The 286,588-nt window shown below is 48.4% G+C and overlaps 2 protein-coding genes and 1 pseudogene across 3 annotated transcripts in view; 2 read left to right on the top strand and 1 right to left on the bottom strand.

Moving 5' to 3' along the window:
• Positions 1-107,927, top strand: part of FAM120A (family with sequence similarity 120 member A) — a 135,615-nt gene extending 27,688 nt beyond the window's left edge. The window contains exons 4-18 of one of the 2 annotated variants that reach the window (XM_004455563.4): positions 23,153-23,281; positions 24,181-24,277; positions 41,149-41,246; positions 41,500-41,783; positions 53,845-53,932; positions 55,872-56,099; positions 58,633-58,807; positions 70,204-70,453; positions 79,854-79,968; positions 85,568-85,777; positions 87,994-88,177; positions 88,843-88,980; positions 91,075-91,216; positions 91,636-91,732; positions 106,042-107,927. In XM_004455563.4, the coding sequence (XP_004455620.2) occupies positions 23,153-23,281; positions 24,181-24,277; positions 41,149-41,246; positions 41,500-41,783; positions 53,845-53,932; positions 55,872-56,099; positions 58,633-58,807; positions 70,204-70,453; positions 79,854-79,968; positions 85,568-85,777; positions 87,994-88,177; positions 88,843-88,980; positions 91,075-91,216; positions 91,636-91,732; positions 106,042-106,353 (2,547 nt within the window). In that variant the 3' untranslated portion in view covers positions 106,354-107,927. The remainder of the gene's footprint in view (positions 1-23,152; positions 23,282-24,180; positions 24,278-41,148; positions 41,247-41,499; positions 41,784-53,844; positions 53,933-55,871; positions 56,100-58,632; positions 58,808-70,203; positions 70,454-79,853; positions 79,969-85,567; positions 85,778-87,993; positions 88,178-88,842; positions 88,981-91,074; positions 91,217-91,635; positions 91,733-106,041) is intronic. The other variant, XM_058301454.2, reaches the window with a different exon arrangement.
• Positions 107,928-119,400: 11,473 nt separating this feature from the next.
• PHF2 (PHD finger protein 2) lies at positions 119,401-256,734 on the top strand. Its single transcript, XM_058301453.1, has 22 exons — positions 119,401-119,560; positions 182,197-182,282; positions 185,203-185,317; positions 209,303-209,463; positions 213,203-213,344; positions 216,334-216,520; positions 217,692-217,854; positions 219,140-219,227; positions 221,552-221,658; positions 223,642-223,733; positions 225,830-225,919; positions 226,252-226,611; positions 228,169-228,288; positions 228,890-229,008; positions 235,588-235,766; positions 235,931-236,001; positions 238,562-238,725; positions 247,677-247,951; positions 250,150-250,245; positions 250,935-251,044; positions 253,739-254,072; positions 254,773-256,734. Exons 1-22 carry the CDS (start codon positions 119,463-119,465, stop codon positions 254,859-254,861), a joined length of 3,246 nt encoding a protein of 1,081 aa, XP_058157436.1. The 5' UTR covers positions 119,401-119,462; the 3' UTR covers positions 254,862-256,734.
• LOC139439423 (chromobox protein homolog 3 pseudogene) lies at positions 231,751-232,292 on the bottom strand (annotated as a pseudogene).
• Positions 256,735-286,588: the final 29,854 nt, after the last annotated feature.

Below are 286,588 nucleotides of genomic sequence, written 5' to 3'. Positions count from 1 at the left end.
GGAATAGGCCAAAGGAGACTTGAACTTGAGGATGCAAAATTGAATATCTTTAAAAACTGTGTTTCCAATCTTACTATTTTAAAAGAAACTAATAAAGATCAGGAGGTGTTTCATCCTTTTACCGTCTAATGAAAACCACAAGTACCATGCATAGGAAGTGATCAGTATCTCATAATTTATCTAATTAAAAATCCACAGTGTATTGGCAACACTAAAAATTTTTAATTCACTTGTCACCCAGTCAAGTATATCGGTTAGAAACCATGACATCATCCTTTCTTTACATAGCTCCAGTTATGCTAGAGCATAATTAACATGTCTGGTTTGGGGCTCTGTGGTTTAAAAAGCACAAGAAGAGCTTGGAATGATGAAGGAAGAGTAAGATGATTAAATTGTTGAATAGTATCTACAAAGAGAAACAGTTTTTCACTTTGATGAGGGCTAGGAAGGGAACAAATTTCTGCTTTGTGCTGCTTTATTAATCAGTAGGTCATGTTTACTAGACTACAAATGCAATACTGGACATATTTAGAACTTTGATTTGCATCGTGACAGTTGAAAATAGAAAATGGCTAGTCAAGTTTTAAGTTCTTTAATACTTCAGTTTCAATATTGAGTTACTAGTAAGTTTGTATCAAATTTCTTAGATTTCCAAGTAAAGAATACTTCATTTGTGTTTAGGACAATGAGAGACCGTTTCATGTAACTTGAAAATTCTTAAACTTGGAGTGAGGGACAAAAAGGTAGCTTCTAAGATGCAGCCAATTCCGTAATAAAAGAAGAAAAATAGGGACCTGGTTGTGGAGGTCCCAGGCTGAAGCCCTGTAGGACTTAAGTGCAGAAAGACTTGCTCTTTTGAAGATGTTCCCACTGCCTGCTTTGACCTAGGCCATTCTGCTCCTTTAGTTTGTTTTAGTGTGGCAGAGTGTTGTATATACGAGAAGCTGAACAATTCAAACATGGTTATCTGCTCCAACAACAGACCAGGCATCCTGGGGAAACAGCACTAGGTGGCGGCAGCAGAGCCCAGGCTTTGGAGGTCCTGGGTCTGGGCTCTCCTTGCAGCTCCATCTTTAGCCACCTCCACGTCTGCTTCCTCCTGCCAGCACTGGGAGTCATCAGGTCTGCTCAGTGTGACTGTAAGGATTAGTGACCCAGTAGGTGTACCTTGTAGGGTGCTGCAAGGATTGAGGTGAGTAGAGAAAGCTGCTGACCGCAGGCTATGGGAATGTTGTGGTCAGCCTTAGTGGAGGGCCTCCTGGGTGTAGCCTGCTGTCAGCTAGTGCTAGCTAGGGTTGCTGGCCCACTTGGCCCACAGACCTCTTGCTTTTCTCCTTTTATTACCTGTCTTCTGTATATGTACCATACTTTCACGGGCCTTTTCCATGCTACTGTCTTTGCCCCTCTGCTTTTTGATACCTTTGTTTTCTTTTTTGTTCTCATTTTGGGGCTTGGGGTTGCTTGTTTGTTTGTTTGGTTTTTTTTTTTTTTTTTTTTTTTTTGGTCTTAAGCTTCTCTTGTTAACTTCACTGTTTTGGTCACAATCAGTGTCTGATGTGCTAATTGATACTAGACTTGAGGTTTTCAATTCTTTTTTTTTTTAAGATTTATTTATTTTTATTTATTTGTCTCCCCTTCCTACCCTCCGCCCCAGTTGTCTGTTCTCTGTGTCTATTTGCTGTGTGTTCTTCTTTGTCCACTTCTGTTGTTGTCAGTGGCACGGGAATCTGTGTTTCTTTTTGTTGCATCATCTTGTTGTGTCAGCCCTTCATGTGTGCAGCGCCATTCCTGGGCAGGCTGAACTTTCTTTCGCTCTGGGCGGCTCTCCTTTCGGGGCGCACTCCTTGCGTGTGGGGTTCCCCTACGCAGGGGCACCCCTGTGTGACACGGCACTCCTTGCGCGCATCAGCACTGCGCATGGGCCAGCTCCACATGGGTCATGGAGGCCCGGGGTTTGAACCGTGGACCTCCCATGTGGTAGACGGACGCCCTGACCACTGGGTTAAGTCCACTTCCCCGCAATTCTTGTTTGTCATGCTGTGTATGTCATTTTTCCTTGCTCTCCATTGGCACTGCTCTTCCTCCCTGCCCTGCATGAGTGAGGGTGTTGGAGCTCTGTGGGATTGTGGGAAAGTGGATATGTATGTTCCACTTGGTTTTTGATTTAGTGTAAACTTTTATTTCTTTTTTTATGTACTTAAAAAAAAATCATTCTATGATTTTGTGTCCTAATCAGTTGTGGAAATTTTCAATTTTGAGTAGGCATTTAGTTGTTTTAATTAAAACAATTTAAACCTGTTTGTTGGCTTTAATTTTTTAAAAACTTGATTTTCTTTTTGCCTCTGGTTTTCTTGAATCTAGGATCTCCAGAATGCTTTTCTTTACATAAGAGTTCTACCTTCCACTGACTTCAGATTTGGATATTAACATTTAAGTTGGACCATTGGTTACAGATTTGTTTGAATGGTTTTCATGTTCCTAAACTTCATATTCAGTTTATTTTAGCCCTTCCTGATCCCACAGTATTACCTGCTACTGAATTTTCCATCTTCTTTATATCATACATTTTATGTTGACTTTTCCGTTCCTCAGACTTCACTATAAGCAGTTATTCTACTTTGTAGTTATACTGAGTCTTTATTTTTCATTATACCTCTGTTCTCAATCTTTTTTTAAAACTCCTACCTCCTTGTGATAAACATGAAACGAAGAATATTCTCGAGAGATACTTATTCATCCTTTTCAACCTCAAATCTGTTGAACCATCCTGCTAGCCAAAGTAGGTTTTTTCCTTTTTTTTTTTTTAACTTTCTATTTTAAACTACTTTCAAATTATAGGACAGTTATAAAAATAATACAAACCCCATACAGAGAGAACCCCAGTATACTCCTACCCCCAGATACCCACATCCACCAATTTTAACATTTTTCCACATTTTTTGTATCATTCTAGCTATCCATCCAATTATCTATACTTTTATCAATCCATTTTCTGGATGCTTGAATGTAGGTTGTATACTTCATGCTCCTTGAACATAATACCGCCCTTTATACTTCCTAAGACAAGGATATTCACTTATGTAAACCACCTTAACTGCAGTTATCAAGTGTAAGAAATTTAACTTTGATATAAAGCTTACAGCCTATATTCTAGTTTTTTCATGTGTCTCAGTAATGTTCCTTTAAACTTTTTCCCTCCCTTGCTAGAACCCATCCAGTTGCATGTCATTGTGTTTGTCATTGTCTCTTTAGTTGTTCTTTTTTTTTGTTTTTAATTGTGGGAACATATATATAACAAAATTTCCTGTCACAGCCACTCTCAAGTGTACCATTCAGTAGGATTAATCAGATTAACAAAATTTGTGGTACCCTCACTACCTTCTATTACTAAACTTTTACCCATTTCCCCGAACAGAAACCCTACACTGATTATGCATTAAATCTGTTTCCCCTGCACCTGGGAACCTGTGTTTTTCTCTCTTTCTGTGAGCTTGCACATTCTTCAATATTACCATGTTACCATGGGGCTCAAATTTAACAGCCTAAATCTATAACAATCTCCTTTGCTTTGATACTAACTTAACTTCAATATTTTACAAAACAGATTATGTTACCATACTCCTCTGTCCCCACCTTTATGTAGTCCTTGTCAAAAATTGTGTATTTATGTATTGAGTCTGAAACCACTGACGTCATTACTTTTTTTTTTAAGATTTATTTATTTATTTCTCTCCCCTTCCCCCCCACCCCGGTTGTCTGTTCTCTGTGTCTATTTGCTGCGTCTTCTTTGTCTGCTTCTGTTGTCAGCAGCATGGGAATCTGTGTTTCTGTTTGCTGCTGCATCATCTTGTTATGTCATCTCTCCGTGTGGATGGTGCCATTCTTAGGCAGGCTATACTTTCTTTCGCGCTGGGCAGCTCTCCTTATGGGGCGCATTCCTTGCGTGTGGGGCTCCCCTACGTGGGGGACACCCCTGCGTGGCAGGGCACTCCTCATGCACATCAGCACTGTGCCTGGGCCAGCTCCACACGGGTCAAGGAGGCCCGGGGTTTGAACCGTGGACCTCCCATGTGGTAGACAGATGCCCTAACCCCTGGGCCAAATCCACTGCCTGTCTTTACTTTTTATGCATTTGCCTTTTAGATCCTTAGGAAGTAAAAAGTGGAGTTACAAACCAAAAATACAATAGTACTGGCACTTATTTTTACTCAAGTCATTACCCTCACTGGAGATCTTTATTTCTTCATGTGGCTTTGATCTGTTGTCTTCATGCAATTTTAATATAGTCTACTATCCTTTTCTTTCCACCTGCGGAACTCCTTTTAGCATCTCTTGGCGAGCAGGTCTAGAGCTCCCTCAGCTTTTGTTTATCTGGGAATGTCCTTATCTCTCCCTCAATTTTGAATTTGAGTTTTGCTGGAAATATATTTCTTAGTTTGCACTTTTTGCTCTCAGCACTTCAAACGTGTCTTCTGCTGCTTTCTCACTTCCATGGTTTCTGATGAGAAATCAACCCGTAATCTTATTGAGGCTCCCTATATGTGACATATTGATTTTCTCTTGTGGTTTTCAGAATTCTCTCTTTATCTTTGGCATTCCACAATTTGATTTTGACATAGCACAGTATGGTTCTATTCGGATTTATCCTGCTTGGAATTTGTTGAGCATCTTGGATGTGTATATTTCTGTCTTTTGATAAATTTTGGAAGGTTTTCACCATTGTTTCTTTGAGATATTCCTTCTGCCCCTTTCTCTCTTTCTTCTCCTGGGACTCCTGCAATGTGTGTATCGATAGCTTAATAATGTCCCACAGGTTTCTTAGGCTCTGTTCACTTTTCTTCATCCTTTCTTCCTTCTGTTTCTCAGATATTGTTTTCATGTTCATCAATTCTTTCTTCTGCTTGCTTCAATCTGCTTTTGAACCCCTGGAGGGAATTTTAAATTTCTATTACTGTTGCCATAAGCTCTTTTCTTTTTCATAGCTTCCATCTCTCTCTGTTGATACTTTCTTTGTGTTCATCTGTCATTTCCCTGATTTTCTTAAGTTCTTTGTCATTGTTTGCCTTTAACTCTTTGAGCATATTTAGGGCCATATTTTAAAAGTCTTTGTCTGGTATGTCCCAGGTCTGGTCTGCCTCATGATGGTTTCTCATGCTTTTATCTTCTCCTTTTCCTGGGCTATCATTTCCTGTTTCTTCATATGTTTTATAACTTCTTTTTGTAAAACCTGGACATTTTGCTATTTTAATGTAGTTTTGCTGGGATTTAGACTCATGCGTCTGTTCCTGAAGTTGTATCCAGCTAGTGTTATGACAGAGATTTCCTTGAGTGCCAGGAGCTGACAAAGAAAACACCTTTTCCAGTTTTTGCAGATTGGTCTGTGGACATGCTTTCCTTCAGAGCTTATCCCTGCAATGGTTTAGAGAACAGCCCTGTGGCTAGAGTCCTAAGGTTGATGACACTAAGTATTTACAGCCAGTGGGCACAGAAATCAGTGACTCAGGGACTTTCCTCAGAAAAGGGGAGCACACTTTCAGGCACTTTGAAGTTTATTGTCTAGCAAGTGTCCTATGTAACCTTATTGGAAGTTGGCAATCAGATCGCTTTATGTTCCTGAAATCTTTTTTGAAAGTAAGTTGGATATAAGTAGATAAATAAATAGAAGCCAAACTTCATTTATTTCTGAGTTTTACCTTTTACCTTGTTGCAAGAGGTGGCACTTTTGGCACTGTGTATTAGTATTAATTGAAGTTAAATTAATATGTTCCCTTCCCAATAAGTCAGACTCTAGATTAGTACCCTTAATAATAGCTAAGAAATACTTTCTAAAATCTCAGGATTTCTTGACTCTCTAGAAAATAGTGTTAGGGACCTGGAAGGCTAATAGATTCAAGATTCTGAAGAAATATTTCTAAGGAAAATTTACATAGCCTGTATATGGAAAAAATTAGGGATAGTCAAGATGGTTTGACTAAAGCTTCTGATTTTATTAGTTGATCTTTGTAGTTTTCACATTTCTTTTCCTATGTTGTCTTTTTAAAAACAGCTTTTTTTCTGATTACAAAAATAATATGAAAAAATTCAAGCAGTACAGAAATATATAATGTGGAAAATAGAAGTTATAATTCCATTCCTGAGAGAGAACCACTTCTAACAGATTGATATTTGGTCCTGCAGAATTTCTTTTATATGTAAATCCTACTAATGTTCATCATTATTATAATTATCATCATCATAACACATTAACTATATGTTCTTAATGTTTTATTAATAAAGGTGGAAAGCTTGAAGTTCTCTTGGAATCTGCTGGAATCTGTCGTAGTTTATAGGTTTGAGTTGGAATTGAAGTCACATTGCTAGGAAGAGGGACAAAAGTCCTGGGAGGAGGTTTGTTCTCATTACTTGTTACAGGATTGCTTTCAGTTTGGCTTCTCCGGAAGAGTGACTAGTGACTGCCAAGTGACATGGAATGTATATCCCTGCCAGAAGTAACAAGAATAGAGGCTAGAAAGGAGAAGAGAAACTGTTGTATTAGGGAAAACTTGCCCAGTCTGAACAGGAACTGAAAGATACCAGTGTTTGTAGTGCCCATACTTGTAATGCTTTCTGGAAAGAGACAGGAATTAATGAAGACAATAATGAAAGATCTATAGTAGTTTTTTTGCTCTCTGTGTTTCTTCCAATGACTTGGAATTTTCTAGTTTTATTTTACTTTCTTTAACAAATCAACATATTAAAAAAGCATAAACCCACCCAAAGTGTACAATCAGTGGTATTTAGTATAATCACATAGTTGTGCATTCATCACTTCAATCATTATTAGAGCATGTTCATTATTTCAATAATAATAATAATAAACAACAGACCAAAAAAAACCTTCTTCACCTTTCAATCTCTCCATGCTTCTCCTGCTGTACTTAGCTGCTCTTCTGTTTCCATCTCTCTAGTTTATTTGTGTAGTTTTATTTTAAATGTGCAGTGTAATCTAAGTCTTTAAGTGTATAAAACTTTTCTAGTTTATTTTCTACCCTCTGAGTCTATTCCTTGACACTGTTAACAAGTGTCTGTCACTTCCTAATCAGAGCACTCACCATTACTCTGAACGTGAAAGCTTCTGTTTAAATTAAGACCCTTACTGCTGCATCCTAACCGTCCTTCCTTGCTGCCCCTCTCAGTTTTGGGCAGATGATAGCAGATGTATACATTAGACTACAAGGATCGACTGTCACACTGAATGCTTGTAGGCACTTCTTAACTGGAAGAATGTCACCTTCCTTCAGACTAATCCACGTGTAGCCTGGGACATCTCCCTTTACCCCCCTGCCAAATCTGCCCCCAGAGTTTGTGACAAAGTTGGGATTTCAGACAAATACTTCCAAATAATTCTTGGTCAGAAAATAGAGGTCTTGCTAGCCACTAATCCCTGATATATATCCATAATCTTGTTTCTTATCCTTATTATCTTTTGCTTACAGTTTCTTCACAACTAACTTCTCTTCTTCTTTGCTGTGTCTTTGAAATTCTGGCTCCATTGTTAACTTCCCTCTACCCTTAGTCTTCTTGAAAAATGCTTTTTTCTTCTTAACTGAGACCTGTCTCCTGAAGGCACTGTTTCTTTTAGCCTACTTCAGTAAAGTCCCTTCATTCTCCTGCTTTACCAGTCACTTGATTGTGTACTTTATGCTGACTCTTGCTGCCACTTCTGGAGTAATCCTTTCCCTCGTTCTTTTTTCCCCTTTATAATAGCTTTATTGAGATATAATTTTCATGCCATAAAATTGACCACTATAAAGTACACAATTCAGTGGTTTTTAGTATATTCACAGAATTGTGCAGTCATCATCACTATCTAATTTTAGAATATTTTTGTCTGCCCAGAAAGAAACCACATACCCATTAGCAGTCACTCACCATTTCACACACACACTCCCGCCTCCCCCCCCCCCCCCCAACTCCCTGGCAGCCATTAATCTGCTTTCTATCTAGGACTTTGCCTATTCTGGACATTTTGTGTATGGGATCATGTAATAGATGACTGATTTATTTCAGTTAGTGGAATGTTTTCAGGAAGGTTTTGTGCATGTTACAGCATATATTAGTACTTTATTCCTTTTTCTGGCAGAGTGTTATTCTTTTGCATGGATATACCATATCTTGTTTATCCACTCATCAGGTGATGAACCTTGGGTTGTTTCTACCTTTTGGCTGTTAGGAACAATGCTGCTATGCATATTCATGTACAGGTTTTTGCATGAGCATGTGTTTTCATTGCTCTTGGGAATGTACTTAGAGTGGAATTGCTGGGTAATATGGTAACTTTGCTTATTTTTTGAGGAACTGCCAAACTTCTCTGTAGTGACTGTACCATGTTACAGTCCTACCAACAATGTATGAAAGTTGCGATTTCTCCACATCCTTGCCAACACTCATTATTGTCTGTCATTTAGTGGGTGTGATACGATTTCTTATGGTTTTATCTTGCATTTCCCTGATAACTAAAGATGTTCAGCATCTTTTCCTATGCTTATGGGCCATTTCTATACTTTCTTTGGGAAAATGTCAATAAAGTTATATATAAACTTACCATAAGATCCAGCACTCTGACTCCTAGATATTTACCCAAGAGAAATGAAAGCATATTTTTACACAAAAAGTTGTACTTGAATGTTCATAACATCATTGTTCATTACAACCTCAAACTGGGAACAACCCAGATGTCTCTCAGCTGGTGATTAGAGAAATAAATTGTGCTATATTCGTGTACTATAGTCATACAATGAAATACTCATAACAGTGAATGGCACAAACTACTGATCTTGCAATATGTATAACCCTCAAAAGCATAACCTTAGATGAAACATCAAGAGCAAAAGAAAGAAACAAATGATTCCATTTATAGAAAGTTTTAGAAAAGGCAAACCTATCAGGAGAGAAAGCAGATCAGTGGTTGCTTGGGACAGGGGTGGGAAAGGGACACAAGGGAGCTGTTTGCATTGATGAAAATGTCTTATTTCATGGTTGTGGTGGTGGTTACATTGCTGTATACATTTATCAGCACTTGAACTGTATGCTTCAAGTTGATTAATTTTATTTTATGTAAAATACCTCAGTATAATGGACTAAAAAATTAAGGTTTCCAATGTCAGCCAAGCTATTAGTGTCAGGAATTAATCCTTTTATACTTCGTAATGATTATCTTAAACATTTGTCATTCTTTCCAGACCTCTATTCAATTTCACACTACTTCTCTTAGGAGATACTTTACTTCCTTTATCAAGAAGATCATCAGGCACGATCTTCCTCAACTTCTCTTTCCCCATCTATACATTTATCTTCTTCCATACTTAATCTGTACTTTGTTTTTTCCTCCCATGGCTCTTGTATTCCATACCCCACCCTCCCATTGATTCTGGGCCCTTAGTTGTAAACATGTTCTTCTAACTACCCTTCTCATCCTCTTCTTAATGTCACCAACATATTGACCTCCACTCACTTGAACTCTGCCTACCACTGTCTGGCCTTTGCTCTTAATGTACTGAAATGACTTTTGTCAAGGTCATTGTTGTCTCATTTAAGTAATTTAATGAATCCTTTTCCTCTCTGATCTTAAGAGACCTCTCTATGGCATTTATCTACTTCTCATCCTGTAAAAACCTGTTATCTGACCTTCCATGACACCAATATTGTCTGTGCTCTGTATTTTTTCTTATCCTTTCCTTGTCTGCTTTGTGAGCTCAGCTTCCTGATTGCCTCTTAAGTGTTACTGTTCCATGGAGTTTCATCTGTAACACACCACTTTTTCCGTACTTTGTTTCTGGGCCATCTCATCCACTCTAAAGATCTCAACTACCATCGCTTTTGATGACTCTCAGATTTATTTCTCTAGTCGAGATCCCTTCCCTGCTCTGCACAGTTTTATTCACCTGTCTACCAAGTTCTCCACATAGATAGATGTGCCACGTGCCCATCCAACTTGACATTTCTCACTTATGTTATCTTTCTCTTTAAGTTGACTTATCTTCCTGCGCTTTATTTCCCAGTTCCTAATGACACTGTCCTGCCCATCATCCAAGACAGAATCAGTAATTCCCCTTGATGCTTTCCCACTCCCTGTATCTAATCTGACGTTTCCAGAATCCTTTCTTCTGCTCCCCTCCCACAACTTTTGTTATTGCTTGCTAGGATTTCTGCAGGGGCCATGTTAAGTTCCCTCTTTTTTGGTCTTACACCCCTCATATCCATCTTCCACATAGCTAACACAATTACCTGTCTAAAACTCAGGCCGGTGGTTTCATAATTCCCCTGTTTTTAAAACCTTTCATTGGCTCCCTTTCATTTTCAACAATAGCTTGGATTTCATGTTGTTAAGGGTGGGGAGGACTGCTGAAGAGTTGTCAACTTGTAATTTTTCTGAATAAAACTATTTGAAGAAAAAGGAACTCATAATCTACCATCATTTCATAAGAAAGTTTATTTCAACACCAAAAAAGGACATAATTTAGAATGGAAGATTAAACAGGACCACAGTGTTAGTGGTTAAGTATACAGTGTCTGAAGACACCTGCCAGGTTCCATGGTGACCCAGCCACTCCCCTGCTGGGTCACCTTCAGCAGCTCCCTCAGGCCTAAACTTTGTAGGCTCCTCTGTAAAATGGGGAAGTTAATAGTGCCTACCCCATTGAGTTGTGCTATTAGAGCACCGCACTAATGCAAGCACTAGAATCAGTAACAGCCCTTCCCCCAGAAGAAAGTTGACCATGTTACACTACAGTTTGCTCCTTGACTTTGGTTAGCCTGTTTCTAGAGCATGGAGCCCAGGCCCTCACAGGTGGCAGTTACAGCCACCTGGTCCTGCCCATCTTCTACTCCTTTGGTCTAGGCTTGTGAGCTTCCATTGCTCATGAAAATGTGTAAGAAGTCTTTGTCTTTGTTTGATTTTAATCCTTTAAATTTAAATCCTTCCGGTACTTATGTCTGCATAGCAGATTCTGTCTGCAGAGCTGTATGATCACAGTTAGCATTATTTGTTATTAATTCCCTTTTAACAGCCTTCTTACAGCTTTATTTAGGCAAATATATATAGGGTATTTATTTATGTCATAAATTATCAAGAATTTAAAAGGAATGAATACTGGTGGTTATCTAATAATTTTAAATGATGAAGTGGTGAAACTCTTGACTATTTTAGTGGAGAATCTCAGGTCCTATTCAGTGATCTCAGTCTTAAACCTGTATCAGAGCCAGCTGGGAGGCTTGTTAAAACAGCCTTCTGGGCCCACAAAGTTTATGAATCAGTGGGTCGGGTGGGGCCAAGAATTAAACTGGAAACAAGTTGCCAGGGCCCCACTTGAGGGACCACTGTCAGTACTGAAGATTGACACAGCTTCTCTGCCTGCCTTGGCCCCTGGGCTTGCCGAGTTTCGTCTGGTGTGCTCTCTTGGGTGGCTCTATTTGAAATTGGTCTGGCTTTTTGTCTCCAACAAGAAAGTGAGCTTGAAGGCAGGAAACCTGGGGAGTTGTTCTGTGTCTGGGTTATCTAGCTCAGTGCCTTAACCATGAATGCTGACTAGATCTTGATTTCTAGTTTCATTTCTTGGAATTGTCAACTTTGTATTGTACTTATGATCACTGCACTTTGCTATTTTTCAAATGGTGGTGAAGTGGATCCTGTTCTGCTTCAGCAATAACATCTCAGTAAAATTGCATTTATATTGACTTGTATTTTAAATGTGATACTTTGGGAGCAGAGGTCCCAGCAATCTCAAAATTATTTCATCTGTACAGTTTGTGTAATAGATTTAATTAGCTATACATTGCATAATAGCTTGTAAAATCCCTAAAGATAAATGGACTAGAGTGGATTTTGGACATGGAGCCAGATGTGCTACAGATAACCAGCATGTGGGAAGTATTTGGATTTCTAGCATTGAGTTACATTTTCTAAAGCTTTCTATAAAGAAACAACTTTAGAAGTCATAAAATGCATCATTTTTCATAAATTAATATGCCATAAAGTAAAGCATAGTTCAGCTAAGTTCATCCATGTTTCCCTTTCTTCAAATACTTTATAATTTTTGCTAAAGTGAGATCTCCATCTCATGCATAGTGGGGAAAACTGATTTATAATGTGTTCTTATCACCTTTATTTTCTTTTTAAAGATTTATTTATTTCCCCACTCCCACCCCCCATTGTCTGCTCTCCCTGTCCATTTGCTGTGTGTTCTTCTGTGTCTGCTTGTTTTCTCTTTAGGAAGCACTGGGAACCGATCCTGGGACCTTCTGGAGTGGGAGAGAGGTGCTCAATCTCTTGTGCCACCTCAGCTCCCTGGTCTGCTGTGTCTTATTGTCTCTCCTCTGTGTCTCTTTTTGTTGTGTCATCTTGCTGTGTCAGCAGTCTGCTTGGGCCAGCTTGTCTTCATCCAGGAGGCCTTGGGAATCGAACCCTGGACCTCCCATATGGTAGGCGGAAGCCCAATCACTTGAGCCACATCTGCATCCCCTTATCACCTTTAAAATTTCCTTCTATATGGCTCATCCCTCAACTTCCCTCACCTCCCCCCAGTCTAATGCTAAAGTGAATGGTGATGTAATTTACTATTTCAGGGACTCAGACAGTTTGTGACTAATTTTCTAAACACCCAAGGATTTGAAATTTCTGCCAATATAAAGAAAAAAGATGTAAGTGGCCAAAAATCATATTTTCTGTAGGAAGAAAAAAATGTATAGGATGAAGATGAATAAGTAAAACATTGTTATTTTTATTATTTATTCCTTTTCCCAAACTCTTAAGGACTATTAAGACTTATTAAGTTACATTGTATGCACTTATCTACAACAGTTTCATTGACTCTTAGTTTCTCTAGGAGAGGAAATCTAACTTTTTGTGGTCTTTAAGGCACTATTATACAAAATATGTGTATTTAGTCTTGTGGCAAACCAAATACTGAAGTTCTTTTTCCTTGAAATGGAACACAAAATACAAATGTTCATGCTAACCACTCTAAATAAAATGAACGTCATGCAGTGGGATTGGCAGATTCAAGCTCTTATAATTGTACAATTGTAAAATATTATACATATAAAACAACTGACACCATTGTTTAAAGGAAAAAAGAAAGTGAAGGAAAATTTTGAACTAGAATATTCATTCTTAAAAAGAAGGGAGAAATATTCAAATGTAAGACTACTAAATTTCACAAATCTTCTTGTCTATAATAAAATACATTCATGCATAATATATCAAAAATACCAAGCCTGAAAGTTTCCCCCTTAAGTCTTTAATAAACTACCAAGTCTTTATTTAATGCATTTACTTCTGTGAGCCTTCTCAATGAGCAGCCCATGCTGTGAAAGCACATACATATTGGAGGTTGACCATGAGAATGGCACTTCTCATCTCTGAGGGACTTGCATTTTCATGGGTACTACCCATAAACATTTTTATTTCCATCATATGAAAGTTAAGACCATGTCAGATTATTCTTAAGATACCTTTTAGAAAGCTTTAAAAAAATTTTTGAACAACATATTATGTTTAAAATCTTGAATTTTAAGTGAATCTTTCTAGTACTGTGGCCTGATGAGTTTAATGTAACATGGCACTAATTGAACAGAGAATGTAATATGGTTGCTGTCTATTTAAATAAATTCACAGTTCTTAGAAAAATGTCTGATTTTTTAAAACATAACCAAGAATGAGTCTGCAGAATTATAAATGCAGTGAAATATTAGAATTCAGTGAAAAAATGACTTATTTTTGCTTTTAGGAACTTGGAAGAGATTATTTGAGTTTCAAATGTTTTGCAATGTAGTTGGTTTTTTAGCTTCCTTAATGCCCCCTGAATTGGTCAAATAATTGGCTGAAATCAATGACTAAAGAATCAAAGCTGCCTGGTCTATGAAAGCCAGCAGTGGCTACCTAGAGGGTTTCCCACGGAAGTCTCTTTGAGGGTGTGCATCACAGGAGTTGCTGTGGACTTTTTTTCGTATTCTTGCAGTCTGGGTACCATTGTTGGCTGGGCACCATCCTAGGCTCGCCACCATCTCTCCCTCCAGTGCTGCTTCTGTAGATGCAGTGGCTGGAAGAATGTCTATTGCTCATTCAGGGAAGTTAGCTCTGGGGATGGCCAGTTGCTTTGAGATGTGGCCAGAGCCCCCACACTACTTGGCCACAGAGCAGGACAGCAGGTGTCTCATGGTGCTGCCCACTGGGACACAGGCACAGTTGTCAGGCGGACTGGACCCCCCTCCCCAGCCCAGCAGGATGGAGCACAAGCTCAGAAGCAAACCTTGAGCCGCTGACCTACAGAAATTTCAGGGGCAACACCAGGGCTGTAGCCTCATGAAGGGTGTTAAAATACGAATTAAAAGTTGTCAGGATGGGAGTGGGTGAAGCTCCAGTGGTTGAGTGCCTGCTTCCCATGTACAGGGTCCTGGGTTCAATCCACAGTACCTCCTAAATAACACACATTAGGTACAAAATAATTTTTGCACAGTAAGCTTTGATCAAGCTTTCAGTGTAACCCACCTTCATGAAATACTTTCCACTTATATCCTTATGTCAGTAATGCTTAGAAGATTGCATTACAGAATTTTCATAGGAAATTGGTTAAGAGATTAGGAGGAAGATATGCTAAAAGTGAAAAGATAATCTTTCATAAAAGAGGATATTTTTGTGCTGAGGCAATTATCATCAATTTCTACCCAAACAGTATCTATTTATTTAATTATTCTGCCTGGAAGGAAGGGGGAGAGCCTGAACAATATTTTGGAGGTCTTTTCCAGCCCTACATTTTTCTTGCAAAGCAAATTTCTAACAATTAGTTAAATTCCTACAAAGTGCAAAAGAAAGAAAAGAAAAGGGCAGATTGACCCACAAAAAATTTTTGGTATTTAGAATTTACTTTCTGTCCTTTGAGATAGGAAGTACATGTTTCCAACTTTGATTTTGATTTGTTGCATTTTATTTGACTTTTTTCCTATCAAACTTTAGGGCTAAAATAAAACCACAGCTCCTAAAGGAAAAGTGAAAGAAATGGTGTTTTTCATTAAAATATTTTGAAGCTGGTCTTTTAAGCAGCAAATACTTGTCTTATTTGGTTTGAATGATAATTTTGTTTTTATGAATAGGCAAGGACAAATTGTTTTAACCCTCCTGTAGTTACTGCTGTAATGGAGTGAACCAAATGCTGTTTTAGAGCTCCTTTGGGACGATTTAGCAACATAAGGTAATGATACTTTGTGGGTAAAAAAAAGTCTTGACATGTTTTTTTCCCAGTTGGAAGTATGCATATAAAATACCTTCATATATATGATATATATAATATATAGTACTTGTATCTATTTTAAGGCACAGTCATATTGAAGGTGGCCTGGATTTTTAGGGGCTTTTTCTTTCCTCCTTTAATTGGTTCTCTCTGCTCTAATTTCCCCAACTAATAAGAATGCTATCCCATACATACACCCCTCTCCCTACCATCCTCAGAGCAGAAGGATATTATGGAAAGGATTCTTAGCAGGCTGAGGGAAGAATTCCTTAGTATCTTTTAGCTTCCTCTGTATAATAGGGAAAAGACTCCCTCCCTTGCTTCCCTTATAGTGCTATCACCCAATCAAATGAGATGATAAAAGCTGTTGGGTTATGGTCCTGTTATTATTTCAACATCTGATACTGCCCTCTGGTTTAAATAACTGGAGAAATGCAGACTGTTTGCCATTTCTATGACTGCAGGTTTGTAACCAGAGTCCATATGGGTTTGATTTTGTACTCTGTTCCTGAAAAGTGTAAATTGGAAGTTTGTAAAGATACTCATATTTAAGTGTACCAGGAAGTCTTGCCACTAATATGAATTCTATAGGAAATCCTTTTGAAGGCTGTGTCATCTCTTGTTAAATCTTTTTGAGATACAGAAGTAGACTATGAGTTTTAGAAGTTATTTTACGTGTTAAGTTTAAAACTTTTTATGCGCAGTAAACCCTATCATCCAGTGCCCTGTGACCTCTTCTGTCACCTAGCTGCTTTACTCATGGGGATGGGGGTTAGGTTGGAGGCCAGATGAGAAGTGGTGGACACCCCTCTCTCAGGAAGCAGAAGCAGAGGATGGTTCTCTGCTCCAGCATTCTCCTGGCCCAGACTCCCTGGAGGAGGCTGATGAAACAGATGGCAGCTAACCCTGAGATCCTGCTATCGCTGCTGTTGCCACGGAAGTCCCAGCCAGCCTTAGGAGTACTTAATCCAGAGGATCAACCTCTGCGCCACACTCAGCTGCAGGTCACTGGCTATGTGAGCCCAAACTAGAACCAGTGTGGCTTTTCATATTCGAAACAATATAGTAACATGAAAATGGTGGCTGGGGCAGCAGCAAATCAGGAAGGAGACTGGAGAGGCTGGTGGTTAATGAGGAATACACCTAGGTCACCGTGTTCCCACAGCTGCGCCTCACTCTCTGAGCTATTTCTGAAGGAGGCCCTCAGAGTCTCCCCGCGTGTGTTGTGCTTTCCCGCTGTAGCTACCTGTCGTTGGAAAGACATCTTTGCTCTGGATTGGCAGGTCTATATTTGCAAGTTGGATTTTGGATTATATTTTCCCATAGAAGTCGATATTTTATTATCATTTTAAAAATCCTAAGCATTTGTATAGGGTTTATAGTATAATTTTGGAAGCTATGATGTATGGCATTGCTCTACCAAGCTAACAAGATAAGATTTTTGGAATGTGAACTCTTGAAATATTGGATATTGTCAATTGTGTAAAATGAATAAATAGGGTGGCAATTTTATGAAGGAGCTCAAATGTATCTGTATTGAGGGCATGAGCCTGAAATTTAGGAGGTTAATGTCAGTATTTCTGGAAGATAAGTTAATTATAGTAAGGATTGAATAATATAAGGGCCACACAGCATATACTGATAATCCTATTTAAACAAAACCAATGCTAAAAGATTAAATTTTGGCAGATATTTTTGTTAAGGCTCATACATAATATAAATCCTGTGAACATGGGTGTTTTTTAAAGTGTTCTATGTTCATATTTTAATTTTTCTAATATTGGTATTTTCAAACAAAAAAATGGAAAGAATATTACAGTGAATGAACACCACTGTAGATGACACATATATTTTCCCATCAGCACATTTGGGCTTCATCGCATTTAGCTATCATTCAGCTGGCCCTAGCTATCTGTTAATCTATTTTATTTTTTTGATGCAATCCAACTTGCACAAGTGGGGAAGTGGACTTGGCCCAATGGTTAGAGCGTCCGTCTATCACATGGCAGGTCCGCAGTTCAAACCCCGGACCTCCTTGACCCGTGTGGAGCTCGTCCATACACAGTGCTGATGCGTGCAAGGAGTGCCCTGCCACGCAGGGGTGTCCCCTGCATAGGGGAGCCCCACGTGCAAGGAGTGCGCCCTGTAAGGAGAGCCACCCAGCGCAAAAGAAAGTGCAGCCTGCCCAGGAATGGTGTAGGACACACAGAGAGCTGACACAACAAGATGACGCAACAACAAAAGAAACAGATTCCTGTGCTGCTAACAACAGAAGCGGACAAAGAAGACACAGCAAACAGACACAGAGAACAGACAACCAAGGTGGGGGTGGGGAGGGGAGAGAAATAAATAAATAAATAAATCTTTAAAAAAAACTTGCAGACAACCGAGGTGGGGGTGGGGCAGGGAGAGAGAGAAAATCAATCAGTCAATCTTAAAAAAAAACTTGCAGAAGTCAGGACCCTTCTCCCTAAATATCATTAATTTGGGGGAGTGGCTAAAGTTTATACATAGTGAAATACACAAATCGTTTAATGAGTTTTGACAAATGTATTTAAAGAATATCCTCTGAACCATAGTCTCCTGGGCAGCCAAATTTATTTTTTAGCTTCTAAGTATATGGTACATCTCATGAAATAAAATCTCTGTTTAAACCAAGGGTTCTTAACCTTTTTTGTTCCACGGACCCCTTTGCCATCAGGTGAAAAACCATGGACCCCTTACTAAGTCTGCACTATTCTGTGTTTTATTTAATAAATTTATCATACCCGCACCAACACTTCCCCACAAGAATAATGTTTTTTTAAATTTCAATTCTTGTTTACAGACCCCTTGTTAAGAACCCTGGTAAACCAATATATAAGTTACCTATGAATAAGTTATTTATTAACTTATAACCAACAACTATGACAGTTATTTGTTTGACAGCTTGGCTTTTACTTTATTGGGGACATTTTCTTAAACACCATTATTTTTTTAAAAGACTTAAAATAGAATACCTGTGTTCACTTTTTAAAGTGCATTATTTTCATCAACAGTGAACACTGTTGCAGGGAGAAATTAGTTGTACTAAAAATGGTTTCCAAATCCTACTTAGGGTGGTAGAACACTCGCTGCTTGAACTCACCAAATCCTGGTCTGCTACAAGGGGCTGTGATTTCAGTGGGGACCAGGTCACATGGGGGAGGGCGGCAAGGCCTCCCTTCCCGCAGTGTGAGGGGAGAGACCACCTTGCAGTGCAGGCTCCTCTGACCGTCAGTCAGTCAATCTGTCCTTCTCATGTTCCCACTAGCCAGAAAGAGCTGTGCTGGGTATTCTCAAAGGCCTGGTCTACTATCCACTTAGGATAGTGAGTTGTAAAAGTGTTACTAAGTTATTAATGGAGAAAGTTACCACAGCAGTTGGGAGTGGAAAGGCATATTTGCAGCTTTGTTGTGTTGGGCTTCAAGCGCCAGCTCCACTTGGTTATTAACTCTTTTTCTAACAGTCTACGGAAGCTAACCAGACCTCCCTGGAGCTCTGCAACTGCCTAGTCATCTTTAACACAGAAATACTGAGGTCTTTCTCAAAGGAAAGGTTTTCTTCTTGAAAGCTGAATGACTGTTTGCTCAAAGACTGAAGTGTAAGCATGTGGCCATTAACCCCAGGACACTCTTTTTTAGTGTAGATTATACAGAAAGTAATAAATATATCCTCTGACGGAGAATTTCAGCGTCTTCAAGTAATAGTGCCGTGTGATAAGTTTTTGATTTTGTTATACTTTTTACTTACTTTTGGTTTGCAAAGCTAATACACAAACTTACTGAAAACTGTAAAATGCTAGATGTTGAATCAGCTCCCCCCAACTCACCATGTCCTCTGTGCTCAGTATACTTAGCATCTCCTTTATTGCCAGACCTGATAAACTCATTCACACTTGAGTGGTAAAAACCTAATAGGTTATTCCATCCACTTATTTCCAGTTTTTAAATTAGTTATAAAGGATAGATGGGAAAAGTAGAGAAATTTTAGGTGGAGGAGAAGGGCAGGAGGAGGGATGGAAGTTTGAAACCAGCTACAACCATAAATGTGCTCTTTTATCAGTGTCCTACTTTCCCTGCTTAGGATAAATTTTAATAATTTACTGCAACCTTTTTGGGGGTCCTTAAGGAAATGAGTGTTTAATGTTGTTTTATACAAAGAATATTAATTGGAATTTTAAATTATTTGAATGCCAAAATCCCAATCTTGATCTTACCACCTTATTAGAATTCTAGTTTTGTCTTTGTGTAATGGTTTGCAGTCACTTTTGTGTACTTTTTCCTTAGAAAAATAGTTTTCGTATATTTGAGCGGCAGCATAATATTTCATTTAAGCATATGCCATGATTTAATGAGCTGCACCTCGTGTTGGATATTTAGACCCCTTCATGTTTTAAAGTAAACACCTTCATAAATAGAGATTTTTTCTCTTAAATTACTTGTTTAGGAAAAAAATCTCATAATTAGGGAGGTAAGATCTAAAACTATAAAGGTTTTCACAACTTTTGTTTGATGTGTAAAATTAGATTGTGTTTTGTCTACTGAAAATTTTAAAAGGGAGAGTCAAATTACTTCAGAACCAGCTCCAAGGTGATGAACTATTGAATAAAGAACACTGAGTTGAGAGTCTTGGTCTTCTGTGGACTCTACATGTGACTTGGGCAAATTGCTTTCTGAGCTTCGTTTTCTATACTGTAAAATGAGATTTAGTGAGTCTGTAGAAACACCTTTGACTTCTGAGTCTGTGATTAGTCCATGATTCTGTAACTTAAGGATATTTTCTAAAATACTCAAATCAGGACTTGTGAACTGTTGAAACAAATTGTTTTTTATTCCTCACCCCACCCCCTTTTTCTTTATTAGAGAAGTTGTGGATTTATAGAACAATCATGCATAAAATAGAGGATTCCCGTATACCACCCCACCACCACTCCTTACAATGGTGTGGACCATTTGTTCCAGTTGATGATAGCATGTTTTTATAATTGTACTATTGTTTTGTTTTTTTGTTTTGAGATGCTGGGGATTGAACTCTGGACCTCATAGGTAGGAAGTTGGTGCTCAATCACTGTGCTACATCAGCTCCCCGGAGTTGGTTTTTTCATTCGTTTGCTTGTTGTTTGTCTTTGTTTTTAGGAGGCACTGGGACCCAAACCTGGGACCTCCTATGTGGGAAGCCGGCACTCAACCTCTTGAGTCACATCTACTCCCTATACTATTAAGCTTTTGAACAATTTTTAAATGTTTTAAAATTTTCTTTATTGGACTTACAAAAGTTCCTATTTTAACTATACTTGATAGCTGAAATTGAACATTTGTTTTAAAAACAGATTAATTTTAGGAAGAAATGACTTTAGTTGGGGGTAAGAACTTCAGCATATTTTTGTTGTTATGGCACAGGGTACTGAATGTGTTTATCATACTTCATAAATCACTTTTAGAGAGTTTGCCTTTTGGAGAGTTAAAGTATTTGTGTTTGCTTTAGTTGTGTAGTCACTTGATCATTTTATTTATTTACCCTTTAGATAACTTGTTGTGAAATGATTATAGTTAGGTCCAAGAAAAAAGTAGTCATTTTAGATAATTCTCTGGGGAATAAAGTAGAGACAGTGGCCTGATCTTGATCTTAAAACTTATGGAGGATTTTTCTCCTGAAGATAAAATTAAACTAATTGCTTTAGTTAAGTGGAAATAAGTGTAGAATTTTTTACATCAGTAGATCATTAAACCATGGGATAAGGTGTCAGAGAAATTATCTTTTCCGTGCTGGAAGATTTTAGTCTTTTTTATAGCCTGAGTAGATTTGTATTTGGCAGACATAACCTGCTTTTCAAGCTTTTTCGTTCTTCCACCCCATGATTTTCTTTGTATTTGGTAAACTTAAATCTGTATCAGCCTCTTGCTACGATTGAACATATATTGAGTAAGAAGTTCATAGTGGAGGGACTCTCAGCTTCAAGGAATTTTCTAGTTTGCTGGTGTAAATAGCAGGTACTCAGGTTGGTGGTACAGAAAGCCTGCAGGAGTTTCTGGGTACAAATGACCCACTCCAGATTTCACTATTAAGGTAGATCTCTTAGAGCTGATCCTGGCTTGAATTTAGAAGGCCAGATTAGGAGTTTAGGCTGGGAGGAAAGCAAGCTGCTTGCCTACTGCTTAGCAGCAGGTGGCTGAGGAGGGCTGGCTGTTGGTGCAGGGTAGAGGGGGAGAGAGCGTGAGAAATGAGTTAAGTAGCGAACAGACTTTAAAGAATGCATTTTTTTCAATGTTAAATGAGAGTTAGCACCTTTGGTCTTATTAAGCCACTTAGAATGATTTAAAGGGTACTTTAATTATAGGATATGTTCACATAAATGATCATTTAGCAACAATATTGTGGGGGTTGGCAGATAGTGATGGCAAAGCTGTCCATAGGAACAGTAGCAACACATTCTGTCATTTTACTTTGAGGTAGGATGGAATGGTGCTCAAAATTATAAATTAGCTTAAACAAGGCTACCTAATCATTTATAATGTCACAAGATGAAATCACATTCACAGTGCTTTAAATTTGTTTTAACCCTTTAAACAGGTAAAGGATTTGTTCAAGGTCAGGAAGAGGTATGTGTGGATAGACTTTGGAGAGAAGAGGTCCTCCACCCCATCCCCCCATTTGCTACTCTGTGGGAGAAAAGACCTTAACTCCCAACCCCTGGGGAGTAATCCCTTTTCATATTTTGGCCATGTTTTATTCAGCCAGTTCTGTTCTTGCCATGTTAATTGTTGTCTCTTTGTTTTGTATATTAAATCCCTCTAAAGTGACTTGCATTTCTAATATTCTAGCAACATTAATGAGGTAATCAGACTTTTAGAATGGTAGCATGATGAGGGCTTTGCAAGATAGGGAAACTGAGGCCCGTAGAGGCTGTGGGGCAGAGCCAGGTCTTAGAGCCTTCCCCTCCTATAGGTGACTGCCTTTTATCAAGCCACTGCCATGATCTTCCATGAGGAAAATGCCCAAATGTTTGTTTTGTCCGCAGAAACATGACATTAATTTGAATACCATCTCAGTGGAGTTTAGTACAATTCCATTTTCCATCCTAATTTCCCATTTCTCAGACCTACCACCAGTTGACTCTCTTACCCTGTAATATGATGCGGCTGTTAAAAAAATCCCGATAACTAAAATGCTTGGAAGGTAGGAAGTGTAGCATTTCCTTTTTTACTATACTAGTTTTAATACATTTTTTTCTCACATACTTTTTCACTGTGGAGCATTTGCACATCATAATTTTTCATTTTCTACAGAGGAGTTGTTGGCTGTCTAGGAACAGACTTAGGATCTATATTAACCAATGTTTTGTAGTGCTGTAAAGTTCTTTATATAATAGGATGTTACTGTCATAAGTACTAATAACCAAAGCAAGAAGAAAACGCTTCCCTAGAAAGTGAAAAGCAACTATTCACAGGGGGAGAAAGTGTTTTTAAGAAAAACATTGCTTTTACTAAATAGGAAGTTTAATGTAGCCTTCTGTATCTGTAAATTTGTATAATTTAAAGGTGTATGTATTTTTCCAGAGGTGTTTTTTTCCCCCCATTTCATTTGCTTAAGCTAGTTTTCCCAATTTTTTTTAGGCTTTGTTTTATTTTGATTTATTATTACTTTTTTTTTTTAATCTGAAAAGAAAAACATAGTTCTTTAGCTCTAGAGCATGAAATACTTATGGAACTCGTGGGATTAGGAGCTAAAGGGTAGGACTTAATCAGGCCCTGATTGCGGCCTTAAAAGGTAACATAGTATTTTGAGTTTCTGGGCCCTGATGCGGAATTTGCTTGGCTTTAGGTCCTCACTGACCCATGTGTTTACATGTGTATTTATTTTCTCAGGTACGGGCTCACCAGCTAGTTTTACCACCTTGCGATGTAGTGATCAAAGCGGTTGCTGACTACGTCCGTAATATTCAGGATACAACTGATTTGGATGCCATAGCTAAAGATGTTTTTCAGCATTCACAGGTAAACACAAAACCAACACAGTCACCAGATGAGACTTTGTGTGCTGCTGTCTGCTGGTTTTGGGATGGGACTTGGGAGGCAAGAGCTAATTGGATGTGTGGTAGGAGCTTTTGATTGGTCCATGCCAGACCACAGTGAAGAAGCCCTCGGCTGCAGGCCCAAGGGGCTGGGGACTGCCCATGCTGCTTGGTAGCCTGGCAGCCTTAGCCACGTCCTCTAACCGCTGCAGCCTCGCTTCTGGCCTGAACACAATGAGGAGGGTAAGGGAGATGATTGCTAAGGTCTCTGCTACTCCTCAATTCACTATCTTAATATAATAGGTTCTGAATTTCTACCAAGAAGGCAAACTATGTCAAGTAGGTCAAATGGTATTGTGAATCTCTGATTTGTCTGTGTCCTTCAAATGATGGTCAGGGATTTTCTTTTTCTTCTTGTTTTGGGAATGTGAGGGTTGCAAACAAATCCATATTAGTAGAAGTAGGTGAGCTTGTGTGACTTCCTAGTCCCTCTCTCAAGAGCTAAAATCACTGGGTAGCATATCACCAATCTTTCCATCGCATCCTGTCCCATTTACTACACATAGACGTAAAACCTTTCTAGGCAGGATCAGAGATCTAGAAAAGTTGAATTAAAGTTCACAGTCATAGAAGTATATCCCAAAACTCAGGTCTCCTGGATACTGATTCAGAATTCTATGTTAATTATATTTCTTTAAAAGAATTAGTTTGATTTGGTTCTTTAATAATAATATGATTTTTCTTGAGGATTTTCAAGTCATTCTAAAGTCTTCTCACTTGAAAACTTAAAGTTTATTATACTTGTGCTGAATTATAAAGAAATGTTAATACCCATGACCAGTGCCATACTAATTTACAAAGGTTTTCCTACATTTATTTCAGTCTAGAACAGATGACAAAGTTATTCGATTTAAGAGAGCAATTGGATATTATTCAGCGACTAGTAAGCCTATGTCATTTCATCCACCACATTACTTAGGTAAGTAATTGAAGGCTGCTCTGTGATAGATATTGACCATGCAGTAATCCAGAGATTTAAATATCATATTTATAATCTTGTAGGTTTATTCTTTTGATACAGGGTTTCCTGCCATTATACAAATAGGTGTAGCCACACTTCATGTGCAAACTTAGTAGCAATCCCTAACTATTGAGAAACAAGAGAAGGTTTGCAGACTTATTAAACTGGAAGAGAAAAATGGTCTTGAAGACCAAAGCTGTTGGGTAATAGAGGTGTTGAGACTTGTATTGAAATCTCATTGTCTCTGTGGTTTCCTCTTAAATGCAGAATTCACTGAGGCTATAAAATATGAACGATCCTCTAGTCTTATAAATGACTTCATAAGTGTAGCAGATTTGTATATCCTCATTTACTGCCTTTTTGGTAGAAGGCAAAGTTTGATTCAGAGATCTGAATTTGGGGAATAAAATGTTTATGAGCTGTTAGCCTGAAGCCTTCTCGCATAGTGAATATCTCATGGGAGATTGTAAAGCACCAAACCATAAGTACTGTCCTCTTTCCTCAATCAACCTTTCTAAGGGTCTAGAGCAGTGAAAGTATGAGAAAAATAATGTTGCCAACTACTGTTTAAGTTGCACTGTTTGCTTCTTTTAAGCTGTTAACAAAAGAAGGGGGAGCCGGTATAGCTCAAGTGCCAGCCTACCGCATATGAGGTCCTGGGTTCAATCCCAGCCCCAGTACCTAAAAAATTAAAAACAAAAAACCAAATAAGATATATTCATGAGATCGTTAGGGCAATTAGATTTATATTGGTTCCAGGATATTAATCCCAGGTTTGAAAATTTCCCCAGTGGTTGTCCTTTCCCATGATGGCATTTATCCATTTATTCAAACAGTGTGCCTGCTGTGTGCTGGATGCTGGGAAGATAGAGATAAAAGGCATGGTGCCAGCTTTTGATGACTGTATATCTGGGCGGGGTGATGTTTACCTGGACAGGTAAATATCAGTAATATTGATACAGTTTGATAAGAGGCTGTGAATCACAGAAACGAGGCAGACATGTAATCTGTGTTGGAGCATTAAGGGCCACTTCTCAAAGAAGTGACTTAATTAGTTGTGTGTGGGGAAAGGGCATGCTAGGACGTAGCCAGGAGAGCAGTGGTCTTCAGTGGCAGGATGTAGAGTTTTTCAGGTAATTTGGTAAAGGAAGATGGGGCGAGGGAGGCCAGGGCTGAAAGGCCATCTCCTTGACAGTCCCCAGCCCTGGCTGCTGTCTTCCCTTCCCTTGTGACTGCAGTAGACTACAGCCGCCTTGTCCCCTGCGTTTCATTTTCCTTGCAGCAGTCAGATGAATGTTTTAGAACTATAAATCAGACCATCACTGCCATGTTGATAGCCCTCCTTTGGCTTCACCCTGTTCACCCCCCAGGATCTGGCCCCTGCTCACCACTCCCTCCCCTTTCTTGCTATGACTGTACCAAGCTGGCTTCTGCCTTAAGGCCTTTGCTCCAGGTGTGCATAGAACTCTCTTTTCCCTGGCCTTCTCTGTGTTTGGGCATTCTGACTTCCACGGTCCAGGCTTTACTATTTCTTCTTTTCTAAGGTGTTTCTCAACCAGCTGATCTATATCAGCCACAAGGCTAATTCCCCATCACATCACCTTGTTTTAATTCTTTTTACATTTGCTAGTGACTTTTCTTCACACCCATCTCCTCCCATCCCCAAGGATGTGAGCTCTATAAGAAACAGGACCTTATCTGTTACCTTTACTTTTGTATTCCCAGTGGATAAATATTTGACTGAATGAATTAATACACAAAAAATGTTTGAGTACAGGGGAGTGAAATGATATATGTTTTAGGATAACTCTCAGAAAGGGGGCTGGTGGCATTGGAAGAAGGGAGAATTAAGGTGCATTATGATGGGCCCTGGATAATGGCGTATCTTTTTTATACTTTGCACCTGGGAGATGTTTGGCCAGTGCTTGTTGAGAGCTGAGAGCATGCATGGAGTGAGACTGGGTTCAAATCCCAACTCCACCACCTGTCTGCCTCGTGTTTTTTTTTTTTTCTTTTATTAAGATGGGATAATTTATATAAAATTTAAAAAAGAAAGTATATGTAAAATGCTTTCATTTAGTACTTATTAAATGGCAGATGCTTGTAGGAAGATGGCTGAAAAAGGCAGAGAATGATTAAATGTTGAAATAAACAGTCAAATCCTGAAAGGAATGCACAGAAGGTAGTACTTGGCTTTCTTGTGTATCTTTATTGACATTTTTATCCTCATGTTATATCTTTGTGGCAATTTTAGTTTAACCAGTCTAAATTATAGTGTACCTGGGGCTAGAACCTCTATTCAAGAGAAGAAAATTCGGAAAGTAAGAGTATGGAGAGAGGCACTAGGCTTAACATTTGGCATTGACCTGGGGCTAATAATAAACGATTTCGAAGGTTCTTGAAGAGGCAAGATGAGTTTTAAATTAAGTCTTAAGTTTGAGGTAAAGCTGTAAAGTGTCCTGAAAATATGTAATTGCTCTTCAAAGTGCTTTTGCGTTCTTACTAAATCATCAAGTGATCCTGTGGGGTAAGTGTTTCATAGATGAGGCTGAGGCTCTTAGAATGGAGTTTCATTTTCACTTTCAATCCTCAGTGGTTCTTGGAGAGCAGGAGTGAGATTGGTAAAGCATTTGGCATATGTGAGGTGTTATTTTCAGGCAGGTTTATATAGGTGATAACTACCTTGTCAGTCCTTTTATAAAGCATTTCCTGATGCTTCTTACTGCTGCGGGGATCTGAATTGTATGTCACAGGGACTAACAAAGACCAGACAGAGAAGTTTGGGAGCAACACAGAGTTTCAGAAGGGCTTATGTACAGCCTTGAATGAGGGGGATGAGACTGAAGAAAGGCTGAGGCCTATTAGGAAGGAAGTTTTATTTCAAGTTACTTACACAATTTGCAACCAGCAGATGTGGAGCCTCTAAGTCACTTTTGTGGGTCCCCCCCCCCAATTAAGATATTAATATTTGCATACATGAAAAAATTCTGATAAACTTACAGAGAAACAAATAATCTTGAGATAGCTGTGATGATTGGTTTCACCTATATGTAGTACTGGGGTGACAGTTGAGAATCTGAAATTGAAAATCTAGAGGAAACAATGTGGAATTGGACATTTAACTTGGCATCCCAAGTTAGAACACAAAACATATTTTCCACAAAAGTTTTTTTTTTTAATATGGCACCTAGGATGTGAGTGGTCTTTTGTCTCATGATCTGTCCTGTTATCTGACCATAATCCTTTATTCTATAGGAAAATACATTCAGCGTTTTGAGCAACCAACCTGGAAACATAACTTACGTGTTCATCAGGACCTCTCTGTATTACTCATTTTAGAAATTGGAAATGTGTAGAGTTTTGTCGCAATTTTAAGAGAATCATACTAGCAGTGTTAGAGCTTTTGGGAATAAAAAACAATCTTCTGTTTATTCTTTCATATCTGGCCCAGCTCCGGTTGAACTAGCATTTGGGAACCACTGCTCTCATCTTTGCTTTTCCTTCTAAGCCAGTTAGATATCCTGCAGTGTTGAGAAAAAAAGATCAGCTTTCCAAACAGCTATTGGGTGGTGTAGAATTTATAGATGGAAATATACACACTCACTGTTCCATTGCCTCAGCAATATATAAGGAATATTTGGATAGATTTGGGGTGTTTTTAAAAGGTAAAAAGTATGTTCCAGTCTATACTCTTTGCACGATGACCTGCCAGACATTATCTATTCTTAGATAGAATTTTTCTGTAAATTACTGGTAAGATTAGGACTCAGTCATTAATTTTCAAAATATTTACTAAGCATTTACTATGTCAGAAACACTGTGCTAGGAGCTGGAGAGATGTGTGATTATAATTTTGTCCTGTCTGTCACAGCACTTAAGGTCCACCAGATCACATCAGGGAATTGCCAATCTAAACACAAATAAGATATGTTGAAATTGAATTGTCAAAAATGCCTTGTTCGCTGGTTGAGCCACCAGTTCTCAACCATAGCTGTGCTCCAAAATCATTGGTGTAATAAAAAATAGAATATATGCTTAGTCCCCACATCAGAGCTCTAGGTTTGAACCTGTAGATATGAGCTAGTCCTGGGGTATTTTTAAAAAAGCTTCACAAGTGAAACTGAAACCCAGTTAGGGTGAAGAATCACCCATTATGTTTTATAGACCTTCCTCAGAGAACAGTGAATGAGCTCAGTGATTTGTTCAGTACATGCCAGTTCCCATTTATATGCCAGTACTGTGCAAGCAGTGGTTGGTATGGAAAACCAGACAGGCACTGTCCTTGCCCTTATAGAGCAGCTGATAGGTTCGTGGGGAAGACAGACACTGAGTGAGGGGACCATTCAAAAAGGAGCCTTTCAGGAATGTAAACAGGAGATGGTAACCTCTCCAAAGTTCACGGAAGACCAATGTGATTAAATTAAAGTTTTAGTGTCCCAGTTGATTAAATTAATGTTTATGGTGACATGTGATTTAAAATTGAGTAGGAATTTTGCAAGGTGATGGTATGGGAGAGAGTTTATTCCATGTGCAGAAAAAAGCATGTACAGAGGTCCTGAGGTAGAGGACATGGTGTGGAAGAAAAAGAAGAATGGTTGGAGAACAGGAAGCAGTCTTTCATTGGGTGATGCTTGAGAGGCTGACATAGTCTCATAGCCTTGGGTTTTAGACTTTACTCTTAGGACAATGTAAACTTATTGAAGGATTTTTAATTTTAAAATGTTAAATTACTTTGCAAGCTATTGTACATACAATATATTTATCTAGTTAATAATAGAAAACATCAGTAAAGCATTGCTAATATCTTAGCTCTCTTCTACTCTTCTCCCTGTTTGCATCCCCCATTCTCCACTATCCTGCATTTTGTAATGATCATTACCTTTTCTATTTTTTTAAATACTTTTTTTTTTTTAAATTTTAAAAAAGTACTTTAGATTACACAAATGTTCTATAAAAAATATAGGGGAATTCCATATGCCCCACTCCCTACCCCTCCCACATGTTCCCACATTAACAATATCCTTCATTAGTGTGGAACATTTGTTACAATTGACAGACACATGTTGGAGCATTGCCACTAAGTGTGGATTAGAGTTTACATTATAGTTTACACTCTGTCCTGCACAATTTTGTAAGTTATATTTACAATTCTGTAAAATATGTGATGGCCTGTATCCATCATTGCATCATCATTCAGGATAGTTCCAATGTCCCGAAAATGCCCCCATATTACAGCTGTTTTTCCCTCTCCCTCCCCTCAGAACCTCTGGTGGCCACTGCCTCCACATCAATGATAAAAGTTCTTCCATTGCTAGAACCACAATAAGTCTATAGTAGAATAACTGTAAGTCTGCTCTAGTCCATCATTCATTCCCCAGTCCTGAGGATTTTGGGTTGGTGCCCATACCACCTCTAACTGAGAGGGGGCTTAGATCCCTGGGGCTGATAGACGGGGCTATCTTGCTTGCAGTTGTAGACTCTCTCTCTGTTCCTTGGGGTGGGTGTTGTCCATTATCATCTCCTTGGTAGTTGTCCTGGGTGAGTCCAATGAACTGGAGAGTAGGTGTTGCAACTCTGTTGAGATTCAGGGCCCAACTGGCACATGGACAGCCCAAAGGTTTAAGTCTCTTGGACATACACCTATCAACTCTATTACTAACTATAGGTTCAAATAGAAGGGTCAGAAGAGCCACGTGTGGGGAAACCACAAATGAATCCTACTCTGTCACACTGCGGAGTGTAAATTCCAAAGTAGGGCCCACTGGTGGGTTGCCAAACTCCTGAGCTCTTTGCCCTGCCTATAGTGTCTGGGTGTCTCTAGAGCCCTCAGGAGCCAGCTATTTGAGGCAATATTTACGATGGCAGTCAGTGAGATCCTGCTGAGACATGCATAAGTGTAACCTCTGGAATGACCTCCTGCATCACTTTGAAATCTCTTAGCCGAATAAACTAATTTGTCTTTACCCTTTCCCCCTTTTGGTCAAGGTCTTTTCTGGGTGCATTGCTATACTTTTCTTTATAATTTTAGCACATCTGTGTTAAATTTGTTGCATTTCATCCAATATTAATGGAATCATATCATATGTGTTTTTTTTAGTTCACTATTCACATTTTTGGCATTCGTTCTTGTTGATATATAGAATAGTAGTTCATTTTTTACTGCTCTATAGCATTCCATTGTATTAGTATGTATTTATCTATTCTGTTGAGGGAAAATTGGACTGCTTCCAGACTTTTGCCATTACAAACATTCTTAAGTGTAACCCAGTATGCAAGTGAAAGAGTTTTTCATGAGTAAATACCCCAGAGTGGAATTTCAGGTAGAGTCAAAGGGTATGTCCTGCTAATAATGCCCTACTGCTTTCCAGCATAGACGTACTGATTTTTCTTCCCATCAGAAGTGGATGGGCTCTCCAGTTGCTCTACATTCTTTTTTTGTCTAGTGGTTATGACATTATATTCCATTATGGTTTTAATTTTCATTTCCCTCATTACTAATGAGATTCAGCATCTTAAATTATGTTTGTGGACTAGTGTTTAAAATGCCCATTCATGTGGTTTGCTTATTTTTCTCTTGAGTTCTGTTTTTCATATTGATACATAAGAATGCTTTATGTATGTTGGATACTAGTCTTTTGTCAGGTATATAAAGTATAGCATTCATCCATGAACATACATAAACAATAAATGTATAGTAAAAGTGTGAACTTACCAAAAAAAAATGCATGTCATCATACAAGGCTCCTATGCATCTCACCATCAACACCTTGCATTGTTGTGAAACATTTGTTATAAACTATGAAAGACCATCGTCAAAATATTACAACAAACTATAGTCTATATCTTACATTTGGTGTATTTTTCCCTCAACTCACCCAATTATTAACACTTTATATTAGTATTATGTATTTGTTTTCATTCATGAGAATATTCTCACATTTGTCCTGTTAATCACAGACCATCATCCACCACTGGATTCCCTGTGTTACACAATCCCATGCTTTTCAATTAACATTATTAATAATGCTACATACATTAAGCATCAGCTCCTATTCTCAACCTTCTTTCTTTATGATGTTCTTAGATTGCAAATGTCTTATTTTTAATTTTAGGTCATAATTTTTTTTCTATTAAATCCTGTGGATGAAATATCTGATGATTTGCCTCAAAATAATACAGCAGTGGAAGGAGGAAGGGTGGATGTATAGGTGAAACAGGGTAGGCCATGTGCTGGTAACTTTTGAAGATAAGTGATAAATACATGCGGGTTCATTAGACATTTCCCTTTACTATTGTGTATATTTTTAAATGTTCATAAAAGGAAGACTTCTTCCCTGGTCTGAGGTAATAAACCTATTTTATATTCTAAAAGTTTTATTTATGGTTTTGTCTTTCCCATTTAAGTTTTAAGAGTACCTAGAATTGAATTTTGCATGTGGGAATAGGAATCCAATTTTCTGTTTGCCTGTATGGATGGTCTGTTGCCTTAGTACTATTTACTGCATAGATTTGTCCTTTTCATTCATTTCTTTGTAGTACCGTTCTGTCATAAAACAAGTCTTTCTCTCTGTCTTTGGGCCTATTTCTGAACTCTGTTCTGTTGAATTTCTGTTTATCCTTGTGCCAGTTTTACATCTTAATTACCATAGCCCGGTAGTAGTACTCGATATCTGGTCAGGCATTACTATTTCTTTAGGGGGTCTATGCTATCCTTGGCCCTTTTGACTTTTAATATGAATTTTATAATCTTTGTTGGAGTTTTATTGGAATTGCACTGAATCTATAGATCAATTTGGAAAGAATAGGTATCTTTAATATTGACTATATTCAAGAAAATGATTTTTTCTCTATTGATTTGTCTTTAATGTTTTTTAATAAACTTTAATAACTTTCTTCATCTATTGCTAAGTAGTTAGAGTGCTACTTCCAAGTATAGGCATACCTTGTTTTATTGCGCTTCACTTTATTGCACTTTGTAGATACATTTTTTTAAGAAGATATAATACTATTGCACACTTAATAGAACAACAGTATACTGTAAACATTTGTCTGCACTGGGAAACCAAAAAATTCATGATTTCCTGTATTGTGATATTCACTTTATTGTGGTGGTCTAGAACAGAACCCACAGTGTCTCCAAGGTATGTCTGTAATAGCTTAAATTATATTTTTAAACTTCTTGTGTATAGAATACAAGTGACTATTGCAAATTGATTTTATATGAAACAGCTTTGCTTGATTCTTATTAATTTTCATAATCTGTAAATTCCTTTATATTCTACATAGGAAATTATATCATCTGCAGTTTTATATCTTTTCAGTCTTTGATTGAATTGGCTTTGACTCCAACAGAAATCACTTGACTTCTAATAGAAAATATTCTAACAATCTAATAGATTATTAGACTCAGTGTCAGCAAAGATAGCAGAAGTAGGGCTTCTGCTACATCTCCAGTATTTCTAGTATTTTATAAGTGGTTGGTTGATCCTGAGGCCAAAGTTTGTGGGAATAATAGTTATTAGCTTTCTACCTTCAGAACAGAAAAATCAGACAAAAATTAGGTGGCAAATACTAGTGCTCCAACTCTACTTCAGGTTATTTTCATAAAGTGGTGGAGGAAGGGTGACTACTGAGAGGGAGATGGTGAGCATATGGAAAGGGACATGGCCGTAGTGCGTGGGCTCCTTGAAAGCAGAAGCAAGCAGGACCTGGGGCCCAGGAGTAGGTGAGGAGCTACGTCTCCTCTCCTACAGAGAGAGCCTCCTCAGACCTAGGGCGGGTTTCAGAATGGTGGTAGATCCAGAGGGCCACGAGCGTTCCTTACCTAGTTTCCAGAAGGTCACTAGCTCACCCATGTGGTCTGTTACATTTGGATAGAGAGTGCATATAAATATTGTATGGTGCTCACGAAACATTCTCCTTTATATAGACCACACAGCCTCTTTTATATATTAATATCACAACAACCTCAGTCACTCTGGCTTGCTTTGCTGTGTTGTTAGCATTTTTTTTTTTTTTAAATACAGTTGTATCTCTCCAACAACTTATACTAGAAAAATCTGGGGGGAAGATTAGAAAATCTTACCCTCTCAAAAGGCAGGCACAATATGTACAGAATGATATTAGCCACCTGCAGAAGCAGCACCCCTCACAGAGAAATGAGGGTGAACCCAGTCAAGTGCCCTCAAGTCTAAACTGAGTCTAGTCAAGATTCCAAGTCAGGCTCTCAGGAAATCGAGGCAGGGATGACTCTGTCATAAAGAATCCATGGTGTGGGAAACAGATGTGGCTCGACCAATTGGGCTCCCATCTGCCATAGAGGAGGACCACGGTTTGATGCCCAGCACCTCCTGGTGAGGGCAAGCTGGCCCACGCGGGAATACCACCCTGCATGGGAAAGCTGGCCCACACAGGAGTGCCTGTCGACACGGAGAGCTAGCACAGCAAGATGACGCAACAGGAAACACAGAGGAGTGAAAATAAGAAGACACAGCAGAACTGGGAGCTGAGGTGGACCTTCTCCCACTCCAGAAGGTCCCAGGATTGGTTCCCGGAGCTTCCTAATGAATATAAGCAGACACAGAAGAACACACAATGAATGGACACAGCAAATGGAGGGGGGAGTGGAGGAGAGAAATAAAAAGAATCCGTGGTGTAATCTCTCTGAAACGGTTGAGTTATCCTAACACAAGGCTTACATGTAAGCTAGAAAAAAGGAAAGAGTGAAAGAGAACTTCTCCGTGCTTGTTCTCAGTGCTTGTGGTGTACCCAGGGTGGGTCATGCCGCGCTTGAATTGGCTACCGAGCATCCTGGGACCATGATTCCAGTGCACTCCAGGGTGGAAGTGACTGGTTAATGCCCTGAGCTGTAACCATTGTCCCTCGGGTCAGCTCATTTTCCAGCTGTTTTGGACTTTCTCTATCTGCAGGCCTTGCCCCACCCACTCTCTGGTCTCTGACTTCACAGAGGCCACAGAAGCAAGCAGATGGAAGGAAGCACCCTCTATTCTTCACCTTCAGATCAGCAGGCTTCCTTAGGTTGAGTCCTTCACTTGCTTCTCCACCCCACCCTTCTCCCACTTCCAAAGGCTACCACACCACTTTTCATGGTGACTCGTAAGTGGATCCTTTTATTCACACTATTTGATAATGTGCCTTTTTGCCACTTCACAATATATGTCTGAGAGTTCTCCATGTCATTTCACGTAGGTTTCCTTTTTTTTTTTTTTTAAGGCAGTACTGGGGATTGAACCTGGGACCTTGTACATGGGAAGCAAGAGCTCAACCACTGAGCTACACCCACTCTCCCATATTTTTTAATGATTGCCTGAAATTCCCCAAAGTGGACGCACTAATTTAACCATGTCCCTATTATCATCATCTAGAATATTTTCAGTGTAGAAGGTTTTGCTTTTATAATGATCGCTTTTAAAAATTTTTATTTGTTACTATATTGCTCTAATTTTACTAATAATTATTTTAAATTTGACCTCTTTAAGAATTTATGCAGTGTTCAGTTTACATGTCATCTTATAGTTTTGTTTACTGGACACACCCTTTTCAAGTTTTTATTTAAAAATTTTTATTATGAAAAGCTTTAAATGTAGTTTTAAAAATACAAAGAGTAGTATAAGGAATAATTATCCATTTTCACTAAACAGTTTTGACAAATAACATTTGCTTCAGATTTTTTTTAATCTCATATATATGGAATCATAAATAGTTTTTGATTTTTAAATTACATGTCATTACTGCACTTGCTTTTTTTGAGATGTATTCATGTTCATCTTTTTCTGTTTTTATCCTTTTAAAGCTAATGTAATTGACATTGATGTCACAGCCATCAAGGGGTTGACAGAACAGATGCTGCCAGAGAAAAAGCTAAGATGTTATTTATGTTGAACAGAAAGTACATTTATTTTTCCTCTTCAGTTCAGAATTCCTAATTCAATGATAAGATTCTTTGGATCTTATCAGAACCTTTGCATCTCAATCTCTATCCCTGTGGCCTTTCTTTCCTTTTACAGTTAATTTATTTTAATTAATGTGGTATGCAGTGGTGTAGTTTGTCTGGTTTTGTGGCTTTTGGGAAGCTCTTTTTTATTTTAATTTGATGACTTTGGAAGAACTTGTTCATCTACTGTCTGGTTAAAAAAAAGAATAGAGTGCATCTTTAGAGATGGATATACTGTGTGTATTTTGTTTCTTAATGACTCTTTGGAGTATTTAAGTAACAGGAGGAATGTCAATATGAATTTACAGATTACTTCAGAATAAAGGGTTGTGAGACTTTTTTTTAAGATTTATTTATTTAGTACCTTCCCCTACCCCCCATTGTCTGCTCTCTCTGTCCATTTGTTGTGCATTCTTCTGTGTCTGCTTGCCTTCTCTTAAGGCAGCACCAGGAACTGATCCTGGGGCCTTCTGGAGGGGGAGAGAGATGCTCAATCTCTTATACCACCTCAGCTCCATGGTCTGCTGCAAATCTTATTATCTTTTCTCTGTGTCTTTTTTTGTTGTGTCATCTTGCTGTGTCAGCACTCCATGTGGGCCGGCTTTCCACTTGGGCAAGCTCGCTGCTCGGGCCAGATTACCTTCACCAGGAGGTCCTGGGAATTGAACCCTGGACCTCCCATATGGTAGATAGGAGCCCAGTCCCTTGAGCCATATCTGCTTCCCTGTTAGACTTTTCTTAAATCCACAGTGTAGAAACTAATTTGTCTGGTTTTGTCCTAGATTTACATGGCAATGTAGGTGGCTAAATGAGATTTGTGTTCTGTTTCCTTGAATTTTATTCAGTCAATATAAGCCCAAGTAACTCTAATTTTGATTAAGTGAACGCAGGAATTGAATAGATTTGGATAAAATTTCAATAATGTGGTATCCTTTGATGTCCACACTTGCTTTATCCAAATGCAGGAACTGAAGAGTTTTGGGTAACAAGTACCAGCTAATTGCCAGCCATAGAATATTCTTGTATAGAAAAATCCAGTTATCAGTAAAGCAACCTTTGTCATTGTGGAGTGGCTGTGAATCCTAGAATTACGTTATTGATATTAACTTGAAAAAAAATATGCTTCCCTGCTTAAATTTTTCCCATGGTTCATAATTCTTCTTTCCGGTGCCATGTAGAATATACCTGTTCACTTTATTTATAACCTTACTTTACATGTTCCCTTGCCTTAGCCTTCTCTAAACCAAACATCCCTTGTTGTTTCCTGCCTTTCTTTGAAATCAGGATTTTTCTCCTGGATGATGACCTCTAAATTGTCTCTATAGGCCATAGCTGGGTTTTATCCCTCCCCCAGCTGTTAGCTCCTGGGAGTTAGTATTCATCAAAAACCACTGCTGGTTTTGTTTTCCCTACAAAATTTAACCCTTTAAAAGCATAGGAATGACTCTTGACTCCTCTTATTCAAAACCTTTCTTTGGGCTCTGACTTTTGTCAGTCTCATTCAGCCTGAGATAGCTCCCCTCCATGCTGTCTCTAGCGAAACCAGTGGTTTTTTTTTGGTTTTGTCTTGTGTTCCCCTTACCCATTCCTGCCTTTTTTCAAACTGTTCTTTTAGAATATACCAGAAACAAAAAACATGAATTTTTTCTTCATATAGCTTTTTTCCTTAACTTCTATAGAGAATGTTGATATTTAGTAACTGTGTCCATTTAAACATGTTTAAAATTGGATATTTTTGCCTTGGAGTTTTACATGCATTGAAAAGTAGTGTGGGTGGTGGGAATTATAGTGTTCCATCTTTGAATTTAAAGCTTTGTATTTTTGTGTAAATGAGTATCTCAGCATTCATCTGCATCATAGAATTTTTTAAAAATCTTGCTTTGTCACTCCTTGTTTCATTTAATATAATATCTAAGTAACAGTATGCCAAGTAATAAGCATTTGTTAGGTTGAACTAGGGACTGAGATTGGGATAGGGCTGAATATAGTTCAGTAGAGGTTCTAGTTTAATACCATTCCTTTTTTCAATCTCCTATCTTCCTGTCTTATTTTAATTTATAACGAAAGTTAGGCAGCTTGATCTAGGCATAGTGAGTCATTCAAGGAAGGATATATATAACTGGCAGCATGTCTCATTTAATAATGTAAAAGGTCAGTAGGTTCAGCTCTAAGGACTGCAGTGGTGAGCATTCCTTTTCCCTTAATTTTTTTTTTTAAGCAATCCATCACAAATAAAACATTTGTCACTTTTAAAGGCTTAACTTAAACAGATTATTGGACTGGTGATTCATATCCAGCAGCTCATTCAACTTTTGCACCTGTCTCATCTCTGGTTGCTTTTCCAGAACTACTACGTTCAGTGTGCAGCTCCATGAGTTTTTCCTAATTCAAACTTGGGCTTCTTCAGCATTTTTACTTTTCTAATGAACGCATCATGGAGAGGATAGATTGGCAAGCCTTTCTGTGCCTTTACCAGTGCTATTTGGAATCAGTTTATTCTCCAACTCATTTGCCTGCACCTCTCAGGTCACGATCATCTTCCAGATTTGGCAGACCTATTTGGGTGTAAGAGGTCTTCCAAATCTGATTGTTACGTTTTTGTGTGTGTGTGTGTTGTTTTTTTTTTAAGTAAAACTAGCAGAACAGACTAAGTAAATAAACATCGGTAGTTTTGACATCAACGTGTGCTTTAGTCGTAGTATGTCATTTTCTGACCATGGGGCACATTTTGTCACGGGTAAGAGCCATGCCATGAAAGTTGGCTAGGCAGTTTCTGCCCTGCACATCTCAGTAATTAGTTTGAATTTTCTAAATGCAATTTCATCATACTGTAGATCAGTATGACTCACTTAAAAAACACGACCCTTAAGGCCATCAGGTGCAATTTTGGTTTCTAGTCCTTTTAATTAGTGTTTTCCCGATATTTCTTATATTGAATAATGCTAGTACTGTCACATCGTACCAATCTCAGAAAATGGATTGACCACTTTCGACAACGTTTTGCTCCCTTTTTGCCACCTTTTGTAAGGAGCTTGTTCTTGTCGACTGCTGTGGTGCTGCTCAGAGAGCTAAAAGGGCTCCCCTCATTCTTAAAGAATACTTTGTTTAAAGAACACTAACACTTAAAATTATGAAAATATTCCTCATACAGTAACAGTTTTCCCCTATATTATTCTCCTTTGTCTTTAATATGCATACTTTTCTAGCAAAGGCCTACCTCTCCAGTAGTGTTTATGAAAGAAAGAGAATGAGAAACTGGTGGTGGTAATCTCTCTGTGAGCCCAGTGTCTGTCCTGAGAAAGGTCCTCTTGTTAGGAAGAAGCCAGCCAGTGGTTCTGCTTAGCTACTCTTTGGCCTTGAGAACAAGAACCTATTTAGAAGAAGTCATGCAGTCCATGGAGGCAGACATCGGGTCACTGCATTTTAGTAGCCATAAAGAAATGTAGACCAAAATAAAGACATGCAGAAAAGTTAATTCACTTATTGAACTAAGATATGATAAAATTGTAACTGGCTTTGTGGATTTTAAAGGTTTTTTCGGCTTGGATGGTTACAGCATGATTTTAGGAAATATTCTTTCTTTGGAAATCTGATTTTAAGCAGTATCATATAGGTTTTTGTTTTGTTTTGAAGGAAAATTTATGCATTTCAGGAAGTTTCTAGCATGTTATGGCCAAAAATAGGAAAAAAATGACCGTCTTCATTTGAATGCCGCTGCTGCAGCTCAGCTTTCATTTATACTATTCAAAGCTGGGTGTGGAAGGCCAGTGATAAGAGATTGTACACTGGACTTTATAGTGGTTTAAATTGAAATAATAGAGCTTGAATGGATTTTCTGGTATTATTATGTCCAAAATCTGGCCGTAATGGAGAATCATCTGAGAAGAACACTTTAAAAAATATAGGATCTTGTACCTGCTTTTCAGAGACGCAGATTTAGTAGATTTATTATTTGGTGAAGAGTGTCTCCTTTTGTGTATGTGTGTTATGTGTGCACATACCCATATACATGTACACACATGCCAAATTTGCCATTCCCTCCTACTTGTGCTGCATTTTTTACTTTATTCTGTATAAAGGCCAATGTTGTGCCAAGATTTTCTTTTAGTAAGAGCTAGAATCAAAGACCTGTGGCATTTCAGAGCTTGAGAGTGGAAGGCTCTGGGAACTGTGATTCCACATGTGGTGTGTAGCTTTTAAGGCTTATGAGCACTCTTCTGGGAGGAAAAGAAATGAGGAGTTATTTGAGCTTTGTTTTCAGCCCTCCTGGCCTGGGCCCTGGCTCTTGCAGTGTTGGGCACTCCAGGAGACCTGAGTGAGCCTATGGCCAGTCTCTGGTCCTGCAGGCACTCGCCAGATAGTGTCTGCATGCCCCATTTCAGCTTGACTTGGTGGTTTGCTTAGGAAGTCTCCTTGTTGTTTCATTGATGGAAGTATTCTTTCAGGGAATGAGATGGAGCGTTTGGGGGAGTTTTTATTTTTGTATTTTTAATTGAATTATGTCTTTGGAGAAACAGTCAATATGAGAGTTGGTAGTTTATGGTTGTATTTTTCTTGCCAAGTATTGCTCAGATTGAGAGGTCGGAGAAACACTCTTTCTGGTTAAAGAAGGAAAATGAAGGTCAAGGGTCTCTTTGTTTGGTTTTGTTCTGATATTAAAGGAAACTTAAGGAAGAGGTGATAAAGCCGTGAGGATGCCATTGGCACCTTTGTTTCATATTCACAGAGTTTTCTATTTTCTCTGCAACCTGCAGCCTATAAGTCCTTTAATGACACTCTTGGGTCTGTGTCCTTTTATCCCCAGGCTGGTACTTAGAGCCTGACTTGTGGTAGGTACTCAGTACCTAATTATTGAGGGAATGAATGAAGCTATGAAGCATCTACTTAACATTTTTACTTCTGGTGCTATTTTGAAGTGTTTTTGAAATGAGGCATCCACTCAGTCCTGTGTTGCTTACTGTGTGCCTTATATTCCTGTAGAGACCTGAAATGCAGTTTGAATGAAACATGATTGACTTAATAGTTCAACTTTGTCAATTGACTTGACCCTTGAACTTCTTCCTGTCTTTAGACTCCCACAAAGCAAATTAAAGTGTCTTAAATGTTGAGGCTTTGGCTTTCTCCTTTACTTTTTGAAAAAAAATGACTAGCAAGTACCAATGTATATGAGTCGTTTTATAAAAGAATATTTTAAAAGAGCACAAAATCCCACATGACTGACCCTGCAATACATGTTAAAATGTGTAGCCTAATAATGGTTTTGCTCAACAATTAAAAAAAAAACCAAAACAATTATAAACAGCAACTACCATACTTTATTATTATTTTTTTATGTAAAAGCTTGCTAGTTAGTTAGCATCTAATTTTAAATGTAAAATGGTTCTAATACAAAGAATTCTGTGGTTTTACAAATTTAAGGAAAACTGTTCTGTCCCCGTTACCTTCCTTTAATGGCTAGAGTATTCAGGGCTTCTGGTTTTACTCAGATTTCAGTTTATAAGAAGCAGGAAGCAGTGACGAGACATGAGAGGCACTGGATTACTGAGAACTCCCATAAAGAAAGAGACATCAGAGAGAAATGAGACATGAGGAAATGAACTGAAAACAAAACACTATCTAATGATAGTTGAAAATTCTTACGAATAAAAATCCTGGCCTCAAAGTTTAAAATTATTGATCATTATAAAATTAAATATCTTTTAAAACATTAAACATCCATTTTTAGGTGTGTGTGAGAAGTGCAGCCAATTGTAGTGTCAGCACAAATAGGTAGAAGACAAATGGGGAAATATGCTAGCCACGAAGTATGTCCTGTGGGTAGGGGTGATTCTGTTTACAGTTGTTTTATTATTTTCTTTCCATGTTGATGAAACAGCCAGACCAAATCAGTTTGGAATGCCTGGGATAGTGCCACCATATGTTCCCCCTCAGATGCTCAACATTCCACAGACCTCTCTACAAGCAAAACCTGTGGTAAGGTTGTTTCCAGCCTCTTAGCAGGTATTTAGCCCTGCATCTGGTAGGGGACAGGTTCTTTAAAGCTACGTGTCTATTACATTTTAATGAGTGCTAAAATGATTTCCTACACTCTTGAATAGGTATGTGAAATAGATGAAAAGATTTGTTGAATTAAACATAAACCAAGGAAAAGAAATGTTGACTTCCATCTGGGTCCCATAGGCCGCTGTTTCTTTACGTGCGCGTAATGTGTGCCATCTTGTTTTAGGCCCCACAGATGCCGAGCCCAGGTGGTGCTCCGGGTCAGGGTCCATACCCATACAGCCTCTCTGAGCCGGCTCTCACTTTGGAAACAAGTGGAAAGAATTTGACTGAGCAGAACAACTATAGTAACATTCCTCATGAAGGAAAACATACTCCATTATATGAACGGTCCTCTCCAATAAATCCAGCTCAGAGTGGCAGTCCCAATCATGTGGATTCAACTTACTTTCCTGGTTCTTCTACATCATCATCTTCAGATAATGATGAAGGCAATGGAGGAGCTACAAAGTGAGTAGTATACAAAATAGTGGAACTCTTCCCAAATGTGTAATGCAGGTATAGGCTTGTTTTACCATTCTTAGATTACTGGACTGGCTGGCCAGCCTTCTGGACAGAGTATTTCACTCAGAGATTCATTTTGGTACAGTTATTTGATGATGGTCATCTTGTGTTTGGGCTGGGGCTACATGAACATTAAGAGCGGAGGTATATATTTTTTCAGGGCACAGTTTTATAAGGTTTTCAAATTTTTAAATTTGTGTTATACCAGTCCCGTCGCTCTGAACTTGAGCTACTCCTTTTCTGGGAAGGAGTTTTGGAGTAATTGATTTGTGTGATGGCCAAAATGTGTGAAAGAATTTATTTAATTTGGTGCCTCTGACCCCTATTCTTTCTTGGGGTGTGGTTTTCCCGCCACCAAAAAAAAAATGGATTTTTTTTGTTAGAGACCTGTGACTTTCAGTATCTTGGCTCTTAGATCAAGGGAACTCTAAATTTCCTTTCCTTCTCCCAAATTTAGCAGTTCAAATTCCAACTCAACAACTCATAGAATCTTTTTTTTTTTTTTTTGAGGCCGAGGGTTGAACCTGAGACCTTATGTGTGGGAAGCTAGCGCTCAACCACTGAGCAGCATTGGCTCCCTGAATTGTTGTTTTTTTTCCATTTTTAATTTTTTTAGGAGGCATAGGAACTGAACCCGGGACCTCCCATGTGGGAAGCAGGCATTCAGCCACTTGAACCACATCTGCTCCCTGAAGATCATTCTTAAAACAACACTTTTTGCCCAGATATCTTAGACCAAGACTGAAATTCTTCCTATAGAGAAGTATTTAAACATGAATCCTTTAATTAATGGATTATTTACAAATACAAATTTAGAATCTGATTGAGAAAATCTTAAATGTACTCTTCTTCTCTGATTCAAACATCTTTTCCTTTAAATCTGTATCTTATTTCTCTTAGTTTGAATTCTAAAGTGTAGCTAACAAGTTAATCTTAACCATGATTTCTAGTGTAAGAAATATAAGAGACTTAGTGTCCAGTCCTAGTGCAAGTTATTAAGTGTTGTTAATAATAATGAGGCAAGTTAGTTCACCTCGTTTGTCTTTGTTTCTTCATCCATAAATGAAAAATATTGTGTACTTACCTCTCAGGGTGGCAGTTATGGAGAAATTTATTACCATATATTGATTACATACTCTCTTTGCAGGGAAACATAAAATGCCTAAATGTTTATTTGCTGTATGTGCAATCCTAAAATTCTAAAAAGTTGTGATATAGCATTCGAATTTTTAAATTAACCTTCTAGCACAGATATATAAATAACTATATGTTTAAGATTTTCTCAATCAAAATCTCAAGGTTGGAACTCAGAGATTTCATTTTAAATAAGCACCCAAGTGAATCTTAGGTCCTCTGAAGTTTGAGAACCACCGGTAGATGCTCTCAGAAGCCCTTCCAGCCTAGAATTCTAGGCACTGTGAGTTTTCTTTTAAAAATTGACTTTCGTCAGCAAGATCAGAGTATCTGTACAATACAGGTTCAGTTAAGAAATAGTCTTTTTAGACTCTGCAACATAGGTAGAAATAAGACAAAATATGAAAGGAGTGTACTTTATGACTCCAAGTATTTATGTGTTAGAGACAGAAGTATAGAAATTAAGTAGGAAAGCTCATTTGGTGTGATTCAGTGGTAACCATGGGACATCTGAGTTAGAGCTGTCTTATTAGCAGTTCAGGAGAAAGTGAGTTGCCCAACTACATTTGGCAAGTTGTCCTCATTAGAATGTAAGTTGAATTTGAAATAAGATTGCTTAGGAACATTCCCCCTTTGCTATATATTGAACCCTTACCTGATCAGTGTTGGCCTTTTCCTAGCTTATAGTGCTCTATTCTTCCTCTGAACTCCTGGGGCATTTATTGCCTTTACCCTCTATGAGCCATTTTTATTACTTTTTCTTGAGGTACACCTTATTTCCACAACTGGAATATATCCTGTAGGGACAATGTCTACTGCAGGGATTCTTAACCAGGGGTCCACGGAAAGATTTCAGGGGGTCTGTGAACTTGAATTGAAGCAAAATCAACTTATCATCTTATTTTCCTCTGACCTGTAACTGAAATCTAGCATTTTTCACTTATGAATGTATGCAATAAATAAATAATAGTAGTATTCATTTCACCTGACTGGTAAAGGGGTCCATTGAACAAAAAACATTAGGAACCCCTGGTCTAGTGGTTTTCCCGAATTGTGGTGTGAAGTAGAGTGCGTACATAACTTGGAATCAAAAGAGGATTCAAGTTGTGCGATTTAGCAGTGACTTAGCTTCCTTGACTCTGCCACCTCACTTATAATAAATAAGAGACACATGTGTTAAAATTGAGCCAAAGGAAGAATGAGGAGATGAGGGTGCTTTTGCTTGAAGGCTTCACTTTCATAGGTCAGTCCAACTCTGGGTCAAATCCTTGATTATGGGCATCCTTTGCTTAGGTTGGTGCTGTGGTATGACTTTGGTTTATGTATATGGCAGGGTGTCAAGAAGGAAAGAGGGTTCCAGTGTGTTGAGTCAGTTGTACTTGGTGTATTATGTGCAATATGAGGTTGTGCATAAGAAAAGAGAGATTGTTTTGGTAGTTTAAAAAAAAGGAATCAGGATTTGCTTTACCTTGGGATTGGACTTGAATTGAAATCCCTGGACTTAGACCATCTTTTCACAGTGGCCTTGGGGAAAAGAAAATTACCCATTCAGCCAAGAAATATTTGAATTCTTATTATTTTCAGTGAATGTGGAGGTGAATAAGATAGACTAGGTTAAGTCAACAGGGCCAGGCATGGTAACTTTAGGTGGCAATAAGGGCTGTGAAGAAGGCACTGGAGAAGAAGTGGCCAGTGGTGGGGACACCTCTTTAGATGAAATGTGTGGTAAGGCCTTTCTGAAGAGGAGAGACCTGAGCTATGGTATCAGTGACACAAAGACGTGGGGGAAGGACTTTCCATGCATAGGGTTTCTGTGAGAACTTGAAAGAAGGCTAATTTGGCCAAAGGGTGGTGGGCCCACCCAAGAGTAGTGAATCTGAGGGTAGATGACTTAGGGCCACAGTATAGAGTTTGCATTTTATTCTAAGTGGGATGTGAAACCCACCTTGGGTCTGCTTAGGCTGACCCTGGCACTGGGAAGACCCTGCTGTGTATTGTAAATGGGTTTACTGCTGTTTGAATGCCACTGGCCTGTGGGATAGATGGGTGTCTGGATAGTGTGACTGTTGAACTGATCAAAACTAATGAATGGTGGGACTCCAGAGCCTCTGCTTTTAACTTCAGCGGATTAACTGTAGAAGTTTGTATAATTTGTATACCTTAAGACACACTTTAAGATATGAAGAGTGCAGGATAGAGGCCTTCCATGACCCTGAGCTAAATGTGTCATCCTACCCATTGTTCTTACCCTCATATCCTGTTTGAGCCCTTTATGGCATTATAGACTTCTTAAAGTCCCTTGCCTTTCCCTCCATCCCCCGTCCTAGATTTGTAAGTGCCTCGAGGGCAGGGCTTGTCTGGTATTTGCCAGGGTATACTCAGTAAGAATTTACTGAATAGGTCAAAATATCTGCAATAGAAAACAAAGGGTTAATTTCTACAATTTAAAAATATTTCCTACAATACATGTTACATGATACCACAAGGAAGAGTCAGCCAATTTCAGAATGTGGGGCATAATACAAAATAGATGACCTAGTTTCTCCAACAGTACATGGACATGTTCGGGGGAATGGTGTGGAGTGAAGGAGGAGGGATACTGTAGTCAGATAAAAGAGACTTAACCAAAAAAACCTTCCTGCAAATTTAAAAAGACAAAGTGCATTTTAAATGGCAGTGAATATAAAATGTTCACAGAAGAAACATGGACAGTGAACACAAGAAGACATTCACCTGCATTAAAGAATTCAAAGGAGTACAACTTAAAACATAAGCTACCTTAATTTAATTTGTTAAACTTTTTTTTTTAAAAGGTAAAATTCAGCATGGGGCAATGGTTAAAGTGGTGGGACATGTACTCTTCTGGCAGGTAATTGCTGGTATCTGTCAGTATTTGTAGTGTGCAGTTCTGCAACCTAGAAGTTTCTGGGAACTGTGGAATGCTTACACCACCAGTGAGTAAAGATAGGAAAGTCATATTCCCTGCAGCCTATGATCAGGGAAACACCCATATAAGGGAGTATCATACATACTGATACTTTTTGTTCTGATAAAAAAAAAAGTCCATGATAGGTTGTTTTGTGAAAGAATAGTTGTATAACAGCAGAATGTGAAAATAACTCTTACCTAGGTTTCTCTCTAGCGTTTTTGCAGAATCTGTACTAGGCAAGGAGTTCTTAAGTTATGAGAAGACTTGTCACACAGTTGTGGCTAGTTGTGGTATCTTTCAACAAAGATGAACAGGAAGCTACATTGGGCCTGCCTGTTGAAAGATCAGTCTAGAGTTTAATTAGCTCATCCCTCATGTCCACAGACACACACACTCTTCTCTCTAGCTCTGTGTGTGTCCGTGTCTGTTAGAGAAAAATAGATCAGGTGCCCTGGGGAGTGATCTCTAACTAGCCAGTTTTTCCAGATCCATGGCGATTATTTTGGCAGTAAAATAAGAAAGAAATGTGCTCTTTTCTATTTTTCTCTCTTGTCCCCCCTTTTTTTTTTTAAAGAATATCATCAGATCAGTTTTTGGTTAAAACTTGATAGAAAAAATTAAGCAGCATCCTTGTTTTTCTTCTTATTGAACTTTGTCAGATCTTTGTAATTCCATTTTGTTTGAATTAAGAGTTAACAGTTGAATCATTTTGGAGATGTTATTTCATATTTAATTTCATGGATTCATTTAGGCTTTTAGATTGGGAGGGTTACAGATTTGAGGTTGCTAATTTGAAGTTTTTCGTTCTTTGTTTTGTATCTTTTTTTTTTTTTTTTTTTTAATAGTCAATCTCAATTCAAAGTTATAGAATTCAACCATTAGGAAATATACTGAAAAATCTCCATGGTCCCACCTCTAGAGAGAGAACTGTTTCCACAAGGTTGATGAATATTCAAACCACTTTTCTTTGTATATATTATGGTTTTTATGACAGTGGGAAAATATAAGTATGTATCTATTCTTATTTGTATCTCTAAGTGTATGTACATGTATACTTAATATTGCTTCAGTACTTCTGTATGTCATTACTGATCATTTTAAATGGATATTTAAAATCCAATGAAGAGAAAAGACTAGCTTAAAATTTCTCAGCTTCATGATTTTGTGATAGATTTGTTTTATTTCCTTGTATATTTATATACATATTTTACTGAGGGAGGGGGAAAAAACTAATGTAACAGTATCTTTCAATATTTATTATTTATTTCAAGGTGTAGTGTTATGGCGGCATCTGTTGAATAAGCTTTGCAGTCTCTCCCCCCAGTTGGTTTATGATAACAGTGTATGACTCTGTAGGACCAAATCTGGACTGTGAAAGAGGAGCCACTCAGTTAAGGCAAGGACTGGCCATCCTTAATATCTGAGGGGTTCACTTACCAGCACTGAGATGAGAGCCAGCTGTTGTTAAGAACCAGTTCTTAAGTCTCGGTGGGGAAGTGGCTGTGGCTCAATCAGTTGGGCTCCTGTCTACCATATGGGAGGCCCTGGGTTCACATTCTGGGGCCTCCTTGTGAAGGCAGGCTCACCCACACGCTGCGGAGAGCCACCAGCCCGCAAGCACTGTGGAGTGCCGACTCAGCAAGGTAATGCAGCAAAAAAGGGAGGCAAGTAAGAAACATAGAAGAATGTTCAGCGAATGGACACAGAGAGCAGACAACAAGTAAGCTGCAAGGAGCGGGGAATACATTTAAAAAAATAAAAATACAGACACAGAAGAATGCACTGTGAATGTACACAGAGAGCAGAGAGCAAGCAAGCCACAAGGGGCAGGGGGATAAAAAGAAGAGAATTACATATTACGCTGCTCTAGGATACCACAGCATGGAAAGGCTAGAAGCTAAGTGAATGGCTTAAGTACAGCTGTTGTTTTTTTCTTTCAGATTGTTATACTGTTGTGCCAGACAAATATCATTACATTTATATTTCAATTTTTTATCAAGCAGTGAAGTTTTTTTTATTCTCTCATAAAAAACAGTTCTGAATTACTTTTATAAGTGTTGGCAAAAATTGTGATACACACCTTTAAAGAGAGTGTCTATTTATGTTCTAGCTATCCATTGACCTATATAGACATTTTATATTGATCTTGACACAACAAATGTGATTCACAGGTATGTGTCTCTGAATCCTCACTTACAGTCCTTAAAGGGACATCTCCATGACCAGTTGAATCTGTAGCATCTGCAAGACCTGCTACACCACACACCTTCAACAGAAGTGAGAATTCTTAAAGAGCATGTGGAAGAAGTACATGGGGCTTGAGCTACTATGGATTTCTCTTTTACCTTTCTTTTGTGGCTTAGTTCTTCTACTTTAATTTTATTTGGCTCTGCTCTTACTTTCCCATGGACCTGTAAGTCAGCCTGTAGTCAGTGTTCTCTTCCTTCTCTGGTCTGTAAAGGAAAACCATACTCCTGTGGCTTTGGGGATTATCAACGAGAAGTTTCTGTGAGGAGTCAGTCTACTGGAACACTCGGGGTAAATGAGCAGTTACATCTCCCTTGCAGTATCATTCTGCTGACTAGAAAAATGTGGAAGAAATATTAATAATTCAGTGATTAGAATTGTTTGCTCTCTTTGACCAGCTTTAGTGCAGAAAAAGCCCCAAGTGTTCGATAGTGAAGTTCCACATTTAACATCTCTCACAGTATACAAGGCACTGTAGCGTGCAGTGTTGGGTTTATTTCATGCAAGTGTTACTGATTTATGAGAATGATTTTTTACCATTGATTGCTTGTGGCATTCTTCAAGCATGTGTGTGAAACCCACCTTGACACTAGATCTTTCTTGTAACAGAATGTGGTAGTAGTTTGGAGTCATGGGCTCTGACTTTGAATCTGTTTACTTTTCTTTTGACTGATTAGAGTTCTTCTTTCTTAACCTACATTTTGTAGGTATGTATTTAGAGGGGTATGGATGAGAATTAAATGAGACACCATGGGTTAATATACCTGCCTGTGGCCGGCACCTGTGAGTCCACTTCCCTTGTAGCCCTGTATATAGTTTGGCATGCCTCAACATAGTGTAAGTCTGATTCAAATTGTACTTAAAATTAAGTGTAATTTTAAGATATAATCAGTTTTGGAAAATGAAGCAGTTATATAAAAATATTCTGACATCTCAGAGTAATCCATCTGTCCAAAGCAAAGTATTTATCTTTTTAAATTGTAAAGTAATATAGTTTATCCTGTTGAAATATACAGGTCTTTTTTTTTTTTTAATAGGCTTTTGTCAAGATATTGTCTGTTTTTCTGACAATTTTAGATATTATAGTAAAATTGTTAGAAGGTCACATGTGCCTCTATAATAGATTGTGGCAGTATTTTATCTTTAATTTGATCTATATTTTTAAAAGTTAAAGTTATAAATATAGGTGTTTGTTTTTTGTTTTTTTGTGTGTGGGTTTTTTTTTTTGTTGTTGTTTTTTTTGTTTGTTTTTTTTGAGTGATCCTGGATAGGACAAGTAATGGTGCCTCAGATTGTCACTTTTTTTTTTTTTTTTTTTTAAGATTTATTCATTCTCTCCCCCTCCCCCTTCCCGTTTTCTGCACTCTGTGTCCATTCACTGTGTGTTCTTCTGTGTCTGCTTGTATTCTCTTTAGGCAGCTCTAGGAACCGATCCTGGGACCTTCTGGAGTGGGAGAGAGGCACTCATTCTCTTGTGCCACCTCAACTCCCTGGTCTGCTGCATCTCTTATTGTCTCTCTTTGTTGTGTCATCTTGCTGTGCCAGCACTCTGCATGGACCAGCTCTCTGCACAGGCCAGCTTGCCTTCACCAGGAGGCCCCAGGTATCACACCCTGGACCTCTTACATGATAGACAGGAGCCTAATCACTTGAGCCACATCTGCTTCCCTCAGATTGTCACTTTTAACACAGAGATAATTACGACCTTTCTTTGGTACAGTGTACTGGTGTGCTCATCTAGTAATTCATCTTCCTGAGGTCTACCGAAAGATGCTGAAGCAAAATCATTAGGGATGAGCTACTTGGGAATCTGTTAATTATTCTGGGTGAGTTTTATGTTTAACAATTTGAGAACTTGTACTTTGACCCCTTAAAGATAGGTGAAATTTATATTGGCATTGCCATATGCTTTTTTTTTTTTTTTTTTTAGGGGGCACTGGGGATTGAGCCTGGGACCTCGTATGTGCAAAGCAGGCACTCAGCCACCGAGTTACACCTGCTATGCTGCCATACACTTTTAGGCTATGGTGAGGTAATTTATGTGTGCATTCAGCAATTGAGCACCCGTTCCCCTGCCAGGCTTCATGGTCGATGTTGGATACACAGTGATGGTGACTATAAGGTTTTATTTTCATGGAATTTATAATTTAGTTAGAAAAACAGCCAACAAATTGAACAGCATCTTTAACTAAAGTTGTGATAAATGTGATAAATGCTCTGAAAGAAACTGCCATGAGAATGGTGGAGTAGGGGTTGGGGGTGATCAGGGAAGTCTGAACCGAAGTGACACTTAACCAAGACCTGAGAGACGATGGGGTATCACATTAGAAAACCTTTGTACATATACCATTAAGAGGGGGGATGGCAGGCCAGCAGAGGATGGAGATACTTGTATTACATGTGCCTGGCAGAGCACTTGCATCTAGAGAATATGATCCCATAAGTCATAAGATAAAGGCTGGCAGGAGTAAAATGTAAAAATATTTGATCAGGCACTCCACTCAAGATATCTGAATGGCCAGTGCATATACGAAGAGTTATTCATATTCATTATCAGATAATTGCACTTTTTTTTCCTAAATGAGGAAAGTGGGTTTTTTTTTTTTTTTTTTAAATTTTTCTCCCCACCCCACCCTACCCTGCCCTTCTTGTCTGCTCTCTCTGCCCATTCGCTGTGTGTTCTTCTGTGTCTGCTTGCATTCTTGTCAGGCAGCACCAGGAATCTGTGTCTCTTTTTGTTGTGTCATCTTGCTGTGTCAGCTCTCCATGTGTGTGGCGCCACTCCTGGGCAGGCTGCCCTTTTTTTGCACAGGGTGGCTCTCTTTGCGGGGCACACTCCTTGCATGTGGGGCTCCCCTATGCAGGGGACACCCCTGGTATGACACAGCACTCCTTGTGTGCAGCAGTACTGCCTATGGGCCTGCTCACCACATGGACCAGGAGACCCTGGGTTTGAACCCTGGACCTCCTATATGGTAGGCCGACGCTCTTATCAGTTGAGCCACGTCTGCTTCCCAATTGCACATTTAAACCATGCTGAGATACCTGTATATACTCTCCAAAATGGGTGACCTGAAACGACAGAAAATACTAAGTTTAGCAAGGATGTCCAACAACTGGAGCTCTCATACATGGCTGGGGGTGGGGGTGGGGGTGGGGATTGTATTTTGATATGACCACTTCAGAAAGCAATTTAGGAGTTTATTAAAGCTGAATATAGGCACACACTACCAGCATGCCAAGAGAAACTCATATATGTTTTTTTTACCCATAGGCATATACTAGACTGTTCATAGTAGCACTTTTGTAATGTAATAGTCCCAAACTGGAAACTGACTGAAGTTCTATGAGTAGAACAATGGAAAAGTAAATTGCTGTATATTCATACAGTGGAAGCAATGAGATTGGATGGGCATTAATACTGCTGTGGCTAGCTCCCAAGCCTAACGTTGAGGAAAGCCTAGCAGACTAGAAAAGATTACTAATGGTATGATTCCATTGATAGAATGTTTGGACCAGGTGTAATTCATCCTTGCTGTTAGAAGTCAGAATAGCTCTCACTGCTGAGAAAGGAAGTGACTGGAAGAGATCCAGAAGGAGGCGGCTCAGGGTGTTAATCATGTGTCTTGATTTGGTTGCTGATTAGATGGATGTGTTCAGTTTGTAGAAATTCATTAAGCCATACACTTAGAGCTAATATATTTTTTTGTAGATATATTATACTTAAATGATTAAAAGTTGTGAATAGATTATATCACTCTTAAAAGTATTCAAGTAATCTGTTCTAAAATTGCAACTGAATCAATGTCTCTTGTCCTTTAATGATAATGTTCATAAGCAGCAATCTTTATACCATATTTTAGAAAACTTCAGAGTTGCTTACCTTTCCAAGCTGTTTCTTGGAATATTTGTGTTGAATACGTGTGTGACAAAATTGCCCACACTCCTTTTCTCTCTTTCACATGGCATAGCACAACCATCAAATGGCAAGTTTATGAATTCATATCCTGACTGCACAGTGAATAATTGATTCACTAAGATTGTCTTTGGAACCATTCTCCAGCTTCTTACAGTATTCACCCCTTTAGTAGCTGCTCTTCTCTTTGCTTTTAACTAGAATAAATCCTTATGGTCTTGGATACCTGAGTTCATTTTGGTGCCTCCTAGTCGTCACCAGGGTTTACTTTCGTTTTGTAAAATGTAAGTTGTGATCATACACCTGAATAGCAAACTTAGGCAGGGTAGTGGTTTTTCAGAGTCCCCTGAAATTTCATGGACCCAAACACTGGATACCAAGGCAGCTGAACTCTACTCCCTTTTCATGTGATAGGCATCTCAGTTGTCCCTGCCTTGACATTCCAATCCATGTGCCTGAAGAGCTAGATAACACGACTTGGGACAGGATTCTTGGTTGAAAGAACTAAAATGAAGTAGTTCAGAAGATAGAATTAGCAGGTCTTTAAAGACTCTCCATCTGACACTTAGGTCGGTTAGAAAGGCAAGCCAATTAAAAGTAATGTGGCCAGCATTGGTGGTGAAGAAGATAATTTTGGAGCATGGAGCATGGTGGTGGAGGGCAGAGTTGAGGTCCCAGGAGCTGTGAAACAAGTGCTGGAACTGAGTGCTAAGAGCTACCCCAGCTGGCCGAATGCTCTTATGATCACACACTCTTTCCACAGGGGCAGCGTCCCATAGTCTGCCTTTGGAACGTAATGCTTTGTCCTAATCTCTTAAATATTCACTGCTTCCTATGGGATAATGGTTTTTCAGAATTTTACCTGGGGCCCAGAATAAGCTGTTCCTTTTATATCATGACCCATACTATAATATCAAGACAAATTCATGAATACTTACTCATACTACATTTACTGCATTCTGGTGTATTCCATTTCACTTTTTTAAAAATGCTGGTTAAAGTCCACTAATTTACCCCCCAGCCTGCTAGTATAGTAGGTCATATACCCCACAGTTTAAAAAATAGTGATTTAAATACCTTATTCTGGCATTTGAGGTACCCTATAATCTTCTCTTTCTCCCCCACCCTGTTTTTACTACTTCGTTAAATAAAGCTGTTCCTTAAATGAATTTCAGTTAACTCCATGTTGCTTGAACTAAGGAAATTCATTCCATCTCTTTGAGCCTGGAATGCACTTCTCCTGCCTGTCTGATTTTTCAGTTTGAGTCATTCTTAGATTTGGCTTTAATGCCCCCTTTCTATAAATAGGCTGGAATGCCCAATATTTACTGTCACTCTGCATGTACCTTACATTTCTTTATAAATTATTTGTAAAATTGGATCCACAAATCATTTTATCTGCTCCTGCCTAATAACTGTCAATTAGGTGACATGATTCTTTGTCTTGTGCCATTATGATTGAAAGTTCTTTAAAAGCTCTCTCTTTCTTCTGTGCCCTCTGTGGTGCTGAGCATGTCAGAGACCTTTTAGTTGCTTGGTGATTTCTAAGATAGGTACTTGATGTTTTCTTTTCCATAGTAAGTGGTTATAATCTTCTCACTTGAAGCAGGAAGAAAGTATTCTTAAAACAGAATTAATTCTAGAAACATTTTTTGGAGGAGGGAGGTGAGGTTATTAAAGCAGGATGCAGTTTTGTGAGTGTAGACAGAGTTCAGGACCCTTTTTATCATTCGTGAGTTTGGGAAAGGAGTCAGCAGTAATCATCTTCATTTTATATTCAGCCATATCAGTGGGAACAAAATTGGCTGGGAGAAGACAGGAAGCCACTCAGAACCTCCAGCACGCGGAGACCCAGGAGACCAAACAAAGGTAGCAGAGGCTATGCCTTCTTTTCCTTTAAGTTCTGATTTTCAAGCATGTTGTGTTAGTGATTGATTTAAAGAAATTGACTTTTTTAAAGCATGTTATCAGTAATGCAAACTTTACAAAGAGGATGAGAGTTGAAGAATTCCTTTCTCTTCTATTTTCATCAGAGTTGTGATACCACAACCTGCCCTTCTTTTTTCTTTTCTTTTTCTTTTTGTCCCCTTATTTTGTGCCTTTTTGGTTTTTTTTAACATGGTAGAGGAAAAAGCCTGGGTTGAAATCCTTTGTTTGCTAGCTGCATAATCTTGGACAAGGTACCTAAAACCTTTCTGAGACTTTGATTGTTTCTTGTAGGAATTTATGAGGATTAAGTGAGAAAGCATCTAGGTTATATACATTAAAAATGAAAATAAAATAATTTCACCTCCCTACTCCCATTTTTCCCCACTAACAGTATTCTTTAGAAATACCATTTTAATTTGAAGAATCATGTCTGTTATACTTGACCGCTAATAAAGACTAGGGTTGATGGTTATTTATATTCAACATTGGCTGAATATCAAAGATTCTTTTCAAAACTATTATCATGCAGATGAGCAACAAAAATGCTTTGTGAATACCTATCGTTTGCAAAGCACCTTCCAAAGCATTCTCAATTACATTATGCCCTCATTCTTGTGGAATGAAGAGTATAGGGTGTAGAGAATGGAGAGTATAGAGTGAATTATTATTCTTAGAGCTAATTTTGGCATTTTGTATTTTTTAAGATAAAATTAAGCACTAAATTACATCCGTTTTGAAGAATGCATTTTGTTTCCAAACAAAATGTATTATGTCTTTAGGTTAGCACTAAATTAAGCAGCAAGCAATTATTCTCACAACATTTATTCTCAGAATTAAAAAAAAAAAAGTTTATTGTACAAATAGCATTATATCACAGACATCTTTCTGTGTCAGTATATATAGAACTGCCCCCATTTTTAATGGATTTTAGCTGTTTTGTGTCTTGCTTTTCTGTTTCGTTAAATAATACCTTGCATGTAATTAATTTAGGGCTTTACGATGACTAGAGAGAATCTTGGGTTTAGGTTTTCTGTTTTCTTTACATACCAGTTTTAGTGGTTAAGAGCAGGATTGGTCAGGCCTAGATTTAAATCATGGACAAATTATTTAATCTCTCTGATCTTTAGTTTTCTCATGTATAAAGGTATTAGGCTGGACCTAATGAGGAAAAGAGAAACCATTCTAGGCATGTAAAACAGAGGAATATGTCATACAGGTAGTGAAAGAGCCAAAAGACAAAAAGGGCAGTGAGGCTACCTAGTGATTAGCAACAGCCAAAAGAACCTTTCACCCCTAGACCGGGAGGGCCAAAAGGAAGATAGTACCAGAGCCCATGCATGAGTGGAGGGCACCCAGCAGAATCTGAGACTGAAGGGGCAGTGATCTGGCTGGAGCCATGTAAGAGAAGTCACTGCTTTCAGAGACCAAGTTCTCTGGGCTCCCACCAGTTTCTTCCAGCACAAAGCATATAGGGAAAGGACAAGGAAGTGAACAGGCTCCAGGCAGACGCACTTCTGCAGAGGGTTATTTTAATAATGATATGGCATCATGGGAGTAATATGGTGGTTTTCACATGCAGAGGCTTTAAGCCAAACCATGACTCCATATGTCAAATGAGAGGGATTGGATAAGAGATCTCTATATCTGATTTCCCGGGTAAAACTGTTAAATCTGAGAAATGTATTCCTCGCCGTCCTTCTCCCATTGCATTCTGATAGCACCAGACTTGCTGCTCCAGAGGTCTGTTTGTCTCCTCTAGATAGTACTCATCTTTGTGTCCTTTACATCTGGCCTGTGGGCAGCTACCTAGTAATACATGTTAATACATTGAAAGACAATGTAAAATAAACTTTTTTCCTCCCTCTTGCCCGTTGTGTAGGCAGAAGGTTCGTCCACTGCCTCTTCAGGAAGCCAGATAGCTGAAGGAAAAGGGAGCCACATTGGCACTGTCCAACCAATTCCCTGCCTTCTGTCAATGCCCACCAGAAACCACATGGACATCACCACACCTCCGTTACCCCCGGTTGCACCCGAAGTGTTGAGAGTGGCGGAGCACAGGCACAAGAAGGGACTAATGTATCCCTATATCTTCCATATCCTCACAAAGGTATTGTCCAAGGGGCCAATTGTAATTATTTTCTCTATCTTACTCTTTGAAATAATGTTCATTTTTGCCTTTCTTATACTTTGAGCGAAAGATAAGAATTTGTACCTATAAATACAGTACCAAAAAAAAATAACTTGTGAAAAGTCTCACTTTTCCCTTCATATAAAATATTTTTGAAACTTCTTATTAAGTAATGACATATCACATTATGTTATGACTTATAATTTTATTCTTTTTATTTCCAACTTCAAAATTTCTTACACCATATTTGTACCATCATGTCAGTTTTAATTCTGATGTCAGTTTCACAGTCTAATTTGTCTGTCATTTATCTTTAGAAAATGTGGCCCCTTTTGAGTGGCTAATAGTACCAAATGTATTTTGGCTTGTTCATGTACCTTGTGTGGGATTTTTTTGTATTGCTTAATAGCAAAAAATGGAATACAGGATATTAAAACGTACATAGTCAGAAAATGCAACTACCTTTTTATACAATGTCATAATGTCACTTTATTGGTGCGTTGCTTAAATTTATACACTGAGTGTGGCATTACTTGGTTTTGAATCTTGGTGTCTTGAATACCGCTGTTTGTACCTAAATTTCCTCAATGGTTTGTAGCCTTTATGTTGCTGCTATAATCATAGACTCATAATTTAAAAAATGACCGTAATGACTAGACGTCTCATGCAGAATTGGTTTATTAGGCTCATGTGTTAGCATGCATTCATCAGTATCTGTACCGCCATATATAATCAGACTTTTTTCTTTCTATATTCTGCAATCCACATGTGGTTGGTTAAATGGAGTCAGTCAATGCAAAAGACACTCCTATCCCACAGTTCCCCCAGGCATACTTCTTTAAGTGTCCACTGACTAATCTAGACATGGCTTATTTTTATAAATTAAAGGAAATGACAACTGTTTAGAGAGTACTATTTATTCAGCTCCTCTGATTTATTCCTTTAATTGTAATTGCCTCCAGGTTTCTTGTATTACTTGATATGGGTATGCATGTGTAGTATGCTTTTTCAGATATTTGGTTGTAAGTAAACATTTTATTTTTCACGTTCAACATAAATTATAAAGGGTAAGTGTAAAGTTACTGTTGTGGGAAAAAAGATTTTGCTAAGTTTAATGGGACCAAACTTTTGGGAAGACATCCTTCAAAATAATGTTTAAAGTGTCTGCAAACTTTCCCCATTGAGTTGCTTCAAATGTAAGGTCCCCTGGCCTGACTTGCTTGTATCAGAGTGATCAGTCCTCCTGTACACACTGGATACATCTGATGTGTGGACAGTTGATTAAATCAATATGAGTGATACAAAGCTGTACCGTATGCTTCTACAGTATTTGCTAATTTCAAAAGCAAGTAATGACAAAATGACTGTCATTGAGTAAGGTAAACTTGACAGTCTTCAGATTTAAAATTTTTTCAATATAAATTGTCCAGACTAAGATACTTGCAGTGAAAAAAAGCCTCATAGTAATGTAAAGAATTATCAAAGCATCATAATATTGAAACTAAATATTCCCTGCATGCGTGTTAGAAAATATTAATATTAATGAATATGAAAGTACTTAGGTCATAGAATGATGATCTGTTACCTTAAATTTCAAGTATATTATTAGAAAAATGACCAGTTTCGATTTTAAAATTAAGTGAAAGAGCAAATGTTACAAAATAACTACTAAAGGGCTGCATTGATAAATTTAATAGACAGTGTAGATCATAAATGTATTTTCATGTTACAAATGTACATAAATAAAATTCCTAGCAAAATACCTTGAAATATACCTTGATATTATAAAATACCCAGCATAGGTGACCATGAAATTTTTTGCAACAGTCTCAGTTGCAGAAGGTCACAGTTGGTCACTTTTGTCTCTTGGTGACAATGTTCTTGAGCCAAAACGAAATCCCTGCTGAATTGGTAATGGACCTTGAGCGAAATGGGGCTACTTTCCTTTTCTGCCCCTTGCAGCTATTCATGCCTTTGTGTACTTGCTGCACCAGAACAGAAGCCTTAGCACACATCTAAGACTTTAAAAAAGAAGCAACATTTTAGAGGTCTCTTAGGCAGATCATTATTAATATGTGGTACTTTTTTAAGAAAGAGGGCAAAGAAAATTCGACCATTTTGGTTTCAAGGTACTCAAGTTGGATTTCATATGGATAATTGAAAAATATAAATTTTTAAAAATTGTAAGTTCTCAACTTTTTCTATGCTATGAGTTGTCAGGTGCCATCTGTCTAGGGTATTCCAGAGACTTTGGGATTATCGACATGGTTTTTTGTTCTTGGTTTCAAACTAAAAACAGTGTAGTTCTCTTTTTACCATTTGAGCATATGTTTTGACCACAGCCTACCAAATGAACTCTTCCTATACATCTCAATGTAGGCAAGTTTTTAAATGATTACTTTGGATTAGAATTGTAAAGTTATTAAGTGCCAGTTATACAGTATATTTCTGAGTTTATTGTAAATTCAGCATGAAAAATGTGCAATATTATTCTGCTTTCTTCCATGCAAAGGGTGAAATCAAAATTGCTGTTTCTATTGAAGATGAAGCCAACAAAGACCTGCCTCCTGCTGCTCTGCTCTATAGGCCAGTTCGTCAGTATGTTTACGGAGTCCTGTTTAGTTTGGCAGAAAGCAGAAAGAAAACTGAAAGACTTGCTTTTAGAAAGAACAGACTTCCACCAGAATGTATGTACTGTAAACATCCATTGTTTGTTTTCTTCAGTACCTCGTAATCTCTTATGCATTTTCTAACATGTTAGAAGAATCATTGCTGAGTTAACCCGAGTGCCTCATGTAAAGGAGATGGAACTGTCATCATAGACAGGAGGGCGATGGTAGAGGTTTTTAGAAAAGGAGAAGTCACAAAGTTTTTTCCTCAGTGACATTCCAATAGTGAAGTTGATTCAGCAAGATAATAAAACAGTAGGTTTGTACTTCAAACTCTATGTTGATGTGAAAGCCGTCCTGGTAATTGCCATCACTTTCTGTAATTAGCTTATATTAATAAGGAGAAGGGTAGTGTCTGTACTCTGATTTTGATGAGATATACACATCTGCTCTCCGGAAGGCCAGTGTTTGACTGACTGTCAGTTGGACTGTTCGGGTGCTGTTGGAGTGCCACCGTACACAGCTCTGCAGCTACAGCAACTGCAATGTGAGTCGAGTGTATCACCACAGAATTGTAATCATGTGCCTCACATGTATAGTTCCAGCCAGTGAGCTTTGTGGATGAAAAGTGAAGGGGGAAAGATTGAAAAGTTGCTAAGAGTTGAGGTCAAAAACATTTTCTATCTTCCAATGGGTCAGTGTTATATTTCGGGGAGAAAAAATGACTTTCTGGTCTAGATAATTTTATCTGTTAATATAAGGAAAGTAAACTAACTGTATAATTAGCAGGAAATAGAAATTTCCCAGAACAAAAAATCTAAAATAAGAATATTATGGTGCTGCATGACAAGAATGCAAGCGGACGCAAAAGAAAACACAGCGAATGGACACAGAGCAGACTACAGTGGGGAAGGGGAGAGAAATAAATCTTTTAAAAAAAGAAAAAATATTATGAATTGTAGAAATTGTAAATTACCGAGTCATTCTTTAAATCAAGAATGGTTTAAATGTAAATCTGTTACAAATTATATAGCAAAGGACCTGTCAACTATGTGATATGTTGCTGTAGGTCTTATTAGTTGAGTGAAGCTGATTTTTAGTCATAGAGTATATGAGTGTTTTATTGCTTTGTAATCGTAAAAGATTCCAACAGTCCTTCGAACTAAGTTCAGCAGATTCTTAAATTTTCTATGTTTCCTTCAAAGTATGTTTATAACATAGTTAAGTATTCCTGAACCTTTCATTGAAAGGACATATTTGTGATTTTGTAAAACTTTAAAATGGAGGTGTGTCAATACCTTTACTGAGTGCTGAGCTGAGGGCGTTTTAAAAAAACGTATTGCTAGTTCCATAGTACTTCATATAATTGACCCTTCTACTTCCTCAATGGTTGGAAATAACATTTGAAGTCCCTAGTATTGAACATGACATTTTTTCCAAAGATATGTTCTTAAATATATATTCTGGTTCTTTTCTTATACTCTGATTCATTTTCCCAAAATAAATGACAGTTCCTAATTTTGCATATGGTTAGTTTTCACATGCTGGCATGCCAGGCCACTGCTGCGACTGCTACAAAGCCTCCTTTTGCCTAGTTTGGTTCTCTGTTCCTGACTTTTCCTGACGTTACTCATTCTTCTCATAGGTGTAGAATACTGAACCAGTGTGCTGCCTAGCGGCTTTCCATCTGATTCCATTTCCTTTAGCACTAACAGCTGGTCAGCCCCTTAAGTTTTCAGTTTCACTGCAAGGCATTGGCTTTTGTAGTGTGAAAAAGAAGGCTGTTCTTTTTATTTAATTGCTTATGTGTTCCAAAAACATAATTACCTTTATGTAGTAAACTCCTCAAGGAAACATAAGGTGAATTCCAATACTGGCATGCCATTGTATTGCTTATAGCTTCATAAAAATAAAGGTTGGGTTATATGTCCTGCAGCCTCCATATCCATGATTCGTAACATCAGGCACTGTCATAAAGTTGATTGTCATGTTGTGTCTTAATCACTTCTGATATCCTGTGGTTCTAAAACAAGTTGATGTCTACAAAAACATTGCAGAACATGTGGTTAACAGAACTTAGGAAGTTTATTCCATGGTCATTTGTTGTGTACCTAAGTCATGTCAGATATTGGGAGAGACCATCCTGTTAACAGGCAGTTGGGGAAAAGCTGGAAAGGGTATTCAGCTAAACGGACCAGCATCTTCTGCACACAAAGGCCAGAGCAGTGCTTCTTTGAAGAAAGGCAGATTGTTCTGAAGAGCTGATGTGCTCAGACCATGTGAGGGTAAGAGGGAGTAGCTGGAAGACAGGTTAGGCTGTACTATTAGAAGTATTTAGTTCTACACTTTGTTTTTCACTTGTTTGTTTGCTTGCTTGTTTGAGGCACCGGGGTCAAGGATTGAATCCGGCACCTCCCATGTGAGAAACAGGCACTCAACCACTTGAGCCACATCTGCTCCCCTCCCCATTGTTTTAAGCAGAGAAATGGTAGGGCTGTATTTGCCTTGTACAAGACGAACTCTATGGTGGCTGAAGGAAATGGGCATGAAGTAGGGCAGGGAAGTAAAGAAAAGAAAGGAAGGGCTGGTAGAGCCTCAGAGAACTCACAGGCTATACTGTAGATGGTATTCCATTCACGGCAATTCAAAATGCGTTTAGGAGCAGCTTGTGTCTCTTTGCCTCCTGTCTGCTGCCTGCACCCTCCCCCCACCGCCCCCTGGGAAGAATGAACTCTATACTAGGTGGAGTCAGGCGTCTCATTGTGAACAGTGGAAATGTTTCCTGGGTGCTCAGAAACAAGGAAGTAGGCAGCAGGGGCTGTGTTGTAGGCAGTGGGACTGTTGACGCCATTGTGGGCACTGGAGTTGAGAGAGCAGAGGAATACAGAAGGAAGGGGAGAAGACAGTACAAAGTGTTTTCACATTGGGCTGAGGTGGATAGAATAGGACATAGCTTCAGAGAGTTTAGGCAGAAGTTACCTTTTTTTTCCTTTCCCTCTTTCCCTCCCCTCTTCATTTCCTCCTCTTTCTAAGGATAGGAGATGGAATAGTTTGATTAGTGTTGTATTCTTCTTTGACCAATGGAAAGGATGTAGTGTATTGTGCTATGACAAATAAAAATTTACTCTGAATTGAAATGCATAAATTTTGGCCTATGAGTTTAAAAGTTGAGAAGCCTTCTTGTTTGGTGGGTGAGATTTTTATCAGCAGCTTTAGAATCTAGATGCTTTAGGTTTTTGTGAGGAGCTGATAAAACTGAACATGTTCATGCATTAACTACATTAATGAGGGGAAAACAAGGTTTTATCAAGGTGCGGTTTTTTTTTTGTTTTGTTTTGTTTTTAATTTCACCCCCCCCCCCCTTGTCTGTTCTCTCTGTTCATTCGCTGTGTGTCTGTTGTGTTCTCATTAGGTGGCTCCGGAAACCCATCTTGGGACCTTTCGGAGAGGCGATCATTCTCTTGTGTCATCTCAGCTCTAGTTTGTTGCATCTCATATTGTCTCTCCTCTGTGTCTCTTTTTTTGTGTCATCTTGCTGCATCAGCTCTCTGTGGGCAGCACCACTCCTGGGTGGGCTGCACTCCTGTGCGGGGGGGCACCCCTATGAGGGCAGCACTCTTTGCGTGTGGCAGTGTTCCATGTGGGCCAGCTTGCCACACAGGCCAGGAGGCCCTGGGTATCGGACCCTGGACCTCTTATGTGGTAGGCAGAAGCTCTACCCGTTGAGCCATATCTGCTTCCTGTAAATTGTTTTTTACGTCAGTAATACATCTCCCCTGATGATTTCTGTAGTTGGAACATCACCTCTCGAGAGGAAGATTTTTGTCCAGAGCATCTTTTGTAAAGGTTGAGGCTCAATACTCTCAACATGCTCAAAACAAAGCTTGCGTGACAAAAGAATCTGTGCCCTGCATGCTCTCAACAGCACTCCTTAGCAGTGCACACACTCTAGCTCTCAGCAGCCTCTCAAGCCTGACTCTGGTCATGCCATTCATGTAAGGTCCATTACTTGAAAAAGCTCTTCGTTGACCACATATCTAAGGATCATTAAGGAGAAAATGCTGTCGCTTCTTGAAGCTCTAGTTGCCCACAGTGATGGGCTGCTCCAGTTGGCTCAAAAGGGAATGAAGATGACCCCTCACAGTTTCTCAGAGAGCTTTCGGGTGACTAAATCTGAAAGACAAATACATTCAAATCTTGTTTCTGTTTGCTGTCTCAGGAGTCACTTTTAGACTATATAGAAGACACATAGAAGAAATGAACTTGTCAGCACTCTGGAAGGAATTTCACACACTGATGGCAGTGCCATAACGGCAGATTCTTGTGGAAGGGCTGCTCCTGGAAGCACCCCATGGCCTCTGCTAACTCCCAGTCGCCCCAAACCTTCTGCTGAGCTCCAGAGGGAACGTGCCCATGGCTGATGTGGCTATTTCTGATTGTTACTTTTTTTTTTTTTTTAATCTAAAATAACTCGAGAATTGCACCATTTTGCATACACAGATGTTCCTGTTAAGAGCCATGGTTACAGTGATTTCCCAAGATGTCTTTATTTTCAGCAAAGTCTGTTCATTGGGAATATCGGAGTCTAAGGGGTGATTTTAATATTTGATGCTCACAAGATTTAAGATGTATTTATTTGGTAATCTAGTCTTTTGATTAAGGCATATGATAAAGTGCTCATAATTTACAATTAATGTGACTTACCCGTGTTTCTTTCTTCAAGTCATTATATGGTTAAAAGTAGTTTATCTGATCCTAAGAAAAAGTCTGGCCTTTAAATTTAAAAATACTCGTTTACATAGTTGCAGTTGATTTTCCATTCTTGCGTTCTATAATTTTGTTTTTAAGAAATTCCTCAGAATATCTGTTCATTATTGTAATGTGCTATTGAAGGTCACAGTTCTGGAATTCTAAATCTTACCAGGGGGCCAGCTGAAGAGAACTGTTTACATCCAAGCACAGGATGAGTCACCAGGTGTGATGGATGGCAGCCATAGCGATTGCTGTGGGCGGGGGAGGCATAGCCCCCACAGGGTCCAAAGCCCAGCACCCCTGGCTCACTATGTTTCCTTAGACTCTCTCACCTTACCAGTTACTCTTGCAGTGGAGAGAGGTGTTCTGTGCACCCCATCTTTTCACCTTCACCCCCCAGAGCCTTTTCTCCCTGCCTAACCCACCCTCAACCATCCCCCAAACAGGGCATCATTGAGGCCCAGTTCACTAGTATTCTCTTTCTAGTTTTCTACCATGGGGTAGATGGGAGAGGGTGCCATGACTCAAGGACAAGTAAGAAGGGGTTTACATTCTCTCTCTTTTGTGTGTGTGTGGGGCTCATTTTTTAAAAATTTTTTTTGAAGTATATCATTCATACATGAACACAAACAATACGTGTATAGTAAAGATTGTGAACTTACAAAATAAACATACGTAACATCACACAGGGATCTTGTACATCACCCCTCCACCAATTCTTTGGATTGCTATGAAACATTTGTTACAAACTATGTAAGAGCATTGTCAAAATATTACTCCCAACTATATTCCTTATCTTATATTTGATGTATTTTCCCCAACCCATATTATGTTTTAAAATATATTTTTGTTACAGATATTGTGAACTTGGAAAACAATCATACAGATGTGTAGATTTCCCATACAACTCCACACCCTGTTGGAACATTTGTTACAGATTATGAGATAATATCATCAGACTATTACGACTAATCATGGTCCATAGCATACATTTGGCACACTTTTTCCATACACCTCCATTATCAACACAGTATAGCTTGGCATTGTTGCAAAATATAGTATTGCTATTAACCACAGTCTTTAGGTCACACCAATTATAGTTTTCCCATGTTTCTCCATATTCCCATCACACTGCAGTAATGATGTACATCTGCCCTAGCTCACAGAAGGACTCTCTTACATTTATACCCTTAACCACAATTCTCAACCGCCTCTGGGTTCACTGTGTTATTCAGTTCCTAAATTATTCTTTACCTTTCTTTTTATAAACCAGTTGCCACATTCTCTTTTAAAAATAAATGAAGCCTCAGCTGTAACTGAAAAGATAAGATTCAGAAAGTAAAAGTGAATTATGGTTTTAAAAAGCAGAGGGACATCAATTATAGGCATGAGATAAATTTATGGAAATGGGAAGCGAGTGTATGTATGAATGAATACCACTTTTATAAAGGATTTTCCTATATATATTCTTGTACTTTTTTAAACTGTCAAGTCAGAAGGAATATTGATTTTTTTCTTTTTCTTGGTCCAATTTGCTCTAGAAATGTTGTTTGTGCCAAATAATTGGGGTTGCTTATTTAAAAATAAACTCAGTTTCTTTATTGCGGATTATATTGTGAAATGCAATACCTTAATGTCATCAATATTAGTGTGATTTAATATGTGTGAAAATTGTTTTTTTTCCATGATTTTAAGGGAGGCTGTTTATATATATATTAATCTGAATGTATTTATTCAGCAATGCTCTCAGGCATTAATGGACTGGTTTTTTTCCTTCTCACAAACCTCTGGCACAGGAAACGGTTACTTAGACTAGTAGTGTTATATGACAGGCCAATCTATATTTGCCCTTTTGGGTTAATATTTATTTTATAGGTCCTCAAGAATAATGTAAGTGGAGAAAATGAGAAAGATAAATAGCATTTGTCTACATTCCTCTAATACCATGCTCTTCTACATATTCTGTGGCCTGTTAAGCATCTATATTTTTGTCCACTGTCAGCTGCCTCCAGCCTCAAGTTATCCAAGGTTTAAGGAAAAAAATCTCACAGCTTTTTTTTTGAGAATTGGAGGGTGTTCACAGGTGTGTCAACATTAGGAAATATGGAAATGATTAAAGTCCACCTACCATTTCTACAGAGACTGTTTAGAAGTTAATGAACAGTTTTCATGTGCAAAGGAAATAAAAGGCTTCATTGCACCCATTTGCTTACCTCTCCCTTCCCGAGCCCTTAGCTGGCCTTGCTGACTATAGAAGCCCTTTGGCAAGGAGTTTAGAGACATACTTTTAATAAGGCCTTATAAGCACAGCACCTACCAATAATTGGAATTGGCCTACAAAATGAAAAGTGTTTATTATTCTTGGCCTGGGATGGATCCCCCAATCAGTACTCTTACCAGATTTCCAAGGAGGTTGAGTGTGCACATATTTAAATGTGATACTCACAGAAGATGATTGACTTTTTTTTTCTTTCTTCTTCTCTTTTTTTTTTGTTTTTGTTCATATCTTTTTTTTTAACTTATTTATATTTTTTATTTTTTGTTTCTTGGCTTTTTAATTTTTTTAAAATTTGATGATGATTGACTTCTGACTGAAAATATTGTGATTTTACTGACAGCTCATGTGTGTTTTATGCCCTAAAATGGTATTTTGAAGATATATTTTCAGTTAAAAAAATGCATTGTAAATTTCACCTCTGGTACTGGAGAAATAGCATTGTTTTCACCAGTGTAAAATCAGGAAAACAATCTTATATTTAGTCTTTTAGCAGTAGGCTACTTCCTGAAATAGTGAATTTCCCTGTCAGTAGGAAAGATGAGATTAGATAAATGTTTATTGTGGTGATACACAGATTTCTTCACCGGAGGTAGCAGATAGAGTAGCTGACCTCTGAGGTTCTTTTATTCTTTTATTTGAAGAGGGCAATATGAACATATCTTTCTAAAATAGTACCATACAGAGATAATTTTATACCTTAGTGCTCTTTGCTAAGTCTTAGCTAATGTTCCTTCTTAGGATATCCTGGTCGTCACATTGCTTTGACACTATTGTGGATAATCCATATATGACCAATGATCCTTGTAATACATGCTAAAAACACAGATTACTTACTGTTGGGCTCAGTCCTTAACCTATAAAGTCTTTAATTTCATTTCTAAAATGTTGATTTCACATTTGCAATGGGATACTATTGCAATGGGGTACTAGGTGCCTCATATTTATTTTTTTAAGATTTATTTCTGTCCCCCACCACCCCATTGTTTGTACTTGCTGTCTGCGCTGTGTCTGTTCCTTGTGTGCTCTCTGTGTCTGCTTGTCATCTTTTTAGGAGTCACCAGGAACCAAACCCAGGACCTCCCATGTGGGAGGGAGGCGCCAAATCGTTTGAGCCACCTCCGCTCCTTGCTTGTTGTGTCTCTCGTTGTTTCCTTGTTGTGTCATCTTGTTGCAACATTTTGTTGCATCAGCTTGCCATCATGCTCGTCTTCTTTAGGAAGCACCAGAAACCGAACCCCGGATCTCCCATGTGGTAGGTGGGCACCCAACTGCTTGAGCCACATCCACTTCCCATATATTTAATCATCAGGATTATACTGCAAAGTAAGTTATTATCCCTTAATCTAAGTACTTGGTACCAAGGCCAGGACTAGGATGAGGCAGGTGATGCACCCAGGGTTCAAAATTGTACATGCAGGTTGGCCCCTGAAAGTGAGGGCCTCCATAAATTTGAGTGCTGGGCACCTCACTTACCTCACCCTAGTCCCTGCCCTGCCTTGTTAAATGAATGACCGAAGGTCACAAAGCTATAAAGTGGTGGTACACTCAAAAATGCTACCAAATATTAGATTGTTTCTAAAACAAATTTTAAAAGTAAAGCAAGTGGATAGCAACTTTGCTGTTGGAGCAAAATATTTGGGTTGACTTGCATCTGTTTCTCTACTAAAGACATGTGTTTCCTAAATTAGATTTGAACCATTCTTGTCCTGAATACTGGAGACCAACGTGCTTGGAACTGTGAGAGAAGAAACTAATACTTACCTCATCTTTGCTTCCTATCTACAGTCTTACCGGCACAGTCCTTTGCTCATGGCAGACCTGAGGAAATATGAACTGGTTCCGTTCCGTTTAGTCTTGCTGCTGGTTCCAGGGCCTGTTAACAAGAATCAGGTGGCAGTTCTCAGGCAGTGTTTGCTCATTTGTAATGTCTCTAGTAAATTCAGGCACACCTGGGTCCCTCAGAGCCCTGGCGTGGAAAACTACCCTAGAGCTGGAATGGAGTCTCCTGAGGAGGCCTTGCAGGGAGTCACAGCTAGTGCCACTGACCTGATGGAAGGCCTGGTCTGCAATTAGCTCAGCTATAGTACTTGCAAAAATAAGTGATGCAGAGGTCTGCGTATTCTAAATTTGAGAATGAAGATTCTTTTGACTGTTTATTTCTAGAATGAAAATAGAAAATCACTGTAAAAACAATTCAGGTGAGTCAAGAACAGAGCCAAGTAAATGGACTAAGATAAAGATAGATAAGGTGATAAGGTTTTAGTAAGAATGCCTCTCTTGAGGAAACTCACAGGGGACTCCTAACATATATAATCTGTGCCTTTTGAGGTGCAGCAAACTCAGGCTGTGTGTCTATGTTCCTGAAGCACAATCGTGGCAGCAAAACACATGAGACAAACTGGATTACTCTAACAACCAAAGATAAAATCTGTTGGGTTCCCTGAAATAAATCTTTTGCCAGCAAAATGAAGATGATGCACAGAAAAATTTGGTTTCTGCATTTTTGCTTTTTTATGGCATGAAAGAAATGGTTTCTTTGGTGTACTCTAATAGAAATATAGCACTTTGGTTAATAGCGCCTTCTGTGGCCCCCTTAGCCTGTTTCTCGTCTTGGGGCCCGTGGTGGTGGCAGTCTCCTGAGGTTCCTGTTGGATCACAGGGCAGTGCCCAGCCCTGAGGAACTACATCTGGGCAGTGCGGTGCTGATGAGGGCAGTGAGTCCTTAACATACCTCATGCCGCTGCTGACTTCTTTGAAACTGTTCTGTAGTGCAGCTCGGGGGGAAAAGCGATCTTAGATTGAGAGTTCAAGGGACAGGTTCTGGCTGGGAGGAGTAGATTTCATTGGTTTTATATCCGGCAGTTAAGAATACTGCATTAAATACAAATAAGCATGTATGTATACATACATGTATATCTGTGTTTTGACTGATGGATTTAAAAACAAGCATTTTAAGTGTTTCAAACTTGAACCTGAAGGTATTCAAATGTGAGTGAGTTTTCCTAATGACAAAACTAAATTTCTTATAAAAAGGAAATCTTCGGTAACCTCCTGTGCACCTCATCTCCCCTGTGGCCTGTTCACACAGTGTGGTCAGTGCTGTGTTTGTTGTCACGGGCTGAGCACACATGAGACGCCATTACACTGCTCCATACCTACAACAGCCTGACTCATAGGACCTTGAAATGTGTTTAAACGTTTTTTTTCTTTTCTGTTGGCAACGTGCTATATATACCCAATATCTAACACTTGGCATTTTTTATTACATTTGAAGACACCGTTGTATTGTATAACCATATTTAGACCAGGGGTGGAACTGAAGAACAGCCAGCTATTCGTTCACCAGTCACCCTTTGCCATCATTTTGGATTCCTCAGGATCTCTCAGTTGCCGTGGGCATTACTTAAGGAAAATTAAACCCAGATGGATCAATGCCATTTGGATTTCCCTGCCGGTTTGGGTACTGACATTTCTTGAACTAAGTCGGGTTCTTTGTTAACTCCCTAATAAGTACACGCCCTAATTCTATCCTCAGATTGTGAAATCATTGCAGTTAATATACTGATGTGCAATATGGATTGACATCCTTGTATTTCCTCATCATAGATTATTCCTTAATTTATTTGGAAATGACATGGGAAAAAGTGCATGTTTGTGTGTTTGTGAGTTTCTTGACTATAATAGTGGGAAAACAATTGGGGATATGAGGTCATTGTTTTTGTATTATATCCACCTAGAACATCTTAGTTTTCCTGAGGTGCAATGTTAGAGCATTTCACACTCTGTCTTAGGTTTAGCTGAATATAATTACTGTCTGCAGGCATCACCTGGGATTTCAGAACTTGCAATGTTGCTCCTACTTAGGATTTTATGGGGCATTTTGGATCTCATTTCATGGTGGTTGTCCTTACCAATCTTTCAAATAGAGTTTAGTAGTTATGTTTGTTAAAGTGGGAAGGTCTTTAAGTGGAGTAGCTACCAAATGCAAATTATCTTACATCTAATGAGGGAAGGTATTCATCTGCATAGAAAAAGACATCAGCTACCTAAATTGGATTTTCCATGTTAACAGTAATTAAATACCTCTGTGAATTATATCAGTTGTCATTATTAAAGCTAGTAATAGATTTTAAACATTAAAACATTTTGCCTAATATCCTTGATTTGCACATTAGCCAAAGCAGAAAATCCAGTTGTGCTTTGATTGAGAAGAAACTGTAGCCTAACAAAGTCTGAATAATTCATTAAATTGCATAGAGCAAACAAACATTTTTAAAAAGTTGGACTTTATGACAAATCAGTGGCTTACCAACAAGAGAATGCATTATTATATGAGAAGTGAAATTTTCCTACTGTAATTATTGGAGCTATTTATTTTTGTTAAGACATAGTAGGTAAGTTTGGTGCTTACTGTTTTTTTCTCTGACTTTTTTTCTTTCTGTAGTTTCACCAGTGATAATTAAAGAATGGGCAGCTTACAAAGGGAAGTCTCCCCAAACCCCAGAACTGGTCGAAGCTCTTGCCTTCAGGGAGTGGACCTGCCCCAACCTGAAGAGGCTCTGGCTGGGAAAAGCAGTCGAGGACAAGAACCGCAGGATGAGGGCCTTCCTGGCCTGCATGAGGTCGGATACACCGGCCATGCTCAACCCAGCCAGCGTGCCCACTCACCTCACGGTGCTCTGCTGCGTTTTACGGTGAGAGGCAGTGTGATGGGAGAGGTGGGGAAGCCCAGGACTGTTGACCCGTTTCTAGAGCTAGGCACAGGCCAGCACAGTTGAAATTGCTGTCCTGTGTATTGTGCTGCCTGCCAGACCTTCTCAAAAATGTGTTCTGCTCAAAGAAAAGCTTATATTACATGGAATCACGTTGCTTGTCAAAATTTATATTATAGAAATAGTAGGGGAAACGGACTTGGCCCAGTGGTTAGGGCATCCGTCTACCACATGGGAGGTCCGCGGTTCAAACCCCGGGCCTCCTTGACCCGTGTGGAGCTGGCCCATGTGCAGTGCTGATGCCCGTAAGGAGTGCCGCGCACGCAGGGGTGTCCCCCGCGTAGGGGAGCCCCATGCGCAAGGAGTGCACCCCGTAAGGAGAGCCGCCCAGTGCGAAAGGAAAAGTGCAGCCTGCCCAGGAATGGCGCCGCCCACACTTCCCGTGCCGCTGACGACAACAGGAGTGGACAAAGAAACAAGACGCAGCAAATAGACACAGAGAACAGACAACCAGGGGAGGGGGGGAAATTAAATAAATAAATAAATAAATCTTTAAAAAGAAGAAAAGAAATAGTAGGCCCTTTAACCTATCTCTTCAAAGTGAGAGTGCTTAAACCACCCTGATGTAAGTTTTGTTGAGGAGTTTTCCTAAGTGAAATGTTACTCAAGTAATGCTGGTTAATCAACACAGGGCAACTTTGTGTCATATTTATGGTTTGGGAGAACCACGTGAACTGCTACTGAATGCTAAAGCAGCATAGTGCATCTCCTTTCCTTACAAATCAAGATGTGGTTTGCGCCCTGTGACGGGTGCACCTGCCCAGGGCCAGGCTTTCAGGCTCAGCTACAGCTTCTCTGCTCTTCACTGGAGAACCTGGTGCAAAGTCTTTATTCCTTCTCCCTGAAGTGTGGCCAGTAGTAGTGCCTGCTTCAAAGGAGTGCTGTGAAGATTAGGATGTGAGAAGCTCTCTGAGTGGGGCTAGGCATCTAGTAAGGCCACATTGTTTGCCCTTATTTTTTATCACTAAATTGGTATTTAAATTACATCTTTAGTTGTCTCTGAGCACAAGAAATGTAGCTTGACTCTCTTATTTTAAAGAAGTGAATAAGCAGTATCACCATTAATGTGGCACTGGAAGTTCATGGCATACGTGTATGGAAGTGGATACATGAAGTGCTTATGTGAGTAAGTGATATTTAAGTGCTAATTCTGTGTATAAAATGCATGTGCCCACATCCATGAAAATTTTTTTTCTGATTTTTTATTTTGAAAGAATTGCACAATAATTGCCAAAGTAATGAGTACCCTAATATATTTTAAGCATTTGCACAAATGTTAATATCCTACATAGCTATAGTACAGTTATCAAAACTATGAAGTGAACATTGTATAAAACTTGCAAAAACTTCTGCAATGACTGCAGTAACTCAATTCAATTCAATTCTGACTCGCTGCCCAGAATCAGGCCAGACTTCATGGATTTGAATTGCCCACCAGCCACCAATGGCCAGTTTAGGGACTCGGGCCACCCACACTTCTGACCAATTGGCTATCAATGTGGGGATTCCCAGCACTGCTCGGATTTGATCATTTACTAGAAAGATTTGCAGAACTAGTTAAAGACACTGTATTTGGCTTGTAATTTTTTGCTGATGTCTAGGCATCTGATTAGGATGTGGTTTACTCAGATGTTCAGTTTCTTTCTCTTTTGTAGAGATTCAGTGGTGGGAGGCTGTGTGTTACCACTGCTCTTTGATTCTTGGCTCGATCTGGATTGTTAGGATTGTCTCTACTAGGTGCTCAGAACTAGGCTCTGGACCCATTAATTGGTTACAGACCCATTTCCTAGGGCCTTGGGGAGGGAGGCTATGAAGGTGGGAAAAAGCCTCTCCTACTTAGATTTAATTTTCTTTCCTGCACTTCCTTCATCTGCCAACAGAGGGTGCTCTCTGGCAGCTCTCAGTTCAGTGCTTGGCCGGAGTATATTTGTGGCAACACAGACCTGGGATCAATGTGATAGAGCTTCCTTCCTGGAGGCTAGGAGCCTTGTAATTCAGACTTTTTCAGAGATGGTTCTCCAGCCTTCTCTGACAGCCCCCTCCCTATTCCTGGCTTGAAAATTTTTCCACTCCCCTGAGTCCTCAGCAATCAGTCCTGGTTGGTAGAAAAGGAGATTGAGAGGGTGGTATATCTTTAGCCTCTTGCTGGCTCTCGAGGTAAACAATGGCACAGCCCTACCCGGCCTTGATGGGCTCCTGGGACACAGACCAGATTTGTGAGTCAAAAGCTGAGTCAGTCAGCCTTAGGCTGTGTCCCTCTCTCTCCCCTTTCCTGGGGTGGTGGATCCCTGGAGCCCCCTTTGTCTGTAGTCTCAGATCCAGAACCCCGAGAGCTCTAAAGTGTGGGAGATGGTGCCGGCAGCAGCAGCCACTGTCTTCAACTTGCAGTTCTGTCTTTGGGATTCCCCTCCTTTGTCCCTTCTCCTCTGGGCAGTGCCCAGCCTTTGCCTGGTGTCTTAAACCTTGGAAGATCTTTTTCTAGGCTGTTTTAGCTTGTCCTCAAGCTATTTTTCTGGAGAAGTGTCCCATGTCTTTCTAGTCTGCCATCTTCCTGGAAGTCAGCATCATTTTTAATAATGGCTTCCAATCAGAAACAGTGTATGTATAGGCAATAAAGACATTGTACTTGGTACTGTAGTTTCCTTATAGAAATGGATACAAATAAGAAGCCAAAAGAAGAGACGCATAGGGCGAGGTCTGGGAGGGTCTCAGAAGCGAGCTTCCCTGTCCCCTCCCGGCACAGAGATGCATCTTCTCAGTCATGGCAGCTTACTGCAGTGTCCTGAGTTCATGTGGTGTTCCTTCAGCAGGTGTGGCTGATGGAGTCCATGCCCGCACGATTGAGCTTAGTCTCCAGCTCCTCCCCTCCCAGAGGCTGTGGGTCAGGCCCCCTCATCCCATGCTTGGTCTCTGTCGAGTTGCCACACCTAGCCTAATACAGCGGGTGTGGCTGGGCCCTCTCTGGTCCCCTTAGGGTCATCCCCTTGGCACGTGAGCTCTTAGGTGGTTCCTGGGCGGAGGTGATTATCAGGACACGCTTATCTTGGGAAATTCCGAAGATTCACAGGTTTCTTCCCCAAGAAACCGGAGACAAAGACCAGCTACTAACTATGTTACAAACTTTATTTGGATGTCATCCGTTTTCCCCTAACGTCTGTTTTTGGTCCCAAGAGCCCAGTGCACTAGTTGTCCTGTGTCCTTAGTCTGCTGTGGTCTAGGACAGTCCTCAGTGTTTCCTTATCTCCTGGGGCCTGGACACTTGAGGAGGGACTGGTCAGGGGTTTGGTGGACTGTCCCCAGGTTAGGTTTGGCCGGTGCTGTCTCATGATGAGATCAAGGTTGTGCATTTGGGGGAAGAGGACCCCGGAGGTGAGGTGCCCTTCTCATCACCGGGTCAGGAGGTCGGTGCTCCGAGCCTGACTGCGGGGAACAGGACCCTTCACCTCTTGGTTCAGGTGCTCTGTGAGGTGCCTCTTTCCCCCTTTGCTCTGTTCTTTGGAAGCAGCGGTGGAGTCCAGCCTCACTCGGGTGGGGTGGGCGATTAAATGCCACTTCTTGAAGAGGGTGGTATTTATGTATAGTAACTGGAATTCTTCTGTAAGGAAGAGTCTCTTCTTCCCCTTTTATTTATTCAGCCATTTAGGTATATCAATATTGATACATGTGTATTTATTTTATTCTTTATCATTATATTTTTAAGGAAGTACAGGGGATTGAACCAGAGACCTTGTACGTATGAGGCAGGTGCTCAAGCACTGAGCTATAGATGCTCTGCTTATTACTTGTTGTATTCTTCAAATTGTTCCAGCTCTGGCCATTAGGAGCTTTCTCAGGTTGGCTCATTTGTCCTTTGTACAAGACCCTATTCTCCCCCTGCAGCATTTCCTTATTTCTTATTTCTTAATTTCTCGTTTCTCATCTTGCTGTTGTCATGTCCCAGCCCTGGAATTATCCCTTCTCTAAAGAGCCCTGCTTCTTTTCATTACTGTAGTACTTAGAAACCATTTGATCCCAGTACTAGGAATGCTCATTGCTCCTGGGATGTCACTGCTTTCTTGGCCCTCTGAGCAGACAGAGCTATCAGTGTTTGTGTAGGCACCATGGAAGTTTTGATGTTAGTTTGAATTGGCATGCATACCTGATTGTTCACTTGCTTTTTGAGGGTTTGGTTTTGTTTATTAACAATTTGAAACCTGGGGAAAAGTTGCAAGTATAATGCAAAGAACTTTTTTGCCTGAACCATTCAAGGTTGCTCACATGATGCCCCATCAAATACTTGAATGTGATTTCCAACAAGGAAAATCTCCTGTGGAACCACAATATAGCCATCAGAATCAATTAACATTGATCTGGTTTTCAGAATGTTTCACCAGTTATCCTGGCAACACCCGTTCCAAGAAAAGGAGCCAGCTTGGAGGCTCTCTGTGCATTGGACATCATGTCCCTTTGGTCTCCTTCAGACAGGAAGGAATCCCTCAGTCTTCCCTTGAACCGTCATGACCTTGATGCTTCTGAAGAGGACAGGCCAGCTATTTGGGGACTGTCTCTCAGGCTGGGTTTGCTCTTTCTCCCTGATTAGATTCAGGATGCGTCTTTGGCAGGAATTTCCCAGGATTGGAGCTTTGTTCTCCCCATACCCCACCTCGGGCAAACAGTTCCCTCCTGTTCCGATGCTCAGGATGCTCCCTCTGTGGAGTTACTCCTTGACCTTGTGTAACTAATAGTATTTTATGGTGAGGTACATTGAAACTATGTAAACATTCCATTCCTTTTCATTTGTTCTAGGTAATAATTTACGTATTTATATCAGCACGAACTCAGAGCTCGCTATTTTATTCATTGGCTTATAGTCCATTGCCACCATTGTTTATTTTGATACTTGAATTATCACCCGTTTGACCAGTGAGAGTCTTGTCACACTGGTTTCCTACTTGTTCACTTTCCTGCAGATGTTCTAGCCTCATCTTGTGGGTTCCCTGCCTCAGCTCTGGAATCACTGTTCCTCCAGGCAGCCCAGATTCTTTCTAGAGGAGGATGGTGTTTATCCAGCAGGATCTTGCCTGTGGGTGGGCTCGTTGCTCTTGGAGCACTGCTGCTCCCTGTCCCTGTCGGTGCATTGATATATACTTGCAATCACTTTCAGTTCTGCATTTCTCTTTCTCAGTGAAACAGCAAATGCATACTGCTCCTCCAATCTGGAACCCCAGGTGTCATTCTAGTCGTCCGAATTGCCATAGTGGTAGCCTGCGCCTCTGAAGGAACTCGGGTCCAATTATCCTTCATGCCCATCCTTATTCGATCAAGTTCCCTGTGTGTAATCCAGTCTCCCTTGCCTCCCCTCCTTCTGGCTGCCCTCCTCACCCCACCAAGGCTGAGCCCTGCCTTGGATGAGCTCTGTCACTCATGTCCAGTTGCCCCCCATCTTATGTAGACACTGCTGACTCTCCTCTCTGGGCCACCTAATTGGCTTTGGGAAGGGAGGAAGAGATTTATTCATTTTTTTTCCCCTGAAGTTTCTTAAATTTGTAAACTTTAAGGATGTTAAACTTATTTAGAAAAACCCTCCTTAATTAAGTTGAGGTTGACCAAATACAAATACAGTATGTCAACTTCTTAATTCCCTTGAAGATCAGCTGATGAAAGAGTCGGGGTTTTTTGTTTGTTTTAGAATCTTCTGTTCTCCTCTACTAAACTCTGGAAAGTGTTCAATAATGTTAAATTCGTTTAAGGGCATGTTTTTATCAATAAAAACCTGTGATAGCCAGGAATTTAAGATGAAGGTACTGGACACCCTACGATTAGGCGAACGGTGATGAATCTGTCCCCTTCCAGTATTTCTCTCTTCCAAGCTTAACGTGATGAAAGATTGGCCTTTCATCACTGGAGCCCTAGGCTGGCAACCATGTAACTGATCCAGAGATAACACTGATGTTCATTAAGGACAAGCTGTGCGCCTTGCGCATCCCAGGCTGGAGCAGCTGGCCTGGACCCCTGGCCGACAGACCCAGGACTCCAGAGCAGTAAAAGATGAGCTGCTGCCATATGATGGGAGCCTGACTCTTTAAACTTTGTGTGAATGCCCATATCTCTTGGTACAGTTTAGTCCCGTTTTCACACTTACTTTGCTACTTTACCCCATGTTAATTTATTTGGTTTGCCACTCATTTGGCAAATGCCATTTGGGGTACTTCCTTTGTGCCAAGCCCTGTGAGAGACAGTGGGCAGGGAAGGCAGTGTGGTCCCCATTCTTTGTTACTGACAGCTATATCCTGCATTCTTTTCCCATTTCACCTCTTTCACTCTCCTATTTGCTTATTGTATCCATTCTCTCCAGTCAACCTGAAGTAAACAGGTCAGCTTGTCACCTTCATGAAATCGTCCCAGATTTTAGTACTTGTCCTATTTCTCCATTAACATAGTCTTTGGTGTTGATTTCGTTATTGTTTATTTAAAAAATAATGGTTTTAGAACTTCTGGAAAACACTAGAGTGAAAAGTGCAAAGACTAATAAGTACTACTTATTAACCTCACAAACCAGTAAGTGGATTCACATTTGAGTTAATTTATTCATGTACTTTTTTATTCCACATTTGTGGGATTTGGTAATCAAGAAGCTGGTATTGAGTACCGTTAAGGGTTTCAGCTGAATAATTGGGTGGAAGCCAGATTGGCATCAAGAGAGAGTTTTCTGGTTTGAAAACTTTTTAGAACACTGAAAAAAAAGAAGGAGCTCCTTGAGGGTGAGTTGGTTGGGAAGAGATTTAGGAGAAAGGAAAAATGATTGGAAAGGGTCCCAAGGAAGTAGGAAGGGTATGGAGTCAAAACATAGATAAATGTGCTGACCCCTCTATACAGACGTTTCTCATGCCATACCCAGCTGCTTCCACTGACAGAATACATGCCCACCTTCTATGCTTTGGGCCCTTTGGACAAGACAGTGAAGGAGAACATACTTCATGGCCTGTGTTTTATTGATATGGTGGGAAGCATAAGATACCTGTTAAGAACGTGGGTGACAGATGGAGGAGGGGGTCAGAAGTTTCAGGGTTGATGAGTTGTTGAGGGGACTGGGCAAGGGAGCCAAGTAAGTAAGGAGGAGTAAAAGGGCCAGTGTATGCCTCTGAGAGTCATGCTGGCAACAGGGACATAGGGATGAGATTTGAAGTCAACAACTGAAAGCTTTCTGAGTTAGAGTGGAGACATCAGTTGATTGATCCAGGGTTATATTTTTACTGGGCCAGTGTGATAAGAAGAAACCAGACAACTCAAGGTGCTAGTGGAGGACAGTTTAGAGGGGTCTAAGACTTGGGGAGGGAGGGACTGAGGAAATGGGGCAGTCAAGAATTGTCTGATGCTGAAGAGCCAGGCAAGTGGGGAGGCAGTCTTGGAGGGAAAGTGGATGGGCAGAAGGCTGGGGTCCGGGGTGATGGCAGAACCAGCCTGACCCTTGGTGTAGGTGGCTGGATGGGGGAGGAAGGTCTGGAATTAAAGGGCTAGGCTGTCATCTGCATAGATTTTTCTCTCCTCTCTTTTAACTTTTTGTTTTGGCCTATTTTTAGACTTCAGGAAAACTTGGAAGATCAATACAAAAAGTTCTTGTATATCCTTTACCAAGATTCCCCAAATATTAACATTTTACCACAATTGCTTTGTCCATTTTTCTCTTGTCATGTGTGTGTTGAATTACTTGAAATTAAGTTGCAGGCAGGATACCCGTTTACCCCTAAGTACTTCACTTGGTGTTTCTTGAAATACAAGGACATTATCAATATCAGGAAATTAATATTTGTATATCTGAATTTCAGATCTTATTCTGGTTTTGCCCATTCTCCCAGTAAGGTCCTTTATAGCAAAAGGAACTCTGGATGATGCTTTGCATGTTCAGTTGTCATGTCTTCTTTAATCTGGATCAGTTTCTCAGTCTTTCTCTGAGTTTATGACGTAGATATTTTTGAAGAGTAAAGACTGATTATTTTGTAAACCAAGGATCTGCAAAACGTTTTCATCTTTGTGGGCCATGGGGTCTCTGTTGCAAGTACTCATCTGGCAGTTGTGGGGATGGGTGTGGCTGTGTTCCAATAAAACTTTATTTACAAAACAGCTGTAGTCTGCCAGCCCATTGTAGGCCATTCTCAATTGTGGTTTGCCACTATTAGATTCTGTTGTGCATGTTTGGCAGGAACACCACAAAAGTGATGTGGTTTTAGTGCATCATAAGGCAGTTTTTGCTTTAAGTAAAAATGACATCAACATTAATCACTGGTTATGGCTGTGTTTGCCATCATATGTTTTCAGTGTTGGTTTGTGACAGCAGGTAGGAAGGATTGGGGAAGAGTATCATCAAATTCCTAGAACCCTGGGGAGCACAGACGAAGGGATCGAGCCAAAGTGTGGAGGTTGGTGTGTAAGAGTAGGTTCCATGTGAGGCAAAGGGACATTATATAGAACAGAGAGGAAGATCTTTGTTATAGATACAATTGTGAATAAACTGGACACTGTCCTGATCAAAAAGGAGCTTACATTGTTGTGAGGTGTCAATTGGCAAATAGACATACAAATATGTAGAGATTAGGTTAAGTCCTAGAAGAACTTAAACAGGGGCAGGGGACTGTAATAACTAAAGTAATAGGATTGGAGGCTGCGAGGTCACTGTGGTGACAGTCTCAGGAGCTTGCCTGTGAGCTTGGATTTACAGAATGAGGAAGCATAGAAGAGCACCCCACACTCCTGCCCATGCCAACAGGAGCAACAATGCAGAGGGCACCGGGGGCTGGCCCTCTTGGGAACTGCTGGTGACCAGCCAGAGCCGGGCCAGGGTTGGCAAGGCAGGCAGGAGCCTCTCCCCACAGAGAGGGACACTGGTACTGCTCTTGTCCAGGTTTTTCCCCTGTAGTGCCTTCAGCTGCAGAGGGGTCACTTAACACTTAGCACAGGGGGCTTGTAATTATGACATCACTCTCTCCTGTTTTGACCTAGGATCTGCCTCCTAGGTATCCTGACTCCTGAATTAAGGTAAATAAATCATGTGAATTCATGTTTATCATTTCCTTTCAGGCTTTAAAGATATTACAACAATGAAGTGGTATCAAAGATCATTGACCAACTAGTTTTCAGTATAAACAACCTTTTTGAAAAAAATAGTGTGCTATTTTTAATGACTCTAAAGTAAGATGTTAAGAGTTAGCCCAAATGATAATTAAATATTTGTAATTGGCATTATCATATGAAAAGAGAAAAGCTGGGTGAGCCTTCTGAGGTTGAGTCATCCCTGAATGTATTTAGAACTTAACCAGTGGCTGTTCTCTGTTTCTGTACCTCCCAGGTATATGGTGCAGTGGCCAGGAGTGCGGATATTGCGGCGCCAGGAACTCGATGCCTTCCTGGCTCAGGCGTTATCCCCCAAACTTTATGAGCCGGATCAGCTGCAGGAGCTCAAGGTAATTCACGGGCCTGATTTTCTTGACTGGGGAAGTCCTGCTCTGGATCTCGTGTAACACGGCTAACCTTCACCGGGTGGTGTGGCCCAATGCACTGGACTGACACCACTAATGGCGGGGATGCAGCGCCTTCAGGGCCAAGGGCATATGCCTTCTCAGTTAGGGGTTTGCCTCCTCTACACTGGAAATGTGCCTTTGTAACACACAGATTTTCCCTTCTTTACCAGTGGATGTTTATTCTTGTTTTGCACACATCAGGAAATAAAGTTGCCTTTTTTATTTTAGGAGGCAGTTCCAAACCCTGGGAGGGCTCGATCTTAAGAATTTTCTAACATCCAGCCAGGATTCTTTTTCTTATTTTGTTCCATTGTTCCTAATTACAGCATATGTTTATTCTTTGCCCTTCTACTATTGTAAACCCCTTTTAAAAATATACTTGATAAACATTCCCTCTACCCCTTTTAGTCAGCATTTAACTTCATACTCCTTTTAATTTTCCCTTCTAATAATTCCTTTTGTTCTTTAATTATTTTGACAATATTAATTTTCTCCAAGTTACCTAATTTTTTAGCGTGCGTATAATTTTCAGTACACTTTAATTAGTTACCATGTTCACATAATTGTAACTGCTTTCTGATTTCTGTACCAAAATCTAGAAAGTAGAAGACTTTTTCAGTTAGCTAAATTAGTGGATCTGCCTTTTCTTTTTAATGTACTCCTTTTCTCATTTGCCATCAGTTATTTACTATTTTTTTTTTTTATTACTAAATTTAATTTGTAATCTAATAATCTCTTTTTGGCAAAATGGCCTTCACTTGTAGATCTTTTTGCCCTTCTTTTTGAAGGCATTCTTTCCCTGCCAGAGGATTTCCAGGCTCGCTTTATAGATGTCCAGTATTCTATAATTAGTGCTCAATAAATCCCTGGTTTTCCCTAAATTACTTTGTTAAATTCAGTGATTTGATGTTGAGGGAACCTCCTCAGCGGGTGGGGTTCAAGCCGTTTGTGGTCACCATAGGCTTCCTGATAACTTGGAAACAAACTAAGTTTAAAAATAGAACAAAACTGCAGGGTAAATTTACCCCACATTGTTGTACTCATTATTTTGTAGATCAAGCTTTTCTGTTGATTAGACAAAAATTTTTTTGAATGTTTTGAATTTAAATTTTTGCTTATTGTAAAATGTTTAGTCAGGTTTTTTTCCCCAAGACAGTGTGGCAGATACTAAGTACAGGTTCTCATTCCTTGTGTTCTTACCCAGATTGTTTCATCACCACCGTCTTCATTACCAGAGTGTGCTTCAGGGGTGTTGTAAATACTTTTATTATAGTGTGGTGCCGTCCCTCTACCTCTACTTCCTGTTTCTCTTATATAGATTTTTACATCAGTATTGACATCCCAGTTCTGAAAATCAGACCACCAGGTATCAGGTATGCCCACTAAGCCTTATTCACCATCAAGTTACTTTTTCTCAAAGTTCATCTTATGTCCCATATTCTTTTCATTTTTGGATCGACACGCAGGCTGTAACTTTTGAAAGAGAATCATATTCTAAGCTTTCATTTTGGTTCTTTTGAGATCTTAGTACTTTCATGGTTTTCTCCTGATTCTTCATCTAAGCCAGACATTTCTAGAGATATATTTAGAAAAATACATGTTATGTACAGTGACTTCAGTCTCACTCATCGTTTCTTTGGGTCTTGCTTGTTGGAGGTCTAAGGTTCCCTTTAATAAGGACAGCCTACTCCTGTAAGTGCTTCATTTTCATTATCAGTATAAGTTCGGAAAGAACTATGAGGGAAAATAATGCTCATGAGGGGAAAGACCTAATTTTTTTGTTTGTTTTTTTGTTTGTTTTTCCTTAAGATTGAAAATCCCCTTGGCTCTCAGATGGAGCATTGTTGTAAAAATCATTATTTAATTGCTACAAAAATCCCTTTGCAGAGATGAGGGTTCCAAAATTCAGTGATAGAAAATTGGATTTTAAAATTGCTTTTTCATTTAACCATTACATTTTTTTTTTGTATCATAAGGCAATCAGGATGCTTTTCTATAATATGCCATTTCACTGTTTATGATATAGTCAACTCTTGATTTTTGTTGTTGTTGTTTTAGGGGCCCATTATCCAGTTTGTGGATTGCCCAGACCCTATTTTTCTTCTCCCATTTGTTATCCATTATACGCTTTAAGCACTGCTGTCAGAGAAGGAGCAGAGGAAGAAAAGACCTAGTTCTAACCATTTAGCCTCTTTGGTTATCTTTTCTTATGGAAGGTTTGATGGGGAAAAGTGTTGAAACCATGAGTGAAAATGAATTTTTAGGAATTTCATTTCATCCATACCTTCTCCATCACCGATTTCCCTGAGTGATTGAGACCATGACGGTCGGTGATTGGTGGCCCTTAGCTTTTCCTGTTACTTATTCTAGGAGCTTCTCCTAGGTTACTAGCATGAATGTAATTATTGAGGTAAAGTTAGCACTGACCCTGTTTTGAGGAGGGTGGGTAAAGGTTGAGAAGAAGAACCTTTGTACAATTATAATATTTGTCCACTTTTTTCCTCCCTTGCTCTTGACACCCCTATAATTGCCTTAAATTCTTTTAACAGTTTCACATGCCAAGAGCAGAATATAAAAGATGGAAAAATGAAGAGCTTTAAAGACAGTATTAGGGACGTGCAACATGTCTGTGATACCTGTCAGAATTATTTTGCATATAGGTAAATATAACAAATTCAAGTAAGAGTCTGTTGCCCAGTAATTAGAAGTTAAACAAAGTAAGCTCACTGAAATCTGGTTCTTTAGCTAATTGGGCAGATTACATTCTATACTTGTCTTTCCTGTAAAGTCAGCCTTTTTTGCCTTTGTTTCTCTAGTTGAGGAACATTGGATAATGTTGAATATTTTATCTTAATTGATATAAGAGAATGAGGTTAGAATGTAAAACTGCAGCCATGTCTGTGATCAAAGATTCTGATTCTGGTTCTCTCAGTGACCGGTTTTGTGTCCTTGAGCTCTCTGTGAGTCAGTTTCTCCTTTGGTTAAATGGAATCCTGTTAATAGACCCTAGAATGTAGGGTTGTTGAGAGAAGTAAATGAGTAATGCATGTAAAAATACTTATTTTATTAAACTCTCCATAAGTATTAGATGTATTATTTATATAATTAACACTTGGGGAAAATATTAAAGATTACAAAATACCATGTGATGTAACTTTTTAAAAAATTCTGGAATGAGGAAAAATCTTCACATCAGTTGAGATTTTATTTACACTGTTTAAAATTGCTTTTATTTTGAAGAACTTTCTCTGTTAAATTACTAATGGTTTTATTACTTAAGCTACAAATTGTCTCAAAACTGTAAACATCATTTTCTGCATTCCATAAAAACACAATTCCTCAACTCATGTTGAGGCCATTTAAAACGTGTGTGTGTGCATGTTGTTTTGTGCAGATAATCTAGAATTTTTCCATTCCTCCTGTCAGCAAATTTGGAGCACAATGGTTCTAACTAGGGTGCTCATGTGTTCCAGAGCATCTGCAGTTGTTTCTTAAACTTAGCGTACAGATAGCTCTATTTGCCCCAAAAATGGTTTCGAGTTATATTAATCAAATTCCTGTTATTATATTAATCAAATACTTGTTAGAGTACGAATATAACAAACAATAAACAGGTACAAAGAATAAACAGGATGATGCTTCATATGTTTTAATAGGAGATTGGGGGCATTTTCATGCACATCTGAAGAGCAGCATCTTTAGAGAGCACAGGTTCAGTCCTTTCCTTTCCTTAATTCCTGGCCCTGACTCTGTGCACTGTGGTGCAGGGGACAGTGGGGGCTGGGGCCTGGGGGACCGGGGTTAAGCCTCTGGCTCCGGATCTCTCAGCTTGCCTTTATGTCCTGTCTGCCGGGTGCCATGCCAAGCTCACTGTGTGGTGCGACCACCACGAGATGAAATGTAGGAAAACTCATGGTCAGCAGTGTGTGTCACCTTCCTGAAAGGGATTATTATCCTGCAGAGAGATGATCCAGAAGACGAGTGCAGATAAAAGTTACTTCCTCAGCTCAGGAGTGGAGTGGCACCCTGAGTGGCAACCCGTGTTTATTCTCTGCCCTTTCCGTGAGCTCATATGCTAGTATTTCTGTTCTGCCACTTTAAAATGGGCATTAGAAAGGGTAGAGGGTCAGCTTTGGGGGAGTTAGAGAGACTCCCTCTTTCTGCCTTGAGAATCCTGCAGCTCAGAGACAGGAAAGGGGTACTCTGGATCAAAGTAAATCAATGATTTTATTTTTGTTTTTTATTTTGTTTCAGTTAGACTCTCTCTTTCTCCACTTTTTGCTCATAAATATAAAAATGCATCTAATTCTATCACCCCAACCCCTATCTCCCCTCAACTGAACATTTTAATTTTTTTGGCTAGCTTCCCCACAACTACTGAGGAAAAATACTACCCAGTAGTACAAAATAGAATTGGGAGCTATGGATAAACAGTGTTTATAAAATTGTGAGCAGACTTCTCTAGGTTTGGGAAGTTATTAACTGATAACTGGGACCGTTGACACAGATAGCACAAAACAGCAGATAATCCTGAAATCATTAGTGTTTGGCACTGGGATGATCTTTTTTCTCTTTAATGAAAAGCTGTTTTACCTGCCACAGTTAGGAAATACTTAGATTAATAGCCCATAAAGATTGCATTCCTGAGAAGCCATCTATCTTAGAAAATAGCATGCCAAGTGGGAAGACTTAAACCAGAACATAGTTAAGACTTTGTCCCGGATAATCCACAAACTAGGTCCTTCACATACCGATAATCAAGAGTTGACTGTATTTCTGTTAGCGCTTATTATCCTGCTCATCATATGCTAGAAGAGTGTGATTTAAAAGGAAGGCACCTAGCACTAGTTACTTAAGTAAAAAGGAACTACGAGTTAAAATTTTATGCTGGGTTATAATATTTTGCATGGTTCAAATACAGTATTTTTGTTGTTGTGTTCTTTCATTTATAAGCTATTCATTTCTCCTAAAACATTTTGGCAGTCTCATTAATAAGTTACTCCTTAAAATGTTAATATATAAAATAATGAAATTATAAAGTACAAATTTGTTTTAGTATGAAATTATACCAAATAATATTTTAAATATGACTACTTGAAAAAATGTAAAATCTTAATAGAATACTCGTCTTTACATTTGTGTTAATACATTACCAGTGTTTAGAATCAAAGGTCAGTGTTTATTAGTTTATTCCATCAATGAAATATGATTCTTAACTGCTCAGGAGACTGTTAATGATCTATTACTTTGTCATGTGTCAACCATAAATATAGTTCTAGTTTATATTCATGTGATACTTTGCAGATTCCAAATTTGAAATGTCTGTAAAACATTTTCTTAAATTTAAATTTATTACATGACATGAAAAGAATTTCTGTTCACATAAGGAAGCTAGCTCTATGAAAGGTAATGATAGGACTCCTTAGTGGTGCTGTTTTGTTAAGGAATATTCTCTATTAAACTTGGGGAGTTTTAGTAAAATTTGGAAAATTAAATACTGTAGTGCTCTTATTCCATAGAAATTACTCTTTTCAATTTAAAGATTGAAAACCTAGATCCCCGAGGAATTCAGCTGTCAGCTCTGTTCATGAGTGGAGTAGACATGGCACTGTTTGCAAATGATGCTTGCGGACAGCCAATCCCGTGGGAACACTGTTGTCCTTGGATGTATTTTGATGGCAAGCTCTTCCAATCCAAACTCCTCAAAGCCAGCCGGGAAAAGACCCCGCTCATTGACCTCTGTGATGGTCAGGTAAGTTCTCAGAAATGCAGTGTTCGTGTGAGTTCTTGAACTGTGTTTGGAATTTGGGGTTGTTGGGGATGGGAAGAAGGCAAGTTAGCCACCTGCATTTCCTCTCTTCCTGAAAAGAAAGAAAGCAAGCTTGCTGATTAAATCTGTCATCTTTCAGACAGTATTGGAAATGAAATCTTTGTGACAAGGATTCTCTTTTAGATTGGTCCTAACCAAGTGTGTAACTGTATATCACTTGAGTGCCCACATTTAGGCAGGCCCTGGATTTATAGATATAGATAAAGATATATACATAATCCTGGTTTAAAAAGAAAGCGAAGTAGGTTCTATTGTGTTCACATTGTATTATAAAGGAAGCCCACATTTTCTCGAGTTTTTAAACCTTAGGATTGTGGCTATAAAACATGCATTCTTCCCACTGTGCCATCTTGTTCCTAAGTAAAATTCAGTATAAGGACATATTTTGCTGTGTGAGCAGGCACTCAAATTCTGAGTAGAGACGCTCTGGATTGAATGTTTTAGATAGGTTTTCACAGTGGAATTTGACATGCACTAATTTTATCTTTCATTTATGCAAGATAGATTTCTTTGCGTACTGTACTTTTTTGTTAAGGATGGAATAGTTGAGTCATTTCAAAGGCAGCCTAATGGAGACAGGTTCATGTAAGTTGGCATCTCGTTTCTCTGCGGAAATCTCTAGGCTTTCATGAGTCCACAGTGTCCCTTTAACAGAATTTGATGACTCTGTACCTTGCTTCCTCATTTGTAAACTGCAATAAATACTTATTAGAATTGATTGGAAAACAAAAATTTTAAAATATAGATGTTTTGACAGTAAAATAGTCATCTAAATGTAATGTGTGTTAACAGAGATAAAGGCTACAGAGTTCTAGCTGTCTGGACTTAGCCATTAATTTTTTTTTCCTTCTCAGTGTCATTTGTGTTTTTTTTTCCTTCAGAGAAGTTGTGGGTTTACTGATAAGCCATTACTTTTCGAGAGCCAAATACACATTTTCATATAATAGACTTTTTTATTAAATAGTTCTCACCTAAAGATATCCTGAGAAATTAGGAATTTAGCTTCATATTTGCTTATGATATTAAAATGTATCTGTTAATTTTCTTGGATTTTTAGTTTTCGAGTTATTTTTGCATTCTGTACACAAGTGTTACTGCAGAGATTATGATGATTATTTATGGGTAAATAGATACATGCAAGGAGTGGATATATCTCATTTCTTTAGTGTTTGCTCCAATTAGATTAAAATATTATGAATCAGAGAACAGTTGCAAATCCCATATCTGATAAGGGTTGAAGAACTCCTACAACTCAACAGCAAAAAGACAAACAACCCCATTAAATGGGCAAAGGACTTTAGACATTTCTCCAGAGAAGGTATGCAAATGGTCAATAAGTACCTAAAAAGATGTTCAGCATTGGTAGTTGTAAGGGAAATGCAAATCAAAACCACAGTGAGATACCACTTCATACCCACTAAAATGGCTGTTATTTAAAAAGTAAACAATAACAGTTGCTGGTGAGGATGTGAAGATATTGGAACCCTGTGCGTTGCTGGTGAGAATGTAAAATGGTGGAGCCTCTATGGAAAACAATTTGCCAGTCTCTCAAAAAGTTAAACAGAATTACCAGAGGCTCCTACTTCTAGGTATATACCCCAAAGAATTGAAAACATTGACTCAAACAGATACTTAGACACCAGTGTTCATAGGAGCATTATTCAGGATAGCCAAAAGGTGGAAACAATCCTAGCATCCATTGACAGATGACTAGATAAACAAATTGTGGTATTACATACAGTGCAATAGTATTCAACCATAAAAAGGACTGAAGTTCTGATACATGCTACTACGTGGATGAAATTTGAAAACATGCTCAGTGTGAAAGAAGCCAAACATAAAAGGACAAGTATTGTATGATTCCACTTACCTAAAAATTCTTAGAGACAGAAGGCAGTTTAGAGGTTACGAGGGGTCGGGGGTAGGGGAATGGGGCTTAATGGGTGCAGAGTTTCTGTTTGGGTGATGTTCATGGTTGGTGGTGATGGCACAACATTGTGAATATAATTAATGACATTGAATTGTACACCTATTAAAATGGCAAATTTTATGTTATACATCTGCTACCGTAATATATAAAATACCAAAACAAAAATGTTATGACCAAATTTTTTATATCCTGGGTCCTTGATTTCTAGGCCGAGCAAGCTGCCAAGGTAGAAAAGATGCGTCAGAGCATTCTTGAGGGGTTAAACTTCTCCCGGCAGAACCATCCACTTCCTTTCCCACCGCCTCCTGCTCTGCCTTTCTATCCAGCTTCTATGTATCCTCGACACTTTGGGCCAGTCCCACCATCTCAGGGCAGGGGCAGAGGTTTTGCAGGTAAGTTGTGTCATTGTACTGAATTGTTAATGTGGGAAAAATAGATGATTGAAAGTAGTTTGCAGTACTTTCTAGTTGCTATGTTGAGACCTTGTGATTATCAGTCTTAGTTATGAAAAGTTCGCATCAACAAATTTTTCAAATTCCAGAGGTGCCAACCTGATTTCTCAAGAGAATATGGGAAAGGGAGAGATGGATCTACGAAAGTTATTGCCAGGGCTAGATTTTTTACCTCATCAGTATAGCTGAAAACTCTGCTTGCTCTTTTTGGTTTACCATGTCTTTCTCATGTTTGAGGGAAAACAAGGCCATCAAAGTGAAAGAGAATCCTCTTCCATTCCAAAGAGAGTCATCTTCCAGAGGCCAGTGGTTGAACCCTAAGGTGGTAGTACTTTGTTCAGATGGCCTGTTGCAGGATGGTTGAGGTGACATTTCAGTACTGGTGCAGTCGAAATGCCGGGTGTAGGAGGACAGTGTAGTGAGGCGAGCAGAAGGGCTGGTGAACCTCCTCTGTCTGGCAGCTTGCTGTATAGAAATGGCAACCAAAAGGAAACAAGGGGTCTCTCTGGCCGAAAGCTCAGAGTGACTCTCCCCCTCAGGAGAAACGTACCCCCTGGACCCAGGCCCCTCATGGCTTCTCCCGTCTCTCTCCCTGGGTCTCACAGGACTCTGTGGCTTTGGAGGCCCTTATGGGGAAACTGTAGCAACAGGCGCTTACCGTGCCTTCCGGGTGGCGGCAGCAGCAGGACACTCCGGAGCCTTCCCAGGCAATGACAGCAGCAGGACTAGCAAGTTACAGGGCGGTAATTATACCCAAACCTTTTCCTAGAGCTTCTGCCTGCCAACAGCTTCCTTCACTCCATAATCTGGCTCCTGACTGACTTCCCATTCTTTTCTTCCTTAACTGTCTTTATAAGCCACGTTTTCCAATAAAATATCCTTTCTTCTAGGTCCCTGCTCTGACATGCACTGACTGCTACTCTCCTAGACTCTCTCTGCCCCCAGGTCTCTGCAGCAGCTTTGCTGTGGCCAGTCCTGCCTTTCAATGTAGACCATTGAGTGTCCACATAGAAAAGAGCCTTTCTGTGGACCTAGGTAACTCAACCATTGCCTCATGCCTCATCAGTAGAGTGAGTTGCCGAATAATACTCAGTGGCATTTCTTTCTTGCTATTATATCTAGTAGCCATCTTTTGGTAAAGATTATTATGATTGTATAGAAGATTTTAATGCCATAGTAGAATTGCTGGCATAAAAAATAATTTTGTCACAGTTTCCTTCCTAGAAGCATTGTTTTACAGAAAGTACTAATATCAGATAGATAAGTGAGTTTGTTTTCAATATCATTGTTTCTCTTATGTGTAATAGGCTTGCAAGGAAGGACAATAAAAGCCGAACATTTGGCTTTTAGAATGATGTCATGTGATTTTGCTGTAATTCGAAGCCTTTAACTTGTGGCTTTATCATAATTCAACATTTTGAAACTGCAGATCTAAACCTGGTCATCAAGTTTACATTACGGGAGTTATACTTGCAGAGGCTAGCGAGAGATGCCTTTTGTAGAAAGAAGACTGAAATATTGAGTGATGGGATACAGTCCTCTCTCCATCTGTAGGCTATAGAAGTCATTCCTCCTTTCCCTTTTGCAATTGCATGTCTGTTTTCTTGCCTCTCATTTGTTTTCCTATCCAGCCTACTACGGGGGTACTTTCCTACCTATTAATGTCCGTTGTGCAACTCACTGTGATGAGTACTTTTTACTTTGGTTACTTTTAATGCCTTTCCTTCAAGCTAGAGCAAACCTGTGTTTGGGATAAAAGACCAAGGGGGAGAGGGGGAGACTTTAGTATGGATAGTTTGGGATAAGAAGTGATGTGATTGCTTCGACTGAAATGACAAGAGGAACTTTGCTTCCTCACTTTAACTTTCCTACAATTGTGAAATTCAGATCTGCGCTGTCCAATATAGTAGCTCTTGGCCACAGGTTAAATGTTTGTAATGTGGCTAGTGTGAATACAGATGTGCTGTGAGTGAAGAATACACACCAGCATGTAAAGATTTAGAATGAGAGGAAAATGTAAAATTATCTTGAATAATTTTTTTATCTTGATAGCATGTTGTAGTGATAATATACTGGATGGATTAGGTTAAATAGAATATTATTAAAATTTATTTCCTGTTTCTTTTTACTCTTTTAATGTGGTTACTAGAAAATACAAGGCTAATTTCTGTTGGACAGCATGAACGCAGATGCTGCAATGGCAATTGCTATCGTGACTAACAAGATAGGGCAGAGTTTATCAATACTCTATTCCATTTGCCAAAAATTAAGATGCCTTAGGGTTTGTTTTGCTCTTATCAGAAGTGTATTGTTATCAGTTAATTATTTGAGAATTTTCTTCAGTAGCCAGGCAATGTAGAATATGCTGGCTACCGGTAATCAGTAGAAATAAACAAACAATGGAAATCTGTGACTCTACATGGGGAAATTCTGGTTTATCAAAACAATAGGAAATAACTGGCTAGATTTATGAACTTCGATAGAATTTGATTGGTTAAGGTAGTAACTTTGCAAGTATTTTACCTAAACAGCAAAAAATTCTGAGTTTGCAGAATTACATCTTGGTACTATAGGATGTGTCTTTAGCTGCATCTAGTAGCAACACTTTATTAAATGGATTTCTGTCTAAGCAGACTTGAGCACATTTTTCAGTTGTAACCTAGTTTTAATAGCCAACAAATTTTCTTCTACGTGTATTTTTGACAAGTTTAGAATCAAACAGTGTGCACCTAGACGTTCCACATAATTAAAACAAATGGCTTGCTTGTTTCTCTTTGCTATTCTTATTTCTGTGATTGTAAAAAAAAAAATGTCTTTTTCATGTATTTGTTATGCAGGAGTCCAACCTATACCTTCTCAGGGAGGGAAATTAGAAATCGCTGGTACTGTGGTTGGCCACTGGGCAGGGAGCAGGCGCGGCCGGGGCGGCCGAGGGCCTTGCCCCCTGCAGGTAGTCTCTGTCGGAGGACCAGCACGAGGGTGAGTTCTGAGCAGTGCTTGTGCATTTCGTGTAAATTAGAAACAAACAGGCAAACAGCCTCTTACTTTTTCCACTTTTATTCTACCATTAAATACATTCTTTAACATCATTCTTAATATTTGTGTAGGGTTCCATTATATAGCAACAGCATTGTTTAATTAACCAGGGGTCATTTTTTGTTTGTTTGTTTTTTAATATTGGGTAACATGCTGGGTTTAAAGTGTATCTTTTTCCAATCAAATGCATTGGAATGGAACTAAAAATAAATAATTTCTTGGAATAAATTGTTGGTATGACCTTTATTTAATAAACTCGCTTCTTCACATAGCATGACACACCATATAAATACCATAATATATTATTGTTGTCTCTGACAAGTTTAAGTATGTTTGATATTTGTCCTTGTTTATTCATTTAGACGTCCTAGAGGAGTTATTTCCACCCCAGTGATTAGAACATTTGGAAGAGGTGGAAGGTACTACGGGAGAGGTTATAAAAACCAGGGAGCAATTCAGGTAATAATACAACACATGCTTGTTTTGCCAGTTCACTTTCTTAAATGATCTCACCCTTCTGAGTTAGCATTTTAGTAGCTATGTTCAGACAAAGGGTGTGTTGGGATATTTCTATAATTGTCAAGCGTCTGACACGTAACTGCCACATATCTGCTCGACACGTGTAAATCAAACCCAATTCATTTCAGTGTCTTTATTTATTTAACCAAGATTATATGGAGAGAACATAATGTCATTTTCAAACCTACAACTAGAAATTTAGCAGAGAATAGCCCAGCTGCTTTTAATGAAGTTTATGTTATAAAACATTAAATAGATATCTTTTAGAGTTTAAAAAGAAAATTGTGTGAGAGTGGGTATAGCTCAAGTGGTTGAGTGCCAGCTTTCCACATACAAGGTTCTATACCCGGCCCCTGTACCTCAAAAAAAAGAAATTATAAAGAAAATAGTTACTTTAAACTCTAGGGCATATTTTTTCTCCATCTCCAGTACCTTTTTAAAAAAAGATTTATTTATTTCTCTCCCCTTCCCCCCCCCCCCCCCCATCGTCTGCTGTCTGTGTCCATTCTCTGTGTGTTGTTATGCAGTGCCGGGAAACTGTTGCTTTTTTAGTTGCATCATCATGCTGCATCAGTTCTCTGTGTGTGCGGTGCCATTCCTGGGTGGGCTGCGGTTTTTTTGGTGCAGGGTGGCTCTCCTTGCGGGGCACACTCCTTGCGTGTGGGGCACCCCTACGTGGGGGACACCCCTGCGTGGCATGGCACTCCTTGCACGTGGCAGCACTGTGCATGGGCCAGCTCACCACATGGGTCAGGAGGCCCTAGTTACTGAACCTTGGCCTCTCCAAAAGGTAGGCAGATGCTCCATCAGTTGAGCCACAACTGCTTCCTTCTGGTACCTTTTTGACCACCTCTTCTCTAAAAGAATCAACCCATGAGGAAACAAAAGCATGTGCCTCTCTTAATTAAATAGCATGAGCTTTCTTGTGCTTTGTATATACCATTATAAGTCTGGATTTTGATGAATTTTCTCCTTAAGGATATTCTTAAAATACTAGGCAGCCCTAACACTTCAGTATATTGTCTCAACTTTCTGAATAATAATTAAAATTCTTTCCTTTGTTCTATGTACAAAACATTAAGATGTGTATACTCTTATAGCACATATGTTAATATCCTATATTTGGGGGCTTAATTAGCAAAGAGAAAATAAAAATTCCACCCTTACCAGGTGATCTTAACATCTTGGTCATCTTTAGTGAAATAGGTCAATCAAGTCAAGTGCCCATAATGAGCACCTCTCTTGAAAGCAAGGTCTGGGTTTTCTTTTCTTTGTAATACCAAGTCCAGCAAGTTGTAGGTGTTGAGTGATTTTCTTGCTTTCTCTGAGCTCCACCCTGACCTTCCTCAGCCGTCTACATAGAGACCTCCTTTTAAGTTGAAGGCCCTCTTAGTTCCATGTGAGTTTACCAGAAGGAAGTGAACTCTGAGCTTATTGTCCCTCCAACCAAAAGCCCCATTCCTGTGGTGACATCCCTTGTCTTTTTTTTTTTTTTTAACATCCCTTGTCTTAACTTCATTATGCCTTAGTGTATACCAGGGGACCTTTCCGGAGCTGATCATGGGAAACGTGTGTCCACATTGCTTTAAGAAAGGTATTTTCTTAAAGTATAAAACATAGTAAAAACCACTCAAAGCAAATGTGTAGCTTAATCTGATGTCTTTTAAGTTCATCTTAATCTGTGCATTTACTCCATCCTTTGCTTTTCAGTTTATCTATTGAAAGACCAAGGCCATTTCACCAGCAGACTTCCCATAGTCTGATTTTGCCACCTGCATACTCACAGTGCACTTTACCATGTTACTTTGTCCTCTGTATTTGTTGCAGTTGGGTAGCTGCATCTTGACAGTGCACAGTCACTCAGGTTCAGTCCCTTTTGTAAGACTGTAGGTGCTGGCGTGTTCTTTCATCAGGAGGCACATAGCGTCTAGGCTCTCTTCTAATGTTATCACCTAATTAATGCTCCTTCCAAAGTACACATGAATCTAAGCCCATTATTTATTTTTCTTTTATTTATAAAGAGATTCTTCCCATCATTTACTCTGGTCACCCCGTATGACTGTTCATATCAGAATGGCAAGATAAATGCTGGGTCTGGTTTTTGGCCAGTGTACCTCTTCCCTTTGACATGGCCCTGGTGGCCTTTCCTCTACTATGGTGAGAGATGGTCTAAGCTCATCCTGTGCATGGCCTTGTCCAGACCTGGAGTCGGCCATTTTCCATAAAGCCATAGTTCCTTTTAGTGAGAAGTGGTGCTTAAAGGCCACAGTCTGGGCACAAAGGAATATTTACTGCCGAACACTGTTTTCTGGTGTTTTTCTGTGGACAGAGCTGGGGGCATGGGGCATGTATAGATACATGTGGAGTCATGCTTCCTCACACATAAATATATTCACACAACATGCGTGGTTTTACAAAGAAAAGATAAAATACCTCATAAATTCATATTGATGCTTCCAATTCAAATTGAGGGCGGCAGGGCTTTTATTTCACCTTTTCTAAATTACAACTCTATGTCCTTCTACACTGTATAGTGTTTCTAGACTTTCTGTGGACAGAATACACATGCACATTGTGCATCCATGTATATACTCACAACATATATACATATGTGCTTTTTATAGAAATAAAGTATCTGAGGTTCATATTGATTTCAGTTCAAATTTAGGACTTCAAGATTTTAACTTAATACATATATGTCCTTTCTTCCATCCTGAGACTATTGGTTCTGAAGGATTCAGGGGATGATTTAATTAGATTACCCATAATTAATCATTTACTTATCCAATATTGCACGTTTAACAGGCTCGGAATGACTATTAATACTATAAGCATCAATACTAATTACTGAGAATGATTAAAAGAAAATTTTTGCATATGTTCTCCCCATTCTTCCCCACCATGCTTGCATTTTTTTTAAAAAGTTTATTTTAATGTATCTTATCTGAACACATAGCCATGGCATACTATACTTTTCCTTTTAACCTCATTTAGTTTTTTGTTGTTGTTTCTAAGGAGGTATCATGGATTGAACCCAGGATGTTGTACATGGGAAGCAGGCACTCAGCCACTGAGCTACACCTGCTCCCCTTTCGTTTAGTTTTAGTTCTATAAATAACTATGTTTAATGCCCACTGCTAGTCCTTTTATCTGTGTCTATTCATTTTGGTCATCTGAAACACTTTCTTTAGTAAATTCTTCAGAAGGATTTATGGGCACAATACTGTTAACTCACTTTTTCCCCCTGAGCATCTTAAATATATTATTTCATTTTCTCCTGTCATATAGCATTGCTTTCAAAGACGGACAGTAATCTAATTTTTTCTCCTTTAGAAGTCTCTTGATGTTTTGCCGTAAATGCTCATATGTTTTTTGTTTTTCTTTACAAGTTTAGCAGTTTTGCTAGATTGTGCCTGGGTGTTGGTTTTTCCGTTTCAGAATGCCTTCTTGAGTCAGTACGTTTTAGGTATTTGTTCTCTTTGCTTTGTTTTCATCTTCTGTGCTCCTGTTTACTTGTGTTGTGCCTTCTGTGCCTATCTTAAATATTTGTCATGCTCTTTTTTTTTTTTTTTTTAAGATTTATTTCTTTCTCTCCCCGCCCCCACCCTGGTTGCCTGTCCTCTGTGTCTATTTGCTGCATCTTCTTTGTCCGCTTCTGTTGTCAGTGGCACGGGAATCTGTGTTTCTTTTTGTTTCTCATCTTGTTGTGTCAGCTCTCCATGTGTGCGGCACCATTCCTGGACAGGCTGCACTTTCTTTCACGCTGGGTGGCTCTCCTTACGGGGTGCACTCTTTGCATGTGGGGCTCCCCTACGCGGGGGACACCCCTGCGTGGCAGGGCACTCCTTGCACGCATCAGCACTGTGCATGGGCCAGCTGCACACGCATGAAGGAGGCCCGGGGTTTGAACCATGGAACCTCCCATATGGTAGACAGACGCCCTAACCACTGGACCAAGTCCTCTGCCATGCTCTTTTGATACCTTTTTTTTTTTTTTTTTTTTAACTATTTTCTTTCTTTGATTAGAGCAGTTCTAGGTTTACTGAAAAATCTCTTCATTTCTATTTTTGAGATTTAATTCACATACTGTAAAATTCACCCATTAAAAGTGTATAAATCAGTGGTATTTTAGAATATTCACAAAGTTGTGCAAGCATCATCACCACCTCTTGTTTATTCATCCAGTAATGGATATTTTTGTTCTTTTTTCCTGCCTTTGGCTATTGTGAACAGTTTAGCTTTTTGAGAAACTGATTTTTAAAAATTTTCTTCCTTTTCACCTTCGTTGGGTATTAAAGTATTACTTGTTCTTGTGTTCCTTCTAGTTTAATTTTCATTTCTGGAATGATTTCTTCTTTTTATTTTGAATTCTTTCCTAAATTTGTTTTACCTCATTTCCTAGTTTTTCTTAGCTTGATATGTGTTATTCTTTCATATCTTATTGTATTAGTTCAACTTGAACTCAGTAGATGCAGTCTTAGTCTTTTTTATAAACATGTCTTTCTGGTGTGCTTTCCTTGTCTTAGAGATGTTACTCTATTTCTTACTATCTTTTTGCTTATAAGAGTTTTTGAGATCTGACCTTGGTACTTTGTGTTGCATATTATTATGATAGAAGTTTCCTTACACTTTTAGAAGGATGTTGGGAACAGTTTTGCTAATTTCACAGAGCTCTTCCTTCTCGTTCTCATTTCATATTGTATTTGAAAATTAGGCATCTTGCTTCCTGAGATTGTCCAGCTCCACTCTCTTCTTCTCCCTCACTTGTAAATGGACCTTCTCTTTCCGTGTTCCTGTGTCGTCTTCCATATTTATTCCACTCCCAACATGTTCATATCAGAGTGGGGGACTGGACCTGCTTCCTTCTCTTTGGACCTTCCTTCAGCCCCTTTGCATGCACTCACCAGTTGAGTGCACACAGCCCCTGTCAGTGTCCACTGCTGTGCCCAGTAGTATGTCTGCTTACTACTTCGTTTCGCCTGCCTTTGGGGCTCTCACATGTCCTGTTTCTCTTACAGAAATGCTGATGCCGTGCAGGGTTTGGTGATGGTTTGTGCTTAAATGCTTGTATTTTCTGCTTCATTTCTTTAAAGCAGGGGTCTGCAAACAAAGGTCCCAGGTGTCAAATCCATGGTCCTCCTGTTTTTGTAAGTAAAGATGTATTGGAACACAGCCACACCTGTTTGTTTACATATTTGCGTACGGCAAATATGTATGCAAGCACATATGAGGAGACCAAGCAGCCTGTGAAATCTAAAATATGTGCTATTTGGCCCTTTACAGAAAACATCTGCCACCCCCTGCTGCAGAGCACTCCTGTCTCCAACTGTCCTGAGGACTCAGGCGTCTACTTCCCTGATTCACTTAAGTTCAGTGGCCTCTCTACATTCTCACCATATAAATCAGGAATCGGGGCTCCCCCACGACCCAGGCCTTTTGGCTACTAATAGGGCATCTTTGGTGATGTGTCCTGCCTTTGCTTTATATTCAGCACCACCTCTTCTCCTGCCATTTCTTGTTTTCTTTTAAACTGTTCACCAGATTTACATAGCTTATTTCTTTTAGTGGGGCCACTACCCTTCCATTTTCCCTTTCCTTTCTATTTTTACCCAGGTTGTGCTCTCATGCTATCATCGATCTCACTCCATTATTTCAGTAGCCTTCTGACTTTTCCTTTGTCCTGGCTCTGCCCAGTTGAACTCAGATTAGATGTCCCTGCTGAATGATTGACTTGTGTCATTGTCCTCCCCAATCAAGAGCCAACTGGAGGCTCCTTAATATAGTAAACCTAAGCTCCTGCACCATCTGGAGACTATTTCTAGATATGGTTACTTTGCTGCCCTCCTAAAAGCAGCAACAATTCTTGCCATACGATTCAGATTCTACTGCTCATAGCCTGACATTTAGGAACTGCTGCTCTTGACTTTGTTGAAGTAAGACGATTAAACATTTGCATGTCACTAGTTCCAAGGACTTTTACATACATGGTCTTTCTTATTTTTACTACTACCTGGTGAAGTCAGAACTGCTGCCATTTTTAAGAATGAGGATACTGAGGCCCAGTAAGGTGGCTGACCGAGGAGACCCTGTGGCCATAGTGGCACTGGTCCTTGAGTTTCTTGGCTTTGCGTGTGCTCACATTGTGTTGAGGGCCAAGGCTCTGGCCTTTTGCCACTGGTGTGCTTTGTCTACCTGGTGCCTTCAGGCAACTTACTCATCTTTGTAGCCCACCCAGACCCTATCCATAAACTGCATGTTGCCTTGCACGTGTAACAAGGTGATTTGATTAACTCAGGGGCCCAGAAATATCATTGAAGTAATATAAGTAGAAGCAGTATGGCATCTGTGCCTGTGGGTGCATTTAGTGATTGTTGAAAGAACTGCCTCATTATGACTGAGGCTTAAGGGAAAAGTAGGTTGTAGAGAGAGGAAAAGTCTGTTTCCAAGCAGGTGTCAGCTAGCTTCCTTTCTTATCCATCTCACATCCCTGTGTGTGTGACACAGCCAGCTAGCACATCCACTTCTGGATCTTGCCGAGGCAATGACTGTAGTGGAAAGTTTCCCAAAGTCGTTTCCTGCACCGACTAGGCGACCAGTCAGTCAGTCACTGGAGACACTGCTACGGTTACTTATTTAGCCCCATTAGATTACCCTTTGAGGTTTGAAAGGATGTAGTTGAAATCTTGACTATTTTTCTCCCCTTGGCCCTGCTCCCCCACCCCCTACAAATCAGTTTTATTGATATATATTAATAAAGCAATATATTGATATATATTAATAAAGTTCATCCAAAGTGTACAATCAGTAGTATTTGGCCCTTGTATTAGTCAGCCAAAGGGGTGCTGGTGCAAAATACCAGAAATTGGTTGGTTTTATAAAGGGTATTTATTTGGGGTAGGAGCTTACAAATACCAGGCCATAAAGCGTAAGTTACTTCCCTCACCAAAGTCTTCTTTTCATGTTTTGGAGCACAATGGCTGCCAACGTCTGTGAGGGTTGAACCTTCTGGGTTCTTCCCTTCCAGGGTCTTGCTTCTCTCCTGGTTCAAGTTTCCTCTCTTCCCAGGGCTTGCTTTTCCTGGCCTCAGCGTTCCTTTGTTCCTGGGGCTGGCTTCTCTTTCCTCTGTCAGCTTACTTCCCAGGGCTCCAGCTTAAGGCTTCAGCATCAGAGTCCAACATCAAAAACCCTCAACTCTCTCCTTTGCCATAATGACATGACCCAGTCAAAGCCCTAATCATAACTTAAATCACACCCAGGTACAGATCAGATTACAAACATAATCCAATCTCTACTTTTGGAATTAATAACCATATCAAACTGCTACAGCCCTATTATATTTTTTCTTTTTTTAAAAAATTTATTAAAGTATATCACTCATATATAAACATACATAAACAATAAGTGTGTAGTAATAGTTGTGAACTTAAAAAACAAACATATATAACATCATATGGTACCCTAGCACCTCACCCTACCACTGATAGTTTTGTGTTGTTAAACCATTTTAACTAATGATTAAAGAGCATTGTCAAAATATTACTACTAAGCAAAATATTTTCCGCAACCCTCCCATTATTATTATCTTTATATCATTTATATACGAACATACATAAACAATAAGTATATAGTAAAAGTTGTGAACTTACGAAGCATACATGCATAACATCATATAGGGGTCCCATACTCCCATACCTCAACTCTCCACTAACACCTTGCATTGTTGTCAGATGCTTGTTACAAATTATGAAAGAATATTGTCAAAATCTTACTATAATTATAGTCCTTATCTTATATTTGGTGTATTTTTCTCCCAACTCACTCTATTATTATTTTTAAAATATATTTTTTATGAAAGAAGTTAAACTTCTAAGACAATCACACACATGTGCAGGATTCCCAAACAATCCCTGTATCAACACACCACACTGGGGTGGAACATTTCTTACAGATAAGATATCATCTGATTGTTACCACGTCCATAGTGTACATTTGGCACACATTTTCCATACTGCCCCGTTATCAACACAGTACATCTTTGGCACAGGTGCAAGAATATTATATCATTACTGCTAACCACAGTCCGTATGTCACTCCAGTTGTATTTTTCCCATGCTTCTTCACATTCCCACCACCCTGCAGTAGTGATGTACATTTGCTCTAGCTTACAAAGGACACTCTTGCATCTGTACCATCAACCACAGTTCTTTCTACCTGTTGGTTTATTGTGCTAGTCTGTTCCTAGAATATTCTCTAGCATTCTGTTAATTGGCATTTACATACCTGGACTACCATTATCAGCCACATCCCCATTTATAAACTAGCTGTTACTATGTACATCAACTCTATAGGTTTCCACACTTTAGCTAATTAAAACTGCTACATACATTAAACATCAGTAGTCCATTTCAGTCCTCCTCTTATGTCCTTAAGAATCCACCACCTACCACCAGGTCTTGAAGCTATTTTCCTATAATTTCTTCTAGAAGCTTTATGGTTCTTTTATTTTTAGGTTTTTGATCCATTTTGAGTTAATTTTTGGATAACGTGAGATGGGGGTCCTCTTTCCTTCTTTTGGCTATGGATATCCAGTTCTTGCAGCACCGTTTCTTGAATGGGGACTGTTCTGCCCTATCTGTGTGGGTTTGACGAGCTTGTCAAAAATCACTTGACCATATATGTAAGGGTCTGTTCGTGAGCCATCACTTCGGTTCCATTGGTCTGTGTGTCTGTCTTTATGCCAGTACCATGCTGTTTTTACCACTATATCCATTTTAAGATGTTTCTGGCTACTCTGCACCACATATCCTTCCAAATAAATTTGCTAATAGTGTTTCAATTTTAAAGAAAATGCTGGTGGACTTTTTATTGGGATTGCATTGATCTGTATATCAATTTGAGTAGAATTGACATCTTAAGGATATTTAGTCTTCCAATCCATGAGCATGGAATGTTCTTCCAGTTAGTTAGCCTTTTCAAAATTTCTTTTAACATTGAGTTGCAGTTTTCTGAATACAAGTATTTTACATCATTGGTTAAGTTTATTCCTAACTATTTGAGTTATACCTGCTATATTTTATTTTCACCATTCTTTTTTTTCAATCCCTCCCTTGTGGTTTTTTTGCATGCTGTCTGCTCTGTGTCCATTAGCTGTTATTTCCCCTCCCCCCTTGTAGCTTGCTTCCTGTATGCTCTATGTGTCCATTTGCTGTGTGTTCTTCTGTGTTTTTGCTTGTCTCCCTTTTTTTGTTGCATCACCTTGCTGAGTCAGCTCTCTGTGGTGCTTGCAGTCCGGGCGGTGCATGGCAGCGTCTGGGGATCGGGCGGCACCCCGCAGCATCTACAGGCTGAGCAGTGCTTGCGGGCCGGGCAGCACTCTGCAGTGTGCAGGCGAGCCTGCCTTCACAAGGAGGCCCTGGGATGTGAACCCAGGGCCTCCCCATATGGTAGACGGGAGCCCAACTGATTGAGCCACAGCTGCTTCCCTCACCACTCTTTTTGACACTTTGTTACTTTTATTGATATAATCTTTCTAGACTCTTTTTTATGCCTCTCCTTTTCTTTTCAGGCTCTAACACACCCTTTAGAATTTCCTGAAAATCTGGTCTCTTGCTTAGAAATTCTCAGTTTCTGTTTATCTGTGAATATTCTAAACATACCCTCATTTTCTTTTTTTTTTTTTTTACATTTATTTATTTATCCCCTCCCCTTGCTGCTTGCTTGCTCTGCTCTCCGTGTCCATTCGCTGTGCGTTCTTCTGTGTCTGCTTGTCTCCCTTTGTTGTGTCATCTTGCTGCGCCAGCTCTCCGTGGGTGTGGCCTATCATGGCCCGTCAGCTCTCTGCTGGCATGCATACCCTCATTTTTGAAAGACAGTCTTGATAGATATAAGATTCCTGGCTGGAAGTTTTTCTCTTGTAGTGTCTTAAATATATCATTCCACTGTCTTCTTGCATTCATGGTTTCTGTTGAGAAATCAGCACTTAATCTTATTGGGTATCCGTTATATGTTATGCATTGCTTTTCTCTTGCTGTTCTCAGAATTCTCTCTTTGTCTTTGACATTTGACATTCTGATTAGTATGTGTCTCGGAGTTGGTCTGTTTGGATTTATTTGGATGGGAGTACATTGTGCTGCTTGGACATGGTTATCTATGTCCTTCAATAGGGTTGGGAAATTTTCTACCATTATTTCTTCAAATTTTCCTTCTGCCCCTTTTCCCTTCTCCTTCTGGGACACCCATGACATGTATGTTTGCATGTCTTCTGCTGTCATTTAGTTCCCTGAAACCTTGTTGAATTTTATCCTTTCTTAATCTGTTCTTTTATATGTTCAGAGGCCATTTCTTCAAGTTCAACAATCCTTTCTTCTGCCTCTTCAAATCTGCTATTATATGACTCCAGTGTTTGTTTATTTATTTTTAAGATTTATTTTGTATTTATTTCTCTCCCTTCCTACCCCACCCTGGTTGTCTGCTCTCTGTGTCTGTTCGCTGTGTGTTTTTCTGTGTCTGCTTCTATTCTTGTCAGTGGCACAGGAATCTGTGTCTCTTTTTGTTGTGTCATCTTGTTGTGTCAGCTCTTCGAATATGCGGCACCATTCTTGGGCAGGCTACACTTTCTTTCCCTCTGGGCGGCTCTCATTACGGGGTGCACTCCTTGCACGTGGGGTTCCCATACACAGGGGACACCCCGGCATGGCATGGCATGGCACTCCTTGCACGCATCAGCAGTGCATGTGGGCCAGCTCCACACGGGTCAAGGACGTCCTGGGTTTGAACCGTGGACCTCCCATGTGGTAGGTGGATGCTCTATCCATTGAGCCAAGTCCACTTCCCTGCAGTGTTTTTTAGATTTCATTTATTATGCCTTTCATTCCCATAAGATCTGCTGGTTTTCCTTGTATGCTTTCCAGTTCTTCTTTGTGCTCATCCAGTGTCTTCTTAATATCCTTAATCTCTTTAGTCATCTCATTGAATTTGTTAAGGAGATTTATTTGAACATCTGTAATAAGTTGTTTCAACTCCTTTGTGTCATCTGGAGGCTTGTCTTGTTCCTTTATTTGGGCCATATCTTCCTGTTTCTTGGTGTGGATTGTAATTTTTTCTTGGTGTCTTGGCATCTGGCTTACCAGAGTATTCTGTTAGTTTAGGGATTCCTGCCATTTCTCCCTTGTTGGTTGTGCAGTGGAAGCCAAGGATGTAGTTGATGCTATAAGTTGTGGAGGCTCAAGCTGCCCTCATTGAGCCAGGGACCAGTGAAGCTTCTCCCAACTTTCTCCTTTGCCAGGGGTAGGGACAGAGTCACAGTTGTGTGGAATAATCCAAGTCGTGCAGGCCTAGACTGTAGTTGCCCAGAGACACTGATTAAGCTTAATGCCCCTTTTTCCCCTGCCTGGCAGGGATGGAGCTGCAGGTGTGAGCAGCATTCTGTGCAGTGTGAGTCCAAGATGACCACGGTTGCCCCAAAAGACTTCCGTTTATTCAGTCTGTGCCAGCCAAAGGTACCTGCAGTTACCTGGATAGGCTGGTGCAGGGTCCGCCAGAGGTGGGTCTACGGCTTCAGGCTCATCTGGGTGAAAGAAACCAGTTACTATCATCAGTGTGATTTTCATTCAGCCCAGCTTCCCCTCACGCTGGGGGCGGAGTAAAAATGGCGGCTACGGGTCTATTTCCAATCTGGACAGGTTCAAGCTTTAGCTGTTCTTAGGGTTATACTCTAACTAGCCAAATCCACCAATCAGTAGCTGAAATCGGTGGCCAGCCATCTCCTCCTCCCCTATTTTTGGGAAATGGAGCTTTCAATCCCAGCCACAGAATAGCTTCTGGGGCAGCTTGTGCTGCCAAAGCAGGATGATCACCAGCCTCCACGACTTTGCCAGTTATTTCAATGCAATGGGTGGCGCAGGTCCCCCCAGCTTCCTCCTTGCCAGTGGTGGGGTTGGGGCCTAGGCTAGAGCTGCAAACTGATCTGGATGGAAGGAAGCTGGTCCCTACCAGCACTGTGATTTTCAGTCTGCCCCGCTTCCCCTCATGCCAGGCACAGAGTTAAGTTGGCAGCTGTCGGCCTCTTTCTGGCTTGGACAGGTCCGAACTTTAGCTGTTCTCAGGATTATACTTTGGCCTTCTGAATTTACTTATCAGTAGGTGAACTTGGTGCCCAACCGTCTCTTCGTCCCGTTTTTGGAAAGTAGAGCTTTCAATTCCAGCCACAGAACAGCACCCAAGGCGGCTTGCACCTCCAGTGGAGGATGGGCACCAGCCTCCGTTGTGTGGAGCACTCTACTTATGAATCTTCTCTGCAGATGGGCAGTCTCCTCCTTCCATTCCCTTCAGGTGTGTTGCAGGATGCCCTTCTGATCTCCTGGAGCCCCTAGATCGGTACTTCAGCTAGCTCCAGATACTCCAGGCAGTGTTTACTAACTGCCCTGTAGCAGGAGGTGACTCTAGGAGCTCCTTACTCCGCCGCCATCTTGCTAATTGTCCGCCAGTACTTTTTCTGGCCATGTTATATTTTTATATATTATTTTCCTCAAAATTCCAAGAATATTTTAATAGCATTGATTTCTGGGTAATTGTACATTAGGATCTCTGAAAGTGAGGGTTGGAACTAGAATGAGGAGGCACTGTGGGAAATTGAGATCATAGGGGAGAATGCCAGGTAAGCCCTGATTTATGGGAGGTCAGCCCTAGGGAGAGCAGCAAGGCACACCCCACCTCCACTCAGGGCCGAGCACAGGCTGGGCTCCCCCCCCCCCCTTTTTTTTTTAAATTTTGTTTTTATTTATTTATTCCCCCCCCCCCCCCCCCCGTTGTCTGTTCTGTGTCTATTTGCTGCGTCTTCTTTGTCCGCTTCTGTTGTTGTCAGCGGCACGGGAATCTGTGTTTCTTTTTGTTGCGTCATCTTGTTGTGTCAGCTCACCATGTGTGTGCGGCGCCATTCCTGGGCAGGCTGCACTTTCTTTTGCACTGGGCGGCTCTCCTTATGGGGCGCACTCCTTGTGCGTGGGGCTCCCCTACGCGGGGACACCCCTGTGTGGCAGGGCACTCCTTGCGCGCATCAGCACTGCACATGGGCCAGCTGCACATGGGTCAAGGAGGCCCAGGGTTTGAACTGCAGACCTCCCATGTGGTAGACGGACCCCCTAACCACTGGGCCAAGTCCGCTTCCCTGTGCTTCCTTTTTGACCAAGCAAATATCTTAGTTTTCAGAGTAAGCTCTAGATGCTGCTGCTAGAGGCACTACTGTGTCATATTGAAAAACAGATGTGTTGAGCAGTTGTAACATATGTAACCATCTTTACTTTTCTGGGCCTTAATTTTCTCATATGAAAAATGACAATTTCAAGGTGAAAATTATTTAAGGTTTTCTTCAGCGATCAGGCAGTCTATGACAGCGGTTGTCCACCCCGTTGATGTTGGCATTCAGCAGGTAGAGGCCAGCAATGCTGCTAAACATCTGACAAGTCACAGGACAGTCCCCACAGCAAAGAGTCACCAAGTCCAAAATGCCAGTAGTGCGAAGGCGAGAGGCCCTGGCCTGTGAAATGAGCATGCACAAGACCCACGCTGTCGGAGGGGCTGCTCCCAGAGAGGTCGTGGACTTGCAGAAAATAGCCTGACTCCTTCTCAAGGGCCTACTTTCCAGAGAATGAGTTTTAAATCTGTTGGGTTGGGGGAGAGGGAGCCATTCAGAGGAGAAGTTTCACAACTCCATGAGGTGATTTTCAGTGCAGATTTGGGTTATTGTTGATGTTGCCCAAAGGTGACTTTGCTTTAATTGAATTCTTCATTGTTCAGTAGATATGTGGGGAATGTCTGCTCTAGGTTACAAGCAGATCTCAAAGCGGGTGTTCATTTTGGGCGGTGAGGGGATAATCTGAAATTCCACATTTTCTCATCGAGAGTAATTTTTTCTTTTAAATGATTTATTGCATTATAAAAGGATTAGCTAGAGCTTCTTCAGTAGGGGTCTCCCTCCTAGGACAGCGTTTGCATTCTCAAGACACTACCCCAAAGTTGAGGGAAGGAGCAACAGGAAAGAACTAAACCAACTGAAATGTAGGTTCTGTTAGTGGAGGATCAGATAGAGGCTAAGTGCACGATAGTAGGAGTCAGCAGAAACCCAGCCATTCATTTTCTGGATCCCTGCATTTGTTGTTGAAGCTGCAGGTGGAACCAAGAATCCAGTGTTCCTCCTCTCCTCCTTTTTAATAAAAGCTGTCTTATCATTTGTTTTCCTTCTTTTTCAACAGGGTAAACCTCCTTACGCTGCTTCAGCAGAAGAAGTGGCCAAAGAACTCAAGTCAAAGTCAGGGGTGTCAAAGTGTTCTGCTGTGTCCTTAGAGGGTCCCCTGGCTGAAAATGGTGTGACGGCAGAGGAGAAGCCAGCCTCCCAGGTGAATGGGAGTACAGGAGATGCCAGGGCTTCCAACCAGTCTGAAAGTGCCTTGAATAAGGACTCTAAAATGTGCAATACAAATCCTCACTTAAATGCACTACACACAGACAGTGTTTGCCATAAAGATGATACTCTTGAGGCAGCTGTCTTAAATAAAGAAGAGTAAACTTATTTTTTATAGAGGGTGAAGGATGTTGGAAGGGTAAGGATTTAGGAATATCTGGAAAGAAAGAGAGCCTACAGTTACGTACATTTTTTCCTTTCCGTAAGAGAAAAATGAGGACTTTGGAAATTCGGATCCCTCTTTGATATTAGAGATTTAAACAACACATTTTTAGTTTTAACCAGTTGTAGTCAAAATGCTACAATAAAACAAAAAAAGAGAAAATGAAGAGCATTTGACTCCCGCACTTAAAATGAAGTACACATAAAGTTTAAACTGGTTATGACAAAAGCCTATAGTTGTGTTTCTTGAACTATAAAGAAAACAAATTTTGGCAGTCTTTAAGTATATATAGCTTAAAATATAATTTTTAGCATTTGGCACCATATGTATGCCATTATATTTGATTTTGCATTACTGTTTCACAATAAAGCTTTGTTTAAGGCTTTGATTTTATGATTATGAAAAAAAAGGCACAACCACAATTTTTCTTTCTTAAATTTCATCACTGTTGATGTGGTTCTTTTGTGTTTAAAAAAAAGTGCAACTATCGAAACAAAAAAAAATTATAGAGTAATATTGCCGTTCTGCTGATTTTAAATATACAGTACATCATACATACTTTTCAAGCAAGTTAAATGGAGATAAAGTTGAAATCATAGAAGATGCAAATGACCTTTCAAAATCAATACAATGTGTTCTGAAACTTGTCGTGACTAATACCATGCACCTGTGATCAATGAACTATGTGGTTTTGATCGGACGTAGGCCATTAGTATTACTACTTGAGCTAAACTTCTGCATGGTTCATAATTTTTAAAGTGTGTAGTTAATATTATGCATGTTATTGTCCTTTCTTCCATTCTTACAAGTATGTGCCCATTTGCAAAACAAAAAAGCTAATAATCAGTAATAGTCCTATAAAAGATGTTAACTATGTTTAGTCATTGACTGATCTTGCTCTAACCTTAAAATTTTGTGATTATTGACCTCTGTTGCATTTATTCTAAACCCTCCCCCCCAAATTATCTAGCCGTTTTAAATATCAACATTACCCTGGTGTATTCACTGCTGTATGCATTATTGTTCTTTGTTGCTGTTTTATGCCTTCATATTAGCAAAATATGAAATTCTGTGAAAAAAAAAAACCTTTGATCTTAAAAAAGCCCTCCCCCCCTTCTGTAGCAGGAAACAAATTGCTTGTTCTTGAGAACTTTCCCATCAAGAATTTAATAGAAGCAGGTATACTTATATCATTTTGATGTTTTTGTTAATGTTTCCAAACAATGTACTTTGAAATCAGAATCACTTCTTATTCGTTTTCATATAATTCTCCTGATGCTCTTCATCACACATTAGTGATCAGAAATGAGGTGTAATTCCCCAATCCCTGCCCGCAAGAGCTAAGTAGGATCTTACTGTAAGTTGACGGGAGTTTTGCCCTAACTCATGGATTGTGCAAGAATGAACTGCTGTTGGGTTTGATTGATCGTAGATGGATTGTGGTGTGGTGTATTTGAAGGCTATTGAATGCAACTTACAATGCTTAATAAAAATCTTTATTCTTTTAGTATAAAGTATAGTGTGGCTTTTAAATTCACTTATAAAAACAAAAGTTTTCCTGAGGTTTAATACAAATTGAAATAGCTACTTAAGGACTTGATCAAATAACCAAAATTTAGAAATATTTTGCCCTTTCAAAGTAATTCTTTGTTCCAGCTCTAAAGAAGCATTAGTACATGGTCAGTATGAAAATTTTTTATGCTGACAGTTATGTTTGAATTTCATAGGTAAGTTTAATGCACACAAAGGGCTATAAAAATAATATATTTTATTGCGGGTTTAGAAATAGAATTTTTTTTAAAAAGCCCTGAGGGATAAATAAATTTGATCTTAATAAGAGCTTGTTTTTGAAAGTCAGCGTTAACTTGTGTAGTTACTTCAGCAGAAGTAGTTTTTTCATGCCACCACCTTTAATTTAGAGTTCATCTCTGCAACCTGGAATCGAGATGCCGCTTTATTCACGTTGCGCGGTTGTAGAAACCCCGTGAACGTGTCACAGACTTCCGTTCCCTTGATATGCTCGCCTCCCTGGTCAGTGGCATGTGTAGGGTGTGTGCAGGACTATCAGCAGTGCAGGCCGTGGGAGAGCAAAGGCCTTCCCAGGCGAAGAGTGCTGGGTTCTTTCACCACCAACGCCGGGAAAGGAGGCGCGGGGAGGCAGACCCCGAACCGCAGAGGAGTTGGGTGTTTGAGTAGAGAAGCCGGGACGGGGCAACTCGGAGACTCGTATAAGTCAAAGGATATCGGCGTGACGTCTGCGACCTTCTGGAAGGCCGGCCCTGGCACAGAACCTTCCCTGATGGCACGCCCCGGGGCCTGAGTGGAAGCGCTGGGAACCTGCCCGGCCCTTCGCCGCGCACCTGCGAGAAAGCCCGCACCGCTGCGCGAGGAGCGCGGCCGCAGGTCGGGGATGAGAGCAGCCGGAGGTGCCGGGCGCACCCGAGCCTGCCCGGCGGGAGGGGGCGGGGCCTCGCCTGGCGAGCCTGCCCGGCGGGAGGGGGCGGGGCCTCGGCCTGGCCCGCCCCCGCCGGCTCGAGTGCGCGCGCGGCCTGCCCCGGACGCTCCGCCTCCCGGGCCGCGGGACGCGCGGGGGTCGGCCTCGCGCGGCCAGCGCCCGCCGGATGCGGGGCCTGCGGGCGGCGGAAGGCGGCCCGCGCCCTCAGGGTCGGGCCGCAGGGCAGTTGCCCTGCTCGGGAGGCGCCCTCCCCGCGTTCCGTACGTGGAGACGGAGCCTCAGGCGGGGGAGGCCGCCGGCTCGCGGTGCCCGCCGAGCCCGAGCTGCCTGGGAGGCGCCTGCGAGCCCGCGCCCTTACCCACTTCGGCGCGCGCCGCGCGTCCAGAGTTGTGCGCGCCCTCGACCCTGCAGCCCCCGCGGTCCCCGCCGCCGTCCTGACCTGGGCGCAGGCGAGGAGCCCGCGCGGGACGGAGCCGGGGCTTCCGCGGGAACCGAGGCGCGGGGCTGGGCCTGGGCAGGGCCGGAACCCGCCTGAGGCGCCGCCTGCCTCCAGGCTGCGAGAGTGCGGCCGGGCGGGTGCCGGGAGGCGGGCCTCTTCACCCGGACCTGGGAAAACAAGCTCCTCCCACGTGTCCGGAACGCTCACGTCCACCACCCCGCTGCTGGGCGAGGGGAGCGCTGCCCCCTTCTGCCCCTGGCCGCCCCGCGCCTGGGGTTCCGCGGGCCCCTTCCTGCGGCCCACGGAGGGAGGCGACCGCGCGCGGAGTCGCAGCTTTCGTCCTTACCCTTCAGTCTTCACAGCCACGCTCTCAGAAGACATCAGGGCAGCGCGTCCCCTCTCCTGAGGGCGAGTGTTCTCTCCAGTGTGCCAGCACGTCCCCGGGTGCCATTTCTTAATCCTTTCAGCCCGCTTTAAAGCTGAACAAGCTTTGAGTGTCCGGGGGAGTTGGGACACTTGTCTGAGGCCACAGCCCAGAAAGGCCGCTTCCTTGCCCAAGGCATCTCCCAGCCCAGAAGGGTGGCCTAGTACTGACCCAGGTCTTGCTTGGAGCCCGGGGCCATTTCCATGTGACCTCTTTAAAGCTTTCCTACACTGTCCTGTGTGAGACACAAAATACCTCTAAACCCTCTCTCTGGGCGGGATATGGCTTTAGACTTTTAGAGAGGAACAAAACAAAACCACCCTCACCCTCGTGCCTCTTTTTTCCGCTCCCCGAATCTTCTCTGGTAGGCCACTTTGGTTTCCAACCCTCTTTAGTACCAAGGGGCTTGAGGCCCCTTTGCCTTCCTGGTCTCCCTGGAGCAAACACCCTGGGCTCCGTGGCGGGTCCAGCCGGGATCCAGCTGGTGTGAGAGCCAGGTGTGACCACACCCTCCAGTCCCCTGCTGAGCTGTGTACCCACCTCACAGAAAAGCCGGCAGAAGCTGCTTAAGATGGTTCACATCTTACAAAAACCACATTTCCAGGAAGGACTGGCTAAAAAGCTAACATGTGGCGTAAAGGGAGCAACTCCAACACCTGACAGACTTCTCAGCAGGACAGTTCTTCTTGGAAGAGGACTGTGTTTAGCACCACTGGCCTCTGCCCACCAGAGTGCCTCCCCCTTCGTAAAAACCTACAATACCCCTTTCCTGCACCGCCACCTGCTCTCCAGGGGGCAGGCGCACGCCCTACTTAAGAACCAGCTCGCCCATCAGAACAGGCGTCTGGCTTGGGGAGGGGAGAGGGAATGACTTTCTGGAGAAACCAAGCCCCAGCCGGGTGGAGTGCCTTCCACGCTGGTGGGAGGGTGCTCCCAGGGACCTCGGCTAGAATGGGGAGGCTGAGGACAGCACCCTGCTGGTCACACCTGGCCATTCCTCCCCCAGAATCTCAGGGCAACATCTGAAAGGTAATCATGAGATTAACCGGGGCCGGGGGGGGGGGGGGGGGGGCTACGCCGCCCACCCGAGCTCTGGTGGGGAGGCTTGCCCCTCCCAAACACTTGCACTTTCCACACCACCGCAGCTCCACACACCTTCTCAGGCTGCCCACCTTGTCTCTTCCTCCTGAAAAAGCTTGTATTTGGCGTTTCCCATTTAAAAAGGCATACGTGTTTATTGTGGTAAGTTTCACAAATATAAACAAAGAGGAACAGAAAACTCACTGCTAATTCCATCCATCCTGAGACACCTGTTGCCAACATTTACTTGGCCTTTGTCTTGCCCTTTTTTAAAAATGTTTTTTATTTATTTTTAAAAGATACATAGATCACACAAAATATCTTGCCCTTTTTGATGCCAGATGCACACATTTTTCTTTTATAGGAAACAGCCATGCTGAGCATACCTATCTTGTCATTTTATTTTGCCTAACAGGGAATATCTTTCCCTGTCCTTACATATTCAACCTGAGCCCACAGAATCCATCGTGTGTGTCTGTACCGTCATTTATTTACCCACCCACTCTTTTTTGGACATTTAGATTTACTCAGCCATTCAACAAACACTCACTGAGTGTCAAGCCTGTTCCAGGCCTGATGGGACAGACAGAAAGGACCCTGCCTTCATGGCCTCTATGCTCTAGTGGGAAAGAAAAGCAACATAGCTGTATACACATAAGGACACTTGAGACAAGAAAATGCAGGAGATAAAATGGGGTGATGTGATGGTTAATTTCCTGTGACAGCTTGGCTAGATTGTGGCACCCAGCTGTTGGGTCAGCAAGCACTGGCCTGGCAATTATCGTGATGGTATTTTTTACTTTTTTTTTTAAGTACCAGGGATTGAACCTTGGACCTCGTCCATGGGAAGCGGGTGCTCAACCACTGAAACATCCGCTCCCCAATGGTTTTGTGGCTTGTTTGTTTTTAGGAGGTAGCGGGGAACAAACCCGGGACCTTGTACATGGGAAGCAGGTGCTCAACCACTTAAGCTAAAATACCCCCCATGTTGGTATTTTGTAGGTGGATTTGTATCTATTATCAGTCCATTTTATCTACAATCAACAAAGGTCATCGCCCTCATCAATGAGGGGGAGTCTCTGCTTCCAAACATTTGGAGATTTTGAAGCTAGAACTGAGGATTTCAGAAGTCAGAGGAAAATCCCTGCCTCGACTCCAGCCAGTCAGCTTCTCCTGGGGAATTCAGCCTCACCTTCTGGGGATTTCTGACTTGTGGAATTTGAACTTGCCAATCTCCACAGTTGCGTGAGCCCATTTCTTTAATGAATCTCTTGATGTTTATGTGTGTGTGTATATATGTATATATCCCATTTCTCTGGGAAACTGCACAGAACCGGAGGGAGGGGGTTATGGCAACAGTCCTCTGGGCCTCCGGGTGGAGCCCCCTCCTGACTGAGATGAAATGAGGAGGTGCTGGTCTGTGAAGAAGGATGCATCCAGGACCTGAGGTGGGGACAGGAAGACGGAGCACCTGGTATCTGTGGGGGGGGTGGGGAGGCAAAGCGTGAGCAGAAGCAGAGATCTGGAGGGCGCGGGTCCTGCTGGCTGGGCCAGGGCTCCGAACCGTGTCCTTGGGAGGATCTGGCTTATAGTTTTCTAAACTCATTGTGCTGTGCGGAGGGGAGAGGGGCTGCTGGTAGTCTCCTGTCCTTCACACAGCCACGAGAGGACGTGCATCCTGTAGGTGAGTTATTGTGGACACCCGTTGTAGGTGTGTCTGAATAGCATCGCAAGAGAACTAAGAAGCCGGGGAGGAAAGGAGGAGGATCCCAGCCTCCTCCCACCACTCTAAGGGGGCAGGGGCTGAGGGCTGCTTGGTCTGCTGTGCACCTGGCACACCCGGGCACAATCATCAGGTCGGTCTGAGCCAGGCTAGCAGGTAAAAACTGAGTTTCTCATTTTGATTTGCGTTATTTTTACTTCTAGTGAACGTTTTTCCTCCGATGCTTAATTGGCTCTTAATTTCTTTATCTTACAGTTTACAGAGTTTCTAGTGCCACTTTCGGTTCCTTTAAGATTCCAAAACCTTTTTATTTTTAGATAACTTCAAACTTACAAGAAGTTGCAGGAAAAAAAAAGAAGTTGCAGAAAGTAATACAGAAACAACACATAGAAGTCTGACCTGTCTCCCCACCCAGATTTATCAAGGTTTAGCATTTTACCACATTTGTTATATCATTCTTTATCTATCTATCTATCTATCTATCTATCTATCTATCTATCTATCTATCTATCTATGTATCTATCTATCTATCTGAGAGTAGGTTGTATGTCATGCTCCTCAAATGCTTAATACTTCCATACACATTTCCTGAGAACAAGGATACTCACTTATGTAAAAACCTTCCATCCTGTATCCAGCCAGCTAGGCACCCACCCACATCACTCATCCATTCACCCATGAATGCACCCACCTACCTATTTATCCATCCATATACCCACCCACCCAATCCACCATCTACGCACTCATCCATGCATCCATCATCTATCCATCTATTCATCTTCTCTACACCCACACACCCACCCCATCAATCTGTCCATCCATCCTCCTATCCACCCACCCCATCCATCCATCCATCCTATCTACACCCACCCTACTAATCCATTCATCCTTCTATCCACACAACCCTCAATCCATCTATCCATCCATCCTTCCACCCACCCCATCTATCCATTCATCCATCTATCCAACAATCCATCTATCCATCCTTCTATCCATCCACTCGCCCCATTGACCTGTACATCCATCCATCTTTATATCCACCCACCCCAACTATCCATCCATCATCTATCCACACACCCACCCCATCAATCCATCTATTCATCCATCCCATCTGTCCACCCATCCCATCCATCTATTCATCCATTATTCTGTTCATTCAGTCATCAGTTCCTTCCTCACAGGGTCTCCATGGACCAGGAGCTGTTCTTGGTGCTGAGGATAGTCATGAATAAAAGAAAGTCCCTCCCTGCATATGTAACTTCCCTCTAGTCGGGAAAGGACATTGAAGTAAAAATACATGCAAGAAAAAATAAATCCAAGTGAAAATGCAGTGGCAATTGTAATAAGTCTTAGGAAGCAAAAAATGCAGAGCAGATGAGGAAATTCCTATACATGGAGAGTGGAGGGGAAAAGTGTCAAGGGAAGTGTGTCTGAAGAAGTGACATTTAATCTAAGACCCAAAAGAGCCAAGCACAGAGTGAGAGGCAGCTCAGCAGGGTTGACTCGTATGTACTCTGCAGGCAGACCTTTCCAGAGCTCCTCATGGGCAGGTGCATTCCTTGCATTTGTGCACATCTGGCCCTGCAGGCCTTACTGACCCCTCGGCGGTGGCATCACCTGGCCCTGGTGCGTCCTGATTAGGCCCTGTTCTGAGGCTCTATGGACAGCATCCTTTTCACTCTTTAAAGTGTCCCTATTTGGACAGTGAATGATACGGTCACTCAGCTATGAGGCTCTTGTCTACAAACTCACTGTATCCAAACATCAGTGGAAACAGTCAAGAAGATGGCACACTTTTGTACCCATCAGAAAAATCTGGATGGTTCTTTAAAAAAGTTCCTGCAGGACATCTGGGCTGGGAAAGATCAGCTTGGTCCAGGTACCCCAAGAAGGAACCCACTCTTAGAACTCTCTTTACACCCACCAAGTGGATTATCTTCACAAAGACACAGAAATCACATGTATTATGATTCTTCAGAAAAACAGAACCAAAAGGAAAATAGGTATGTTGATTATGAATTTTATCATGAGGAATTGGCTCATGTGTCCATGGGAGCTGGCAAGCCTGAACTCCATGGGGCAGGCTGCAAGTTGGACACTCTGATAAAGTTGATGCTGAAAGCCTTTGACTGAATTCCCCAGGGGAAGCTGGCTGGCTGGAAATGCCAGTGAGAGTCATTGCTGATGCTGAGTCCCATTCCTCTTCTGATCTGAGAAACCCTCAGTTCTGGCTTTTAAGATCTCCAACTGTTTGGGTGAGGAGATTCCCCACACTGCTGAGGGCAAGCACCTTTGTTGATGGTAGATGCAATCAACTGATTGTAGATGTAATCATCTGACTATAGATGCAAATCTATCTGCAAACTATCCTCATAGTAACCATCACGCTATGGCTTGCTTGACCAAACTGGACACCATAACCCAGTTGACACATGAACTTGACCATCACACCAAACCTTGAACTAGTATCTCCTTTCTGACAGCCTCTCAACCAAGACCAGTGGGCACCTCTGCTTCAAACCACTCAGACGTCACCTTTTACTCTATCTCATCCCAGGTGATCTGTCCGCTACCAGCTGTGCATCTTACTCCCACCATTGTCCGGCCCCATTGCACACACCATCACTCCCTTGGTAATTACTACAAGGAATGCCATGAGCCTTTCTGCTAAAGACCAAAGCAGGGCAAGAGAAGCAAATGGACCTCCTTTTCCCTAAAGGAACAGACTCTTTCCCATACGAGGCACAGTGTGGTGGTGGTGGGGCTACAGTCATTTCCAGGCACACCTCCCAGAAAGAAAGAAAGAAAGAAAGAAAGAAGCAAGTCAAGCCACTTGGCCACTCAAGCTTGGTTGTCCTGTACTATGTGCTTGGATTCCATCTCTGATCACGACCAGCTGCCTTCTATCCTGCCTTTCGTTTGTCATCCCCCCTCTGCCCTCCCAAAACCACTTGGTGTCCAGAGGTGGCCATGGTTGGGCCAGAAGCCTGGGGAGGCCCCCAGCACCTTTATCCAGGCCAGTTCAGTTCAGCTCTGGAACTTTCATTCATTATCATTCTCCTTTCAGAGCTCTTTGGTTTTGTTCCTCAATCAGGCTGTCCTTGACCTTTTTATCCCCCCCATTACACGCTTCCTCCTGTGTCACTGGGTTTTCCCTGCAGCATTGTACATGAACTTCAAGTCTGTTATTGTGTTACCGGTCCCCTGCTCTGGCATAAGAGTTCCCTGGAAGCTGGAACGTGTCTGCTGTGCTCGCCACCATGCAACCTGCGCCCAGACGATCTTAATGAACAAATGAATGAGAGAATGAAGGGAGGCATGGACAGGCACATATGGAAAAATGCTACATTGACTGCACTCGCGGCCGGTGTGTTGCTGCCATAGGAGCTCTAGGACTGAGAGGCATCTTGGGGAAAGTCCTGTTGCTTGCAGAGACCTGTGGGTGCTGAATTTAAGAGGAGTCCCCAAGGCATGAGGAGGATGGGGCTAGCAGATATTGAGGTGAAGGGCAGCACTAGAAGGGGAAGCCACTGAGCAAGAGTTTAGGACTGGAGAGTTCCCAGAACGTGGGGACTCGGATGACGCCACACGGTGGGCGGGGCGCCTGGCCCCCGGCTGGCCTTGGAGGCCTCCGCTGCCCTCTATTCTGGGCCTAGCTGCCAGGCAGGAGGCCCCTTTACAATCCTTGCGAGCACCCCATGCTGCCTCAGGCCCTCCAGGCTTGGGCTACCAGGCCCCTTGCTGGGGTGCATCCCCTGGCTCTCTGTGCCACCCAACCCACTAGGTCTTTCTGTATTGGCCATCCATCCCCTTTATTAGAAAATCAACTCCGCAAGCTTCTCACCGAGTCTTCCGTGTCGAGTCATACTGCTTGGCACGCAGCGGGCTCTGCGAATAGATTTGTTAAGTACGTGAGTGAAAGAACGAAGGGTGGGGTTGAGGAGAGGGAGAGGGAGACCGAGAGGTGGCAGGCAGGAGATTTAGGCCTTGCTGCTGGGAGATAAAACCCCAATCACAGGGAGAGGCCCAGCAGAAGATGTGCTGGCAGTGCATCAGGGGACTTCTTCCTTAGTTTATTCTGTAGCTGATGGGAGGAAGGTGTTTGAAGAACAGGGAAGGAGCCCAGGACAGAAGCAATGCAGTGGGCCTGGCTGGAGACTGCAGGTGCATCCAGAGGGTGGAAGGGGCAGGCGGAGGGGGCAGGGCGGACCAAGAGGCTCTGTCTTGGGGTGGTCGGGAGGGCTTTCCCTGGCCTGGCCTGTGCCCTCATGGCATCCAGCGCAGGCTCAGACCTGAGAGAAGGGCAGGTGCCTCGCTCATTCCTCTCCCCCGCTGCCCCAGGCCAGGCAGCCTCCATTTTCACATCTGTAAAATGGCGCCAAGAACACCGACCCACCAGCACAGTGGGGGTGTTGAGCTCGGTATAGTAGGTACTAATCACCAGCACGGCTCAGGGAACGGCTCAGTGCCTCACGGACATCTGGCTGAATGCTTGCGAATCCTCATCAAGAACGGAGGGCAGCGCAGGGGACCTGGGAAGCACTGGGCAAACGCCGGGGAGGGGAACTACGACCCTTAGTTTACACAAGAACATGGACGCCTTCGGAGACTGAGGACTTCACAGGGTGACCTCACAAGGTGATGTGGCAGAGGCTGGACCCAAAGCCCAGGGCTCCTTCCCAGCAACACGGGGCTTCCCGAAGTTTCTAGCATCGGTAACCGAACAGACGAATCTGTGGGATTTGAACTCTGCTCGTTCAATTGCTTTGCTATCACTAGAAAGGTAGAGGCGACGGGTGGATATGAGGGAACTCAGCAGTGCCCACCCCAGCCTGAGCCGCTGGACCACGGTTCAGACACTAGGCTTAATCCCACTGGCTCTGGGCTGGGCACTAGTTATCTGCACTAATTCACACTAAAGTGTTAATGGCCAACTTTGCCTTAACGGTATTCCTTTCCCAGACCTTTTGTATTTAAAGAAACATCCAGATTTTCACCCAGGAGGAAAAGTGAAACTGGGAGGGTGACAAGCAGAATTAAAGCTGGAAGGCCTTGCCAGCCTTAGACAGCTCTCTGAGGTGTGACAGGGGTGGGGGAGGAAATTTATTTTCCCTCCTCCCCTCTGGCCCATTTTCCCCTCTCCAGCTTCTCTCACCCTGGCCTTCCTCAGGCTTGGTCTTCACAGGCGAGGCTCTGTGGGAGGCAGTGCCCTGAGCAGTTGGGGAGGGGTTACCTTGTCCTGCTGGGTGGCCGAATACGGACGGCAGATTTGGATGCAGTGCTTGGAGCGCAGTCAGTACCTGAGAGGCCTGCGATGGAGCACTGCTGGCCAAGGACCCTGTGAGGCGGGGCTGGGCCAGGTGGCCTGCAAGGCCCTTTCGCGCCTGGAGAGTCTGGCAACCTGCTTGTCACAGCGCGATGCAGATTCTGCTGGTGTAGGACGAAGACTGGACAGAGTGACAGTGCAGCTCGGTCACCGCAGGCTCCTTGCTCTGCACCCCTGGAAACCCTCTGCAACTGGGGTCTCCTCAGCACCAGCTCCAAGGGTGCAGCAGCAGGCGGAGGGGGCCTGTGGGCTGGCCTGGACCCTGAGGTGGCCCGGAGGCAACACCTTAGCGCCTCACAGCCGCACCCCACACCTTTTGGCCACCAGCTAGGACAGTTCTCTGGGAGACAGAAAGGGAGGTCCCGGGGCCTGTTGTCCTACCCGCCCCCCCCCTCTTGTAGGTCACCTCGGCGGGGGGGGGGTGGGTGGTGGTGGGCTCTAAGCAGAGTTCCCATCCCGGGAGCTCTGCAGAGACCCAGACTCCAGGTCCTCGCTCTCCAGGCTTACAGAGCTCACCTGGAGCGAACGCGCCCCCCGGGGGGCTCCGCTTTTCTCCTCCTCCCTCTCTCGGAGCGGAATAGCGGGAAAGGCGGCGCGGAGCCGAGGCCTGCGCCCCCCAGCCCACCCCAGGAGATGCCCACCTCGGGCAGGCAGCCTGGAGGGCGAGTCATCTTCCACCGGGAATGAGAGCCGGAAAAGGGGGAATTCGTCCTGGAGCCCGAAACTCCGTCGGGGGAGGCGGGATGCAAGCGGGGCGGAGGCACGAGGCGCGGGAAGAGGGGGAGTCCCCCTAACTCCCCCCACTACCCCGCCGCGGGGTCGAAAACCCAGCCTGGAAGAAAGTTAGGGCCAAGTGCTCGGCGGAGCCGGAGCGTCCCGCGAGCTCTCTCCCCCGCGCCCCGGGGTCCCCCGGGCCCCCCTCCAGCGCGGGCCCGGCCCCCGCCCCGGCCGCTTCCCGCCTCCCACTCGCGGCCCGGGGCCGAGAGCAGCGCGGGCGGAGCCGCCCCGGGCGCGGCGGGCCAGGCCTGGCCGGGGCGCGGGCCGGCGGCGGGGGCGGCGCCACCCGGGGCCGCTGACGTAGAGGCCGCGCGGCGGCCGGGGGTCCCTTCGGTGGGGCCGCGGCTCCCCGCCGCCGCCGCCTTGGCCCCGCCGCCCCCGCGCGTCCATTTCCCTTTTGTGTCCCCGCGCGCCGCCCGGGTTCCGCCCGCCGCCCCGCGCGCCCCGAGAGCCCGGGCCGGCCGGGCGGCGCCTGCCGCGGCGACTCGCACGGCGCCGGCCGGGCCAGGGCGGCCTCCGCGCGCGGCCAATCGCGCGGGCGGCATTGTGTGGCCGCGGCCCGGGCGGCCGGCGTGCGCGCAGGCGGGGGCCTGTTTGTTTGCGCGGGGCCGGCGCCCTCCCCCTCCCGAGGCGCGGCGGCGGCGGCACCCGCCTGACCCGCGGCAGCGGCGGCGGCGGCGGAGGCGGCGCCCCGGCCCTCGCCCCCGCCCGCCCGCCGCGGCCCGACCGGGCCCGGAGCCCCGCGGCCCGCGGGCCCGAGCGCAGCGCGGCGGCCGGAGCGCGGGAGGCGGCGGCGCGGGGAGGCGGCGCGGCGGCGCAGCTAACATGGCGACGGTGCCTGTGTACTGCATCTGCCGGCTCCCCTACGACGTTACCCGCTTCATGATCGAGTGCGACGCCTGCAAGGACTGGTTCCACGGCAGGTGAGCGCGCGCCCCGCCGCCCCGGGCCCCCGCGGCCCGCCGCATTGTCCGCCGCCCGCCCCGGCCCGGGCCCCGACTCCGCGGCGACCCGCGCGGACCGAGCGCTCTGCGCGCCCGGGCGGCCCGCGCCTCCCGCAGGCCCTGCTCGGGGGCCCGGCGGGCCGGCGGCTCGGCCGGGGGGCCCTTCTCGGGGGTCGCCCGGGGTCGGGGGTGGCCGCGGTCCGGGGCTTTGTGCCGCGGGGCGGGGGCGCCGGGCCCGGGGCTCTAACCCCGCGCGGTGGGCGACTGTCGCCGGCCGCGCACAAAAGCCGAGGCCCGGCGGGGCAAGAAGGTGGGTTTCGAGCGCGGGGCGGCCGCTGCGCGCCAGGAGGCCGGCTCGGGCCGCGCGGCGGGGACCGCTTCCCCGGGAAGCCGCCCCGGGGGAAAGTTGGGGGGCGCCGCGGGCCGGGGCCGGGCCCGGGCCCAGGCGCCGCCTGACAGCGCAGGACGCGGCGTCCGGGGCGCCCAGGCTGGGGCCGGGCGCTGGGCGGCCCGGGAGGCCCAGGCCCGGCCGCCCCCCACGCCCGTCTCCTCCCCCTGCGAAGTTGCAGGAACTTTCCCCGCGCGGGCTCCGGGCCGGCCAGGCCCGGGAGCAGCGGGCGCGCAGCCCGGCGCGGGTCCCTGGAGAGGCGCAAGTGGCGGGCTCCGACGCTGGCCGGGCTGGGGCGGAGGTGGGGGCTCGAGCGAGGGCGAGGTGGCGGGAATGCCGGCGCGCCCACCCTCCGCGGCGCCCGGGAGCTCCCGGGACCGGGTCTCGGCCTGTCGTACTCCTCCCCCGCCCTCTCCGGTGGCCCTGCGGGCTCCCTGGCCGGGGTGTCGGTGACAGAATAGTGTGTGTCGACAGAATAGTGTGTGTCGCGCGTGCGGTGCGGGGGGTGGGGGGGGGGGGCGCGGTGTTGTGGCTTCGCTGCCTCCTCCGCTGGCCTTCGGTTTTCCTCATTCCTCTCCTGTCTGTTGCACAGAGGGACTCTGAGGTTTTGACACGACCTTTTTCTCCGTAGGGGAGTTGGGGGGCAGGGGAAGCCAGGGAAAGCTGGGAGAGACTCAAAAGTTTCCAGCCCTCTTGGCCTCGCCCGTGGCCATGACCGGGCCCTGTGCCTAATTTGCAAAGGCCTTGGTCCATTCCCACCCAGAAGTCAACGGACGAGGAAGAGGAGGTGACACTGGGTGCCCGAACTGCTCCGACAGGTTCTCTTGCATCTGACTTTACCCGTGGGATGTTTGGGCTGGGAGGACACCCGGGCGGGGGTGGGGGGACATGCTGGCCAGGGCTGGGTGACCTCCGTGCCTCCAACGACCTGGAGCAAGGTGGGGGGGGGGGAGCGGAGAGGAGCTTCTGTGGTGGTGGGTGGTCCCAGAGCCTGCAGACAGGAGGACTTCCTGCTGGTATCAGTGAGGTTTTCGGGATGGGCCAGTGCTGTGGCCTCAAGTTCAGTCCTGCTCGTTCCCACGTGGGGGCAGGAAGAGTCCAGGATGGGGGCCGGCGCCCCTTGGTCAGTGCCGGTCTGAGCCCCACCTGGTGGGACACACCTGTGAAGGGGGCGGGGCCACCCTTGCACCGCTTGACCTGAGAATCCCATCCTCCCCGGCTGCCGTCCTGGGAATACACCGTAACTGTGGGGGTCCCCCCAAAGAACCAAAGCTGAGGTGTGAACCCCCAGAACAGGGCGTCCCCGTGCACTCCACCTGGCGTACACTGTGAAGCCGCTCCTGAGCCCCCCACGTGGGTCAGGCCCTTTATCTGCTCTTCCAGGGCTGCTCGGGCCCCGAGATGCCGCCTGGCAGCCCCTCATGGCCCTGGAGGGGGGCCCAGGGGCTGGGCCTGGCCAGCAGGCACCGTTGCAGAGCTTCTGTCCAGGGCTCCGGCGTGGTGCCCAGGCTGGGGAGGGGGAGGTGGGGGGACCCTTTTGTCTCGTCGCCCCCTCTCTCCTGCGTTGGGAAGGGAAGGCCAGTTCTGAGTCACATCACCCAAGGCCAGACACGGAGGCGGGGGGAAGGCCAGGGCTGAGAGCAGGGGCGGGCAGGGCCTAGATTTGACCTGCTGTCCTGGAACAAGAGGAGCTGGGGGCGGGAGACTGACAGTCGTGACACCTTAGAGGTCATGATTTGGGGGGAGTCCTTATCTACTTTAAAAAATGTGTTTTGTTTTTTTTTTTGAGGTACCGGGGCCGGGGAATGAACCTGGGACCTCCTTTGTGGGAAGCCGGTGCTCAGCGACTGAGCCACGTTGACTCCCCTGGGTTGGTTTTCCCGTTCCTTTGCTTGTTGTTTTTCTGTTTTTAGGAGGTACCAGGAACTGAACCCGGGACCTCCCATGTGGGAAGCGGGCGTTCCACTGCTTGAGCCGCATGCGCTCCCCCTTATCTGCTTCTGAATTTAGTCGAGGGCTTTGATTTGATGCCAAGCAGGCGTTGGATCCACTGCAGGTTCTCTTCCCCCTTTCGGGGCCCCGGTGTCTGAAGGGGCTTGTGTTCCCCCCTCTGCTGTGGGGGGCGTTTTCTCCGGCATCTAATCAAGAGTGAGCCCTGAGGTCGGGAGGTTGTCCCCAGCCCTTTGGGTGGCTCAGGGCAGGTGCCCCAATAGGGGGAAGGGGAGTCGGGGGTGTGGACCCCGTGGGCGAGGCTGGGCAGATCCTTTGACAGATCGGGCATTGCCTTTTCTCATCTGTAGAACCGTGCGCTGCCCGAGCTGTGTGTCTCTCCATCCTCAGACGGTGGTGGGATGACCCCTGTGATTTTTGTCCCATCAGCGTAGCACCTGTATTGTTACTTACTTTGTATATTTTAACATTTCAACTCATTGAAAAAAAAACCTTTAAATTTAGAGCAGGTATAGGTTTATAGAAAAATTGAGCAGAAAGCTGAGAATTCCTGTAATTCCCCCCTCCCCAACACCCATCCACGCAGTTCTCGCTGTTGTTACTGTGCGGCGGTAGTGCGGTGCATTTGTTACGGTCGATGAATCAGTATTGACACATCTAGTACCTAAAGTCCACAGCAGACACTGGGGTTTGCTTTCCGTGTGTCCAGGTGTGTGTACAGTTCCATGGGTTTCAACAAATGCGTAATGTTCTGTGTCCACCTATACGGGTATTAGCTTTTTATTTGGGGATAATTTTAGACTTACAGAAGAGTTACAAAAATAGTACAGTTTCCCTTGTAGCTTGTTAAGGGTGGCCTTCACCCCGCTTTGCCAAATGTTAACATCTTACATAACCATGGTGCAGCTTTCAAAGCTAAGACATTAATGCCGGTAGAATACTATCAGTTAAACTCCAGGCTTTCTTCTGATTTATTGAACCTGCGCCCCCCCCCTCCCCCCACGTCCTTGTTCCGTTCCGGGATCCCATATTGCATTTCGTCATCCTATCCCCTAATACTCATGAAGGATTTTTTTTTTTTTTTCTAAAAGGAAACTTCCTACCGTTCCCCAAAATAGAATATTAGTGTAAGTTGCCGTAGACATAAGCTGTAGAAAAAACAAAAACGGAAAAACCACAACACACAACTGTTAAAGCAGAACCACCTACGTTTCTTCAGCACACCCTATTTTAGGGCGGATGGGAAAAGAGGGGCTTGGAGGTCACCCACTGCCCTGGTGCCTGAGTCGCAGCTAGAGACGGCGCTTGGCGGCATTGCCAGCCGGGAGCGTGGTTAGAAATGCCCCTTCCTTGGGGCTGAGCTTGCTTTGAGGGTGCGTTGGCCTTAGCAGGAAGTCCGAGCCCCAGCCCCCCGTGTTCGTCGTGGGAGCCCCTCTAGTGGTCTGGGGGAGGCAGGAGCCCCGGGGACCACCCATTCTGCATTCCCTGAAGTGGGCGCTTCCGGGGTGAGGGGCCCAGGTGAGGCGAGCTGGCCACCTGCTGCCGTGCCACACTCCTCCCCAAACCCCATCTCTAGCCTGGGGCCGGGCTGCGCCTCACGCTGGCGGTGTGACACTCCTGCCTGAACCCCATCTCTAGCCTGGGGCCGGGTGCGCATCTGGCCGCTCGACCTTCGCCTAGGAGTGGGGATTTGGTGTGGAAGGGGCTGGCGCAGGGCCCCCGCAGGAGGAGGCTGGAGGGAGGCGACCCTGCAAGGTGCCACACTGCAGGGCGCCTCATCTGCTCGGGTGGGGAAGTGTGGCACCCAGCAGGGTTTGGGGGCCCTTCCCCCTGGGGGGGCACTCTCACAGAGCCGCCGGGCCAAGCATGCGGTCACTTCTTGGGCCTCCTCGGTCCACCTGGACAGTGGAGGCGCGACCCCGAGCCCTCCAGTCGGCCGGAGGGGCGTCTCACCCCCACCCCAACTTAGCGGGAAGAATTTCTGTCCCTGGGAAACAGGAGGGACTCTGCGAAAGCGTCAGCCATCCCTCAGCCAGAGCTCCCTGGTTCCTGTTCGGGCGTGAGTTCGAGTTCCGTTGGGCCTTCTGGGTTGTTGGAGGCATAATCAGTAACACCGACGCTGAAGGAGCTGAAGGCAGAAGGGGCTGTGCGAGTAATTTCAGCGACATAAGCTGCGTTTATTTCTCAGCAGGTGTTCGTCGAGAGCCTCTCCCGTGTGAGGCTGAGGGGGCCCCAGGGGTGGCAGAGCCGAGCCGTGCCTCTCCCAGGGCCCTGAGGTGTGCTGCCCGGGACCTGGGCTTCTCTCTGAGGGGTGGTGGGAGCCACGGAAGGCTCTGGGCAGAGGAAGGATGTGATTTGACCGAGGTTTTGCCAGGGTCCCTCTGGCCGCTGTGGGGAGGGTTAGGAATGGGAGTGCATTCAGGGAGGCCTGCCTGGAGGCAGCTGCACCGTGCTGGTGAGAGGCGCAGAGGAGGCGGCGCTGACCCCGCCTTGCCTGTCATGGAGCCCTCCAATTGCTGTGTGTCTGCTGGGCACGGTGTCTCTGCACTTTTGTTGTGCCCCCCCCAAGCTCCTTGGGGCTCCAGGGGGCAGGAGTCGGCCCCCCTCGCTGGTCCTGGTGATACCGTGCTGGGAAGGAGCTGGAGCTAGCAAAGGAAGGAGGGGTGGCCAGAGGCAGAACTCTCCAAGTTGAAACTTGGGTGGTCGGAGCTGACCCTTAGGTCCCGGAACCTCAGATCCCTGGACACATCTGGGGCCATCGACGTGGGAACAGAGCTGTGACGCGTGGAGGAATAGCGTTCATTTTTAAACGAGGGACTCTCACCATTTGAGAGAGAAAGTGTGCCTTTAAGATGTCCAGGAGGAGGTGGAGAGAGGTGCTCCCTCTTCTGCTGGAGCCCCCTGATCCCCAACACATGAGGTGTGGTTTGTTGTTTTTTAAACAAATTAATTTTGATCCACAATAAAGCATATAACCCATCTAAAGTGTACAGTCAATGGTACTTGGTATAATCGCATAGTTGTGCATTCATTGCTTCATTCATTTTTAGAACATTTTCATTATTTCAATAATGATAACAATAATAAAAAACGACAAAGAAAATTCTTCACCTCTCAGTCTCTCTCGAGATGTGCAAGTGAGCGATTTGGTGTGAGTCTCATCTTCCTCGCCAGAATGTTCGATGTTATTACTGAAAATATTTGGCTAGAAGCGTGCTCGGTGTGAAACCCCTGGGCCAAAGCACGTTTCGTTTGGGGCCGTTCGGGCACCGAGCGTGCCTCCAGATGTCGCCAGCTCGCCCTCTTGCCTGAAATCTGGGCTAAGGGGTGTGTGAGGTGGACACTTAGCACCGGGCAGCCTCTTCTCCCTGGCGGTCCCCTCGCAGCCGTGCTCACGTGTGCTAGGTTCTTATTCCAAAAGAACGAGGAGAATTGCCCTTGGCGGTGAGCGTCGGCCAGAAAACGTGACGCGATGGCACGTGCTGCCTCACCCCCTGGAACTCAGGGTGGACGGAGAGCAGTCCATCCCTCGGCGGTGATTGCTAGTGCCACGGTGGGTCACGTTTGTGCTTCACACTCACCCTCCTGTTTGGGGCCCACGCTGCCCGAGGTTGGCAGGCTGGGCAGGTCGACCCTCAGCGCCGACTCACGGGCGCAGGCAGGAGGGCGGAGATGTGGCATCTCAGAGCTGCGTCACGACGGGAGGTCCCCTGTGTGCAGGACGGGGATGCGCTCGCCTTGGGGTCCAGGAGGCGGTGTTTGGTTTAAATTCTCTGGCTCGAGGGCCTGAACAGGTCCAAGCCCTGAGAAGGCCGCCTGTGCCCGCGGTTGTGAAAACGCAGTGTGGTTGGGTAGCCGACGGCAGTGAGGCGGACGTCGGGGCTCTCTCCTGCGTTTGGGGCTGTCTTCTCAGCTGTTTGAAGCGGTCTCCCCCCCGGATGCAGCCCTGCCTCCCTCGGCTCTGCTCCATCTCGGCCTCTCTCGTTCTCGGCCTCTCTATCGTCATCCCCCCCACTTCTCCCAGCCGTGGCTCTCTGTGCCGGGTGGTGGGTGGGGAACCCCACTGAATGGGGTTAGAATGCAGGGTCTGTTGACGTTTTCCCTGGACCGCCCAAAGTGCTGGCTCATCTGTGGATAAACATTTAGAATTCTGGCCAGTGACTGGCTTTGACCTCAAAGCACAAGAACTCAAGGTCTTTGTGGTGTTTGGCCGAGCAAGTGGAGAAACCAGCCTTTTGTTGTTATTTTTTATTAAAAAAATCGAAGCGCGATTCACGTAACATAAAAATTAACCATTTTGAAGTGTACAATGCAGTGGCATTGAATACATTGACAGTGTTGTGTTGCCATCACCACCATCTCATTCCTGAGGTTTCATCCTGTGTCTGTGAAGCAGTCGCTCCCCTGACACCCCCAGCCCCTAGAAACCGTCAGTCTGCTTTCTGTCTATGGATTTGCCTCTTCTGGATGTTCCATCTAAATGGAATCACACACTATGTGCCCTTTTGTGCCAGGCTCCTTTCACCTAGCATACATAGTGTACTGGGGGTTGGGCCATGCTGCAGCATGTATCAATACCCATTCCTCTTTATGGCTGAATAATATTCCATTGTATGGGGAAGCAGATGTGGCTCAACTGTTAGAGTGTCCGCCTACCACATGGGAGGTCCAGGGTTCAAATCCAGGGCCTCCTGATCCATGTGATGAGCTGGCCTATGCGCAGTGCTGATGCACGCAAGGAGTGCCGTGCCACGCAGGGATGCCCCCCGCATGGGGGTGCCCCACGTGCAAGGAGTGCACCCTGCAAGGAGAGCCACCCCGCGCAGAAAGTGCAACCCACCCAGGAGTGGCACCACACACATGGAGAGCTGACGCAGCAAGATGACGCAACAAAAAGAGACACGGATTCCTGGTGCTACCGAGAATGCAAGCGGACACAGAACACACAGCAAGTGAACACGTGAGCAGACAACGGGGGCGGGGCGGGGAATGGGAGGGAGAGAAATAAAATAAATCTTAAAAAAAAAATTCCATTGTATGGATGGATGTATCTCATTTTGTTCATCTGTTCACCTGCTGAGGGACCCTTGGGCTGCTTCCACCTTTTGGCAATTGTGAATAATGCTGCTGTGAACATTGGTGTACAAGTGTCCATTTGAGTCCCTGCTTTCAATTCTCTTGTGTTTATATATATCTAGGAGTGGAATTGTCAGATCATACGGTAATCCTGTTTCACTTTTTGAGGAGCCACCAAACTGTTGTCCAGAATGGTTGCACCATTTTAGTTCCCAACAGCAATGTGTGAGGGCTCCGATTTCTCCACGTCCTTGTCAACACTTGTTATTTTCTGATTTTTAAATAATGGACATTCTAATGAGTGTGAAGTGATATCTCATTTTGGTTTTGATTTGCATTTCCCCAGTGGCTAATGATGTTGAACACCCTTTTGTATGCTTATTGGCCATTTGTGTATATGTATATTTTGGAGATATAGTTACTCAAGTCCGTTGTTCATTTTTAAATTGGGTTGTCTTTTTTTGTTGAGTTGTAGGAGTTCTTTATATATTCTGAGTAGCTAACCCTTAGCAGACACATGGTTTGCAACTGTTTTCTCCCTTTCGGTGGGTTTCTTTTCACTTTCTTGATAGTGTCCTTTGATGCGCTGCAGTTTGAAATTTGAAGTTGAATTTATCTTTTTTTATCTTTTGTTGCCCATGCTTTTGGTGTAAAGTCTAAGAATCTATCACCTAATAGAAGGTCACCAGGTGTCATCTTTATGTTTTCTTTTAAAAGTTTTAGGGTTTTGGCTCTTATATTTAGGTCTTTGATCCATTATGAGCTAATTTTTGTATGTGGCGTGATGTAGACGTCCAACTTCCTTCTTTGGCATGTGGCTATCAGCTGTCCCTGCACTGTGTTTTTTTTTCCTTCTTCTACCTGGTTGAATCATTGTCTTTTTGGTGTATCGCTTCACCGTGCGGGGGCCTGCGTCTCTCCACACCATGCAGGACTGGGATGCCTTTATTTATTTATTTTTACCCGGAGGTCCCGGGGTTTGAACCCAAGGCCCTCCATATGGTAAGCGGGAAATTGAACCACAGCCGCTCCCCCTGCGCTGTTTTTTGAAGAGACTGTTCTTTTCCTATTCAATAGTCCTAGCACCCTTGTTGGACACCATTGGCCATAGATGTAAGGGTTGCTTTCTGAACTATCAGTTCTACTCCATTGGTCTCTAGATCTCTTTTTATGCCAGTATCATGCCACTGTGATTTTTGTAGCTTTGTAGTAAGTTTTGAAATTGGCATGAATGAGTCTTCCAGCTTTGTTCTTCTTTTTCAACATTGTTCTGGCTATTTTAGGACCCCTTGCAATTCCATATGAATTCGATGATTGGTTTTTCCATTAATGTGCAAATAAAGGTCCTTCAAATTGATAGGGATTGCATCGAGTCTGTAAATAGCTTTGAGTGGTATTGACACTTAACAATGTTACATCTTCCAGTCCATGGTGACGGGACGTCTTTCCGTTTATTTAGATCTTCTTTTATTTCTTTCAGCCGTGCTTTGTCATTTTCGGTATACACAACTTTCACCTCCTTGGGTCAATTTACTCCTAGGTATTTTATTCTCCGGGTGTTATTATAAATGTAATTGCTTTCTTAATTTCCTTTTTGGGTTGTTCATTGTCGGTGACTTTTTTATTTGTGTTGACACTGAATCGGCATAGCCACACACAAGCAGGTCCACTGCCAGGTCACCCAGCAGACACACTGACGTCCACAACTACGCGAGTGCAGATGCCGCGTGCCCAGGGCGCACTTGCACACCATGTTTATTCTCCTTTTTGTGGCCGTTGTGTTTCTCGAGCCTTGCCTCTGGGTCAGCCCCTGGGCGTGGAGCCCATTCTTGTGCTGCAGGTGGCAGGTCCCGGGTGGGTCTCCACCTCTAATGGCAGACCCCCGGGGCAAGCACCTTATGGCCACACCCGTGACCCCCGAGGAAGCCCTGGTGGAGTGTGGGGTGGGATGGCGAGCGCACTCGCCTGGTAGCCTGGGGTCCCTGGGAAGGTGGTGGGACACAGTCCCACTGGATGGAGGGGGAAACCGAGGCTCGGAGAGATCAGCTTGCCTGAGGTCAGCACGGTGAGGCCATGAGGCTAGGATACACAGCCAGGTCTGTCTGTTCCAGTGCTCCTCCTCTGAGCACTGGACACCCGTGGTCAAGCAGGCGTCCGGGGGACACGAGCCGGGGCCGGGTGACTCAGCCCTGCCTGAGCTGAGCGGGGCAGCCCCCCCAGGACAGGGAGCTCCGGAGCTGGCAGGGGCTCCCCGGGATCCCGAGAGGACACTGTCTATGTTTTGGGGTGGGGAACCCTGGAGCTCAAGCAATGTGGTTTGGGGAGAACAACATCCAGAGATGGTTTTAATCTAAGGGGCAGCTGCGGCGCTCAAAGGGGAGTGGGGTCTGGCCGTGGGGGGGCTCTCCTTCGTGCCCCGGGATCAGGGTGGGCAGTGGGGGGCCTCGGAGGGAGGATGCTGTCACTCAGGGCAGCAGCCTGGGGCCGGGTGACGGGCCCTGTCCTTCCCCACCACTCCCACAGTCCTCCAAGGGTGCAGGAAGGCGGAAGTGGGAAGCAAGGAATCCAACCCGGGCTGCCCACCGAGGGGGGACCCGCAGAGGCAGTGCAGGAGTCAGCGGCTCAGAGGCTGGGGGGTGCTGGCGGGGGAGACCGGAGGCCCAGGGCGGCCCCGGGCAGCGGGAAGGAGACTCGCCCATCTGCGCACCTGCACGCCCCGGCGCCCGCCTCCCCACCCCGCCGCGGGGGGCTGCGCCTCAGGAAGCTCTGGACGCAGAGCCGGGGGTGGCTCTCCCAGCCCGGGTCAGGAACCACTGGCGAGCACACGCAGGTGCCTGGGGCCGGCAGGGGCGCCGGGAGAGAGCGTCAAAGGTCCGCCCCTCGTCCATTCTCCGCTGAGCAAACGACGGGTGGGCGTGTGGGGATCTCGGGGATGAGCGCCTTCGCTGGGACCTGTGGACCCCCACGTGGGGCCCCGTGGACCCCGGCCCGGAAGGGCTGCCCGGCTGTTGCAGGCCAGTCCAGGCAAGCCAAAGAGCAAGCGGCAACTACCTGGAGGCCTTCTTGGGATGCCGTGACTTGGCCCCTTGTTAGTCTGTGCCCTTAGAAAGCCGCCCAGGCAGGTTCTGGGTCTGCCGGGGACCGGGCGCACACGGGAGGAGCAGCTGGAGCGCTTCTGGGAGCGGTGCAGGGCTCCGGGTCAGCCTGCCCAACTCGGCCTGTCTCACCATCTTCACCTGCCCTGAGCTGCAGGAGGAACACAGGTTGATGCGGGGGTGCAGGCCCCACTTCCCCACGCGAGACCTGCAGTGCTGGTGCAGTGTGATCCCGGGCATCAGAAGGAGCTGGAAACTGCAGCCTGATGGAGCCTCCCGTCCAGATAGCCGGGGCCTGCGGGAGGGGCTCGGGGGGGCTCTGGGAGAAGGTTCTCGACTCTGGGAGGAGGCGTGGAGTGACACGTACGGGCAGGCTTGTGTCGGAAGCAGGAGTCGGATTTTCACGGGCGCCTCCTGTTGCTGGCATTGTTCAGCGTGAGAATTAGTCGCCACTGGCGCTGGTGAAATTTCCTCCCCTGGAAGTGCAGTGTGCACGGCCAGCCTCTGCCCGGCCCTTTGGGAGCTGCAGCACGCTTCAAAACAAGGTGCTGGTTGAACCTGGTTGTTTTAAACCCTAGGGTGCCGGGGGACACCCTGTGAGTTTCCCTCCCCTGGGTCTTGCCCAGTGCTGGGCCAGGCGCGGTCTGGCCGTCCCGGTGCCCTCGCTGCGGCTGTCCTCTGGGCGCTGGGCCCGAGTCTGCACCTGAGGGGCAGGCCCCCAGCCGGTCCGCGGGCGCCCAGGCCGCTTGGCCTGTCACTGTGTGTGTGTGTGTGTGGGGGGCGTGTGGGGAAGCGGAGCAGCCGTGGTGCGCTTGGAACGCCTCGTGACGGCCCCCGCGAGGTGGGGCTAGTCCCACGGGGCCCAGGCAGTCTCGGGGGTCACTGAGCGTCAGACTCGGCGAGGCCTTGGCGTGCTGAGGGCACGGTGTGGGGGTGACAAGCCTGCTGAGCTGTAGGCTTGCCGGGGCGTGGCCCGTTTCCGCCTCTGTCAGGGAAGGGGTCTGTGGGCGCAGCAGGGGGCGTTTCCCAAGGCCCTGGGAGAGCCAGGCTCTGTTCTAGGCACTGGCACGTGCCAGCGAGCACGAGAGGCTGTGACTTGTGTCCATGCCAGGGGCTTACACCTAAAGGGGGCCTGTGGGCAGTGTCAAGTGCCAAGGGGACATAGAGCCCTGGGTGAGGGGTGACGGAACCCAGGGTGAGGGGTGACAGAGCCCAGGGTGAGGGGTGATGGAGCCTGGGGTGAGGGTGGTGGAGCTCTGAGGTGAGGGTGGTGGAGCCTGGGGTGAGGGGTGGTGGAGCCTGGGGTGAGGGGTGGTGGAGCTCTGAGGTGAGGGGTGATGGAGCCTGGGGTGAGGGGGGTGGAGCTCTGAGGTGAGGGTGGTGGAGCTCTGAGGTGAGGGGTGATGGATCTCTGAGGTGAGGGTGGTGGAGCTCTGAGGTGAGGGGTGATGGAGCCTGGGGTGAGGGTGGTGGAGCTCTGAGGTGAGGGGTGATGGAGCTCTGAGGTGAGGGTGGTGGAGCTCTGAGGTGAGGGGTGATGGATCTCTGAGGTGAGGGGTGATGGATCTCTGAGGTGAGGGTGGTGGAGCTCTGAGGTGAGGGGTGATGGATCTCTGAGGTGAGGGTGGTGGAGCTCTGAGGTGAGGGGTGATGGAGCCTGGGGTGAGGGTGGTGGAGCTCTGAGGTGAGGGGTGATGGAGCTCTGAGGTGAGGGTGGTGGAGCTCTGAGGTGAGGGGTGATGGAGCCTGGGGTGAGGGGGGTGGAGCTCTGAGGTGAGGGGTGGTGGAGCCTGGGGTGAGGGGGGTGGAGCTCTGAGGTGAGGGGTGATGGAGCTCTGAGGTGAGGGTGGTGGAGCTCTGAGGTGAGGGGTGGTGGAGCTCTGAGGTGAGGGGTGGTGGAGCCTGGGGTGAGGGTGGTGGAGCTCTGAGGTGAGGGGTGATGGATCTCTGAGGTGAGGGTGGTGGAGCTCTGAGGTGAGGGGTGATGGATCTCTGAGGTGAGGGTGGTGGAGCTCTGAGGTGAGGGGTGATGGATCTCTGAGGTGAGGGTGGTGGAGCTCTGAGGTGAGGGGTGATGGAGCCTGGGGTGAGGGTGGTGGAGCTCTGAGGTGAGGGGTGATGGAGCTCTGGGGTGAGGGTAGTGGAGCTCTGAGGTGAGGGGTGATGGAGCCTGGGGTGAGGGGGGTGGAGCTCTGAGGTGAGGGGTGATGGAGCTCTGAGGTGAGGGTGGTGGAGCTCTGAGGTGAGGGGTGATGGAGCCTGGGGTGAGGAGGGTGGAGCTCTGAGGTGAGGGGTGATGGAGCTCTGAGGTGAGGGTGGTGGAGCTCTGAGGTGAGGGGTGATGGAGCCTGGGGTGAGGGTGGTGGAGCTCTGAGGTGAGGGGTGATGGAGCTCTGAGGTGAGGGTGGTGGAGCTCTGAGGTGAGGGGTGATGGAGCCTGGGGTGAGGGTGGTGGAGCTCTGAGGTGAGGGGTGATGGAGCTCTGAGGTGAGGGGGGTGGAGCTCTGAGGTGAGGGGGGGTGGAGCTCTGAGGTGAGGGGTGGTGGAGCTCTGAGGTGAGGGTGGTGGAGCTCTGAGGTGAGGGTGGTGGAGCCTGGGGTGAGGGGGGTGGAGCTCTGAGGTGAGGGGTGATGGAGCCTGGGGTGAGGGGGGTGGAGCTCTGAGGTGAGGGGTGATGGAGCCTGGGGTGAGGGTGGTGGAGCTCTGAGGTGAGGGGTGATGGATCTCTGAGGTGAGGGTGGTGGAGCTCTGAGGTGAGGGGTGGTGGAGCTCTGAGGTGAGGGTGATGGAGCCTGGGGTGAGGGGTGATGGAGCCTGGGGTGAGGGTGGTGGAGCTCTGAGGTGAGGGGTGATGGAGCTCTGAGGTGAGGGTGGTGGAGCTCTGAGGTGAGGGGTGATAGAGCCTGGGGTGAGGGGGGTGGAGCTCTGAGGTGAGGGTGGTGGAGCTCTGAGGTGAGGGTGGTGGAGCTCTGAGGTGAGGGGTGATGGAGCCTGGGGTGAGGGGGGTGGAGCTCTGAGGTGAGGGGTGATGGAGCCTGGGGTGAGGGTGGTGGAGCTCTGAGGTGAGGGGTGATGGAGCTCTGAGGTGAGGGTGGTGGAGCTCTGAGGTGAGGGGTGATGGAGCCTGGGGTGAGGGGGGTGGAGCTCTGAGGTGAGGGGTGATGGAGCCTGGGGTGAGGGGTGATGAGGTCCCACCAGCAATGCATGAGGCTTCCCATTTCTCCACATCCTTGCCAACATATGTTTTTCTGTGTGTTTTTAATAAAGCATCCTTGTGGGTGCGTCGTCGTATCTCATTGTGGTTTTGATTTGCATTTCCCTGATGGCTAATGATATCGAGCATCTTTTCACATGCTTGTTGGCCATTCCTTTATTTTCTTTGGAGAAATGTTGGTTCAAGTCCTTTGCCCTTTTAAAAATTGGATTGGTTCTCTTTTTGTTGTTGAGTTGTAGGAGTTCTTTATATATTCTAGATATTAAATCCTTAAGGAGCTAACATTTAAACTGTGAGATTTTACCTGGGTGGACGTACCAGTGTGAGGGCTGGGCCCACGGGCGTTCGTGGGTTTGAGAGTCTGTGGGGGCCGCAGCGCACAGGCCGCCCCTCCCTCCCTGACCATAGCTCCCCGCCTGCTGGGGTGGGGTTACTGGCCTTAGAAAGGGGTGAGCTGGCTGTCACCCTCACATGCCAGGGCCAGGTGCTTTCCCTCTTCTCAGTGTCTGACCGACTGGGTGGTCCCAGGAGGACCCCTGGGCCTGCAGGCAGGAGTCCGTGGCCTCAGCCCTGCACTGCCCCACGTCAGCCGTGGGGCCCTGGAGGAGAACCTTCCTCTCTTTGTAAAACGGGGGTCGTACCTGTCTCTCACTTTCTGCTGGCCGGCGCTGCTGAGAGGATCAGGAGAGCTGCGGGTAAGGAGAGGGGCACTGCTGTGTGTATTAAAGTCAGCAGGACCGAGAGGTTAGCGCTGGGGATGTATGTGTCTCAGTTTGCCTGTGCTGCTAGGACAAACACCCCACAATGGGTTGGCTTAAACAATAGTAATTCATTGTGGATTTGAGGCTGGACGAAGTCCACAGTGTGCGTGCCAGCAGGGCTTGCTTTCTCCTTGAGGACGGTGGCATCCTGGTGCTGGCCGCCAGCAGCCCTGGGGACTCCTTACCCTCGACCCGTCGAGCCACACTCTAGCTAGAAATAACGTCTTCAAGAGAGCCTGTTCACCCACACCCACAGGAGTGCAGATTAAAATTAGGAACAGTCTAAATCGGGGTACACAGTTCAACCCATCACAGCATGGGTGCCTCGGATTTTTGGAAATGATTTTCTGACAATGGTGCAAAACCATGCCCAAAGGTGAGCACCTCGCGATGAGAACGACTCTCTTTGGGTGTCACAAAGAGCGGCTTGAAGGAGCCCTTTAGTGGAGAGGCTCCAGCCTTCGGACAGCAGAACTCAGGAGCCGCGCTCTGCGGCCCGCCCCCTCGTCTTCACGTCTACCCCACCCCCAGCCTCACCCCTGCAGGCTCTATACGCGACTTCCTGAAGGCAGTGCTGCCGGGCCCCTGGGATGGGGTTGTGTTTAGGGAGCACGCCCTTGGAGGATGGCCTGGAGGGGTGACCTTGGCTGCAGTGGGACGGAAGCCACTTGCTTCGAAGCCCCGCAGACCCCTGCTGCAGGCATGACATGCATTTTGTCAATGACCCAATTCCATTTCCTTTCTCTGGTTCGGAAGTGCATTGTGGTTTTGCCTTTTTCCTTGTCCTCCCCCGATGCCGTCGCTCTCTAATGGAGGACGTGGACAGGCCTGGGGCACCCGGGAGCGCGAACGGCTGTGCGCTGTGCGTCCCCCGGCCATGCCTGCCCCTCGCTGACCTCCGCCCCCCAGTCGCCAGTCCCAGTCTCTGAAGGTCGGGAGCAAAGTGCTGACTTACAGCTTGGGAGAAGGAGAGTTTATAAGCAGACAGATTTGGGTTTGGTCTAAGAGGAAACCTTCGAATAATTGAAACTGGCCCAAACCGGACACTGTCGAGGGTGGGCCTTTGCACCAGAGGAGGGCTCCCCCCCCCCCCACCCTTTGGACACGTGGCCAGACCGCTCTTAGCCTGGGGCCCTCTTGTGCGTTGTAGGATGTTTAGCTGCGTCTCTGGCCTCGACCTTATAGATGCCAGGAGCACCCCCCGAGTTGTGACAGCCGAAAATGTCACCAGACCCTGTCTAATGTCCCCTGGGGGCCAAAGTCACATCCAGTCGAGGCGATTTCCGAAGCTGTGTTATATATGACACACACGTTATCAGGCGGAAAATTGAGCTCCACCATATGTCTTTCTTTTCGTATTTATTTTGATAAGGAATAACCGTGTCTATTCACGAAAATTTAACTGGATTATTTTGCAAATGGTACACTAGCATGTTAAGGTAAAAAAAGACTAGAAGGACATGGAGGGAGCGAAAGCACGTTTCATCTCCTGGTCTCCCTGTCGTCCTGCCCGGGCCCAGCGGATTCCAGGTCCCTAGGAAAACTCCCGGAGATGTTTCATGTTTATGCAACATGTATTTTCGTTTTCCGCATACCAGCGGTCGTATACCCCAGACGCTGCTCGGCAGGTGAAGCCTCGAGCTCCTTGGCAGCTGCTTTTCTGCCTGCAAAGGCTCCTGCATTTGGACACCGCGGGTTGCACGTTACCCGTCTCCTCTCGCTTGGCTTTTAGCTTGTTTCTGATCTCAGCTATTAGCGCCTTGCACTCCGGATGTCCTGGTGTGGACATTTTTGTGCATGCATACAAGCGTATCTGTTGGATAAATTCCCAGAAGCAAAGTTCCTGGGTCAAAGGGCACAGCATTTCAGATTGCATATCCCCCGATTAAGATGTACTGAGTTCTCTCTACTTTGGGTGACAATTTTTTAAAGAACTTTTTGCTCTTTGTCAGTCTGCCAAATGAACAATGCTCCCTCACTATAGTTTGCATTTAGCTAATTGTTGAGCTTGTGTACTCTGAATTCCTTTGCTCCTCCATGATTGTAGGATTTTACAAACGGCTCCAATGCTTTCTAATGAAGACAGGACGCTCAGGTCAAATCTGAGAAGTCAAGTGAGGTGGCATCTTTCACAGAGGGCATCACCTGGGCCACTGTTCTCTGCCCAGTCTTTCCCAGCAGGTGTTAAAAAACCCCAGCAACCCCCCAGGCTGCAGCTCCTCACCTCCTGCCCCATACAGCTCTCGTAGCTCACAGTTTCAGCAGAAGTTGAAACTTACCTGTTTGCTAAATATCCTTCTCCCCTCTTAAAAAATTTTTTTCTAAAAACTTTTCATTGTAATAACCTATATACAAAGCAGAATTGCCCATGTTAACGACTGTCAATTGTACAATTCAGGATTTTAATTTCATTCACAGTATTGTGCTCCCATCACCAACGTCCATTACCCAAACTTATTCGTTACATCAAACAGAAACTCTGCCCCTAATAAGAATTAACTCGGGAGTGGATGTGGCTCAAGTGGTTGAGCACCCACCTCCCACATGGGAGGTCCTGGGTTCAGTTTCCGGTGCCTCCTGTAAAAACAGAAACAAACAACAAACAAAAAAACCAGCTCAGGGAAGCCAGTGTGGCTCAGTGGTTGAGCGTCAGCTTCCCACATACAATTCCTGGCCCCCAGTACCTAAAATAATAACCAAATTAACTACCCACTCCCCTCTTCCCTCTCTCCCCCAAGCCCTGGTAACCTAGAGTTCTATTTTCTGTCTCAATGAATTTGCTTATTCTAGATCTTTCATATAAATGAGATTATATAATATTTGTCTTTTTGTGTTATCTTCAAGGTTCTTCCATGTTTTCGCATGCATCAGTACTTCATTCCTTTTTTATAGCCAAATACTAGCTCATTGTGTGGATATGCCGTACCACGTTTTATCCATTCTTCCATTGGTGGACACTTGGGCTGCTTCCACCTTTCAGCTGCTGGAAGTAAGCTTGCTGTGAACATTGCTGTACAAGGACCTCTTTGAGTCCCTGCTTTCAGTTCTGTGGGGGATAGACTTAGGAACGTGTTGGCTGGCCACACGGTAATTCTGTGTTCAGTTTTTCTGAGGAACCGCCAAACTGATTTCCGCAGTGGCTGCACCGTTTCACAATCCTCCAGCAATGTGTAAGGGTTCTGATTTCTCCACATCTACGTCAACACTTGCATTTTCTTTCTTTCCTTCTTTTTAAATAATAGCCATCCCAGTGGGTGTGTCTCACTGTGGCTTTGATTTGTATTTCCCTGACCTCCCTTTTTTTAGTCCTACTAGGTCAAGCCTTATTTGCCCCCCCCCATAAACTTTTAACCTTAGAATCATTTTAGTTATATATAAAATTGCAACAAATAAATAAACACACAGGCAGCGTCTCCGCGTGCTCCTTGCCCAGGTTCCCCTCTTGCTGACCCCTGACGTCACCGTGGGCTGCTTGGGTGCAGGTATCATCCCCCGCTCTCCTGCAGTGTCCTTTCTCTGGGCCAGGTCTCACGCCGCAGACCCCATCAGTGGTCACTCACCCAGCCGCCTCCGGTCCTCAGGGCAGCTGTGCCCACTTCGCTTTGTCCCTGATGATCCGGGTGGGCTGAGGAGCCCCCGGCCACCTACTGGGCATCCCTGTTGGGTTTGTTTCTCTCCGAGGAGCCACTTATCACCCAAGTGCCCCTTTCCCCCAGACTCTGCACAGGCTTGGGGGCCGGTCTCCCAGGCAGTGGGCGGCCCAAGGGTGGGCGTCCCAAGCAGCTCCGGTGCTCCCTGGTTCTGGCAGCGGGACGGCTGGATGCCCAGTGAGCAGGCCCTCCCTGGGCAGGGGCCGCGATGGGGGCTGGAAGGGGCCCTTCCGGGGGTGGTACCCACAGCCTGTGGTCCCGCCGTCCCCCGTGCAGCTCTCGAGGTCCTGCTGTCCTGGAAGTGGCAGTGATCACAAGGAAAACCGTTCACGGCCACTGTGCTTTTTTCTGGTCACGCTTTCTTCTACCCCTCAAACAATTTTTCAGATTTTAAACTGCCCTTTGGGAAGGAAAGCATTAGCAGAGTCCATCTTTTGCATCCCATCTCTTTTAAAAGCCGACACTTAGCAAACCAGTTTGGGATTCATCCCACCTCTATTTCCGGTGTAGGGGCCTCTGCCTCTCCACAACGCCCAGGCCTGGGACTTTTTTCTTTTTCACCAGGAGGTCCTGGGGATTGAACCCGGGTCCTCCGTATGGTAAATGGGAGCCACAGCCGCTTCCCTCAGGGGTAGAGTTTTTTCTTTAAAGATTTATTTTTTTATTTATTTCTCTCCCCTCCCCCCAGTTGTCTGCTCTCTGTTCATTCGCTGTGTGTTCTTCTGTGTCCACTTGTATTCTTGTCAGCAGCACTGGAATCTGTTTCTTTTTGTTGCGTCATCTTGCTGTGTCAGCTCTCTGTGTGTGCAGCACTACTCCTGAGCGGGCTGTACTTTTTTTTTTTGCGCAGTGCGGCTCTCCTTGTGGGGTACCTCCTTGCTCACTCCCCTACGTGGGGGACACCCCCGCGTGGCAGGGCACTCCTTGCGCGCATCAGCACTGCGCATGGGCCAGCTCCACACGGGTCAGGAGGCCCTGGGGTTTGAACCCTGGACCTCCTATGTGGTAGGCGGAAGCCACAACTGCTTCCGTCAGGTGTAGGTTTTAACATGGCACTGCCCTAAGTGACTGCCGCCCTCTGGACATGGCCTCTGAATAGGATGTGAGCTGGGAGGAGTCTCAGGAGCATTCGGACCCAGCCCCTCTTTTCACAAATGGGGGAACTGAGGCCATGCCACTCATGAGGGTCAGAACAGGGACCAGAGACCCCGTGTCCTCTCTTAGCCTAGTGCTCTTTGCATCTTTTTCCCCCTGAAGGAAATCATTTGAACAAAACTCAGTTTGGTGGGGCGGCAGGCTTGTCTCCTGAGGAGTACCCCCTGGAGGCTTGAGCCAGCCCGACCCCTCCCTGCAGAAGGAACTGGTTGCCCGAGTCCTGAGCAACACACGTTGGCGTGCGGGAAAAGCCCCCCGCCCTCCCTGATGTCTGTGGGCCACGCCAGCAGGCCGCACTGGGGATTCCCAGCCCGGGGCTGGCCTGGTGGTGCCAGGGGCTCAGAGCGGAGAAGCCCCGCAGGCAGGCGGCCGAGCCTCGCAGTGTGACCCCCATGCCCCCAGCCGCCGGCCGTGCCCGGGGCCCGCTGCCTCGCCACCTGGATGCCGGGCAGCGTGACGACCCGGGAGCCGAGCACGGGGGCCTCTCGCTGTGGCCCCTTGCCACGTCCCTGCCCCAAGGGCGTTTTAGAAGACTCCCCGGGGCGCTCTCCATCCCAGGTGTCCTGCCTTCCTCCGCCCCTCTGGCCTTCCGCGTTTGACGCTTTGTAACCCTCCTTTGTGTCTTGAGCACTGCCTCTCTTTCTCCAGGCAAAGCGTACACCCAGGTCTCTTCGTTTTAAGTCCAGCTCCCGCTCTTGACCTTCTGGGTCACGGGAGGAAGCTCGTGCTGTGCAGCCCTCCCTCCGAGTCAGTCGTCTCCTGGCCCACGGCGGGTGGGAGGAGAGGGGGCTCTCGACGGGTCCTGCACGGCCCCTGGGGCTGCAGCTTCCCCCCTCCTGGCTGGAGCTGGCTGGTCCCCAGCTCCCTGCGCTGCCCCGTCTCACATGCTCTAATCCCGGGAGTTTGGGGTGTTACTGCTTAAAGTCATGGGGTGTTCCCTGGGAGAACAGGGGCCTCTGCAGGGACTCCTGTCCCCCCGCCGCCAGCCGTGGGAGCAGGTGGCGAGGCCGCCAGGCTGCGAGCCGCGGCGCGTCTGGGTGTCGGCTCCGGGGCGGGCCGCGGCAGCCCGCCTGCCTCCCCGTCACTCACCCGGGGAAGGCATTGGCACGTGCTGCTTCATTTGTCAAGGGACGGGCTGTTGGCAACACTTGGCAGCCTGCGGTTCCTCCCCGTGGCCTGGTAAGGGGGTTCTTGAAGCCGTTTCCTGACATGCCCGGCCAATCGGCTGCGGCGGTGTGGACCCGCGCGCCAGGCTGTGGCTACTTCGCCCATCCAGGCTTCTGTGTCCTGAGCTTTGCTTTCCTTGTCTTTTATGATTAAAAAAAAAAAAAAATCAAAAGCAAAGAACAAATACTAGAACATTCCAGCCGCACGGGACCTTGGAGCTCACCTGCCACTCCTTCCTCCAGACACAGCGGCATGGCGGGGACCGATTCCCGAGCGCGTTGCCGAGGGAGGGCCACAGAACGAGCACTACCTCTCCACAGAGCAGCCGCCCAGGTGCTTTGTCTTCTGGCTACAACCTCCTCAGAGCCCATCCCCAGAGCCACTCCCTACTCCCCAGTCAGGGGCCTGCTGGCCCCAAAGCCACTTTGGGGTGCTCAGAGCAGCCTATGGGCTGAGAACGGGAACGCGTCACCTCCCTGGTTCATAGTCCTTATCTCTGTTAATGTGACCATGGGCGACATTTGATCGGATATGTCTTCACAGCCACCTGACAGCATCTCTGAGGTCTTCATCCAGGAGGCTGCAATTCCCAGAGCTTCCTCTACCCAGGACTGATGCTTCACATCTGCATATGCTTGGTTTCCTTAGAAACCACTGGTGTAGCCTCTCCTAAACCTGCTTAGGATTTTTAAAGGGACCATACTCCTTATCTGGAATGTCTGTTAAAAATCCGTGGTAACAGGTTTTAGAAAGTAGCTATCAAGAGACCTTTTGAATATTCATTTAGTATATAAAAATTCCTAGACTCTTAGATAATAGAGTTACAGAGATGATTAAATAAATTATGTATTCACACAATAGAAAATTATGTAGTCACCAACAATGATGTTTATCACAGGGATTTAATGATACAGGAAAATATTTATAATGTGCAATGAAAAGAGGGCAAGCTTTAATGGTGTGTATATAGTGTAAGAGTTGAATTAGTTGAAACAGAAAGCATACTGGGAGGAAATGTGCCAGAATGTCCATAGGTTAATATAGAAATATTTTTCCTGTTGCTTTTATACCTCTCTAAGCTTTCCAACTTGTTTTTCAAGAGCATAATGTTACTTTTGTAGTCAGAAATGAAAACAGCAAGAAAGTAAGAGGGCCAGAGTTTAGAGATCCCATTGTCCTGGCCTTCTGCTTTCTGTAATAGATTCCGCACAGGGTGGATTTTATAGATGTAGGGTTTGGATCACCCTTCCCCCAAACCGCACAACCTCGGGTGGCAGAGGCGGGGCCTGCGCTCCAGGCTGGGGGCGTCTTGCTGTCGTCAGCCAGCCTGGGGCAGGCGCTTCCCCGGGGGCCCATTGGGCAGGCAGGTGGGGCTCTAGGCTCATAGGGCCATCCCTGGACTCCAGTGTGATGCTGCCGCACGCAGGGGGTGTGCCCACCGCGCTGCCGAGCAGCCTGTGCCGCCCGCTGACCTCCCTCCGCGCCCCCAGAGGGGGCAGACGCCCCCGTGCTGCTTGAGCCAAGCCCTCCCTGCCGCGCTTGCTGTTTCTCAGTGTGGACCTGCAGCCGGGTTCCCGGTGACAGCGCCAGAGCCGCTCTCTCGGTGAGGACGGGAGCTCGGGCTTTGTGACCCAGCGGACACTGCTCTCCCTCCAGCTGAGCTGCACAGTGACAGCGTGAGGTTTTCCAGGCGGGAGATGCTGCTCAAGTCCGCTTCCTCCCGCTCAGGCTTAAGTCATTTCTCCCAGAGCCGGGGTACTTACAGATACTAATAGTTACTCAGAGATAATCCGTTACTTAACATCTCCTCACTACTTGCCAACAGGAAGTGATTACTTGCACATACGTGATACTTATGGATACTAAATAACTACCTAGAATTGGATACTTATGGATACTAAAATTTACTTTCAGGTACTCAGATACTGATACTAAATGGTTATTTACAGAGTAAAAAATTTGTTGTAGACTCCACCTGGAGGTAAAGGAGAGGGTGACCTAAAGCCAAAATAGGAAGACCCACTTTCAGTTGGATCTACTTTAGGATAGTGGTAAAGAACTTCTCAAAGTGCAACAGAAGCCTTGAGAAATTTAGGATTTAGAGTATAGGAAATATTTTCTTTTTAAATTGTGGTAACATCTATAACAAAAAATTCTCCATTTTAACCATTCACTGGTTTTAATTCCATTCACAAAGTTGTGCTACCATCACCACTATCCATTACTAAAATTTTTTCTTCACTCAAAATAGAAACTTTCCAACCATTAAGCAATAACTCCCCATTTCCCCTCCCCCCACCCCGACCTAGTAACCTCTAATCTACTTTCTGTTTCTGTGAATTTGCTTTTTCTAGATATTGCATGTAAGTGTCTGGCTTATTTCAGGGTTCGTCTTCAGGGTTTGTCCATGTTGTTGCTTATATCACCACTTCATCCTTTTTTTCGGTTCAGCTGTATTTCATCTATTTTCCATTGCATTGCATTCCACATTTTGCTTATCCATTAATCTGTTGATGGACACTTGGATTGTTTCCACCTTTTGGTAATTGGGAATAATACTGCTGTGAACATTGGTGTGCAAGTATACGTTTGAGTCCCAGCTTTCAGTTCTTTGGGGGTATATATCTAAAAGTGGAATTGGTGAGTCTTACGGTAATGCTGTTTACTTTTCCGAGGAACTGCCAAGCAGTTTTCCACAGCGGCTGCACCATTTTACTTGCCCAACAGCAGTGCACGATGATTCCAGATTATTTCTCTGCATCCTCTCTAACACTTGCTATTTTCTGTTTTTTAAATAATAACCATCCTTGTGGGTGTGAAGTGATAGCTCCTTTTGGTTTTGATTTGCATTTCCCTGATGGCTAATGATGTTGAGCATCCTTTCATGTGCTTATTGGCTATTTGTATATGTATTTTTGGAGAAATGTCTATTTAAGTCCTTTGCTCACTTTTAAATTGGGTTGTCTGTTTTTTTGTTGTTGAGTTGTACGAGTTCCTTATATATTCTGGGTATCTAACCCTTATCAGATATATGGTTTGCAACGGTTTTCTCCCATTCTGTGGTTTGTCTTTCTACTTTCTTGATGCTGTCCTTTGAGGTGCTAAAGCTTTACATTTGAAGTCCAGTTTATCTTTTTTCATCTCTTGTGGCTGCCCATGCTTTTGGTGTAAAGTCTAAGAATCTATTATCTAATACAAGGTCAAGAGTCACTTCTATGTTTTCTTCTAAAAGTTTCATGGTTTTAACTCTTGGATTTAGGTCTTTCATCCATTTTGAATTAATTTTTGTGTACGGTTTGACATAGGGGTCCAGCTTCAATCTTTTGCATCCAGCTTTCCCTAAGAAAGCTAGACCTGGGTTTCTTAAAATGGATTTCATTAAAAAAAAAAAAAGTCAACAGTCCAGTGTTAATCCAGCTTCTGTATTTCACCCAGCAGATTAATTTATAAGCATGGTATTAATGTGTTAGTTTTCCTCCCGTCTCACAGGCACTGGGTAATGCTGTACTCTTTCAGTCTGATAGTTAATTTTTGTTTGAATTGTTATGCCCTCGGCAGCCAGTGGGATAGAATGGTTTCCCAGTTGCTTATTTACCCACCGTCCGTCCTCTTGGGTGACCTGGCCATGCTGGCTCTCTCCTTTCCTGGCCGTTCCTTGTAAATTGGCCCCCCCTCCTCTTTTCTGGCTGGGAGAGCTGTGTCCTTGCGAAGAAGGCGGAGCCTGTGGCTGTGAGGGAAGCCAGCTTCAGCCCTGGAAAACGGTGTTTGCACAAGTGCTGGGGTGGGAGGGCACACCGTGGGGGGCTTTCTCCTTTCTCTCAGGATCCCCCTTGTCTGCGAGCAGGAGGGAAGACGCTGCAGATGTGACCTGGCCCACGGCCAGAACAGGGTCTGGCACTGACTGTGCTGAAAAGGGATGCAAGGAAATGCACCGTCAAGATTCTCCGCTCTCGATGGGGGCCGCTGCATGCCTCACCTGGCCCAGACGCCCCCGCGCGGGACTGGCTGAAGGCTTGGCGGGTACCCGCTGAGCGAGTGGAAGGAGGAAGAACACAGCATGCTCACGCAGCCTGGCTGGCCCGGATGGGGGCGTTCTCCCGGCAGCCTTAGACCAGGGGATGCCAAGGGTTTGCCCATCCCCAAACACCTGCACTTGTTTCCAAGGGTCTGATGTCCTCTGCGGGATCATGTGCTATCCTGGTGAGAGAGCTGGCCCCTGGAGCCTTCGGTGGGGGGAAGGGTTGGGGCGCTCTCACCCCCTTTTCCGGGCAGAAGTGAGAGCCTGGGTCCCTGGGTGCTGGAGGGCTGGCCCCCTCCCATGTGTAGATCTTGCATCCCTGGCTTCTTGGTACCCAGTGGCGCTTGCCCTCCCAGGGCCGTATGATGCTGAGATTTTCCTGCACACTCTGCCCGGAATTAGGGAAATTGTACCTTTGACCTGTAGTATTTCTTCCACATCTTAAAAAAAGAGGAAAGAGTCTCTACATAGGGGGTCTGGAGAGAGATGCTGCCAGAGTGGCAGGTGCTTGAGGACTTTTGTTTCCTTTTCTCTGCTCCTGGCGGCCCAGCGAGCCCTCTGGCCGTGGTGGTGGCAGAGTGGACCCCCCCAGCCATCTGGTGGCCTGGTGGCAGCGCTCGGGGGCGGGGGGAGGGAGACGCTGGTGCTGGAATTCCCCAGCCAGCCTGGGAGGGAAGCAGGGGGAGGGGCGTGAGGGGAGCTGTGCGAGGGGAGGGGGTGCCCAGCACGGGAGACCACGACGCAGACCCCTCCCCTGCCGGGTGTGCACTGGTGCCCGGGAGGGGACCTGGCCTCTCCGGCGGCCCCTTAGGGGATCGCACCTTAGGGGATGGCGGGGAGGGGAGCATTTGGGGATCTGGTGGTATCCCCGGGGCAGCTCACTCGGCCTGTCGGCGCCACGTGGCAGTCTCCTCTCATCTTGCTGCTGACGTGCTTTTCACCTGCTCCTCCCATGGGAGGATTTTTTTCCAACCGCCCTTTCTGGAATAGTCTGGGGACGTATACACTTAGCCATGATTTGGGGATTTTTTTTTTTTACACTTTTAATTTAATTACATAAACATGAGTTTACAGTTTCCATTATTCTAAAGATTCAACACATACAATATTAACTTATCAACCTGGTATTTTATAAACCTAAGAGATAATACTTAAGCCAAACAGTTGAAATTGTTATTGATTAAATATGATTTGGGGATTTTTAACGCACTCCCCTCTTTTCTGCCTCTCTGCTGCTGTTCCTCTTTAAACAAAATTTCGCTGTGTACACAGAACATAAAACACCCCCTCGTAACCGTCTTCAGGTGTCCGGTGCTCCCCGTGTCCTCTCCCAGGGCACAGCGCCTGCAGCCCGCGCCACGCTGCCTCTGGGGTTTCGAGTGCCCCCTCTTGGTTTCGCGCCCCCCAGGACGCGCGGGGCACTCTCGCCCTCCAGCCGCCCGGCCCCACCAGCCTCCTGCTTCGCCCTCTTCGGGAGCGTTGCGCTCCCGGGCTTGGAGGCTGGGCCGGCAGGTCCCCCTGCCGCCGCACAGCTGCGTCCCCCTTTTGGGGGCAGGAGGGTAAACACCAGCCAGCAGGAAACGCTTCAGAAGGCCGGGTGCCTCTAAGGAGACACGGCAGGCAAACCCGGCCACCCCGGCCCCGGGCGAGTAGGAGCCGGGGACACCGTGCGCTCTGCTTTGACAGTGGAAAACGAGACTGGCCGTTTAGTTATCTCCTGCTGCCTCCTGACCAAGGACGTGGCAGCACGTTGTGCAAGGGCCCTGACTCCCTAACGGTCCTTGAGGCTCCGTCCCCAGAGGGCACAGGGTTGGGACCGCCGGTGCCATGGGGTGGCCGGGCTGGGTGTCTGTTTCCTGAAGAGGCAGTCAGGAAGAGATGGGGCTGGCACCCCAGGTCAGGAGGTGCTGTGCCGTCCTCGCCCACACTGCCCCGGAAGCCTCGGCACACCTGCTGGGTTAGGACGTGGTGCTTTGCATTGGGTCGCCTGGGGGGGGGGCCTGGGACCGCTGTCACGGAGGCGCGAGGCCGTGTCCAGAGCCCGAGGCAGGCGGTCACTCACCGGGGAGGCCTTGGTGGGCGTCGCTCAGGAGGGGAGGGGGCTCGGATCCTGGCCTCGGGGTGCTGGTTGTCCTTGTCCTCTAGCCTCTGGGAGCCTGGCCCCCCACCCTCGCTTGCTGGCCCGGGGTCCACCCAGGACGGGGCAGAGCCCAGGCGGCATCCCCAGTGGGCAGCTAGTCTCGTGGCCTCCGGCCCGTCGGGATCACCCTGCAGGTGCGTGCGGGCACAGGCAGTGGGTGCTCTCGGATGCCGGGTGCGGGTCCAGACCCCGGTTCTCGCCTTGGGGCTTCTCGTGCAGGGGCCGGGGGAGCCTGTGGGGAGGGTGATGACCCACACGGCAGCGCACATGTGCAGCGCCGGCTGCGTGCAGGTGCGTGGCCGGGTGCGCTCGCACCCCTCGGGGACAGTCTTGCCAGGCCTGAGCGGGGCCACCCTGGGGTGCACAACGGCTGCTCCCAGGCCGCCGGCAGCGGGTGGGCCGGACCCGGTCCTTCTTGCTAAACTTTAAATTTCAATCTCCAAGTGACACAGGAACTGGTGTCCCTAAAAATAAACGCCGCAGCATCCTATCCGTCCTGCCCCCTCATCCCCCAGCCACATTAGGGGTTGGACGTGGACCCCCAGGCCTCTTCCAGTGGCCTCACCTTGAGGGGGGTGCTGTTTTGTGTTGCACGTGGGCTTCTCATAAATAAGCCTCTCGTGTCAAGCCCATGCTCCTGCTCGTCTTCCTTCCGGGGCTGCGACGACAGATCTCATGCCCGGGTTGGCTCAGGCAGCCGTGGCTTATTGGCTCACGGTTTGCAGCCCGAAGTCCACAGTCGACAGGCTGTGCTCTCCGCTAAGTCTAGCGCCCTGGCGCCGGCACACCAGCGGTCCTCGGGGCTCCTCGGCTGCCTCGCTCCCGGGGCGAGCTCCTTCTCCGGCTTCTACACTGTCCGATTTCCCCTGCTTCTAAGGACGTCGGCCCTGCTGGGTGAAAGCCCACCTCGTTTGGTTTGAGCCCAGCCTAACTAACGGCATCTTCAAGGGTCCTGTTGACAAGGGGCTCACACGCCCAGGGCCAGGGGTCCCCTTTTTCCTCCCTCTCTCTGTCTTCCTATTTTATCTATTTTCTGAATGCTTGAGTGTAGTTGTATATATCATGCTCCTTGAACACGTCATGCTATCATATCTTTTTTAAGAACAAAGGTATTCACTAAAGTAACCACCTTAAGTACAGCTAATAAGTTCTTGAAATTTAACACTGACATAAAGCTTATAGTGCAGTTTTTTAAGAAAAGATTTTTTTATTCCACCCCCACCCCCACCCCCCCGTTGTTTGCACTTGCTGTCTGCTCTCTGTGTCTGTTCATTATGTGCTTTCTGTGTCTTACTCAACTTCTTTAGGAGGCACTGGGAATCAAACCTGGGACGTCCTGTGTGGGAGGGAAGCCCCCAATTGCTTGGGCCACATCTACTCCCTGCTTGTTGTGTTTCTTGTTGTGTCTTCTCATTGCATCATCTTGTTACGACTTCTTGTTGCGTCATCTCATTGCATGAGCTTGCTGCACCAGCCCTTCGTGTCAACCTGCTGTCTTGGTCGTCTACTCTAGGAGGCACTGGGAACCAAACCCAGGGCCTCCCATGTGGGAGGTGGGCACCCAATTGCTGGAGCCACATCGGCTCCCCTACAGTTTTTTCATATGTCCCAATAATGTCCTTTAGGGCATTATTAGCTTCAGTTGTTACTGTCTCTTTAATCCTGCCAAGTGTCTTTTGACCCCATGAGACAATAACAGTACACAGGTTATATTGCATTTGACAGGGCCGGAGATTGGATGTGTTCACACTTTTGCAGCAACTGCAGCCTCTCTGGGGTGGGAGGAGCATCCCCTCGGCCACACTGGGACACCCACCTCCCCTACCCGTACTGCGCCATGTTCCTGCCTCTGTCCAGCAAATCCAAGAAGGGGGCCGACTGCTTTTTGGGCAGCCCAGTGGAACCAAAGGAGCACATTTCACATAGCAGAGGCCGTGCGCGGAGATTGCCGAAACTGCAACGGGGTCTTTGGAATTTGGAAAAGGCAGATTTAAAAAACGATTCAAAGAGGTTGCTGCATTCCTTGTCTGAATGCCAGCATTTCAAAAACATGAGCAGGCTCCATTAAACCAGCTGGTAGATGAACCGTCCTACTGTTTGGAGACGTCTGCTGATTGCTGGTGAAGTCTACCTTTCTTGGACTTCGCTTTATTACCACGTAAAATGTGACAGCCGGGACTGATCTGATCCACTTTACCGATGAAGTGCTTGTATGTAGCACAGTGGGATTCAGAGCTGAAAGGGAGGTAGAGGTACCAGAGAAAAAACAGGACCCCAGGCTAGCGAGAATTCCTGTGTGCCTGAAATTCAAATTTAGCTGGGCAGCCTGTGTTTTCATTTGCTAATTCTGGCCATCCTTGGTGTAGACCAACCCTTTGATTTCATCCAGGAAGACTCTGAAGCTGAGAAGGGTGACCTCTTCCCAGGGTCCCACCTACCCGTTCTAAATCTCAGTCCATTCCTGTGGGCGTGACCCTGTTGTCCAGAGGACTTTCGGAAGACGTTATTTTTAGTTAAGGTGGGTCTTAATCCACATTCCTGGAGGCCTGATAGACAGAAAGCCATGGAGAGGAGCCAGAATCTGGCAGTCTGCGAAAGGGAACGTGGAAGAGAAAGGAGAGGCCCTTGCACGTGCCCGCAAGGCGGAGGGAGCCAAGGCTCGCCTGGCCAAGGCTTGCCCTCCAGCCAGGCACTACCAACCCTGGAAGGAAGCCAGCCTTTAGCCTCTGAAACCATGAGTCACAAGATGCCTGTTGTTAAAGAAAGTAAAAGATAAAAAAAACCAACCAAGCCAAGAGACAAGAGATTCCTGTTTAAGTCAGCCCACCGTGGAGTCTTTGTCATAGTAACTGGCATACTAAGACATGCTGCTTCTCTAGGGTGAAATCTCGCCATTGGATTCCCTATGCCCTGAGCGCTATACTCCCCTCTTGGCAGGTGGCAGGAGAACCTACAATGGGTGTGTGTTGGGGGAGGAGGGGCTGGACATGGGCAGTGCCACAGCCACATTGGTCAGGGCTGTGGGGAAGGCTGAGCCCTGGACGGTGCCTCGGCGAGCTGCAGGTGTCCCTCTGTGCCCTCACCCTGCCGCCCAGCCTGGCGGAATTCTCTGCTCCTCGGGGATGGGGCACGCCACTCCTTGCCCCTGACGCTTCTCCGGTCGGAGGAGGGGGGATGCAGCGGAGCTCTGGGCTGTGGGCGCACAGGCCTGGGTCAGGCTCTGGCTCTCCTTCGTCCCCCTGGGTGGCTTGGGAGGTCCCGGGACTTCTTCAGGCCTGGCTGAGACTCGTCATGGGTGGGGGTCCCCTCCGTGGGCCTGCCCGTGTCTGTGCATCCTGGGCAGGGCTGCCTCCCTCCAGCACGCCAGGCTCCGGCCATGGGGCTGCCCTACTCTGCCACCAGACAGAAGCAAACGGGGCAGGGGCGCAGGCGGACGGGCTCTGGGCCCTTCCCCACCTCTCCCACTGCACAGTCCACAGACACGAGGAGGGTACATAACGGCAGAGGCGGGTTGGGGAGCGCCTGGCAGGTGCTGGCTGCGTTGGGGGGCGCCTGGCAGGTGTTGGCCGCTGGCTTAGTCTGTCCTCCAGCCTGAGCCAGGCCTGGGCAGCGCACCCGCACCCACCCTGTCTCCTCCTCCATACGGGCACAGAGCCTGCTTGAGAAGGTGGCCGCGAGGTCACTGCGGTGCTGCTTCTGTTCCTTTCACAAGTGCCTGCCTGCTGCTGCCCTGAGCCCACGGCGAGGAGCCCGCGTTCGTAAAAGGCGCACATGCACAGGGCCGCCCCAGCTGTCTCTGTCTGCTGGGGCTGCTATGACAAACAGCACGCTGTGGGCGGGCTGAAAAGGGGAGTGTGTTGGCTCTGGAGACCACGCCCCACACCCAGGCAGGCGGAGGCCGCTTTCCCCGAGGCTGGAGGCGGCTTGCCAGCCACTCTCCGGCGCGGCCACTCTCCGGCGCACGGACCATCTCTCTCCCACGTCCGCTGACTCCACCTTCTCCTTCCCATCCAACGTCTTTTGCTGACAAGGCCTCCGGCCCTGGGGATTGAGGCCCACCCTCATTCGATCTGGCCTCGTTCCTATAAGGCTCCTCGAAGATCCAGTTCTCAAACGAGCCCACCTTTAACTCCTAAGAACGCCCTCGTAGGTCCTGGGCACAAATGGGCTCATAGTCATGGGAAGGCAGACGAGCCCCGAGGATGTCTTTGTGGGGACAGGATTCAAGCCCCAACACCAGGCTCTGGGAAGACCCCTCCGGGGGAGCTTGCTCAGGTCCTGGGAAGGATGACCCTGGCCCTCTGGGCCTCAGTCTCCCCGGCTGCCCAGGGCATCGTGGACGAGGTGGGGCCTGCAGACCATGCATGGGGCTCTGTGGCCGGTGAGGGGCCCTGAGGCCCCCGGGAGGCAGCAGAGAGAACTGAGGAGACCCAGGAGGCGTGGCGAGATCAGGACACCTGGGGGTCAGCCTGCAGCCGCACCAGGAGCTGCGGGAGAGGTTGGCCGCCAGCCGCAGGTCACGTGGCTCTGGGAGGCGCTGCCGGGCGTCCCATGTGGGTCGGGGCCAGGGTTGCCACTGGCATGGGCCATTTCCTGGGCACGGCTGTCCAGCAGGTTCCACCGTCCAGGGCTCCACGCTCACGGGGCGGCACTTGGCCGGGTCCTTGCCCTGCGTGCCCTGTGTGCCCTGCGTCCCTGGGCGGGGGCTCTGCGTCCCGGGCGGGGGCTGTGCGTCCCCGGGCAGGGGCTCTGCGTGAGGACAGCCGGGGCCAGTGCCCGGTGCACCAGGGAGGGCCAGCCCAGGTGGTGGGCAGGGTCAGCATGAGGTAGAAAGGTGGCCCTGTGCTCACGGCCTGGGAAGAGGGCCTGAAAGGTGCTGAAGTGGGAAGCCAGCCCCAAGCCCTCCCTTTCTTCCTTGGTCTCTCTCTTGCCCTGGCACAGTGGATTTTGCTTTTTTGTTTTGTTTTTCCCACTGCGGTATGTTTATTATAATCCATGAAAGAATATTTTTCTCATTGCGTTATTAACTAGAGGCCCTTGTTTACAATAGAGTTCACTGTGTTGTGCGGTTTTGTTTTTAAACAATGTTTAGTCTTTTCAGGGCTGTAGTAGGTTTACAGGAACATCATGCAAAAAGCTACAGGGTTCCCTCTGTTCCCCCAGCCCCAGTTTTCCCCATTTGCTTCAGGGTGTCACGGCACTTTATATTTCCTATTTAACGTTACTTTAAGTGAAGACGAATTAGACTTTGAAGTATCAGCGTGCACTTGACGCTGCACCTCTGTGCTGTGGAACGCCTCTCGTAAATGCAGGCTCAAGCGTGATGGCTGCGCAGAACCGCTGAGATCCCCAGGCGTCTTTCTAGCTCGCGCACACCTGTGCATTTCATTCTTCACCCAACAGCGGAAACCTGCAACAACCAGCAGCTCGTGTCTGTTCCCCTTTTCGACGTGTGCACGTTCTCCCGGACTCTTCACCGTCGGCTCCCTGAGGAGCTGGGAAGGACGGAAGGGAAGAGGAGCCGTGGGCTGCCCCATCTTCCGCTGTCCTTCCCCATCATCATTTTCAGGGCGAGCGATTAGTCGGGGAAGTGACGTGAGTAAGAGGATCCGATGGGCTTCCTCGGCCACCGCTGCTGCTTGCACGGTCACTGCCGCCTTTCTGAGATCCAAAGAAACTGGTTCCAGCAGAAGGCCCGGTGTCAGCTGTCAGGGGCCTCTTGTTGGGTCTTAGACGTAACACGCTTCCCGTGCTCTCATTTTGGGTCTCAGGATGCCCTGGGAACCCTGGAATTCTGTGCTCGCAGGGCACTGCCATTGCTCCATGGCAAGAGGGCGCGAGGGCCACCGCGTATCAGGCATGTCTCCCCTGCTCACACGCATGTGCTTTGTTCCGTGGGACTTCTCTTCAGGACACACGTGCAAAGGTGAAATTACTACGTCCGTTGAAACGCCAAGAGCAGGGCACGGAGCCCAGCTGGGCTTGTGCCCCGGTGCGCCTGCTAGGGCTGGGCCTGAGGCTGGCGGGCTCTGGTCTGGAGTGGGTGGAGGGAAGGAGCTGGGCACGGGGCAGCGGCCTTCGCAGCGCAGCCTGCCCCTGGGGATAGCAGTGGCCGAGGCTCGTGCTGTGTGGGTGACAGCCCCAGATGGTGGCGCTGGGCAAGGCCAGGCTGCCTCCAGCACCCTGTGATTTGGGAGGAGACCCTGGGTGGGCCCTCAAGGCTGTGGGCACCTCTGGCCTCCTCCTGGAGGCTAAGCGTCCCTCTGCCCATTCTTGATCTGCAGTTGTAGGAGTCAGCCAAAGGGGTGCTGATGCAGAGTACCAGAGATCTGTTGGCTCCTCTAAAGGGTGTTCATCTGGGGTGAAAGCTCACAGTTACCCTGAGGAGCCCGACTCACGGCTGCTTTCTCACCAGTCGGCTGCCGCGCGTTGAAGCAAGAAGGCGGGAGATCTCTCCCAGTCTCGCCTGCCTTCCTCTTCTTAGGGCTCCGTGGGCCCAGCTTCTGATCTCAGCTGGAGGCTGGCAGAGGGCTCTCGGGGCTTCCCATACCAGGCTGGCACAGGGCTGGTTTCTCTCCAGGCTTTGCTCAGCTGTTCAGCTGCAGACTATCAGGCGAATGACCCATCTCTCCCTGGGGCTCCTGGATCAAAACCACCGAAGTCCTCTCTCTCTTCTTGTGGCTTTCTGAGTGAGTGCCTGGTTATATCAGCCCACCGGGGCCGGGGACTTAACCTGAGTCACTGACATCGTCAAGCAAAGGCCCCAAAATTGATTCAACCAAGTAAACGTGAAACCTTTGAATGTAATGCAGTCAAAGGGTATCACACCCAGAGGAACAGGCTGATTTACAGACATAATCCTTCTCTTTTTTGGGGTTCATAAATAATTTCAAACTGCCAGAGCAGTCGATCCCTGCTTGACGGAACCCTCTCTGCCCTTGGGGAGCCGAACCCGCCGGCTGGAGGCCTCCTTGGCACCCTGTCCCGCAGGGTGGGCCCACCTCCCGGGGGCGCCTTGCCAGCCCCCTGCACTCAGAGCCCCCTTTGCCCCACCTTCTTGCCTTTCTGGAGGAAATCCATAGGGAGCGCCTCCTGACACTTGGAAGCAGCTGCGGGAGCTGGGGTGCTGGCCATGGGCCCCCAGCTCCTAGGGGCCGGGGGCTCCCGGATCACCGTCCAACCCGCCTTGAGGAGTGAGGGGCTCCCCCACCTCCTGCCCTGTGGGAGGAGGGGAGAGGGGCCATATGCCCCTCCCACGGCCGCCAGGCCCAGCCTCCCGCGCCCCTCATCCCGCCCTCCTGCCTGGGTGAGGGGGACCCGGCGAGGACCCCGGGCTCCTGGGGTGAGGAGAGGGCTCTGAGGTAGGGGGCCGGGGAGGGGGCACAGGCAGCTGGCCCTGTTGGGGTACAGCTGGCTCAGGCCACTCCAACCAGCCTCCTGCGGTCTCTGTTGTCCTAGTAGACTTTTTTCCTTAAATAGTTTCATTTAAAAAGGAATCTCTGTCACTCTTGTCCGAAACAAAAGATTTGTGGACGCGGGAGTCTGAGGCGGTAGTTCAGCGCTCTTACAGTAGAAGCTGAATCCTGATGGATGATTTGAAGCTGTTCCTTTCCGTGCCTCTCCACTCACCCAGGGCCGCCTGTGGGGTGCAGGGGTGCCCTCTGGGAAAGCCGGATCCCCAGGGGTGCTGCGGGGCCAGGCCGCATCCCCCCACCTCGCAGGCGCGTGGGGCGGGCCTCCTTGGACTCTACACCCAGGGCCCGTGGCTTGGGCCACGCAGCCTTCCTTGGCCCAAGCTCCCGGCTGACAGAGGTGTGACTTCCCGAGACCCCGAGCCATGTACCTCTCCGTCTTGGAAGCCGCGAGGGCCAGGCCTGCTCTGGTCCCGCTGGGAGGCCTGGGTCCCCCGTTCTCCTTCCCTCCCGCCCCTGCCAGGCTTGCGGCTGTCTGAGCAGGTGCTTTTGTGGAACCTGGAGCTCCCACGTGGAGGTGGGCAGGCGCGCGCTGGCTGGCCAGCTCCGGGAAGAAAGAAAGGGGGGTGCGAGGCGGCTTACCTCTTCAGGCCTGCCCCCTCTGGCTCTGCTTCCAACCGCTGGGCCCGAACAGACAAGCCCTGGAAGGCGGCAGGCTGTGCTGCTGTGGGGCTGCCAGGCCCAGCTCTCGGGCCGCCCCTTCACGGGGAGGGGCAGGAGACCGGCCGGCTGAGCCCGGGGCTGGGCTGGAGGGGGAGCCTCCCAGGAACCCGGGCTGTGCGGTGGCAGGGAGCACAGGGCCCTGGTTGGACCGGTCTCGGCCCTCCGTCCCTCAGCCCTGGAGGGACTTTGAGGAGGAGATGGCACCAGGCCTGGGCAAGGTGGGACGCAGGCCGTGACCCAGCTGGGGACTGCGGGCTCCCGCAGGCCGAGCCGAACCCTCGGAGAAATCCAGAGAATGCACTACTTTTCCTATAGTAACTGGACAACTTTCTGAAGTGTCGATTGAAGGGCCTCCCACGGCAGTTTTTATGAACTAGCGCAGGTAATAACTTTGTCCCTTGAATACGTACCTGACTTAGGAGAAAAACAAAAGGCAGTTTATTCTTCGTGCCGTTCCTGACTGTTCACACTCAGGTGCTTGGGGAGTGTAGCACTGTCAGCAGGAACTATTGCACACGTCTGGCCCAGGGCCTCCAGGCCTGGGTGGGGTTAGGTGGGGGGCTGCTCGAGGCCCCCCGGCCCCTTAGCCCCATTTGGGAACGTTGTAAGTAAGTTCACTTCATAAAGTAGAAGGTGTTTTGCTCAGGCCCTGATATTGCTCAGGGAGAGAACATCGGGGTACCCCAGCAGCATCTGTGAGGTGAGCGGCCGTGAGCAGATAGGTCCTGACTGGAACTTACCAACCCAAAGGGAGCCGGCCTATTATTCCTCCCAGTGCCTTCATTTGGGGAAGGAAAGAGGAGAAATTAGCCCACTGTTGTCGAAAGTCAGCGTTTGGATTGCCCTCGCTGTTTCTTGGTGTTCTGGCAGGGAGCCTTGTGTGTTGGGCAGGATGGCTGGCGTCCCGCCCGTTGTTGCCAGGAGTGTCTCCACGGTGCCAGGGAGGACCAACAGCACTTCCGTCCCCACCCAGTCAGTGTCCAGTGAGAGCCCAGGACCTTCTGGATCTCAGAGGAGTGCTCGTTCAAAGCCCCGCGGATATGGAGGGCTCACCTCTTTACTCAGAGGAGTGAAGGGATTTTTTTGTTCCCCAGAACTTTCTGAGTACCCCACATTCCTGGGTGGAGCCGAATGGCAGCCCTGGTTTTGGTGAGCAGAGGTGAAGTGATGGGAGCAGGGCCAGGGGGAGTAAGAAGGACCCCTGGTAGTGCAGCAGTGTCCCCCTTGGAGGACTGCACAGTGGCGGTGAGGCAGGGGATGCGCTTCTCCAGCTATTTGTTGCCGTCTGCCTGGGACTTGTACTTCTGGAAGCTGAGGATTCAAGTCTCATCAGTTCGGAACAATCCTCAGCCATCATCCCTTGGTCTTTCTTCCATTCTCTCTCTCCCCTCACCTCTAGAACCCTTTTTACTTGTGTTGGACCTTCTCATTCTCTTCTATGGCTTTTAACATCTCTTTCACATCATCCCATCTCTTTATCTCTCGGTGTTAAATTTTGGGTGATTTCTTCGGCTTTCTCGTCCACTTTACCAGTTCTCTGAACTTGTTGGAAGTATTGAACAAATGTGTCTAATTTGTTGTTTGAAGTGTTCACTGAGTTTTACATTTTAATGCCGTTTTTTGTTTCTAGAAGTCCTTGTTTCCTTTTGAAGTTTCTCTGTTTTTTTTTCCTAGTGTTTACGAGTGTGTGTTTCACATTTTTGAATCTCTGTATATCTTCAATCATTTAAAACAGATTTTATAGCCGCTGTTACATTATGCTAACTTTTGCTCATGGTAGATTTCCTCCTTGAGTTTGGAAACGTGGGACTGTTGGCTCCCCTTCCGTGCAGCTTCAGCTGTGGGCATTTGGTGCTGCCTGAGTGGAGCCTGTGGCGTTCCAGCGCTGCAGTGTGTGTGCCTGGCAGCTGGGGACTGTTTCAGTTACTTTTTAAACTTACGTTTTCCTGGACTGAGTGGATGGTGCTAACGTGTACCCTACATCCTTGAAGGAGCAGGCTCAGCAGGAGAGCTTTCTTGTCATCTCCTTGGTGGAATTTTCACTGAGGGCACAGTCCTTTGAACGTGCTGGCTTCACTTGTGTGGAGGTCTGGAGAGTGTCTCATATTCACTGCCTCTTCTTCTGACCCAAGCCTTTGGCTCTGAGACTGGCAGCCTCAGCCCCACGTGCCCCAGTGGAGCCCCGAGGACCTTGCCTGCTGCTCTGGTTTCAACACTCTCTTGGTTTTCTCCCTTAGGATCTTCCCCTCCCTTCTGAGAACTCAGCTGTGTGTTTAGCAGGATGCTTCCCACTTCTCTCCTGAGTCTTGCCTGAGGGTTCTACAGTAGGAGCCGGGCGGCTTGCTTGGAGAGAGAAGCCCATTTGAACCTGTGTGGCTGGAGAGAGAGGCCCATTTGAACCTGTGTGGCGGGTTGGTGGGACTCAGTGTTTGGAATTCCTCTCCAGGTGCTCTAGGCTGGTGCCACAGCCTGAGCGCTCCCAGGCTGGCCTTGGGCCTGCTTTCCTGAGGCCAGTGTGAGGCAGATCTGTCTAGGACACACAGGCCCTCGGGGCTGGTTTCCAGTCAGCCGGCAGGAGGCACAGCTTGTACCTGTCCACGAGGGTCACTGGGGCATTGGAGCCCCTGGGACAGGCCACCCTGAACTGAGCCCCCACCTCCCTGCCCTGCACCCTGAAAGCCCCGTCTCTGTGGGGGGCGCCTGGCTTTCAGCGAGGCCCCATCTGCTCTGAGGCCCTAGCTGCTGGCCAACCCCGGGCCAGGGCCTTTGCCTCTTTGACAAGGTCTTTCAGCTGCTTAACAGCAAGGACTGAGCAGTAGCGAGTGTTTATTTCTTTTTAAGTTTCTATTTTGAAAAAATTTCAAACTTTCAGGACAGTTGCAAAAATAATCCAAAATTCATACAGAAAACTCCAGCACACCTCTCCCTGCCGACCCCCACCCAGGTCATTGTTCTTTGCCCGGTTGCGGTGACCACAAATATTCATTCCCGAAGGGTCTGGGCCATTAGTCCTGCTTGCGCTAGATTGTAGGCATTTTCTGTTGACTTTGATCACAGGGCAAGGTAGTGGAAAAGACACGCCAAGGAAACTACTGTATTTTGAGACATACTTCTGTCACTTCCTTTGTGTAGGAGCAGTTCAGTGTCCCTTGATAATCTGGATCAATCTCTCAAGCCAGTACAGTCACTCCCTCCTTTGCCTGTTGATTCAGAGGCATGAGGAGCCCAAGTGGCCAAGTGGCTGTCTTAACTTCTGGTTTAGTGGAATAGTCGTGTTCCCTGGTGGCAGCACTCCTGCTTTTGGAGCTAAGACCTGTAGACCAGCAGAGCCTAAGGTGACAGGGACAGGAAGTGAAAGGTGTGCTAGTGGATCACCAGGAGTAATAGCGAGTGGTGGCACTGGCTGGTTTTAAGAAGTCACTGATGATTGAACCAACTCTGCACCATTTGTATTAGGAAATGAGCACTCAGTAGCATTTCCATCCGCAGTCTCACCCTCCTACCACCACCAGGGCCCCTGTCCGTCGGCTTTGGGGAACGTGCCGTTTTTGCAAACCTGAAAACATGCTTAACGTGTCGTGAACGTTTCCCCCCCGTTTTGCACGGCCACAGCCACCCTAAGCCCTCATTGAGCAGGCGGCCTCAACTCAGGCCTCCCTGGTGGGGAGGGAGCTTCTTTTTATCTTCTTTTGAATCAGTTCTTTGGGGCAGATTCCTAGGCGTGCAGTCATCTGGTCAAAGGGTAAGCATGTAGTTTTATGGCCCATTTGCTCTGTCTCCCCTGAGGATCACTTAGTGTGGCTTTAGCACTGGGACAGCCTGGGGAGGGGGCAGGGAGAAGGCTGGTAAGGCTAGACCCCCACCCTAATACTGCAGGCACAGCCCACCCCACCATGTCCTCTCCTTAACCAGGAGGGGTGGGCCTTGGCCCATCATAAAGAGCAACAATCACTCTCATTATGGGAAGTCCCAAAGATTTGAAGGTTATCTCCCAGGAACTGAAGACAAACACCAGCCAAGTTCTTACCTTCAGGTCCTTCCGGTGAGGCTGGCCCCTGCCTCATCTCCCCAGAATGCGGCCCAGTGCTCACCAGTGTCCGGAGCAGCGCGGGGTGTGCTCTCTGGACTCAGTCTGGCTGCCTGCAGATGACCAGGCGGCCTGCTGGCACAGAGAGGCTGCCCGCTGAGTCCCGCAGAGACTGGGTCCTGCAGAGCCGCAGGTGCTGACCCGGGGAGCGGATGCCGGGACAGGCAGGCCTGGAGGGGAGGCGCCTCTGGGATGAGGAGCTTGCTCGCCTGGAGGGGAGGCGCCTCTGGGATGAGGAGCTTGCTCGGAGTTAGAAGAAAGCAGGTTGGCATGCCTGGGAGTTGCAGACCAAGAGGTGGTGGGAGGCTGTCCGGGTCCAAGTGAAGGGAGGGAAGGTGGTCAGGGCAGGACTGCCAGGCTGGGGTGCAGTGGAGGCCAGGGAGGCCCTTTGCCTGGAGAAGTGGGCCCTAGGGGTCAGCTGTGGCCTTGCTTTAAATTTAGAGGGCCAATAATGCCTTACATTTGTATAGGATGCTAAAATTAAATAACAACAGCCTTCAGAACTCCATGAGCCAAAAAATTAGTATTTCATATATGCTAGGCCTTGCCCATTTGTTGGCTCTTTCTTGTTTTCAGGAGTGTCTGAGGTAGAATCAGCGTGTTCTAAGTTTTCACTTAGTGGCTGCTCCAGGAGGTTTTCTCGATTACCCAGCAGCTTGTCCCCCTGGCCCCACGTAACTTCAGGATCTCCGTTTGTGAGCTGGTGGTGGACACACGTTCAGAACTTTTCCTTTGTAATTTGTTTTTCAGAATGTGGGATCACAATACACTTTTCCATCGTTTGCTTTTTGCTTTTAAGAACATGTCATGATCTTTTTTTTTTTTTTTCGGTCAGTGCATCCACCTCTAGCACCTCTCCCCCCAGCATTTTATGAAAACTTGCAAACATACAACCAACTGAAAGAATTTTCTAGTGAGCACCTAGATTCTCCCACTTGCATTTTACTGTGTTTGCTTCATTTTTGATGTATTTCAAAGTAAATTGCATCCTTTAATCTATTTCTCCCTAATTCAGCGGAACACATTCTTGTTCATGGATCAGTTTATTTTTCAGTCTTTCCACTTTTGGTGGTATTTTAGTGGTTTTCAATTTTTGCTGCTACAAATAAAGTTGAGGAGAACGATTATGTATATGAATTGCACATACTGGTGTTATTTCTATTGGATAGATTCCCAGGAAGGGGTCAAATTTTGATGATATTTCCAGATTTTCTCCTTCCCATGAGCTATGATGTTTGTATGTTTTTTTCCTGATTATAAAACTAGTCCATACACATTTCAGATATTTTGGAAAGTACAAAAAAACAAGTAAAAGAGACTAAGTAAAATACTCCCCTTATGCCACCACCCAGGGGTACCAGCTCACCTCTGCATGTTTACAACCTCCAGTCCTTCTTTCCTGAGTAGATGTTGAAATGGTTCTGTGTGCGCTGTTTTTCAACATAAACAGATGACTCTTTACCTAACAGCTCTGCTGCCTTTGGACTTGGTTGTCTGTGAGTTCTTACAGTTGGGACTCTGCCGGCCCTGGCAGGCAGGTGGATGGGTTTCTTGCTGTAGTTTACCAGCCAGTAGGCTGAGGGAGGCCTGGCCATCCTAGTGCTGCCGGCCTGGGGCGGACCAGGAGTTTTCAGGGGAGTCATAGCCCAGCATCCTGTACCCTACATTGTGATGCTCTCAGAGCAGGGTCACCCCATCCAATGATGTCCCCCGAGAGGGGCAACCCTGTCCCATGACGCTGAGTGGGGCAACCCCATCTTCCGAGATGGGTGACCCTGTCCCATGATGCCGAGCAGGGTGCCCTCGTCCCACAATGCTCCCTGAGAGGGCCGACCCAGTCCCATGATGCTCCCTGAGAGGGGCAACCCAGTCCCATGATGCTCCCTGAGAGGGCCGACCCAGTCCCATGATGCTCCCTGAGAGGGGTGGCCCTGTCCCAGGATGCTCCCTGAGTGGGGTGACCCTGTCCCATGATGCTGAGTGGGGTGGCCCTATCCCATGATGCTCCCTGAGAGGGGCGACCCTGTCCCAGGATGCTGAGCGGGGCGACCCTGTCCCATGATGCTCCCTGAGTGGGGTGACCCTGTCCCATAATGCTGGGAGGGGTGACCCTGTCCCATGATGCTGAGCGGGGCGACCCTGTCCCAGGATGCTGGCTGAGCTGGGTGTGCCATCCCACGATGCCCACTGAGCAGGACAACCCCGTGTCCCTTGCTCAGAACAGCCTAAACGACTTGTGTTAACAGCAGCCTGTGTCGCGGGCAGCTTGTCCTCCACTCCTGGCTTCAGTGTCTTCCTCGAAAAAGCAAGAGACTTGGACGTGGTAGGTTTCTGCTGAGTCATTTCACTTCTGGGCCTCTTAAGATCCTTGGATTCTTGCACGCTCCAGGCGGCTTTCTCTGAAAGTTCTGAACATGATCATAATCACTCTTGCTTTCAATTTGTGTTCCTTACAGTCTTAGTTTTGAGTTAGAGGAGTACTTTTTAAAAAGGTTTATTTATAAACATAGTAGGATGTTACTTTACTAGACTAATATGTTCCAAGACCCTTTGCCTGAGTTGAAAATCATGCAAATAGTGAACTCCATTATTTAATGAGTATTTCTTACATGAACATACCTATCACATTTTTTATAAATAAGGCAAACACTCTAGTAACAATAAGTAAACAAAATGAATCATAGAAATAATTTTTAAAAATTTAAATTTCAAACTTTTATTATACACTTATTCTTTATGTATGTTTGTATATGAATGATATACTTCAATAAATTTTTTAATGAAAAAATTTTAACTCTTTCTCTGCCCTTATTTTTTTTTTATTGCCACATGTGTACACTTGAATTTGTGTGTGTTGAGTTTGTGGAAAATGAGGTCCTACTCTATTTTTAAATCCACATAGCTCTGATTTGAGTCAGATGAGCTTATTGAGAGAAAAAATACTAAATTTTGGGGGGGTGGCAGTTTAATATATATGTGTAGGAAAAAATTCAACAGTCAAAAATTTGTCTCTAGTAAAAAGCCTGTTCCCTTCCCCCCTACCATAATCACTAGCCCTTTCCAGAGGCAGCCATGGGAATCAGGTTTCTGTGTGTCTTTCTAGAACATTCTTTCTGAACACTCATGAGCGTATTTTATGCGTTTCTTTCAATAGCAGTCTACACTGTTTTGTAACTTGGGTTCTTCATTGAACACTTCATCTTGGGGATTGTTCCAGATCAGGAAGTATAAAGTTTGTACTTCTCCTTGGCCTTCTGAAATATTTAACTAGCTTGTCATGGATAGACTCTTGAATTTAGTTCTTATCTTTTGCAGCTGTAGTAAATACCAATGCACACAGCTGCCATGTACCTATAGACAGGTTCTTAGATGAGGACTACATAAAAAAGGTGTCTGCATTTTAAATATCAGTAGCTACCACCCCAGAGGTTGCACTGCACCAATTTATGCTTCTGCTGAGAATATATGAGGATGCTTGTTTGACTGCAGCATCACCAACACAAAGTGCTCTACAAACTTTTTGATCTTTGCCAGTCTGATAGCTGAAAAATCTTATTGCAGTTTTAGTTTACACTTCTTTATTACAAGTGTTGCTGGGCATTTTTTCTCTGTTTAAGAGCCATTTGCGCAATCTTAAAGTCATGATTTAAATCACGGGTCAGACAAATGTAATTTCAGTTCTTCCCCCTATGAAAGAGTGTCCTCTGATTGTTTGCTATACTCTTTATATACGTTTCGGAAAGAGAGTAGGGTTGCCCTTGGGAGTATAGGGCTCATTGGGAAGCAGCCATTTATCTTGATACTTGGTATTTGACATTTTTCAGGTTAATGGCATAGCTGTTCCAGTCCCTTGAATTACTTTAGGTTTTGGATTCACAAGGTTGGTGGCAGCAGATGTGGTCTGCATCTCTGTGGTAGGTGTGGAAGGGCCCATACAAACCCGGGCATGACTCAGTTTACTTAAAGCCATAAGCCCTGGCGCACTGCTTATTTCTCCTGTCCAACAACACCTATTTTAAATAATCCTGCTCAAGTTATTTTGTGCTTTTCAGTACTTCAGAAGTAAGATTTTAAAGAGACACCCTGTAGCAATTGCATTATTTCAGCTCAGTCCTTGCTGGGCTTTTTTGTCCTTTGGGTTTCCACCTTCCTTTTTTCGTTTGCTCACAGTTGGGAGGCAAGAGCCTCTTTTCCACTGTCAAGTCTCAGCTGTGCCCGAGTGGCTGCGGCTACTGGAAAGGCACGGACTTCCCTTGTTCTGGGAGAAGGCAGCTGGTGCTGGAGGACTTCAGGTTTCTCGGTCATAAATTTTAGCAGCATCGGGGGACTTTTGAGATGTGGCGGCCACAGCACTTCATTTTAGAGCTGAGTAAACCAGGACTGGTGTAAGATGAGACTAGCCTCTGGAGTTTAGGCCTCTCTGGTCTTGCCATACTTTCCTCCGGTCATACTTGGGACTTTCTTTACGATCTCCTCCAGCAAATACATTCCAGGAATGGGATTGAGAAGCGAATTCCTGGATAAGTGTTGCAAAACCACCCCGAAGCACAGACTCTGTGGTCTAGTGCTGGGACTCAGATGAGAAAGCGAGTTTGGGACTTTGGCCACACAATTCTGCTGGGTTTTCTGAATGAGAGTCTGTGGGCCCCTCATACAAACAGTCCTGGGTGAGGGGCGAGGGGGCGCTTAGCCCTGGCTCCACCTGACTGGCCAATGTCCCTCTGCAGTCCCTTTCCCTCCAGCTCTTGGTTTACCCAAAACCTGCCTGTAGGGCACATTCTGCCCTGGCTGGTGGTTGGAAACAGGCAGAGCCCCAAGGTTCTGATACAGGGCGTGGGGGCTGGGACTTGGGGTCCAGATTTTCACGCCTTTCCTGGAGTCTCTGTGAACTAGTGTGGAGAGGCTGTCAGGCCCCAGTGCTGAGGGGGAAGCTCGTGGAGCCGGCAGCCCCTGGACACCGAAGCCACCATCGAAGGTCAGAGGCTGTGGGGGAGCCGGAGAGGTGCTGCACACCTCACAGTGTCTCTCCTTACTTACCTGGCGGTGGAAAGACCTGGTGGACGTGCCTTAACCAGGAGTCCTGGTTGGCACTGCCCGTGGAAGGACAGCGTGGTGTGGCTGCTCCTGATGGACAGCGGGGGTGGGGCTCACGGGGTCACCCATACAGCATTTGGGCCAGAAATGCCAAACTGAACACGTGCCTATCTGTATGTATGTACATGTTTTGGCGTCTTTACTCGTATATATATTAGTACGGGTGCTGTGTGGGAGCTCTTGGGGTGAGGTGGCTGGGCTCCCCGCGCTCATGCCGAGTCTCTCACAGCAGGGGGACACACACTGACCACGGTGGACAGGGTGATGGGAAGCACACCAGATGCTTTTCATTTACTTCCCCCTTTGTGAGTGTGTCCTTGCTTTTCATTTACTTCCCCCTTTGTGAGTGTTTCCTTGCTTTTCATTTACTTCACCCTTTGTGAGTGTTTCCTTGGTTTTATTTGATGTTGGTAATATGTTGGGGATGGAGAATGTCCTTGCTTTTAGGAGATACAGGCTGATATTTTAGGGGGAAGCGTACCCGGTATCGAAATCTGTAATGCATTTGCAAACTTTCAGCAAAAAAATTACAGAAAGCTAATGAGGCAGAAGTAGTAGCAATTGGAGAACATGAGTGAAAATAATCCAGGTGTTCATTATACTAATCTTTGATTATTTCTGTAGGTTTTACAATTTCAAAAATAAAAAGTTGAGGGGAAGAGCCCTTCCAGGGGACAGTCAGATTGAATGGGGTGGAACACTGTCACCCTCCTGCTTCTGGCTGCCCTGGCTGGGGGCGGACGAGGGGTGCTGTCCTAGAGCCCGGCCCTGGTAACAGAGCCTCTTCCCACTTCACCCTCTGCTCCCCTCACCCTGCGATGGCATCAGAGCCTGGGGCCCTGTCTCTGCTCACTGGGCATCTGCTCATTGACCCCATGGCCATGCTTAGCCCACCTTGGGGCCTTTTCCCATTGCCCCCTTGCTTGCCCTCCCACCTGTGGCCCTGTTCCTGGGATGGGGACCTAAGTCTGTGGAGGTGTCTGATGGTGGTGGTGATGGTGTAGTGATGGTGGTGGTGATGACGGTGATGGTGATAGTGATGGTAGTGGTGATGGTGATGATGGTGAAGATGGTGATGGTGACAGTGGTGATGATGGTGGTGGTGGTGATGGTGATGATGGTAGTGGTGATGGTAATAATGGTGATGGTGACAATGGTGATGATGGTGATGGTGCTGATGGTGGTGATGATGGTAGTGGTGATGGTAATAATGGTGATGGTGATGGTGATGATGGTGATGGTGACAATGGTGATGATGGTGGTGGTGCTGATGGTGGTGATGATGGTAGTGGTGATGGTAATAATGGTGATGATGGTGATGGTGACAATGGTGACAATGGTGATGATGGTGATGATGGTGGTGGTGGTGATGGTGATGATGATGGTAGTGGTGATGGTAATAATGGTGATGGTGACAATGGTGATGATGGTGATGGTGCTGATGGTGGTGATGATGGTAGTGGTGATGGTAATAATGGTGATGGTGATGGTGATGATGGTGATGGTGACAATGGTGATGATGGTGGTGGTGCTGATGGTGGTGATGATGGTAGTGGTGATGGTAATAATGGTGATGATGGTGATGGTGACAATGGTGACAATGGTGATGATGGTGATGATGGTGGTGGTGGTGATGGTGATGATGATGGTAGTGGTGATGGTGATGATGGTGAAGATGGTGATGGTGACAGTGGTGATGATGGTGGTGGTGGTGATGGTGATGATGGTAGTGGTGATGGTGATGATGGTGATGGTGACAATGGTGATGATGGTGATGGTGCTGATGGTGGTGATGATGGTAGTGGTGATGGTAATAATGGTGATGGTGATGGTGACAATGGTGACAATGGTGATGATGGTGATGATGGTGGTGGTGGTGATGGTGATGATGATGGTAGTGGTGATGGTAATAATGGTGATGGTGATGGTGACAATGGTGATGATGGTGGTGGTGATGATAATGATGAGATAATGGTGGCGGTGATGATGGGGATGGTGATGAGGGGGATGGTGATACTGATGGCGAGGATTACGATGGTGGTGACGATGATGGTGGTGATTAGCAGCTATAGTTTACAGGCCCCTGCTGTGTGCCGGGCAGTGTGCACAAGGCATTGCGCATACAACCTTTCCTTTAATTCTCTCATCAGCCTTCTCGTGGATATTATGATCCCATTTTGCAGAGGGGGAGTCTGAAACTCAGTGAGGCTCCATACCTCCCACGGTCACACAGTTGTGGGCAGCAGTCAGAGCCTGGCTGTCTCCACGAGCACCGTGGCTGCCAGGGACCCCAGCTGGGTGCTGTGTGGGAGCTCTTGGGGTGAGGTGGCTGGGCTCCCCACGCTCATGCCGAGTCTCCCACAGCAGGGGGACGCACACTGACTGGGGTGGTCAGGATGATGGGAAGCACACCAGATGCTTTTCATTTACTTCATGTGTTCAGGGGGAATAGGACCAATCGAGACCACCTCCTCTGTGGGTGGCCCTGGCAGGAGCATGGCTAGGAGCTGTCTTAGGCTGCCGGGGCTGCTGTACCACACACTGGTTGGGATGAGCGAAAGGAATTTCTTGTTTTGCAGTTTGGGAGACTAAAAGTTCAAAAGTGAGGTCCTCGACAGGCCATTTCCCCCAGAGCCCGTGGTGAGCCGGCGCTGGCTCGTTCACAGCCCCTGGGGCTCCTCGGCTTGCAGCTCTGCCCTCATCCCCTGCTGATCTGCTTCATTCTCTGGCTTCTACTTCCGTGCCCCGTTTCTTCTGCTTGTGAGGACTGGAGCCACGTAGCTGAAGACCTGTCCTGATTCAGTTTGGCCACACCTTAACTCATAACTGGTTTGTTTGTTTTTTGAGGTACCGGGGCCGGGGATTGAACCCGGGACCTCACATGTGCTCAGCCACTGAACCACACCGGCTTCTCTGAGTTGGTTTTTTTTCATTTGCTTTTGCTTGTTGTTTGTTTTGTTTCTCAGGAGGCACTAGGAACCTAACCCGGGACCTCCCGTGTGGGAAGGAGGCGCTCAACCGCTTGAGCTGCATCCGCTCCCCTAATAACTTCTTCAGTTGCATGTGGGACACGGGAACACAAGAACGCAGACCAGGGCTTGAACTTGTCCTCTGTGGGGGACGTGATGCAATCCCCAACAGGAGCCCACCGCGCAGGCCCCCTCCTGCCCCCTGGGGGCCCTGGAAATCCTGGGTCAGTGGTCCGGACCCCTGGGCGGTTGGTGGCACCCACTTGGTATGGGGGAGGCTGCCAGGAAGCTCTGCCTGACACCCCCGTCCCCCTGGCCTCTGGTGGAGGGTCTGCGGAGGGCAACTGTGTCCACAGGTGCTTCTTGTGCATGGAAAACCTGCTCCTCATTTGGGGCTGCTTGGGCCTGAGCTCTCGGTGCAAACCTAAGGGTCAGTGGGGCTCGGGGAAGCATCACGGCCCAAGGCTGGAGGACGTCCAGCACAGCGCCGTGACTTCCTCTCCACCAGCGGGGAAGGCGGGTGTGTGCGGGCTCGGCCTCCCTGCTGGCCTTGGGCCTAGGTCCCCTCGGGCCCTGGGAAAGGCTGTCTGCAAGGCTGGAGGGCAGCCAGCACCCCTGCCTGGCCCTGGTTCCCTTCCAGAGCATCCCCGGCCACAGCCTCTCCTCGTCTCCGAGGTGCGTGGTGCTGCCTGCTGAGGCCGCCTGGCCCAGCGAAGAGACCCGGCCCGCCTGCCCGTCCTGGTGCCGAGGGGCCTTCCCAGGACTGTCCCCAGGGCCCAGGGGAGCAGGTGGGAGAGGCTGGGCTGCCGTTTTCCCGCCGTGTGGCCTGGGTCCTCCCAGCCTGCACCCCCTGCCCCGTCCCCCAGGGTTTAGGGCCAGGACCAGGTCCCGGGAAGCAGAAGGATCCTGGTGCGTTGCGAAGCTGTCTCTCCCTAGAAACAGGAGCAGGATTTTGTGTCCTTTCTCGCATCTCGTCTTTCCCTGCTGTGAGTCCGGCCTCGGTCTTCTCTCTGTGAAACGGGCAGGAGCGCCTCCACTGCCTGATTCTCAGGCCGTGCGTGAACGGCTGCCAGCGCGGTGAGGTGGCGGTCACTCACGGAGGGCGGGGGCCGAGACACCCTCCGCCTCGCACGGGGCTGCGCTCACAGCCCTCGGGCCACCTTCGAGGCGCCGGGCCGTGCTGTGGTCCGGTTTCTGTCTGTTCTGAGCATTCAGGTACTCCTCGTAGACTCTGGCTGCCTGGGGCTGGGTGAGACGTCACCCCACACGTGGTGCCTTAAAACGACACCTGCAGCCCTTGTTTCTCCCCGGGGCCTGCAAGGTGAGCAGGGCCGGGCCGGCGGCCGTGCGCCTGGCCTCCCCTTGGAGCTCGTTCGCTTCCATGCTGGAAACCCCCGAGAGCGGGGTGCAGGGATAGTGCCTGAGTCCAGAGCTGGAGGCCCAGGCTGCCTCTGCCTTCGTCCCCCCCAACCCCAACATCGGGCTGGACTCGTGCAGGGCACGGGCGGCGCCGGGCAACGTGCCCAGGAGGGCTGGCTGCACCTGGCCCGGCCCGCGCCCACCCTGCCAGGCAGGGACGCCCCTTCACGTCTCCGCATCTGGGTAAGTTTGCTCTCCGTGGCGGCGCCTGCCAGGAGGGGTGGCTGCAAGGAAGGGCTGGCGTGGCGGACGCCAGGGGAGCCCAGTAGCCGGTCCGTTAGGTATTCTGGTGGCTGTTGTTATTACTGGGCCTCGAAAACCACCTTGGGGTCGACATGTGGCCAAGGACCATCTGAGAGCAAGATGGTGTCACAGTGGCGGTCTTCACTGCAGCGCCGCGTAGAAATGCCTCCGGGAACCAGTTTTGGGGCAACCTCTGGGGAGCAGCGGGCAGGCATGGAGGAGAGAGCGGGGTGGTCCCGAGGGGGTTGGCTTGAAGCCCGGATGAGTTTGCTGGGGGCAGAGAGACCTGCGGGAGGTGGGAAAGTCCCTACCATGTGCCCTGCAGGTCGCTGCCCCTGGATGGAGCCTGGGTGGCTGGGGGACCTTCAAGCTCCTTCCAGGCACCTCCCCGCCTGCTGGGGTTCCCGGGCAGCTGAGATTTCCACTCAGGCTCCCCTGCCTCTCGCCCTGCCCACTTCCTCCACCCTGGCCGCGCCTCATCTCTGGCCTCTTCCCCTTTCCCACCAAGGCTCCTTGTGGGATAGCCGGGAATCCCAAACACAGGGGCACGCCATCCCCGTGGTCGCCAGGCAGGTGCTGAAGGCTCCCCTGCAGCGGCCGCAGCCCGTCATGTGCACTCACAGGCAGGGTTTGTGGGAGGCACAGATGGCCCAGGAGGCTGGCTCCCCGGGAAGGAGGGGACCTGGTTGGGTTTTCTCTCTCTTGTTTAATACATCTTTGATTAAAAAAAATTTTTTTAGAGCAGTTGTAGGTTTATAGAAAAATACTGCAGGAGGTACAGAGTTCCCATATACCCCCCTTACACACACACACAGTTTTCCCTATTATTAGCATTTTGCATTAGTGCGGTCCTTTGTTAAATTTCATGAGCCAGTGTTATAATTATTAACTAAAGTCCATAGTTTATATTAGGGTTCAATCTTGGTGTCGTCTGGTTCTAAGGGATTTAAATTTTTTTTCTTGTGGTAACATATATTCAATAGGGCATTTCCCGTTTTATCCACTTCCAAGTACACAGTTCAGTGGTGTTTGGTGTGTTCACTATGTCGTGCCGCTGCCGCCCCCGGGCTGGGTTCTCTGGCTCAGGAGGACGGGTTTGTCCCTTGCTGGGCCCTAGGACACCGAGAAGTCGGCAGGAGATGAGCGGGAGGCTGTCAGCAGCCAGCCTAGCCTCAAAAGGGAGTGAGATTTTTGTGGTTTGTCACAAAAGAAATACATGCTAATTTCACATGTTTATGTAAGCCCAGAAAATGTAAAGGAAAAAATGCCTATGCCCCTTCATCCCAGCCCCAAAGATGACACTTTTTAAGATTTTGGTGTGTTTTCTCCCGGGCCTTTTTTTTTTTTTTTTTAGATTTATTTATTTATTCCCCCCTCCCCCCCCCCCCCAGTTGTCTGCTGTCTGTGTCCATTCACTGTGTGTTCTTCTGTGACCGCTTCCATCCTTACCAGCGGCATTGGGAATCTGTGTTTCTTTTTGTTGCGTCATCTTGCTGCGTCAGCTCTCCGTGTGTGCGGTGCCATTCCTGGGCAGGCTGCACTTTCTTCCACGCTGGGTGGCTCTCCTTATGGGGTGCACTCCTTGTGCGTGGGGCTCCCCTACGTGGGGGACACCCCTGCATGGCACGGCACTCCTTGTGCGCATCAGCACTGTGCATGGGCCAGCTCCACATGAGTCAAGGAGGCCCGGGGTTTGAACCACGGACCTCCCATGTGGTAGATGGACACCCTATCCATTGGGCCAAGTCCGCTTCCCCCTTTTGTTTTTTAATCTGTGCCTCGATCTTAAACTTACTGTATTTGTCAGCCAAAGGAATGCTGATGCAAAATACCAGAAATCTGTTGGCTTTTATAAAGGGTATTTTTGGGGGTAGAAGCTTACAGTTACCAGGCCATAAAGCGTAAATTACTTCCCTCACCAAAGTCTGTTGCCAAATATTGGTGCAAGATGGCTCTGCCAGGGTTCAGGCTTCCTGGGTTCTTCTCTTTCTGGGGCTCATTCTCTCTGGGCTCAGCTGCTCTGCTTCTCTGCGTGTTTACTTCCCGGGCTCCAGCTCAAAAACTCCAACTCTCTTCTCTGCCATGTAGTTTTCCCTTAGTGGGCAGGGACTCAAGGTCCTACTGATGTGGCCCAATCAAAGCCCTAATCATAATTTAATCATGCCCAGATACAGACCAGTTTACAAACATAATCCAGTATCTATGTTTGGAATTCATAAATAATACCAAATTGCTACACTTAACAAACCTAGAAAGTCACAAAATACCTAGTTTTAATGGCTGCATAATATTCCATTATGTGAGCTTGGTATGATATAGTTAGCTGGTCCTTAGTTGTTGGGGTGTGTGATGCTCCCAGTTTTTTTTTTTTTCATGGTGAGATCATTCATTGTTTCAATTAGAGAGGCTGTGGGCTTACAGAAAAATCCTGCAGAAAATACAGAGTTCCCTTATATCAACCCCCATTCTTAATACCTTTTGTATGGTATGTGTGTTACAATTGATGCCAGAGCATTATTATAATTGTACTTTAAACTGTCGTCTGTGGTTTACACTAGGGTTCATGGTTTGTGTTGTACAGTCCTATTTTGTTTTCAATTTTTATTCTAGCAACGTATCCAACCTAAAATTTCCCCTTCGAATGCCCCTACTTTTTTGTTCTTTTAAATCATTGTGTTGTAAACAACCTTACGTATAGAGATCTTCGTGTGCTTATCAGCTTGCTGCCTTAGGATACGTTTAAAACTGTGGAATTACTAGCCTGGTGGATAAAAATATCTTTAAATGCTCATGACACAGAGAGCTGAGCTCAGATGGTTTCTGCCAAGGGAGACATCTCCCCATGGAGGCATATGAGAGAGAACGCCATCCCCTGCAGCCTCACCAAGAGCGAGAATTATTATTATATATATTTTAAAAACCACCTTTGCCAGGACATTCCTGGTAACAGCAGTTGCCCTCGAATGCACATTCCTCCTCATTGACTGCTTCCAATTCTTGCACCCATCTACCCCATCACTTCCCCTCCGAGACCAAAAGACGCACAGCCACTGCCTTTTAAAAATGTCTTTGGTGCTTCTGTTATCAATTAAAAAATAAATGTCAAAACACAAAAAAATTGTGGTTTATGCAAAATCAATGCTGTTAACCACAACTGTAGGGGAAAACCTCCAATGCCGTTGAATTAAGTGATCCACAAGATGATTCCAGATTTGATCAGCAAATCCAAGGAAGGGTGAGTGCCGAGGGGGTTTCCAGTCCCGGGACACAGGCTCAGGTGTCCTCTGTCCCTCAAGCTGCCGGAGCCCCTTGGAGGTCTTTCTGGAAAGGTCTCTGTGCCCTGCACCCCACTGCCTTGCTCAGCTCTGGCCTCCTTTCCACCTTGACTTCGTGGCCTGGCATGCTTGGGCTGTGACTCCACTTTAGAGAGGAAAAGCTGCTGCTCCGTGCCCTTCTGGAAGTCAGCCATGGAAGGCCGGGCAGGGATTCTTGTGGGACAGCCTCTGTCTTAGTTAGCCAGGGCTGCTGTAACAAATAGCAAACACTGGGTTTATTGGCTCACTCTTTGGAGGCTAGGAGACCACTCTCAAGGTGTCGGCAGGCTGTGCCTTCTCTCCGACTGTAGCACTTTGGCGGTGGCTCAGTCTTGGCTCAGTCTGTCCTTCCGTCCCATGGCTGTCTTTCTCCTTCGGTCTCCTCATTCCTCCAGGCATATATTGGAATGAGGCCCACACTGATTCAGTTTGACCTCATCTTATTTGCAAACGAGTCCACACCTGCCAGACCCTGTGTTAAGACCTGAACATTGTTTTCTTTTGTTGTTTTTGTCCGTGACAGCCTTGGTAGTCACTTCCTCTCCCTCGCCATCCGTACCGGGAGGGTCTTAGGCAGACTAGTTTTTTCACACTCAAAAAAGGAGAGCCTTTGCTTTCTAGGAAGCAAGCCACCTTCCTTGAAAACAGATGGGCTCCTTTTTTTTTTTAAATCCTCTGCCCCCCATTGTCTGCTCTCTGTGTCCATTCGCTGTGTGTTCTTCTGTGTCCACTTGCGTTCTCGATGGCACCAGGAATCTGTGCCACTGAGATTTTGCTGCGTCATTTTGCTGTGTCACCACTCCTGGGCAGGCTGTGCTTTTTTTGTGTCAGGGTGGTTCTCCTTGTGGGGCGCACTCCTTGCACGTGGGGCTCCCTTATGTGGGGTTCACCCCTGCGTGGAGGGCACTCCTTGTGCGCATCAGCACTGTGTATGGACCAGCTCCACACGGGTCAAGGAGGCCCTGGGTTTGAACCCTGAACCTCCTGTATGGTAGGTGGATGTCCTATCAGTTGAGCCACATCTGCTTCCCCCAGACAGATTTCTTGAGGAAAGGTAAATGGGTACTTTCGTCCACTCCCCTTGGAAATGTCTGAAGCCTGTCTCCTCCCCTGCCACCCCCTTTAAATTCCCATTTCCTTGGCCCTTTTCTTTGGTGTCTCATCTCTCCCTGCCCCCAGCTGCGTGTTTGGAAAGTCTCTTCTCTTTCTACTCATTGGACTTAAACTTGTTTGGAGTCGCCTCATTTCAGGGGTGCTGGTCATGATTGACTCGGGTCAGTCTAGTCTGTGTTTTCTGCCTCTCCGTTTGGGAAGATCCTTGGAGCTGTCCGAGAAGCTACCAGACAGAAAGCACTCCAGGAGGCCAAGTCTTCTCGCGTTTCTCACCTCTGGGTCTTCTTCAGCTGCAGGATGGGCGGTGGCCTCAGTCCGTGGTTTGCACAGCGATGCTCCCAGGAGCTCGGGGGTTCTGCACAGACACGCGGGGACTGCTTGGGGTGCAAGGGGGAGCCCAGTGGGAGGGAGCTTGGGGCCCGCCAAGCCTGCCACAGCCTGGCCTCAGCTCTGCGGTCGCCTGGTCCGTTTGCCGAGCTCCCGACACATGGTCAGTTGTTGGGGTGCTCCCACCAATGGCCCTCCTCACGGACCCCTCCGCTGGTAGCCCATCGAGAACCATCCGCCCCCAGCACTCGCTCAGCCCCCCTCATGGCCACGACCTGACCCTGCTCAGCCGCTGTGGGCCGCCCCAGCTACATGGACGGGCTGCCCCGGGCACAGGCTCCCTCTTGGCTCCGCGTCCTCCACAGCTGCTCCCGGTCAGGGACCTCGTAGGAAATGGCCCTTCTAAGATACTGGCATTGACTCTGAAAAATAATAGCAGTAGTGGTTGGTCGTTACAGTGGATTCCAACAACACAGACACGGAGAGGGTGAGAAGCCCCCCTACCCCCCAATGCCCTCCCGCCCAGTTCCTATGCTTTGACAGGCTGCTGAGACCCCCAGACTTTTTTCTGTGTGTGTACAAACACGTGTGAACACGTGCACGCATGCATTTCTGTCTGGGGTTTTCAACCAAGAGGAATTGCACCATACGCGTTCTTCTGTAGCCTGCTCTTTTCCCACCCAACCATATATTGTGGAGGTTTTCCCATGTCAGTGTGTCAAGAGAGTCTGCTTCCTTCTTTTTACTTTTGAAGTTCATTTCAAAGCATCCTTGGAATGTCACACGAGCATGCCGCGGTTGTCTAACCACGCGTGTGCCCGCAGCATTTGTGAGACTGTGGGCGTGACCCCGGCCCACCTCGGGTGTCGGCTGCCTTTCTCATGTGCCTCTGGTCAGAGCGTTCCTTCCGCCGCCTGGAGCCGGTGCCTTTCCCTGCCCCCCTCCGGGGTTTCGCCCTGTGGATGAGCAGGGGTGCAAGCCCTGCTCAGGGCACCCCGCTCGCGGATCTCACGCACCCATCCCGCTCCTCTGTTGCTCTGGGCGGGAAGTTGGGGCCTCTGCTTTCTCCAGGGTCCCTGGGAGGCTCACAGGGTGAGGCGCGGACACGTGGGCCTGGAGTGGGTGGGACCACCGCGCTCCCAGAAGTCCTGGGGTTGTCCTGGGTGCCCGCCGCATGGACTTCCATCCCCCTAGGGATGGCAGCTGAGCCCAGCAGGGCCAGAGCCCGTCCCGGGCTCCCATGTGCGGTGATTCACCTGCCCGCCGCCCGCAGGGGCCTCCGCGGGGCCTGGGGGCCTGGATCTGGCCCCCTGCATTTGCTCTGTGGCGGAGGGAAGCCTCCCTCCCACCCCTGTTGTCAAAGGCAGGCAAGCGGTCCCGGGGTGCTTGGGGAAGCTGCCGCTCTCACTGGAGTTAAAAAAGGAAAAATGACTTGCAGCGTCTGGCCAGCCTCGCCTCTTTGCTGAGGTTTCAAGAACGCAGTTGCAGTTCTGTTTTGGAACGGATCTGCCAGGGTGACATTTGGCCCTGCTGTGGTGTCTGAGGTCTGGGTGCAGGTTCCCCTTCAGTCACCAGCCACCGCCTCTCCGAGAGTCCCCCACCCCGAGTTCCTGGAGAAACACGAGTGCGCTCAGCCGCCGCCTCGCAGAGGAGCCCCCGGTGCCAGTGCAGCGACACATGGACACGTCCGGGGCCGTCTTACCCGCGGTCCCCCGGCAGGCCCAGCTCGCGGGGCCCTGGCCATGGCTGGGAGGAGTCCCCGTAGGCCCACAGTGCCCCCAGCCCCCATCTCGGCTGCCTGCACTCCCCTCTGCCACCCCGTCCCCGGGGAGGCCAGCTGCCGGGCCTGGTGAATTCTGCAGCAGCGCCTTCTCAAACCCACAATTTCCTCTTTAGGATCTCGGAGGCACCTGCTCCCTCCAGGCACCTGCGTCCCCTGCTCGTCTCAGCCCGCAGCCACCCCGGGGCCCCCAGGCTCCACACAGCCCCGCTGTTCCCGTGGTTGCTCCCTGCAGCCTTCTGCAGAGCGGAGACCCCGGGTGTGGTCTCCGGGGGAGATGACCCAGGGCGGGCCTTGGCCTCGTGCGTGGCCGGGCTCCTGCATCCCGCGTCCCCCAGGACCTTGGGCAGGTCTGCTCTTCTGCTCGGTGGCCCTGGAGCCTGCAGCAGGGTCTGTCCCGGGGGGAAATACCTACTTTCCCTTGGAGGCCCCCCTGTTTCTGGGTCTGGTTCAGCCGGGACAGCCCTTCCTCTCCCCCCTCTGCACTTCTGGGACCTGGAGGAGCCTGGGGGTGGGTGGGGAGGCAGGCGGCCGGGCAGGGTGCCAGGTGGGCCACTCCCCCGCTGGGAGGCCTCTGGGAGCCCAGGTCAGCTCCTGCCTCCTTGGAGAGGCGACCTTAAAAATCAAGGGAACCTGGCTGCTTGCATTTCAGGGGGCTGGCAGTAAGCTTCCTGGTGCTTTCTCTTTTCACTGTTTCCTTCTGCTGAGTGAGCTGCCCTGCCCGGGAGGCAGGGGCAGGTGGAGGGGCAGGCTGGGTGGGGCACCCTGGCAGAGGAGGTGGGTACAGGATAAGCTCAGGGGGACGGGCGTGGGCTGGGCTGGAGGGCCAGGCAGAGGTGTGGGTGCAGGCTGGGTGCCACCCATGGTTGCTCAAGCGTTGCTTGGCAGAGACCTGGGCCTGCAGGCATGCGGGTGCCTGGGATTTCCATTGCGCTCATTCTGTTGCCATTTGTCCACTCTATTTAGTGAGCGTAGGGTGGGGTTGGTTTGATGTTAAAGTGCACACCTCTTTTTTGTCTTTAACGTAACGGCCTCACTCTACCAATTGCCACAGAATACCGTTAACTGCACTGGCGTTTTCTGCCATTTGCAGTTTCCTGCCACTCACAGCGGGGTAGTGTGAGTCGCTCATCAGGGGTACAGCAGTCCTGCAGTTAAACGTCTTCCCCGCATCAGCGGCTTTAAGCAGGGAGCGTGTTTCCCGCTTCTCTGTAGCCATCGTGCTCATCTCAGGGTTTTGGGTAATTTCCCCAGTAATTTCTTCGGAGGCTGTCCATTCGCCTTCACGTTGGGATGATAGAATAAAGAGCCCGTTTGCAGTCAGCCGCACAGCTCCGAGGGGTGGCGGCTGAGCGCACACCCTGTCCTGGCACCCTCTGAGCCTGCAAAAGTCAGGTCACTGGGTCCTTGCCCCGACCCCTCGAGTGAGGGGTTGCTCCTTGCCTCAGTTTACAGCCCAGGCCCCAAAGGGGACACAGAGCTGGGGTGAAGCCCGGATGTCTAGCTCTAGGTCTCTGTTTCCACGCTGACAGGTGGCCGCTGTCAGGGCTGGTGACCCAGGTGGGAGGGGCTGCAGTGGCAGCTCAAGGCCACTGCCCATGATGCTGGGGGGAGGGCTGGACCCCCTCTGGTGGCACCACGTCCTGTGGCCGGGGGGGTGGTCAGAGTGGAGGAGACAGAGGTCTCCCTGCAGCAGCCCCTTCTGTCGAGGGGGGCTCTCAGCCTGTGGCCGAGGCAGGCTCTCCCGTGAGTGAGGGGCGGCCCCCGAAGACCCCTTACAGCTCTGAGCTCGGTACCGCCTGCCCCCACCCTCCTGCATCCACCTTGAGAACGCCCCTCTCCTTCCTGCGCAGTGTAGCAAGCCTCCTGTGGGCCTCATCCTGGGCCAGGACGCGGCCTCCCGCGTCACCCGCGCCGTCCAGTTTGATCCGCAGAACGTGCAGCGATGCTCAATGTCTTAGTTTGCCAGGGCTGCTACGACAAGTACGCACAGCGGGCCGGCTTAAACCCCGGGGATTCCTCGGCTCCTGACTTGGGTGGCTGGAAGGCTGGCCTCCTCCCGGCGTCCGTGGGTTCTCTGGCTTTCCCTTCCACGGCAGTGCCCTCCCCTTTCTCTCCCGGGTTCCTGCCGACGCCTGGCTCTTCTTCCTGGCTTTCTGTCTCTAGGGCCTCCAGAACAGGGTCAAGACCACCCTGCTTCTGTTGGCTGCACCTTCAGTATATCTTCAAAAGGTCCAATTGGCGAGGCTTTACACGCACGGGAAGGGGATTAAGACGAAGAATGCACGTGTGTGTTTTAACTGGGCTGCATAATTCATTGCGCCACACGTGGAGTTCTGCAAATGAGAAAACACACTGGGTGCAAGGGGGTTTCCAGGAGAGTGGGGTGCAGGTGCCAAGTGGGTGGGATTCGCCGGCCCCTCTGCTCTTGGGCATCTGTCCGCGTTCAGCCCAGCGGCTGCGGCAGCTCCCTCTCCCCTGGCGCTCAGCCAAAGGACCAGATCAGCACTGTGCACTGCAGCTGGGGCGGGCGAGGGCAGCCGCCTGGGCACAAGGGGGTGGGGGCACTGCCAAACGCGTGGGCCCTGCAGCGGATGGCCGGGCACATGCTGTCGTTTGTTAATGCTGTGTTGGTGTAACATTTATACAACTCAAAATTTCCCATTTCAACCGCTTGTAAAATACACTTCAGTACTATTAAATACATTCACAATTTTGCACTACTGCCATCCATTGCCCAACTTTTTCCATCACAGCAACTCTGCACGTATTAAGTAGTCACTGTCCCTGGCCTTCAACCCGGTATCCTGTAATCTACTATCTGCCCCCGTGAGTTTGCTTATTCGAGGTATTTTATGTAAACGAGATCATACAGTCATCGTCACTTCTGCGTCAGGCTTATTTCATGCAGCATGCGGTCTTCATTCTCTGTGCCTCAGTTCCCCTGCCTGTACAGTGTCTGCCTTTCACAGCCAGGGTGAGGGTTCTGGGGTGTGCTGGACAGGCGAGGCGCTGAGCCCGGGGTGGATGCCTGGTCAGCTGCGTTTTCTCCCTGGCACCCATTCTTTGTCGGGGTGGGCGTTATGCCGAGAGCATGCTGATTTCTGTCCTTGTCGATTTACCTGCAGCCTCTGCGCAGGGCTGCTCGGGGTCCCCTCGATGCACAGCCCGGAGCCCCTCGGGTGTGCTCACGCTCGGACTTGCTGAACAGAAGTGGTCTTGTGCCCCCTGCTGGTGGAAGAGGAGAGCCCCGGGAGGCAGCCGGCGGGGTCCCAAGCCGCTGCCGGGACACCTGCAGGAGGGGACAGCAAACCTCTTCATCCCTTATTTTCTCTTAAACGTTGGAGTCTGTTGGTTCACATTGGGAGGCTGGCGGTCCAACACCAAGGCCCCGGGGCCAGGCCTCTCCCCGAGCCTGAGGCACTCTGGGGAAAGCTTGTCCGCACAGCGTCTGCCGGGTCACCTGCCGGTCCCTTGGCGTCAGCCGGGGAAACGCCTGTGATCTTATTTGTATGAGAAGCAGCCCTGCTCTGGGGGTGGGGCCGCGTCCTCACCTGCTGCGTGGCGTGGGCACGTGTCCCCTTCCTGCGTGGGCAGGTGTCCCCTCCCAGCCTCAGCTGTCCTGTCTCAGGCCCACAGGTCCCAGGGTTGGGGATTCGGGGAGCCTGCCCGGGTCCTGGCCGTGGAAGGGGCCCAGTCAGTGAGGGCCCCATCCCAGGGCCGAGGTTGTCCAGGGCCCATTGGAGGGACTGGGCAGGAAGCGGCGCCCACTTCTCTCCAGGTCTTTGTGGCTGTCTCTGGAGGGGGGGCTGCAGGGAGAGATGGACGGGACACAGGTAGACGGCCACTCCTCGCCTCTGCTTGCCGTAGGACGAGACCCAGGGACAGGGTGACCCTGTCCCTCACCTTCCAGGGGCCCCCTGTGGCCAGCGGGCGTGGGGCGGCTGGACAGACAGGGTGGCTCAGGGAGGAGAGGCTTCCTGGGTGCATTAGTCACGGGTCAGAGGAACAGAACCACTGGGATACGTGTGGGGTAGGACCTGGCTCACGTGACCGTAGGGATGGGCAGGTCGGGAGCTGGGAATTCCAGCGAAGACTCCCATGAATTCCCCGGGGAAGCTGGCTGGCTGAAGAGAGAAATTCTGCTTTCCAACTGCTTAAATCATTACTTCTCTCTTCAGGGCCTTGGGCCAATTGGATGAGACATCTCTTGTGGCTGAAGACAATCTGCATAGTTGACTGTAGATGCAATCAACATACTAATAATTAAAGTCCACGGAATATCCTCACAGTAACAGGCTCGTGCTTGCTTGACTAAAGAGCGGGACACCATCACCAAGCCAGGTTGCTATGTGAAAGAAACCCACCGCCTGATGGCATGGGGAGACGTCCCTCATTGCTGAGAGCAGTCTCCTCTGTTGATTGTAGATGCAGGCAGTCAGTCATAGATGCAGTCAGCTGACCACAGATGCAAATCCATGAGCTTCACCACCACCCTGGCGGGGGGGGGGCTTCCGAGCTGAGCTCTGAAGGAGGAGTGGCTGACAAGAGGGAGGGCAGAGGGAGTGCCACAGCTAAGGGGGTCTGAAGCCTAGGGCTTGGGGAGCTGCTGGGTCTGTCTGGGAACTGGGCTGGGGGTGGGGGTGGGAAGGAGGGCCTGGTGAGGCTGGAGGCCCAGGGAGGGTGCTGGGGGTCAGGTCCCACCTGGACTACAGAAGGGCCACTGCACAGGCCTCAGCAGCCTGGTCCTGGCTGGAGAAGGCGCCCAGAAGCAGCTCCTCCGCCCTCCTGCTTCGGGGCTCGGCCTCGCTGGCCGGCTGGTGGGCGACGGGCTGAGGCCCCAGGGCCTAGGGCTGGGAACCGGGCTGCGAGCTGGTGGTGGGGAGACGGCGGTCCCCTCGCCTGCTGGGCCCCAGCGCTTGGCTGCCCGTGTCTGCTTCCGTGACCCTGTACCAGAGAATCACTGACGGTGGAGAGGGTGGAGCCAGGCCCCACGGCCATGCCGTGCCGGTGCTCAGCGGGCAGCTGGCGGAGGCTTCTTCCTCCTGGACCTGCACTGCTGGTCGCCCGGGGTCACCCCTCTGGTCACTCTGGGTCACTCTGATCATCACCCTGTGGTCAGCCTGGGACACCCCTGGTCACACTGGCTCACCCTGCTCGTCTCGCCGGCTGCTCGTGGACAGCCAAGCCGCTGGTCCCCTTGACCTCCTGCAGCCCCTCTCTGCACATGGGCATCGGCTGGGCTCCCTGCCTGGCCTGGACGGTAGCACCCTGTGCCCTTGCGCGACCGGCGCCCTCACGCCCGCCTCTGGGCAGCCCACCCTCCGGAACTCACACCTCCGTCTTTTCCAAGTAGTTCTTCCCTCTGCGGTTCCGCTCCGGCACCCTCTGCACTTGGTGCTGCGGGACCCTTGCTTTAGGAAGGAGCATGCCTCAGAGACGCCATGGCCCAGCACCCAGGCAGGGATGCTGAAGTGGGCCCCGCTTTGTCCCCTGGAGGGTAGTTTGCCCTGGACCAGGTCACCGACAAGGCAAACAGCTCATTTGAGTAGATGCAGGGGGTGAAAGGGTGGGGGCGTGCGTGACTCGGTTTCCCTGTGTTAGCACAGTGCCTGCTCACAGAGTGGGATATGCTTGTGTCCCGTCCCTCCTTCCGTGTGTGTTCGTGGGTTGCCGTCTGGAGGCGCCACCCTCGTGGCATCGGGAACCTCGCGCTGTCCCGGGTCTTCTGGGGTCTAATTCTGGGGCCCAGCCGCTCCCCGAACGGACCCCTGGGCTGAGGATGTGGCCCTCTCCCAGCCACCCCCTAGTTCCTGGTGTGTGTGGGTGAGTCAGGCCTGGGTGGGAGGGCAAGAGGGAGGGGCTTGGGCCTTTGGGGCCTTTCAGGGAGACCCACACACCTGCGCCTGGCGGCGGGGCATGGAGGCGCCTCTCCTGGTTCCGCCGCGCCCAGGACGCCCAGCTCCGCCGCGTGCAGCGGGCGCTCAGCTCTCCCTGCGGGGTGGACGCGCGCGCACTGGTGTTGTCACAAGCGACCACGGTGACGCTGAAGGGACCTTCCTGAGCTCCCCCTCACTTAGTGCCCGCTCGGCCCACATCCAGCTGGGAAGGAGGCACACGGGGGGTTGCAAGTTTCCCTCGTCTTTTCTTCTTTTTGTTCCTTCCTATGTGAGAAGCCTGACTGGGAAATGAACTGGAGTAAGTGGGAGAGGGGCACTGCGAACCCATTCTTTGGAGGTGAAAGTCGAGGGGATGTCCCCGTGCTGAGCGGGTCCCCAGGAGGACAGTCCACGGCCATGGGGCCTGCCCCCTGCATGTGCACCTGCTGGATGCTTCCAGATGTGGCAGGCTGGGCCCCGGTTGGGGGTCCCGTCACTTCCTCTCTGCCCCCCACCTGCAGAATGGGGAGCTGGAGTGCAGCGTTGTCCAGGGCGGGTCCCACCCTGGGCCCGGAGACCCCTGAGCTGTGAACCCTCTGTGCTCAGGGTGTGAGTCCTTTTCATCAAGGGCTGGCAGGGTCACGGTGTTTTGTTTTGTTTTTTTAAACTTTTGATTTTTGAAATAATTTCAAACTTACAGGAAACTCGCAGAAATAGTAAAGAAATAATGCACGGAACTCCAACTTACTCCTCACCCAGATACCCAGATTTACCAGCTATTAGCATTTTGCTGAATTTGTTATTTCATCCTACTCATCTACTTATCCATTCATCTCTATATTATTTATATCTCTGTGCATAACCTCAGAGTCTATCTATATGTTATCTATATTGATTTGTCATCTGTCTATGCTTATCCACCATTTATTTCTCCATCTATCTGCCTATCTATCCATCCATCTGTTCTCTATTCATCTATCTATCCATCATCTATCACCTGTCTGCCTGGCTCTCTATCCTCTATCCATCTATCTGCCTATCTGTATCCTCCCATCACCTATCTGTTCTCTCTATCATCTATCTATCATCTGTCCTACTATCTGCCTGCCTGTGTCTGTCTATGTAGCTAGCCAGGATCTGCCTATCATCTCTCTATCCATCCATCCACCTCTCTGCCTCTTTATCATCTATCTATCATGTATCTATCCAACTAATTGTGTGTCTTCTTAATATTTGCAAGTAGTTTGCATCCATCAGGTTCAGGTTCAGCTAACACTCAGCATTTTCATGGTGTTTCTTTTTACTGTTCCCATCTCTTTGTGTCTGGCAGAACTGACCTTCCAATTGGTGGCAATCAAGTTCTCTTTCAAACTAAATGTTTTTAGGTTTTAAAAAGTGAGACCACATAAAAAGAAAACGTTGAGAGGAGGATGGTTCCAGATGCACGGGGCAGTGGCCACAGGGGGGGCAAGGTGGACGCTTGCAGTGCTGCCCCAGGTCTCTGCCAGGCCCAGGGCCCTGGGTTGGGTAGGACAGGCCATGGGAGGTGACCCCAGGGCTGTGCTGCGTGTCAGCCTGTGGAGCCAGCGTGCACGGAGGTGCCGGCGAGCAAGTGACAGGTCTCTGTTTGGTCCCTTCCAGCTGTGTTGGGGTGGAAGAGGAGGAGGCGCCAGACATCGACATATACCACTGCCCGAACTGCGAGAAGACCCACGGGAAGTCGACCTGTAAGTACAGCCCCGTGCTGCCACCCTGCCTTGGCCCAGCAGCCCGCATTTCCACCCAGGACCCGAGGAGGGCAGCGCCGTGGGCTGCCCTGGGCCCACCCTCATCTGTGGTGGGTGAGACTCCCTTGCCAGCCCTCCTGAGACGCCCGCCCCTCGGACCCTGACTGCATCCTCCTGCAGATGAGGCTGGGCCGCTCAGGAGCCTTGACTTGCCCAGCCAGCCCTGTGCTGACGGGGGACTGCTCTGTCCTGCCCTGCCCTGCCCGGCGATCCCCGCCACACAGATCTGTTCTGTGCTTTCTGCACTTTCCAGAGGGGCTGGGAATCTACATTTGTGATAGGGATCTGTGCCCACTTTTTTTTTTTTTTTTTTAATTGAAAATTTTAAAATTTTAAATAGCTTTTAATTTTGAAATAAATTCCAAACTTACAGGCCAGATATAAAAATAATACAAAAGCAATACAGAGAACTCCCAATATCCTCCTACCCAGATACCCAGATTTACCAACTTAACATTTTGCCACATTAGTTGAATCCCTCCCCCCCCTTCCATCCATCTGTCCGTCCATCCATCCATCCATCTCTGTCATCATCTACCTGTCTGTCATCTGTCAGTCTTCCTATTCATATCTGTTTTCTAAGCATTTGCGAGTTAGTTGTATACATCATCTTCCATGAACACTTCCAGTGTATTTTCCAAGAACAAGGATATTCACTTATGTAACTTCATTAAGTATAGTTAGCAAGATCAAGAAATCCAACACTGGGAAACGGACTTTGGCCCAGTGGTTAGGGCGTCCGTCTACCACATGGGAGGTCCGCGGTTCAAACCCGGGCCTCCTTGACCCGTGTGGAGCTGGCCATGCGCAGTGCTGATGCGCGCAAGGAGTGCCGTGCCACGCAAGGGTGTCCCCGCGTGGGGGAGCCCCACGCGCAAGGAGTGCGCCCATGAGGAAAGCCGCCCAGCGTGAAAAGAAAGAGCAGCCTGCCCAGGAATGGCGCCGCCCACACTTCCCGTGCCGCTGACGACAACAGAAGCGGACAAAGAAACAAGACGCAGCAAATAGACACCAAGAACAGATAACCAAGGGAGGGGGGGAAATTAAATAAATAAATAAATCTTAAAAAAAAAAAAAAAAAAAGAAATCCAACACTGATATACAGTCTATATTATATTTTTTTCAGTTGTCCCAATAATGTCCCTTTGGGCATTTTTCCTCCTTATTTTCACTCCCTCTTCCAGTTCACTGGCCTCATGCCACCTGCCTCCTCCTTTTCAGGGACTCTTACCTGACATTTGCCATTTTCATGCTGCTGGTGTTTTCGTGTTGGGAGCAGCGGGGTCTTTATTTCCATCTTTCCATCCTCTGAAAGGCCCCTCGGAACTGTGACTCCTGCAGCACGATGGCTGCTGTGAGGCTGTCAGTGGGGCAGGGTGTCCTCCGAGGTGGCTTGAGGCGAAGGGCCTATGTCACAGCCAGGAGGTGACATGCTGGTGCTTTGAGCAGTGGCCTGGTTCACAGGATGAGGGGAGGGATTCTGGCCTGGAAGAGGATGGCTGGGCCTGGGGTGGGGTTGAGGTGGTCTCTGATTTCCGGGTTTCGGCCTGGGGTGGAGGTGGGAGAGCAGTTTCAGAAGCCTGGGGGATTGGGCACGGGTCCTGGCTGAGCCAGTCCCTCTTGGCTCTCACCCTCTGAGGCCTGACCTGGCTGAACGAGAGGCAGAGCCGTAGCTGGGGGCCCCCTGCTCTGCGGTTGTTGAGGTCGGGGTGGGGGCTGTGTCTTGCCCAGGGCACCTTTACTGCCTGGCACTCCCCTCCACAAGCCCGGCGCTTGTCCCTGGCCACAAGCCGAGGGCTGGATGCCTGCAGTTCCCCTGTGGCTGTGGCAGCAGGTCCCCCGGGAGCCCCCTGCACTGTGCGCTGAGGATGGGCTATGGCTGGGCCGAGGGAGACGTGGGTGGCCAGCCTGGCCCCTCCCAGGGCTTGGCACCGGGGGTGGGGGCCGGCGTTTTATCACTCCAGGGATCGCTCTTTCTTGCTCTCTTCTGGCCCGAGAACTTCTGACTTGGTCTTATGCCTCATCCCATCGCTAGATGGAGGCATGGGGGCTACGTTTGTTGCAGTTTTTGTGTCTCAGCTCCCAGCACTCTGTAAAGTACTATGCAATGAATGAATGGGTGAAGAGAAGAGAGTGCTGGGTGGCTTCCTCTGAACTCCCCAGGCCAAGACGTTCTTCCCTGGTAGGAGTTCTTGGGGTCCTAAGTCGCCTTCATATTCCCGCCCCGTAGTTGGCACATTTATACAGAATGTGTGTGCTTCATGGCACGCTAACAGACGGTTCTGCTTAGTGCTTTAATGCAGGCAAAGAAGGGAATGGTCATTGCCAGAGGCTTAACGGGGCCCCCAGGAAAGGTCAGTGCTACTTGCCTTTAGAACCTGAAAGAGATAGTGAGTCCCCTCTACCTTCCAGAAGGCAGCGACTGGCGACTGCCCCGCTTTGCCCTGCGGGGCAGGCAGCTTGGTGCAGGGGCAGAGCTGGGCACTGGCACCTGGGGGCACCTCCCTGTGGGCTCTTGTGGGGGGTGGGTGCTCTGGGGAGCATGCTGGTCGGGCAGTGCTGTTTTCATCTGCTTTAGAAAAAAAGGAGTCCAGAGACTAGCAGGGAAAAAGGAGTTGGAAACTCCCGGGTCCGTGACCTCTCACTCAACAGGCATGTGTTGTGGGAGGCTCTAGTTGAGACTTCTCTCACCATGCCCCAGACTCCAGATTCCTTTCTCCCATGCTCTGGCCTGGCTGGTCCATCCCTTGATGCAGGTGGGGAGAGGAGGACAGGGCTCTGCCTGGCTTGTGGCAGGGGGGGCTCCCGGCATGCCCTGAGGGCTCTCTGGGTGCCTAACCCTGCTTCCTCTCTCCAACAGTGAAAAAGAAGCGGAACTGGCACAAACACGAGCCAGGGCAGACGCCTGATGTCAAGCCAGTGCAGAACGGCAGCCAGCTCTTCATCAAGGAGTTGCGAAGCCGGACCTTTCCCAGGTGGGCCAACCCTCCGGGGTTCCCCAGCGGGCCAGGGAGCCCGTGCAGACGGTGCTGAGGGTCTCCACATGGGGCCTTCCCCCCCCTTCAGGCTGCACCCTGAGCAGGTGGCCACCAGCACCCAAATACTTGCCTCATCACCGATACATGGAAGGCTTAAGTAGGGTTCCTTGTCCTTGTCGGGTGCCCAGGAAGCCAAGGAGAGCATTTCCTGCCAGGCAAGTGGAGAGCGTGAGAGGATGGTTCTCCCTGGGCAGGTGGAATAACTTACCCTGCTCGCGTTGTGGTGGGGAGAAGAGGGAAACCCCTTCTCAGCAGTTCCCCTAAAGGGATTAGCATTGGTGGGCCTTCTTCCTGCAGGTGCAGTGGTGGGAGGGGAGAAACCTGTCTCTCCCCGCGCCTGTGAGTGCCCAGCACCTACCTGGGTGCTCTCCCGTCCTCTCTCACTCAGTCTTCCCCTTATCCGAAAGGAAAGGCCGTTATCCTCATTTTACAGAAGGGAGGCTGGGGCTTGTGCCCTGGGTAGTGTTCTGCTCCTCTGGATGAAGTGTTTAACAAGGTCAGTTAGGCCCAGTTGGCCGATGGTGCTGTGCAGTTGAACTGTCCCTTTGGTACAGGCAGGTCCTGGCTGCCACGCCGGGCCTCCCTCCCACCTGACAAGGCTGTTCCCAGGTGGCCTGGTCGGGAGTCCTGAGTCTTCTTTTTTGAGAGGCTTTGCTGCCTGCACCTTCACTCGGGGTGAATCCAGAGGACAAAATTAGAGCTCCGTGGAGGACGTAGCAGGGAATCACTTTGGTAAGAAAGGAGAGCTGTCTACAGGTGAGCTCCAGGCATAGAAAAGCTGCTCTGAGCAGCCCCTCGGCTGGAGGACATGTGGCGAAATGCCACAGGACAGAGTCCTTCGGGCGTAGTGGAGTGTGCTGGCCGCTGGTGGCCCTTTCTCATTCTGGCTTTATCCTTTGGAAAGTTATTGATTGTTGATTCAAGTTATTTAATAAATACAGGACAGTTTGTGTTTTCTGTTTCTCCTTGTGTAAGTTTTACTAGTTTGCATCTTTCAAGGAATTGGTTCATTTCACCTAAGTTAGCAAATCTGTGGACATGGAGTTGTTCACAATATTCCTTTATTAGCCTGTTAACGTTTTTCTGTGGGATCAGTTGTGATGGACCCTTTCTAACTTCTCATATTGGTTATTTGTGCCTTCTCTCTTTTCCTTGGTTAGCCTGGTTAGAGGTTTATCAATTGTATTGATTTTCCCAGCTTTGGGTTTTGTTGATTTTCTCTGTTGCTTTCCTGTTTTCAATATCCTCTAATTACTATCTATCTATCTATCTATCTATCTATCTATCTATCTATCTATCTATCTATCTATCTATCTATCTATCTATCTATCTACCTTAGGCTTACATGCTCATCTCATCCTAGGTTTTGAAGGTGGAAACTTATTAGATTATTGATTTTAGATCTTTCTTCTTCTCTAATATATACATCTAATGCTCTAAATTTCCTTTTAAGCATCACTTTTGCTGCATCCCATTTTGATAAGTTCTATTTCCATTTTCATTTACTTCAAAATATTTAAAACTTCTTTTGAGACTACTTCTTTGACTCTTGTTATTTAGAAGTGTGTTGTTTAATCTCTAAATATTTGGGCATTTTCCGGCTATCTCTGTGTTATTATTGATTTCTGTGGTCTGAAAGCATACTTTGTTTGATTTCTATGTCTTCTAATTTGTTTCATTTGTTAAGGTGTGTTTTATAGGCTAGTGTTTGGTCTATCTTGGTGAATGTTCTTTGTGAGATTGGGGAAAATGTGTATTCTGCTACTTTGTATTAAGTATTTTAACAATATCAATTAGTTCCAGTTGGCTTATGGTACTGTTCTCTTAAACTATATCCTTAATGATTTTCTGCCTGCTGGATCTGTCAATTACTAATAGAGGGGCCTTAAAGGCCTGAGCTAGAACACTGGGTTTGTCTCTTCCTCCTTGCAGTTCTATCACTTTTGGTTCATGTATTTTGAAACTCAGTTTAGGTACATAGTCATTTAGATTTGTTTTATCATCTTTTAAAGTTATCCTTTACCTTTATGAATGACCCTTTCTACCCTGGTAGTGTTCTTTGTTCTGAAATCTATTTTATCTGACCTCAATTTAGCTACTCCAGCTTTTTTTTGACTGCAGTTAGATGCCGCATATCTTTCTCCATCTCTTTATTTAAAAAAAGATTTATTTATTTCTCTCCCCTTCCCCCGCTCCCCACAGTTGTCTACTCTCCACATCCATTCACCGTGTGCTCTTCTGTGACCGCTTCCATCCTTATCAGTGGCACCGGGAGTCTGTGTTTCTTTTTGTTGCGTCATCTTGTTATGTTAGCTCTCTGTGTGGGTGGCGCCATTCTTGGGCAGGCTGCACTTCTTTCACGCAGGGTGGCTCTCCTTACGGGGTGCACTCCTTGGTGTGGGGCTCCCCTACGCGGGGGACACCCCTGTGTGGCAGGGCACTCCTTGCACGCATCAGCACTGCGCATGGGCCAGCTGCACACGGTCAAGGAGGCCCAGAGTTTGAACCGTGGACCTCCCATGTTGTAGGCGGACTCCCTATCCATTGGGCCAAGTCGGCTTCCCTATCTCTTTATTTTTAATGTCTGAGCCTTTACATTTAAATTGGATTTCTTGTAGACAACAGATAGTTGGGTCTTCTTTTTTTTTTAAATCAACTTTGCCAGTCTCTGTCTTTTCATAGGTGCGTTTAAACCATTCATGTGTAAAGTGATTATTGATATAGTTAGAGTCATATCTACTGTGTTTGTAATTGCTTTCTATTTGTAGTATTTGTTCTTTGTTTCCTTTCTTTCTCTTCCCCTCTTTTTCTGCATTCTCTGGTTTTAATTGAGCTTTTTTTATGACTCCATTTTCTTCCCTTTCTTAGCACGTCAGTTATATTTCTTAATTTTTGAAGTGGTTTCCCTAGAGTTTGCAGTGTACACTTACAACTAATCTAAGTCTATTTTCAAATAACACTGTACCACTTAATGGGTACTGCAGGTACCTTATAACAGAGTATTCACAATTCCTTCCTCTTTCCATTATAGCATTGTTATCGTTCATTCCATTTATCCATATGCTGTAATCACCCGATAACTGAATAATATTTCATTGTGTGTAAATACTGCAGTTTGTCCAATCATGTGTTGTTGGACACTTGGTCTGCTGCCGCCTTTTGGTTTTTACAATTTTGCTAGATACAGAATTCTAGGATGGTAGGTCTTTTTCTTTCAACACTTTAAGTATTTCACTTCACTCTCTTGCTTGCGAGATTTGTGAAGAGAATTCCAATGTAATTCTTACCCTCATTCCTTAACAGGTAAAGTGTTTTTTCTTCTCTGTCTTCTTTTGTTTCTTTTTCTTTTTTTATACTTCTATTAAGATATAATTCACGTGTCATATAATTCGCTCATTCAGAGTATACAGTCTACTGGTTTTTAGTGTATTCACAGGTATGTGCAACCATCCCCACATCAATTTTAGAACGTTTTCATCACCTCTAAAAGAAACTCTTTAACTATTGCCTCTCTATTCCCCACTCCCCCAGCCCTAAACAACCACTAATCTATTTTGTGTCTTTATAGATTTCCTGATTTTGGACTTTTCTGTGAATGGAATCATATAATATGTGCTCTTTTGTGACTGGCATAATGTTTTCAAGATTCAGTCATGTTGTAGCTTATATCAGTATTTCATTCCTTTTTTGGCTTTTTTTTTCCCATTAGATATGATGTAGGTTTACAGAAAAATTATGCATAAAATATAGAGTTTCCACATATGAACCTATTATTAACACCTTGCATTAGTTGGTGCACTTGTTATGATTCATGAAAGAACATTTTTATAATTTACTATTACTTACAGTCCATCATTTTCAATAGGATTCACCATTTGTGTTGTACAACCCTATGTTTTAAAAAAATTTTTATTCTAATCATGTATATACAACCTAAAATTTCCCCCTTTAACCACATACAAATATGTAATTCAGTGCTATTAATTATGTTGTGCTACCATCACCAGCGTTTGTTACCAAAACTTCTCAATCAACCGAAACAGACACTCTGTACAATTAAAGCATCAACTCTTCATTCTCTACCCTTCCTCTATCCCCTGGTAACCTACATTCTAGATTCCAACTCTATGATTTTCTTATTCTAATTATTTCGTATCAGTGAGATCATACAATATTTGTCCTTTTGTGTCTGGCTTATTTCACTCAACACAATGTCTTCAAGGTTCATCCATGTTGTCACACATTTCAGATCTTCATTCCTTTTTATGACTAAGTAATATTCTAGTATATGGCTATACCACATTTTATTTACCCATTCATCTGTTGATGGGCACTTGGGTTGCCTCCACCTTTTGGTTATTGTGAACAATGCCACTATGAACATTGGTGTACAACTATCTCTACCTGTCCTTGCTTTCAGTTCTTTTGGGTATATACCTAGGAGTGGAATTGCTGGGTTATATGGCAACTCTGTTTTTAATTAAGGAAATTCCAGAATATTTTACAAAGCTTCTGCCCCATTTTCAATTCCCATCAGTGATGAATGGGGCTTCCATTTCTCCACATTCTCATCAGCACTTGTTATCTGACTTCTGATTCTAGCTATCCTAGTGTGTATAAAGTGATATTGCATTGTGGTTTTGATTAGCATTTCCCTAATGACTAAAGATGTCGAACATCATTCTGTGTGTTTGTTGACCATTTATTTATCTTCTTTGGAGAAATCTTTGCCCATTTCTTATTTGGGTTGTTTGTCTTTTTGTTGTTGATTGTAAGAGTACTGGATACCAGACCATTATTCAATAAATGATTTGCAAATATTTTCTGCCATTCTGTGGGTTGGATACTTTGATGGTGTCCAACTTATCTGTCACTTTAGCTGCTTACTGAAGAGTCATTTGGTGTTATATTTCAGAATCCTTTGTTAAATCCAGGGTCATGAAGGATTCTCCCTATATTTTCTTGTAAATGTTTTGTAGTTTTCATGCTTAAATTTAGGTCACTGACCCATTTTGAGGTTTTTTTTTTTAATGGTGTGAGTTAGGCATTCATCTTCGTTCTTTTATATGTGGATATCCATTTGTGCCAGAGCCATTTTTGTTGAGAAGCCTATTCTTTCCCCCACTGAATAGACTTGTTGCAAATCAGTTGACCATAGATATAGGGCTACCTTCTGGACTGTGTATTCTATTTCAGTGGTCTATATGTGTATTCTTTGCCAGTGCCACACAATCTTTATTACTGCAGCATTGTAGTAAGTTTTGGAATTGGGAATTATAAGTCTTCCTACTTTGGTCTTCTTTTTAAAGATTGTTTTGACTATTCAGGGTCTATTGCAATTCCATGTGAATTTTAGAATCATCTTGTCAATTTGTACAAAGAAGCCAATTAGGATTCTGAGATGGATTGCTTTGCATCTATAGATTAATTGGGACATAGTGCCTTTATAACAATGTTAAGTCTTCTGATTCATAAACATGTTTTTCCATTTATTTAGCTTTCAGGGAGTAAGTTTTGTATTCTGTTATATTTATTCCCAGGTATTTTATTCTTTTGATGCTATTGTAAATGGAATCGTTTTCTTAATTTCATTTTCAAATTTCTCCTTTCAAGTCCATAGAAATACAATTAATTTTAGTTTGTTAATCTTGTATTCTGCAACCTTGCTGAACTAGTTTATGAGTTCTGATAGTTTTTTTAGTGGATTTCTTAGGATATTCTATATAAAAAATATGCCACCTGCCAATACAGTTGGTTTTACTTCTTCTTTTCCAATTCTGATGCCTTTTATTTATTTTCCTTATCTATTGCCCTGGCTAAAATCTCCAGGGCAATGTTGAGAAAAAATAGTGACAGTAGATATCCTTGTTTTGTTCCTAATATTAGGGAGAAAGCATCTAGTCTTCCACCATTAAGTATGATGTTAGTTGTGGATTGTTTGTAGATACCCCTTACCAAGCTGAGAAACTTGCTTTCTATTCCTAGTTCACTGAGTGGTTTATCAAAGGGGGTGTGGAATTTTGTCAAATATTTTTCTTTGTCTATGGAGATCATCATGTGATTTTTTTTTTCTTTTGATACATTATATTGCATTAACTGATTTTCAGATGTTAAACCAACCTTGCATCCCTGGGATAAATTCTGCTTAGTCATAATGAGTAATTCTTTTACAAGTATCTGGATTTAGTTTGCTAGTATTTTCTGAGGATTTTTGTGTTCATATCCATAGCAGATATTGGTCTATAGTTTTCTTGTGCTGTCTTTGTTTGATTTTGGTATCAGGGTAATACCAGTCTCATACAATGATCTGGGAGTCTGCTGTTCCTTGTTTTGGAAGAATTATTGATGATTTGGGTCATGTGGTAATTCCGCTTAATTGTTTGAGAATCGCCAGGCTGTTTTCCAAAGTGGGTGCAAACACTCAAATGTTTGCTATATGCAAAAATCAATAGTGCTTCTATACACTACTAATGAGCAATCTAAGGAAGAAGCGAGAAAAAAATTCCATTTACAATGGCAACTAAAGGAATCATATATTTAGGTTTAAACTTAGCCAAGGGCATAAAGGACCTGTACTCAGAAAACTATAAAACATTGCTAAAAGAAACCAAAGATGATCTAAATAAATGGAAGGATATTTCCTGTTTATGGGTCGGAAGACTATATATCATTAAGCTGTCAATTCTACCCAAACTGATGTACAGATTTAATGCAATCCCGATAAAAATCCAAACAGCCATCTGTGTAGAATTGGAAAAGCCAACTGTTAAATTTATCTGGAAGGGTAAAGGCCCCTGAGTAGCCAAAAATATCTTTAAAAGGAAGAACAAAGCTAGCTGCAGTGGTAAAAACAGCATTGTACTGGCATAAAGGTAGATCGACCAATGGAGTTGAATCGAGAATTTGGAAATAGACCTGCATTTCTGTTGTTAAGTGATTTTTGATAAAGTTGTCAAACCCACTCAGCTAGGTCAAAACGGCCTATTCAACAAATGATGCTGGGAAAATTTGATATCCATCTAAAAGTATCTAAAAGAAAGAAAGAGGATTCCTATCTTACACCTTATTAAAAAATTAACTAAAAATGCATCAAGGATCAAGAAACTAGAACCATAAAACTCCTAGAAGAAAATGTGGATAAACACCTTCAAGATCTTGTGATAGATGGTGGTTTCTTGGACCTTACACCCAAAGCATGAGCAATTAAAGAAAAAATAGATAAATGGGACTTCCTCATAATTAAACACTTTAGTGTTTCAAATAATTTTGTTAAAAGGTGAAAAGGCAGCCAACTCAATGGGAAAAACTCTTTGGTAACCACATATCTGACAAGGGTTTAATTTCCATGTTATATAAAGAAATTATACAACTTAATGACAAAATGACAAACAATCCAATTAAAAAATGGGCAAAAAACTTGAATAGGCATTTTTCGGAAGAGGAAATACAAATGGCCAAAAAGCCCATGAAAAATGCTCAACACCACTAGTTATTAGGAAACTGCAGATCAAAACTACAGTGTAAGGCATTTCATGCCTTACAGAATGTCCATTATTAAAAAACAAACAAACCCAAAAAACAGAAAACTACAGGTGCTGGAAAGTATGTGGGAAAATAGGAACACTCCTTCACTGTTGGTGGAATTGTAGAATGGTGCAGCTTCTGTGGAAGATGGTTTGGCATTTCCTTAGGAAGCTAAATATAGAGCTGCCAATATGACTCAGCAACCTGCTACTTGGAATATATTCAGAAGAACTGAAAGCAAGGATGTGAACAGATATTTGCAATGATGTTCATAGCAACTTTATTTACAATGGCTAAAAGATGAGAACAAACTAAGTGCCCATCAATTGATGAATGGATGAACAAATATGATATATACATACGATGAACTATTATTCACCTGTTGGAAGAAATGAATTGGGGAAGCACATGACAACATGGAGGTACCTTGAGGACATTAAGTTGAGAGAAATAAGCCAGACACAAAAGGACAAATATTGTATGGTCTCACTGATATCAACTAAATATGATGAGTGTACTTATGGAGTTGGGCTACTGAGTGTGGGTTGGTGGGAGATGGAATTTGGGTTGAGAATGGAGAGCTGATTCTAGATATATGCAGAATGTTTAATAAAATTGTCTTAGTTTGCCAAAGAGCTGCTGTTGCAAAGTACCAAAAATGGATTGGCTTTTAAAATTGGAAATTTATAAGGTTAAAGCTTACAATCCTGAGGCCATGAAATGTCCAAATCAAGGTACCACCAGAGATGCTTTCTCACCAAGTCAGCTCCTGTTAGTTCTGGTGTGCTGCCACATGGTGAAGCAAGAGGACGGGCTGATCTCCATGGAGCTCTCTGTCTTCCCTCTGGAATCTACCGTGTCCCGGAGCTCAGTTGTGGGCAACCAGGCACAGGGCTTGTTTCTTTCCAGGCCTCCTTTCTTAGTCTCTCAGGCCTTCTCTGTCTTTCTGCAACTGTAGGCAAAAACTGGAGTCTTTCCTCACATGGCACGATAAAAAATGATGGCTTTCTTTCCCTCTAAGTGTCTCTCTTTGTGTCTCCATTTATATCAGACTCAGCAAAAGGGCAGAGACCCAAGCTGGCTCACACCTCACTGAAGTAGTCCAATCAAAATCCCTAAATTGATCTTATCGAGTAACCTAATCAAAGGCCCATAACTGAATTTAATGCAACCAAAGGGCCCCAAACTCACAATAACCGATTAGTTTTAAAACATCATCTTTTTTGGGGATTCACGAAATTCAAACTGTCAATTGTAAAAGGTCAATTGTAAATATGTGGTAATGGATGGAATTGATGGTAGCACATTGAGTGTAATGAACACTGCTGATTGATGGATGTGATTGTGGCTAAAAGGGATAGTCCAGGGAGGTTAATGTTAGTTGGGCAACAGCTAGAGGATAATCTAGGGACTATATCACAGTGCTTTTGGTGGTAGATGAGGATTGTGGTTAGTAATATAAATACAGGAATGTTCTACTACTACAAGGTGTTAAGAATATGGTGATATGTGGGGAAAGTAACTAATGTAACTTTTAGACTATAGTTAACAATACTATTGTAATATTTTATAGCAAAAGCAAAGAAAGTACTATGTCATGCTTAAAGATAAAAAAGAACTTGGGATTTAGCTTTATGAGGTATGAATATGATTAAGCATTTTTTCCTTCATTTTCTTCATTAACAAGGAGACCTTGACTATGTCATTTAACTAATCTGTGCTCATATATGTATTTTTCTGAACATTTGAGTTTGTTTTTTGGATTAGTTGTGACTAATTCTAGTGCCTGGACAAAATTTTTTGGAGTAACTTGTTAAGCTGCCTTTTGTCTATTTTATTTTTTGAATTTCAAAAAGTTCACTTAAAAAATGTTTGCTATAATTCAGCAGTGACACTGGGTCTGGGCTTTTTCTTTGTGTGAAGTTTTCAATCTTTTCACTTGTTATAGGTTGATTCAGGTTGTCTATTTGTTCTTGAGTCAGTTTCAGTAGTTTGTGTCTTTGTGGGAATTTGTCTTTCATCTGTGTTATCTAATTTGTTGGTTTACAGTTGTTCATAGTGTTACTTTTAAATCTTTCTTTTAAATTTCTTTCAAGTCAGTAGTAATGTCCCCTCTTTTACTTCTAATTCTAGAATTTGAGTCTTCTCTCTTTTTCTTGCTTCATCTAGCTAAAGGATCATCATTTTTGCTGATCTTTTCAAAGAACCAGTTTTTAGTTTCATTTATTTTCTTCATTGCTTTCCTATTCCCTATTTCATTGATTTCTTCTCTAATTTTTTATTATTTCCTTCTTTCTGCTCACTTTAGGTTTAGTTTGTCCCCTTCCCCCCCTAGTGTCTTAAGGTAGAGGTTAGGTTTTTAATTTGAGATATTTCTTAATACAGATATGTATAACCATAAATTTCTCTCTAAGCATTGCTTTAGATGTCTCCCATAAGTTGGTATGTTATGACTTCATTTTCATTACTTTCAAAGTGCTTTCTGATTTTCCTTTTGATTTCTTCTTTGAGCCACTGGTTATTTAGGAGTATATTATTTAATATCCACATTTTTTTTTTAGTTATCTCAATTTTTTCCTGCTAGTAATTTCTAATTTCATTCAATGGCAGTTAGAGAATGTATTTTGTATTATTTTTAGCCCTTTAAATTTTTTGAGGTTTGTTTTATGGCCTAGCATATGGTCTATCCTGGATAATATTGAATGTGCACTTGAAAAGAATATATATTCTGTTGTTGAATAGAGTGCTCTGTTGATTTATGTTAGGTCTAGTTGATTTATCATGTTCAAGACTTTTATTTCCTTGTTAATCTTCTGTTGAGTTGTTTTAGCCATTATTGAAAATAGAGTGTTGAAATCAACTATTATTGTTGAATTGTCTATTTCTCTCTTCATTTCTGTCCGTTTTTGCTTCATGTATTTTGGTGCTCTGTTATTGGGTGCAGATGTGTTTATAATTACTCTATCTTCCTGATGGATTGACCCTTTTATCATTATAAAATGTCCATCTTTAGTAACATTTTTGTCTTAAAGTCTATTTTGTCTGATATTAATATAGCTACTCCAACTTTCCTATGATTGCTGCTTGCATGATATATCTTTTCATTCTTTAACTTTCAGTCTATTTGTATCTCTGAATCTAAGCATGCCTCCTGAAGATGATATACAGCAGATCATGTATTTTTTCCAGTCTGACCATCTCTACCTTTTTCTTTTGAATCAACTGTTTAATCCATTCACATTGAATATTGTGATATAGTTGGATTTATGTCTGTCACTTTTTAATTTTTATATGTCTCATATATTGTTTGTTCCTCTATTTCTCCTTTACTGTTTTCTTTTGAAGTAAATATTTTCTTATGTAGCATTTAAATTTTTAATGATCCTTTCACTATTTTTAAAGTTTTTTTTTTTTTGACAGTTGCTCTAGGGTTTACCATGTACCTCATTACTTATCAGAATCAACTTTAAATTTATATTATTTTAATTCCAGTGATATACGGAAATTTTATTTCCATATAGCTCTATTCCCTTTTATATATTTTTTGGTATTATTGTTATACATATATCTATTAAAGTTACAAAACCAACAATACATTGTTATAATTCTGTAGTCATTTTCTTAGCTCAATACCACTTTGCTGCCACCTAGTCCTTTTATGCTATCATTGGCAAAAATATTACATATATATTATGTTTCTATATCTTATATGCCCAACAATACATTATATATGAGTGTTATTTTATACAATAGCTTTAAAATCTGTTAAGAGAAGAAAGGAGGAAAAAATATATTTCTACTGTCTTTTATATTAACATTTTAACAATGCTTTAAAAAATCTTTATTAATGCTTTTTGTTTTTTCATGTGGATTCCAATTATCGTCTGGGGTCTCTTGCCTGAAAAACTTGGTCTGAAAAACTTCCTTAAGTATTTTTTATAAAGTGGGTCTAATAGCAAAAAATTCTCTCAGCTTTTGTTTATCTTGAAAAGTCTATGTTGCCTTCAATTTTGAAAGATAGTTTTGCTGGATATAAGATTCTTTGCTGACATTTTTTCCTTTGGGTGCTTTGATTATGTTATCCCACTGCCTTGTGCCCCCATTATTTCTGCTGAGCAGTTGGATGTTAATCATGGTGGGGTTCCTTTTTATTTTAAAATTAATTAATTAATTAATTAATTTTTAATGTTACATTAAAAAATATGAGGTCCCCATATACCCTCCTACCCTCCTCACCCCACTCCTCCCATAACCATAACCTCCTCCATCATCATGGGACAGTCATTGCACTTGGTGAACACATCTCTGAGCACTGCTGCACCACGTGGTCAATGGTCCACATTACAGTTTACACTCTCTGGGGTTCCTTCTTAAATAATGTATTATTTTTCTTTTGCTGCTTTCAGGATTTTTCTCCTTGTCTTGGACTTTCACCATTTAGAATCTCATTGTGTTTGTCCTACTTGGGAGTTCATTGAGCTTCCTTGGATATGTAGGTTATTGCTCTTTAATAAATATGGAGAATTTTCACCAGTTATTTCTTCTGATATTTTATATACTCCTTTTGCCTCTCCTTGCCCTCTGGTATTCCCATTACACATTTGTTGGTGTACTTAATGGTGACCCAAATTTCTCTGAGGCTCTGTTCATTTTCCTTCACTTTTTCTTCTTTGTTCTTTGGATTGCATAATCTCTATTGATCCATCTTGAAGTTTGCTAATTCTTTTTTTTTTTTTTTCCTTCCAGTCAAGACTCTTGAGCCCTTATAGTGAATTTTTTTTTTTTAAAGATTTATTTTTTTATTTTTATTTAATTCCCCTCCCCTCCCCCGGTTGTCTGTCTTCTGTGTCTTTTTGCTGCGTCTTGTTTCTTTGTCCGCTTCTGTTGTCATCAGCGGCACGGGAAGTGTGGGCGGCGCCATTCCTCGGCAGGCTGCTCCCTCCTTCGTGCTGGGCGGCTCTCCTTATGGGTGCACTCCTTGCGCGTGTGGCTCCCCTACGCGGGGGACACCCCTGTGTGGCACAGCACTCCTTGCGCACATCAGCACTGTGCATGGGCCAGCTCCACACCGGTCAAGGAGGCCCGGGGCTTGAACCGCGGGCCTCCCATTTGGTAGACGGACGCCCTAACCACTGGGCCAAAGTCCGTTTCCCTATAGTGAATTTTTCATTTCGGTTTTTGTACTTTTTACCTCCAGACTTTCTTTTGGTTCATTTAAATAAATAATTTCTCTTTCTTGATATCCTCTGTTTGATGTGACATTGTCATCCTACCTTCCTTTACCTCTTTGATCATGCTTTCCTTTAGTTCTCTGAGCATATTTATAATGGCTACTTTGAAGTTTTTTTTCTGTTAAATCCAATATCTGGTCACTATCATACACAGTTTGTATTGCCTGCTTTTTCTTTTTCTGGTGTGTGGGTCATACTTTCTCGTGTATTTACATGGCTCATAATTTTTTTGTTGGATGCTAAACATTTTAGATAATCTATTGTAGCAGCTCTGGGTACTGGCCCCTGTACCCTGGGCTTCTTAATTTTATTTGCTTCTTTATTTGTTTAGTAAATAATAATTTTAGGGATGTCTTTTTCTCCTCTTGCCCCCACAGTGTTAAGCCTCTGATATTGTTCATCAGAGAAGGGCAGCTTTGGGTATAACAGGCCCTGGTATTGGCAGGGCTCTCTTCCCTTCCCCTGACCACACTCCTGTAATAGTAATCTAATATTCTGATTACTGCATTTCAACATTTCATTGTTTTCAACAATGCCTGGAACATAAATTGCTCTAGAAACTAATCCAATCATATTGTGGCTCCTTTGGAGGCATGGTTTCTGAGTTCAGGATCTGATAACTGTTCTGACCCCAGGCGGTCTTCTCCCAGCTGTCTCTTCTTCTGTTCTCTCTTGAAAACTAGCCAGCGTAGTCTTGACTGTATTTTCATTAAATCCATGGATCTCTTCCCAGTTGTCTTTCACCACAACCTCTGCTGTTCTTGAGAGGACCTGTCTCAAGGTCAAGTCTTGATCTTCTCCATGCTAAGTTTCAAATGAAGTCATTTCCTCTGGGAAGAGTTTAGGAGCTATCTATTTTATGTCTCTCCTTCTCCCCCTGTGCAAAATATTTGAGCCAGGGCTCTGGAGATGGGTGTGGGGACAATGGCAAGCCCCACTCTAGTTGCTGAGTGCTAAATGGAAGGGAGAGCTACAGTGCGATGTCTTCTTGGCTCTCTTCCACCAGCTGGAAACCTAATTTCAGGAGCTTGATCAGGTCCCAGTGTTCTTAGTGCCCTGCAGCCAAAGTAGAGCCTTTGTTCCACAAGTGGGGGCTGGGTGGTAAAAGGGAGCCCCCCCTTTCAATAGCACTTGCTGAGGACTTAGCCTCAGCAACAGAGAGCTGGCAGTAGGATGAGGAATGCTGAAGTTGGGATCCTCCTGGGAGGAAAGCCCTCTGGGAGCTGGGAGGAGAGGTAGTGAAGCTCCTGTCTGAAGCCATCTGGAGTGTAATCTCTACCTTGCTGAACCTGAGGCAGGAAAGGAGTAAGTGGTCTTTGCTCAAATATCACAGACTCTCACCTTTCTTATTGAATTTTCATAGGTTTTCTTGAAAAGATGTTTCCGCATTAGTTGTTTATCCCTAGAACATTTCCAAAGGCTTACAATTTAAAAAACAATTTTCAGCTGTTTCACTGGGGATTGCCTCTGCAGAGCTACTTATTTTGTCATGCTGGAAGTTGATTTCTCTCCTCTGGCTTCTTTCAAGATATTCTTTTTGTCTTTGGTTTTCTGCACTTTGAATAAAATATTTCTAGGTGTTGATTTTTTGGTTTTCTCTTTGGTGTTCTCTGAGCTTTCTGGGTCTATGACTGCCATTAATTTTGGAAAAGTCTAAGTCATTATTACTTTTTAAACAAATCAGTTTTATTGATACCTATTAATAAAGCATAAATCCATCCAAAGTGTACAATCAGTGGTATTTGGTATAGCCACATAGTTGTGCATTCATCACTTCAATCATTATTACAACATTTTCATTGTTCCAATAATAATAATAATAATAAAATAGTAATAATAATGAGCAACAGAAAACTCATGACCTCTCAGTCTTTCTATGCTTCCACTTCTATACATACCTGCTATTCTACTTTAATCTCTTTAATTTATTTGTATTTATATTTTGTAAAAACAGCCTTATATATGTAATATTAACCATATTTGTATTTCATATGAGGTTTCACTATGTTATACAGTCCCATGTTACATTTTTTAGCTTTCCTTCTAGTAATATACATATCCTTAGGCTTTCCCTTTCAACAACTGTCATGCCCATATAATAGCTATGCTAGTTACAAAGACTATGATGTGTTTTCATCATTTCTATTCATTTCCAAAGATTTACAAACAAGCTTTTTACCAATTCTGCACAGAATAACTCTCAGCTTTCAATTCTCTACTCCCATTCTATTTTCTGGTGACCTATAATCTAATGATTAACTCTATGAGTTTACACAATATATTTAGTTCATAATAGAGCAATCATACTGTATTTGTCCTTTTGTGTCTGGCTTGCTTCATTCAACATAATGTCCTCCAGGTTCATCCATGTTGTCAAATGCTTCATGACTTCATTTCTTCTTACAGCTGCATACTATTCCATTGTGTGTATACACCACATTTTGTTTAGCCATTCATCAATTGATGGATATCTGGGTTGTTTCCATCTTTGGCAATTGTCAATAATGCCACTATGAACATCAGTTCAGATGTCTGATTGGGGTCACTGCTCTCAGTTCTTCTGGTATATACCCAGTAATGGTATTGCCGGGTCACATGGCAAGTCTATGTTCAACTTCTTTAGGAGCTGCCAAACAGTCCTCCACAGTGGCTGTACCATTCTGCATTCCTGCCAACAGTGGATAAGTGTTCCTATCGCAATGTAGTTTTTATTTGCATTTCCCTAATCATTAATGATGTTGAGCATTTCTTCGTGTGTCGTTTTGCCATTTGTGTTTCTTCTTTGGATAAATGTCTATTCAAGTCTTTTGCCCATTTTTAAATTGGGTTGTTTGTCTTTTTATTGTTGACTTGTTACATCTCTTTATATATCCTGGATATTAAGCCTTTATTGGATATGTGATTTCCAAATATTTTCTCCCATTGAGTTGGCTGCCTTTTTACCCTTTTGACAGAGTTCTATGAGGTGCAAAAGTGTTTAATTTTGAAGAGATCCCATTTATCTATTTTTTCTTTTGTTGCACATGCTTTGGGTGTAAGGTCCAAGAAACCACCACCTAATACAAGGTCTTGAAGATGTTTCCGTACATTTTCTTCTAGTAGTTTTATGGTCCTGGCTTTTATATTTAGGTCTTTTATCCATTTTGAGTTGATTCTTCTATAGAGAATGAGATATGGGTCCTCTTTCATTCTTTTGGTTATAGATATCCAGTTGTCCCAGCACCATTTGTTGAAGAGACTGTTTTGTCCCATAAACATTAATTTGGTATGTTTGTCAAAAATCAGTTGACTGTAGAGGTGAGGGTTTATTTCTGGGTTCTCAATTCTATTCCACTGATTGATGTGTCTATCATTATGCCAGTACCATGCTACTTTGACCACTGTAGCTTTGTAATATGTTTCAAGGTCACTTGGGTTCCTTTTAGCAATATTTTGTAGTTTTCTGAATACTGGTCCTTTATGTCCTTGGTTAAGTTTATTCCTAAATATTTGATTCTTTTAGTTGCTATTGTAAATGAAATTTTTTTCTAATTTCCTCTTCAGGTTTCTTATCAGTAGTATGTAGAAATGCAGTTGATTTTTGGGTATTACTCTTGTATCCTGCCACTTTGCTGAACTCATCTATTAGTGCTAGTAGCTTTTTTTTGTGGATTTTTGAGGATTTTCAAGATACAGGGTCATATCATCAGGGAATAGTGGTAAGTTTTACTTCTTCATTTCCTATTTGGGTGCCTTTTATTTCTTTATCTAGCCTAATTTCTCTAGCTAGAACTTCTAGCACAGTATTGAGTAACAGCGGTGACAGTGGGTATCCTTGTCTTGTTCCTGATCTCAGCAGGAAAGCTTTCAGTCTTTCATCGATGAGTACAGTGCTCGCTGTAGGTTTTTCAATATGCACTTTACCATATTGAGAAATCTTCCTTCTATTCTTGCCTTTTGGAGTGTTTTTATCAAGAAAGGATGCTGTATTTTGTCAAATGCCTCTTTTCTGCATCAGTCAAGAGGATCATGTGATTTTTCTTTGATTTATTACTGTGGCTTATTACACTAATCGATTTTCTTGTGTTGAGCCATCCTTGCATACCTGGGTTAAAGCCCACTTGATCGTAGTGTATAATTCTTTTAATGTGCTTTTGGATTTCATCTGGAAGTATTTTGTTGAGTATTTTTGCATCTATATTCATTAAAGATATTGGTATGTGATCTTTTTTCATAGTATCTTTATCTGGTTTTGGTATTAGGTACTGTTGGCTTCATAGAATGAGTTTGGTAGTGTTCTTTCCTGTTCAGCTTTTTGGAAGAACTTGAGCAAAATTGATATTATATCATATTTGAATGATTGGTAGAATTCACCTGTGAAGCCATCTGGTCCTGGGCTTTTCATTTTTGGGAGGTTTTTGATGACTGTTTTAATCTCTTCACTTATGATTGCTCTTCTGTTTCTTCTAGGGTCAGTGTAGGTTGAACATGTATTTCTAGGAATTTGCCCATCTCATCTACATTGTCTAGTTTTTTGGTGTACAGTTCATAGTATCCCTTTATGATCTCTCTTATTTCTGTGGGGTCAAGTGGTAATTCTCCCCTCTCATTTCTGTTTTTATTTATTTGCATCTTCTCTCATTTTTTCTTTGTCAGTCTAGCTAAGGTTTGTTGATTTTGCTTTTCTTCTCAGAAAACCAACTTTTGGTTTTGTTGATTCTCTGTATTGTGTTTTGTTTTGTTTTTGTTATTGTTGTTTTCTAATTCTATTTCTGGTCTGATCTTTACTATTTTTTTTCTTTAGCTTGGTTTGGGATTACTTTTCTGTTTTTTTTTCTAGTTCCTTCAGGTATGTAGTTTGATCTTTGAGTTTAGCTCTTTTTTCTTTTTTAACATAAGCATTGAGGGCTTTAAATTTCCATCTTAGCATTACCTTTTTGGCATTCTGTAGGTTTTGATATATTGTGTTTTCATTTTCTTCATCTGACGATATTTACTGAATTATCGTGTAATTTCTTCTTTGCCCACTGATTATTTAAGAGTATGTTGTTTAATCTCCACATATTTATGAATTTTCCCTTTTTTCCATCCATTATTGATTTCCAGCTTTATTCCATTATGATCAGAGAAAATGTTTTGTATAATGTCAATCTTTTAAATTTAATTGGGACCTGTTACATGAACAAATATGGTATACTGGAGAGGGATCCATGAGCACTTGAAAAGAATGTCTATCCTGCTGTTTTTGGGTATAATGCACTATAAATATCTGTTAGGTCTAGTTCATGTATCATATTATTCAAGCACTCTCCTTCCTTATTTATCCTCTGTCCATCTAATGCTGAGAGTGGTGTGTTGAAATTTCCAGCTATTATTGTAGAGACATCTATTTGTTTTTAACACTTTGCCAGTGTGGGCCTCCTGTATCTTGGGGCACGCAGGTTAGGTACATAAATATTTATTATAGTCATTTCTTCTTTTTAAATTGTGCCTTTTATTAATATATAATGGCCCTTTCATCTCTTATAACAGTTTTGCATTTAAAATGTATTTTGTTTGATATTAGTAGGGCTGTCCCAGATCTTTTTTGTTTACTGTTTTTGTGGAATATCTTTTTCCAACCTTTCACTTTCAACCTAGTTCTTACGCCTGAGGTGAGTTTCTTGTAGACAGCATATAGATGGCTTATATATTCTTTATCCATTCTATCAATCTTTGTTTTTTGATTGGGGAGTTCAAGCTATTAACATTCATTGTTATTACTGTAAAGGCATCACTTACTTCATCCATTTTGTCCTTTGGCTTTTTGTTGTCACATCTTACTCTTTTTTTTTTTTTAAAGATTTATTTATTTATTTAATTTCCCCCCCTCCCCTGGTTGTCTGTTCTTGGTGTCTATTTGTTGCGTCTTGTTTCTTTGTCTGCTTTTGTTTCTTTGTCCGCTTCTGTTGTCGTCAGCGGCACAGGAAGTGTGGGAGGCGCCATTCCTGGGCAGGCTGCACTTTCTTTTCACGCTGGGCGGCTTTCCTCACGGGCGCACTCCTTGCGCGTGGGGCTCCCCCATGCGGGGGACACCCTTGCGTGGCACGGCACTCCTTGCGCGCATCAGCACTGTGCATGGCCAGCTCCACATGGGTCAAGGAGGCCCGGGGTTTGAACCGCGGACCTCCCATATGGTAGACGGACGCCCTAACCACTGGGCCAAAGTCCGTTTCCCACATCTTACTCTTGTCTGTCTTTTTACTCTTTAACTTACCCGTCCTAATAATCTTCATTTCTACACTCTTCTCCAAGTCCATCACCCTTGTTTTTTCCTTTCAGACTGCAGCACTTCCTTTAATATCTCTTGCAAATCTGGTCTTTTGGTAACATATACTATCAGTTTTCATTTGTCTGTGAAGACTTTTAACTCACCCTCATTTTTGAAGGTGGATACATTTTTGCTAGATACAGAATTCTTGGCTGGCAGTTCTTCTTTTTTCAGTACCTTAACATCATACCACTTTCTTCTCCTCTCCATGGTTTCTGATGAGAGATAGGCACCTAATCTTATTGAAGTTCTCTTGTATGTGATACTTTGCTTTTCTCTTGCTGCTTTTAGAATCCTCTCTTTAGTTCTGACAGTTGTTATTCTGGATAGTAGGTGACTTGGAGTAGGTCTGTTCGGATTTATTCTGTTTGAGGTATGTTGTCCTTCTTGGATATTTATATATATGTCTTTCATAAGGGTTGGGAAGATTTTGGTCATCATTCCCATAAATATTCTTTCTGCTCCTTTTCCATTCTTTTCTTCTGGGACATTGATAACGCATATGTTTGTATATTTCATGTTGTCATTCAATTTCTTGAGACCCTGTTCCATTTTTCACATTCTTTTCTCTTTCTCTTCTTTTTCCAGTTTGGATGATCTGTCCTCAAAATCACTAATTCTGTCTTCAAGCAATTCTAATCCGCTGTTATGTACTGCTAATGTATTTTTTAAAAATTCCCCCCCCCCCCACATGATTCTTTTTCCTCTCTGCTCATTGTTTGCTGGCCTTCTCCAGGAGATACCAGGAACTGAACCTGGGACCTCCCACAAAAGAGGCAAGTGCCCAGTGGCCTGAGTCACATTTGCTCCCTGCAGGTTGCAGGCGTCTGCTGGCTTCTGGCATTTGCTTGTTGTGGCATCTAGCTTATGGCAGTGGGTCAGCATCAGGCTCATTGCAGCAGATACAGCATCAGCTTCTCTTTTTTAGGAGGTGCTGGGACGTGAACCCAGGACCGCGCATGTGGTAGGTGGCACCCAACATATTCAGCCACATCTGCTTCCCTGCTAATGTATTTTTAAAAATTTATTGAAGTATATCACTCATACATAAACATACATAAACAATAAGTGTATAGTAATAGTTATGAACTTACAAAACAAACATATATAACATCATACAGGACTCTCATAACTCACCCTACCACCAATACCTTGCATTGTTGTCAAACATTTTTAGCTAATGATTAAAGAGCATTGTTGGCAGTGGACTTGGCCCAGTGGTTAGGGCGTCCGTCTACCATATGGGAGGTCCGCGGTTCAAATCCCGGGCCTCCTTGACCCATGTGGAGCTGGCCCATGCGCAGTGCTGATGTGCGCAAGGAGTGCTGTGCCACGCAGGGGTGTCCCCCGCGTAGGGGAGCCCCACGTGCAAGAAGTGTACCCCATAAGGAGAGCCGCCTAGCGCAAGAAAGTGCAGCCTGCCCAGGAATGGCACCGCACACATGGAGAACTGACACAACATGATGCAACAAAAAGAAACACAGATTCCCTTGCCGCTGACAACAGAAGCGGACAAAGAAGACGCAGCAAATAGACACAGAGAACAGACAACCGGGGTGGGGGGGGAGGGGAGAGAAATAAATAAATAAATAAATCTTTAAAAAAATAAATAAAGAGCATTGTCAAAGTATTACTGCTCAGGAAGCGAATTTGGCTCCACTGATAGAGCATCCACCTACCACATGGGAGGTCCAGGGTTCAAACCCAGGGCCCCCTGACCCATGTGGTAAGCTGGGCCATGTGCAGTGCTGATGCACGCAAGGAGTGCCGTGCCATGCAGGGGTGTCCCCCATGTAGGCGAGCCCCATGCACAAGGAGTGTGCCCTGTAAGAAAAGCCGCCCCGTGTGAAAAAAAAGTGCAGCCTGCCCAGGAAAGGTGCCGCACACATGGAGAACTGACGCAGCAAGATGACGCAACAGAAAGAGACATAGATTCCCAGTGCCGCTGACAAGAATACAAGTGGACACAGAAGAACACACAGCGAGTGGAAAGAGAGCAGACAACTGGGTGGGGTGGAAGGGGAGAGAAATAAATAAAAAATAAATCTTAAAAAAAAAAAATATTATCGAAGTATTTTTCCCCCAACCTACCCTATTATTATTATTATTATTATCTTTATATCATTTATATATGGACATACATAAGCAATAAGTATATAGTAAAATTTGTGAACTTACAAAGCAAACATGCATAACCTAATACAGGGGTCCCATACATCAACCTTCCACCAACACCTTGCATTGTCATGAGGTGTTTGTTACAAATTATAAAAGAATATTGTCAAAATCTTACTGTTAATTACAGTCCTTATCTTATATGTGGTGTATTTTTCCTCCTACCCACCTGTATTAGTCAGCCAAAGGGATGCTGATGCAAAGTACCAGAAACTGGTTGGTTTTTATAAAGGGTGTTTATTTGGGGTAGGAGCTTACAGATACCAGGCCATAAAGCATAAGTTACTTCCCTCACCAAAGTCTATTTCCATGTGTTGGAGCAAGATGTCTGCGGACGTCTGCAAGGGTTCAGGCTTCTTGGGTTCCTCCCTTCTTCAGGTTTCTTTTTCTTGGGCTCAGTGTTTCTTTTTTTCTGGGGCTTGCTTCTGTTTCCTCTGTGAGCTTACTCTCTGGAATTCCAGCTTAAGTTCTCAGCATCAAACTCCAACATCAAAACTCCAACATCAGAAACACCCACATCTGTTCTTTGCCCTGTCTTTTATCTGTGAGTCCCCACCCCAATGCCCTAATCATAACTCAGTCATGCCCAGGTACAGATCAGATTACAAACATAATCCAATATCTATTTTTGGAATTCATAACCATATCAAACTACTATACCACCCTATTATTTTTTTAAAATATATATTTAATATATAAAAATATATTTTTATGACAGAAGTTGTAAACTTATAAAACAATCATGCACGTGTATAGAATTTCCAAACAACACCCCTCTATCAACACACCACACTGTGGTGGAACACTTCTTACAGATAAGAAATCATCTGATTGTTACCACGTCCATAGTACACATTTGGTACACATTTTCCATACTGCCCCGTTATCAACACAGGACATCTTTGGTGTAGTTGCAAGAATATTGCATCTGTATGCTAAGCACAGTCCATTGGTCATTCAAGTTATATTTTTCCCATGCTTTTTTACATTCCCACCACCCTACAGTAGTGATGTACATTTGCTCTACTCACAAAGAACACTCTTTCTTCTGTACCATCAAACACAATTCTTATCTACCTCTTAGTTTACTGTGCTATTCAGTTCCTAGATTATTCTCTAGCATTCTGTCAATTGGCATTTATATACCTAGACTACCATTTTCAGTCACATCCCCATTTATAAATTGGCTGTTACTCACTATTTGTTGCCATCCACTTTATATGTTTCCACACTTTTATAGTAATGCTAATTAAAACTTCTACATACATTAAACATCAGTAGTCCATCTCAGTCCTCCTCTTATCTCCTTTAAGATACTTCTTATTGCGTATCTCTTATATGTTATGCATTGCTTTTCTCTTGCTGTTCTCAGAATTATCTCTTCTGTCTCTGGCATTTGCCATTCTGATTAGTATGTGTCTCAAAGTTCATCAATTTGGATTTTTCGGATGGGAGTATATTGTGCTTCTTGGACATGGTTATCTATGTCCTTCAATAGGTTGGGAAATTTTCTACCATTATTTCTTCATATATTCCTTCTGCCCTTTTCCTTTCTCTTGTCCTTCTGGGATACCACTGACATGTATGTTTGTGTATTTTTTGCTGTCCTTTAGTTACCTGAAACCTTCTTCAATTTTTTTCCCATTTCTTTTCTTTTGTATGTTCACTTTCAGAGGCCATGTCTTCAGACTCACCAATTCTTTCTTCTTCCTCCTCAAATCTGCTATTATGTGATTCTAGTGTTTTTTTAAATTTCATTTATTGCACCTTTCATTCCCATAAGATCTGCTATTTTTCTGTGTATGTTTTCAAATTCTTCTTTGTGCTCATCCAATATCTTTGAATTTATTAAGGACATTTGCTTGAACATCTACGATTTGTTGTCTCAACTCCTTCATGTCATCTGGAAGCTTATCTTGTCCCTTTAATGGGGTGATATCTTCCTGTTTCTTGGATTTTAATTTTTTGTTGGCAACTTGGCATCTGTCTTACTAGAGTATTTATTCTGGGTTCAGTTTCTTTCTTTAGTTTAGGGCTTCCTGCCCTTTCTCCCTTGCTGGTTGTGCAGAAGGAGCCAAACATTTACTTGGTGCTATAAGCTGTGGAGGCTCAAGCTGCCCTCATTGCCCCTGAGACTGATGAAACTTCTTCCAACTTGCTCCTTTGCCAGGGGTAGGGACAGAATCACAGCTCTGTGGAATAATCCAAGTGCAGGCCTAGACTGTAGTTACCCAGAGATAGTGATGAAACTTCATATCCCTTTCTCTCCTGCCTGGGGCGGGGATAGAGCTGCAGGTATGGGCAGCAGTCTATACAGTGCGGGTCAAGATGACTGCACTTGTCCCAGTAGACTTCTGATTATTCAGTCTGTGCCAGCCAAAGGTACCTGCAGTTACCTGGGTAGGCTGGTGCAGGGCCCAGAGGTGGGGCTGACGCCTAGGCTAGGGCTGCAGGCCGATCTGGGCTGTGGCACCACTGCCCACCGAGCTCCCGTCTCCTGTGGCCCTTGGCGGCCGCCGCGGGCAGGCGCGGGCGGGGACTGCTTCTGCAGCGCAGGGAGGCGCGTGGCTGGCGGCGAGGGCCGAGGCTCCCGACTGGGTGTCACGCCTGCCCTGCTGCTGCTTCCGTCCCCCTCCGTGCGGGGCAGCCGTGCCCGTGGCAGCGCCGGCCCTGCCCTGCCGCTAACCCGCGTTTCCCCCGCAGCGCGGAGGATGTGGTCGTGCGTGTGCCGGGCAGTCAGCTCACCCTGGGCTACCTGGAGGAGCACGGCTTCACTGAGCCCATCCTCGTCCCCAAGAAGGACGGGCTGGGCCTGGCCGTCCCTGCCCCCACCTTCTACGTCAGCGACGTCGAGAACTACGTGGGTAAGTGGCTCCTCACAGGGCTGCTCCAGGCCGCCCCGGCGGGGGTGCATCGGGGTGGGCCTTTGTGGCCGTGTGCAGACATTGCCCGAGGCACCGGCTGCCCCGGGGTCGGGTGGAGCGGCAGTGAGCTCACGTGGGCGTTGGGGAACAGAGCCAGGCAGGACCCCGGCGCACCCGGGCCGTGCGAGGCACTCGTCGGTGCTCGGGTCCTCTTAGCCCTGGCCTCCTGCTAAGATGACGGGCCGCCCCGGCATGCCCCTTCGCCTTCCGGGTGCTCCGGCTCGACACGGGGCCTGGTCTTGGGGATCCCTGGATTCTGCCAGCTGTAAATTCCACTACCGCTGGGTGCCTGACGACCCCGGCGTGCCTGGGAAGGCCAGGAGGTGTGGGCCCTCTTCCCTGAGGTTGGTGCCCGCGTCCTGGCACCTCCAGCCATGGGTGCTGGAGCCCCGGGCCAGGGCCTGCCTTCCCTGGAGCATCTGCTTTCTAAGGGCCTGTGATGCTGATGGTGCCCCCCCATTCCCGTGCCCCGTTTCCAGCTTCCTGGTGCTTTGGGCACACGCAGGGCATTTCTGGCGTGAAGAAAGACAGCTGTGGCTTGTGTGTGTTCTGGGGGGTCAGCGAGGGAGCCGGGATGGCCTGGGCTTTGGGGCCCTCCCTCCTGTGGGGTGCTCTGTGCTCCCAGGGGATGTCTGTACTGCCAGTCGGGGAGGAGGAGAAACCCTGGAAGGGAAACAGGCCAACCCTCAGACGAGAGAAGACGCGGCTCTAGGGCACTGCAGACGTCACAAGGTGGCCCTGTCAGCTCCGTGGCAGGGAGGTGTGGGGGGTTAGATGAGGGCCAGAACAAGCTGCTGGGCAAACAGTAGGCACTCAGCCCAGGAAACTCCGTGTTCCTGAGACTCATCACGTAACCATCCCCATTCCAGAGAAGGGCCAACTCCATGCCCCTTCTCTGGAGCCACGTGTCCATCCACCAGGTCCAGTCCAGCAGGAGCAGCCCTGGGCGGGACATAGCTGGGCTGTTGACCTGCTGCAACAAGGGAGGACGACGCCACGGGGACATCTTGGAGGAGATGTTAGACAGGACGCGTGGCAGGCTCTGGGCTGGAGTTAGGAGACTTTGGCGGGCATCTCAGGAAGTGAGGCTGTGCTCTGTATTGGATGCTAGCAGGAAGTGGGGAGATTCTGTGTTTGAGTATCTTAAGGACTCGTGCCTAAGGAGTGGGAGGATTCAAGTGGTTCCAGCTGTGGTTGGTAAAGCAGCAGTGGTCACGTCCTTGAGCCAGGAGGGGGTGTTTGGTCCTTTGTGTGGCTTGGAGAGTGTCCTTGTGTTCAGACATGACTGTGGAGTCCTCTTGTTTTCATCTTTTCACCATGGCACTCACACACTGGCCTTGTCTGGGTTGGGGACCATGGATGGCTGATAATCGGCATGAGGACAGCAAGGCCAGATTCTAGCTGCCAGAATCTCTTTCTTAAACTAAGAGTCACCTTTCCAGTCTGGCAGGTACCCCCCACCCCCCAGGGCTGTTTCTGCCAGGCCTGTAGCAATGATGACAACTGCTATCTATGGAAAACCTGCAGAGTGCTTGGCATTGTTCTAAGCTCGCCACACGTGAGTGGATTTGATCCTGGCCACGGCTCTGGGAGGTGGGGACCCTGCTCTACCCGCGAGGCTTCAGGCCCTGCAGCTGCCCAGGCTTGCACGCACTCCCCACCGCTCCACTATACTGTCGCTCCAGTAGAGGGAAATGGCTTCTTATGTGAGGGAAGAGATGACTCGTGGTTTTTATTTTTTGTACCTTTCTTTTTTCTTTTATTTTTTACTAGGGAACTTTTCAAACATACACTGAAGGAGAGAAATAAGTGGTGAACCCTTTACACCTAGCACCAGCCTCAACACCTGACAGCTTCCTGCCATTTTTCTGCCTCCCCTACTTTTCATTCCCCCTAGAATATGTTGAAGCAAATCTCTGGTACACACATTTCACACATAAAAAATCCAGTGCATATCTCTAGCAGATGATTAAAAAACGTATATTCTCAGAAACAGATGCAACTGAGCACCTGTTTCCCACATGGGAGGTCCAAGGTTTGGTCCCTGGTGTCTCCTGAAAACAAAACCCTAAACAACAAGCAAACAAATGAAAAGCAGACTCGGGGGAGCCGATGTGGCTCAGTGGTTGAGCATCACTTTCCCACATAAGAGGTTGGGTTCAATCCCTGGCCCCAGTACCTCAAAAAAAGTGTATATACACACCCTCAATTCCATTATCACACCGTATGACACTAACAATAAATTCATAATGTCATCTGAGACCCAGTTGCGTAGAAGATACCTTTTGCATTTGGTTGTTTGAATCAATCAAAAAAAGAAGCACGTACTACATTTGGTTTTTATATCTCAAGTTTCTCTAATGCTCTAAACACCCCACTTTTTATTTTTAAAATAATTTTTTTAGGGGAGTTTTAGGTTTACAGTAAAATTGTGCAAAGAACAGAGTTCCCAAACACCTACCTCCAAACTTTGCCTCCCTCCCCGTAAGCACTAAACAGTGTCCCCTGTTACTAGTGGGAAACCTGGCATTAGTCTGGCACATCTGTTAAACTGATGACCCAGCAACAAGGCGTTACTAGTAACTAAAGTCCCTCGTTTACGTTAGGGTTCTCTCTTCGCGGTGTGTGATTCCCTGGGTTTCGACAAATGCATACTCTTGTGGATCTGTTGTTACAGCTTCATATTCAATAGTTTTACCACCCTAAAAATGCCCTGTGCTCCCCTTCTCATCCCCTGAACCCAAAACAACTGATCTTTGTACCGCTCCACATCCCCGCAGCCCTCTTCCATTCCCGACTCGCTGGGACAGCAGGGTCGTCGGTGCTGCGTTCCCACCTGCTCCCCGGGCGTCCCAGCGCTTGCCGTGGACAGGCGGCCCGCAGCTTGACTGCGCGCATCATCATTTCTCAGGCGGAATTTCCTTCTGGGGTCGGGGCGTCCCCTTCCCTCGGGAGGTCCATGAGACACGACCACCCACTCTCAGTGATGTCGAGAAGGGTCCGTGGGTCCATCCAGGTGGTCCATGGGTGGTCCAGCCTCATCTGTCCGCAGGGCGCCCATCAGCCTGTCACGCGCTGGGCTGAGCAACCCCGAGGGTCCTTGCCGAGGAGATAATCGTCGTTCTCCCTTCCTGTATAAAGCACCGCCCCTCTTCTGTTCTTTGGCTCCCCTGAACTTTCTGTCCTCAACACTTTTTACCCTGAATTTTTCCTCATCAGCTACAGAAAATGCAGAGTGTTTTCCCCTTGATTTACCAGTTTATCAATTTCCAGAATCATGAGTGGGCGCAAAGTTTTTAATTTTGAAAAATTTTTAAAGTGTATGTGTGCCCCATGCTTTATGTGAGACATACTTACACTGAAAAAACAGTTTGTCTTGGAGCTGAGGTTTGGGTTGCCCTGGGCGCCCTGTGGTTTTTGGCCAGGCCGCCTGCCTGAGGCCCCCTTGCGTCACCCGTGCCTGCACAGCGGGGCTCTCGCGGCGGCTGGAGGCACAGAGGGCGGCAAGTCCTTGTTAGGGGGTGGAGGCGGGCGCGGGGCCGGGCCCCGGGGCCCAGCCGTCGCTCAGCCTGTGCCTGCGCCCGCTCTCCGCACGGGCAGCCCCTCGGCGGCAGGGCGCGTCCTGGAGGCGGCCTGGCCAGCGCCCCCGGGCGTGGCTCACGCCTCCCTCTGCTCCCAGGCCCGGAGCGCAGCGTGGACGTGACTGACGTCACCAAGCAGAAGGACTGCAAGATGAAGCTGAAGGAGTTTGTGGACTACTACTACAGCACCAACCGGAAGCGGGTCCTCAACGTCACCAACCTCGAGTTCTCCGACACCAGGTGAGCGGCCGCCCCCGTCCTCGGGGCTGCCCGGGGCAGAGGCGGCCCACGGGGTGGGCGCGTGGGCTGAGCGGGGAGCAGGGCTCCTCTGGGGCTGCCTCCGTCCTTGGCTCGCCCTGGGGAAACACACGCAAGGGGTCTGGGGTGTGTGGCATCCCAGCAGGGGCCCAGGTTTATTTCTGCTGGTCCTTTTTAAATTGTGAAAGACTGAAACAAAACAAGGGGCTAAAAACCAAATCCTCCTCTGGTCTATCCCGCGTGCCACTCCCTAGAGAGAGCCATTGTAGCAGCGCAGTGTAGTTTCTTCTAGAAACACACACTCTCACTGACACACTCACCAAGGCACTGACTCACCAAAATACACTTGCCGACACATACTTACTCATGGACATACTGACATACCCACGACACGCTCATCAGCACACATGGCATATACTGACACGCTCACTGACACCGACACATGCTCTCAGGCACACTCACATACCCACATAACACACTAATGCACTTGCACGCTCACATGTTGCTCTCACTGACACACCAGCATCCACAACACTAATGCAGACCTTTACACGCTTTGATATTTGCTCCTACACATAGGTGTTCACGCTCCCGCACACCTCTGGACACACACGTCCTTAGGTGTGTACACTCATTCGCTCACACCCATGCTCTCCTGCATACACTCAGGCTCTCAGACCTAAACACAGTCACACTCATGCTTGTAGTTTGTACCTTTGAAAAACTGGGATCCTTCCAGGCCAGACCAGTTTCTTGGAGGTCGGCTTTTTGCCACCTGCCAGGCTTGAGCCCTCTTCTGGGATGCAGGCCGTGTCGTCTTCTGGACTCGGTTTATTTAGTCCCTGTCGTAGCCCTGGTTCTGAAAAGAAAAAGGATTATTTTTGGTATCATCGGCATCACGGTCAAGCCTGTGCCCTCCTGTCAGAGGTCGGTCGGATGGCCGGCCTGCTTCCCGATGACGGGCGCGTGTGACCCGTGCTGCCAGCGCTGCTGATCTGTTCCCTCTGCTTCTCCAGGACAACAGGCTCTACCCTTTTACCTCTCACCTCTGACCCTGCCCCCCTGCCTGCCCCACTTCGGGGCCTTCTTGCCCCTTCTCCATCAACCCCTACTTCTCTCTGCTGATCCCTTGGAAAAGTTCCAGTGCATTCGCTCACCATAAGGTGCAAGTGGTTGATACTGATTTAGTTTAAGAATGATTGCATTTTCAGGTCATTTCCACCTTGCCTCTTTCCAACAACCACATGACACAACATAAAAGCTCACGTGCAGAAGGTCAGGTGGATAAAAAATAAAAGAGCTACCAAGAACCACAGTGAGAAAGAGAACACAAGCTACACCAGGAGTCATAGGGATAATATATACCTGGACATTGGATTTTGTTTGAGCATCTGGCAGTGAAGGCAAAAAGGAAAATGGGATGAATTATGGTTGCTGATGAGAGCAAGCCTGCCTGTATGTTAGTAAGAGGGATTTTCTCCAAGGCTGAGTTCTGAGGAATGTGTTGCTTTGATACCAGAGACCAAGCAGCATTATATGGCCCTGAATTTTATTTGCTATCTTGCCCAGGAGATGTCTGGTTAATCGAGCTAGTGGGCGATGGTTTTTGGGCCCAGCCTGTCGCTTTGAGCCTCGCTGGGCCACCCAGTTGTTGGCAGAAAAATTCATGATGCCTTTTGGGGCCCCTGCCCTGGTTGGAGACCTGTGGGAGTGCCGTGGGAGTGTTCCTTTTAGACTTACGTGCACTTAATGCCTGTTGCATGGGCGAGTGTGCAGGCCAGCGGGAGCTGTCTGGGCCTGTCGATGCCTTTGACGGGGTGTGGTCTCGGCCTCAGAGCCTTCCCTCCCTCGGGGCTGGGTTGGCTGGCCCTGAACTTCTGTGTCCCGCAGGATGGATTGGGCCAGGGTGGACCCTCAACTGCCTCAGGGGGATGTGGGGGGGCCAGTGTTAGGAGGCTGTCCCCACCTCTCACAGGGTCCAGGGGGCGTGAGGACACGGGCTGGGGGCTGGATCGCGAGCCCCCAGCTGGGTGGAGCTGACTGGGGCAGCCGGGGTCTCTTTGGGGGCTCCAGGCTGGGCTGGAGGACGGTGGGGCTGCGAGGCCACGGGCGGGGGGACGTGGGCGCCTGCCGAGGGGCAGCGACAGCCCTTGGAACTCGCAGGCGTTTCCGTGGAGAGGGTCTGTTGCCGGAGGCTCCTGGGGCTGGAGGCGAGCAGGCCCTGGCTCTCGGTGTCTCCCTGTCCTGCCCGAGCTGACGTGGCTTTGGCCTAAGGGAGGTGTCCGTTCCAGGCAGGGAAGCTGGGACGCGCCGCTGTCCATCTTGCCTGAGGACAATGAGGCCTGATTCTCGGCGGCGGTGAGTTGGTGTCTCCACAGGTGTCGCCGAGTTGGACAGTTTTGCTGCAGCATTTCTTGCCTTTTATTCAGTACAGTGGCATTTAATTGAATCAAAGGCCCCCTCGGCCTTCCCCATCCTCCGTGGAGGTGGATTAATGGATTTGGCAGGGGTCGTGGACTCCTCACCGCGCGCTTTGGGGAGCAGCAGCTTTCGTTCCAAAGACTCCGGGGGCTGCCTGTGTTGTGCATGGGAAACGACGGTCGCTCTCGGTGCTCGCTGCCGCCATCACATGCACATGGGCTGAACTGGAAACGGCTACTTTCTAGTTCTCCGAGAAAGGATCTGTTCGCTCTCGGGTGGCTTTTTTCTCTTCCGAGCCCAGAGCCAGGCTCTCCTCACTTGTCTCCTGTGCATGGTAACCAGCAGCCAAGTCGGCGCTGTGGCGGGCTCACTCTTGCCCTCTTGGAACCTCAGTCTCTTCATCTGTGGAGTGGGAGCAATGGTAATTGCTTCCCAGGCGGTGAAGTAGAGTGTGGGAAGTACTTCATAGAATACCTTTCATACCTCAGGGCTTCCAAAACGGTGACCATTTCTTGTCACCACTGACCATTGTCCCTCTCCCCACCACCAGAATGTCCAGCTTCGTGGAACCCCCTGACATTGTGAAAAAACTGTCTTGGGTAGAAAACTACTGGCCTGATGATGCTTTGCTGGCTAAACCCAAAGTGACCAAGTACTGCCTGATCTGTGTGAAGGACAGCTACACCGACTTCCACATCGACTCAGGGGGCGCCTCTGCCTGGTACCACGTGCTCAAGGTGAGCCACGTGGCCGTGGGGCCCTGCCTGGGCCCTCGAAAAGCCCACAGTCCAACCACTAGATGGAGTCCCCACGAACCTTAGCTTTGGGGGCCCCCAAGACAAGATGTTACCCCACAGGAGGGACAGGGTGTAATTCTGGGCCCTGGGGTAGGAGGGACCCCTTTCTGGGTGGAGGTGTGGGTGCCTCCCCAGACAGAGAAGCACATGCCATGCTTCCTTTGTCCAGGAGGATGGAGACTCATGAGATGACTGGATGAGAGCCCACTTGAGTATGACCAAGTGCCCAGTGGCTGCTTGTGCAGTGGAGGTCCCGGGAAAGGAGGAGGTGTTGGGGAGGCTTGCTGCAAGTGGGGACGAGGGGCCATCCCTTACTGGGGCCCCCAAGAGCCATGGCCCATAGCAGGGACATGTGGGTGTGGGGGCTGGAGGAGCCAGCTGGGTAGGGGCGCTGGGGACATTTGAGTGACAGAGGAGAGCTAGGAGACTCATCACTGGGGCCAAAGTAGGGAAGCCAGAAGAAAAAGGTGATGTAAATAGCAACAGAATTAAAAAAAAAAAAAGAAAGCAGCCCTGAAGTCTGGGGTTCAACTGGCCCCAAACTGGGGTTCTCCAGAATGGATGGGAGCATGAGCTGGGGGGTTGGTGACTCAGTGTCTGGTCCTGACTCTGGGCAGGTCACCGTGGCCCCCTCTGGGCCCTCTTCCCACAGTGCAGTGAGAACTGGAGTCTCATTGCTCTGAGGGTGTCGAGCCCACCAAGGCCCGGCAGGTGCTGGCCCAGGAGACAGTGACCGTCCTTACGGCAGGCCAGGCTCCGCAGCTCCAGAGAGCAGAGCTGCTCGTTACGCGCTCAGTTACAGCCTTCACGTGCCCATCTGGCACTCATCTCCACTTGGAGTGCTGCAGAAAGATGGGTGTGTGTGTTATGGGCCATTGCCCAGGACCCACTGGGGAGTCATCTATACCTAGAACTTTTCCAGCATCCAAGCTTCTGCATTCCAAAGCACACGAGGGTTCAAGGTTTCAGGGAAGGGCGGTGGGCCTAGACCGGGGCTGTTTCTCAAGCCAGGACCCATCACCAGCTATCTCCCCAGCACGCCCAGGATGTGGGGCTCTGCCCCTCCCAGCATCCCCGGCACGGGGCGCTGCTAATGGCCTCTTGTTGGCAGGGCGAGAAGATCTTCTATCTCATCAAGCCGGCCTCGGCCAACATCTCCCTGTACGAGCGCTGGCAGTCGGCCTCCAACCACAGCGAGATGTTCTTTGCCGACCAGGTGGACAAATGCTACAAGTGCACCGTCAAACAGGGCCAGACGCTCTTCATCCCGTCAGGTGAGCCCAGGTGGCTCCAGGGGCAGCGGGGCCGGCTCTCCTGCCTCACAGCCTGGGGCTGCCCATGGGAGGTCAAGCCAGCAGGTGGGAGCCCTGTGGAGGAGGGTAAGGTGGCACCCCCTCCAAGAGCAAACCCAGAGCGCTTCCCGATGGCCACGCGAACAGCACATGGCACCCAAACAGGCAGGGCTGGGCGCTACCCCGAAGGGAGGAACGGAGAGCTCGCTCACTCGAAATTCATGTTAAGGGACCTTTCAGATACATACAAAAGGAGAAGATACGCTATAAGCTTTTGCCACTTCCCCACCCCAGATTATGTTGAAGTAAATTCTAGACATCATATTGTTTAACCAATATTTCACTTTCTGTTTCTAAAATATTTTAAGTAACACCATTACAATACTGTCAGCACACCTTGAGAAATTAACAATCAACAGGAATCCCTTTCCATCATCGTCAGGTCTCCAGTCGATGTTCTGGTTTTCTGTATCTGTATTTTGTTAGGATCCAAACGAGGCCCTCAGGTTTAGATTGATTTATGTGCCTCAGGTTCTTTCATGGTCCATAGATTCTCTCTCCTCTCTCTCCCTCCCTCCTTCCCCCTTCTTTCCTCCCTCTCTTCCTCTTCCTCCTTCTGCCTCGTTGCTCCCTCAGCCTCCCTCCTTTCCCTCCCTCACAGTCGCAGTCTATTTCTTGAGGACCCGAGGGGTTTCCTGCAGTCTGGGCCCCAGGTTCCTTCCCTGAGGATAGCCGTGGGCTGAGCCCCAGCTCCCCGGGGAGGTGCAGCAGCCCTGCCTTATCTTCCTCCCTCGCCCTTTACGTGGAGACCAGGGACGCCAGGACCTCAGTGCTGCCTTCCTGTGACCTTGAGCAGGTCCTCTCACCTCCCTGGGCCTCAGTATCCCCATCCATACCACACGGGCTGGACTGACATAGCCGCTCCTACCTGGGGGGCCATGTCACTCCCTTTTCATGGAGGATAGGGCCGGAGACCTCCCAGGGACATCCTGGGCAGCAGGAGCAGCAGCAGGGGCAGGTAGGTCGTTGAGGCACTGGGCTGCAGGTGCTCCACACCCACCAAGCTGCTGGAGGTGCTTGGCCCGGCCCTGAGCCAGAGCCAGCAATGGCAGGGAGTGACCAGTCCTGGGCCCCGACCTTCCCAGGCCCTCAGGCAGGACAGACTGCCTTCCCACGGGACCTTCCCTGGTGCCTGTGCCGCAGGCTGCACCCAGGCTGCTTGGGATTGTGGTGAAGGGCTAGCTACATCTCTGTTCGTCTCTCCCAGGCTGGATCTACGCCACACTCACCCCTGTGGACTGCCTGGCCTTTGCAGGACATTTCCTCCACAGCCTGAGTGTGGAGATGCAGATGAGGTAGGGCCCCTCCATGCAGTGCCACCCCTGGGCTCCGTGGGCAGGGTTTCCCATGCTTTGCTGTGCCTGTCCTGGTCCCTGGGCTCTATAGGCAGGGTTTCCCACACTGTGCTGTGCCATCCCTGGGCTCCTTGGGCAGGGTTTCCCACACTGTGCTGTGCCATCCTGGGCTCTGGGCAGGGTTTCCCACACCGTGCTGTGCCATCCTGGGCTCTGGGCAGGGTTTCCCACGCTTTGCTGTGCCATCCTGGGCTCTGTGGGCAGGGTTTCCCACACTGTGCTGTGCCATCCCTGGGGCCTGGGCAGGGTTTCCCACACCGTGCTGTGCCATCCTGGGTTCTGGGCAGGGTTTCCCACACCGTGCTGTGCCATCCTGGGCTCTGGGCAGGGTTTCCCACGCTTTGCTGTGCTATCCTGGGCTCTGGGCAGGGTTTCCCACACTATGCTGTGCCATCCCTGGGCTCTGGGCAGGGTTTCCCACGCTTTGCTGTGCCATCCTGGGCTCTGGGCAGGGTTTCCCACACTGTGCTGTGCCATCCCTGGGCTCTGGGCAGGGTTTCCCACACCGTGCTGTGCCATCCTGGGCTCCGTGGGCAGGGTTTCCCACGCTTTGCTGTGCCATCCTGGGCTCCGTGAGCAGGGTTTCCCACACCGTGCTGTGCCATCCTGGGCTCCGTGGGCAGGGTTTCCCACACTGTGCTGTGCCATCCTGGGTTCTGTGGGCAGGGTTTCCCACACCGTGCTGTGCCATCCTGGGCTCTGTGGGCAGGGTTTCCCTCACCATGCTGTGCCATCCTGGGCTCCGTGGGCAGGGTTTCCCACACCGTGCTGTGCCATCCTGGGCTCCGTGGGCAGGGTTTCCCACACTGTGCTGTGCCATCCTGGGTTCTGTGGGCAGGGTTTCCCACACCGTGCTGTGCCATCCTGGGCTCCATGGGCAGGGTTTCCCACACTGTGATGTGCCATCCTGGGCTCTGGACAGGGTTTCCCACACTGTGCTGTGCCACCCTGGGCTCTGTGGGCAGGGTTTCCCACACTGTGCTGTGCCACCCTGGGCTCTGTGGGCAGGGTTTCCCACACTGCCGTGCCATCCTGGGCTCTGGGCAGGGTTTCCCACACCGTGCTGTGCCATCCCTGGGCTCTGGGCAGGGTTTCCCACACCGTGCTGTGCCATCCCTGGGCTCTGGGCAGGGTTTCCCACACCGTGCTGTGCCATCCTGGGCTCTGGGCAGGGTTTCCCACACCGTGCTGTGCCATCCTGGGCTCTGGGCAGGGTTTCCCACACCGTGCTGTGCCGTCCTGGGCTCTGGGCAGGGTTTCCCACACCGTGCTGTGCCGTCCTGGGCTCTGGGCAGGGTTTCCCACACCGTGCTGTGCCATCCTGGGCTCTGGGCAGGGTTTCCCACACTGTGCTGTGCCATCCTGGGCTCTGGGCAGGGTTTCCCACACTGTGCTGTGCCATCCTGGGCTCTGTGGGCAGGGTTTCCCACACCGTGCTGTGCCACCCCTGGGCTCTGAAGACAGGCTCTCTTCCTGCCAAGCTGTGCCATCCCTGGGCTCTGGGCAGGGTTTCCCGTGCTATGCTGTGCCATCCTCAGGCTTTGCAGGCTGGTGTCCCCCACCCTGCTGCAGTGTCCCTGGGCTCGGCGAGGGCCTTCTCCTGCTGGGTCAGTGTGACGACACCTTCACCTACATCGCAGCTCTGCCCACTTGTGGGTGGCCTTGGTGAGACCTGCTAAACTCGCTGGGCCTCCATGAGCGCATACACAGAAGGGGAAGGAGTCCCTGTTACAGGGGTTCTTACCCTTTTAGGGGCCCCTTTGCCCATCAGGTGAAAACCACAGACCCCACACTGAGTCCGCATGACCCTGTGTTATTTAATGAATAGATCGCACCTGCACCAACAGTTCCCACAAGAAGAATGGGGTTTTTCTGAATGTCAGTTCAAGCTCACGAACCCCTGGTTAGGGACCCCCGCGCTGTGAGCTTCCGTCCTGTCCCGGCCACCTTGCTGAGATGGAGGCTGGCAAACAGGTGCCCCTTTGGTGGATTTGGGATACATTCAAAGATTCATCCTCTTTTTTCCTGGCCACTGACCTTACTCTTCAGTTACACGGTCTCAGGCTTCGTGATCCTGAAGCAGGCGGGGCCTGCTGGGGCCCAGCTTCCACCCGCCTGGGGAAGGCACCCCGACGTGGCCTCCTGGGCTACCTTACAGGAGCCCCTGGGGAGACCTGGGGACCTGTGGCCCTGATGTGGGCTTACTCTCTAACCCTGCTGGCTGGTTCTCATTGGACTAAAGTGTTGTCTGCTGTGGCTTACAGAGCTTACGAAGTGGAAAGAAGGTTGAAACTTGGCAGTCTGACTCAGTTTCCAAACTTTGAAACGGCCTGCTGGTACATGGGGAAGCATCTTCTTGAGGCGTTCAAAGGTACCGTCTCCGTGTGTGTGTGTGTGTGTGTGTGTGTGTGAGAGCCCACAGCTCTCTGTGGGGAGCAGGGGGGTGGGGTGGGGCCTGATTTGCAGGTGAAGGCCAGGGATGCCAGGGCACCCAAGTACTGGGCGGGGACCCATTCTCTTTGGGTGCTGCCGTCCTTTGATCTTGAGCAGGCCCCCGAGCCTCCCCGAGCCTCAGTTTCCCTCTGTGTATGGTGCGAGGACTGGAGTGCCTTGCCTGTGACTGCTTAGACACAGCCTGGAGCCCTACCTGGGGGGGGCGTTTGGTATCTTAGAAGGAGCATCGGGCTGAATGCTGAGAGGGCAAGTGTGCGTTCTCCGGGGCGCCTGTGACCTTGGTGTGGATATTCACAAGTCTCTTGCACTCTCCAAAATGCATCAGTGAGGGCAGTAAAACCTACATGTTAAGAGACTTGGGATGGTCCCTGATTCTGTAATAGCCAGCCAAGGGACCCTCCACCGACCCTGCTGTGAAGTGGGAGTGTGTGTGTGCATGTGCGTGAATCCGTGTGGGTAGAGTTGTGCAGGCAAGTGTGTGTGTGAGCGGTTTGTGTGTCTGGATCTGTGTCTCCGTGTGTGAGCGTGGCACGTGGTGTGACCGTGTGCAGGTGTCTGTACATTTGTGTGTGACTGTATGTGAGCAGCCCCGGTGCTCTCTGAGGTTCGCAGGGGAAGAGGCCGGGAAGTGAGGTGGGCTCTTGGCTCAGTGCTGCCCCCTGGGCACTCCCTGGCCAGCCTGCTGGCCATGCCCAGGTCCATGCCTTGCAGAGCACACCTTTGGGGACCAGAAGCACCTGCCAAATTGCCAGGGTCCCCCCCCCACCCCGCAACAGCATGAGGGAATCTAGCTAGAGGAGTTTTGCTTTAATTTATAGTTTCTTTTGTTAGCAATGGTGGTTTTCCCAAGAAGTTGCTTTTTTTTTTCTGATCAAGTCACAGAGACAATTTTATTAGGAGCCCTTTGCACTTGGACTCTAGTTTGAGCCACAGAAGGCAGAAAACGTTCTTCAGGCTCTGCCGGCCAGGTTTCAGTTAAGTTCTTCAGCCGCGCCCGGCCCTGGCAGCAGGAGTGGGAGCGCGGGGGACCTGGCGCTGCCTAGGAGGCCTCACCACAGTAGGGGCGGGGTCCACACACCCCGGGGAGGCTCACGGGCACCCTGCGGAGTCAGCCCCACGGTGACGGCGGTCCCGCCGTGTCACCTACCTGGGCCTGGGCCCCTCCCCTGCCAAGGGCACGGCAGTAGTGCCAGCCTCCAGGGCTGCAGGATGCAAGGGGCTGCCCTTCTCCCCGTGTCGGCGGCTGTGCAGCGGAGTCAGCGCAGAGCCTGGGGTGCTGGGAGCTGGGCACCTGTCTGCTGTGCTCATTCTCCAGCGAGTGGCCCTGAGGGCCACGCCTTCCCTTCTTGGGCCCCACCTGGCAATGCTGGTCGTGGCCCGGTGGTTCTGCCCCTGCAGGAATGGGACCCACCAGGCCCGGTCCTGGCCTGATCCCTGGACTCCCATCAGTCCCTCTGCTGACAGAGGGACTGTGAGCACAGCGTGGCGATTCAGGGCACGGGTGCCCCGGCTTGCAGCTCTTCTCGGGCTTCAGGCCCCGCTCTAGAGTGGAGCGTGGGAGGGCCAGGCGGAGGCGGAGGCGCTGCGGGGAGGACGGGGACTGGGGAGAGCTGGCGCCTGCGGCAGGGGCCTGGGCAGCCGGGCTGTGGATAGAGGGGCCCAGCACCCACGGCAAGCAGGAGGGCCGGTCCCTCCTGCACAGCGGGCCCTGGGCACAGCCTCGGCTGGCACCTCCCAAGTTCCAAGGGGAACCGTTGGCAGTTGGGCAGGCTGCGGCCAGCGGGGGCAGCCCCTGGGGCTGCTGCAGAGCCCCGGGCTGGGGGATGGCTGCTTGGCGGAGGCCTGGCAGCCGGCAGGGGCCCCCCGTGAGCTAACCCTAATCTCTTCCCCACCCTACCAGGTTCTCACAAATCTGGAAAGCAGCTGCCTCCTCATTTAGTCCAAGGAGCTAAAATTCTCAATGGTGCTTTCAGATCATGGACTAAAAAACAGGTGGGGAAAGTGTCCCGTGCGGGACCGTGGGGGCCACCTGGGGTGGCCAGGTGGGAAAGGAAGTGCTGGAGACTGGAGGAGGGAATGCTGGAGGGCTCATTTTCCTGCCAGTGAGAAATGTGCAGGCAAGTGTCACCTGGCATGGGCTGGCCCAGGCCGGACACCTGTCCCGACACTGCCCATCCTCCCAGCACTGATCTGGCCCTGAGGGACAGACAGACACAGTCGAGGGTGCCTTCCTGCCCGGGGCATGGGGCTGAGAGGGCGGGGCAGTGGGCGCCCCAGCGTGGCCGTGAGGCGTGGGTAGGAAGGTGAGAAGGCGGGGGCCAGGTGGGAGGAGGGCAGATCTGAGGTGGGGGAGGGACAGCACAGGCACAGAAAGTTCTGGAAAAGGCCAAGGAGAGGGCAGGGAGGGACTCGGGTCTATAGTGGCAGCCGGTGACTAGCTCCGTGGACAGGGCCAGCTGGGAGTTGCTCCTTTCTGCCCCAGGCATCTGCCTTGGAGCAGCCCACGGGTCACTTTCTCTGGCCTTAGGCCCTTCCTGACTGCCCCTCGCCCTCCCTGCTGTCCTCCCTTAGCCGGTAGAGCCATTCTCAGCATGCAGGAGCTGCTTTTCCTGTTGGCCGGCCTCGGGGCAGCAGGCTTTTTGTTTCCTTTAGCCTCTGGCCTGGCTTGTTGCTAAAGGCCAGGGAAGGGGGCTTGGCAGCCAGCCTTGGGCTCCTCTGGGCCAGTGCTCCCTGCCAGGGCCTCTTTCCCAGGTCAGAGGAGCAGTGCTATGGGTGGGGGGCTAGAGCCAGTGCAGGGGGACCCTTTCTGCCTCTCGGAGGTGTCGTGGGTGGGGGGAGGTGGGTGCCCTCCCAGGGGCCTCAGGGAGGCCCCCATTTCCCTTCCAGAACCAGGGCCTGGAGCAGGCCGGGGTGTCCCCCCCACCCGCTCTCAGCCTTGTGGCCTGAGCTTGTGTGGAGGAAGAAGGGGCAGGGCTAAATCCTGCTGTGCAACTTGGGGCGGTGGCCCCGGGCAAGGCTCATCCCCTCTGGGACTCAGTTTCCCCCCCTAGAGTTGGGTTGCAGTAGTGCCTTCTCGGGGACGGTGTCCGGCTGGACAGGGGCAGCTGCCCCAGCCCCGGGCCTGTGTTCGTGGCCTGGGCTGGGCACGTGTTTGTGTTGCTTCCGTCCTGGGGGTATAAGTTAGGAACCCCCCGGGGCAGAGCCTGACCAGGCCCCCCGCGCGATAGAAGCCAGGCCGTGGGTTTGAGCTGGCCGGTAAACCACAGACGGGGTGCAGGCCGAGCCCCTCAGCGAGCCCTGAGCCACCTGGAGGGCAGCAAGGGCAGCAGGCTCCTGCCAGTCCCACACACAGGGGGGGCCCATGGGCGCGGGGGAGGGGTGGGTGGGCCGGGCGGGGTCAGGTGTCCGAGGTTCCCCCACCCCCACCCCACCCCACCCCCGCCTTGAGAAGCAGGGCCCGGCCTGGGGGAGCTCGACCAGGTTTGGCCCGCCTGCTGCCCCAGAGGGCTGGTGTGGCGCTCACAGCCTGTGGCCTGCTGGAGGGTGGCCGGAGCCCAGGCCTGGCCCGTTGCGCCAGCGGGAAGCTGGCTGCCCCTCGCGGTGGCGTGGCCTCCGTTTCTCACCCGCCAAGTGGGATGTGGGCTCCACTCACAGGGCGGTTGGAAGGCAAATGGGCGAGTGCTGTGAGGACTCGGCACGGGTGGGCTGCTCCAGCGCTTCACCAGGGGTCCCGTGGTGGGCGGCGTGCCAGGGCCCACGGGCGCTCTTCATGGGTGCGCAGAAGGAGATGGGAGGGCAGGGCCCAGCATCGCTAGGGCGCCTCCGCCGCGGCCCTGCCAGCTGAGGGACGGGGAGTGGCCGAGGGCTGCCTGACCCCTCACCTGGCCCTGCCTACCCCCCTGCCCCCTGGTCTGCTCCCTGACCCAGTATCTGCTCCCTAACCCCTCACCTGCCTTCTGACCTCTTGCCTGCCCCCTGACCCCTCGTCTTCTCCCTGGCCCTCCCCCTGGCCCTGGCCCTCCCCCTGGCCCTCCCTCTGGCCCTGGCCCTCTCCCTCTCTCTGACCCGCGCCCCCCGCTGCATTTCAGGCTTTGGCGGAGCACGAGGACGAGCTCCCAGAGCACTTCAAGCCTTCGCAGCTCATCAAAGACCTTGCCAAAGAGATCAGGCTCAGCGAGGTAGGAGCCTGGGCTGGGGCCGTCTGTCTGTCCCTCGTGCTCTGAGCCTGTCCGGGGAGTGCCCGCCTGGCGTTCCAGGCATCCTGTCCCAGCCACCCTGGCGGGCCGCCCGGCGTGGTGGGTGGGCAGGGCCTTGGCTGGCCTCCGGTCCCCTGGCGTGAGCGCTGGGGCGGTGGGCCGGACGGGGGTCTCTGCTCAGCTTCTGCGCGTGGCGGGAGGTGGGGAATGCCTGGTTTCCCACCGGTGTCCGGGTGTGTGGGGCGCCAGCGTGTGCGGGGACGGAGCCCCCAGGGCGGGCGGGGCGGCGGTGCTGACCACCCGTCTTCGCCCAGACCACCTCCAGAGCCGTGCGGCCCGACGCGGGCGCCGCCGTGTCCTCCGACGAGGTCTGTGACGCCGAGCGGGAGCGGGAGGAGCCCCCGTCGCCCCTCGAGGCCACCCCGCCCCGGGCCCTCCTGGAGAAGGTGTCTAAAAAAAAGACCCCCAAAACTGTGAAGATGCCCAAGCCATCCAAGATCCCCAAGCCCCCCAAGCCCCCGAAGCCCCCCAAAACGCTGAAGATCAAGGACGGGGGCAAGAAGAAGGGGAAGAAGTGCAAGGAGACGGGCTCGCCCACCATCCCCAACCTGGACCTGCTCGAGGCCCACACGAAGGAGGCGCTGACCAAGATCGAGACGCCCAAGAAGGGCAAGGTGGGCGCTGCCCGCCCTCCCCCCCGCTCCCAGGCCTGCCCCCCGACTCCCCCGCCCCTCCCCCCCGACTCCCCCCCGCCTGCCCCCTCCTGACTCCCCCCAGCCTGCCCCCCCGCCCCCCGCCCCTCTGCCCCCCCGATTTCCCCCGGCCTGCCCCCTCCTGACTCCCCTTGCCCCTCTGCCCCCCCGACTTCCCCCGGCCTGCCCCCTCCTGACTCCCCTTGCCCCTCTGCCCCCCCAACTTCCCCCGGCCTGCCCCCTCTTGACTCCCCTTGCCCTTCTGCCCCCCCGACTTCCCCCGACCTGCCCCCTCTTGACTGCCCCTCCCCCCCCCGATTCCCCCCGGCCTGCCCCCTCCTGACTCCCCCCGGCCTGCCCCCACCCGCCCCCGCCCCTCTGCCCCCCCCTGACTCCCCCCAGCCTGCCCCCTCCTCCCCTGTCCCTCTGCCCCCCCGATTGCCCCCCGGCCTGCCCCCTCTTGACTCCCCCTGCCCCTCCGCCCTCCCGACTCCCCCTGGCCTGCCCCCTCTTGACTCCCCCTGCCCCTCTGCCCCCCCAACTCCCCCCAGCCTGCTCCCTCTTGACTCCCCCTGCCTCTCGGCCCCCCCGACTTCCCCCAGCCTGCCCCCTCTTGACTCCCCCTGGCCCTCCGCCCCCCCAACTCCCCCCAGCCTGCCTCCCACTCCTCTGCCCCTCCCCATAGCCCCTCCTTGCCCCCATCTCCCCCTGTCCACGGGGACAGAGCTGGGATGCCATCCTTGTCCTCCAGGAGCTCGTGCGGTCGGCGGGAGCACTGCGGGGCAGCTCTCTTGGGGTGAAGAGTCCCAGGGGAGGGATACAGGCGGTCTGGGGGGGCAGGACACAGCCGGCCCCTGGGGCGAAGCCTGGGCCTGTGCCAGCCGTTTCTGGCCCCAGCAAGCTTGCGGAGGGGGGGTGACAGGGGCACATGACGTGGTTGTAGCATGGCCGAGACAGCAGGGCGGGCAGGACGGCCTTCTGGGTGGGGCATGCCAGCTGGGGCTTCACAGCCAGTTAGGAGGGTGCAGGATGCCAAAGATCACATGTCCGCGGAAGAGGCGCTGAGCTGAGAGCAGACGGGAGGGCCGGAGGCGCTCTGCGGAGGTGGCAGGGAGCCGGTGAGGGTAGCAGGGCAGGCAGGAGAGGGGCCTGCGGCACGGGGGCCTTGCCTCCGGGCTCTCTCTGGGGACAGTGAGGGACCAGCAGTCCACTGGAGGGTCTTAGATCTGGGCTCCAGGGCCCTGAGGCCTTGACGAGGCCCGTTGACTAAAAGCTCTGGGTGGCGGGGTCTGTAACCCCTCCCCAAGCAGCCAGTGATCCCCCGGGGACAAGCCTGGCAGAGCTCCAGGGGCACCTGCTTTCTCTTTTTCCAGCCAAGGGAAGGAGTGCATGTGCCTGTGTGTGAAGGACGGAGTTGCAGACCCTGGGGTGGGGGGGGTGCCAGTGAGGCGGGGGCTCTCTGGCCTGGAGGTCACAGACGCTGGGGTGCTGGCGGGGAAAGCCCTGGGGCTGCCGCTGTGTCACGGCCGACGTTCCTAGGCCCCGAAGAGCGTCCTGGGCGCGCCCAATAAGGAGCCGGCCAGCAAACAGAACGACGTGGAGAGGCTGGAGGCGCGGGAGCAAACCAAGAGCAAGGCGGAGGCCAAGTGGAAGTACAAGGTGAGACGCTGCTGCCCACGCGCCTGGGGAGGGAGCGTCGGGAGAGAAGACGGGGTGTGGGTGCGAGTGTGCGAATGTGCTTGTGGGGCTATGTGAGCATGAGGCAGGTGTGCGGAGTGAGTGTGCAAGCCGGCGGGCGTGCAGGCGTGAGGGTGCCGGGAGGTGTGTTGGTGGGGGCTGAGGGTGTGCGAGGTGGGGGGCCGGGGGCCCCAGGGCTGCCGTCCCTGAGCCCTGTCCCCCTCTTCCCAGGGTGGCCTGAGTGGGTGGCACCCTAGAGGAGCTGAGCGGGGGCTGCTTGGACATGGCCCGTGCCCCCTCCCTCGCCACCTCGGAGCTGTCACTCTCGGCACATGCCTTGAGGGCGGGGCTTGCGCCGCCCCAGCTGGGTGTGTGTGTGTGTGTGTGTGTGTGTGTGTGCGCGCGTGTGCGCATGTGTGTGTGTCTTCGAGGCTCTGCGGGGAGCGGGAGGGAGCGCGCCCTCGCGGCTGTGGGGGGCCGCAGCCTCCCTCTGCCCGCCCTCCTGGCGCCGCGGGCCCCTTCCCCTGCTGGGCGGCGGGTGACGGCCGGGTGACAGCCGCGGTGACACCCGGCTGCCCTCCAGAACAGCAAGCCCGACTCCTTGCTGAAGATGGAGGAGGAGCAGAAGCTGGAGAAGCCGCCACTGTCGGGGAGCAAGGACGGCAGGTTCTCCTTCTCCTTCTCCAACAGGAAGCTCCTGGGGTACGTAAGGCCTGTGCCCGGAGGGCTGATGCGCACCCTCCACACCGCACACATCACACTTATACCACACACACCACACACCACCTACACCACAGACCACACACACAGCACACCACACACATACAACACACATACCACACACACCACATACACCACAGACCACACACACTACAACACACACATACAACACACGTACCACACACACCACACACATAGCACACGTATACCACACACACCACTACACCACAGACCACAGACACACCACACCACACACATACAGCACACATAGCACACACACCACATACACGACAGACCACACACACCACAACACACACATACAACACACATACCACACACACCACATACACCACAGACCACACACAACACACACAACACACACACACAACACACATACCACACACACCACACACACACTGCATACACCACACACCACACACATAGCACACGTATACCACACACACCACACACCCCACAGCACACTGCACACACCGCACATATACCACACACCACATACACCACTCACTACACACTGTACACGCCACACATATACCATATACTACACACAACACGCACATACACAACACATAACACATACTGCACACATCACTCGTGTACCACATACCATACACACAACACACACACATACAGAACACACCACACCACACATCACACACATACCACGCACCACACACAGAGCACACCACGTGCCACGCGTACCATGCACGCAGTGCTGCACCCGCAGACCCGGTGCTCACACTCATCCATGCAGGTGGCGCCCTGGCTGACACTCCCTGGGGAAGGGCCTCCCAGCGGGGCCCCTCACTGTGCCCGCCCGCAGGCGCTGGACGTCGGCCCGGGCCGGGCTCGCCTGTCCTCTGCAGTCAGAAGGCAGGCACATCCCCTGACCTCAGGAAGGCGCAGCGGGAGAGGGTGCAGGCGCGTGGAGGCAGAGGGCTGTGGGGGGACAGCGGAGGGGTAGCTGCAGTGAGGGGACAGCACCCCTGCCCAGAGACAGCTTCCCGGAGGGGGCGAGGGGCCCGAGAGGGAGCCAAGGCCAGCAGGAGGCGAGTTCACAGACCCTGCAGGTGCTCACGGAGAGGTGCAGGCAGTGGGGAGAGTCAGGAGCCCAGAGGTGACTCCCACAAGTCCCTGTGAAGTGGGCGCTGTGCTGTGGTGGAGAGGTTTCAGCACCCTGGGACTGTGTGCCCATCTGGGAGTCAGGGCGGACTCCCTGGAGGAGGCGGTGGTGAGCTGAGCGACAGAGGGCATGGAATCAGCAGGCAGAGGTGCCCAGCGGGGGACCGTGGTGGGGGCGTGCGCGGGAGGGCCTGTCCGGAGGCCGTGTGTGCGCGAGGCAGGCTGGAGGAGCACGCCCTTCTTCGCAGAGCCTCGGGCGGGGTGGGAGTCCGTCCCATCCCCGGGGGAGGCTGTTGGCCTCTTTTCCGTATCGGCCGGGCCTCCGTTCCCTCGTCTGGGGGCTGGGAGCAGAGTGCCACAGGAGGTGGTGCTGGCCAGGGGCCCTTTCACACCCTCGGGCCGGCGAGCGGACGGCAGGGCAGGGCTGCCCCGTCCACGGGGCCCCTTGCAGCCTGCTGCTTGACTGAGCTGAAGGTGAGCTCCGAGGTCCTGGGCATGCTTCCATTCCAGATGGGGTACGTGACCCACCGCATTTAGAAAGGAGGGGGAAACAGAAACCCTGGGCTAGGTGTGCGTGACGTGCGTGTGTGCTGCATACACCAGGGCACTGCGCATGGTAGTGCCAACTTGCCATAAGGAAATGGCTCCCTAGAAGCAAACTTTAAATGCTCGTTTACCTAAGCCTTGCTTGGCTAATGAAAACGCAACAGTGTGTACTTACCTTGTTTTCTCATCTGGGTGGGGAGATTGTTGGTGGTGGCAGATTTTCCTCTCAGGGTTTTGAGAATATTTTGTGTTATATGACTATAGATATGGACAATGGGTTTTGATCTGGCTGCTTTAAATTGTTGGATTTTTGTTTTTATGGTGGTACTGGGGATTGAACCTGGGACGTTGTACATGGGAAGCAAGCGCTCAAACCACTCAGCTATACCTGTTGCCTAAATGATCTCTATCATTTACATTGTCCAATTAATTACTGAATCAGCTATTTGATTTGAACGCTTATGACTTCAGGAAAATTTTCAGTTTAACTTCACGTGATTTCTTGGTTTGCTGAGAATGATGGCATCCCAGAAGCAACATGGACTTATCTGTGGTTGTGAAATACCATTTTTATTTTGAATGTTTTTTGGTGAATGCTAAAAAAAAAAAAAAAATACGAAAATAAAAATGACGTATGTATTTATATACACACACACAAACAAATAAACAAAAAATCTCCAAAATGGTCCTTGGGCATATATGGGCTAAATACAAGTTTTAATTCAGTAATGACTGGAAGATTTTCCCCACATTTATAAAAGCTGTTCTCTAATGCAGAGGAAATAATATACCATGGTAGCAAACATTCTTTTCTGATAAATAAAGCAACTACAGAAAGTTTTCATTTGTGCAAAATAACCAGGGATTTTGATGCAAAAAAAAAAGACAACCACACAACAAAAACAAAACCTCCCAAAAAACCCTAACTCCCCCAATACTTCTACTTCAAAACAAACATATCAAACTTGATTTCCATTAGAATGTAGTTATTCTTCACAGTAATGAATCAGAAAACCAAGACCTAGGCTTTATATACATCTAAATACATATAAAAAGCAACAATGCAAACAATGATTGAGCTTCATCTTCTGGACAAGATTGCCAAGTTAGTCTCTTTTCATAAAATCCAATTACAATCTGGGGACACTTCGTGTTTGCCTCTTTTGCCAGCACCAAGTCTGCCTCTTCTGAATCTTTCCATTTCATGAGAAATGTGAGCTTTCCACTGCTGTCCGTGGCACCGATTATGCATTCAGGATCAAGACGCTAGCAAAGCCTCTTGGTTTGCCAGCGGCATCTCTTTTCTTCTTTGATTTGCTGTCAACAGATTCACTGTCAGATAAAGATTTTCTTTTTGTACCATCTTTTTGAAAATTGAGAAATGCTTCAATTAACTCTGGGCAATCTAAATTTTCTTCAGGCTCACAAGTACTGTCAGCATTTGTAAACAAACCCCTTCCACTTTGGGAAATATTCACTTTCCCATTCACTACTCGTCAATCCAGTAGTTTTTCTACCACAAATTCTTCAGGCTCTGCCTTTTCAACTCTTTTACTCTTTCCATTCTGCAGCTTTCCCATTTTTTGCATTCGTGGCGTGGCGAGGGGAAAGGGGAGGAGGGGTGAGGACGTTAGTCTACTTGATTCTTTCAGTTGCTGTTGTAAATGAAATTTTTTCCCTGACTTCCTCCTCAGATTGCACATTACTAGTATCTTTTAAAGTCTATTTCATCTGATATAAGTATAGCTACTCTAACATTTTTTTGTTACTGCATGCGTGGAATATCTTTTTCCAGCCTTTCACTTTCAATCTGTTGGTATCCTTGGGTCTAAGGTGAGTCTCTTGCACACAACATGTAGATGGCTCATATTTTCTTATCCATTCTTTCAGTCTGTGTATTTTGATTGGGGAGTTTAATCCATTAACATTCAATGTTATTATCGTAATGGCAGTTCTTATTTCACCCATTTTGACCTTTGGGTTTTATCTGTCATATTTTATTTTCGCCACTCTTGAGACTTTTAGTAATTTTTAACTGATATAATCTTCATTTTTAGACTCTTTTCCAAGCCTCTCTTTCCTGTCTTTTCTTTTCAGACTGAAACACACCCTTTAGTATTTCTTGCAAAGCCGGTCTCTTGGTTACAAACTCAGCTTCTGTTTATCTGTGAATATTCTCAACTCACCTTATTTTTGAAAGACAATCTTGCCAGATGTAAGATTCTTGGCTGGAAGTTTCTCTTGCAGTATCTTAAATATATCATACCACAGTCATCTTGTCTCCATGGTTTCTTATGAGAAATTGGCACTTAATTTTTTTGGGTATCCCTTATACATTATGCATTGCTTTTCTCTTGCTGCTTTCAGAATTCTCTCTTTGTCTTTGGCATTTGACATTCTGATTAGTATGTGTCTCAGAGTTGGTCTATTCAGATTTATTTGGATGGGAGTACATTGTACTTCTGGGACATGGATATCTATGTCCTTCAATAGGGTTGGGAAATTTTCTACCATTATTTCTTCAAATATTTCTTCTACCCCTTTTCCCTTCCCTTCTTCTTCTGAGACACTCATGACATGTATGTTTGCACGTCTCTTTCTGTCATTTAGTTCCCTGAGGCTTTGTTCAATTTTTTCCATTCTTTTTTTTTTTTTTTAAAGATTTATTTATTTAATTCCCCCCCTTCCCCCAGTTGTCTGTTCTCTGTGTCTGTTTGCTGCATCTTGTTTCTTTGTCCACTTCTGTTGTCGTCAGCGGCACGGGAAATGTGGGTGGCACCATTCCTGGGCAGGCTGCACTTTCTTTCACGCTGGGTGGCTCTCCTTACGGGGTGCACTCCTTGCGCGTGGGCCTCTCCTACGCGGGGGACGCCCCTGCATGGCACGGCACTCCTTGCGCGCATCAGCACTGCGCATGGGCCAGCTCCACACGGGTCAAGGAGGCCCGGGGTTTGAACCGCGGACCTCCCATGTGGTAGACGGATGCCCTAACCACTGGACCAAGTCCGTTTCCCTTTTCCATTCTTTATATGTTCTTTTGTATGCTTGCTTCCAGAAGCCATTTTTTCAAGCTCACCAATCCTTTCTTCTGCCTCCACAAATCTGCTGTTATATGATTCCAGTGTATTTTTTATTTCACGTATTGCACCTTTCATTCCCATAAGTTCTGCTATTTTTCTATGTATGCTTTCAAATTCTTCTTTGTACTCATTGAATGTCTTAATATTCTTAATCTTTTTAGCCATCTCATTGAATTAATTAAGAAGATTTGTTTGAACATTTATGATTAGTTACCTCAACTCCTTTATGTCATCTGGAGGCTTATCTTGTTCCTTTAACTGGGCCATATCTTCCTGTTTCTTGGTGTGGATTGTTATTTTTTATTAGTGTCTTGGCATCTGGCTTACTAGATGTATTTATTCTGGGTTCAGTTTCTCTCTTTAGTTTAGGGCCTCCTGCCCTTTCTTCCTTGCTGACTGTGCAGTAGGAGCCAAGGACGTAGTTGGTGCTGTAAGCTGGGGAGGCTCAAGCTGCCCACATTGCCCCAGGGCCAATGAAGCTTCTCCCATGTTTCTCCTTTGCCAGATGTAGGACAGAATCACAGCTGTGTGTGATCATCCAGGTTGTGCAGGCCTAGACTGTGGTTACCCAGAGAGCCTGATGACGCTTCACGCCCTTTTCTCCCCTGCCTGGGGTGGGAATGGAGTGCAGGTGTGAGCAGCAGTCTATGCAGTGTGGGTCCAAAATGACTACAGTTGCCTTGGTAGACTTCCAGTTATTCAGCCTCTGCCAGTCAAATGTACCTGCAGGGACCTGGATAGGCTGGTGCAGGGCCCGCCAGCCTCCTCCCTACCAGAGGTGGGGCTGAAGCCTGGGCTAGGGCTGCAGTCTGATCTGGGTGTAAAGAAGCCAGTCCCACTGCCTCTGTGATTTTCAATCAGCCTGGCTTCCCCTCATGCAGGGGGCAGATTCCAAATGGCAGCTACTGGCCTCTTTCCCACTTGGACATGTTCAAACTTTAGCTGTTCTTAGGATTATACTTTAGCCTGCCAAATATACTCATCAGTAGCTGAAGTTGGTGCCCAGTAGTCTCTTCCTCCCCCATTTTTGGGAAGTGGAGTTTCCAGCTCCAGCCAGGGAATAGCTCCTGAGGTGGCCTGCGCCACTAGTGGAGGATGGGCACTGACCTCCAGGGCATGGAGTGCTCTACTCACGAATCTTCTCTGCAGAGGGGCAGTCTCCTGCTTCTGTTTTTTCAAGGATGTTGTAGGATGCTCTTCCAGTCTCCTGGAGCCCCCAAACAGGTGCTCTGGGTGATTGCTCACTTCCTTATAGCACAGGCTGACTCTAGGAGCTCCTTACTCTGCAACCATCTTGCTGGTTGTCTCTGTCGGCGGCTTTTTATTCCTCTGTTTATAGAGAACTCCAGTCAGAGGATTAAGACCCATCCTGGGTCATGCCCTACTGAAGTGACCTAATCAAAAGGAAGGCCCCTTAACTAAATCTAATCAAAAGGTCCCATCTACAATAGGTTTTACACCCACTGCAATGGATTAACAGGATTTTTGGAGTCCACCAAAGCTTCAAAATGCCACAGGCTCCCAGCCATGGGAATGCGGGTTAAGACTTGGACTTTTATGGGCAAAAGGATTCACTCCCCAGCAGTCAGTGTGAGGCTCAGGCCAGGCAATGTGGGGACAGCACCCAGCCCTGCCCCCCCACCCTGAAGGCTGACCGGGGCTGGGGTCTCAGGCAGAGGAGCCTTGGGAAGTCTCACCCATGTCCCACCTGCCCGGGGGCGGGGTGGGGATGCCATCAGTGCCTCAGGCTCCCCCTCAGCTGTCGAGCTGACCCTGCTCACTCTCGCTGCTGTAGCTCCAAGGGTCTCAAGCCCCAGACGAGTCCCAGTGTGTTTGGGGCCTTGCACAACTTCAAGGAGGACAAACCCAAGCCCGTGCGGGATGAATATGAGTACGTGTCCGACGACGGGGAGCTCAAGATCGACGAGTTTCCCATCAGGAGAAAGAAGAACACGTCAAAAAGGGACTTATCTTGTGAGTTCTCGTCTGCCCCGCACCCTGTAGCTGGGGAGGGAGCCCGCGCCCCAGCCTGGGAGCGCTTGGGGGTGGGCACATGTGGCGTCGGCCTGCTGGGCTGGGTGCCAGCCCCCAGGCACCCTGGCCGCGTGTGGCTGGAATCCGTTTGCTCTTGCTTTCAGTTTTATTGGATAAGAAGGAGATTCTCCACACGCCGGTCAAGAAGCCTAAGCTTGAGTCAGTGTTATACAAGGTGAGCTGCTGTCTCTTGCCTTTCCCCACACCTGCCTCTGTGGCTCTCCTCCAGGGGTCCATGGACCCCTGCGCCTCAGAGAGTCATGGCTGTGCCTTTCTCACCCACCTTACACTTACTTCCCTCTGACCGATTCACGGGGGGAGGGCCCAGGGGTTCAGATTTGGGGGTTGTGTTTCTGGCCAACACAGTCCTAGGTGTGCTGGCACTGGCCTGGCATCCTGTTTGTGAGGGATGCGTATGCTCCACGCCCTGCGGCCACCATGCCAAGAGCAGCCATGAGGGCGCGGCAGGGTCTCCCTCCCTGGGGTAGGTCTCCACGGCTGCCCCTGCCCAGGGGGATGTCAGCTGGGAGGGCAGATGCCCTGCATGAGGGTGATAAATGCAATGAGGAAAACTGCCCGTGGGGCCGGAAGGCAAGGGCAGCAGCAGCAGGCACGTCTTGTGGGTGGGAATGGGGGTGCGGGAGAGATCTGGTATGAAGGTGGGGGTGGGGTTACCTCACATAACCCCTGAAGCCACTTCCAACCCTAAGATCTGGTGACTGTCCCTAAGAAGGCTGGGACAGAGACTGTGCCCTTTGGTCAGGGGTCCCCCACTCCCTAGGGAGCCCAGAAGGAAGGTCATTCCAGTGGAGCCACAGTGTTTTTAGTTTTCTGGTTACTAAAAGAAATCCTGTAATGGGTTGGCTTATGCAACGGGAACTGATTGGCTCACAGTAGAAGAAGTCCCAAATCGAGTCCTCAGCAAGGCAGTGCTTTCCCCCCGAGACCCTGGCGTTCTGGGGCGGGCTGCTGGTGGACCTTGGTCCTGGGCTCTTCTGGCTCATGGCAATGCCCTTGGTGGCCTCTCCTGGCTTCTCTCTCCATCTGCCTTTCGCTCTGCCTCTAAAGGCCTCCAGGAATCCAGATTAAAGCTCAGCCTGATTCAGTGGGGTTGCACCTTAACTGAATACATCACATCTTGAAGATTTTTTATTTACAGTGGGTCCATACCCACCAGAATGCAGATCAAGACCATGTCTAAACTGGGGCACACACTTCAGTCCACCACACACTGCGAGGGGTCTGGAGAGATGTTGAGTTCTGGGCGGCAGTTACTAGATCAGGGTCTGGTCAACTGGGTTCCTGATAGCTTTGGTTACTCGGGGCCCCAGGGATGTGCTCCCCCTACCTCCACATTCAACCACACCAGCTTCTGTTTTGTTTATTTTAAACTTTAAGGATCTGATGTAAGGGTATCTTTGAACCAAGCGTCCTGTAGCTAAAAAACAGTAAAGGATGTGAAATGGACTTGGTGCTTTCAGGTCTTGGGATCCTTGGGACCCTAGAGCTAACCTCTGGCCAGCTCTCTGTGACCACTGCTGTCTGTACCACCCACCCTTGCAGCCCAGCCCAGCCCTGCCCCAGTATACTCTCAGCCTAGCCCAGCCCCAGCCCCAGCCCCAGCCCCAGCCCAGCCCAGCCCAGCCTCAGCTTCAGCCCCGCCCCAGCCCAGCCCAGCCCAGCCTCAGCTTCAGCCCCGCCCCAGCCTAGCCCAGCCCAGCCCCAGCCCCAGCCCAGCCCAGCCTCAGCTTCAGCCCTGCCCTGCCCTAGTATACTCAGCCTAGCCCAGCCCAGCCCAGCCCAGCCCAGCCCTGCCCCAGCCCCGCCCCGCCCCAGCCCAGCCCAGCCCAGCCTCAGCTTCAGCCCCGCCCCACCCTAGTATACTCTCAGCCTAGCCCAGCCCAGCCCAGCCCAGCCCTGCCCCGCCCCAGCCCAGCCCAGCCTCAGCTTCAGCCCCGCCCCACCCTAGTATACTCTCAGCCTAGCCCAGCCTCAGCTTCAGCCCCGCCCCGCCTTAGTATACTCTCAGCCTAGCCCAGCCCAGCCCAGCCCAGCCCAGCCTAGCCTCAGCTTCAGCCCCGCCCCGCCCTAGTATACTCTCAGCCTAGCCCAGCCCAGCCCAGCCCAGCCCTGCCCTGCCCCAGCCCCGCCCCAGCCCAGCCCAGCCCAGCCCCAGCCCAGCCCAGCCCAGCCTCAGCTTCAGCCCCGCCCCGCCCTAGTATACTCTCAGCCTAGCCCAGCCCAGCCCAGCCCAGCCCCAGCCCCAGCCCCAGCCCCGCCCAGCCCGCCTCAGCTTCAGCCCAGCCCCAGCCCAGCCCCAGCCCAGCCCAACCCCAGCCCGGCCCAGCCCAGCCCAGCCCCAGCCCGGCCCAGCCCACCCTCAGCCCAACACCAGCCCACCCTCAGCCCAACACCAGCCCACCCCCTGCCCAGCCCAGCCCCGCCCCAGTATACTCTCAGCCCAGCCCCAACCCAACTCCAGCCCAGCCCAGCCCAGCCCCTCCCCAGTATACTCTCAGCCCAGCCCCAGTCCAGCCCCAGCCCACCCTCAGCTTCAGCCCCGCCCCAGCCCCAGGGGCCTTGGCCTGAACCCAGCAGTGCTTATTAGAGCCACAAATACCACTTCTCTCTGGAGGGAGTGTCTAAGCCCCTTACCCAAACCCTTCCTCTGGTTGGCACTGTTTCTTACTTGGCATTTTGTCCCTCTACGGTTTTTCCTCCTGGCGGCCCCCCAGCCGAGCGACGACTCCTCCGATGAGGGCTCGCTGCACATAGACACGGACGCCAAGCCCAGCCGCAACGCCAAAGTCAAGAAGGAGAGCGGGAGCTCTGCGGCGGGCATCCTGGACCTGCTGCAGGCCAGCGAGGAGGTCGGTGCGCTCGAGTACAACCCCAACAGGTGGGTCCTCAGCCCGAGCCTGCGTGCCAGCGCCCATGGGCCCCCTCGTGATTCACTCCCTTATTCACAGCCTGGGACTGGGCTCCCTGCCTGTGTGGAGAGTAGGGTGGACAACCCAGAGCTGGGGTGCAGCTGACGCCTGGGCATGGGAGGAGTGGACGCCAAGGAGCTGGGGCCACATCTGGGGCAGGAGTGCACCCTCAGGTGGGGCAATGGGGCTCCTGCTGGGCAGGGTGCAGGGCTGGGGCTGGGAGCCACAGGGACCTGACCTCTGCTTTAGGGGCGAGTGAGCCTGAGCAGCAGTGCTGGGTGGCAGGGGCCAAGGGGCTTGGGGAATTTGGGAAGAGCCATCAGCTCCTTTTTTTTTTTTTTTTTTTTATTAAAACAATTTCTAAAATTTACAAACACTCTGTCCTACCAAACAGCACCTCCCTGCAGCACCCTGGTGACCTTGAATCTCCTTTCTCTATGAATCTGCTAGTTCTAGGTATTTCCTATAAAATCTGTCCTTGTGTGTCTGGCTTATTTCAATCAGTCTGGTGCCTTCGAGGTTCATCCATGTTGTAGCATGGATCAAAACTTCATTCCTTTTTATGATGGAATGATACTCTGTTGCACAGGTATTCTACCTTCTGTTTATCCGTTCATCAGTTGATGGACACTTGGGTTGCTTCCACCTTTTGGCGACTGTGAATGCTGTTATGAACGTTGGTGGACAAGTACCTGTCAGAATCCCTGCTTTCCATTCTTTGTGGTATATGCCTAGAAGTGGATTACTGGGTCATGTGGTGATTCTAGGTTTAATTTTCTGAGAAACTGCCCCAGTTTTCCATAGCTGCTACACCATTTTACATTCTTACGGTCCAGCTCTTTTATGGAAAGTTAGAACCAGGGCGGAGAAAGGTGTCATCCATTCCGCACTGCCTTTTCCAGGGTGGATGGGTGCCTGTTGGCAGGACTTGCTCTTGGTCAGGGTCTATGGGTGGGGGACCACTGTGCCAAAGTAGAGTCATCTGGGGTGGTCGGTGCTTCTGCAGGGGTGGGACTGAGTGTGGGAGGCATCCAAGGTGGAACTTGGAGCCCTGCCTGGGCCATGGGGCCTGGGGGGCTGGGAATGGGCGTCATGGCCTCTCTCCACTGGTAAGGTGCAGGTGAAAGGAGAGCAGAGTGTACCACAGAACTGGGTGGTGGGCTTGGGGAGGCAGGGTGGCTGAGGAGCGTCCTGGCAGAGGTGGCAAGGCTGTACCTTGTAATGAAAGCCTAGCTCCACTGTCTCGGTCTGCCAGAGCTGCTGTGACAAATAGCACGCCCCCGGGTGGCTTAAACAATGGGACTTTATTGTACGGTTTTGGAGATGAAAAGTCCAGCCTTGAGGTGTTGGCAGGCTCACCCCGAAGTCTGTCACGGTCTGCTGGGGGCTGGCCATCTGTCCTCGACTCCACCTCTGCCTCAGTCGTGTGCCGTCTGTCTCCCCATCTGTCTTTTCCCCGAGTCCAGTCTCCTCTGCTCGTAGCACTCCAGCCATCTTGGGTTAAGGCCCATCCTGGCTCCAGTTTGGGTTCGCCTGAGCTAGCAGTGGACGTGACTCAGTTCCTAACAGTTGCTCGGAAAGAGCCTTTTATTTGGGCTCCAAGTATGAGGATCTGACTACCCCCGTTGGCTCTTGTGGCAAGATGTGGGTACAAAAGCCAGCCCTAGTTAGTGGTATGATTATAATAATATTGTTTCATCAGTTGTAACAAAGGTGCCATGCTAAAGTGAAAGGTTGATAACTGGGGGAAGAGTGTGAGAGAGAGCGGGAGAGGGGGAGTCTCTCTTACTTTCTGGCATGATTTTTTCTATAAACCCACACCACTCTAATAAACAACAAGAAAACCCAACTGGATCAGAGGACAGGGAGAAAAGTCCTGCAGCCACTTGAGGGGGCAGAGCCTGGGCTTCTGTAGGGTCAGAGCCCACCCAGCCACGGGCCGGGTCCCCACACTTTATGAGTTCGCCAGTGGTTATATTAAAAGAGGCAAGGTGCAGTGCTGAGGAGGTGACGGCCCTGTCCCACATCCATGGAATGTGGTGTCCAGCTCTAGCTGGCCCTGGAGAGGGCCCCTGGCCACGTGCAAGGCACCCAGGGGAGGTGGCCAGGACCTTTGAGCCTGTGTGACTCAAGCCCTGAGGCCTGCCAGGGCCCTCTTGGGGCATGGTGGCTGTCCGTGCCTGGAGACCCTGTGATTCTAGACTGGAGTGGTGTGGGTCTCTGGGAGGCAGTGGGTGGGCGGCCCAGGACCACGGGTAGAGCCATCCCTCCCTCCCCGGCCCACCTGGCCCAGGCATCTGATTAGAGAGAAGTGGATTGATCCATTTGGGCTTTGATTCCAGGAGGGGCTGGGGCTCTCTGCTCAATCCCCTCTAAATCACAGGTCTGCAGTTGTGTTTGTATGCCGTGGAACCATTTGCTTTTCACCCTTAGGAGGATTTCCACATGTGCCATCAGAGAGAGGACAGAGGGGCTTGGAGGGGCCTGCTCCCTGCCCCTCTGTCCTCTCCCCCCACTTTGGCCCCTCCTCTGCTGTCTTTCCCTTGCTCTGGCCCCACAGAGCACCCTTGGGTGGCAGCAGCCCCCCGTGGGAGTGCCGGCTCTTCAGGTGCTCCCTTGGCACGCCTTGACATGCCTTGCCTCACCCCTGTGGTTCCTTGGCAGCTGCAGGGATTGGGGGTGATGGGGTTCAGAGAGCGAGGGTAACTAGCCTGAGGCAGTGCTGCCAAGGACGTGCTAGATGCGGGACTACACCTCCTGCGCGCCAGAGCGCGGCGCTGGCGCGGGGCGGGCTGCCCGTGGGCAGGTGCTCGCACATCTCCTAAGTGAAGTCCCGCGGCCGTGAGAGCGGGAGCCCAGGAGGAAGGCTTTCTGGGGAGGCAGATGGGCTTGGCGGCTGGGAAGGGGACGCCAGGCGGTGCTGGCTCCGGAGGGGCAGGACTAATTCCGCATTCGAGCCCCTCGCGGAGCCGGTGCTAAGTGAGCAGGGAGAGGGAGAGGCTGGTCCCCGGGAAGGCCGCAGAGCCCACGGGCGGGCAGAGGGGCGCGGGCACGTTGGGGTGGGTGAGGTGGTCAGAGGGTCGGGCAGGCGGGCTCCGGCCACAGGGCCTGCAGGCTGCCCTGCTGGGGCGTCTGGGCGTGAGCTGGCCTTTCCTGGGGAGTGTGTCTCCTTCCTCTGAGGAGGCGCCACCCCACGGGGCCTGCTCGGGCCCTTTCCTCATCCCCCTTTTCCTATCCACTCCCCGGCCTCCGGCGCCTCGGTGGTTTCCCAAATCAAAACCCGAGGGCTGCGCTTCCCACAGCTCAGCTTGAAACGGGGTGGCTGAGTGGTGGGCAGGCCTGTTCCTAAATAAACAGAGCGACTCGGCCTGACAGGAAGGCGCTCTGGCACAATCAGATGACCGTATTTCATGTCATACATGGCATTTCTGTGGGAACGATGATATTCCCAGGCAGCCTGGCCCGCTTCCTCCGGAGGGGCTGAGACGTGACTCGCGACGCTGGCAGGGCTTTGGGGTACCCGTGTGAGGGCCGGAAGGTTTTCTGCAAGTCGTGAAGTTGCCTTCATGCCCCCCCTGCAGGAATGCCCTTGAAATCTGCGCCTTGGGCGTGACTCTCACCTTTGCGGGGCGCCCGCCTGCCTCCCACCCAGCTTGGCCATGCGAGGTGGCTCCACCCCTCGAGGGGCCTCTGGTCAGCCCCGGTCCCCACAGAAAGGTCTGAGGGGCTAAAGGCACCTGGGACGAGGGGGCCTTGGGGCACCCCCCAGGGGCTTTGTTCCCAGGACCACGTGGCGCTCCTTGAGAAGGGACGTTTTACACCCCCGGCGGCGCGCGTGCCCCTGTGCCTGGACGTGGAGGTGGGAGGACGGCGCAGGGAAGGTGGGAGCGTCCGCGGGCAGCCAGGCGGGGCGGCGCAAGGCCGGCGGCGCTGCCTTCCAAGCCCCGCGCGCGGGTCCCCGCCCCGCGCCGCCAAGCGCCCGCAGCCAGCGCTGTGCACGCGCGCCAGCGAGGCCCGCGAGCCCGCCCGCCGCCCGCACGGACGTGTGAGCCCCGCGTGTGCCCCGCGCGGGCCCTTGCACGCGGACCACGAGCCTGCCGGGCGCAGGGGGGCGGGCTCTGCCGCCTCCCGGCCCCCACGCACCCGCCCCGGGCAGTTCCTGCCCAGCCTCTTCCGGTAGGAGCGGAGGGTCAGGTTTTGATGGTCCGTTTGCACTGTTTTAAGTATTCCCTGTTTGGAGGGCGGAAAAACCAGCTGAAGGAAAGAGGAAACGATGGTAATTTCTCATTGGTGGTTTGCTCGGTCTTTACCGCCGGGAAGAGAACGGAGAGGACTGGGTTTGCTAATTGGAGGATCAAAATAGTGTTTACATGCCGCCTGCCTGGGCCCAGGCTTGGGTCCCGGCCTGTGCCTTGAGGCTGCGTGGTCTGGAGACCACTGGGGTCCTGCGGCTGAGCAGGGGTGGGCTTGGTGGTCCCCCACCCTCTCGGGCGTACCTAGGGGCCTCTGTTTGCCCCCCCAGGCCAGAGCTGGAACCAGAGTCCCCTGCACCGCCGTCTCCCCCGGGAGCTTCTGGGCCCAGGGGGGCGGAGAGAGAAGGGATCCCTGGCCCAAAGAGCCAGCCTGCGGGGCTGGGGACAAGCAGCGGCCCAGCGGGTAGAGACACGTTGCCCTCGCCGGCTTGCGGTCGTGGACAGGGGTGGGTCGGGGCGGTGGGGAATGGGGGATCTTCCCTGCTCAAGCGCCTCAGCCTCAGCTGGGGAGCCTTCTCCACAGCACCCTGCGTGGCTCATTCCAGACCCCAGGGCCCTGCCTTACGGGGGGCCGATGCTGGGCAGGGGCCACAGGGGCTCTGGCAGAGAGGACCGTGGACGGCTCCGAGGCAGCGCCTGCCTGAGGAACTTCCCAGCCGTGTGATCTCACCTGGTGTGTGCTGGCTTGGGAACTCGATGCCGTTGAGTCCCTGGCAACCCCAGTGCCCCGCCACTCCCCTGCGCCCAAATCACACAGCCGGGGCTGCCCGGGCGCGCCACGGGCCGCTCTCCCTCTAGGGTCCTCTCTGAACTGAGCTGGACTTTTGGAGAGCCCATGGCAGTGTCCCTCACAAGGTGCCTTTAGCCCAGCGTTGCGGTGGCAGGTCCCTGGGACCCTGCAGGGATCCCTGTCTGCGCCTGCTGCATCCCTTGGGGGCCAGTTTCACCTCTCTCAGCACTCCTCCATCCTAGGGAGAATCCCAAGAGAAGTCGCCCTCTGGCCGCAGACTCAGGAGCCTTCTGTTTCTGAGCCCTCATGGACACCCCAGGCTGGGTCCCTGGTTGCGTTTGGCTCCTGTGGGAAAGCTGGGGGGGGCCTCAGCACCTGTACTGGGGAAACTGGGGAGGCACCGCCCTCGCCGTAGCCAGGGTTTCCCACAAGACCTCCCTCCCTCTCCTCTTCCATACTTATTTGAAAGTGCTTGGTCTTGCCATCCTGAATGTACTTTGGGTCCCTTTGGGAGTAGGGTGGGGTATAAATATGGAAACTCGCACAAATGGATACACCCAGCAAAGGGAGGGATCTGCGGGCGAGCGAAGCGTGGGGCAGCCCTGGAGACGGGCTGGTGGCTCTGGGAGCAGGGAAAGCTCCCTGGCAAGCACACGGACCCCTGGGATCCCCCCACTGAGCTGTTGAGCTGCCATCTCCTAAACGGGACAGCATGACTTCATTCACTCATTCACTGATTCATTCATGCACGGTTGTTCATCGAACGCTGGCTATGCCAGGGCCTGAGCCAGGTGTGTGGTGTGCAGAGGTGAATTCCCTGAAGGAATTCCCTTTTTGGGGCAAGGGTGGATGGAGGCTAGGAGGGGAGAGCCTGTGGGCTGGCAGAGGGGTTGCCTGTGGACTTGTCGCTGGATGGCCGGGGAGCGCATCTCCTAATCAATGAGCCCAGGATAGCTTTCCATTTATTTAGGTCAAATTTCATTTCTCTGGGTGATGATTTGTAGTTTGCCACATGTATTAGTCAGCCAAGGGGGTGCTGATGCAAAATCCCAGAAATTGGTTGGTTTTTATAAAGGGTGTTTATTTGGAGTGGGTAGCTTACAGATACTAGGCCATAAAGCGTAAGTTACTTCCCTCACCAAAGTCTATTTGGAGCAGGATGGCTGCCGACATCTGCGAGGGTCCAGGCTTCCCGGGTTCCTACGTTCCTGGGGCTTGCTTTCCTCTGGGTTCAAGGTTCCTTCCTTCCTGGGGCTGGCTTCTCTCTCCTCTGTGTGCTGACTTCCCAGGGCTCCAGCTTAAGTCTTCAGCATCAGACTCCAACATCAGAAGCACTCAACTCTGTCCTTTGCCATGCCTTTTATTTGTGAGTCCCTACCCTAATCATAACTCAATCATGCCCAGGTACAGATCAGATTACAAACATAATCCAATATTTCTTTTTGGAATTCCTCAGTAATATCAAACTGCTATACCATGGATGAGTCCTTTACATCCTTGGTTAAATTTGTTCCTAGATATTTTATTCTCTTAGTTGCTGTTGTAGATGGGATTGTTTCCTCAATTTCCTTTCCTGAGTGTTCCTTGCTGGTGTACAGAAATACCACTGATACCTGCGTGTTGCTCTTGCACCCTGCCAGCATGCAGAATTCGTTTATTAGCTCGCGGGGTTCGTGGGTATGGATCTGCTCCCATGGCCTGAGCAGTGCACCCCTCCGTGGTCCTGGGTCCTCCTCCGTCCAGCGAGGGCAGCGCAGCCCTGGCCCCGGGTGTGGGGGGCCTGAAGGAAGGTGGGGATCCTGGGGCTGGAACGCGGCCTTGCCCTGTGGTCGGCATCTGGAGACCCTGGCTACACTTTGTGCCCCCTTTCCCTCGGTGTTCGTTTCAGCTGCTCCGTGTTGATCTCCTCCCCAACCACCTCTGGCCTGTGGCTTGCAGGTGGAAATCTCCTTTTAACGGTCTTACTAAAAAAGTGTCTTAGTTTGCCATGGCTGCTACGACAGATAGCACACAGCGGGTTGGCTTCAACGGGACCGTCTTGGCTCCGGGTTCCGATGCTGGAAGGCTGGCCTCCTCCTGTGTCCGCAGTCTTTTGGCTCCTTGGCTTTCCCGTCCCGTGGCGCAGCCCTCCCCTTCCCTGCTGGCTTCCAGCTCCTCCCGTGGGTTCCTCTCCTGCCAGGTCTGAATTCCTTCTGTTTATAGAGGCCTCCAGTATTCCCGACTCAGTTGGCCACACTTACCTAAAATAACACCTTCCTGAGATTCCGCTTACAGCCGGTTCCCACCCTCAGGAATGGGATCATAATAAAGAATGTGTCGCTCTTCTGGGGCATGTAACCCCGTCTGCCACAAGCTTCAGATCCTCTTTGGAAGCAGGGGGAGGCCAGGAAAAGAGGGAAGCACGGAGATGGAGGACAAGGAACGTGTGAGGGGGCCGCCGTAGAGGGGGGCTGGATTGGAGACCCTGGGCAGGCCCAGCCTGCGTGGACCAGGCTCTCTGTCCCAGTGTCCACCGCGTTTGGGGCTGCTGGGGGAGGGGCTTTCCATTGGGTGAAGGAGTGGGTGGGCTTGGGTGTCATGTCGCAGAGGAGAGGGGGCTCTGTGGGATGGAGGGGGGCCAGCACGGGCTGTCCTGTCCTGAGGTTCAGGTGAGGCTTTGGGGAATCAACAGGATGAATATACATGTCAATATTAAGAGACTTATTATAGGAGTCGGCTCCTGTGACCGGGTGGAGGAGCAGGTCACAAGCTGGAAACGCCTCTGAAAGTGAAGTTGAATTCCCCAGGTGCAGCTGGCTGGTTGAAGGAGAGAGAAATTCTTAAATCCTCAGAAGGTAGAAATCTTTCTACCTTCTGAAATCCTGTGGAGGAATCCTTCCTTCTTCCAACTTTGGAGAAGGATATTCCTCTCATTGCTGAGGGCAAGTCTCCTTTGTTGACTGTAGATGCAATCAGCTGTAGATGCAATCAGCTGACTATAGATGCCAATCCCTGCACAAAACACCCTTTCGGTGACCATCAGGCCAGCAGTTGCCTGATCCAACAACCTGACACCATAACCTAGCCAAGCTGACTCCTGAAATAAGCCATCACCGGGCTGCAGGTGAGGGTTAGGACCAGAACAGGATGCTGAAGCCAGGTGCACTGAGCCTGGCGCTGAAAGACCAGGAATGTGTGATCAGAGCCGGGGCCATCCTCAAGGGAGACCCGGAAGCAGGAGCTCCTGGGTGGGGCCCGGCATGTTTTAAAGCTGCCCTGGCGTTGCTGTTGTGCAGCCAGGAAGGGGCTAGAGCAGGGACAGGGAGGGAGGTGTTGGGGGGGCACCCACGGGAGTCTCTGCTGCAGCGAGGGTGCGGCGAGCAGGTGAGGCGTGAGGGCGCTGGCAGCGGAGGTGTTGGGGGGAGAGAGCACGGTGGCGCTGTGTGTTGCGCGTCACCACGTGCTCTGGGGGTGAGGGTGGGGCTGACGGGCCTCGGCACCTGGTGGATTCTCTAAGGTGAGGGAGGAGGGGGTGTCGAGAAAGACTCCCGGGCTCTGGGCCCGGTGCTCGCCGACGTCACCCGTGTGTGCAGTGGGAGGGGGCCGTGGCCCCACCATCTCAGGGCGACCAGATGAGAGGGGGTCTGTGAAGGAGCCATAGAAGGCGCAGGTGCAGGCTGGGGCAGCGGGCAGCAGGCCAGGGCTGGGGAGAGGCTGGTGGATGCCCTGTGGGCCGAGGTGAGCAGGGCTGGGGGAGCAGGGCCGGGCGGGGTCCAGCTGGGCCGCTGGCTCTGATACGGGGGAGCCCTGCACGCCGGGACAGCCGCGTGCTGCGAGGGCGCCAGAGTGGCCATTCGCCTGCCCCCCCCACTTCTCCCACTTCCTGGCCCCGCCCCTCCCCACCCTCGGCTGCGGTGCGGGGGCGGCCGCTGAGCCTGCTGTCTCTCTGTGCCCCCAGCCAGCCCCCCGCCTCCCCCAGCACGCAGGAGGCTATTCAGGGAATGCTGTCCATGGCCAACCTGCAGGCCGCCGACTCCTGCCTGCAGACAGCCTGGGGCGCCGGCCAGGCCAAGGGCAGCTCCCTGGGCGCCCACGGCGCCCGGAAGAACGGGGGCGGCGGCAAGAGCGCGGGCAAGCGGCTGCTGAAGAGGGCGGCCCGCAACAGCGTGGAGCTGGACACCTACGAGGAGGAGCAGGACCACCTGGACGCCTGCTTCAAGGACTCGGACTACGGTGAGTGCGGGGCCGCGCCCCACTCGCCCCAGCCCGGCGCTCCGGGCTCCTCTCTGGGAACGAAACCGGGGTCCCCGCCCGCACGAGCCTTGTCTTGGGTCCTGGCGTGTGGAACGCTTTGTCCCTCTTGAGATAAGACCCCTGTGCCATTGAGTTTACCCACTCAAAATGCACAAGCCGCCACGGTCAAGTTTAGAAAACGTTCATCTCCCGCAAAAGAAACCCTGCGCACGCCCAGCGCAGATCCGCCACCTCCCCTCCGGCCGCTCCGAGGCAGCCGCCGGCTCCGTCTCCGTGGGTTTGCCTCCTCGGGTGCTGCCTGTAAACGGAACCGCCCGGCCAGTGGTCTTCGTGCCCGGTTCTCTCCCTGGCGGCGTGGTGGCCGGTTCGCCCGCCGCGGCTCCTCCTTTTGGCTGGGTGACGCGCTGCATGGTTACACCGCGGTCCGTCGGGCCATTCGCCGGCGAGACGCTGCGGGCTGCTGTGGATGATGCTGTGAGAACGCCGGAGACACGTTCTCCTGGGAGGGGACCTGCTGGGGCATCTGGTGACGGGCCAGCTGTTGGAGGCACGACTGACGTTTCCCACTGCCTGTTTCCTCGGGTCCCCGAGAGGAGAGGGCCTGCCTTCAGCGCCAGCGGGGCGGGCCTCAGGGCGCGGCGTGCTTGCGCTCCCGTTCCTGGGAGACTCCGTCCTGCGTGCGCGCAGAGCTGGCCACATCTGGCCGACAGATTTGGGCGCGGCCGAGGGACCTTCCCCCGTGTGACAGACAAGCCGACAGGGACGGAGAACTCCCGTTTTCAGGGCTTCCTCTGGGCACGCAGCCCCGGCCCCCGAGCGGCTCCTCCAGAACCACGAGCCCCCCCGGAGCCTTAGGCCGCACAGGCCCTCGCAGGCTAAACGCCCCCAGCCCAGCCCGTGGGGGCGGGTGGGGGTGGCGCCGAGGACGCCACTTCAGCGCGTCCCGCTGCGCAGGGCTGTGCCTCTGCAGAGCTTCCCCGGGGCAGGTGGGGAGGGTCCTTGCGGCTCTCCCGTCCCTGTGGGAATCAGACATGCTCTTTTTCCGCACCCCCTTTCTTTTAATTTTTCAAAAAAATTTTTATGCACACGCCTTTACTCGCCAACTTCCAGACACTCACGTGCAGACTTTTGCAAGGAGAACAAACGTGTTTTTTCCTAGCGGTCTGCTTACTAAGTGGAACCTTGCCTGCAACCGCCAAGTGTTCCTCCCCTGAGGTCAGACATACTCTGATGGATGGGGGGTCCTGGCCCCTCCCTGGTCTCCCCGCTCTCTGCTGCCTCTGAGCTGTGGCCTCCAGGGGTCGGTCTCAAGGCCTCTGTGGGCCAGGAACCCAGGAGGGGGCTCGTCCGGCCTGGCAGCCCCCGCCCCCACTGGGTGCAGGGCCTGGGACAGGAGCCCAGAGGGGCTCGGTGGTGTGCTGGACTCTGCCGGGTGCCAGGGCCAGACCGGGACACGAGACCCTGCCCAGGGGATGGACGGGCCCCGGGGTGCTGGAGGGTCGCACGCAGTGGGGACCCGGGGGCGGCGGCCTGTCGCGGGGGCTGGTCCACCAGCGTGCCGGCGCCTTCTTGCATTGGCACACGGCGAGGCGGGCCACCAGGGCAGGAGCACTCTCCCTGCCCTTTCCATGTGGACATGGAGGCAGCGAGAAGCGGCCCGAGGCCCCGTTCCCTCACCTGCGCCCCCCACCCTGGCCCTGGGTCCGGCGTGTGGGAAACGCTGGCTCCCTCTGTCCCACTGGGCGCAGCCCGGGCTGGCGGGAGGGGAGGGAACATCCAAAAAGAGCCGGATGCTGAGCGGGCGGCACGGCGGGGGCCAGGGCAGGTGGCCGCGGGTGGGGCAGGTCCAGGGGCCGCGGGGGCTGCAAAGGGCCTGGGAGGACCCCTGACCCAGGACGCGGCGGGCTGACTGGCGCGCTCGGGGCTGCTCATCCTTGTCAGGCATGCCCCTGCCTCTTCTGGGCCGCACTCGTCCTCCCTGTCACGGGGGACCTCCAGCCTGGCCGTGTCCAGGAGTGACCGCACCTGCCAGCTTCCGAGGGCGGCGACACCCCGGGGCAAGGCGGGCCTTCAGCAGGGGCTCGCCCGCCGCCTCCCGCAGCTGCCCCCAGGGCGAGGGTCCTGCGGCGCCCAGTGCCGGCCCCAGCAGCGCCTTGTCTTCCTCCGCCTCCCTTTAGTTTACCCCTCCCTGGAGTCCGACGAGGACAACCCCGTCTTCAAGTCGCGGTCCAAGAAGAGGAAAGGCTCCGACGACGCCCCCTACAGCCCGACAGGTAGTGGGAGGGGGCGACCCAGAGCTCCAGCCGCGGCGTTCCGTGCCCGCCTGCCCCTTCCCGCCTCGGCCAAGACCGAGCCGGGGTCTGTGCCCGCCCCGACAGGCAGCGCCCGCGCTCTCCGCACACGGTGGCTGCACCTGCCGCGCTCTTGCCCACAAGACGTCACTGCCCGGACGTATCTCCATGCAGCCCCCCGAGAGGCGGGCAGCCCCCTCGTGTCTCCTCGTAGAGGAGCCCCGGGAGGGACCTTTCTGTGCCCGCGTGACTCCCTCGTGGGACACCTGCAGGGGTGGGGATGCTGCTGGGGAGGGGGTGCAGACCTCTCCCACAGCCCACCCAGCTCCCTCGTCCCCCGCCTGGCTCCGGCTGGGCAGGAGCGGGGCCTCCCGGGCTCTGGCGTTGCAGCCTTCCTCCCGCGGGCGGGCCAGGGGTCTCCGTTTTCCTGGCTTTCCGCCCTGCCCTGGCTCGCGGCTGACCCTCCCCTTGCAGCGAGGTGTGTGGAAGTCCAGGGGACCTGGTGTTTCAGGTTCCCCTGATGAAGACAGGCGTGGGGGCGGGTGGGAGCAGCGCAGGTGGGGCCTGCTCCGCGGGAAACCCTCACCGCCTCCCACGGGCGCCGCCTGCCCGGGCAGGGGTGGCCGGGCCATGGGCCAGCTGAAGGCAAGCTGACCCTCCTCTCCCTGCAGCAAGGGTCGGGCCGTCGGTGCCGAGGCAGGACAGGCCGGTGCGCGAGGGAACCAGGGTGGCCTCCATCGAGACTGGCCTGGCAGCCGCCGCGGCCAAGCTCTCCCAGCAGGTAAAGAAGGGCCCGGGGAGGGGGGCTGCCAGCAGCCTGGGCCACCTCCACAAGGGACTGAGCGTGCTGGCCAGGCGCAGGCTCCCCAGACGCCCCTGCTCCTCACTGGTGATGGGCGGGGAGCCCCGCGACCCGGGTGCACAGACCCCCTGGGCTGGGGAGTCACAGGCCTGGGGTCACTGAGTCTTTATTTATTTTTAAATATTTATTTCTCTCCCCCTCCCCCACCGTTGTTTGCTCTCTGTGTCCATTCGCTGTGCGTTCTTCTGTATCTGCCTTTATTCTTGTCAGTGGCACTAGGAGTCTGTTTCTTTTTGTTGTGTCATCTTGCTGTGTCAGCTCTCTGTGTGTGCGGCACCACTCCTGGGCAGGCTGTGCTTTTTTCACGCAGGGTGGCTCTCCTTGAGGGGCGCACTCCTTGCATGTGGGGCTCCCCTACGTGGGGGACTCCCCTGCGTGGCAGGGAACTCCTTGTGTGCATCAGCACTGAGTGTGGGCCAGCTCGCCACATGGGTCAGGAGGTCCTGGGTTTGAACCCTGAACCACCCATATGGTAGGCGGATGCTCCATCAGCTGAGCCAAATCCGCTTCCCAGGTCACTAAGTCTTTGAAAAGGGGAGAGTGGCTTCCCCAGGTGCTCAAATCCCTGGAAAGGTGCCATCTTAGTTTGCCCAGGCTGCTATGACAATTAGCACACACCGGTTAGCTCCTGCAACAGGAAATTGTTGGCTTTCTGTTTTGGCTGCTGGAAGTCCAAAATCGGGGTGTTAACAGGCCGCCCTTTCTCCTGGAGACTGCAGTGCTGAGGGGAGAGCGTCTGGCAGTGCTTGGTCACTCAGCGGCCTCTCTCTGGCCTCTCCTGCTGTTGTCTGCACCTCTGTTAAAGGACAGCACGTTCACGGACTAGGGCCCTGAATCCACCTGGCCTCCTCCATGGAGGACCCTGGAAGGTCCTGTCCCAACTGTGCTCCCCACACCCTCACTCCCTGAGACATCCTGAAGGTCCTATTTGCCAATGGGCCCTCCACCCCCACCCCCAGGACCGCGTCTCTGCGGTGGACGGTCCAGTCCTCAGCAGCCTGAGAGCAGACGTGAGGGCTGGAGCCAGAGGGGTCTTCTTGCCCAGACCCCCGTTCCCTCGTGGGCGGGCACGAGGCCTCCAAGCACCCTCCCCAGGAGCGCCCCCGGAGGGCCCTCGCCCACCCCATCACCCCGATCGAGTTTTGTCCTCGTGGAACCGGCGCTGAGAGCCGTGTGCCATTTCCACAGCTCCCGGTGCCCTCAGAAAGGGGCGGACCCCGTTCTCCTAACCGGCCTTCGGGAACTTTGTCTCCTCTGCGGACTCTCCCATGGCCCAGATCGCGCTTTTGCACTGACTCTGTTTGGCTGGCGCGCCTCCATCCTGAGAAATGGGATGGAGGAAGTAAGGAATGCTCTTGAGACGCCCCTGTCCACAACGGTACCCGCCACCCCCCTGGATGGGTGGTGTGACGAGGAAGAGCGTTCTGGGTGGGATGTGGTTCTCCTCGGGGATTAGAAGGCGTTACTCTCTCCGGTGTCTCGGTGCACGTCTGATAGGGTGGAATGGAATGTTCTAGGCTGGTGTATCAGTCAGCCGAGGGGTGCCGATGCAGAGTACCAGAACGCTGCGGGCTTTTGGGAAGGGTGTCTATTTGGGGTACAAGCTCACGGCCACCAGGCCCTCACGAGTCAACTGGAGGCTGCCTTCTCACCAGGTTGCCCCGTGGTGAGGCAGGGTGACTGCTCCTCTCTGCCTGGTCTCAGGCCGCAGCTGCTCCCGTGTTGACTGTCAGGCAGAGGGCTCCTCTCTGCCCCCGGGGCTTCAGCTGTTCGAGCTTCTGTCTGTGGGAAGGTTCTCCCCGCTGCCATCTATGGCGCTTTCTTCCGTGTGTCTTCTTGAGTGGGTGGGTGTTCATATCGGCCCCCAAGGGGGCTGGGCACCCCGAGTCACTCCTGCCTCCAGTAGTTGAGTCCAAGCCCTAATCTTGCCAGGTAATTTAACCAAGGGTGCACAGCTGAACCCGGTGCCGAGGGGAATCACGCCTTCCCCTGGACTAGTTCACAGAGCTAATCTTTCTCCTCGGGGAATTCATAAATAATCTCAAAGTGCCGCAGTCGGATGCGACCCTGCAGTCCCTCTGAGGGTGGGTGGCTCAGCGTGGGAGACAGGATGAGTGCAGCACACAGAGTGGGCGGGGCTGCCGAGCACCCGGTGCCCAGGCCGAGGCCCGCGTGGGGCGTCTCCATGTCCAGGGCGCCTGGGCGCGGGGCCAGCCAGCCCTTGGGGGGGCTGCAGCCCTGCTCCGGGTGGGGGGGCTCCAGGATGGGGGGCTCCGGGGTGGGGGCTGCAGCCCTGCTCCGGGTGGGGGGCTCCAGGGTGGGGGGCTCCGGGGTGGGGAGCTCCGGGGTGGGGGCTGCAGCCCTACTCCGGGTGGGGGGCTCCGGGGTGGGGGGCTGCAGCCCTGCTCCAGGTGGGGGGCTCCGGGGTGGGGGGCTCCGGGGTGGGGGCTCCGGGGTGGGGGCAGCAGCCCTGCTCCAGGCGGGGCCACTCCACCGTGGGGCTTGGGGAGGCGCTGGGTGGCCGGCTCCCGCCAGCGCCCGTGTCTTGGGGGGGGCCGCCACTGCGGGGCTTCCTTCTTTGAGGGTCCCGGCGCCCGCCTGCTTTGTTCCCAGGAGGAGCAGAAAAGCCGAAAGAAAAAGACCACCAAAAAGAAGCCGGCCCCCAGCACCACCTCGCCGTCCACCTCGTCCACCGCCTCGGCCTCGGCCGCGTCGGGCGGCCCCGCGTCGGGTGGCGCGGCGTCCAGCAGCCAGGCCTCGCAGGAGAGCAGCTCGCCCGAGCCGCCGGCCGAGCCGCCCAGCAGCAGCCTGGCGGACCACGAGTACACGGCGGGCGCCGCCGCGGGGCCCCCGGCCGGCCGCGCCGCGCAGCCCATGGCCCCGGGCGTCTTCCTCACGCAGAGGCGGCCCTCGGCGTCGTCCCCCAACAACAGCAGCGCTGCCAAAGGTAGCCCCCGCCCCCCCGGCCCGGCCTCGCCCCTGCCGCCCGCTGGGAGGCCGCGGCCGCCCCAGGACCGTGGAGGGCTGGGGTTTGGGTCTGCCGGCGGGCGGGCGCCAGCGTCTGCGGTGGGCGTTCGCGGGGGTGGGTCCCACTCGAAGGCTGAAAGAGACGGCCACCTGTCAGGCTGGGGGCCAGAGGGGGTTTCTCCCAGGTCCAGCCCGCAGCCCCCAGGGTCTCGTGGGCCCAAGGGGGACTCAGCCTCCTGTAGGGTGGGGGGCGCCTCCATGTGAGATGGGGGGCCGGACCCTCCCCTGCGCTCCACGAGCATCACCGTTGCCGTCGTGTCCTGCCTTTGCCTCCCCCCACCTGCCCACACCTGGGGAGGCTGGAGATGGCAGGTCCAGGGAGCGGGGGTCTCTGGTCGGTCATCTGGGCTTGTAGAAGGGTCACCAGTCCCAACTCTTCCGCCAGTGCCCCTGGACACGGCCGAGGGTGTGTCTTCTGAGATACATGCTGAGACCCCAGAGCTAGAGCCCCGGCAGCCCGTGCTCCAAAGCGGGGCAGGGCTCACGGAGAGGCCCCGAGTGGACAGCGCTGCCCAGTGGCGCCCACTGGGTGGGACAGCCCACCCCTCCCCTGGCACTCTGCTGCTGCTCTTGCCATCTCACTCCTTTCTTCTCTCGTGTCCTCTCCTCCATCCCTTTAGGAAAACGTACAAGAAAAGGCATGGCCACTGCCAAGCAAAGGCTTGGGAAAATTTTGAAAATCCACCGGAACGGGAAACTGCTCCTTTAAAGTTTGGAAAGCCAGGATCCTTCTGCTCTGCTCAGGACACACCTGGAGCCCCGCTAAAGCATCAGCCCACTCCCCCCCAAGGACCGTGGCCACCATCCCCCCAGACGAGCGTGTGTACCTTCAGCAGGCAGAGCGTGCAGAGCACGGCTGTCCCTCGTTTTGAACACAGACATCCTTTCTCCAGTCGCTTAGTGACCAGCTCCCGAAAGGCTGCCCTGCCACGTGGAGGACCATTTTGGTTTCAGGACAGTCTCCAGGCACCCCTTGAGTGTGGGTGTGATTGTGGGGCCCCTGCAGCTCTGCTGGGACCATGAGTCCTTCAAGGAAGGAAGTGTGAGCCAGAGCTCACCAGGTCCAGAGTCTGAGCTGGTCATAGTATGGTAGCCTCCAGAGGCTTAAAAAAAGGAAAGAACACCGGAGAGAAAGAGAAAGAGGAATGTTTATGCATTCCCCTTCTCTCCCAGAGTGATTCTCGGACAAGTCCAGAGAGCATCAGGCACCACGAGGAGCGGGGCCTCTCCGTCTCCCCTAGCAGGTGGGATGGCAGGCAGATGGCGGGGCTGGGCCTGGAAGGCACCGGCAGCAGGGTCTGTGTGTTAGCAGGAGGGGGCGCCGTCGCGGGGTCCCTGGGGAGGGGCACGGGCTCAGCCATGTGTTGGGGTCCCCGGGGCCCAGGCCAAGCCACGCGGGTGGGCCCCATCCGGCCGGGACGGCTGCACTCCTGGAGAAGCACTTCTCAGCCGCGGCGCCCTGCCCTGCGACGGCGTGGCCAGGCCAGCGGACCGGGCGCCGAGGACAAGTCGACTAGTCACTTCTCTGTCTTTTCACGTGTTAGCATTTGGTGTCGAGTGCATGGATCGTACCGGAACGGTGTGTCCGCCCACCGACACGGAGGGGCTGGATTTGTTTCTCAGGCAATCCTGTATTTTAATTTTAGATGTATTTCCGGAAGCATATTTTTCATAGAATGTAGCGTGTAAATAGCTTTTTAAATAACTTCTTTTTTATAAGAGTAAGAGTATCTTTAGGAATTTCTTTCTATAGAGTACTTCATTAACATTTATACGAGTTTTTTGCCGAGTATGAGAAATAGTTGGGTTCCGATGCTTTTTTTTTCCTTTTTCTCTTTCCTTTTGTTTTCTTTTTATTACTCTCCTTTCCTTTTAGGAATTAAGGTATTGCCTGAAAAACAAGTGATGTGTGTGCAGCCTTATACTCTGTCTTTACAGAAGCAAACAGTACACAAAAGATCGATTTCAGACACGTTTTGAAGATGAGTCTGCAACTTTTAATACCAGCTCTTTGTTTTCCTTCTTGTATGATGAGGGGGTTGGGGGAGACAGTTATTTTACTAGCACCTTGTGAAGTGTTTCTGTGTTTTGTGATGATGTAATTTATTAATGTTTGTAGCTTTTTATATTTGTACATTTCTTATGAGCTTTGTTTATATACCCATTACCTGGATGTTACCGTCCACGAGAAGAAACAGCGACGCGGAGGCCTTATTAACTCCCGCTCGCCCTGTTAGGAGGGTCCACGCCCGAGGACCAGGGGCGGGAGAGGAGTGTCTCACGGGGCCCCAGACTTATTCTGAACAGGTGTTTTTAAAGTTTCCTTTCCCCTGTCCTTGTTGAACATTTATATAATCTAACCTGGGCATCAAGCTGTTCTCTCTCTCTCTCTCTCTTTTTTTTTTTAAATTTTATTTTATTATTATTATTTTGGCAACATGTACATTTCTAACAAAGTTTATCGTGGCTATTAAAGTGTTTTATTTCCCAATTCATATTACTCTTGTATCGAGTCCATGAGGTCTAAGGCAACTTAGACCAAAGTTTTAAAGAAGTAAAGCTATTTCAGGTTTTGTACAGAACCATGCCTGTGTCCTCTCTGCCTCCATCGCCGTGGGCCGGCCGGGCGGGTTCTCCGGACAGAGGCGCCTGCAGCGGGGGGCGGGCTGGGGGCGGGTGGGCACGCCGGCTGCCTGGCGGGGCCCGGGGGGCTGCCGTGAGTGGGGTGGGGTGCGGCTGGGACGTCCTTGCAGGGGCCCAGGCTGCCGGGATCCCCTTGGGAAGGCTCGGCATTGCTGCTGGGCCCCCTGCACCCCGAAGAGGGAGCAGCCCGAGCGGGGCTGCAGGCGGGCAGAGACCCTCTGTCGGCCCTCGGGTGGCAGCCCTGGAGACCCTGCTCCTCTCCCCGGCTGCAGGCCCAGGAGCACCGCCCGAAACCTCGCGGACCTTCTCAGGCACCCGCAGGCGGGTGGACTGGGGCGCGTGGCCCCAGAGGGGGCCTGGCACGCAGCGGGCCGCCAGCAGGCGTGTCGGGCGCTGGGTCTAAATCAGTCTGGCTTTAAAACAAGCAGGCGGAGCCCCCCGTGCGACATGCTCAAGCAGTGCACGTGAGGAGGACAGCGAGGGCACGCGGCACCGTGGGGGGCAGGGCTGTCGGGCGTGGCCAGGCCTGGCTTCCGTTAGGGAGGTGCGGGCCTGGGGGCTGACCGTGACCTCGGACCCCTGATGGGATCCCCCGGGATCCTAGGGCTGTGGGTTCCCACCGACGCCCCCCCGGGCCCCTGAGGCCAAAGGGCAAGCCCGCCTGGACGGCCCCTCCCCGTCACTTGCAGGGCCTGGCCCTGGCGTTGTGGTTTTGTGACGCGGAAAGGGCCTGAAGTCCTTGCGTGTGCTAAGAGTGCACGCCCTGCGAGGCCGCCCTGCGAGTGCAGCTGGACCCTCGCCCCACGCCACCCAGTTTGCCGGTGGCAGAGCCCGGGTTTGGACCCGCTTGGCCCGTCCACACCCCGGGCCGCCCTGGAAGCAGATTTCCCCAAGAGCCTCTGGGCCCGCCTGGACTTCTGGCCGGCAGCGCTGTGCGTGGTCAGGGCGCAGCTTTAAGCCCTCGCTGCCTTAGGCGGCACAGGAGACAGACGCCCTGTGACCCTGGGCACGTCCTTGCTCCTCTCTGAGCTCCCGTGTCCTCTCTTCCCTGTCGCATGCTCAGGGGAGCTGCCTCCCACCCACAGACACCCAGCAGCTGGGTTCCCAGAATGGGGGACGCCGGGGTCCCTGGATTTGGGGTGGGGCCCGAGCCTGGCCCAGGGTCCCCTCCCGCCCAGGAAGGCGGCCGCCACCAGGTGGCGCCCTGGGCCCGCGCTGACTCCTGCCCGGGCCACGCGGGCGGCCCCGTCCTGCTGAGCAGGCGTTGAGGGGTTCTCCCGGGGCTCCCCAAGGACCTGAGTCCACTCCCCCGGGCCCCAACAAGACGCTTCTGTGTATGGGTGCGTGCGTCTTGGCCTCAGCCCTGGCGTAGCCCCGCTCCCGGCCCTCCCCGGGGCGTGTGTGTGCCTGCGGCTCTCCCTCCCTCTGGCGCCGACAGGTGGTCCTGTGCAGGTGACCTGGGAGGGAGAGGGCCGAGCCGCTCAGCAACAGGGCACCCCCGCTGGCCCGTCACCACCAGGTGGGTAAACGGAAGCCAGGCCCTGCCCCACCGCCAAGGCTTCCAGCCTGCCCAGCTCTGGGGCTCCCCAGAGTGAAAGGCTGGTCCCCGGCCTCCTCGGTAGCCTTCTCCTCATTTTCCATCACAGCATCTCGAACCGCACAACACAGCGCCAGCCAGGATGGGCCACCTCCCAGGACCGAAACCGAGAGCCAGGGCCTCCAGCGTGGCAGCTTGCCCCTACCCTAACCCAGCCTCAACGTGCAGGCGTGTACACACTGAGGACACTGACACCAAGGGGAAGGTCTCTGGGCAGAGACTCGAGTGTTCCGGAAACATCAGCAGCCTGACTCAGCTCCTTCCTGCTGGGTGGCCCTGTGTCCAGTTCTGACCAAGGGACAATGAGGGCTGAAACATGTGGGAGCTGGGGCCCCACCATCCTCGTGATGGGGTAACCCTGGAGGGGTGCCTGACCAGCAGAGGACTTTGCCAGAGCACAACAGTACTTTTGTGTGTTAAGCCTCTGAGATCTGGGGGCTGTTTGTTACTGCAGCATCCTCTAGCTTAATCTGACTAAGACATTTAAAAAGCACTGGGTGTCTCAGCAAGTGCACCCAGAGTCCTGTTCAGGGAACATTGTACAAATGAACAAATGCCCTAGAGGTCAATTTTGCAAAGTTCAGTTGGTGCCACTTTTTGTTGAGCACCTACTGTATGCCAGATGCTGTGCTGAGGACCTTCCGTGGCAGTCACCCAAGACAGAGCCATCATTACTAGCCCATTCTGCTGAGGAGGATGCCAGGGCTCAGAGGGGACAGGGATCAGCCCTGGAGCCACACTATCACCTGCCCCTTACGGCGCAGGCCAGGCTGGGTGTGGCCCTTCCCGGTGGCAGACTGGCCCCATCCTTCCACCTCCCTGGGCGTCAAGCTGGGAGGTTTCCTGGAGTCAAGCCATGGAAAATGAGAGTGTTCCCAACAGGGAGCCGGGAGGGCACTGCAGGTAGCAGGCCCAACAGTGCGAGTGCCAGAGGCAGGCAAGCAGCCAGACTTCGGGGAAGGCCGAGGACAGGGGCCCCAGGGGCTGGAGCAAGGCGTGGGCTGGAGCAGGGCCTGGGCGGTCACGCCAGAGGACGGGGATTCCACGGATCCTGGTGAACCGCTGCAGCCCTGTGAGCGGGGTGGGCTCCCGGGGAGAGCAGCCTGCTGCAGGGACGGAGGCGGCAGGGACAAAGGGGGCTCCTCCTGGGCTCCTTCCAGCCTCTCTCCCCCAAGGGCGCTCCCTCTCGTCCTTGCCATGTTTCCCCTCAGGCGCAACTTGCCATCATCCCCGTGCCTGGCAGGGAGCTCAGTACTTCAGGCATCCCTGTCTATTTTGCACAGTCCTGCCTGCCTAGGTGCCCAAGCCTTCGTCCTCGGACCCAGAGCCAATCTCAGAAACCGGCGATGGCAGAGTCCAACGCGCCTGAGGGGCAATGCCTAGAGCAACCAGCAGGGGGCAGAAGAGGGCCAGGAACCACGCGGAACCCCGACGAGCCCCAAAGGCGGTGCGGGTGAGCCTGGTGCTAGCGCCGGCGCTGGCGACACAGGGGGATGAAGCCGAGAAGCGAAGTGGACGGTAACCAGGACTTGGGGTGGACACGCTGGCGCCCTCCACGGCTGTGGTGGGAGCAGGGCCTGCTGCGTGCAGCGCGTGCGGCTCTGGAGGTGGAACGGAGGGCGGCAGGCTGTGTGCGCGTGCGCGGGCCCAGCGTCCAGCCCCTCCGAGCACTCATTTGCATCGACGCTTAATTAAACATCTACCCGTTTTCTCGTCGCATATTCCTTTTTCTGTTTGGGAGGGGACGCTCTTTTTCGCACAACTCACACGTTTGCAGCCTGCGGACGGCGGGGGCCCTGGCCGGGCCGGGCCGAGCTGTGCGCGCTGACAAATGGCCTCCAGGAAAGAGCGGGCCTCGCCAGCCTCCGCCTCCTGCGCACCCTCCAGGCCCTTCCTGGCCCAATCCCGCCGGCCGCCTCATCCAAACAACGCCGGGGTTGCCACCTCGGCAGAAAAATGATGCTGTTCCATTAACATCTGACACGGATTTGCAGGCCCCAAACAGACGAGCCCGCGTGTAAACACTGGGCTCTGCGCTGGGCCCTCACCCGGCCCGCGAGGCCGGAGCCGCATAATTAATGGTCCCCGCGCTGGCCCCGCGTCCCAGCCGGTGTTATTTCAAAATGGGCCGCCTTCTCGCCCCCTGCAAATGGTATTTACCAAACAGCGGATCTGCCGGGGGCTTTTAGGAGGGGGAAGGAGAGGGGGGGCTCCCCGGGCTGGGGAAGGGGGACCTTGCGGGGGAGGGGGCGGCCCTGCTTCACCCAGCTGCAAGCTCTGGGGCCTCAGCTTCCTCCCTCCCCCTGGCAGTTGTGAGAATTTGATGTGAGGACTCACGTGACAGGGGGCTGGCATGGTGAGGGAGCTGGAGGCATGCAGGCAAGATAAAAATCCCATTGGTCAGCTCTGAGCTTCTCTGTACCCACCGCCATTTCTCTTGGATAATTCCTTGGGACACAGGGCCCCACGTGGGCAGGTGGCAAGGACACCAGGCACTTTCAGGCTGGTGCCGGCTCGGCCACCTGCTCCTGGGATGCCCGGTGCTGTTCTCCTTGCCCTCCCAGGCCGCGGTGCCAGTCTGCTCTCAGCACAGCCAGCATTGGGCTTTACCACTTTTACTTGTTTTGGCCGATTTAATAAGAGGAAGACTTTTTAAAATCATGGGTCACAAAGAATCAGTAAAACCTCCAAAGGATATAAAAAAATCCCATGACAATTCTTGATTTTCCAGTCAAGGAACGATCTGACAAATGTGCAAAAATCCTGCACATGTTTTTTGACCTGATGCATGCCCAAGTTATCTTTCCTTCCCTTTTGGGCTCTTCTCTTTTTGGGATTAGTAGAGCCCCGTGACTCTGTCCCCCAAGGGCTGGGTGACGCTGAGCTGGGTGCCATCTCTCCGCACTCTGGCCCCCATCACAGGTGGCTCTCCTACCCACCAGGGAGCTGGCAGGGTTAGAGATGAGTCACGGTAGCTCAGGGCCAGCTCATAATAGAAGTGCCACACGATATTAAGATCATTGTCCTTATCCTTTCTCAAAAATATAATTTATTTCACCTTTAAGTCTGGGAAAACACAGCACTATTTCCTTACTGTTCCTTTATTGGGGGGTGGAGGAGCTGCTTCTCTGAGCAGTCCCCGGGGCTCAGGAGACATGAAGACACCTGCTGGGGAATTCCATCCTACATTCTGTTTTCTGTTTGAACTCACTACCACACAGTTTTCACGACTGTTACTTTACGATGTTTTTAATCAGATAAATCCTGTGTGTCCTCCCCAAATTGACATGCTGTAGATCTACGAGGTGACTCTGAAGGTAGCGCGTCTTCATGCTCCACCCACTGTCTCTGCCCGTGAAGGAGGTGCATGGCCCCCCTCCATTCAAATTCTCCCTCCCTGCCCCCCACTTTCCCTCCCTGCCTTCCTTCTTTCCACTGGGACTCGGGGATTTTTTTTGAAGGGGAATAAGACCTACTACTAGGTTACTTGCAATGTGTTGTTGGGTTATGATTGGCAATAGGCTTGATTGGCAACATTTCCCCTCAATGTTATATTCCAGCCACATATTCATTTGCTTACCCATATGTTTGTCTATCCATCCATCCATCCATCCCTCCACCCATCTGTCCATCCATCATCCATCCATCCATCCGTCATCCACCTATTTGTCCATCTGTCCAGCCAACCATCTATCCATCCATCCATCCACCCACCCATCTGTTCATCTGTCCTTCTGTCCATCCACCTACCCATTCATCCATCCGTCCATCATCCATCCACCTGTCCATCCATTCATGTCCTTCTGTCCATCCACCCACCCATCCATCCACCCACCCATCCATCCATCTGTCCATCCATCCATCCACCCATTTGTCCATCTGTCCAGCCAACCATTTATCCATCACCCACTCATCCATCTGTCCGTCTGACCATCCATCCATCCATCCACCTGTCTGTCCATCCATCCATCAGTCCGTCCACCCATTCATCCATCCATCTGTTCAGCCAACTATCCATCTGTCCATCTATCCATCCATCTGTCCAGCCAACCACCCATCCATCCATCCACTCATCCATTCATCTATCCTTCTGTCCATCCACCCACCCATCCATCCATCTGTCCATCCATCCATCTATCCATCCACCCACTCATCCATCTGTCCATCTGACCATCCATTCATCCATCCATCCATCCATCCATCCATCCACCTGTCCATCCATCCATCCACCTGTCCATCCATCCATCCATCCATCAGTCTCCACCCATTCATCCATTCATCTGTCCAGCCAACTATCCATCTGTCCATCTATCCTTCCATATGTCCAGCCAATCTTCCATCCATCCATCCACCCATCCATTCATCTAGCCTTCTGTCCATCCACCCACCCATCCATCCATCTGTCCTTCCATCCATCCCATCCCATCCATCCATCCATCCACCCATCCATCCATCCATCCATCCATTCATCCATCTGTTCATCCTCATTTCACCTGATTCCACCATGAGGCAGGCCTGACCAGAAGCACTGGGAAGTTCACGAGGGAAAGGAAACCTCCATTAGAGCACACGAAATTGTACCACAGCAAGTACCCACGAGAAGCCAGGACCCAAGCCTGGGTGTGGCTGTGGGGCCAAGGCTGTCCTGGGCTAACTTCTCGTTGCCTGGAGCTGTGACCCCTGAGCAAAATACTCCACCTGGTGGAACCTCCGCCTTCTCATCTGCCAAGTGATGATCTGGAGGACTACAGGCCACGGTGCATAGAAAGCAATTGTGATGCACTCTGAGTATTTTTATTATTTCAGCAGGAGGGTGTGGAAGGTGCAGGGAGGGAGAAAGAGAAGGTTGCATGGAGCAGGCGGCATTTGCAGAGCTGAACCTTGCAAGGAGAAGCAACCATGCGGTGAGAGGCATTCCAGATGCAGAAACAGCCCAAGCAAAGGTGTGCTGGGTGGGGCATGCGGGATGTGATGGGACAGGGGCGATGGGGCAAGAAACAGGACCTGCAGCAGTCAGGTCCAGGGCCTGGGGCTGGGCTGTGTAGACACGGGTTCCTGTGGGGCAGGAGCAGGAGACAGGAGCACCCAAGGCGAAGCCCCCTAGGGTGCAGCAGAGGGGGTGTGTGCGCCTCCTGGGGTCTCCCAGTGCTGCTTTTGGGGCCCTTCTTGCCCAGTTTGGTCCAATTTAGGATGCACAACTCTCCTGGTTGGCACGGGATGCTCCTAGTTTTAGGAAACCCCTCCAGGAAACCCCTTCCCATCCTGAGCACCCCTGACTGCTTCCTCCTGGGCTGGGGGAGAGACGGGGGAGTGCAGAGGGATCTGCGTTGGAGCCCTGCTCTGCTGTGTGAACCCTCCTGAGCCTCGCTTTCCCTCCATAAAATGGGGGCACTTGAGAGCCCGAGTGAGCCCAGGCCTTTCCACTCACCACACACTTCGTGCGCAGCTCCCCTCCTTATCCTCGCCCTGTGGGGAGGGGCGGGGCCCAGGGCCTCCTGCTTGCAGCCCCTCTCTGCCCCACCCGCTGCCATCTCCTCTCTCCCTCCTAAATGCAGACACTGTCTGGCCTTGTACCCCCTGCCCCACCACACAGCCTCCTGGGACCCCCAGAGCTCTGGAACCCTCCCCATAGCTGTGCCCTCCCAGCTGCTCCAAACCTGCCGTCCCGGGTCCATTGGACCTCAGAGGATCCTTTAGGCCCTGTCCTTCTCCCCACACCCTAAGGCCTGGGCGGGCTCTGGCCTTCAGCACATCTCACCATCCTGCCAGCCCCTTCTCAGCACCCCTCCCTGAAGCCCCCTCCGCCAGCTCTGCCCTGCCTTTCTCATCCCTTCCTTCCCCATCACCAACTTCAGCTTTCAAACACCATTCCCTGGGGTCACTCTCCAGCTCAACTGCCTTCTGTGGCTCCCCAACGCCTGTGGGACCCCAACATTCCTGGCCCTTCGTTCTCTCATGCCTCAGCGCCATAGCCCCTTTGTTGGGGCCCAAGAGGCCCCTCTTCCCCAGCTCGTTTTGCCACTGAAGACGTTCTGCCTCCTCTATTCTATGCGGGGAGTTGCTGGGGCTAGAGCGGCCAATCACCATCGTCCTCCCTGCCCTCGGGGAGTCCCCACTCGGTGGGGCAAGCAAGGGCATCAGCGTGCAGTGCATGGAGGGATGGCATGAAGACCGAGCCATCAAGGCCCTGGAGGGCGGCAAGGCTGCCCTTTCCTGGGAGTAGGGGGAGGCGGTAGAAGGGCGGTTTCAAAGAGGAGGTCTCCAGGGGAGTCCTGGGGGAAGAGGCGTGGCTAGCAGCTGCAAATTGGTCTAAGCAGTCCTAGAGAATCCTTGAAATTGCCTCCCCAGTGAGTCTAGACATTCAGGCCCTGCTTGGATACGCCCAGGACGGGGAGCACACCCCATCTCTCCAGGCTCTGAGTGGGAGAAACCTGCACCCCACACAGAGCTGGGCCGGGGCCTGCCTCCTCCACCTTCCCGGCCTGGAGCGTGGCTGACCTCTGGGCCCCAGCCCGTCCTGCTCTCCCAGCCCAGGACCGCTCTGGGGGCCCTGAGGAGGGTGCCTAGGCCTGGCGTTGCTCTTCTTGGGCTGAGCAGCCCCAGCTCCACCCAGCATGGGGGGGCTTCACCCCTCCCGGCTCTTCTGGAAGTTTCAGTAGGAGTAAACTGTGTGACAACAAGCTCCAAGGGCAGAAAGAAATGAATAGAAAGGCTGTAGTAATGTGTTAAACATGCCTATGGTAAACTCTAGAGCGTCTTCTAAAAAAGAAAATAGAGCAAAGAGGTAGAGCTCAGGAGAAAATGGAATCATAAAGTGTTAAATCAAAAGGAGGCAAGAAAAGAAGGGCAAAATTCAAAGGACAAATAGAAAACAAATAGCAACCATTTAAACCTAACCATATAGATAATTACATTAAATGTAAATAGTCTAAAAATTTCAGTGAAAAGGCAGGTATTGTCAGATAGCTGGGTAAAAATGCGTAAGCCAAATCTATGCTGTCCATAAGAAATGTCCTTTATAGATAAAGACACAGGTAAGTTTTACAAATAAAAGGATGAAAACAGACATAGCATGCAAAGAACAAACAAGAAAGCTGGAATGGCTGTATTAATAAACTTCAGGTCAGGGAACATTACCAGAAACAAAGCAGGTGCATTTCATAATATTAAAAGTGTCAGTTCACCATGAAGACATGACTACCCTCCAAAAGTATGTACCCAATAACAGACTTTCAACTGTAAGGATTCAAAATGGACAGAACAGAAATAAGAAGCAGACAGATCCAGTTTCTCTCTAGTTGGAGGTTTTGATGTGCCTCTTGCAGTAATTGATTGAACAAGTAGACAGAAAATCATTTAGGATACAAAAAACATAAATAACACTACTAATCCTCTGTATTAGTCAGTCAAAGGGATGCTGGTGCAAAATACCAGAAATCTGTTGTCTTTTATAAAAGGTATTTATTTGGGGTAGGAGCTTACAGTTACCAGGCCATAACGCGTAAGTTACCTCCCTCACCAAAGTCTGTTGTCACGTGTTGGGGCAAGATGGCTGCCGACGTCTGTAAGAGTTCAGGTTTCCTGGGTTCCTCTCTTTCTGGGGCTCATGTCTCTCTGGGCTCAGCTGCTGTGCTCTCTCTATAAAGCCAGCTGTAGAGTGTCAGGTGAATGGCTCTGTCTCTCTCCCTGGGGTTTCTGCTGTGTCTAAGGAACGTCTCAATTCTCTGTATTCTTCTCCTGTGTGTTCCCTTCCCAGGCACCAGCTCAAAACTCCAACCTCCCTTCTCTGCAGTGGGGTTTTTCGGTGAGTCCCTGCCCACCAAGAGGGTGGGGACTCAACATTCTATTGACTTAGCCCAACCAAAGCTTTAATCATTATTTAATCAAGTAAAAGTGAAACCTCTGAATCCAATACACTCTAATATACCCAGAGGAAAAGCCCAGTTTACAACCATAATACAATATTTCTGTTTGGAATTCATCAATAATATCGAACTGCTACATCCACCTAAAGTAATTGGCATTGATAGATCACTATACCCAACAACAGCAGAATAAATACTCTTTTCTAGTATACATGGAGTGTAACAAGATAGACTATATGCTGGGCAATAAACAAATCTCATTGGACTTTTAAAAATTGAAATCAGGCAGAGTATGATTTCTGCAATGGAATTATATTAGAAATTTATAAATAAAGGTATCTGAAAATTTCCCAAATATTTGAAATTAAGCAACATGCTTCTAAATAACACATGTATCAAGGAAGAAATCAGAAGGGAAATGAGGAAAATTTTAAAACTGAATGACAATGGAAATACAGCCTAACCAAGTATGTGAGACACAGCTAAAGAGGTTGGTAGAGGGAAAATTCATGGTTTTAAAGGTTTATAACAGAAAAGAGGAGAGGTCTAAAATCAGTAGCCCAAGTTTCACCTTAAGCGATAAAAGGAAAAGAAAAGAAAAGAAAATTAAACCCAGAGTAAACATAAGGGAAGAAAGAGCAATTAAAAAAGCAGAAATCAATGAAATGGAAAACAGAAAAATATTAGAGAAATCAGAGAAACCCAAAAATTGGTTCTTTGAAAAGATCAATAGCATTGATAAACCTTTACTTAGATAGACTAGGAAAAATATGGAGAAGTGCAGTCACCCCTCGGGCTGAAGCGTGGTTTGCTGGCCTGGCGGGGGAGCGGCCGCGGTAGGCCAAGCCGCTGCCCCCATAATAGGGTGGCTGGTCGAACTCACCGCCACCCCTGAAGGAAGCTCGGCATGGGCGCAGAGTGCCCTCGGGTCTCCCCTTCTCGGCAGCCATGCTTCCGCGGCCGCCCCTCCTCCCGGATGGCGCCACACGATGCCTTCTTTCTCCCTGCGCAGGCGCAGGGCAGAAAATTCCAGTCTGCCCTTTTCCCCTCCCCCGACAGCAGCAACAGCCAGGTGTGGGCGGAGAAATCCAGCCCGCCCTTTTCCCCTCCCCCGACAGCAGCAACAGCCAGGTGTGGGTGGAAAAATCCAGCCCGCCCTTTTCCCTTCCCCCGACAGCAGCAACAGCCAGGCGTGGGCGGGAAACTCAAGTCTGCCCTCCACCCCAGCAACAGCAGCCACCAATCCCTAAACCCTGCCCCTTCCCCCAGCAACAGCGACAGCCAATCCCTAACCACCACCCCTCCCCCGTCCAGTACCGCCCACTGACCTTTTGCCGGCAACCAATCAGAACAGGGCGTGGCTTCGACCAATCAGCCTTCCCCAGCCCCTATAAAACTGTTGCCTCTCCCTCAATAAAGTGGACTTGCGTGTTTACCTTGTCTCCGCGGTAGTTCTTCTGCCGTGCGCCCTCCAGTCCTGAGAGCCCCCGACAAGGGCCTGGCCTCCCTTGTCCCCAGTTCGTCGCCTGCTTCTCCGGGCGACCACTTCGTCGCCTGCTTCGCCGGGCGACCCCTTCGTCTCCGGCTTCGCCGGGTGACCCCGTCAGCCGAACCGCGCAACCCCTTGTGAGACCGATCCCTCGTCTGCTGCCGGACCGACCCCTCGTCCCAGGTGGGACCGACCCCTCGTCCCAAGCGGGACCGACCCCTCGTCCAGAGCTGGACCGACCCCTCGTCCGCAGCCAGACCCCACCTCTACTGACCGAGCAAGCCGCCGCAGAGAAGGCACAAATTGCCAATATCGCAAATGGAAGAGTGGACCTTCCTACAGATCCTGTGGGCATTAAAAGAATAATAAGGGACTATTGTGGTCAATTTTATACAAATAAGTTGGACAGCCAGATGAAAGGGACAAATTCCTTGAAAGACACAAATAACCAAAACGGATGCAAGAAGAAATAGAAAATCTGATTAGTACTCCACTTATTAAAGAAACTGAATTCATAAATGAAAAGCTTTCCCACAAAGTAAATTCCAGGCCCAGGTGACTTCAATCGTGAAGTCTCATAAACATTTTCTAAATAAATAATTTATAAATTCTTTCAGACAGTAGAGGAAGAAGCAGCATTTCTCACCTCATTTAATAAGGCCAGCATTATCTTGCTATAAAAACTAGAGAAATTATACAGAAAACTAAAAACCCGTATTCCCTGCTGTTGGGGATTGAATCATGTCCCCTCACCCCAAAGGCATGTTTGGGTCTCAACCCCTGGTCCCTTGGGTGTGAACCCATTTGTAAATAAAATCTTTGAAGATGTTATTAGTTAAGATGTGCAGAAAGTGAATGAGGGTGGGCTGCGCTCTAATGTGGCTGAAGTCCTTAGAAACAAAGGAAACTGGACACAGAGAGAAAAGCCACATCAGCACTGCACATGGGCCAGCTCCACACGGGTCAAGGAGGCCCGGGGTTTGAACCGTGGACCTCCCATGTGGTAGGCGGACGCCCTAACCACTGGGCCAAGTCCCCCTTCCCTGTATGATATTTGTTTTAGCAGCTAGAAAAGTAAAACAGTTTTGGGTACCAGCAAGTGGGGTGTTACTATGACAAATACCTAAAAATGTGGACATGGCTTTGGAATTGATTAATAGGTAAAGGCTGGAAGAATTGTACAGTGCTTGATATAAAAAGTCTAGATGCTTAGAAGAGACTGTTGGTAGAAATATGGACTTTCAATGTACCTCTCATGAGGCCTTGGAAGGAAAACATGCAAGGAAGCAAGGTGATCCTTGTTATAAAGTAGCAGAGAACTTGGTGAAATTGTGTTCTGATGCTGGTTGGAAGGCAGAACTTGAAAGATATGAATGTGGATATTCTGCTAAGGAGATTCCAAACTAACTGTGGAAGGTGCAGCCCAGTTTCTCCTTGCATCTTACAGTAAAAGAGGAAATGGATAGGCTGAGAATTAAGCTCTTAAGCACAAAGAAACTATCGGTGACTTTGAAAATTCTGGGCCTATCACATAGTGTCCTTTGGGACTTGGACCAGAAGTGGCTCTATCAGGGATCTCCCTGAGCTTTCAGGAAGTACGTGCCCAGAGGTCAGGGCTCCACATGAGGGTTTAACCCAACAACCTTTTGCTAAAGAAGACGTGGCTGAATGTGGATCGAGTCGGCCATTTCAGTGGAAGTCAGGGTTAGAAATGCAGTTATCCAGGAAGGGTCTGTGGAAAATTCTGTTGTCTGATGGCTTGGCCCCCTGGAACTGCACACGAACCCAACAAAGGTTTTGCGAAATTTGTGTGGACAGAAGCGACGTCTGAAATAGATAGGGAAGGGACAAAATGAGGGAGAATGACTTCACGGGCAGAACCATGGAAGCTTAGGTTAGGCCAAAGAGTCCTGAGGCTAAGAGAGCAGACCCATCCATGCTTGTGGAAAGAGGAGGTTCACCCTGCATTTGGAGGGGGGCGGCCATTCTGCCCCAGGGAGGGGCAAGCCTTGTCCTTATTGTTTAGGGAGGGCGCCTAGAGATGTGGGGTCGGTGCCCTATTGTTTACGGAGAGCCTGGTCACTAGCCCAGTGATCAGAGATGGTGAATCCTACACCCCAGTGTTTGGGGAGAGCATGGCCACACTTGGAAGTGGCACTGCCACGCCATCAAAACTGGAGGACAAAGAATCAAGCCGCAGATGACTTCCAGACCTTGATATCTAATGGAGTTATGCCCTACCGGCTGATTTTGATGAGACTTTGTACTTAGCATTGCTTTTGTTTTTTTTTAAATTTATTTCTCTCCCCTTCTCCCTCTCTCCCCCCCAGTTGTCTGTTCTCTGTGTCCATTTGCTGCGTGTTCTTCTTTGTCCGCTTCTGTTGTTGTCAGTGGCATGGGAATCTGTTTCCTTTTGTTGCGCCATCTTGCTGTGTCAGCTCTCCGCATGGGCGGCGCCATTCCTGGGCAGGCTGCACTTTCTTTCGCGCTGGGCGGCTCTCCTTATGGGGCGCACTCCTTGTGCATGGAGCTCCCTTATGCAGGGACAACCCTGCGTGGCAGGGCACTCCTGTGCGCATCAGCGCCGCGTGTGGGCCAGCTCCACATGGGTCAAGGAGGCCCGGGGTTTGAACTGCGGCCCTCCCATGTGGTAGGCGGATGCCCTAACCACTGGGCCAAGTCCACTTCCCTGTACTTAGCATTGTAACAGAAACAACTTAAGGACTTTGGAGGCTGTGATGGAATGAATTTTGCATGAGGGAAGAACATGTCTCTTGTGGGTGGACTGTTGGGAATTGAGCCATGTCGCCCACAAAAGGCATGTTCAGGTCCCAAACTCTGGTCCTTTGGATGTGAGCCCATTTGTAAATAGGACCTTTGAAAATATTATTTGTTAAGGTCTGCCCAACCTGATTGAGGGTGGGCCTTATCCAATATGACTGAAGTCCTTAGAAACAAAGGAAATTGGACAGAGAGAGAGAAGCCATGGGGAAACCCAGAAGAGAAAGCAAAAGATGCCTCCATGTGCATTGTCATTTGACAGAAAAGCCAAGTGTTTTAGTTTCTTAGGGGTTCCCAGTACAAAGTACCAGAAATGGGTTGGCTTTTATAATGGGAATTTATTAGGGTAGGATCATATAGTTCTGAGGCTGTAAAACAAATGCCCAAATCAAGTCATCATCAGAGATGCTGTCTCACCAAAGTTTGGCTGCCGGTGATCCTGGACTCCTGCTACATGGCAAGGCAAGATGGTGGCTGGTCTCTGCTTTCTCCTCCAAACTCGCTTCCTCCATGAGCTCAGCTGTGGGTGATCAGGCATATGGCTTGTCTTTCCCCAGGGCTTATCTCTTCAGCAGGGACAGATGCAGGACATCATCTATCCTGCTATAACCCACTGACTGGACTGGAAGTGAGTGTAAATTACAATGTAAACTATAATCCATGCTGAGCAGAGCTCCAAAATGTATTCACCAAATGCAACGAATGTGTCACACTGATGAAAGAATTTGGTGATGCAGGTGGAGTGGGGGTGGGTGGAGAGTGGGGGTATATAGGATCCTCTTATATATATATTTTTTAAGATTTATTTATTTATTTATCTCCCCTCCCCCCCCCCCGGTTGTCTGTTCTCCGTGTCCACCTGCTGCGCATTCTTCTTTGTCCGCTTCTGTTGTTGTCAGCGGCACGGGAATCTGTGTTTCCTTTTGTTGCGTTGTCTTGCTGTGTCATCTCTCCGCGTGGGCGGCACCACTCCTGGGCAGGCTGCACCTTCCCTCGCACTGGGTGGCTCTCCTTACAGGGCGCACTCCCTGTGCGTGCAGCTCCCCAACGCGCAGACACCCCTGCGTGGCACGGCACTCCTTGTGAGCATCAGCACTGCGCATGGGCCAGCTCCACACGGGTCAAGGAGGCCCGGGGTCTGAACCGCGGACCTCCCATGTGGTAGATGGATGCCCTAACCACTGGGCCAAGTCCGCTTCCCTATATATTTTAATGTAACATTTTGTATGACCTATGTAGCTTTAAAATTTTTTTTTAATCTATTAAAAATAAAGAAAAAATTTTATAAAGGTTTGTTATAAATCTAAGTAAACAAGATCATGTAGTAGATATAGGAAAATTGAACTGAATGGAATGTGCAGACATTAATCCACACATATGTGACCAATTGATTTACAACAAAAGTATCAAGGTAATTCAATATAAAAAAGAAAGTTTTTTAAACACATCTGCTGGAAGTACTAGATATCTGCATAGGAAAAAAAAAAAAAAGAACCTTGACCCTTATGTTACACAATACACAAAAATTAAGTCAAAGTGGATCATAGACTTAAACTTAAAAAGATTTTAGTATACAACTTATAGAAGAAAACCCAGGAGAAAAATCTCCATGTATTTGTGTAAGCAGAGATTTCTCAGCCTGGATACAAAAAGAATGGAACATAAAATTAAAAACTGACAAATTGTACTTCATCAAAATAAAAATATTTTGTTCTTCGACAGTTTCCAATAAGAAAATTGAAAGGTAATCCACATGAAAGACATAAACCTGCAGATTCAAGAAGCTGAGTGAACCTCAAATAGGATAAATGCAAAGAAATCTGCACAAAGACATGCTATAATTAAACCTGAGGAAACTAAAGACAAAGAAAACTTCTTTTAAAAAGTCATAGAATAAAGACACATTACTTACAAAAGAACACCAATTCATATGACCGTAGATCCCTTGTCTGAAACCATGGAGGTCAGAAGGAAGTGGCATATTTTTCAAGTCCTGAAAGGAAAGAACCATCAACCCAAATCCTATAATTAGCCAAACTGTCTTCATGAATGAACAGGAAATAAAGACACTCTTGGAAGATGGAACACTAAGATAATTTATTGCTTATTTATTTATTATTATTATTATTGACAATTATTTTACTGTCCTTAAAAATTGTCAAAGGAATCTCTCCAACAGAAAGAAAATAACATAAGAAGACTGTTATATTCTGAAGTGAAAGACAAAAGATTAGGTAAAAATAGAATAAAACAATTGAACCATCCTTCAAGAGTTTCTTTAATCATATTTTGTAATTGAAGCAAAAGTTACAGCACCCTCAAATGTGGTGCTCAGCATAAGAAGTGAAAAATATGTTTAGGGTAAGTGTATTTTAAAATGGGAAAGTAAAGAAAATAAAAATGGAAGTAAGGTTTCTACAAGTCACTCATATTAATAAAATGTCTACACTTGGAGACTGTGATAAGTAATGGAAGAAACTATAAAAAGCTATATAGTAAAAATATTACAAATAAATAAAAAGGAATCTCTCAAAAACGTTGAAGTAACCAACAGGAATCAAGAAAAAAGGAGACAGAGGAGCAACCAATAAAAGGAACAAATAAAAAATAATAAATAAAATGGCAGACGTATCAACAACATAAACATATCAATAATTGTTTTAAATGTAAATGGTCCAAATACACCAATTAAAAGACAGAGAATGGCAGAATGAAGTAAAAATGTTCCAACTATATGCTGTCATCAAGAAACTCACTTCAAACAATGATATGGATAGGTTGAAAGAAAAAGAATGGAAAATATATAATGTGAACATTAATTTTAAAAAGGAGGAGTGGCTATATTAATATCACATAAAGTAGAATTTAGAGCAAAGAAAATTACTAGAAACAAAGGAGGGCTTTGTATAATTAGAGTAGGACCAATCTACCAAGAAGACATCACAATCCTAAATGTTTATGCACTAAACAACAGAGATTTAAAATACATGAAGTAAAAATGATAAATCTGAAAGGAGAACCAGACAAATCCACAATTATAGTTGGGGTCTTCAACACTACAATCTAAGCAATTGATAGAGCATAGAACACTCCTCCCAACAGCAGCAGAAGATACATTCTTATCAAGAAGCCATGGGACATTTACCACCATAGACTATACCCTGGGTATAGCAGTTTGATATGGTTATGAATTCCAAAAACAGATACTGGATTATGTTTGTAATTTGTTTTGTACCTGGGTGTGATTGAGTTATGACTGGGGCTTTGTTTGGGCCATGTCATTAGGGCGTTAAATCCCCACCCTTTGGTGGGTGGGGACTAGCAGATAAAAGGCATGGCAAAAGACAGAGTTGAGGGTTTTTGATGTTGGAGTTTGATGGTGAAGCCTTAAGTTGAAGCCCCAGGAGGTAAGCACACAGAGGAAAGAGAAGCAAGCCCCAGGAAGAAAGGAACCCTAAACACAGAGAGAAGCAAGACCCTGGAAGGGAAGAACCCAGGAAGCCTGAATCCTTGCAGACGTTGGCAGCCATCTTGCTCCAACACGTGAAAATAGACTTTGGTGAGGGAAGTAACTTATTAAGCATAAGTATGGCCTGGTATCTGTAAGCTCCTACCCCAAATAAATGCCCTTTATAAAAACGAACCAATTTTCTGGTATTTTGCTTCAGCACCCCTTTGGCTGACTAATACAGTGGGCCATTAAACAAACCTTAACAAATTTTAAAGAATTGAAATCACACAGAGAATGTTCTCTCACTATAACTGAATTAAATGAGAAATCAATAAGAGAAAGACAGAAGGAAGATCTCTAAACACATGGAAATGAAAGAGCATATTTCTAAATAATCCATGGGACAAAAAGAAATTTCAAAGGAAATTCAAAAGTATGTAGAACTGAATACAAATAATAAAAAGCATATCAAAATTTGTGGGATGTAGTTAAAGCCATGCTTGGAGGAAAATTTGTAGCACCAAACACTTACATTAGAAGTGAGAAAAGGTCTCAGATCAATAATCTCTGTTTGTACCTCAAGAAATTAGAAAAAGAAGAGCAAAACTAAATCCAAACAAGCGGAAGGGAGGAAATCATAAAGATCAAATCAGAAACTGATGGAATTGAAAAGAGGAAAACAATACATAAAATAAATGAAAATAAAAGGCTGGTTTTTAAAATCATTAAAATTTATAATCCTCTGGCAAGTTTGGCTAAGATAAACAAAGAAAAGATACAAATCGTGAATATCAAGAATGAACCAGGAGCTATCATAGGAGTTCCTACAGCCATTGAATACATAATAAAGAGATTCTATGACCAACATTACACTTATAAACTCAACAACTTAGAAGGTTGAAGGAGTTCTCCTCTATTCCTAGTTTGCTTAAGTTTTTATCATGACTGGGTGTTGGATTTTGTTAAATGATTTTTTTTCTTTAACCTATTGGTATGGTGGATTACATTGATTTATTTTTAAATATAGAACCAGCCTTGCTCATCTAGAATAAATCCCACTTGGTCATGATGTATATATTTTTTACACTGTTGAATTTTATTTGTTCATATTTCATTGAGGATTTTTACATTTAAAAATGTAAAAATTGTTCATTTTCATGAACAATATTTGTCTGTAGTTTTTTGTTGTTATACTGTCTTTATCAGGTCTTAGTATCAGGATTATACTGGATTCATAAAATATATTGGAAGTGTTCCCTCCTCTTCTGTTTTCTGAAAGAGATTGTGTAGAATTGGTGTTAATTCTTCTTTACATGTTTGATAGAATTCTCCAGTGAAATCATGTAGAGAGTTCTTTTACAGGAAAGTTCTTGTACAGGAACTTTTAAATTATCAATTAAAATTCTTAATTCTTATAGAAGTATCAAAGTGGTTTCATTTACCTTGATTTGTTTTGGTGGTTTGTGGTGTTTTTCAAAAGGTTTGTACTATTGATTAATACAGAAATGTAGAGAATCTCCAGGGAATTATGCTGAGCAAAAAAGCCAAGTTCAAAAGGAGACATAATGCATGAATCTTTTTATATAACATTTGTTAAATAATATAATTGCAGAGATGGATTTCAGATTAGTAATTGCAAGGGGTTAGGGTGAGAGGGAAAGTCTGTGAAGGAGTAACACAAGTTATTTATGGTAATGGTAGAATTGTAGTGGTGGTTACATTAAGCTACATGTGATAAAACTGCATAAATTACACACACAAATACACACACAATGAATGCATTAATAAGTCCTATAGATTGTATCAATGCCAGTTTTCTGGTTTTGATATTGTACTGTTGTTATACAAGATGCTTACATTGTGGAAGGCTGGGTGAAGGGTATATAGGTCCTCCCTGTATGTTTTTTTGCAACTTGGTTTGAATCTACAATTATTTTTAAATAAAAAGCTAAAAACCATGGCAAGACACAGTTCAGAAAAAATATATTTCTAAATAGGATTCGTATGTTCAAAATTCACAAAGAACTCTTACAACTCAATAATGAGAAGACAAACACAATAAAAATAGGCCAAAGATTTGAAAGACCTTTCTCAAAGGAAGATATTCAAATAGCCGATAAGTACATGAAAAGATGCTCAGCATTATTCATCAGGGAAATGCACATTAAAACCATAAGGGTATGCCACTCACTATCCATTCATTGGAGTGGCAAAAGTTCAATGACTGACAATATCACATGTTAAAAATGTGGAGCACCTGGAACTCTTATACACTGCAGGTAGCGGTATAAAACGTTTTTAAAACGTTTTGGTGGTTTATTATTAAGTTAAACACACACCTTAAGACTCAACCTTTTATTCTTATGTATTTACTCAAGAGACATGAAACCCTCTGTCCACACAGAGACCTGTACTTGAATGGTTCTAGCAGCTTTATTTATAATACATTTCAACATAAATGGTCCCAATCTCCATCATCAGGTGACTGAATAAACAAACTCCGGGCCATCTATGCCATGGATTTACTACTCAGCAAGAAAAGGGAATAGACTACTGATACATTGCAGCAAAAGGGGTGAACCTTGAAGTCAAGATGCTAAGTGAAAGAAGCCCAACATAAAACAGTATCTATGGTATGACTCCATTCATATAAAATTCTTCAGTGATAGAGACAAGGTAGATAATTGCTTGCCCAAAGCTGGGGCTGGGGTGGGGATTACTCTAAATGGACATGAGGGAATTCCACAGGGTGATGGAAAAACTCCAGATCCTGAATGTGGCAGAGGTCAAGCACATCGAATGGTACATTTAAAATAGGTGAATTTCATGGTATGTAAATCCTACCTCAATGAAGTTGATTTAGAAACGCCTTCTGTTAGAGGCTTGCAATAATTAACAAACTGTAGCTCAGTTTCCCCTGATACACATTGAGAAAAAGGCAAACCCCCTCCTACATGTCCAAGGGCACAGCACTTCCCCACAGTTAAACAAAGAAACCACATAGAGATGGGAGTAAAGGGAAATGGAAACCTTTCCTACCTGCCTACCAGAGGGAGATAAAATCCCCACAGATCAAAGAAATATCTGCTCCTGCAGCATGCCAAGGAACCATCACTCCCTAACCCACTATCTTCTAGTCACCATCAGGGAAAGTTTTCACCTCTAGGGCTTCCTATTGGTCCCTGCACCTCATTTGGACCCTCAACCCCCTCCCACCAATTATCATTCCCCTGCCTAGGAAAGTTCTGTATAAATTCAAGTACCCCCTTCCAGGAGTGGGCTGAAGTCTCTTTTCAGCATGGGCTAAAGTCTGTTCTTCAGACCCCCTCTGTTGGGAGAGCTTCCCCATAAATTCTTTCTCTACCTGTGGTCACATCAGTCTCCGTGTCCTGGTAAGCGCCGTTTTTCTCCAAAAACTTCCTTAACACTTACATTGTGCAGAGTTTCTATTTAGGTTGAACATAAAGGTTTGATAATAGGTGGTGATGATGGTAGCACAACATTGTGAATGTAATTAATAACACTGAATTAGATAAGTGAATATGGTTGAAAGGGGAAATTTTAGATTGTATATATGTTAATAGAATAAAAATTTAAAAAAACACATAGGATTGGACAAAACAGTGAACCCTACTGTAAATCATACTATTGTAAACAGTACGATTATAAAAATGTTCTTTCTTTTTTTTTGTCTTTATTCATTTTTTTAATATTACATTCAAAAAATATGAGGTCCCTATATACCCCCCACTCCCTTCCCCTCACTCCTCCCTCCATAACAACAACCTCTTCCATTATCATGAGACATTCATTGCATTTGGTGAATACATCTCTGAGCATCGCTGCACCTCATGGTCAATGGTCCACACCATAGCCCACACTCTCCCACGTTCCATCCAGTGGGCCATGGGAGGACATACAATGTCTGGTAACTGTCCCTGCAGCGCCACCCAGGACAACTCCAAGTCCCAAAAATGCCTCCACATCTCATCTCTTCTTCCCATTCCCCACACCCAGCAGCCACCATGGCCACTTTCTCCACACCAATGCCACATTTTCTTTGATTAGTAATCACAATAGTCCATGAATAGAATATCAGTAAGTCCACTCTAATCCATATTCTATTCCTCCATCCTGTGGACCTTGGATTGGTTGTGTCCACTCCACATCTATGTCAAGAGGGGGCTTAGATTCCACATGGATGCTGGATGCAATCCTCCTGCTTTCAGTTGTAGGCACTCTTGGTTCCATGGTGTGGTGGTTGACCTTCTTCAACTCCATGTTAGCTGAGTGGGGTAAGTCCAATAAACCAGAGTGTAGGAGCTGAACTCTGTTGAGGCTCAGGGCCTGGCTATCATATGGTCAGTCCAGAGATTCAGATCCCCTGGGTATATCTTAAACCCCAGCACCAACTACAATTCTGATAAAGTAACAGGAAAGGCTTGTGAAAAGAGATCACATCTGAGTCCAGCTCCATCACACAGAAACACCAACTCCAAAGAAGGGCCAACTGACATGGCACTGAACTCCATCTTCCATGACCATAAAACCTGTCGGTCTCTGTAGCCCTCAGAAGAACCAATACCTGGGGTTGTATCTACTTTATCTGTCTCTGGGACTCTGCTGAGGTGTGAATAAGGGCAACCCCTCTGATAACCTCCCGGCTCTTTTTTAGAGACTCATAGCCATATAAACTCATTTGTCCTTTCCATTTCCCCCTTGATTTAGGTCAAAAAGCATTTTAACTCCTGTTATTATATGTAGACAGAGATAGTCTGCTGGTCCAAGTTGAACCTTTTATTCAAGGTCATTTTCTAGTTACATCATCAGCTGGTACTTGGTAGTAATCCCTTGGCGCCAGGGTGGCTCATCCCCGGGAGTCATGTCCCACACTGGGGGGGAGGCAACAACAGATTTACATGCTGAGTTTGGCTTCGAGACTCGCCACATTTGAGCAACACGGAGGCTCTCAGGAGGTAACTCTTAGGCACACTGCTGCTCTAGGCCTTGTTCTTATTTCAGGTGCACAGGCTCATAAGCATAGTCATTAGTATCAGGGACTCATTGTTGGACCTTCCTTCTTTTTTGGTCTTTGCAATTGCACTTGGGAAAATGTTCTTTCATGAATTGTAACAAGTGTGCCACACTAATGCTAGGCCTTCATAATTGGGTGGTATATGGGAACTCTTGTATGCATGATTTTTCTGTAAACTTACGGCTTCTCTAATAAAAAACAAACAAACAGAAAACACCTTCTTGCCCCTTCCCCTTACATACAGCTCAAGTCCAGCCCTGTCAATAGCCCCCCAACAGCCCTACTTCTCTTCCAGCATGAAATCTTCCATGAGTGGGCAAGCACTGGCCCCGTGTCTGCTTGCCTGGGTACTCTGAAAAGCTCAGCTCCTCCGCGGATTCCTGCCCCAGCCTTTTCTCAAGCAGTGCCCTCCTTCCAGAAGGCCCCGCCCTTTGCATTATCCAATTCCTACTGTATTCTTCCAGACTCCCAGAAAGCTTTCCCTGATCCCCCAGCCTGGTGGGCCCCCAGGCTCTGGACCCGGTGTCACCAGCTCAATCTGCTGTTTTGTCCCTCTAGGAACCACAGCTCCCCTCCACCTGGCGTCTCCTGCAGCAGGGACTCCACCTCTGGCCAGTGCTGATAAGCGCCTGCTCCCTGGCTGCTCCACCTACTGCGGTGTTGTCCTGACAGCTTCTCAGGGCTGGTGAAGGCTGCCATGCAGGGCTTTGCTCTCTGCAGGAGAAGGAGGAAGCCTGTATCCAATCTTGTGAGCAGCCATACCTGTGTTTGGAAATCCAAGCCTGACAGGTGGGGTGGGTCTTGGATGTGGGGGTTCAGGGCTGATTCGTTAAAAGGTTTTATGAAAGCATGCTAAATAGACCGTGCAATTGCCAGACTGAGTTCTTCTCTGGTGGAAATTACCCAGCCATTTGGTTTTTATTTTTGCAAAAGCAGTTCGGCCCTTTTGAACAACTCACTTGATACGCCTTCTCTGCCAAAGCAACAGGAAGATATGCTCTGAATTCTCTGGAAAACCCCCATGTAAACACCAGGCTTACAGATAATTGCAACAAAACACCATCTCCTCTTGGAGTGCTTTCACATGCAATTTCCTCCCTGACTACCGCGGGGAAACAAGGGCCCAGGGTGCGTGCTCCCACCGCACCCACCACCCAAAGCTCCAAGGCTCTCCAAACGTGCCAATTAGGCTCCCACCCCAAACAGAGCCTGGGCTTCTCGAAGGGGCTTTCTCCCACCTCGAGTCCTTGGTAGGTGGGTCCTCCCATCTTTCCTGGTTCATTATTATTCATCCTTCGGTTCTAATCTCAAAAGTCACTTCCCGACTCAGTTCAGGCCTGAGCGGCCACCACCCGGCCCCGTCTCCCAGCTCCAGACCCTCTCCTGGGTCCCCCTCTCCACCCTACCCTCACTGCCCTCAGACCAAACTGTCAGGTCCTGTTCCCACTCAAGACCCTTCTGTGGATCCCGTTACCCCGGGAGACCATTTGTCCTCCTTCCCTGACGTATTTGTAGGCAGCCTTCCATGCTCCCCACCCAAGGCCACCCAAGCCCACTTCGTCCCCTCCACCTTGAATGTCTTCGCCGGGGACGTACCGGCGATGTACCACTGTCAGTCTCGCTTGGTGTCTCCCATCTGACTGCCCCTCGAAGAAGGCTCGCCCAAGGCGGCGGCTGAGTTCGCTAACCCAACACACACGGGCTCTTAAACCTAACCCTCATTCTCACGCAGGGAACCCATTGTAAATGGGGTGTGGCCCCCCTAAATGAGAGTAGGCTTTAATCCCCAAGGCCAGAGGCCAGAGCAGGCCACAGGGAGCAGCCAGAAGTCAGCGGAAGCGGGCAGAGCGGAGGGAAGGGGAGGCCGTGGCCGCATGCCTGGCGCGGAGACGCCAGACAAGGCACCCAGGGCTCGGCGCTGCCAGCGGCTGAGCGCGGCCCCTGGGAGGAGGCACGTCTTGTGCACGGTGCCTTGGTTTTGGGCTTCTTCTAGCCTCAGAATCGTGAGCCAATAAATGCCTGTTGTGTAAGGCAAGCCATTGTGTGTGGTATTGGTCGTCGGAGTCTTGACAAAATAAGACCCCAAGTCTCCCCAGCAGGGATGATTTCTCTGGCTTTAGAACTTTCTTGTCTCTTAGCCCTCGTCCCCCCTGCCTTGCAGTGGCGATGTGGGTGTGTATGTGTGTTTATGCCTGTCCCTCGCCGGACTGGGTGACTCTCAAGGGCAATGAGTTTTAGGGCCTGGCACAGAACGAGCCTGTGATGTATTTGCAGGATGTTTAAATGGAAGCTTCGACCAAAGTCCCCACATACTGTCGAGGGGAAATTGCAAAGCCAGAATCAGAATTTGCACGAAATGTATCTGAGGACTGTTGCTCCCCCGTGGGTCGCTCAGCCCAGTGACACCTACGGGAGGGGGTCGAGGCCAGGGGAGGGGAGGGCTTCGGGAGGTTTCCTTGGACAGCCGTGACGCTGCCACCGCCTTCACCAGCGGGGGGCTTCTCGGGGACCCTGGGGGGCCTCTTCTCTGTTGCTGGGAGACCGGCAGCTGGAGGAGCCGAGGAGGGGCCAGAGGGGCGTCCGGGAATGGCAGGACGCCTCCAGGCCGGGGGGCTGCCAGGAGGCCCAAGCTGGCAGCTGCAAAGGGGGCTCCACTCCGACTTCCAGAAGCTGCCATCCCGCCTGGGCAGCTGCGAGCGGCGCCCCAGCCCCTGCCCGGCAGGCAGTGTCTCCCACGTGGGACACCGGGGAGCTGGAGGCCATGCCACCCTCCAGTGAGGTCCCCGTTGCCCCTTGCCCCGGCCAGCGGGGGCAGTGGGAGATGAGCAGGCGCAGGGCTGCGCCCCCGGAGGTCGTGGCCACTGCCCACTGGCTACAGGCCTTCTTGTTCCCAAGTGGAAATTGGCTGTAGGGCGGCGTGGCCCACTCCCTCGAGGTTGTGGGAGCCGGGGGGTAGGGGAGGGGCCCCTGTGGGACCCACTCCAGGGGGTCGGAGCAGACAGGAGGAAGCCGGGCGTGGCTCGCCTTCCAACACTTAAGGCTGATTCCAGTTACGCTCTGTGACGGTGTGGACCCTGGGACCAGGAGGAGGCGAGTGTGCAGCCCAAGTCAGGCCTGCCTGCCTGCCTGTCTCCCTCCCTGCCTCCCTCCCTCCCTTCCTTCCTTCCTTCCTTCCCTTATCACTCACCCAGCAGTTACTGCCCAGAGGTGCCCCTCGGGGCCCTTTGCCCGCTGAAGCCCCCCGGGTGGGGGCGTAGGTTGGCCTGGGGAATGGTGGGATTGGGCGATGGTGGGCTCGAGGTGGGGGACGCATGCGCAGAGGCCCGCGGAAGGAGCCCTGTGAATCCACCCACCTCCCCTGCAGCGCTCCCGGGAAGACGCACGGAGACGCGCTGCCTGGCGGGCGCCCGCACGCTCAGCCACGCGCCCTCCTGGACCTGTCCCTCCGCCCGCTTAGCTCTTCAGCCGCAGGTGGCCGCCGCCGCCAGCGCTGGGGTATGCGCAGGTAACCAGCGCCTGATCTGGGATGCAGAGTGAGGACGTAATCTGAGTCTCTTAACTCGGCCCAGAGAGGGTTGAGAAATTCCAGGAGGGGTGGAGACCCCCTCGGAAGACCGGGACCGCCGGGGGGGGGTGACTCCCGCGGCTGGGGACCGGCCGGTGCCCGGGCTGGGGCGACTCAAAGCCGGGCTCAGCCGGGGCTGCGGAGCGCAGCACGTGGCCTCCCCAGGTGGCCTGGGCCTCCTCGCAGGTGGTGGCCTCAGGTACTCAGGCTGGCAGGTGAAGGCTCAGGGCTCCCAGGACACGTGTCCCCGTGAACGCGGTGGGCGCTGTGCGACCTTTTGTGACCCTGCCTCAGAAGTCCCTGGGGTCACTTGCACCTCCTCAGCTGGTCAGAGCCATCACAAGCCGTGCCCTGTGAGCTGGACATCGTGACCCCAGGGCTCCATGGGAGGAAACTGAGTCTCAGAGGAGGCAGGACTGGCTCCCGGTCTCCCCGGCTGCAAAGCCCCCTCCTCCCCTTTAAACCACATGGCTAACGTTAAAGGGAAAAGTGAGGCATTCCGTTGGCAGCTGATTGCTGAGAGGACGGGCTGCACGCGGCCCCTGCTCCCTGGAGCTCACCGACGGGGCAGAGAGGCAAGAAACGGGCCAGGAGAGACGGGGTCCCAGGTGCCACGAGGTGGTGGGGTGCAGGGGCCGGCGGGCCTTTTGCCAGGAGGTCAGGGAAGGCGTCCCTGAGAACCTGACTTTTGAACTGAGGCCATGGTGGACGGGGGGGGGGGTCTGAGCCTTGCGCGGACCTGGGGACCAGCACCCACTTTGTTCTGCACGTGCAAAGGCCCTGAGGTGAGACGAAGCTTGGGGTGTCTGGAGGCAGAAGCCAGGGACCCAGGAGCAGGGGGTGGGGGCAGAAAGGCCACGAGGGACCTGCCAGCTGTTTGGACCTGGGACGGAGGAGACACCCAGTTGTGTGAGGCACACCCCCCAGGACCCCTGCTTCCCCCAGGCCCCCGCTCCCCTCCTCTTCCTCCCTCTCTCACCTTTTCCTCCTCGGCAGGGATAAGAGGGTGGACGGTCCCTGCCAGGGAGCCCGACGGCCACGGGGCTGATCAAAAGGCCTTGCCGAGGGCTTGGCCTCGCCCCTCGGAGAAACCTCGCAGTGGCTCTGGAATGAGGCGATTTCAAGCAGCCGCTGCGAGGAAATGGGTATTTATGTAACGGTGGGCATGGTTTTTATTTTCCCTAATTTTCAGATTACTTTCGATTAGGCCTCTTCGGAGGAGAAGCAGCCTGAGGTGAAATGGATCCTGCCTAAATCGTTAGGGCTTGCCTGGCCCCGGCCGCCTCTGCAGACAATTACCCCCGACCCCGGGGTGAGGGGGCAAACTCCAGGCCGGGGCAGACACTTCCTCGGGACACGGGCGGCCTCGGGGCGGCCCTGACGAGGCTTCTTGTGCTGGTGTAGCTGCGGCGGCCACTGATTGCCATGTGGCTCTGGCCAAGGGGGGAGGGGGTATCCCTAAAATGAATTCCCACCAACATCTGGACTCTATCTCTTCTCCCCAACCCCCAAGTCAGGACAGGGGGTGGGGGCTGGGGATAGGGGAGAGGGAAAAAGGGAGAAAATGCCCAGGCCAAATTCAAATGCTTTCATAAATTTCGCCCCAGAAATGTATTGACATGAATATTTTTGTCAGGCTCTAGCGTTTGCCAGATGAAACTGAGCTCCACAGGCCCCCTCGACCGCTCTCGCATGCTCTGGGGGCACTGGGCAGCCGTGCGGCCTGGGTCTCCCCCAGGCACCTGCAGCGGGCAAGCGGGGGGCTTGCGCCCGGCCTGGGGGGCACAGGGAGGGCTGCTTGGGGCCCTAGACGCCTCCGGCCATGCGACCCTGGCCGATGGCTTGTCCTGTGGCCCTCTGGTGTGTGCCCTCTGACCCTGCCGTTCCCTTCTGGGAAACAGCCTGGCGTAGGTGTTCTGAGGCGGCCCACGATCGGGGGCAGCTTGACCCCTTCATCACCAGGGAGAGCGAGGTGGGACCGGAGCGAGCGTGGCAAGGCCCGCGGGGAGGGTGTGCGCCCCTCGGGAAGCTACTGCGCACAGGCAGATGCTTTATGTTTTATGCTTTATATGTTCTGGGAACTTGGAAAAACAGCCACATTTTGTTGTCATCTTGACTCTTCCCCCACCCCCACCCCCATTATTTCTATGATGAAATAAAACGACAACGTTATTCTATAAAACCGTGTCTCCCCAATGGCTAAGCGTCCCCCCAGCCTGCCACATCCGCCGGTGCAGTGGCCCTGGCCGGGTGTCCCCTGGGGGTGGGCACGCAGCTCCCCGCGGGCACACAGCCTCCCCAGGCCTGGCTGGAAGGTGCCCCACCCGCTGCCTGGCGCCGTGCTTTACTTTCCTCTTCTGTGAAACGGGAGGGCGCCCTGTCTCCAGCACGATGCTTCAGGAAAAGGCAAAGTGTGCCCAGCAGGGCAGGGGCTCGGGGCCTGGTGGCTTTTACGGAAATTGCCAGGGGCAGAGCTGGCTGGGCTTGCTGGAGCCAGTCCCTTCTGCCAGCACCTGTCATCAGGCTCTCTCGAGCCAGGGCAGAAGGACCCTTTGCCAGGAGGAGGGTCACGGTCCCCAGATCAGGACCTCAGCGGAGCCCCTGCCCCCTGCAAGGTGCTCACCTGGAAAATGGGACCAGTGCTCCCCTCGGGCTAGTAATGGCTGGCGACCGTCTATGTGCCTCAGTTCCCCCACCTGTAAAATGGGGCTGCTGTGCGGGTGAGGACGGAGCAGGTTCTGGCTCTCAGGAAGCACCGGTCCAACCGCAGCTCTCTCTCCGGTGAGTGTCTGGTGCGGTGCCTGACAAATGCTAAATGCTCCGTCAGTGCTGCTTGCAGTTACTCCTGTCAGTAAATTGGGGATCCAGTGCACTCATCCATTCACTTCTTCAAAAATAATCTACCACATACCTGTCCCACAGGCCTGGCCCACACTTGGTAAGAAAGAGGATAATCATGTTATCGCAGGCAGAGAGGGCAAACTGCCTCCAGACAGAACAGACAAAGGTGGGAAACGAGGCCCCTGAGGGCCCGTGACGGGGTGCTGGCCAGGTCAGGTGGGTGCAGGAGGCTTCCAAAAAGAGGCCGGCCTCAGGGATACAGTGAGTTAACTGGGCAGAAGGGGCAGGTTGGGAGCTGGGAATTGCCAAGGTTTCTACCCATGGGGGCTGTCTTAGTTTGCCAAAGGCTGCCAATGCAAAAATACCAGAAATAGGTTTGCTTTTACGATGGGAAATTTCTTAGGGGAAAAAGCTTACAGTTCCAAGGCTGTGGAAATGTCCAAATCAAGGCACCATCAGAGATGCTTTCTCACCAGATGTTGGCTACTAGCAGATCCTGGAGTCCTGCCACGTGGCGAGACAGGGTGGTGGGTCTGCCTGTTTCTTGCTACTTTCTCCTTAGCTCAACTGTGGGCAATCAGGCTTCTCTCCCTGGGCCTCATCTCCTTGAAACCCTTGGGACTCCTCTGTCTTTCTGCAGCTGTAGGTGAACCTGGAGTTCTCTCACACATGGCAGGGTCAAAATGGCTGGGCTTGCCTTCTGCTACTCTGCTCCCTGTGTCTCCATTTCTGTAAGACCAGCAAGAGGGTAGAGACCCAACCTCAGCTACACCTCACTAATGTAGTCCAGTCAAAACTGATCTAATCAAGTGATCTAATCAAGGTCCCTTAACAGAATCTAATGCAATCAAAGGGTCCCACACCTGCAGGAATGGATTAGTTCAAAAAATGACTCCTGGGGATGAGCTTCCCTGGCACTGAGGGATTACTACCAATCACCAGCTGGTGATGAAACTAGAAAAAGACCTTGATAAAAAGGGGAAATGATAAGGGCAAATGAGTTTATATGGCTAAGAATCTTCAAAAAAGGGTCAGGAGGTCATCAGAGGGGTTGCGCTTACACATGCCTCAGCAGGTTCCCAAGGACAGCCAAAGTAGGTACAACCCCAGGTTCTGTTGCTCCTGAGGGCTATGGAGACACACAGGTTCTACGGTCATGGTAGTTGGCT

This window comes from Dasypus novemcinctus, chromosome 8 (genome assembly GCF_030445035.2).
Source record: "Dasypus novemcinctus isolate mDasNov1 chromosome 8, mDasNov1.1.hap2, whole genome shotgun sequence".
Classification (NCBI taxonomy): Eukaryota; Metazoa; Chordata; class Mammalia; order Cingulata; family Dasypodidae; genus Dasypus; species Dasypus novemcinctus.
This window is presented reverse-complemented; position numbering and strand designations above follow the sequence as displayed.

Coding starts and splice junctions, on each gene's coding strand:
- PHF2 (XM_058301453.1), top strand. CDS start 119,463: ATGGCGACGGTGCCTGTGTACTGCATCTGCCGGCTCCCCTACGACGTT. Junction 119,561..182,196: donor AAGGACTGGTTCCACGGCAG/GTGAGCGCGCGC, acceptor GGTCCCTTCCAG/CTGTGTTGGGGTGGAAGAGG. Junction 254,073..254,772: donor CAACAGCAGCGCTGCCAAAG/GTAGCCCCCGCC, acceptor CCATCCCTTTAG/GAAAACGTACAAGAAAAGGC.